This window comes from Pleurodeles waltl, chromosome 5, assembly GCF_031143425.1.
Source record: "Pleurodeles waltl isolate 20211129_DDA chromosome 5, aPleWal1.hap1.20221129, whole genome shotgun sequence".
Lineage (NCBI taxonomy): Eukaryota > Metazoa > Chordata > Amphibia > Caudata > Salamandridae > Pleurodeles > Pleurodeles waltl.
In genome coordinates this window covers 33,979,872-34,268,229 of record NC_090444.1, presented here as the reverse complement: position 1 = coordinate 34,268,229, position 288,358 = coordinate 33,979,872, and positions in this window count along the sequence as shown.

Genomic DNA, 288,358 nt, shown 5'->3' with positions numbered 1-288,358 from the left:
GAAATGTCCCTCCCACCCACCCTGATGACAGATTGTTGGAAAGGGAGCTCAATAGATTGAGAGTGGAGCAAACCAGACTGAAGCTCAAGAAGCAACAGCTGGATTTGGATAGACAGTCTTTAGAATTAGAGAAGGAAAGACAGAAGTTGGGTTTAGATACCCATGGTGGCAGCAGCAGTATTCCCCATAGTCATCCTGCAAAAGAGCATGATTCCAGGAATCTGCACAAGATAGTTCCCCCTTATAAGGAGGGGGATGACATTAACAAGTGGTTTGCTGCACTTGAGAGGGCCTGTGCTGTACAGGATGTCCCTCAAAAGCAGTGGGCTGCTATCCTATGGCTATCATTTAGTGGAAAAGGTAGGGATAGGCTCCTTACTGTGAAAGAAAATGATGCCAATAATTTTACAGTTCTTAAGAATGCACTCCTGGATGGTTATGGCTTAACCACTGAACAGTACAGGATAAAGTTCAGAGAGACCAAAAAGGAGTCTTCACAAGACTGGGTTGATTTCATTGACCATTCAGTGAAGGCCTTGGAGGGGTGGTTACATGGCAGTAAAGTTACTGATTATGAAAGCCTGTATAACACAATCCTGAGAGAGCATATACTTAATAATTGTGTGTCTGATTTGTTGCACCAGTACCTGGTAGACTCTGATCTGACCTCTCCCCAAGAATTGGGAAAGAAGGCAGACAAATGGGTCAGAACAAGGGTGAACAGAAAAGTTCATACAGGGGGTGACAAAGATGGCAATAAGAAGAAAGATGGTGAAAAATCTCAAGATAAGCATGGGGATGAGGGTAAAACCAAAGATCCCACTTCAAATCTTAAACACTCTTCAGAGGGTGGGGATAAAACAAATTCTTCCTCTTCTTCCCAACCTGCACACATTAAAAAGCCTTGGTGCTTTGTGTGTAAAAACAGAGGCCATAGGCCAGGGGATAAGTCCTGTCCAGGTAAACCCCCTGAGCCTACCACCACTAATACAGCAAGCTCTAGTGCCCCTAGCAGTAGTGGTACTAGTGGTGGGACTGCTGGCAACAGTCAAGCAAAGGGTGTAGTTGGGTTCACTTATGGGTCCATAGTGGAAACTGATGTAATCAGTCCCAAGACAGTTTCTGTCACACCTAGTGGCATTGGCCTTGCCACACTGGCTGCTTGTCCCCTTACAATGGATAAGTACAGGCAGACAGTTTCAATAAATGGTGTTGAGGCCTTGGCCTACAGGGACACAGGTGCCAGTTTCACTTTGGTGACTGAAAACCTAGTGCCTCCTGAACAACACATCATTGGACAACAGTATAAGATTATTGATGTCCATAACTCCACTAAGTTTCTTCCCTTAGCTATAATTCAGTTTAGTTGGGGTGGAGTTACTGGCCCTAAGCAGGTGGTGGTATCACCTAGCTTACCTGTAGACTGTCTCTTAGGTAATGACCTAGAGGCCTCAGGTTGGGCAGATGTAGAGTTTTATGCCCATGCAGCCATGCTGGGCATCCCTGAGGAATTGTTCCCTCTCATTTCTACTGAAATGAAAAAGCAAAGGAGAGAAGGCCTGAAAACTCAGGATCCCTCTCCATCAACAGGTAAAAAGGGTATCACAGTATCCCCTAACCACCCTACCATTCAGGATACCATTCCGGTGGTGGGAGAAACCTCTCCTGGGGTGGCACCTGTTCCAAGGGAATCATCAGCTGGCAAAGCTGGACTCCCTGAGGTAGAAGTACCTCTCTGTGGGATAACTAACATTGGTGAGAAAAAGAGCACCATTTTAGTTAACATGGAGCATCCCTCCAACCCTCCCAGAGAAACTTTAGTGCAGAAACTCTGCACTGCCTCACAACACTTAGGACAGCATCCCTGCCCTAGTGTGGAGCTGATAGGACAGCATCCCTGCCCTGCTCCAACTCAAGAGAAACAGCATCCCTGTTCTCTCTTCCAGCCAGATGGACAAAGTTTTTGCCCAGCTATGGCTTTTCTGAGACAGCATCCCTGTCTGGCATTTCCATCACTACAAATAGGTTCAGTGGACAATTCCCACTGCTCTAAACTAAAACTTACTGATAGAAACTCTGAAAATACATCTTCACATTATTGCTTAGCTAAAAAACTTCAAACAGGGTGGTTTACATCCCCACAGGGAAGTAACCATATAGTGGATGATAAAGGGAGTAACCAGTCTATTGCAGAGCTACTCTCTACTTATCACCACTTAGACAATAAAGTCTCAACTGGCCAAGGTTAGCCTTATTGTCCTTCGTTTGGGGGGGGGTTGTGTGAGAAGGTAGCCTCTTTCTAGCCTTGTTACCCCCACTTTTGGCCTGTTTGTGAGTGTATGTCAGGGTGTTTGTCACTGTTTTCACTGTCTCACTGGGATCCTGATAGCCAGGCCTCAGTGCTCATAGTGAAAACACTATGTTTTCAGTATGGTTGTTATGTGTCACTGGGATCCTGCTAGTCAGGACCCCAGTGCTCATAGGTTTGTGGCCTATATGTATGTGTCACTGGGACCCTGTCACACAGGGCCCCAGTGCTCATAGGTGTGCATGTATATGTTCCCTGTGTGGTGCCTAACTGTCTCACTGAGGCTCTGCTAACCAGAACCTCAGTGGTTATGCTCTCTCATTACTTTCAAATTGTCACTAACAGGCTAGTGACCAATTTTACCAATTTACATTGGCTTACTGGAACACCCTTATAATTCCCTAGTATATGGTACTGAGGTACCCAGGGTATTGGGGTTCCAGGAGATCCCTATGGGCTGCAGCATTTCTTTTGCCACCCATAGGGAGCTCTGACAATTCTTACACAGGCCTGCCACAGCAGCCTGAGTGAAATAACGTCCACGTTATTTCACAGCCATTTTACACTGCACTTAAGTAACTTATAAGTCACCTATATGTCTAACCTTTACCTGGTAAAGGTTAGGTGCAAAGTTACTTAGTGTGAGGGCACCCTGGCACTAGCCAAGGTGCCCCCACATTGTTCAGAGCCAATTCCCTGAACTTTGTGAGTACGGGGACACCATTACACGCGTGCACTACATATAGGTCACTACCTATATGTAGCTTCACCATGGTAACTCCGAATATGGCCATGTAACATGTCTATGATCATGGAATTGCCCCCTCTATGCCATCCTGGCATTGTTGGTACAATTCCATAATCCCAGTGGTCTGTAGCACAGACCCTGGTACTGCCAGACTGCCCTTCCTGGGGTTTCTCTGCAGCTGCTGCTGCTGCCAACCCCTCAGACAGGCATCTGCCCTCCTGGGGTCCAGCCAGGCCTGGCCCAGGATGGCAGAACAAAGAACTTCCTCTGAGAGAGGGTGTGACACCCTCTCCCTTTGGAAAATGGTGTGAAGGCAGGGGAGGAGTAGCCTCCCCCAGCCTCTGGAAATGCTTTGTTGGGCACAGAGGTGCCCAATTCTGCATAAGCCAGTCTACACCGGTTCAGGGACCCCTTAGCCCCTGCTCTGGCGCGAAACTGGACAAAGGAAAGGGGAGTGACCACTCCCCTGACCTGCACCTCCCCTGGGAGGTGTCCAGAGCTCCTCCAGTGTGCTCCAGACCTCTGCCATCTTGGAAACAGAGGTGCTGCTGGCACACTGGACTGCTCTGAGTGGCCAGTGCCACCAGGTGACGTCAGAGACTCCTTGTGATAGGCTCCTTCAGGTGTTAGTAGCCTTTCCTCTCTCCTAGGTAGCCAAACCCTCTTTTCTGGCTATTTAGGGTCTCTGTCTCTGGGGAAACTGGAGATAACGAATGCATGAGCTCAGCCGAGTTCCTCTGCATCTCCCTCTTCACCTTCTGATAAGGAATCGACCGCTGACCGCGCTGGAAGCCTGCAAACCTGCAACATAGTAGCAAAGACGACTACTGCAACTCTGTAACGCTGATCCTGCCGCCTTCTCGACTGTTTTCCTGCTTGTGCATGCTGTGGGGGTAGTCTGCCTCCTCTCTGCACCAGAAGATCCGAAGAAATCTCCCGTGGGTCGACGGAATCTTCCCCCTGCAACCGCAGGCACCAAAAAGCTGCATCTCCGGTCCCTTGGGTCTCCTCTCAGCACGACGAGCGAGGTCCCTCGAATCCAGCGACACCGTCCAAGTGACCCCCACAGTCCAGTGACTCTTCAGCCCAAGTTTGGTGGAGGTAAGTCCTTGCCTCACCTCGCTGGGCTGCATTGCTGGGAACCGCGACTTTGCAAGCTTCTCCGGCCCCTGTGCACTTCCGGCGGAAATCCTTCGTGCACAGCCAAGCCTGGGTCCACGGCACTCTAACCTGCATTGCACGACTTTCTAAGTTGGTCTCCGGCGACGTGGGACTCCTTTGTGCAACTTCGGCGAGCACCGTTTCACGCATCCTCGTAGTGCCTGTTTCTGGCACTTCTCCGGGTGCTACCTGCTTCAGTGAGGGCTCCTTGTCTTGCTCGACGTCCCCTCTCTCTGCAGGTCCAATTTGCGACCTCCTGGTCCCTCCTGGGCCCCAGCAGCGTCCAAAAACGCCAAACGCACGATTTGCGTGTAGCAAGGCTTGTTGGCGTCCATCCGGCGGGAAAACACTTCTGCACGACTCTCCAAGGCGTGGGGGATCCATCCTCCAAAGGGGAAGTCTCTAGCCCTTGTCGTTCCTGCAGTATTCACAGTTCTTCAGCCTAGTAAGAGCTTCTTTGCACCAACCGCTGGCATTTCTTGGGCATCTGCCCATCTCCGAGCTGCTTGTGACTTTTGGACTTGGTCCCCTTGTTCCACAGGTACCTTCAGACAGGAATCCATCGTTGTTGCATTGCTGAGTTGTGTTTTCCTTGCATTCTCCCTCTAACACGACTATTTTGTCCTTAGGGGAACTTTGGTGCACTTTGCACTCACTTTTCAGGGTCTTGGGGAGGGTTATTTTTCTAACTCTCACTATTTTCTAATAGTCCCAGCGACCCTCTACAAGGTCACATAGGTTTGGGGTCCATTCGTGGTTCACATTCCACTTTTGGAGTATATGGTTTGTGTTGCCCCTATCCCTATGTTTCCCCATTGCATCCTATTGTAATTATACATTGTTTGCACTGTTTTCTAAGACTATACTGCATATTTTTGCTATTGTGTATATATATCTTGTGTATATTTCCTATCCTCTCACTGAGGGTACACTCTAAGATACTTTGGCATATTGTCATAAAAATAAAGTACCTTTATTTTTAGTATAACTGTGTATTGTGTTTTCTTATGATATTGTGCATATGACACTAAGTGGTACTGTAGTAGCTTCACACGTCTCCTAGTTCAGCCTAAGCTGCTCTGCTAAGCTACCATTATCTATCAGCCTAAGCTGCTAGACACCCTATACACTAATAAGGGATAACTGGGCCTGGTGCAAGGTGCAAGTACCCCTTGGTACTCACTACAAGCCAGTCCAGCCTCCTACAACAGGCCCCAGTGCAGATCCTCTGGTGTTGTGCACCTTGTCATCACGTTCGGAGGGGTTACACAGTGTTTCCCCAGTGCAGATCCTCTGGTGTTGTGCACCTTGTCATCACGTTCGGAGGGGTTACACAGTGTTTCCCCAGTGCAGATCCTCTGGTGTTGTGCACCTTGTCATCAAGGTCGGAGGGGTTACACAGTGTTTCCCCAGTGCAGATCCTCTGGTGTTGTGCACCTTGTCATCACGTTCGGAGGGGTTACACAGGCCCCAGTGCAGATCCTCTGGTGTTGTGCACCTTGTCATCACGTTCGGAGGGGTTACACAGTGTTTCCCCAGTGCAAGATCCTCGGGTGTTGTGCACCTTGTCATCACGTTCGGAGGGGTTACACAGTCCCCAGTGCAGATCCTCTGATGTTGTGCACCTTGTCATCACGGTCGGAGGGGTTACACAGTGTTTCCCCAGTGCAGATCCTCTGGTGTTGTGCACCTTGTCATCACGTTCGGAGGGGTTACACAGTCCCCAGTGCAGATCCTCTGATGTTGTGCACCTTGTCATCACGTTCGGAGGGGTTACACAGTCCCCAGTGCAGATCCTCTGGTGTTGTGCACCTTGTCATCACATTCGGAGGGGTTACACAGCCCCCGGTGCAGATCCTCTGGTGTTGTGCACCTTGTCATCACATTCGGAGGGGTTACACAGTCCCCAGTGCAGATCCTCTGGTGTTGTGCACCTTGTCATCACATTCGGAGGGGTTACACAGTCCCCGTGCAGATCCTCTAGTGTTGTGTAGCTTGTCATCACGTTCGGAGGGGTTACACAGTCCCCAGTGCAGATCCTCTGATGTTGTGCACCTTGTCATCACATTCGGAGGGGTTACACAGTCCCCAGTGCAGATCCTCTGGTGTTGTGCACCTTGTCATCACATTCGGAGGGGTTACACAGTCCCCGTGCAGATCCTCTGGTGTTGTGCACCTTGTCATCACGTTCGGAGGGGTTACCCAGTCCCCAGTGCAGATCCTCTGATGTTGTGCACCTTGTCATCACATTCGGAGGGGTTACACAGTCCCCAGTGCAGATCCTCTGGTGTTGTGCACCTTGTCATCACATTCGGAGGGGTTACACAGTCCCCGTGCAGATCCTCTAGTGTTGTGTAGCTTGTCATCACGTTCGGAGGGGTTACACAGTCCCCGGTGCAGATCCTCTGGTGTTGTGCACCTTGTCATCACGTTCGGAGGGGTTACACAGTGTTTCCCCAGTGCAGATCCTCTGATGTTGTGCACCTTGTCATCACGTTCGGAGGGGTTACACAGTCCCCAGTGCAGATCCTCTGATGTTGTGCACCTTGTCATCACGTTCGGAGGGGTTACACAGTGTTTCCCCAGTGCAGATCCTCTGATGTTGTGCACCTTGTCATCACGGTCGGAGGGGTTACACAGTGTTTCCCCAGTGCAGATCCTCTGGTGTTGTGCACCTTGTCATCACATTCGGAGGGGTTACACAGTCCCCAGTGCAGATCCTCTGATGTGCACCTTGTCATCACGTTCAGAGGGGTTACACAGTCCCCAGTGCAGATCCTCTGGTGTTGTGCACCTTGTCATCACGTTCGGAGGGGTTACACAGTGTTTCCCCAGTGCAGATCCTCTGGTGTTGTGCACCTTGTCATCACGTTCGGAGGGGTTACACAGGCCCCAGTGCAGATCCTCTGGTGTTGTGCACCTTGTCATCACGTTCGGAGGGGTTACACAGTGTTTCCCCAGTGCAGATCCTCTGGTGTTGTGCACCTTGTCATCACGTTCGGAGGGGTTACACAGTGTTTCCCCAGTGCAGATCCTCTGGTGTTGTGCACCTTGTCATCACGGTCGGAGGGGTTACACAGTGTTTCCCCAGTGCAGATCCTCTGGTGTTGTGCACCTTGTCATCACGTTCGGAGGGGTTACACAGTGTTTCCCCAGTGCAGATCCTCTGGTGTTGTGCACCTTGTCATCACGTTCGGAGGGGTTACACAGTGTTTCCCCAGTGCAGATCCTCTGGTGTTGTGCACCTTGTCATCACGTTCGGAGGGGTTACACAGTCCCCAGTGCAGATCCTCTGATGTTGTGCACCTTGTCATCACGGTCGGAGGGGTTACACAGTGTTTCCCCAGTGCAGATCCTCTGGTGTTGTGCACCTTGTCATCACGTTCGGAGGGGTTACACAGTCCCCAGTGCAGATCCTCTGATGTTGTGCACCTTGTCATCACGTTCGGAGGGGTTACACAGTCCCCAGTGCAGATCCTCTGGTGTTGTGCACCTTGTCATCACATTCGGAGGGGTTACACAGTCCCCGTGCAGATCCTCTAGTGTTGTGTAGCTTGTCATCACGTTCGGAGGGGTTACACAGTCCCCGTGCAGATCCTCTGGTGTTGTGCACCTTGTCATCACGTTCGGAGGGGTTACCCAGTCCCCAGTGCAGATCCTCTGATGTTGTGCACCTTGTCATCACATTTGGAGGGGTTACACAGTCCCCAGTGCAGATCCTCTGGTGTTGTGCACCTTGTCATCACATTCGGAGGGGTTACACAGTCCCCGTGCAGATCCTCTAGTGTTGTGTAGCTTGTCATCACGTTCGGAGGGGTTACACAGTCCCCGGTGCAGATCCTCTGGTGTTGTGCACCTTGTCATCACGTTCGGAGGGGTTACACAGTGTTTCCCCAGTGCAGATCCTCTGATGTTGTGCACCTTGTCATCACGTTCGGAGGGGTTACACAGGCCCCGGTGCAGATCCTCTGATGTTGTGCACCTTGTCATCACATTCAGAGGGGTTACACAGTCCCCAGTGCAGATCCTCTGATGTTGTGCACCTTGTCATCACGTTCGGAGGGGTTACACAGCCCCCGGTGCAGATCCTCTGGTGTTGTGCACCTTGTCATCACGTTCGGAGGGGTTACACAGTGTTTCCCCAGTGCAGATCCTCTGATGTTGTGCACCTTGTCATCACGTTCGGAGGGGTTACACAGGCCCCAGTGCAGATCCTCTGATGTTGTGCACCTTGTCATCACGGTCGGAGGGGTTACACAGTGTTTCCCCAGTGCAGATCCTCTGGTGTTGTGCACCTTGTCATCACGTTCGGAGGGGTTACACAGTCCCCAGTGCAGATCCTCTGATGTTGTGCACCTTGTCATCAAGTTCGGAGGGGTTACACAGTCCCCAGTGCAGATCCTCTGGTGTTGTGCACCTTGTCATCACATTCGGAGGGGTTACACAGCCCCCGATGCAGATCCTCTGGTGTTGTGCACCTTGTCATCACATTCGGAGGGGTTACACAGTCCCCAGTGCAGATCCTCTGGTGTTGTGCACCTTGTCATCACATTCGGAGGGGTTACACAGTCCCCGTGCAGATCCTCTAGTGTTGTGTAGCTTGTCATCACGTTCGGAGGGGTTACACAGTCCCCAGTGCAGATCCTCTGATGTTGTGCACCTTGTCATCACATTCGGAGGGGTTACACAGTCCCCAGTGCAGATCCTCTGGTGTTGTGCACCTTGTCATCACATTCGGAGGGGTTACACAGTCCCCGTGCAGATCCTCTGGTGTTGTGCACCTTGTCATCACGTTCGGAGGGGTTACCCAGTCCCCAGTGCAGATCCTCTGATGTTGTGCACCTTGTCATCACATTCGGAGGGGTTACACAGTCCCCAGTGCAGATCCTCTGGTGTTGTGCACCTTGTCATCACATTCGGAGGGGTTACACAGTCCCCGTGCAGATCCTCTAGTGTTGTGTAGCTTGTCATCACGTTCGGAGGGGTTACACAGTCCCCGGTGCAGATCCTCTGGTGTTGTGCACCTTGTCATCACGTTCGGAGGGGTTACACAGTGTTTCCCCAGTGCAGATCCTCTGATGTTGTGCACCTTGTCATCACGTTCGGAGGGGTTACACAGTCCCCAGTGCAGATCCTCTGATGTTGTGCACCTTGTCATCACGTTCGGAGGGGGTTACACAGTGTTTCCCCAGTGCAGATCCTCTGATGTTGTGCACCTTGTCATCACGGTCGGAGGGGTTACACAGTGTTTCCCCAGTGCAGATCCTCTGGTGTTGTGCACCTTGTCATCACATTCGGAGGGGTTACACAGTCCCCAGTGCAGATCCTCTGATGTGCACCTTGTCATCACGTTCAGAGGGGTTACACAGTCCCCAGTGCAGATCCTCTGGTGTTGTGCACCTTGTCATCACGTTCGGAGGGGTTACACAGTGTTTCCCCAGTGCAGATCCTCTGGTGTTGTGCACCTTGTCATCACGTTCGGAGGGGTTACACAGGCCCCAGTGCAGATCCTCTGGTGTTGTGCACCTTGTCATCACGTTCGGAGGGGTTACACAGTGTTTCCCCAGTGCAGATCCTCTGGTGTTGTGCACCTTGTCATCACGTTCGGAGGGGTTACACAGTGTTTCCCCAGTGCAGATCCTCTGGTGTTGTGCACCTTGTCATCACGGTCGGAGGGGTTACACAGTGTTTCCCCAGTGCAGATCCTCTGGTGTTGTGCACCTTGTCATCACGTTCGGAGGGGTTACACAGGCCCCAGTGCAGATCCTCTGGTGTTGTGCACCTTGTCATCACGTTCGGAGGGGTTACACAGTGTTTCCCCAGTGCAGATCCTCTGGTGTTGTGCACCTTGTCATCACGTTCGGAGGGGTTACACAGTCCCCAGTGCAGATCCTCTGATGTTGTGCACCTTGTCATCACGGTCGGAGGGGTTACACAGTGTTTCCCCAGTGCAGATCCTCTGGTGTTGTGCACCTTGTCATCACGTTCGGAGGGGTTACACAGTCCCCAGTGCAGATCCTCTGATGTTGTGCACCTTGTCATCACGTTCGGAGGGGTTACACAGTCCCCAGTGCAGATCCTCTGGTGTTGTGCACCTTGTCATCACATTCGGAGGGGTTACACAGTCCCCGTGCAGATCCTCTAGTGTTGTGTAGCTTGTCATCACGTTCGGAGGGGTTACACAGTCCCCGTGCAGATCCTCTGGTGTTGTGCACCTTGTCATCACGTTCGGAGGGGTTACCCAGTCCCCAGTGCAGATCCTCTGATGTTGTGCACCTTGTCATCACATTTGGAGGGGTTACACAGTCCCCAGTGCAGATCCTCTGGTGTTGTGCACCTTGTCATCACATTCGGAGGGGTTACACAGTCCCCGTGCAGATCCTCTAGTGTTGTGTAGCTTGTCATCACGTTCGGAGGGGTTACACAGTCCCCGGTGCAGATCCTCTGGTGTTGTGCACCTTGTCATCACGTTCGGAGGGGTTACACAGTGTTTCCCCAGTGCAGATCCTCTGATGTTGTGCACCTTGTCATCACGTTCGGAGGGGTTACACAGGCCCCGGTGCAGATCCTCTGATGTTGTGCACCTTGTCATCACATTCGGAGGGGTTACACAGTCCCCAGTGCAGATCCTCTGATGTTGTGCACCTTGTCATCACGTTCGGAGGGGTTACACAGCCCCCGGTGCAGATCCTCTGGTGTTGTGCACCTTGTCATCACGTTCGGAGGGGTTACACAGTGTTTCCCCAGTGCAGATCCTCTGATGTTGTGCACCTTGTCATCACGTTCGGAGGGGTTACACAGGCCCCAGTGCAGATCCTCTGATGTTGTGCACCTTGTCATCACGTTCGGAGGGGTTACACAGTCCCCAGTGCAGATCCTCTGATGTTGTGCACCTTGTCATCACGTTCGGAGGGGTTACACAGCCCCCGGTGCAGATCCTCTGGTGTTGTGCACCTTGTCATCACGTTCGGAGGGGTTACACAGTGTTTCCCCAGTGCAGATCCTCTGATGTTGTGCACCTTGTCATCACGTTCGGAGGGGTTACACAGTCCCCAGTGCAGATCCTCTGATGTTGTGCACCTTGTCATCACGTTCGGAGGGGTTACACAGCCCCCGGTGCAGATCCTCTGGTGTTGTGCACCTTGTCATCACGTTCGGAGGGGTTACACAGTGTTTCCCCAGTGCAGATCCTCTGATGTTGTGCACCTTGTCATCACATTCGGAGGGGTTACACAGGCCCCGGTGCAGATCCTCTGATGTTGTGCACCTTGTCATCACGGTCGGAGGGGTTACACAGCCCCCGGTGCAGATCCTCTGATGTTGTGCACCTTGTCATCACATTCGGAGGGGTTACACAGTCCCCAGTGCAGATCCTTTGGTGTTGTGCACCTTGTCATCACATTCGGAGGGGTTACACAGTGTTTCCCCAGTGCAGATCCTCTGGTGTTGTGCACCTTGTCATCACGGTCGGAGGGGTTACACAGTGTTTCCCCAGTGCAGATCCTCTGGTGTTGTGCACCTTGTCATCACGGTCGGAGGGGTTACACAGTGTTTCCCCAGTGCAGATCCTAAGGTGTTGTGCACCTTGTCATCACATTCGGAGGGGTTACACAGTGTTTCCCCAGTGCAGATCCTCTGATGTGCACCTTGTCATCACGTTCGGAGGGGTTACACAGTCCCGGGTGCAGATCCTCTGATGTTGTGCACCTTGTCATCACGTTCGGAGGGGTTACACAGTCCCCCGTGCAGATCCTCTGTTGTTGTGCACCTTGTCATCACATTCGGAGGGGTTACACAGTCCCCCGTGCAGATCCTCTGGTGTTGTGCACCTTGTCATCACGTTCGGAGGGGTTACACAGTCCCCGGTGCAGATCCTCTGGTGTTGTGCACCTTGTCATCACGTTCGGAGGGGTTACACAGTCCCCGGTGCAGATCCTCTGGTGTTGTGCACCTTGTCATCACATTCGGAGGGGTTACACAGTCCCCCGTGCAGATCCTCTGATGTTGTGCACCTTGTCATCACATTCGGAGGGGTTACACAGTCCCCCGTGCAGATCCTCTGGTGTTGTGCACCTTGTCATCACGTTCGGAGGGGTTACACAGTCCCCGGTGCAGATCCTCTGGTGTTGTGCACCTTGTCATCACGTTCGGAGGGGTTACACAGTCCCCGGTGCAGATCCTCTGGTGTTGTGCACCTTGTCATCACGTTCGGAGGGGTTACACAGGCCCCCGGTGCAGATCCTCTGATGTTGTGCACCTTGTCATCACGTTCGGAGGGGTTACACAGTCCCCCGTGCAGATCCTCTGGTGTTGTGCACCTTGTCATCACATTCGGAGGGGTTACACAGTGTTTCCCCAGTGCAGATCCTCTGATGTGCACCTTGTCATCACGTTCGGAGGGGTTACACAGTCCCCCGTGCATATCCTCTGGTGTTGTGCACCTTGTCATCACGGTCGGAGGGGTTACACAGTCCCGGGTGCAGATCCTCTGATGTTGTGCACCTTGTCATCACGTTCGGAGGGGTTACACAGTCCCCGGTGCAGATCCTCTGGTGTTGTGCACCTTGTCATCACGTTCGGAGGGGTTACACAGGCCCCCGGTGCAGATCCTCTGATGTTGTGCACCTTGTCATCACGTTCGGAGGGGTTACACAGTCCCCAGTGCAGATCCTCTGGTGTTGTGCACCTTGTCATCACATTCGGAGGGGTTACACAGTCCCCGGTGCAGATCCTCTGGAGTTGTGCACCTTGTCATCACGTTCGGAGGGGTTACACAGTCCCGGGTGCAGATCCTCTGATGTGCACCTTGTCATCACGTTCGGAGGGGTTACACAGTCCCCGGTGCAGATCCTCTGGTGTTGTGCAACTTGTCATCACGTTCGGAGGGGTTACACAGGCCCCCGGTGCAGATCCTCTGATGTTGTGCACCTTGTCATCACGTTCGGAGGGGTTACACAGCCCCCGGTGCAGATCCTCTGGTGTTGTGCACCTTGTCATCACATTCGGAGGGGTTACACAGTCCCCGGTGCAGATCCTCTGGTGTTGTGCACCTTGTCATCACGTTCGGAGGGGTTACACAGGCCCCCGGTGCAGATCCTCTGATGTTGTGCACCTTGTCATCACGTTCGGAGGGGTTACACAGTCCCCCGTGCAGATCCTCTGGTGTTGTGCACCTTGTCATCACATTCGGAGGGGTTACACAGTGTTTCCCCGGTGCAGATCCTCTGATGTTGTGCACCTTGTCATCACGTTCGGAGGGGTTACACAGTCCCCAGTGCAGATCCTCTGATGTTGTGCACCTTGTCATCACGTTCGGAGGGGTTACACAGTGTTTCCCCAGTGCAGATCCTCTGGTGTTGTGCACCTTGTCATCACGTTCGGAGGGGTTACACAGGCCCCAGTGCAGATCCTCTGATGTTGTGCACCTTGTCATCACATTCGGAGTGGTTACACAGTCCCCCTTGCAGATCCTCTGATGTGCACCTTGTCATCACATTCGGAGGGGTTACACAGTCCCGGGTGCAGATCCTCTGGTGTTGTGCACCTTGTCATCACATTCGGAGGGGTTACACAGTCCCCCTTGCAGATCCTCTGATGTTGTGCACCTTGTCATCACGTTCGGAGGGGTTACACAGCCCCCGGTGCAGATCCTCTGGTGTTGTGCACCTTGTCATCACGTTCGGAGGGGTTACACAGTCCCCGGTGCAGATCCTCTGATGTTGTGCACCTTGTCATCACGTTCGGAGGGGTTACACAGCCCCCGGTGCAGATCCTCTGATGTTGTGCACCTTGTCATCACGTTCGGAGGGGTTACACAGTCCCCCGTGCAGATCCTCTGATGTTGTGCACCTTGTCATCACGTTCGGAGGGGTTACACAGTCCCCAGTGCAGATCCTCTGATGTTGTGCACCTTGTCATCACGTTCGGAGGGGTTACACAGTCCCCCGTGCAGATCCTCTGGTGTTGTGCACCTTGTCATCACGTTCGGAGGGGTTACACAGTCCCCGGTGCAGATCCTCTGGTGTTGTGCACCTTGTCATCACGTTCGGAGGGGTTACACAGTCCCCGTGCAGATCCTCTGGTGTTGTGCACCTTGTCATCACGTTCGGAGGGGTTACACAGTGTTTCCCCGGTGCAGATCCTCTGGTGTTGTGCACCTTGTCATCACGTTCGGAGGGGTTACACAGGCCCCCGGTTGTCGTACGTGAGTTAACGCACGAGGCCGGAGGGACAGAGCTAGTCTGTCTTCTATGTTTAGACGCCTCATGACGCCACGACCAATCTGTAACGAGGACGGTCGTGACGTCAGGGGGCGGCGCGGCGGAAAGGCAGAGGCGCGAAGAAAGCGCGGTGTTGCGGCCGGCCGGCTGCTCGTGGGCCTTATTTCTTGTGGCAAGAATAAAAGATATTAACATGAAATCTGCCTCCTTCGCATCCTTCATACTTGCCACTACAAATGGCGACGAGGGTCACAGCTTCTACCAAGGCCCACGAGTGTAGCCCACCTTACCTGGTGTTTCGGGAGGCCAGTGGAAAGCGCTGATATCTCTTCACTGGGACTACGTGCAACCCCTAAGGCGCTGATGCTGCGGTCTCCACACGATTGACTTCGACGACTCCTACCGTTCTGCGCAGCCCAGTAGCCTCCCGCTTTCCGGCCATGTCGCAGACAGGTCATATCTGCGTACCTCCTCTCTTCCTGGACTCTCCCGGTAAGCCATGCATGAAGTGGAAAGGATGGCTGCGCGCATTTGAGAACTATATTATCTCAATTGATGGTCAGGGGTATAGCCCCGAACGGAAAAAGTCTTTGCTATTCGGACTGTTGGGGAAGGCTGGACAAGAGGTTTTCGATAGCCTGCCGGTATATGTGAATCCCCATGGAGCCACAGCTCCGCTGAATGAGTACCAGGAGGCTGTGCGGCGGCTTGAGCTGCAGTATGCAGAGGAGTGCAACATCATGGTGGGGCGCCATAAATTCGCACTGCGGAAACAAGAGGAAGGAGAGACTATCGAGGAATATATTGCATGTCTACGTGTCCTAGCTCAAGATTGTGAATTTGCAGTGATGACTGATACGTACATTAGAGACCAGGTGGTGTTCTACTGCCATTCAAAGAAAGTGCAGGAACGTTTGCTTTCATGCAGGAATCCTTCGCTGAAGGACGTAATTGCCATTGCAAAGGCAGTGGAACGCTCCATGGTATCTTCCAAGGAACTGGCGAACACTAGTCAGGCTTCAAATGTGTTCTATGTACAGGACAGCCGTAAACATGTGCCCGGAAATTCAGAAAGGGTAGCGAGTGATAGAGGGGGAGGCAGGAGGCAGCTCGTCTGTTATAGATGTGGGTCAAAAGATCACTTAGCGGATAGCAGGGCCTGCCCTGCCGTGCACAAAAGCTGTTCTAAATGCAGGAAGTTGGGCCACTTTGCGGCAGTATGCAAAGCAAAAAAATATAATACGGGCATGAAAGTGAGCTCGGTAAGCGAGAATGATACTGATGCGGATGAGGACTGGGTGTTGTCCATTGATGGTGAGGACGGTAGAGTGAAGGGTCCCATTGGCTCCGTCATGATTGGTGTGATAAAATTGCCATTTACGGCTGATTCTGGTTCCCCCCTTACCCTGATCTCTGATAGGACATTTGATTCGAAGTGGCAAGATGTACGACTGCACGAGACGGATGTGAGTCCAAAGGCCTTCGGGGAACACGACATAGTGATGAAAGGTTACTTCTGGGACTCCCTCACCTTTCGAGGGCGCACTGTGAGAACAAAGATATATGTGGCTGAAAATGGGAGGAGCCTTGTAGGATGGAAGGACCTGGCGAAGCTAGGTGTGATGCTAGTCCCTGGGGCGGAAGATCCCATAGTTCTGAGAGATAACTGGGTCAATTATGTGCAGCCTGATGATTTACATGATGGATTAGCTGAGGTCCTCGAAATGTTTGACTCCGTTTTTGAAAACAAGGTAGGGTGCGTAAGAGGATTTGTGCATGCTATACGGCTAAAAAAGGGTGCCCTACCCATAAAACACAAAGTCAGAACAATTCCTCTTTCAGTAAGGGGGGAGCTTAAGGCTGTTCTTGATAAGCTGAAAAGGGAAGGAGTAATAGAGGAAGCAGGTGCATCAGAATGGGTGTCCGCAATCGTGGTGTCCAAGAAGAAGAGGACAGGGGACATTCGGTTGTGTGTAGACCTGCGATCACTGAACAGAAATATCCTGGTGAACTGCCATCCACTGCCCAACATTCAGGAGATATTGTCGGCCACAGCAGGATCGAAGTTTTTCACCCTGACAGACCTGAAGTCTGCATACCACCAAGTATGTCTCACGGAGGAATCCAAGGAACTTACCACCTTTATTACCCCGTTTGGAGCATACAGGTACATCCGTCTTCCATTCGGCCTTGCATCGGCCTCGGGCGTCTTTCAAAAGCTAATGGACCTCCTCTTCTGCGATATGAAGGGGGTTGAAGCATTTCAGGACGACATTCTGATACACACGGAAGACGAGAAGGGGCACTTAGAACTGCTGCGCAGAGTGTTGGAGGTGCTACAAAAAAGGGGGATGACAGTCTCCAAAGACAAGTGCAAATTCATGAAAAACAAGATAGAATACTTAGGGCACGTGCTTACCCCTAATGGCATCGCGCCGAAAGATGATTTAGTGAGGGCCATACGAGATGCCCCTTGCCCAGGAGACAAAGACACCTTGCGATCGTTCCTGGGACTCAGCGAATACTATTCCAAGTTCATGCAAGGATACGCAACCACTGTGGAGCCTCTAAGGAAACTGCTACAGAAGAACGAAAAGTATACGTGGACACAAGAACAAAGCGCTGCCTTCGAATCCGTCAAGCAGGCAATCGCCGCGGCCCCAGTATTACGACCGTACAACAAGGACCTCCGGAATGTAATCACGGTTGACGCCAGTGCCAAGGGAATCGGTGCAGTATTTTGCCAATTCCAAGGGAAGAAGGAGAACACTGTTGCATTCATATCGCGGTCATTGAGCGAAGCAGAGAAGCACTACAGCACCATCGAGCGGGAGACGCTCGCGTGCGTCTGGGCCGTGGAGAAACTGAGAAAATATTTGTGGGGCAGGGAGTTCGAATTAGTCACCGACCACAAACCCTTGATATACATGATGGACGGTGAAGGACGTGGCAATGGCAAAGCCAGCTCTAGGCTCCTACGTCTACTGTCTAAGTTGCAAGAATATCACTTCACCGTCAGACACATCAATGGGGGCCTCAACTGCAGGGCGGATTGCCTATCTCGCATACCGATCCCGGACGAGGAGAATGATTCCCTGGACGACACGGAGTGCGTTGTGGCAATGGTTGACGCAACAGCCATGTGCGAGGGATCCATATCAGAGGAAGAATGGTTGACGGCTCAGGAGAAGGACGGGACTATGCGGAGGGTGATGGACCACATGAAGGCTCATTGGCCCCCTATCCGGAACTTGCACGGGGCACTCAGAAGTTTCCAACAGATTAGTCCCGAACTCACCATCGAAGGCGGCTTTGTGAAGAGACACGAGCTGTTCGTACCTCCGGAAAGCTTAAGAGACAAGCTAATCAGGATTGCCCATAAAGGCCACCCGGGCAATACCGCTACAAAGAATCTCCTCAAGCAGTACTACTGGTGGCCAGGGATGTGCAGCGATGTCAGCAGATTCATTGATCGGTGTGGACCGTGCTTAAGGGCCGATAAGCACTGGAAGACGACAAAAGGAGAGTTGCAGCTGGTGGACATACCTGCCGGCCCGTGGAACAAGATTGCCATTGATTTTGCGGGCCCATTTACAAGGCTACCTGACGAGTGTAGACATCTCATCGTCCTTACGGATTACTTCTCCAAATGGATTCACTACAAGTTCGTCAGGGAAGTTACCACTGAACGAGTGATCAAGGCATTGACGAAAATTTTCGCGATTGAGGGACAGCCGAAGATCATGGTGTCGGACAACGGCACCCAGTTAGTGTCCAGGCGGATGACGGATTTTCTGTCCAGGTTGGGGATTAAGCAAGAGAAAACCCCGCTGTACAGCCCGAAGAGCAATGGGCAGGTTGAGCGTATGAATAGATTCCTCAAAGAGGGTGTGCAACAGGCGATCGCTTCCAACATGAATGTGAAAGCGTTTCTGGCGGACAAGGTGAACACTTTCCACAACACGCCCAGTGAGGTTACTGGACACACTCCGTTTTATTTGATGAGAGGGAGAAGATGCATGAGTGAGCTTACCCCCAAATTAAATAAGTGGTATGACATGAACCGGGAAATTGAGGCAGAATCTGATGAGAGATTGAGAGTCAAAGCAAGAATAGTGGCCAAACAGGAAAACAATAAGAGGTACGCTGACATGGTGAATAGAGCCAAAACTAAAAATATAGCGCAAGGGGATTGGGTATTGGTGAAGAAACCCAACAGGGTGATGAAGGGGGAGTCTGTGTTTCAAACCCCGGTGCGTGTGCAAGGAGTGACAAGAGGGGCAGTCTGCCTGGAAGGAGCGGGGTGGCGGAGCAAGGACGACATAGTTAGGCTCAAGGCTGGGCAAGAGAAAATCATCATGAAAGATGTCCGTGTGGATGGGGCCGAAGGCACGGATGATGTTGATGAGTGGCAAACTCACGAAGCCAGGGATGTAGTCATTGATGAGGAGGAATGTGTGAATACGCCTTCCAGGCCAGGAATAAGTGGACAGGCGAGTGCGGAGCGATGCGAGAAGGCATGGCGTGGCTTGACGGCTGCCTCAGGACAGAATGGCTGCAGGCCCGAATCTGTGGAGAGCGACAGTCACAATGTAATGGGGTCAAGCCTAGAGGATGTGTGCGCCGTCAAGGCGAATTCACTTCAGTATGTTACTCCGAGCAGGCCAATTAGGCGTATCCGAGCACCCAAGAGGTTCGAAGATTTTGTTATGAGGTGAATTCCTTAAGTTTCTTGTTCTGTTGAAAAGGGAGATGTCGTACGTGAGTTAACGCACGAGGCCGGAGGGACAGAGCTAGTCTGTCTTCTATGTTTAGACGCCTCATGACGCCACGACCAATCTGTAACGAGGACGGTCGTGACGTCAGGGGGCGGCGCGGCGGAAAGGCAGAGGCGCGAAGAAAGCGCGGTGTTGCGGCCGGCCGGCTGCTCGTGGGCCTTATTTCTTGAGCAAGAATAAAAGATATTAACATGAAATCTGCCTCCTTCGCATCCTTCATACTTGCCACTACACCGGTGCAGATCCTCTGATGTTGTGCACCTTGTCATCACGTTCGGAGGGGTTACACAGTGTTTCCCCAGTGCAGATCCTCTGATGTTGTGCACCTTGTCATCACGTTCGGAGGGGTTACACAGTCCCCGGTGCAGATCCTCTGATGTTGTGCACCTTGTCATCACATTCGGAGGGGTTACACAGTGTTTCCCCGGTGCAGATCCTCTGGTGTTGTGCACCTTGTCATCACATTCGGAGGGGTTACACAGGCCCCCGGTGCAGATCCTCTGATGTTGTGCACCTTGTCATCACGTTCGGAGGGGTTACACAGTGTTTCCCCGGTGCAGATCCTCTGATGTGCACCTTGTCATCACATTCGGAGGGGTTACACAGCCCCCGGTGCAGATCCTCTGATGTTGTGCACCTTGTCATCACGTTCGGAGGGGTTACACAGCCCCCGGTGCAGATCCTCTGATGTTTTGCACCTTGTCATCACGGTCGGAGGGGTTACACAGCCCCCGGTGCAGATCCTCTGGTGTTGTGCACCTTGCCATCACATTCGGAGGGGTTACACAGCCCCCGGTGCAGATCCTCTGGTGTTGTGCACCTTGTCATCACATTCGGAGGGGTTACACAGGCCCCCGGTGCAGATCCTCTGATGTTGTGCACCTTGTCATCACGTTCGGAGGGGTTACACAGTGTTTCCCCGGTGCAGATCCTCTGGTGTTGTGCACCTTGTCATCACGTTCGGAGGGGTTACACAGTCCCCCGTGCAGATCCTCTGGTGTTGTGAACCTTGTCATCACATTCGGAGGGGTTACACAGCCCCCGGTGCAGATCCTCTGATGTTGTGCACCTTGTCATCACATTCGGAGGGGTTACACAGTCCCGGGTGCAGATCCTCTGATGTTGTGCACCTTGTCATCACATTCGGAGGGGTTACACAGCCCCCGGTGCAGATCCTCTGGTGTTGTGAACCTTGTCATCACATTCGGAGGGGTTACACAGTCCCCGTGCAGATCCTCTGGTGTTGTGCACCTTGTCATCACATTCGGAGGGGTTACACAGTCCCCGTGCAGATCCTCTGGTGTTGTGCACCTTGTCATCACATTCGGAGGGGTTACACAGTCCCCGTGCAGATCCTCTGGTGTTGTGCACCTTGTCATCACGTTCGGAGGGGTTACACAGCCCCCGGTGCAGATCCTCTGGTGTTGTGCACCTTGTCATCACATTCGGAGGGGTTACACAGCCCCCGGTGCAGATCCTCTGATGTTGTGCACCTTGTCATCACGTTCGGAGGGGTTACACAGTGTTTCCCCGGTGCAGATCCTCTGATGTGCACCTTGTCATCACGTTCGGAGGGGTTACACAGTCCCCCGTGCAGATCCTCTGGTGTTGTGCACCTTGTCATCACATTCGGAGGGGTTACACAGTGTTTCCCCAGTGCAGATCCTCTGGTGTTGTGCACCTTGTCATCACGTTCGGAGGGGTTACACAGTCCCCAGTGCAGATCCTCTGGTGTTGTGCACCTTGTCATCACGGTCGGAGGGGTTACACAGTCCCCCGTGCAGATCCTCTGGTGTTGTGAACCTTGTCCTCACATTCGGAGGGGTTACACAGTCCCCCGTGCAGATCCTCTGATGTTGTGCACCTTGTCATCAGGTTCGGAGGGGTTACACAGTCCCCGGTGCAGATGCTCTGGTGTTGTGCACCTTGTCATCACATTCGGAGGGGTTACACAGTCCCCGGTGCAGATCCTCTGATGTTGTGCACCTTGTCATCACATTCGGAGGGGTTACACAGTGTTTCCCCCGTGCAGATCCTCTGGTGTTGTGAACCTTGTCCTCACATTCGGAGGGGTTACACAGTCCCCCGTGCAGATCCTCTGGTGTTGTGCACCTTGTCATCAGGTTCGGAGGGGTTACACAGCCCCCGGTGCAGATCCTCTGGTGTTGTGCACCTTGTCATCACATTCGGAGGGGTTACACAGGCCCCGGTGCAGATCCTCTGATGTTGTGCACCTTGTCATCACGTTCGGAGGGGTTACACAGTCCCCCGTGCAGATCCTCTGATGTTGTGCACCTTGTCATCACGTTCGGAGGGGTTACACAGTCCCCCGTGCAGATCCTCTGATGTTGTGCACCTTGTCATCACGTTCGGAGGGGTTACACAGCCCACGGTGCAGATCCTCTGGTGTTGTGCACCTTGTCATCACGTTCGGAGGGGTTACACAGTCCCCCGTGCAGATCCTCTGATGTTGTGCACCTTGTCATCACGTTCGGAGGGGTTACACAGCCCCCGGTGCAGATCCTCTGGTGTTGTGCACCTTGTCATCACGTTCGGAGGGGTTACACAGGCCCCGGTGCAGATCCTCTGATGTTGTGCACCTTGTCATCACGTTCGGAGGGGTTACACAGTCCCCCGTGCAGATCCTCTGATGTTGTGCACCTTGTCATCACGTTCGGAGGGGTTACACAGTCCCCCGTGCAGATCCTCTGGTGTTGTGAACCTTGTCCTCACATTCGGAGGGGTTACACAGTCCCCGGTGCAGATCCTCTGGTGTTGTGCACCTTGTCATCACATTCGGAGGGGTTACACAGTGTTTCCCCGGTGCAGATCCTCTGGTGTTGTGCACCTTGTCATCACATTCGGAGGGGTTACACAGTCCCCCGTGCAGATCCTCTGATGTTGTGCACCTTGTCATCACGTTCGGAGGGGTTACACAGTCCCCCGTGCAGATCCTCTGATGTTGTGCACCTTGTCATCACGTTCGGAGGGGTTACACAGTCCCCCGTGCAGATCCTCTGATGTTGTGCACCTTGTCATCACATTCGGAGGGGTTACACAGTCCCCAGTGCAGATCCTCTGATGTTGTGCACCTTGTCATCACGTTCGGAGGGGTTACACAGTCCCCCGTGCAGATCCTCTGGTGTTGTGCACCTTGTCATCACGTTCGGAGGGGTTACACAGTCCCCGGTGCAGATCCTCTGGTGTTGTGCACCTTGTCATCACGTTCGGAGGGGTTACACAGTCCCGGGTGCAGATCCTCTGATGTTGTGCACCTTGTCATCACATTCGGAGGGGTTACACAGTCCCCAGTGCAGATCCTCTGATGTTGTGCACCTTGTCATCACGTTCGGAGGGGTTACACAGCCCCCGGTGCAGATCCTCTGATGTTGTGCACCTTGTCATCACGTTCGGAGGGGTTACACAGTGTTTCCCCGGTGCAGATCCTCTGATGTGCACCTTGTCATCACGTTCGGAGGGTTTACACAGTCCCCCGTGCAGATCCTCTGATGTTGTGCACCTTGTCATCACATTCGGAGTGGTTACACAGTGTTTCCCCAGTGCAGATCCTCTGATGTTGTGCACCTTGTCATCACGTTCGGAGGGGTTACACAGTCCCCGGTGCAGATCCTCTGATGTTGTGCACCTTGTCATCACATTCGGAGGGGTTACACAGTGTTTCCCCGGTGCAGATCCTCTGGTGTTGTGCACCTTGTCATCACATTCGGAGGGGTTACACAGGCCCCCGGTGCAGATCCTCTGATGTTGTGCACCTTGTCATCACGTTCGGAGGGGTTACACAGTGTTTCCCCGGTGCAGATCCTCTGATGTGCACCTTGTCATCACGTTCGGAGGGTTTACACAGTCCCCCGTGCAGATCCTCTGATGTTGTGCACCTTGTCATCACATTCGGAGGGGTTACACAGTCCCCGTGCAGATCCTCTGATGTTGTGCACCTTGTCATCACATTCGGAGGGGTTACACAGTCCCCGTGCAGATCCTCTGGTGTTGTGCACCTTGTCCTCCTGTGGTGAACGGATGCTCACACTCTGCACACTTACACGGCTTCTCCTTGGTGTGGACGCTGAGATGCAGCATCAGTAATTCCTCTGAAACAAAAGACTTGCCACGTTCAGAGCATTTACAAACCCTTCATTGTATAGTCCTGCGTCCGAAGAGGGATCTCAGTGCCAGGGATCCTCGTGTAACTCAGTGCGGCCCAGTCCGCGCGCACGTTCTTACAAACTGCAGTAGATTTGCTTCTACTCTCGTCATGCTTGGTTTAAAAGCGAGATCCTGATTCTTCGTGTAACAGCAAAAGGTGTTATGAGTTTTAAAGAGTTGTTCTAATTGTAAGAGACGTGACCTCGTGCGGTGCCGCGGCGGAGAGGACCTGCTGACCCGGAAGTTCTTCTGGACTGGACTGAGCCTCCTGAGCTAGAGGAGTCATTCACAGGGTCAGTGGTCCAGCGATGGAGCTCACACAAGTCATTCCTCACTTCTCACACATCTCTGCTCGGCTCTTTGATTCTCGTTCTTTCTGGATCCAGTTCACCTGCTGCACTGACAACAAATCCGGAGTTAGTGCTGCATGTGGCAAAACTAGAAGTTACAGCAACAATATGCAACACAGAAATCCCTGCAATGAAAACCCACAATACGGTTCAAATGGAGGACATGAGAATATGAACACCCTGTGCCCCTCCCAGCGCTTGCTGCCTCCCACGTGCATTTATTTTTCTTCTTTTTCTTACTTTTAAGGCATTTTTTCACACTGTAAGTACAAAGAAAGGGAGGATCCCAGAGTGAGCTGAGCACGGTGTACATTAAGTGCAGTATTAGGGAAGAGTGCATCGGATGTTGAGAGGAGGCGGACAGCCCTCAGCTAACAGCGACACAGTCAGACGCTAGCTGGACAGGAGACGAAAAGCAAGCGTAGTATGTCGTAACGGATACATCATTATCAGTAATGTAATGATGGGTTCCATCGTGTGACCAGAGGCAGCATTAACCCAAAGCTGAGGGGTGCGGAGGCCAAGCTCGCGGTGACGCGGGACTCAGCAGAGCAGCTTGTAGTGGTGCCCACCCTGGCCAAACAGGGTTACTTCAGAAGCATCCCAGAATCATCGGATGATCATCCGACTACTGCAGAAGCCATCCCAGCATCATCGGATGATCATCCGACTACTGCAGAAGCCATCCCAGCATCATCGGATGATCATCCGACTACTGCATCGGATGATCATCCGACTACTGCAGAAGCCATCCCAGAATCATCGGATGATCATCCGACTACTGCAGAAGCCATCCCAGCATCATCGGATGATCATCCGACTACTGCAGAAGCCATCCCAGCATCATCGGATGATCATCCGACTACTGCAGAAGCCATCCCAGCATCATCGGATGATCATCCGACTACTGCATCGGATGATCATCCGACTACTGCAGAAGCCATCCCAGCATCATCGGATGATCATCCGACTACTGCAGAAGCCATCCCAGCATCATCGGATGATCATCCGACTACTGCATCGGATGATCATCCGACTACTGCAGAAGCCATCCCAGAATCATCGGATGATCATCCGACTACTGCAGAAGCCATCCCAGCATCATCGGATGATCATCCGACTACTGCAGAAGCCATCCCAGCATCATCGGATGATCATCCGACTACTGCAGAAGCCATCCCAGCATCATCGGATGATCATCCGACTACTGCATCGGATGATCATCCGACTACTGCAGAAGCCATCCCAGCATCATCGGATGATCATCCGACTACTGCAGAAGCCATCCCAGCATCATCGGATATTCATCCGACTACTGCAGAAGTCACTTTCAGGATGACTTAAAAACGGAGATTCGATTACTTCACACGATAAGACTATTCCTGATGACTGAGGATGACTTGAAAATTAGTTTAGGATTACTTCTTAAACTGAGATGGTTCCTGATGATTTGAGGATGATTTAAAGATGACTATCTGATTCCTTCAGAGGCATTAAGAAGATGACATTGTTTCTATCCGCTATTTTGGTTGCATTTTCATCAGGAATGCTGAGCCTTTTGGCTGAGTACTGAACAGTGAAAACTACTTAGCTACTATATGAGCTGCCGGTAAGATACAAATAAGCAAACAATGTGCTTCATAAAAAATGTGCCAAAAGTACTTTGCAGGGTAACAATTTTACTTTTTTATTACATTTAAGTGCACTGGGGCAATGTGCAAGTGGAGGCACAGTTAACAGTAATAAAAGTTTGTAAATCTCCATTACCGGGGAATGCAAATTTCTTGAAATGTGTATTTTTATTACATTTTAAGTACTTTTTACCAGCTGTGGACTAGTTCAAGCAGAAAATGCCTAGACGCATTATCCACCAACTTCTGCATAAATCATGATTCCAACAAAAATAATGTTTCGTGCTCAATACAGCCTTAAAAACAGACTGCAGACTTGCATGCCGTACCGTGGCAAGCAGACTGGAAAAGCTAGCTAGTCAACTTTCAGATGTTTACTGCTGTATGCAGAAATTACAGAGATAATAAATAAGTGAAATGTTTGTGGATAGTATTATGAGCTCAACTTATGGTTTGGTGTAGTAGTTTCAAACGTTTTACAGCTGGAAAGTAGGAGATTTCGAAAGAATCAGGGGGGGTGCATTTTTCTAATCGACATACATTGTAACAGAGGCAGACTTAGGCTGGAGATAGGTGAAATAAAGCCATTTTTTTGCTTCAAAAATCAGGAGTCTCCCGCTTGAATTGGGTCTATTGTCATGAATGGTCTTTTGCCCGCAGTAGTAAAAAAAAAATTACATTTAAAATTAATGGTGCAGAGTAGAAATAATGAGCCCTTCTTTGTCATAAAAATGTTCTCACTGGAAAGCGTTGCTTGAAGATTCTTATTCTAAACCTGAACCGGGACACCAGCTGTAATACATTTTTGGAGTGCAGAGAATAAAAGAGGCGTCCCTTTTATTATGTATTACAAGAACTGTATATAGGTAGGTAGTCTTGTTTTATGGTCGGTGCAATACTGTGGGGCATATTTATACTCTGTTTGCGCCGGAATTGCGTTTTTTTTTTTTACGCAATTCCGACGCAAAACTAACTCCATATTTATACTTTGGCGTTAGATGCGTCTAGCGCCAAAGTCCATGGAGTTTGCGTCATTTTTTAGTGTGGACACCTACTTTGCGTTAATGATATGCAAGGTAGGCGTTCCCGTCTAAAAAAGTGACTCCGAGGCATGTGCGCCGTATTTACACTCCCGGGCAAAAATCACGCCCGGGAGTGGGCGGGTCAAAACAAATGACGTCCAGCGCTTTTGCGTCGTTTTTCAGCGCCTGGTCAGGGCAGGCGTTAAGGGACCTGTGGGCTCCAAAGGAGCCCAGAGGTGCCCTCCCATGCCCCCAGGGACACCCCCTGTCACCCTTGCCCACCCCAGGAGGACGCCTAAGGATGGAGGGACACATCCCAGGGAACATAAGGTAAGTTCAGGTAAGTATTTTTTTTTTTTTTTTGTGGCATAGGGGGGCCTGATTTGTGCCCCCCTACATGCCACTATGCCCAATGACCATGCCCAGGGGACAGAAGTCCCCTGAGCATGGCCATTGGGCAAGGGGGCATGACTCCTGTCTTTGCTAAGACAGGAGTCATTTCAATGGGGGTTGGGAGTCGAAAAAAATGGCGCAAATCAGGTTGAGGCAATATTTTTGCCTCAGCCTGACTTGCCCCATTTTTTGGCGCCCAAGCTCCATATTCCCCTACGCCGGCGCTGCCTGGTGTACGTCATTTTTTTTGACGCACACCAGGCAGAGCCGCCGGTTAACGCCGGCTAACGCCGGCTAACGTCATTGAATAAATACGGCGCCCACATGGCGCTTCAGAATCGCGTTAGATTTTTTGACGCACAACTGTGTTGGCGCAGTTGTGCGTCGAAAAGTATAAATATGGCCCTGTCTGTTTTATGCAAACTATTTTACTCTGGAAGTTGTAAACTACATTGTTAGGAAAATATTGCTCCTGTGCTTTCATGCATGGCTAAGGATTATGGGGGTCATTCTGACCCTGGCGGCCGGTGGCCGCCAGGGCCACCGACCACGGGAGCACCGCCAACAGGCTGGCGGTGCTCCAACGAGCATTCTGACCGCGGCGGTTCAGCCGCGGTCAGAAGCGGAAAGTCAGCGGTCTCCCGCTGACTTTCCGCTGCTCGTTTGAATCCTCCATGGCTGCGGAGCGCGCTCCGCAGCCATGAGGATTCTGACCCCCCCTACCGCCATCCTGTTCATGGCGGGAAAGCCGCCATGAACAGGATGGCGGTAGGGGGGGTCGCGGGGCCCCTGGGGGCCCCTGCCGTGCCCATGCCAATGGCATGGGCACGGCAGGGGCCCCCGTAAGAGGGCCCCGCAAAGTATTTCAGTGTCTGCCTTGCAGACACTGAAATACGCGACGGGTGCCACTGCACCCGTCTCACCTTCCCACTCCGCCGGCTCGATTACGAGCCGGCATCCTCGTGGGAAGGGAGTTTTTCCCTGGGCTGGCGGGCGGTCTTTTGGAGACCGCCCGCCAGCCCAGGGAAAAACTCATAATACCCTCTGCGGTCTTCTGACCGCGGAGCGGTATAATGGGGGCGGAATTCTGGCGGGCGGCCTCCGCCGCCCGCCAGAATCAGAATCACCTCCTATATGTTGGTAAATAACATTTTATTTAGAGCAGCTAAATGTGTTTTAAAAAAAAAAAACTTTGTATTTTCGAACGCATTAGGGTCCTGTCTATTTCCTTTGCCATTAAAATGTCAAAATAGTTATACAAGAATTCCACAGAATTCATGCATGCCTATATTTCAAAACAGTGTGACTTAAAAAAAGAAATTGGTACAATGAAGTTTACCCATAGACTTCTGTTGAAGGAGAGGCAATTTCAGGAGGGAGACGGCCAAAATAAAGCAGGTTTTGGCTTTTAAAATCAGGAGTCTCCCGCCTCAACCAGGTTTATTGGGATGAATGAGAAGGCCATGATGATTCTTTCCCGGCAGCACCATTTAGTCAATCTTGTCACACAATTAGAGTTCCCTTTCCTGCAAAATTTTAAAGTCTCTGACACTTTTGAGTATTTGTGAAACAAAATTTATATAAAGTTGAGAGTTAAAAACAAGTTTACAAGGAAAAAAAGAGTATGTTTAATTCTGAAGACAAATTAAATTGGTGAGAGCAACTGATTATATGGTTGTGTTTGCAGGAGTGGGAGGGAGATACCGTGAACCTCCTCAATATTGTTTTGTAATGGAATCAGGGGTCATGGCTTCCTCCTTCATGCTTCTGGGCGCCTCATCTGCTCTTCACAGCGGAGCCTCTCAGGTGGTGTCGCTGATGAATGAGGAGCTTTATTTGAAAAAAGTGAAGTAGGAGGGTGACTCAGTCAGCGTCACTGCGCCGCAGTGGGGCGGAGATTGGGACTTGTACATCGGAGCCAAATCCCATACATCAGGGTGGTAGGGTCATTAAACCAAGAAAGGACCCTCGCTCTACAGACATTGGCCTTTGCTTTCTCTCCGCTTTAATGCACAAGCTCACATTCGGGGAAATAGAAGCATCATACATTAAACACCCGTCAGGCTCTTCCAGAAAGTGCTCCCTCGCAAGATCATGCACGTGGAAGAAATAAAACTTTGTGCAAACTGAACACTTTCCTGGGGTTAAGCATATCACCCAACATTTGCATAACAGAAATGCGGCAGAGTATCGTCTTGATTCGCATAACGCTGTCTGCAGCATGTTTCACGTTGGACACCAAGATGTGCGCCGTTCTTTGTGTCTGACCCTTCACTGTGCACCGAGATGTGCGCCACTCTTGGTGTCTGACACTTCACTGTGCACCGAGATGTGCGCAACTCTTGGTGTCTGAAACTACACTGTGCACCGAGATCGGCGCCACTCTTGGTGTCTGACACTTCACTGTGCACCGAGATGTGCGCCACTCTTGGTGTCTGAAACTACACTGTGCACCGAGATGTGCGCCACTATTGGTGTCTGACACTTCACTGTGCACCGAGATGTGCGCCACTCTTGGTGTCTGAAACTTAACTGCGCACCTAGATGTGCGCCACTCTTCGTGTCTGACACTTCACTGTGCACCGAGATGTGCACCACTCTTGGTGTCTGACACTTTACTGTGCACCGAGATGTGCGCCACTCTTGGTGTCTGAAACTACACTGTGCACCGAGATGTGCGCTACTCTTGGTGTCTGAAACTTCACTGCGCACCGAGATGTGCGCCACTTCACTGTGCACCGAGATGTGCGCCACTCTTCGTGTCTGACACTACACTGTGCACCGAGATGTGCGCCACTCTTGGTGTCTGAGACTTTACTGTGCACCGAGATGTGCGCCACTCTTGGTGTCTGAAACTTCACTGTGCACCGAGATGTGCACCACTCTTGGTGTCTGACACATCACTGTGCACCAAGATGTGCGCCACTCTTGGTGTCTGACACTACACTGTGCACCGAGATGTGAACCACACTTGGTGTCTGACACTTCACTATGCACCGAGATGTGCGCCACTCTTGTTGTCTGAAACTTCCGTCTGACAATTCACTGTGCACCAAGATGTGCGCCACTCTTGGTGTCTGAAACTACTCTGTACACCGAGATGTGCGCCACTCTTGGTGTCTGACACTTCACTGTGCAGCAAGATGTGAGCCACTCTTGGTGTCTGACACTACACTGTGCACCGACATGTGCGCCACTCTTGGTGTCTGAAACTTCACTGTGCACCAAGATGTGCGCCACTCTTGGTGTCTGACACTTCACACTTCACTGTGCAACGAGATGCGCGCCACTCTTGGTGTCTGAAACTACACTGTGCACCGAGATGTGCGCCACTCTTGGTGTCTGACACTTCACTGTGCACCGAGATATGCGCCACTCTTGGTGTCTGATACTTCACTGTGCACAGAAATGTGCACCACTTTTGGTGTCTGACACTTCACAATTCACTGTGCACCGAGATGTGCACCCCTCTTGGTGTCTGACACTTCACTGTGAACCGAGATGTGCGCCACTCTTGGTGTCTGAAACTACACTGTGCACCGAGATGTGCACCACTCTTGGTGTCTGACACTTCACTGTGCAGCAAGATGTGCGCCACTCTTGGTGTCTGACACTACACTGTGCACCGACATGTGTGCCACTCTTGGTGTCTGACACTTCACTGTGCACCGCGATGTGCGCCACTCTTGGTGTCTGACACATCACTGTGCACCGAGATGTGCGACACTCTTGGTGTCTGACACTTCACTGTGCAGCAAGGTGTGCGTCACTCTTGGTGTCTGACACTACACTGTGCACCGACATGTGCGCCACTCTTGGTGTCTGACACTTCACTGTGCACAGAGATGTGCGCCACTCTTGGTGTCTGACACTTCACTGTGCACCGAGATGTGCACCGCTCTTGGTTTCTGACACTTCCCTGTGCATGGAGATGTGCGCCACTCTTGGTGTCTGGCACTATACTGTGCACCAAGATGCGCGCCACTCTTGGTGTCTGAAACATCACTGTGCACCGAGATGTGCGCCACTCTTGGTGTCTGACACTTCACTGTGCACCGAGATGTGCGCCACTCTTGGTGTCTGACACCTCACTGTGCACCGAGATGCGCCCCACTCTTGGTGTCAGAAACTATACTGTGCAACGAGATGTGTGCCACTCTTGGTGTCTGACACTTCACTCTGCACCGAGATGTGCGCCATTCTTGGTGTCTGAACTTCACTGTGCACCGAGATGTGCGCCACTCTTGGTGTCTGACCCTTCACTGTGCACCTAGATGTACGCCACTCTTGGTGTCTGAAACATCACTGTGCACCGAGATGTGTGCCACTCTTGGTGTCTGAAACTACACTGTGCAACGAGATGTGCGCCACTCTTGGTGTCTGACACTTCACTGTGCACTGAAATGTGTGCCATTCTTGGTGTCTGACACTACACTATGCACCGAGATGTGCGCCACTCTTGGTGTCTGACACTTCACTGTGCACCGAGATGTGCGCCACTCTTGGTGTCTGACACTTCACTGTGCACCGAGATGTGCGCCACTCTTTGTGTCTGACACTTCACACTTCACTGTGCACCGAGATGTGCGCCACTCTTGGTGTCTGACACTTCACTGTGCACAGAGATGTGCACCACTCTTGGTGTCTGGCACTTCACTTTGCACCGAGATGTGTGCCACTCTTGGTGTCTGACACGTAACTGTGCATCGACATACACGCCACACTTGGTGTCTGACACATCACTGTGCACCGAGATGTGCGCCACTCTTGGTGTCTTAAACGTCACTGTGCACCGAGATGTGCGCCACTCTTGGTGTCTGCCACTTCACTGTGAACCGAGATGTGCGCCACTCTTGGTGTCTGACACTTCACTGTGCACCGAGATGTGCGCCACTCTTGGTGTCTGACACTACACTGTGCACCGAGATGTGCGCCACTCTTGGTGTCTCACACTTCACTGTGCACCGAGATGTGCGCCACTCTTGGTGTCTGACACTTCACACTTCACTGTGCACCGAGATGTGCCCCACTCTTGCTGTCCGACACTTCACAATTCACTGTGCACCGAGATGTGCGCCCCTCTTTGTGTCTGAAACGTCACTGTGCACCAAGATGTGCGCCACTCTTGGTGTCTGACACTTCATTGTGCACCGAGATGTGCGCCACTCTTGGTGTCTGAAACTACACTGTGCACCGAGATGTGCGCTACTCTTGGTGTCTGAAACTTCACTGCGCACCGAGATGTGCGCCACTCTTGGTGTCTGACACTTCACTTTGCACCGAGATGTGCGCCACTCTTGGTGTCTGACACTTCACTGTGCACAGAGATGTGCACCACTCTTGGTGTCTGGCACTTCACTTTGCACCGAGATGTGTGCCACTCTTGGTGTCTGACACGTAACTGTGCACCGACATACACGCCACACTTGGTGTCTGACACATCACTGTGCACCGAGATTTGCGCCACTCTTCGTGTCTGACACTTCACACTTCACTGTGCACCGAGAGGTGCGCCACTCTTGGTGTCTGAAACGTCACTGTGCACCGAGATGTGCGCCACTCTTGGTGTCTGCCACTTCACTGTGAACCGAGATGTGCGCCACTCTTGGTGTCTGACACTTCACTGTGCACCGAGATGTGCGCCACTCTTGGTGTCTGACACTACACTGTGCACCGAGATGTGCGCCACTCTTGGTGTCTAACACTTCACTGTGCACCGAGATGTGCGCCACTCTTGGTGTCTGACACTTCACACTTCACTGTGCACCGAGATGTGCCCCACTCTTGCTGTCCGACACTTCACAATTCACTGTGCACCGAGATGTGCGCCCCTCTTTGTGTCTGAAACGTCACTGTGCACCAAGATGTGCGCCACTCTTGGTGTCTGACACTTCATTGTGCACCGAGATGTGCGTCACTCTTGGTGTCTGAAACTACACTGTGCACCGAGATGTGCGCTACTCTTGGTGTCTGAAACTTCACTGCGCACCGAGATGTGCGCCACTCTTGGTGTCTGACACTTCACTTTGCACCGAGATGTGCGCCACTCTTGGTGTCTGACACTTCACTGTGCACCGAGATGTGCGCCACTCTTTGTGTCTGACACTTCACACTTCACTGTGCACCGAGATGTGCGCCACTCTTGGTGTCTGACACTTCACTGTGCACAGAGATGTGCACCACTCTTGGTGTCTTGCACTTCACTGTGCACCGAGATGTGTGCCACTCTTGGTGTCTGACACGTAACTGTGCAACGAGATACACGCCACACTTGGTGTCTGACATGTCACTGTGCACCGAGATGTGCGCCACTCTTGGTGTCTGACACTTCACACTTCACTGTGCACCGAGATGTGCGCCACTCTTGGTGTCTGAAACGTCACTGTGCACCAAGATGTGCGCCACTCTTGGTGTCTGCCACTTCACTGTGAACCGAGATGTGCGCCACTCTTGGTGTCTGACACTTCACTGTGCACCGAGATGTGCGCCACTCTTGGTGTCTGACACTACACTGTGCACCGAGATGTGTGCCACTCTTGGTGTCTAACACTTCACTGTGCACCGAGATGTGCGCCACTCTTGGTGTCTGACACTTCACTGTGCACCAAGATGTGCGCCACTCTTGGTGTCTGACACTTCACTGTGCACCGAGATGTGCACCACTCTTGGTGTCTGAAACTACACTGTGCACCGAGATGTGCGCCACTCTTTGTGTCTGACACTTCACACTTCACTGTGCACCGAGATGTGCGCCACTCTTGGTGTCTGACACTTCACTGTGCACAGAGATGTGTACCACTCTTGGTGTCTGGCACTTCACTGTGCACCGAGATGTGCGCCACTCTTTGTGTCTGACACTTCACACTTCGCTGTGCACTGAGATGTGCGCCACTCTTGGTGTCTGACACTTCACTGTGCACAGAGACTTGCACCACTCTTGGTGTCTGGCACTTCACTGTGCACCGAGATGTGTGCCACTCTTGGTGTCTGACACGTAACTGTGCACCGAGATACACGCCACACTTGGTGTCTGACATGTCACTGTGCACCGAGATGTGCGCCACTCTTGGTGTTTGACACTTCACACTTCACTGTGCACCGAGATGTGCGCCACTCTTGGTGTCTGAAACGTCAATGTGCACCGAGATGTGCGCCACTCTTGGTGTCTGCCACTTCACTGTGAACCGAGATGTGCGCCACTCTTGGTGTCTGACACTTCACTGTGCACTGAGATGTGCGCCACTCTTGGTGTCTGACACTACACTGTGCACCGAGATGTGCACCACTCTTGGTGTCTAACACTTCACTGTGGACTGAGATGTGCGCCACTCTTGGTGTCTGACACTTCACACTTCACTGTGCACCGAGATGTGCGCCACTCTTGGTGTCCGTCACTTCACAATTCACTGTGCACCGACATGTGCGCAACTCTTGGTGTCTGAAACGTCACTGTGCACCGAGATGTGCACCACTCTTGGTGTCTGACACTTAACACTTCACTGTGCACCGAGATGTGCGCCACTCTTGGTGTTTGAGACTTCACTGTGCACCGAGATGAGCGCCACTCTTGGTGTCTGAAACATCACTGTGCACCGAGATGTGCGCCACTCTTGGTGTCTGACACTTCACTGTGCACAGAGATGTGCACCACTCTTGGTGTCTGACACTTCACACTTCACTGTGCACTGAGATGTGCGCCACTCTTGCTGTCTGACACTTCACTGTGTACAGAGATGTGCACCACTCTTGGTGCCTGGCACTTCACTGTGCACGAGATGTGCGTCATTCTTGGTGTCTGACGTTTCACTGTGCACCGAGATGTGCGCCACTCTTGTTGTCTGACACTTCACTCTGCACCGAGATGTGCGCCGCACTTGGTGTCTCACACTTCACTGTGCACCGAGATGTGCGCCACTCTTGGTGTCTGAAACGTCACTGTGCACCGAGATGTGCGCCACTCTTGGTGTCTGACACTTCACTGAGCACCGAGACGTGCGCCACTCTTGGTGTCTGACACTTCACAATTCACTGTGCACCGAGATGAGCGCCACTCTTGGTGTCTGAAACGTCACTCTGCACCAAGATGTGCGCCACTCTTGGTGTCTGCCACTTCACTGTGAACCGAGATGTGCGCCACTCTTGGTGTCTGACACTTCACTGTGCACCGAGATGTGCGCCACTCTTGGTGTCTGACACTACACTGTGCACCGAGATGTGTGCCACTCTTGGTGTCTAACACTTCACTGTGCACCGAGATGTGCGCCACTCTTGGTGTCTGACACTTCACTGTGCACCAAGATGTGCGCCACTCTTGGTGTCTGACACTTCACTGTGCACAGAGATGTGCACCACTCTTGGTGTCTGAAACTACACTGTGCACCGAGATGTGCGCCACTCTTTGTGTCTGACACTTCACACTTCACTGTGCACCGAGATGTGCGCCACTCTTGGTGTCTGACACTTCACTGTGCACAGAGATGTGTACCACTCTTTGTGTCTGACACTTCACACTTCGCTGTGCACTGAGATGTGCGCCACTCTTGGTGTCTGACACTTCACTGTGCACAGAGACGTGCACCACTCTTGGTGTCTGGCACTTCACTGTGCACCGAGATGTGTGCCACTCTTGGTGTCTGACACGTAACTGTGCACCGAGATACACGCCACACTTGGTGTCTGACATGTCACTGTGCACCGAGATGTGCGCCACTCTTGGTGTTTGACACTTCACACTTCACTGTGCACCGAGATGTGCGCCACTCTTGGTGTCTGAAACGTCAATGTGCACCGAGATGTGAGCCACTCTTGGTGTCTGCCACTTCACTGTGAACCGAGATGTGCGCCACTCTTGGTGTCTGACACTTCACTGTGCGCCACTCTTGGTGTCTGACACTACACTGTGCACCGAGATGTGCACCACTCTTGGTGTCTAACACTTCACTGTGCACCGAGATGTGCGCCACTCTTGGTGTCCGTCACTTCACAATTCACTGTGCACCGAGATGTGCGCAACTCTTGGTGTCTGAAACGTCACTGTGCACCGAGATGTGCACCACTCTTGGTGTCTGACACTTAACACTTCACTGTGCACCGAGATGTGCGTCACTCTTGGTGTTTGAGACTTCACTGTGCACCGAGATGTGCCCCACTCTTGGTGTCTGAAACATCACTGTGCACCGAGATGTGCGCCACTCTTGGTGTCTGACACTTCACTGTGCACAGAGATGTGCACCACTCTTGGTGTCTGACACTTCACACTTCACTGTGCACTGAGATGTGCGCCACTCTTGGTGTCTGACACTTCACTGTGTACAGAGATGTGCGCCACTCTTGGTGCCTGGCACTTCACTGTGCACGAGATGTGCGTCATTCTTGGTGTCTGACGTTTCACTGTGCACCGAGATGTGCGCCACTCTTGGTGTCTGACACTTCACTCTGCACCGAGATGTGCGCCGCACTTGGTGTCTCACACTTCACTGTGCACCGAGATGTGCGCCACTCTTGGTGTCTGAAACGTCACTGTGCACCGAGATGTGCGCCACTCTTGGTGTCTGACACTTCACTGAGCACCGAGATGTGCGCCACTCTTGGTGTCTGAAACTTTACTGTGCACTGAGATGTGCGCCACTCTTGGTGTTTGAAACGTCACTGTGCACAGAGATGTGCGCCACTCTTGGTGTCTGAGACTTCACTGTGCACCGAGATGTGCGCCACTCTTGGTGTCTGAAACTTCACTGTGCACCGAGAGGTGCGCCACTCTTGGTGTCTGACACTTCACTGTGCACCGAGATGTGCGCCACTCTTGGTGTCTGACACTTCACTGTGCACCAAGATGCGCGCCACTCTTGGTGTCTGAAACTACACTGTGCACCGAGATGTGCGCCACTCTTGGTGTCTGACAATTCACTGTGCACCGAGATGTGCGCCACTCCTGGTGTCTGACACTTCACACTTCACTGTGCACCGAGATGTGCACCACTTTTGGTGTTTGAGACTTCACTGTGCACCGGGATGTGCGCCACTCTTGGTGTCTGACACTTCACTGTGCACAGAGATGTGCACCACTCTTGGTGTCTGACACTTCACACTTCACTGTGCACTGAGATGTGCGCCACTCTTGGTGTCTGACACTTCACTGTGTACAGAGATGTGCACCACTCTTGGTGCCTGGCACTTCACTGTGCACGAGATGTGCGTCATTCTTGGTGTCTGACGTTTCACTGTGCACCGAGATGTGCGCCACTCTTGGTGTCTGACACTTCACTCTGCACCGAGATGTGCGCCGCACTTGGTGTCTCACACTTCACTGTGCACCGAGATGTGCACCACTCTTGGTGTCTGACACTTAACACTTCACTGTGCACCGAGATGTGCGCCACTCTTGGTGTTTGAGACTTCACTGTGCACCGAGATGTGCGCCACTCTTGGTGTCTGAAACATCACTGTGCACCGAGATGTGCGCCACTCTTGGTGTCTGACACTTCACTGTGCACAGAGATGTGCACCACTCTTGGTGTCTGACACTTCACACTTCACTGTGCACTGAGATGTGCGCCACTCTTGGTGTCTGACACTTCACTGTGTACAGAGATGTGCACCACTCTTGGTGCCTGGCACTTCACTGTGCACGAGATGTGAGTCATTCTTGGTGTCTGACGTTTCACTGTGCACTGAGATGTGCGCCACTCTTGGTGTCTGACACTTCACTCTGCACCGAGATGTGCGCCGCACTTGGTGTCTCACACTTCACTGTGCACCGAGATGTGCGCCACTCTTGGTGTCTGAAACGTCACTGTGCACCGAGATGTGCGCCACTCTTGGTGTCTGACACTTCACTGAGCACCGAGATGTGCACCACTCTTGGTGTCTGAAACTTTACTGTGCACTGAGATGTGCGCCACTCTTGGTGATTGAAACGTCACTGTGCACAGAGATGTGCGCCACTCTTGGTGTCTGAGACTTCACTGTGCACCGAGATGTGCGCCACTCTTGGTGTCTGAAACTTCACTTTGCACCGAGAGGTGCGCCACTCTTGGTGTCTGACACTTCACTGTGCACCGAGATGTGCGCCACTCTTGGTGTCTGACACTTCACTGTGCACCAAGATGCGCGCCACTCTTGGTGTCTGAAACTACACTGTGCACCGAGATGTGCGCCACTCTTGGTGTCTGACAATTCACTGTGCACCGAGATGTGCGCCATTCCTGGTGTCTGACACTTCACACTTCACTGTGCACCGAGATGTGCACCACTTTTGGTGTCTGACACTTCACTGTGCACCAAGATGTGCGCCACTCTTGGTGTCTGACACTTCGCTGTGCACCGAGATGTGCACCACTCTTGGTGTCTGAAACTACACTGTGCACCGAGATGTGCACCACTCTTGGTGTCTGACACTTCACTGTGCACCGAGATGTGCGCCACTCTTGGTGTCTAAAACTTCACTGTGCACCGAGATGTGCGCCACTCTTGGTGTCTGATACTTCACTGTGCACCGAGATGTGCGCCACTCTTGGTGTCTGACACTTCACTGTGCACCACTCTTGGTGTCTGAAACTTCACACTTCACTGTGCACCGAGATATGCGCCACTCTTGGTGTCTGACACTTCACTGTGCACCGAGATGTGCGCCACTCTTGGTGTCTGAAACTACACTGTGCACCGAGATGTTCACCACTCTTGGTGTCTGACACTTCACTGTGCACTGAGATGTGTGCCACTCTTGGTGTCTGAAGCTTCACTGTGCACCGAGATGTGCTCCATTCTTGGTGTCTGACACTTCACTGTGCACCGAGATGTGCACCACTCTTGGTGTCTGACACTTCACTGTGCACTGAGATGTGCGCCACTCTTGGTGTCTGAAGCTTCACTGTGCACCAAGATGTGCACCACTCTTGGTGTCTGACACTTCACTGTGCACCGAGATGTGCGCCACTTTTGGTGTCTGACACTTAACTGTGCACCGAGATGTGCGCCACTCTTGGTGTCTGACACTACACTGTGCACCACAATGCGCGCTACTCTTGGTGTCTGAAACGTCACTGTGCACCGAGATTTGCACCACTCTTGGTGTCTGACACTTCACTGTGCACCGAAATGCGTGCCACTCTTGGTGTATGAAATGTCACTGTGCACCGAGATGTGCGCCACTCTTGGTGTCTAACACTTCACTGTGCACCGAGATGTGCTCCACTCTTGGTGTCTGACACTTCACTGTGCACCGAGATGTGCACCACTCTTGGTGTCTGACACTTCACTGTGCACTGAGATGTGCGCCACTCTTGGTGTCTGAAGCTTCACTGTGCACCAAGATGTGCACCACTCTTGGTGTCTGACACTTCACTGTGCACCGAGATGTGCGCCACTTTTGGTGTCTGACACTTAACTGTGCACCGAGATGTGCGCCACTCTTGGTGTCTGACACTACACTGTGCACCACAATGCGCGCTACTCTTGGTGTCTGAAACGTCACTGTGCACCGAGATTTGCACCACTCTTGGTGTCTGACACTTCACTGTGCACCGAAATGCGTGCCACTCTTGGTGTATGAAATGTCACTGTGCACCGAGATGTGCGCCACTCTTGGTGCCTGACACTTCACTGTGCACCGAGATGTGCACCACTCTTGGTATCTGACACTACACTGTGCACCGAGATGTGCGCCACTCTTGGTGTCTGACACTTCACTGTGCACCGAGATGTGCGCCACTCTTGGTGTCTGACACTTCACACTTCACTGTGCACCGAGATGTGCTGCACTCTTGGTGTCTGACACTTCACTGTGCAGCGAGATGTGCGGCACTGTGGTGTCTGACACTTAACTGTGCACCGAGATGTGCACCACTCTTGGTGTCTGACACTTCACACTTCACTGTGCACCGAGATGTGCTGCACTGTTGGTGTCTGACACTTCACTGTGCACGAGATGTCCGCCACTCTTGGTGTCTGACACTTCACTGTGCACCGAGATGTGCGCCACTCTTGGTGTCTGACATGTCACTGTGCACAGAGATGTGCACCACTCTTGGTGTCTGACACTTCACACTTCACTGTGCACCGAGATGTGCTGCACTGTTGGTGTCTGACACTTCACTGTGCACGAGATGTCCGCCACTCTTGGTGTCTGACACTACACTGTGCACCGAGATGTGCGCCACTCTTGGTGTCTGACACTTCACTGTGCATCAAGATGTGCGCCACTCTTGGTGTCTGAAACTTCACTGTGCACCGAGATGTGCGCCACTCTTGGTATCTGACACTTCACTTGTAGTGAATCCTAGTTTTAACGGGATAAAAGGAGTTAGCTTAGCCGTAGGCTTGTAGACTCGTGCCCCCGTCACCCAGTGACTTTTAACCTACTTAGCTTGCTCTGTCTTAGTCCATTTAAGTATTTATTTCCTTTAAGATGGCGGCCTTGTTTATAAGTTAGACCACTTGTTATGAGTTTTATTATCAGTGTCACTGCGCCAAGGCGTCAAGATCAAGCACGAAAGACAAACAAACAGTAGTCACTTAGGGATTTTCCCTCTCTATACTTTCGAGGGATTGTTGATATTAATTGCCGTCCCAAGCACGTCTGTTATCTATTGTTTGGGAACACACCTACGTCAGGGGACCTTGTAGATCTGTATAAATATATCACACTTTAGACAGATAATCAGAGGGATTCCGACCAGAGGGCATCGCCACCGTCGCTGATACCGATGCTGCAGTCATCTTGACGCTGATCCAGTCTTCGTGTCCCTGCGGAGTCTGAGATAGAGACCTCATTCCAAGGTAACGAGGGTTGGGGGCTCCTCTCATGGACACGGCTTTGGCAGATTAGGTTTAACGAACCCAGGTCTCCTTTTATAGGTAGGAGGTTAGACTTACTCTCCTTAGGGTATTAGGGTTTATTCCATCTTTTATATATACATATATTTTTATCTTATATTGCATAATGGTGGGGGTCTTTATAACAATGACTCTCTTCTTCTCAATACTGTTGCTTGGTATATTCATTATCCTAATCATTGCAGTTCATGCAACTTATTGCAAATTGCAGTTATGTTAAATAAAAACTATTATAATTTCACTGCATCTGTGTTATTGCCTTTGTTTGATGAGACATAATGGCCCGTATTTATACTTTTTTAGCGCCGCATTTGCGTCGTTTTTTGACGCAAAAACGGCGCAAACTTGCAAAATACCATTGTATTTTGTAGGTTTGCGCCGTTTTGCGTCAAAAAGCGGCGCAAATGCGGCACTAAAAAAAGTATAAATACGGGCCAATATATCTGTGAGAAAAGGGTAATTTCCGTTTAACCACGACAAACCCTGAGATATCTTACTTTGAGTCCATGCGTAAGCGACTGCTACAAATCACCTTTTACTATTGTGTTTTTGGTGAGGTACTGCTAGTGAGCCGGTAAGGTTTGGACAACAGTTACAACTAGTTGTAGGAAGAGACTCAGGGGGTCATTCCAACCTCGGCGGTAAAAGGCGCTTACCGCCAGACAGAAGACCGCCATAACACCGCCGCGGTCGCGGTAAACCGCCACGGTCATTCTGACCCACAACAGGCAAACTGCCAAAATACCGACATCCACAAAAGTCCGCCACACCAAAGGTCAGCGATAAACTGGCGATGACCAAACATCCACCGTCACGCCAAAAGAAATACGCCCATGCCATTACGACCCACTAATCCACGCAGCGGTCTTTCAACCGCGGTATTCTATTGGCGGTACACACCGCCGCGGTCGAAATACACACACATTTACAAAACACAGCCACATTGGACAATTCGACATACACACACCTGATACACATACACACACCACTCCCACACACCCAATACAATATAAAACACACACCCACATCACCCACAAACTTCCACTCCTAGAGATTCGTGAACACGCACGAGAAAAGACATCCGAGCACCCAGACGCCCAATTCACTGTCACCCTGCAATATTAGCACGCACTTCACACAACACAACAATGCACATCACCACACTTAGCATCACACAATCCATCCCACACATCACCCACACCACCCCATGGCACCTCAAAGACACCCCAGGTTCTCAGATGATGAACTCAGGGTCATGGTGGAGGAAATCGTACGGGTAGAGCCACAGCTCTTCGGGACACAGGTGCAGCACACCACCATTGCCAGGAAGATGGAGCTATGGAGCAGAATAGTGGACAGGGTCAACGCTGTGGGACAGCACCCAAGAAATCGGGACGACATCAGGAAGCGGTGGAACGACCTACGGGGGAAGGTGCGTTCCATGGTATCCAGGCACAACATCGCGGTGCAGCGGACTGGCGGCGGACCCCCACCTACTCCCCCAGAATTTACAACATGGGAGGAGCAGGTCTTGAACATCCTGTATCCTGAGGGCCTCGCAGGAGTAGGCGGAGGAATGGACTCTGGTAAGTCAAATCTTCACTACTTCATCCCCCCCACCCCACCTGCATGCCAACTCATACCCCCACCCTCACCCCCACCCCCATCACAACTACCCCTTGCAAATGTCTCACCATCACAACCCACCCATCCCAAAACTTAGCCCTGCATGCGACCCCAAAGCATGGACACCCATCACCAAAGCATGCCCAATGCACATCCACATCACCCCCCCCCCCCCAAAACACCGTCACAACAGCCCCCACAAAGGAATGCCAGCACTGGGGTACACGGGCACCCACCCATTGCACACACAGAAGCAATAACCATACTTTTATACCCCTGCAGGACCCGAACGCCAGGTCACCGCGCAGGAGGGTCCACAAATGTCCACTCCACCCCCAGAAGAGGCCCACAGTGATGACAGCAGCTCTGTCTCCCTGGATCTAGATGACCAGCCCGGTCCATCGGGGACCTCGGGACAGTCGGTTCCCCTTAGACAGTCACAGGCCACAGCAGACCATCCCCCCTCTGGGAACACCAGCACAGCACCCACCCAGCGGGCCCATACCTCTGTCCCCAGGACACGTCAATCAGCGGTGTGTCCACAACTACAGGGCACCCAGGCTAACCCACCACCCCAACAACAACAGGGACCTGGGGGCAGTGGTAGTGGGCACACGGTCCAGGGGACGGAGGCCCGGGGAAACAGGGGAACTGTGAGGGCTGCTGTGCGACAGGGGGCGGGCAGGCCAAGGGAACCAACTCTCCACGAGGCCCTCTCCTCCATCATGGGAGCATACCACCACTCCCAGGAGAAGATGGCGATGGTCCTGGCCAGGTTTCAGGAGATCCAGCTTCTGCAGGAGCAACAGTATATGGGGTTCAGGGAGGAACTAAGAAACATCAGTTCTGCCATGGGTACCATCGTAGTGGCCCTGAATGAGTTAATCACCACATTGCGGAACACTGTGGCACACCAAAGGGCCCCTGTCACTAGCATGGACCAAGAACTGGCTACCACCTCCGCCGGCGCTAGTGGACAGGAGGCCCCGACACAAGACCAACAGGCCACCAGAACCCCACCCCCTGCAGAAGGAGAACCACCCCGACAGATGTAGGGCCCTGAGATCCAGGAAGAAGACAGAGTAAGATGTCAAGACCCCCGCCAGCAAAGGAAACCACCCTGATTGTCATCCCACTGTCCCACATTGTCACCCTGTCCATTCTTATACTGCCCATGCTCCACTTTCCACAGGCATTTGGACAATGCACCTGTGATACTGATAGTCTGGACTCTGCCATGGACAATCCTCCACCATCACCCCTCACCGATTTGCAACCACCCATCCAAATTAGAGCACTTGAATAAAAACACTTATTGCACAAAACAATCTGGAGTCTGTCTGTGATTTTAACAAATGTATTAGACATGACCGTGCCAAAATGTTCATTCACATTGTGATGCCAACAAACCGCTGTCACACAGCTGTAGTCCATGGGGAAACAAAGCAGATGTCATGCAGTGGGGCCCACATCTCTGAAAACGGAAGGAAAAGTCACAACACAGTTACCATACACTGGGGGAAAAAGTCAGACAGTAGAGAGGTAGGAGTCTTTAAGTAAATGTAATATGCCGGTGTGTACTCTTACCTGTGTGTCACTGAAAATACTGCTCTATTACTGTGTTCCTGTTCTCTATGTCGTCCTCTTCGGCTTCCTCCTCTTCACTCTCCACAGGCTCCACAGCTGCTACAACACCACCATCTGGACCATCCTCCTGCAGAAAAGGCACCTGGCGTCGCAAAGCCAGGTTGTGAAGCATACAGCAGGCCACGATGATCTGGCACACCTTCTTTGGTGAGTACATTAGGGATCCACCTGTCATATGGAGGCACCTGAAGCTGGCCTTCAGGAGGCCAAAGGTGCGTTCGATCACCCTCCTAGTCCGCCCATGGGCCTCATTGTAGCGTTCCTCTGCCCTGGGATTCCTCACTGGGGTCAGTAGCCAGGACAGGTTGGGGTAACCAGAGTCCCCTAATAGCCACACACGGTGCCTCTGGAGTTGACCCATCACATACGGGATGCTGCTATTCCGCAGGATGTAGGCGTCATGCACTGAGCCAGGGAACTTGGCATTAACATGGGAGATGTACTGGTCTGCCAAACAGACCATCTGTACATTCATCGAATTATAACTTTTCCTGTTCCTGTACACCTGTTCACTCCTGCTGGGGGGGTACCAAAGCCACATGTGTCCCATCAATGGCACCTATGATGTTGGGGATATGTCCAAGGGTATAGAAATCACCCTTCACTGTAGGCAAATCCCCCACCTCAGGGAAAACGATGTAGCTCCGCATGTGTTTGAGCAGGGCAGACAACACTCTGGACAACACCTTGGAAAACATAGGTTGAGACATCCCTGATGATATTGCCACTGTTGTTTGAAATGACCCACTTGCTAAGAAATGGAGTACTGACAGCACCTGCACTAGAGGGGGGATCCCTGTGGGTTGGCGGATGGGTGACATCAGGTCTGGCTCCAGCTGGGTACACAGTTCATGTATAGTGGCTCGGTCAAGCCTGTATGTCAGTATGACATGTCGTTCCTCCATTGTCGACAGGTCCACCAGCGGTCTGTACACAGGAAGATTCCTCCATCTCCTCGCATGTCCCGGCGGACGGTGCCTAGGAAGGACAACAGCGAGCACAGAGTCAATCAACCCACAGGTACGTTCCCACAGCTTGCACACAACACGATTCACTATGCATTGAATGGTTTGTATGAGTGTTGAGGAAAGGCCTAGGTATGTGTGACGCAGTAGAAATTAGGCCATGTGGGCCCTTGAGATGGCGGCTGCCTGACCTGTGAAGTGTGACAATGGGATGTGAGGTCAATGCGCTGGCGTGGCACACCGTGGCGGTAGGCGGTCGAAGACCGCGGCGCAAAGCCGCATTGGTTAACATTGAACCCTATGGGTTTCACGAGCCAATGACGATGTGCGCCGGCGGTCGCGGTACGCACCGCCGCGGTACGCACCGCCGCGGGCGTGACCGCCATTTTCTATCTACTTAATCACTCGATACCTGATCTTCCACAGGAGAGGACCTACACTGCAAGTTCTGCTGTGACCTCGGTCTGGAAGAGACAATGGCTGCTGCGACTGGGGAAAGGGCCCCTGCCTTCACTTCTGAAGAATTGGAGAAACTCGTGGATGGGGTCCTCCCCCAGTATGCGCTACTCTACGGTCCTCCAGACCAACAGGTAAGTACACTGGGACCATGCTTTGGGGGCAATGCCTGGGTTGAGTCGGGTGGATGAAAGATGGTGGGGAGGGGAGCGATTGAGGCATGCATCAGACGACAGATGAGAGCATGTGCCACATGGCAAGGGTGGGGATGGGGGGCCACTCACATCGAGCATGCAGAAGGTGATGATTTTTTTTCTCCCCCTCTACATGTCACATAGGTCAGCGCCCACCAGAAAGTCGCTATTTGGCGTGCCATCGCCAAGGACGTCTGGACCCTGGGGGTCCACAACAGACGGGGCACCCACTGCCGCAAGAGGTGGGAGGACATCCGACGCTGGAGCAGGAAGACGGCGGAGGCTCAGCTGGGGATGGCCTCCCAACGTAGGAGGGGTGCCAGTCGTACTTTGACCCCCCTGATGTCCCGGATCCTGGCGGTGGCCTACCCCGATTTGGATGGGCGCGTGAGGACATCACAGCAGACACAAGGGGGTGAGTACACTCTCATTCTGCTGACTTTGCGCGCAGCGGAGGTGTCTGGGTGGGGGAGGTGGGCTGTGGGTATCCCTAGGCCAGGGCGATTTCTGTAGGCTAGGCCCCTCCATAAGGCATGGCTCTGTGCCCCCGCCCCCCACCTCTGTAGGGTGCCAAGTACAGCTATTTATTGCCCTGTGTCATCTATGTGTGCAGTTGTCGTCCATAGGCTTGTAGGCTATGTCCCACTGATTGAATAGTGGACCCCAAGTGCGCAGCGTAGTGCAGGGGGCTTCTGTGTCTGTCCTCTCCGCCAACGGTGTCGCCTATGCATGCACTCAACATGTCTTTCTTTCTCCCCCCCCCCTTTTTTGTGGTCTTCCTGTTCATGTGTGCATTAGCATCATCAGGCGGAGGAGAAGTGGCATCGGAGCATGAGGGAGCTGCATCCCACATGGCCCTGGAGGGCCATGCAACGGACTCTGAGTACACCAGTGGGACGGAGGGCGAGGGGAGCTCCACAGCTGGGACTCGTGCTGATGTCAGTGGCAGCGACTCGTCCTCTGAAGGGAGCTCCCTTGTGGTGGCGGCAACATCCGTGCCCCCCGCAACAACAGGTACAGCCGCCACCTAGCGTACCGCCCTCCCAACAGCCCCTCAGCGTTTGCCCCGTACCCGCTCACTCAGGAAGGTGGGCATCTCCTTCGCGCCAGGCACCTCAGGCCCTGCCCCTGTCACCCCTGCTGCCCTCAGTGAGGAGCTCATTGACCTCCTGAGGACCATCATTGTTGGGCAGTCTACCCTTTTGAATGCCATCCAGGGTGTAGAAAGGGAGGTGCACCGGAGTAATGCATACCTGGAGGGCATTCATTCGGGTCAGGCTGCCCATCAGCGATCGTTCAACGCTCTGGCCTCAGCCCCCCTCCAACTTCCTCCACCCAGACCCAATCCCCAGTACTTCTGCCTATCCCAGACACACCATCAGACCAGCCTGCACACACCTCAACACCCAAGGGAAGCTCATCCAGACATAAGCACCACACATCACACAAGCATTCACACAAGCAACATCCACATGCAGACACACCAACACCCACTGCCTCCACTGTGTCCCCCTCCTCCTTGTCTCCCTCCTCCCTCCCTGTGACGTCTCCACTCACACTTGCATGCACAACCTCATCAGCCACTACGTCCATCACCAGCACACCCACCAGAACACTCCGCACATGTGCAGTCACCACCCCCACTACCATTTACACGTCCCCTGTGTCCTGTCCCAGTGTGTCTATCACCCCCTCTTCCAAAGCACACAAACGCAGGCAGCCACCCACCCAACAGCCATCCACCTCACGACAGCCTCCAGCCCAAGCACCTGCACCCAAAGACACCAGACTTCACACTCCTACAACCACATCCTCTTCCTCCACTCCCATACCCACTACACCTACCCGTCCCTCTCTTTCCAAATTGATTTTCCTTTCCAAACTTGACCTCTTTCCAACAACTCCCCCACCCCGTCCATCTCATAAGACTGCAATCAGCACCTCAGCCACCACAAAACCAGGACCTATCAAGACTGTTGTCCAAGGACTGTGGAGTCGCCCACCCTCAAGGGCAACTAGTTCTGCTAGGAGCCAAGGCACAGCCAGCCCACCCCCGGAAAAGCACCCAAAGATTACCAGTGCCCGGCGCGAGAGGCCAAGGACACCAGGGACCAAAATCCCTACCCTGGCTCCGGCTGGAAGTGGGGTGCCACCTGGCACACCGCCAAAGGTGGGAAAGGGCCACAGACGACCAGGGAAGGGTGGGAAGGGCAGCACGCCCGACAAGTCCGGCAGCAGGCCAGCTGCCCAGGAGGGCCCCTTCAGCCCCATCCCAGGTGTGCAGGAGGACACCCAGAGGCCCGGTACGGCAGCCCAGGAGGGCCCCGCAAGCCAACAGACAGATGGGCAGGAAGGCCCCGCCAGCCACATGTCAGGTGGCGAGTGACATCCATGCCTGGGCCGGAACCACTGCACTGGATACTCATCTCAAGCACCGCTGAACTGGGCCCTTCATCTCAAGCACCGCTGAACATGGCACCGCTGTCTCAAGCACCGCTGAACAGGGCACCGCCGTCTCAAGCACCGCTGAACAGGGCACCGCCGTCTCAAGCACCGCTGCACTGGGCCCTTCATCTCAAGCACCGCTCCGCTGGGCCCTTCATCTCAAGCACCGCTGAACTGGGCACCGCCGTCTCAAGCACCGCTGCACTGGGCCCTTCATCTCAAGCACCGCTGGCCCATTGGCGGAAGGGGCAGTGCCGCATCTGTGTCGGGCAGGGCTGCATGAAGCACTCTGGGCACCAGTCCCCCTCCAGAACCAGTGGACACTGTCATCCACTTGTGAGACTGTGGCTTTGCACTCCCCAGGATGGTACAGTGGGCAAACCACCCACTGTAGAGACTTGAGAGACTGTGGCTTTGCACTCCCCAGGATGGCACAGTGGGCAAGCCACCCACTGTAGAGACTTGAGAGACTGTGGCTTTGCACTCCCCAGGATGGCACAGTGGGCAAGCCACCCACTGTATGGACTTGAGAGACTGTGGCTTTGCACTCCCCAGGATGGCACAGTGGGCAAGCCACCCACTGTAGAGACTTGAGAGACTGTGGCTTTGCACTCCCCAGGATGGTACAGTGGGCAAACCACCCACTGTAGAGACTTGAGAGACTGTGGCTTTGCACTCCCCAGGATGGTACAGTGGGCAATCCACCCACTGTAGAGACTTGAGAGACTGTGGCTTTGCACTCCCCAGGAAGGAACAGTGGGCAAACCACCCACTGTATGGACTTGAGAGACTGTGGCTTTGCACTCCCCAGGATGGGACAGTGGCCATGGAGGCCCCTCGTGGATCTGGCGTCGTGGACTCATCTGGCTGAGGTGCCCCCCCTTCCCTTCCCCCTGAGGTGCCTGTAGTTTTTCTATCTGATGCCCCTGCAGTGTTCTCTCCGTTGGTGTCAGGTATCCTGTGTGGGCCTTGCCCATGTGATTTGGGCCCAGTGGTCCACAGACAATGAATGCTAAAATTATCGGACTTTTAATATTTATGTATATATTAGTTTTAAATGTGTGATATTTTTATATGCCAATAATACAATATATTCGACTGTTTATGATCATTTCCTTTTGCCTTTGCATTCTTCCGGGGGGTTTGGGGGTGTAACTGTGATGTGTTGCTATGCATTGATGTGTGTGTTGTAGTGGTTGAGGGTGAGGGTGGGTGTGTCGCGTATGTGTGCCCGTAATATTTTCTCCTCCCCCCTCCCCTGTGTCGTAGGTGCAGTTCTCACCGTTGTCTTCTGCGCCCGGCGTTCGTGCTCCTGGTAGAGGAGCAGGAATACAATAGCTGGGAGGATGTGTAGTTCGGGTTCCATGCTGTCCAGATTCCTCGTGGGATGTATGGAGGTGAGCGTTTTCCGTTTGAAATGGCTGTTTCTGCTGTGTTTTTATCGGCGGGGCTACCGCCCCGGAAAAGGTGTCGGATTGGTGGGTTGTGATAGGGTGGGCGGTACATTGTCTCCTGCCTGTCTGTTGGCAGTGACCGCCGCACTGTTTGTTTGTCCCGTCGTGGCGGTCGGAGTGTTAAAGTGGCGGTCTCTGTTGGCGGTTTCAGCCAGGGTCAGAATTCCATTTTTTTTACCCCCAGCCTGTTGGCGGGTTAGCCGCCGCTTTAACACCGACCGCCAGGGTTGGAATGACCACCTCAGTCACCTACAAATGAAAGTACTGTCATCCTGAGACCAGCAGTCTTGCTCAGAGCAAGAGTCCAAACTACGACACACTGAGCACCGAGATGTGCGCCACTCTTTTTTTCTGACACATCACTGTGCACAGAGATGTGCGCCACTCTTGGTGTCTGAAACTACACTGTGCACCGACATGTGCGCCACTCTTGGTGTCTGACACTGTGCACCGAGATGTGCACCACTCTTGGTGTCTGACACTGTGCACCTAGATGTGCGCCACTCTTGGTGTCTGACACTTCACTGTGCACCGAGATGTGCGCCACTCTTGGTGTCTGACACTGTGCACGGAGATGTGCGCCATTCTTGGTGTCTGAAACTTCACTGTGCACCAAGATGTGCGCCATTCTTGTTGTCTGACACTGTGCACCGAGATGTGCGCCTCTCTTGGTGTCTGAAACTTCACTGTGCACCGAGATGTGCGCCACTCTTGGTGTCTGACACTGTGCACGGAGATGTGCGCCATTCTTGGTGTCTGAAACTTCACTGTGCACCGAGATGTGCGCCACTCTTGGTGTCTGACACTGTGCACCGAGATGTGCGCCATTCTTGGTGTCTGAAACTTCACTGTGCACCGAGATGTGCGCCACTCTTAGTATCTGACACGTCACTGTGTCCACATTTGTGCCTCATACAGTGTCTCCTCCCCCCCCACCTCCACTCGCCCCTGGGCTCCTCCTTAAGCAGCGCCCACTCTCCCAATCTCACCGCTGCGGCGGGGGAAAAGCACCACGTCCTGTCAATTTTAAAGGCTTAATCCTGTCCAGAAACTGGATATTCTGCACATTTGGTGCTCGTTCCTGTTAGCCGGCACCTTTTATGTGGCTGCGTTGCTTGTCTCCTGTACCTACTCCAAACCGCCCCCACTGCGCGCAGTGCTCTGGTAGTTTATGCTAAGTAAGCACTCCCACTGTAATGAACCCACAGGGAAAGTTCACATTATGCGGCAGGCTTGAGTAAATTATGTGGCCACAAAAAACAAAATGAGAATTATGTAGCTTAATGCAGCATGTTTTTCATAGCATTACTTCTTTTTTTTTACATCTGTACATGCTAACACTGCCTATGCAAATGTTTTGCCTCATTAAGATTAACATCCAAAAACAGCAGTAAGCAGTGTAAGTGACCAGTAGGAATTGTGATGGACTTTCCACTGCGCCGCAGTACGTGTTAACCCGTTTTTCAGTAACTGTTGATTTGTTTGAGTTACAATCAACATTTCTTATTAAAATATGCAGCATATGATGGATTTTGTGGAAAACGCTGCAGATATTGAATCTCATAGAAGGATGGAAGAACGCAGAAATCAACGCCCTGCTGAAGAAACCAAAGGCAGACCCAGACGACCCCAAGAACTACCAGCCGATCTCCCTCCTCCCCTTCCCAGCCAAGGTCATCAAAAAAATTGTAAACAACCAACTATCCCGGTTCCTGGAAGACAGCAAGGTACTCGACACCTCCCAATCAGGATTCCGCAGAAACCACATGTAGGAGGCTGGACTGGCTTGTAGTGAGTACCAAGGGGTACTTGCACCTTGCACCAGGCCCAGTTATCCCTTATTAGTGTAAAGGGTGTCTAGCAGCTTAGGCTGATAGATAATGGTAGCTTAGCAGAGTAGCTTAGGCTGAACTAGGAGACGTGTGAAGCTACTACAGTACCACTTAGTGTCATATGCACAATATCATAAGAAAACACAATACACAGTTATACTATAAATAAAGGTACTTTATTTTTATGACAATATGCCAAAGTATCTTAGAGTGTACCCTCAGTGAGAGGATAGGAAATATACACAAGATATATATACACAATAGCAAAAATATGCAGTATAGTCTTAGAAAACAGTGCAAACAATGTATAGTTACAATAGGATGCAATGGGGAAACATAGGGATAGGGGCAACACAAACCATATACTCCAAAAGTGGAATGCGAACCACGAATGGACCCCAAACCTATGTGACCTTGTAGAGGGTCGCTGGGACTATTAGAAAATAGTGAGAGTTAGAAAAATAACCCTGCCCAAGACCCTGAAAAGTGAGTGCAAAGTGCACTAAAGTTCCCCTAAGGACAAAATAGTCGTGTTAGAGGAATAATGCAGGAAAGACACAAACCAGCAATGCAACAACTGTGGATTTCCAATCTAGGGTACCTGTGGAACAAGGGGACCAAGTCCAAAAGTCACAAGCAAGTCGGAGATGGGCAGATGCCCAGGAAATGCCAGCTGTGGGTGCAAAGAAGCTTCTACTGGACAGAAGAAGCTGAGGTTTCTGCAGGAACGAAAAGGGCTAGAGACTTCCCCTTTGGTGGACGGATCCCACTCGCCTTGTAGAGTTGTGCAGAAGTGTTATCCCGCCGAAAGAACGCCAACAAGTCTTGCTAGCGGCAAATAGTGCGTTTGGCGTTTTTGGACGCTGCTGGGGCCCAGGAGGGACCAGGAGGTCGCAAATTGGACCTGAAGAGAGAGGGGACGTCGAACAAGACAAAGAGCCCTCACTGAAGCAGGTAGCACCCGGAGAAATGCCAGAAACAGGCACTACGAGGATGCGTGAAATGGTGCTCGCCGAAGTTGCACAAAGGAGTCCCACGTCGCCGGAGACCAACTTAGAAAGTCGTGCAATGCAGGTTAGAGTGCCGTGGACCCAGGCTTGGCTGTGCACGAAGGATTTCCGCCGGAAGTGCACAGGGGCCGGAGTAGCTGCAAAGTCGCGGTTCCCAGCAATGCAGCCCAGCGAGGTGAGGCAAGGACTTACCTCCACCAAACTTGGGCTGAAGAGTCACTGGACTGTGGGGGTCACTTGGACAGCATCGCTGGATTCGAGGGACCTCGCTCGTCGTGCTGAGAGGAGACCCAAGGGACCGGTAATGCAGCTTTTTGGTGCCTGCGGTTGCAGGGGGAAGATTCCGTCGACCCACGGGAGATTTCTTCGGAGCTTCTGGTGCAGAGAGGAGGCAGGCTACCCCCACAGCATGCACAAGCAGGAAAACAGTCGAGAAGGCGGCAGGATCAGCGTTACAGAGTTGCAGTAGTCGTCTTTGCTACTATGTTGCAGGTTTGCAGGCTTCCAGCGCGGTCAGCAGTCGATTCCTTTTCAGAAGGTGAAGAGAGAGATGCAGAGGAACTCGGCTGAGCTCATGCATTAGTTATCTAAAGTTTCCCCAGAGGCAGAGACCCTAAATAGCCAGAAAAGAGGGTTTGGCTACCTAGGAGAGAGGATAGGCTACTAACACCTGAAGGAGCCTATCAGCAGGAGTCTCTGACGTCACCTGGTGGCACTGGCCACTCAGAGCAGTCCAGTGTGCCAGCAGCACCTCTGTTTCCAAGATGGCAGAGGTCTGGAGCACACTGGAGGAGCTCTGGACACCTCCCAGGGGAGGTGCAGGTCAGGGGAGTGGTCACTCCCCTTTCCTTTGTCCAGTTTCGCGCCAGAGCAGGGGCTAAGGGGTCCCTGAACCGGTGTAGACTGGCTTATGCAAAATTGGGCACATCTGTGCCCAACAAAGCATTTCCAGAGGCTGGGGGAGGCTACTCCTCCCCTGCCTTCACACCATTTTCCAAAGGGAGAGGGTGTCACACCCTCTCTCAGAGGAAGTTCTTTGTTCTGCCATCCTGGGCCAGACCTGGCTGGACCCCAGGAGGGCAGCTGCCTGTCTGAGGGGTTGGCAGCAGCAGCAGCTGCAGTGAAACCCCAGGAAGGGCAGTTTGGCAGTACCAGGGTCTGTGCTACAGACCACTGGGATCATGGGATTGTGCCAACTATGCCAGGATGGTATAGAGGGGGCAATTCCATGATCATAGACATGTTACATGGCCATATTCGGAGTTACCATGGTGAAGCTACATATAGGTAGTGACCTATATGTAGTGCACGCGTGTAATGGTGTCCCCGCACTCACAAAGTTCAGTGAATTGGCTCTGAACAATGTGGGGGCACCTTGGCTAGTGCCAGGGTGCCCACACACTAAGTAACTTTGCACCTAACCTTTACCAGGTAAAGGTTAGACATATAGGTGACTTATAAGTTACTTAAGTGCAGTGTAAAATGGCTGTGAAATAACGTGGACGTTATTTCACTCAGGCTGCAGTGGCAGGCCTGTGTAAGAATTGTCAGAGCTCCCTATGGGTGGCAAAAGAAATGCTGCAGCCCATAGGGATCTCCTGGAACCCCAATACCCTGGGTACCTCAGTACCATATACTAGGGAATTATAAGGGTGTTCCAGTAAGCCAATGTAAATTGGTAAAATTGGTCACTAGCCTGTTAGTGACAATTTGAAAGTAATGAGAGAGCATAACCACTGAGGTTCTGGTTAGCAGAGCCTCAGTGAGACAGTTAGGCACCACACAGGGAACATATACATGCACACCTATGAGCACTGGGGCCCTGTGTGACAGGGTCCCAGTGACACATACATATAGGCCACAAACCTATGAGCACTGGGGTCCTGACCAGCAGGATCCCAGTGACACATAACAAACATACTGAAAACATAGGGTTTTCACTATGAGCACTGAGGCCTGGCTATCAGGATCCCAGTGAGACAGTGAAAACAGTGACAAACACCCTGACATACACTCACAAACAGGCCAAAAGTGGGGGTAACAAGGCTAGAAAGAGGCTACCTTCTCACACCACAGCACTGAGACTGCACTCATTGCTGCCACAGATGACATTAGGACCATGCTCGACAAAGGAGAAACAGCAGCACTCATCCTCCTGGACCTCTCCGCTGCTTTCAACACGGTATGTCATCACACTGTCCGCACACGCCTCCACAATGCTGGAATCCGCGACAAGGCACTCGACTGGATCTCGTCATTTCTCTCAGGCAGAACCCAGAGAGTCCGCCTCCTGTCGTTCCTGTCAGAAGCCTCCAGAATCATCTGTGGCATCTCCCAAGGATCTTCGCTCAGCCCCACGCTCTTCAACGTTTACATGGCCCCCCTTGCCAACATCGCACAAACCCACCACATCAACATACTTTCCTACGCAGACGACACTCAGCTCATCCTCTCCCTCACGAAAGACCCTACAACTGCAAAGAACAACCTCCACAAAGGACTTCACGCCATCGCCAGCTGGATGGAATCAAGCCACCTCAAGTTAAACACAGACAAGACAGAAATCCTCATCTTTGGCGCCAACCCCTCAGCTTGGAATGACTCCTGGTGGCCCACCTCCCTAGGAACCACGCCCTCACCCACCACCCACGCACGCAACCTGGGCTTCATCTTGGACTCCACACTCAGCATGACTCAGCAGGTCAATGCCATCTTCTCTTCCTGCTACAACACTCTCCGTATGCTCCGCAAAATGTTCAAATGGATTCCCGTCGAAACCAGGAAAACTGTCACCCACGCCCTGGTCAGCAGCCGATTGGACTACGGAAACGCCCTATATGCAGGAATATCAACCAAACTTCTAACAAAGCTGCAAAGAATCCACAACGCATCCGCCCGCATCATTCTGGACATCCCACGCCGCGACCACATTTCCCCCCACCTCAGAGACCTACACTGGCTACCACCGCCGGACGAAGATCCTTCTCCCACCTAGCCGGCAGGACCTGGAACTCCCTACCGCTCCACCTTCGCCAAACCCAAGACCTCTTGACATTCAGGAAACGCCTCAAGACATGGCTCTACGACCAGTAGCTTCCTCTCCCCAGGCGCCTTTAGACCCCAACGGATGACTAGTGCGCTCTATAAATCCTTGATTGATTGATTGATTGATCGATCGTAATTAGCGGGGCTCTGTATATGCCACATACATACAGAGGATCTGCCATCAGTGCCTCGACAACATGCTGCTTGAAGAGAGAGCTTCATAAATGCGCCAACGCTCATGGTGACATCAAAAGTCCCTTTTTATAGTTTTAGGGTATTTGAATAACGCCTAGGTAGCTCCAAGGAGAACTTTTATGGAGGACATTTTATTGCTGCAGGAGGTGATGTCCATTGACCAGCAGGCTAGGTAGGGGGGCTGACTCAGTACAGATTACAGAAATGAGGGAGCTGGTTCGTGCTACCACAAAACATGGATCAGAATGTTTTTGCTCAATTTTATATGCGTGTAATTGTTTATATTTTATACAAGTTTTGCTCACTTTGGCATAACAGGCAGTTGTGCGAAAACATTTTGCTCAAGTCCATATTGTAATCGTTATTCTGCACTGTGTGTCTTGTTTATATCATGAGCAAACCAGTAAGTACTTAGTCTCCACTTTTAAAATGTGAAAAATAAATCAAAGTATATCAGAGTTTTGCTTTGTTGAAAACTGTAGTAGAGTAGAAAAATGATTTCCTATGCATTAGACAATTTTTTTATTGTTTAGTAATCTGCTTGCTTTTCATTGACCTGGTGCAAGTAGGGGCAGGAGTGGCCCCCCATTGGTCCAGAGGCAGCTCAGAGCGGCGGGTGACACATTTGCTCCATTTGTAGGTCTTGTCTACTAGGCAGCTCATAGGAGGCTTATTGTTAGCTTACTCTTGACTTAGAGCCCACACATTGCTTGCCACTGGTTGACTTCACTGTCTCTCTGATTTGCCTACTTCTTTTTCATTTGTTTGTACTCTCTCGTCTCCATGTATATGCCCCTCCTCTGGAGCTTGGAAGCATTACCGTGTCCTTACAGTGCTCACCTTTAAGTGCTCTGTGAGACTGCAAGTGTTCATCCATCTGAATATTGAGCTTCTCTTCCTATTCTTTCCTTCTCTCCATTCTTTCCTTCTCTCTATTCTTCCTTTGCTCTCCGCCCTATATCTGCGTTTCTCCTTCGCTCTGCTTTCCCTCACTAACCGGCTTTTCATTTTCCACCTTCCCAGCTTTCCCTTCCACTCCTTCCATGCGTCCCCCCTCTGTCTGCTCTTCTTCTCCCACCTCGCTCCTCTTTCCACTTTTCGTTCTCATTATCTTCCACTCCATCCTTGCACTCCCAGTCTCCGCTTTCCACAGCTTCCATTCCTTTTCTTACATATCTATCTTTACCTCCATAGCTCTCTTTCTTCTTCACTCTCCAGTTTGTTTTTTCTTTCTTACGAATATCCTTCATGGCTTCCACCTGTCTGTTTCCTTCCTCCTTCCCTACTCCTTCACATTATAAAGTGTTTGCACATTGTAATCCAGGCCTGGCACATTAGTACAATAATAGCGCGAGCACTTTAAGGGTAACTTCTAAAGTTTGTGAAGTACTGATATCACCAAAACTGTTTGTTTGGGACTCGGTTGCCCAGCCCAATTCTCAGTCGGACCCCTGACAAACAGCGTTCTACAGTCTTCTCCAGAAGCTACCCCAAACTGGCCCATTACCCCAGACCTCTACCCTGAGGCCTCTCGAGCACTAAAATGCAGGCCTCTGCTAGCATAGTCACGAACCTTGGAATCATTCTTGTGAAGATGCTATACCCTTGAAGTCCCTAGGCAACAAAGTGACAGGACTCGGTTGGAATCTTTCAAAATATTAAACAAGCAGTGGCAAAGCCAAAAGGTCTTGCATTGATCACCATCCTTTTGGCTTTGTCACTGAGTTTCTCATGTTTTTTGCAAAATGTTGGTTAGGTAACCTGCCAGGCGCATACATATACAACAATAATTTTCTAAAAGCAAACATACTTTAGGTCTGAAAAAGCAGATATCTTTATACAAGTCCTTGGCTTTTGAGGGAAATACTTTGTGTGTGGATGTGTTTCTTCTGAAAGAGAAGAATGCTGTCACTCAAAAACAAATACTTCTCAATGCATTGATATAATCTGATGGACTAAAGTGAAATGGTTCTGCATGTAATGAAATATACTTTTTGAATTTTGAGGGGACTTTATCATACTTTTTCACTTTTAATGCAAGATGTCTTTAAAAATGTCTATAGTTTAGCAGTGCAGGCCACCCCAATTCTTAAACTCAAGGAACCTTAAAATAAATTCTTGCCCATTTATTTAACTTTTTTAGATGTTAGTGCTGAGTCAACTAAACAGCAGCTCAGGGCTGCTGCTAACTAGGGGGCCACATGCGGCCCTCGGGCTGTACTTTGAGTATCACTGCATTGGAGGGGCGCGGATGGTAAGTGCGTGTGAGGTAGAGGTCCTCAAAGAGCTGCGTCTTGAGTTCTTTTCTGAAGAAGAGCAGCACTGGGCTGGTTCTGATGGATCTGGGGTTGTTGGCACAGATCCTGGTGCACAGATGTAAAACGCATGATGTCTTGTTTTCTTTTTTACACTTAATCATTGCTTGCCCTGTCCTTCCCACCCTATTGCCTCCACCATGCTCACGTTGTTGCTAGCCCTTCTCTCCACCACCCTCACAAGCTGTTGCTTGTCCTGTCCTTCCCTGCCAACAGGTCTTGCCTATGTAAGTGTTATTGGTTTTATCCATCTCTTTCAGCCATTCTGTGCAGCATTACAGAAGCTGAGAAAAAGCCGAAGCTCTGCAGCATGGCCTCTCCGACTACGCCAAGGAGCTCTCCTGCAAGTTACCGGTCCACGCGTTCACTCACCAGGGCCAGTAGCCAGATGCTCTGGCTGTCTTACCTGGTCGCAGGGCTGAGGAGAGGGCGGTGTAGGTGCCGAGTGTGCCCTGGCTGGACAGGATCCTTCAGTTGCTGATTGGTTACTTGGGGTATGATTAAGAGTTTGGCAGAAGCGGTACTCAATCACAAACATGAGGGATTTCCAGCCTTTACAAGTGTGTCAAATAAGGACAGGAAACCTTCCTTTGTCTGGCGGAGTAACCAGCATATCAAGCTCCTAATCAGGCCCTAAAACAGCCCCATTCAGCCTCTCGCAGCACTACGCAGCAGCACAAACTGATAACTCACTCATTGAACTGATTATTTACACTACTGACTCCCATCATTCCATCATACCTGTTTAGGCACAAAACACATCAGATGCAATATCCTTGGACTCCATCACCCGTTCACTGACACTTCACAACACACATTCAGCTGCATGCAAAACAGTCATCACTTCAGAGCACCACCATGGGACACTCAGCTCCGTCTACTGCACGAGTCACCCGCTCGTCTCGCAGCTCCGTCTACTGCACGAGTCACCCGCTCGTCTCGCAGCTCCGTCTACTGCACGAGTCACCCGCTCGGCTCGCAGCTCCGTCTACTGCACATGTCACCCGCTCGGCTCGCAGCTCCGTCTACTGCACGAGTCACCCGCTCGGCTCGCAGCACCGTCTACTGCACGAGTCACCCGCTCGGCTCGCAGCACCGTCTACTGCACGAGTCACCCGCTCGGCTCGCAGCTCCGTCTACTGCACGAGTCACCTGCTCGGCTCGCAGGTCCGTCTACTGCACGAGTCACCCACTCGGCTCGCAGCACCGTCTACTGCACGAGTCACCCACTCGGCTCTCTAGCCTTCAGGCAGCTGCAACACTACTGACTGTCAGCACCAACCATAAACCTAATAACTTGTCCACACAACTACCTGTCATCGCACCTTCTAACTTCAGCACTCACTACCCTACTTTGGCCATTCATAAAACTACTTTCAGTCCACGCATGTTCAGTAGCCGTTCACCTCTGTTGCTTTAACACTGTCATCACAGCACCCCTTCAAGAACTCTCATCACTTGCTTCCTACCTCAAAACTCCTTTCAATCTAACCACTCTTATTCAGGTACTTGCATCATTCATTCTAGACTATTCGCATTACCAGGCATCCATACCACCCACCAGCAGCCATAAGCACGATCACATCCTTTTACTCACACCAACAATAAGCTGCAGGCACTCACTGTCCACCTTACTCGCACCATTCGCTTACCTTAGCCATTTTAGTCATCACTTCTCCATGTAATCACTCACAAGAGCCATTCAGTCACATCTCATTCAGTCACCTCTCACTCACAGGTATGTGTAACCCTATTCTGCCTCACAGCATGACCCAGCCGCTAAAATATTTCTTTCACATCTCAGATCTAAACCTGCCATCACTCAAAGGTCAACCTCTTGTAACACTCATTCACTACTTAGCATCTTTACAGTCCGTACAACTCATTACTTACCATAGTACGTCACAGTACGACTCATAATTCATCCCCAGCACACACTCTGAGCCACACAAGACACTTCTTTCTTCATTCACAAGATTCATGGCCACTCATGTCATCAAACTACACTCCATCAGCTAATTAAACCGCTCGCAAGTACAAAATCAGTCACCACGACCACTGCCATTCATCATAGCCTGTGATAGCACCCTCCTTCACATCACCACTGAGCTCCAGCTTCATTCTACCTCTTAAAGTCTAACTTACAGACACTCATCCACAACATAGTCCTTGCGCAGTCTCGTACATGCACAATGACTCACTCAAGGCCAGCCCCGCACTGATGTACTGGCCTCCACACGTAGTCGTTGTTTTACATCTGCTGCCAACAAAGGGTGAGGCATAATTAAAAGAGCAGCTCTGATATGATTAGCAATGCTCTGCTTAGTGCAATAGTTTAATACGCCAGCATTATTCATTTGCAGTAGTAAGTGACAATCGTAGAAAAAACTGGAATGAAGTAATAGTGTAATTATCTTGGATTAAGACGAACATGTCTGAAGCCCTTGCAGGTAGGGCTGGGTACATTTTCAGTGACAAGCTGAAGTAAATACCAAGACAGGTATTCCTTTTCCTGTTCCCTCTTCTGTTTTCTGTGCACACGTAATACAGTGAGATGTTCTCTTGTTGCCAAACAAGAAATCTGCTTTTTTGATAGACCACCCTAGAAACACGTATTTGTTGTTGAAGTAACCTGCTGGGCCAGCAAACTAATAAAAGTGTGAATTTCTTAACCTCCTGTGTATGTCAACAGTTTACACATTATTACTCAAGATCCTCCTAGAATAATGCATCTGCATTTTGAAATTGCCAGCAGTGATACAGCTAGAAGCCATGCAAGGGTGATACATCCCCATCATGAAGTCATCATCGACTAGTACAGTCCCTTTCTGAAGATATTTTGGGACCATACCTGAATATTACAGCCTCATTCTGAAGTCCTCACAAGATCATTCTGTAATAATACAGACCCATCCTGAAATACTCATAGGATCATCCTGGAGTAATACAACTTAATCCTGAAATCATCCTGGGATCATCTCACAGTAGAAAATTATCATCACATTTTTTCCGGTAAAGTTATCAGGAACCCGTCCTGGAGTAATCCAGCCTAATCCTGAAATCATCCTGGGATCATCCTGTAGCAGTAAGAGATCATCACATGTTTTCCACTGACGTAATCAGGAAGCAATCCTGGAGTAGCTTCCAGGATGACTCTAGAGTCATCTCATTTAAATATTTCGCCCTATACACATACTTGAGGATGGTTTCAGATGACTTCCCCAGACAATTGCAGGAATAGCTCAGCTGAAGTCATCGGATGGCTTCAGAATGACTCCAGGATGATCTTCCTTTTTGACTTAAGCAGATATCTCCAGGCATGTGGCAGTATGGACTGGTTGGTTTCCAGCCACGCCTGCGGTACCTTGATGGTGGGAGAAAGATCTCTCCCATGTGCATGCCACCTGGCGACGGGCAGAACAGGGAGATGGGGAGTAGTTTCCTGGTGTCTGTTGGAATATCTTTGACGCAACCAGGAGTACGACAAAGGGGAAGGGAATGTAATGAACGATAATACGGATGATATGTGGGAAAAGAGGTCCTTCTGCGAAATATCGACGCTAGATGAAGGAAATCCTCCACTGGGGCGTGGCATCGTCGTAAAGGAGACATTGTGGCGCTCTCTGTGCGGTGGAAAGTTTTGAAGGGGTCAGGTGCCGTCTGCTGCTGGGGAAGATAGCTCCAGTTTGCCCACAGCAGAAATTCTATCCCTTCATCATAATTTGCAAACCAGATCAAATGGCCATCCTCCTCTGGCTGCAGGAATACGATTGGGATGTCTTCTTGCCTTCGATATACCAGGTGTTAGTATTCGTGTCAGGAACAGTGACAGGGTTTTGCAATGTGGTGGGGCTTGCAGGAAAGGTGGGAAAGCTGTCTTGCATGTCTAGGGTGGTCTGTAATACAGAAAGATATCTACGGGAGTGTTTCCATCTCTACTAGTAATGTGGCACAAATCAAGATATCACCCATTTGGAAATAGGCGCCTCATCTTTTCCAGATCTAGATTCTGCAGTTAGCAGTTTTTCATTCTCTCTAAAGTGCACGATCCGGATGATGCAGGAACGGATACCCTGGAGCACAGCCGGTCCAAGGCTTGCAGTGTAGGCACCACCGAGCTAAGAACTTCGGATTGGCAACGAGTGGGTTGTCCTGAGAATTGCTTTGTTCAGTGTTGATTTGGGGCATGAACCGAGAGCGCTGTACCAACAGAATAGAAAACGGATCTGGGCACAAGAATAATAGACCCCGAAGTCAGCGGCGGGAAAGCCAGCCTGATCATATGGAAGAGTGAGCTCATCCCAATTCATCCTGGGCCTTCTACTCGTTCACACTGCTCTTACTATAAGTGACTGGAGACAAGAAAAAAAGCATTTCTGGAGAGAGTGAGGGGAGGCCATTTTACCTGTGTACTGGACCTAGGTTAGTACCTATGTCTAGCTACAAAATGGTAACTCCGAACCCAGGCATGTTTGGTATCACACGGCAGAATCATACTCTAATAATGTTGCCAGTATTGGTTGTATGATTCCATGCATTCTAGAGGGCCCCTTAAAGGGCCCCCAGCTTTGCTCCTACTAGTTTGCAGGGTATTCGCGGGAAGCTCACTCTGCTGCTATCCTACAGATGGGTTTCTGCCCTCCTTATGTTGAACAGCTCAAGCCCAGGAAGACAGAACAAATGATTTCATTTGGATGAGGGAGGTAACACCCTGTCCCTTTAGAAATAGGTGTTACAGGCCTGGAAGAGATAGCCTCCCCAAGCCACTGGTATGCTTTGAAGGGCACATTTGGTGCCCTCCTTGCATAAACCAGTCTGCACCGGTTCAGGGACCTCCAGTCCTTTCTCTGGCACAAAACTGGACAATGGAAAGGGGAGTGACCACTCCTCTGTCCATCACCACCCCAGGAGTGGTGCCCAGACCTCCTCTAGGTGGCCACTTGATTCTGCCATCTTGAATCCAAGGTGGGCAGAGGCCTCTGGGAGCATATGAGTGGCCAGGCCAGGCAGGTGACATCACAGCCCCTTCCTGATAGGTGGTCACCTTGCTAGGTGACCAATCTCCCTTCCAGGGCTATTTAGGGTCTTCCTCTTGGGTGGGTCCTCAGATTCGACATGTAAGATTCCAGCAGGACTCCTCTGCAATGTTTACTTTGACTTCTGGCCACTGGGACAGCAAGTGGACTCCACAGGAACCTACAGTCTGCAGCTCCCGCGACGACTTCGCTCTGCAACATTGTTTCTCCAGCTCCTTCCAGCAACTGCAACATTTCCCCAGCTATGCATCATCTGAAGGCAACAAGTCTTCAGTTTGCACCGAGAAGCAAGAAGGAATCTCCCTTCGAGTGAAGGAGTCACTCCCCTACATCCGCAGGCACCAACTGGAACGACGACCAACTGCGTGGGTCATCTCTCCTGCAACTCTGTGTCGATCCTGTATCACAGGTGGTGGTCTTGAGTGGTCCCCTCTATCAGCTGTCCAACTCTGGCGTTGGTGAGTCTTTGGCTCTCCTTGCAGGACAGTACCCCTGTGCACTGGGACTCTTGCAGCTACCAAGGCCTGTTGGCTCTTCTTCCTAGGGATCTTCCAGCTCTGTGTAGCTCCGGCCTCCAGCACTCTTCCCTGCAACAGGGGGTCGCCTGCCTGCTGCTCCAGCGACGTGGGACTCATTTCTAGGTGTGCTGTGGGCCTCACTGCGACTCCTGTGCCTGCTGCCTGTGAGTTGCTGACTGCTGGGGATGCCCGGGACTCCCCTCCTTGGCTGAGTACCCTTGGACTTTCCTGGTCCCCGGCAGCTCTGAAAATACTCTTCTGCATCTGTAGTCTTTGCCAAGGCTTGTTGGTGGTTTTTCCACACCATTGACTGACTGCAACTCTTCTTCTGACGTGGGACATTGACTGCATCACTTCTGGAACTCTTCCTATGCTCCTGTGCGGCATAGCCAACTCCGGGTCCTTACCGCCGACCCGGTCCTGCAACTCCAGAAGGGTGTGTAGTGGCTCCTGCCCCCAAAAGACACTCCAACTGGAACTGACTTGGTCCCCTTCATCTGCAGGTCTTCTTCTGTCTGGATCCATCTACTTTTTGTTGCAGTCTTGCTTGGGTCTTGCACAGTCCTTTCACAAAGTTTCTCTGTGGGTTTAGGAAAAACAGGTACTTAGCTCTTCTCTCATGGTTGTTTTGGGGTTTCTAGTTCCTCCAGCTCCCCTCTACAGAGTCCACTTACCAGGGTAGGGGTCCATCATTCGCATTCCAATTTTTAGTGTATGGTTTAGGCTCCCCCTAGGGTCACTATTGTCTATTGTTATTGAACTGATTTCTATTATTTTCTAAGCTCAATTGCTTATAGAGTATTTTAGTAATTGTGTCACTAACACTGTGTGGTTCTTTCATGTGTGTGAGTAGTGTGAGACTACAGTGGTATTGCCTGAGCTTTGCATGTCTCCTAGTTAGGCCTTGGCTGCTCATCCACAGCTACCGCTAGAGAGCCCTGGCTTCTAGACACTGCCTACACTTTACTAAGAGGGGATACCTGGACCTGCTATAAGGTGATAACACCACATTGCTCACCACACCCAAGGCCAGCTTCCTATAGTAAAGTCTAGACCTTTCTTAGAGTGAAGCTGCCTAATTGTGCAGGCCAGGGCTCAAGAGTGAGCAGAATGTACTAGAGACAAGAGGCAACCTTCCTGGTGTCTCTAGCAGCTGGGATGGGAGAGGACAACAGCCCACTGGGTCAACTTCTTGCAGTGGGAAAGAGATTTGCACCGGGGGGCAGAAACAATCGATAGCAATGGGGTGTATGATCGATAACCGAGACAAAGGCAGCCATTGAAAGTCCTGAGATGACCCCCCCTTCCCTAACGGTTTACAGGGGTAGATTACTGCGCCCTTACAGAGTAATCAGAATACAGGGCAAGGGGTGGCCACAGAAACACACACGATTTGGGGGCTCTGGTGGGACTGGTCGGTGGGACATCTTTTTAAAACTCATTACATGTGAAGCAGGACACGAGGGGGCTGAAGGGTGAAGTGGAAAGAGGGAGGGCAGATTGTTAGGGGTACTTCAAACGCAATATTTTCCAACTAATCAACATTTTTAAAAGCCTTCAAAACATAGGAGTGTGTGTGTGCTTTTGTCAGTGTGGGCTTGTGAATCTTCTAGGTGAAATCTGGCGGGCTCTTCATATCACTCGACTGAAAGCACTTGCATCCAACTATTTACTACAGAATACATTTGTAGGGGGGGGTGTAACACTCCAAACTCCAACCCCCCCCCCCGAGATGCGCCCCTGGGTGGAATAATCTCAACATAAGTAGGCCAGGCCTACGAGCAGGGCAGGCCCTGAATATCATTGCACTTTTCCATGTTGAAACTCCAATTGCCTTAAGGCTGTGATCTGTATTCACTGTCATGATATCTCCATATGATTAATGATCTGTTTTTCTACACTATTTCATAATAGTTATGGAAAGTTATAAAACTTAATAGATAGATTTAAACAACAAATAAAGCTCCTCTTCATTTTTGAGGTTTTCTCAGCAACCAGTTTTTGGTTTGGAAAGCGGATGAGGATTGTTGTCGAGGGTTACTGTTCAGTCATAAACCTAAGGCTATAGAACAATTGGGTAGTTTACAGACACTTCAAAATGGAGGAAATACAATGTTTGAAGGACTCCTTACAACTGAAGATTGCAGGGCAAAGATAACTGTTGTAAAGTCCCCTTTTTGGATTTTCACCCCCACTTTTTGCTGCTGAATGCTGTTGCTTTTGACCTGAAAGTGCACTGAGACATGCTGACCAGGCCACAGTACCAGCTCTCTCTTCAATTGTACTGAGACGATTACCGATCCACTTGGCAAGGACTTTACCACCCCTGCAAGGCCCTAGTAAATTGTACCAGTGGTGCCCAGGGCAGGGATGGTAAAGGGGTCACCAGGGCAGCAGCACCGATTGTGCCACCTTGTGTGACCCTCAAAGCCTGCACGAGCAGCTTGTCTGCTCAAGATCTACTCTGCCCACAACAAGTGCAGGCAGAGCCCCTTCACTGCCCAAGCACACGTCCGTCACCCCTAAGGTAAGCCTGAGTCAAGGAGGTGGGGGGGACTTTGCTATGAGTGTGGACATATATGCATGCGCAAATATGGCCCTATGACCGCATTTTAAAATTACTGCTATAGCCAGTTACCGGCGGCCCCGTGGATAACATGGGCTGGCAACCGAACAGTCCCAGTTGTCCAGCTCCGTGATGGCCAGGCAGATTCCACCTGTGCTTCGTATCAAGCACCGTGCTTTTTAACCTTGAGAGGATGCCTGCCAGGTTGCCAGCTTTCTCTTGCTTTGGCGGTGTAGGAAAGTACCATCTTGCCTGGCATGTTACCCCCATTTTCACTGTATGTATGTTTGTTTTTGCCTGTCTCACTGGGATCCTGCCAGCCAGGACCACAGTGCTCATAATTTATGCCCTGTATGTGTTCCCTCTGTGATGCCTAACTGTCTCACTGAGGCTCTGCTATCCAGAACCTCAGTGGTTATCCTCTCGCTGCTTTTCACAATTGTCACTGCAGGCTAGTGAATATCTTCACCAATTCTCATTGGCATACTGGAACACCCTTATAATTCCCTAGTATATGGTACTGAGGTACCCAGTGTATTGGGGTTCCAGGAGATCCCTATTGTGAGAAAGTAGCCTCTTTCTAGCCTTGTTACCCCCACTTTTGGCCTGTTTGTGAGTGTATGCCAGGGTGTTTTCACTGTCTCACTGGGATCCTGCTAGCCAGGGCCCAGTGCTCATAGTGAAAACCCTATGTTTTCAGTATGTTTGTTATGTGTCACTGGGACCCTGCTAGTCAGGACCCCAGTGCTCATAAGTTTGTGGCCTATATGTGTGTGTTCCCTGTGTAGTGCCTAACTGTCTCACTGAGGCTCTGCTAACCAGAACCTCAGTGGTTATGCTCTCTCATTTATTTCAAATTGTCACTAACAGGCCAGTGACCAATTTTACCAATTTACATTGGCTTACTGGAACACCCTTATAAATCCCTAGTATATGGTACTAAGGTACCCAGGGTATTGGGGTTTCAGGAGATCCCTATGGGCTGCAGCATTTCTTTTGCCACCCATAGGGAGCTCTGACAATTCTTACACAGGCCTGCCACTGCAGCCTGAGTGAAATAACGTCCACGTTATTTCACAGCCATTTTACACTGCACTTAAATAACTTATAAGTCACCTATATGTCTAACCTTTACCTGGTAAAGGTTAGGTGCAAAGTTACTTAGTGTGAGGGCACCCTGGCACTAGCCAAGGTGCCCCCACATTGTTCAGAGCCAATTCCCTGAACTTTGTGAGTGCGGGGACACCATTACACGCGTGCACTACATATAGGTCACTACCTATATGTAGCTTCACAATGGTAACTCCGAATATGGCCATGTAACATGTCTATGATCATGGAATTGCCCCCTCTATGCCATCCTGGCATAGTTGGCACAATCCCATGATCCCAGTGGTCTGTAGCACAGACCCTGGTACTGCCAAACTGCCCTTCCTGGGGTTTCACTGCAGCTGCTGCTGCTGCCAACCCCTCAGACAGGCATCTGCCCTCCTGGGGTCCAGCCAGGCCTGGCCCAGGATGGCAGAACAAAGAACTTCCTCTGAGAGAGGGTGTGACACCCTCTCCCTTTGGAAAATGGTGTGAAGGCAGGGGAGGAGTAGCCTCCCCCAGCCTCTGGAAATGCTTTGTTGGGCACAGATGTGCCCAATTCTGCATAAGCCAGTCTACACCGGTTCAGGGGACCCCTTAGCCCTGCTCTGGCACGAAACTGGACAAAGGAAAGGGGAGTGACCACTCCCCTGACCTGCACCTCCCCTGGGAGGTGTCCAGAGCTCCTCCAGTGTGCTCCAGACCTCTGCCATCTTGGAAACAGAGGTGCTGCTGGCACACTGGACTGCTCTGAGTGGCCAGTGCCACCAGGTGACGTCAGAGACTCCTTCTGATAGGCTCCTTCAGGTGTTAGTAGCCTATCCTCTCTCCTAGGTAGCCAAACCCTCTTTTCTGGCTATTTAGGGTCTCTGTCTCTGGGGAAACTTTAGATAACGAATGCAAGAGCTCATCCGAGTTCCTCTGCATCTCTCTCTTCACCTTCTGCCAAGGAATCGACTGCTGACCACGCTGGAAGCCTGCAAACCTGCAACATAGTAGCAAAGACGACTACTGCAACTCTGTAACGCTGATCCTGCCGCCTTCTCGACTGTTTTCCTGCTTGTGCATGCTGTGGGGGTAGTCTGCCTCCTCTCTGCACCAGAAGCTCCGAAGAAATCTCCCGTGGGTCGACGGAATCTTCCCCCTGCAACCGCAGGCACCAAAAAGCTGCATTACCGGTCCCTTGGGTCTCCTCTCAGCACGACGAGCGAGGTCCCTCGAATCCAGCGACTCTGTCCAAGTGACCTGCACAGTCCAGTGACTCTTCAGTCCAAGTTTGGTGGAGGTAAGTCCTTGCCTCACCTCGCTGGGCTGCATTGCTGGGAACCGTGACTTTTGCAGCTACTCCGGCCCCTGTGCACTTCCGGCGGAAATCCTTTGTGCACAGCCAAGCCTGGGTCCACGGCACTCTAACCTGCATTGCACAACTTTCTAAGTTGGTCTCCAGCGACGTGGGACTCCTTTGTGCGACTTCGGGTGAGCACCGTTTCATGCATCCTCGTAGTGCCTGTTTCTGGCACTTCTCTGGGAGCTACCTGCTGCTGAGAGGGCTCCTTGTCTTGCTCGACGTCCCCTCTCTCTCCTGGTCCAATTTGCGACCTCCTGGTCCCTCCAGGGCCACAGCAGCGTCCAAAAACGCTAACCGCACGATTTGCAGCTAGCAAGGCTGGTTGGCGTTCTTTCGGCGGGAAAATACTTCTGCACGACTCTCCACGGCAAGAGGGATCGGTCCACCAAAGGGGAAGTCTCTAGCCCTTTTCGTTCCTGCAGAAACCTCAGCTTCTTCTGTCCAGTAGAAGCTTCTTTGCACCCGCAGCTGGCATTTCCTGGGCATTTGCCCATCTCCGACTTGCTTGTGACTTTTGGACTTGGTCCCCTTGTTCCACAGGTTCCCTAGATTGGAAATCCACAGTTGTTGCATTGTTGGTTTGTGTCTTTCCTGCATTATTCCTCCAACATGACTTCTTTGTCCTTAGGGGAACTTTAGTGCACTTTGCACTCACTTTTCAGGGTCTTGGGGAGGGTTATTTTTCTAACTCTCACTATTTTCTAATAGTCCCAGCGACCCTCTACAAGGTCACATAGGTTTGGGGTCCATTCGTGGTTCGCATTCCACTTTTGGGAGTATATGGTTTGTGTTGCCCCTATCCCTATGTTTCCCCATTGCATCCTATTGTAACTATACATTGTTTGCACTGTTTTCTAAGACTATACTTCATATTTTTGCTATTGTGTATATATATCTTGTGTATATTTCCTATCCTCTCACTGAGGGTACACTCTGAGATACTTTGGCATATTGTCATAAAAATAAAGTACCTTTATTTTTAGTATAACTGTGTATTGTGTTTTCTTATGATATTGTGCATATGACACTAAGTGGTACTGTAGTAGCTTCACACGTCTCCTAGTTCAGCCTAAGCTGCTCTGCTAAGCTACCATTATCTATCAGCCTAAGCTGCTAGACACCCTATACACTAATAAGGGATAACTGGGCCTGGTGCAAGGTGCAAGTACCCCTTGGTACTCACTACAAGCCAGTCCAGCCTCCTACATTGGTTGTGCAGCGGTGGGATAAGTGCTTTGAGACTACTTACCACTCTTGTTATTGTACTTTTCATAAGAGAAAAATATACAAAACAAGGTCAGTGTATATACACATAGCCAAAAAGTTTTGCATTTCCTCTTTTCACTCTTTTCTAAGTGCTGAAAAGTACTTCTAACTTTCTAAAAAGTTCTAAAAAGTTTTTTTCCAGTCTTTCTAAAAGCTCTGACAAACTTTTTTCTCTTTTTCTATCACTTTAACTCTCTCTAAAAATGTCTGGCACAGGCCAAAATGTTGATCTGTCCAAACTTGCATATGATCACCTTAGCTGAAAAGGAGCAAGGAGTCTCTGCATAGAGAGAGGTTTGAGTGTAGGGAAGAAACCTTCCTTGGAATTGTTACTTAACATGCTTAGAGAACAAGATAAGGCAAGAAGTTCCCCATCTGTTGAAAAAGTAGCTAATGGTTCCCAATCTGATCCAGGGACTCCCCCAGGAAAAGATTCAGGAAAGAAACTTCCTAGCCTGCCCATTACTAGACAGTCTAGCATAGTTGGTAATGATGATGGATCACACCATACAAATAGTATTGTCTCACATCATAGCAAAAGCATTTACTCACACCACAGTGGTACTGATGTTTCTGTTAGCCAAGCTGTTAGGGTGTCCTCTGTAAGGGACAGGTCTCCTTCTGTCCATTCTCACCATACTTCTGTGTCAAGGCATGTCCCTCCCACCCACCCTGATGACAGATTGTTAGAAAGGGAGCTCAATAGATTGAGAGTGGAACAAACCAGACTGAAGCTCAAGAAGCAACAGCTGGATTTGGATAGACAGACTTTAGAAGTAGAGAAGGAGAGACAGAAACTGGGTTTAGAAACCCATGGTGGCAGCAGCAGTATTCCCCATAGTCATCCTGCAAAAGAGCATGATTCCAGGAATCTGCACAAGATAGTTCCCCATTATAAGGAGGAGGATGACATTAACAAGTGGTTTGCTGCACTTGAGAGGGCCTGTGTTGTACAGGATGTCCCTCAAAGGCAGTGGGCTGCTATCCTATGGCTATCATTTAGTGGAAAAGGTAGGGATAGGCTCCTTACTGTGAAAGAAAGTGATGCCAATAATTTTACAGTACTTAAGAATGCACTCCTGGATGGTTATGGCTTAACCACTGAACAATACAGGATAAAATTCAGAGAGACCAAAAAGGAGTCTTCACAAGACTGGGTTGATTTCATTGACCATTCAGTGAAGGCCTTGGAGGGGTGGTTACATGGCAGTAAAGTTACTGATTATGAAAGCCTGTATAACACAATCCTGAGAGAGCATATACTTAATAATTGTATGTCTGATTTGTTGCACCAGTACCTGGTAGACTCTGATCTGACCTCTCCCCAAGAATTGGGAAAGAAGGCAGACAAATGGGTCAGAACAAGGGTGAACAGAAAAGTTCATACAGGGGGTGACAAAGATGGCAATAAGAAGAAAGATGGTGAAAAATCTCAAGATAAGCATGGGGATAAGGGTAAAACCAAAGATCCCACTTCAAATCTTAAACACTCTTCAGAGGGTGGGGATAAAACTAATTCTTCCTCTTCTTCTCAACCCACACACATTAAAAAGCCTTGGTGCTTTGTGTGTAAAAACAGAGGCCATAGGCCAGGGGATAAGTCCTGTCCAGGTAAACCCCCTGAGCCTACCACCACTAATACATCAAGCTCTAGTGCCCCTAGCAGTAGTGGTACTAGTGGTGGGACTGCTGGCAACAGTCAAGTTAAGGGTGTAGTTGGGTTCACTTATGGGTCCATCATAGAAACTGGGGTAGTCAGTCCCAAGACAGTTTCTGTCACACCTAGTGGCATTGGCCTTGCCACACTGGCTGCTTGTCCCCTTACAATGGATAAGTACAGGCAGACAGTTTCAATAAATGGTGTTGAGGCCTTGGCCTACAGGGACACAGGTGCCAGTATCACTTTGGTGACTGAAAACCTAGTGCATCCTGAACAACACATCATTGGACAACAGTATAAAATTATTGATGTCCATAACTCCACTAAGTTTCTTCCCTTAGCTATAATTCAGTTTAGTTGGGGTGGAGTTACTGGCCCTAAGCAGGTGGTGGTATCACCTAGCTTACCTGTAGACTGTCTCTTAGGTAATGACCTAGAGGCCTCAGGTTGGGCTGATGTAGAGTTTTATGCCCATGCAGCCATGCTGGGCATCCCAGAGGAATTGTTCCCTCTCATTTCTACTGAAATGAAAAAGCAAAGGAGAGAAGGCCTGAAAACTCAGGATCCCTCTCCATCAACAGGTAAAAAGGGTATCACAGTATCCCCTAACCACCCTGCCATTCAGGATACCATTCCTGTGGTGGGAGAAACCTCTCCTGGGATGGCACCTGTTCCAAGGGAAGCATCAGCTGGCAAAGCTGTACTCCCTGAGGTAGAAGTACCTCTCTGTGGGATAACTAACATTGGTGAGAAAAAGAGCACCATTTTAGTTAACATGGAGCATCCCTCCAACCCTCCCAGAGAAACTTTAGTGCAGAAACACTGCACTGCCTCACAACACTTAGGACAGCATCCCTGCCCTAGTGTGGAGCTCATAGGACAGCATCCCTGCCCTGCTCCAACTCAAGAGAAACAGCATCCCTGTTCTCTCTTCCAGCCATATGGACAAAGTTTTTGCCCAGCTATGGCTTTTCTGAGACAGCATCCCTGTCTGGCATTTCCATCACTACAAATAGGTTCAGTGGACAACTCCCACTGCTCTAAACTGAAACTTACTGATAGAAACTCTGAAAATACATCTTCACATTGTTACTTAGCTAAAAAACTTCAAACAGGGTGGTTTACATCCCCACAGGGAAGTAACCATATAGTGGATGATAAAGGGAGTAACCAGTCTATTGCAGAGCTACTCTCTACTTATCACCGCTTAGACAATAAAGTCTCAACTGGCCAAGGTTAGCCTTATTGTCCTTCGTTTGGGGGGGGGGGGGTTGTGTGAGAAAGTAGCCTCTTTCTAGCCTTGTTACCCCCACTTTTGGCCTGTTTGTGAGTGTATGCCAGGGTGTTTTCACTGTCTCACTGGGATCCTGCTAGCCAGGGCCCAGTGCTCATAGGGAAAACCCTATGTTTTCAGTATGTTTGTTATGTGTCACTGGGACCCTGCTAGTCAGGACCCCAGTGCTCATAAGTTTGTGGCCTATATGTGTGTGTTCCCTGTGTAGTGCCTAACTGTCTCACTGAGGCTCTGCTAACCAGAACCTCAGTGGTTATGCTCTCTCATTTATTTCAAATTGTCACTAACAGGCTAGTGACCAATTTTACCAATTTACATTGGCTTACTGGAACACCCTTATAAATCCCTAGTATATGGTACTAAGGTACCCAGGGTATTGGGGTTTCAGGAGATCCCTATGGGCTGCAGCATTTATTTTGCCACCCATAGGGAGCTCTGACAATTCTTACACAGGCCTGCCACTGCAGCCTGAGTGAAATAACGTCCACGTTATTTCACAGCCATTTTACACTGCACTTAAATAACTTATAAGTCACCTATATGTCTAACCTTTACCTGGTAAAGGTTAGGTGCAAAGTTACTTAGTGTGAGGGCACCCTGGCACTAGCCAAGGTGCCCCCACATTGTTCAGAGCCAATTCCCTGAACTTTGTGAGTGCGGGGACACCATTACACGCGTGCACTACATATAGGTCACTACCTATATGTAGCTTCACAATGGTAACTCCGAATATGGCCATGTAACATGTCTATGATCATGGAATTGCCCCCTCTATGCCATCCTGGCATAGTTGGCACAATCCCATGATCCCAGTGGTCTGTAGCACAGACCCTGGTACTGCCAAACTGCCCTTCCTGGGGTTTCACTGCAGCTGCTGCCAACCCCTCAGACAGGCATCTGCCCTCCTGGGGTCCAGCCAGGCCTGGCCCAGGATGGCAGAACAAATAACTTCTTCTGAGAGAGGGTGTGACACCCTCTCCCTTTGGAAAATGGTGTGAAGGCAGGGGAGGAGTAGCCTCCCCCAGCCTCTGGAAATGCTTTGTTGGGCACAGATGTGCCCAATTCTGCATAAGCCAGTCTACACCGGTTCAGGGGACCCCTTAGCCCTGCTCTGGCGCGAAACTGGACAAAGGAAAGGGGAGTGACCACTCCCCTGACCTGCACCTCCCCTGGGAGGTGTCCAGAGCTCCTCCAGTGTGCTCCAGACCTCTGCCATCTTGGAAACAGAGGTGCTGCTGGCACACTGGACTGCTCTGAGTGGCCAGTGCCACCAGGTGACGTCAGAGACTCCTTCTGATAGGCTCCTTCAGGTGTTAGTAGCCTATCCTCTCTCCTAGGTAGCCAAACCCTCTTTTCTGGCTATTTAGGGTCTCTGTCTCTGGGGAAACTTTAGATAACGAATGCAAGAGCTCATCCGAGTTCCTCTGCATCTCTCTCTTCACCTTCTGCCAAGGAATCGACTGCTGACCGCGCTGGAAGCCTGCAAACCTGCAACATAGTAGCAAAGACGACTACTGCAACTCTGTAACGCTGATCCTGCCGCCTTCTCGACTGTTTTCCTGCTTGTGCATGCTGTGGGGGTAGTCTGCCTCCTCTCTGCACCAGAAGCTCCGAAGAAATCTCCCGTGGGTCGACGGAATCTTCCCCCTGCAACCGCAGGCACCAAAAAGCTGCATTACCGGTCCCTTGGGTCTCCTCTCAGCACGACGAGCGAGGTCCCTCGAATCCAGCGACTCTGTTCAAGTGACCCCCACAGTCCAGTGACTCTTCAGCCCAAGTTTGGTGGATGTAAGTCCTTGCCTCACCTCACCTCGCTGGGCTGCATTGCTGGGAACCGCGACTTTTGCAGCTACTCCGGCCCCTGTGCACTTCCGGCGGAAATCCTTTGTGCACAGCCAAGCCTGGGTCCACGGCACTCTAACCTGCATTGCACAACTTTCTAAGTTGGTCTCCGGCGATGTGGGACTCCTTTGTGCGACTTCGGGTGAGCACCGTTTCACGCATCTTCATAGTGCCTGTTTCTGGCACTTCTCCGGGTGCTACCTGCTGCTGAGAGGGCTCCTTGTCTTGCTCGACGTCCCTTCTCTCTCCTGGTCCAATTTGCGACCTCCTGGTCCCTCCAGGGCTACAGCAGTGTCCAAAAACGCTAACCGCACGATTTGCAGCTAGCAAGGCTTGTTGGCAATCTTTCGGCGGGAAAACACTTCTGCACGACTCTCCACGGCGAGAAGGATCCGTCCACCAAAGGGGAAGTCTCTAGCCCTTTTTGTTCCTGCAGAAACCTCAGCTTCTTCTGTCCAGTAGAAGCTTCTTTGCACCCGCAGCTGGCATTTCCTGGGCATTTGCCCATCTCCGACTTGCTTGTGACTTTTGGACTTGGTCCCCTTGTTCCACAGGTACCCTAGATTGGAAATCCACAGTTGTTGCATTGTTGGTTTGTGTCTTTCCTGCATTATTCCTCCAACACGACTTCTTTGTCCTTAGGGGAACTTTAGTGCACTTTGCACTCACTTTTCAGGGTCTTGGGGAGAGTTATTTTTCTAACTCTCACTATTTTCTAATAGTACCAGCGATCCTCTACAAGGTCACATAGGTTTGGGGTCCATTCGTGGTTCGCATTCCACTTTTGGAGTATATGGATTGTGTTGCCCCTATGTAGGAGGCTGGACTGGCTTGTAGTGAGTACCAAGGGGTACTTGCACCTTGCACCAGGCCCAGTTATCCCTTATTAGTGTATAGGGTGTCTAGCAGCTTAGGCTGATAGATAATGGTAGCTTAGCAGAGCAGCTTAGGCTGAACTAGGAGACGTGTGAAGCTACTACAGTACCACTTAGTGTCATATGCACAATATCATAAGAAAACACAATACACAGTTATACTAAAAATAAAGGTACTTTATTTTTATGACAATATGCCAAAGTATCTTAGAGTGTACCCTCAGTGAGAGGATAGGAAATATACACAAGATATATATACACAATAGCAAAAATATGCAGTATAGTCTTAGAAAACAGTGCAAACAATGTATAGTTACAATAGGATGCAATAGGGAAACATAGGGATAGGGGCAACACAAACCATATACTCCAAAAGTGGAATGTGAACCACGAATGGACCCCAAACCTATGTGACCTTGTAGAGGGTCGCTGGGACTATTAGAAAATAGTGAGAGTTAGAAAAATAACCCTCCCCAAGACCCTGAAAAGTGAGTGCAAAGTGCACCAAAGTTCCCCTAAGGACAAAATAGTCGTGTTAGAGGGAGAATGCAAGGAAAACACAAATCAGCAATGCAACAACGATGGATTCCTGTCTGAAGGTACCTGTGGAACAAGGGGACCAAGTCCAAAAGTCACAAGCAGCTCGGAGATGGGCAGATGCCCAAGAAATGCCAGCGGTTGGTGCAAAGAAGCTCTTACTAGGCTGAAGAACTGGGAATACTGCAGGAACGACAAGGGCTAGAGACTTCCCCTTTGGAGGATGGATCCCGCACGCCTTGGAGAGTCGTGCAGAAGTGTTTTCCCGCCGGATGGACGCCAACAAGCCTTGCTACACGCAAATCGTGCGTTTGGCGTTTTTGGACGCTGCTGGGGCCCAGGAGGGACCAGGAGGTCGCAAATTGGACCTGCAGAGAGAGGGGACGTCGAGCAAGACAAGGAGCCCTCACTGAAGCAGGTAGCACCCGGAGAAGTGCCAGAAACAGGCACTACGAGGATGCGTGAAACGGTGTTCGCCGAAGTTGCACAAAGGAGTCCCACGTCGCCGGAGACCAACTTAGAAAGTCGTGCAATGCAGGTTAGAGTGCCGTGGACCCAGGCTTGGCTGTGCACAAAGGATTTCCGCCGGAAGTGCACAGGGGCCGGAGAAGCTTGCAAAGTCGCGGTTCCCAGCAATGCAGCCCAGCGAGGTGAGGCAAGGACTTACCTCCACCAAACTTGGGCTGAAGAGTCACTGGACTGTGGGGGTCACTTGGACGGTGTCGCTGGATTCGAGGGACCTCGCTCGTCGTGCTGAGAGGAGACCCAAGGGACCGGAAATGCAGCTTTTTGGTGCCTGCGGTTGCAGGGGGAAGATTCCGTCGACCCACGGGAGATTTCTTCGGAGCTTCTGGTGCAGAGAGGAGGCAGACTACCCCCACAGCATGCACAAGCAGGAAAACAGTCGAGAAGGCGGCAGGATCAGCGTTACAGAGTTGCAGTAGTCGTCTTTGCTACTATGTTGCAGGTTTGCAGGCTTCCAGCGCGGTCAGCGGTCGATTCCTTATCAGAAGGTGAAGAGGGAGATGCAGAGGAACTCGGCTGAGCTCATGCATTCGTTATCTAAAGTTTCCCCAGAGACAGAGACCCTAAATAGCCAGAAAAGAGGGTTTGGCTACCTAGGAGAGAGGAAAGGCTACTAACACCTGAAGGAGCCTATCAGCAGGAGTCTCTGACGTCACCTGGTGGCACTGGCCACTCAGAGCAGTCCAGTGTGCCAGCAGCACCTCTGTTTCCAAGATGGCAGAGGTCTGGAGCACACTGGAGGAGCTCTGGACACCTCCCAGGGGAGGTGCAGGTCAGGGGAGTGGTCACTCCCCTTTCCTTTGTCCAGTTTCGCGCCAGAGCAGGGGCTAAGGGGTCCCTGAACCGGTGTAGACTGGCTTATGCAGAATTGGGCACATCTGTGCCCAACAAAGCATTTCCAGAGGCTGGGGGAGGCTACTCCTCCCCTGCCTTCACACCATTTTCCAAAGGGAGAGGGTGTCACACCCTCTCTCAGAGGAAGTTCTTTGTTCTGCCATCCTGGGCCAGGCCTGGCTGGACCCCAGGAGGGCAGCTGCCTGTCTGAGGGGTTGGCAGCAGCAGCAGCTGCAGTGAAACCCCAGGAAGGGCAGTTTGGCAGTACCAGGGTCTGTGCTACAGACCACTGGGATCATGGGATTGTGCCAACTATGCCAGGATGGTATAGAGGGGGCAATTCCATGATCATAGACATGTTACATGGCCATATTCGGAGTTACCATGGTGAAGCTACATATAGGTAGTGACCTATATGTAGTGCACGCGTGTAATGGTGTCCCCGCACTCACAAAGTTCAGTGAATTGGCTCTGAACAATGTGGGGGCACCTTGGCTAGTGCCAGGGTGCCCTCACACTAAGTAACTTTGCACCTAACCTTTACCAGGTAAAGGTTAGACATATAGGTGACTTATAAGTTACTTAAGTGCAGTGTAAAATGGCTGTGAAATACCGTGGACGTTATTTCACTCAGGCTGCAGTGGCAGGCCTGTGTAAGAATTGTCAGAGCCCCCTATGGGTGGCAAAAGAAATGCTGCAGCCCATAGGGGTCTCCTGGAACCCCAATACCCTGGGTACCTCAGTACCATATACTAGGGAATTATAAGGGTGTTCCAGTAAGCCAATGTAAATTGGTAAAAATGGTCACTAGCCTGTTAGTGACAATTTAAAAGTAATGAGAGAGCATAACCACTGAGGTTCTGGTTAGCAGAGCCTCAGTGAGACAGTTAGGCACCACACAGGGAACATATACATGCACACCTATGAGCACTGGGGCCCTGTGTGACAGGGTCCCAGTGACACATACATATAGGCCACAAACCTATGAGCACTGGGGTCCTGACTAGCAGGATCCCAGTGACACATAACAACCATACTGAAATCATGGTGTTTTCACTATGAGCACTGAGGCCTGGCTATCAGGATCCCAGTGAGACAGTGAAAACAGTGACAAACACCCTGACATACACTCACAAACAGGCCAAAAGTGGGGGTAACAAGGCTAGAAAGAGGCTACCTTCTCACACAACCCCCCCCCAAACGAAGGACAATAAGGCTAACCTTGGCCAGTTGAGACTTTATTGTCTAAGTGGTGATAAGTAGAGAGTAGCTCTGCAATAGACTGGTTACTCCCTTTATCATCCACTATATGGTTACTTCCCTGTGGGGATGTAAACCCCCCTGTTTGAAGTTTTTTAGCTAAGCAACAATGTGAAGATGTATTTTCAGAGTTTCTATCAGTAAGTTTTAGTTTAGAGCAGTGGGAATTGTCCACTGAACCTATTTGTAGTGATGGAAATGCCAGACAGGGATGCTGTCTCAGAAAAGCCATAGCTGGGCAAAAACTTTGTCCATCTGGCTGGAAGAGAGAACAGGGATGCTGTTTCTCTTGAGTTGGAGCAGGGCAGGGATGCTGTCCTATCAGCTCCACACTAGGGCAGGGATGCTGTCCTAAGTGTTGTGAGGCAGTGCAGAGTTTCTGCACTAAAGTTTCTCTGGGAGGGTTGGAGGGATGCTCCATGTTAACTAAAATGGTGCTCTTTTTCTCACCAATGTTAGTTATCCCACAGAGAGGTACTTCTACCTCAGGGAGTCCAGCTTTGCCAGCTGATGATTCCCTTGGAACAGGTGCCACCCCAGGAGAGGTTTCTCCCACCACAGGAATAGTATCCTGAATGGTAGGGTGGTTAGGGGATACTGTGATACCCTTTTTACCTGTTGATGGAGAGGGATCCTGAGTTTTCAGGCCTTCTCTCCTTTGCTTTTTCATTTCACTTGAAATGAGAGGGAACAATTCCTCAGGGATGCCCAGCATGGCTGCATGGGCATAAAACTCTACATCAGCCCAACCTGAGGCCTCTAGGTCATTACCTAAGAGACAGTCTACAGGTAAGCTAGGTGATACCACCACCTGCTTAGGGCCAGTAACTCCACCCCAACTAAACTGAATTATAGCTAAGGGAAGAAACTTAGTGGAGTTATGGACATCAATAATCTTATACTGTTGTCCGATGATGTGTTGTTCAGGAGGCACTAGGTTTTCAGTCACCAAAGTGAAACTGGCACCTGTGTCCCTGTAGGCCAAGGCCTCAACACCATTTATTGACACTGTCTGCCTGTACTTATCCATTGTAAGGGGACAAGCAGCCAGTGTGGCAAGGCCAATGCCACTAGGTGTGACAGAAACTGTCTTGGGACTGATTACATCAGTTTCCACTATGGACCCATAAGTGAACCCAACTACACCCTTTGCTTGACTGTTGCCAGCAGTCCCACCACTAGTACCACTACTGCTAGGGGCACTAGAGCTTGATGTATTAGTGGTGGTAGGCTCAGGGGGTTTACCTGGACAGGACTTATCCCCTGGCCTATGGCCTCTGTTTTTACACACAAAGCACCAGGGCTTTTTAATGTGTGCAGGTTGGGAAGAAGAGGAAGAATTTGTTTTATCCCCACCCTCTGAAGAGTGTTTAAGATTTGAAGTGGGATCTTTGGTTTTACCCTTATCCCCATGCTTATCTTGAGATTTTTCACCATCTTTCTTCTTATTGCCATCTTTGTCACCCCCTGTATGAACTTTTCTGTTCACCCTTGTTCTGACCCATTTGTCTGCCTTCTTTCCCAATTCTTGGGGAGAGGTCAGATCAGAGTCTACCAGGTACTGGTGCAACAAATCAGACACACAATTATTAAGTATATGCTCTCTCAGGATTGTGTTATACAGGCTTTCATAATCAGTAACTTTACTGCCATGTAACCACCCCTCCAAGGCCTTCACTGAATGGTCAATGAAATCAACCCAGTCTTGTGAAGACTCCTTTTTGGTCTCTCTGAACTTTATCCTGTACTGTTCAGTGGTTAAGCCATAACCATCCAGGAGTGCATTCTTAAGAACTGTAAAATTATTGGCATCATTTTCTTTCACTGTAAGGAGCCTATCCCTACCTTTTCCACTAAATGATAGCCATAGGATAGCAGCCCACTGCTTTTGAGGGACATCCTGTACAGCACAGGCCCTCTCAAGTGCAGCAAACCACTTGTTAATGTCATCCCCCTCCTTATAAGGGGGAACTATCTTGTGCAGATTCCTGGAATCATGCTCTTTTGCAGGATGACTATGGGGAATACTGCTGCTGCCACCATGGGTATCTAAACCCAACTTCTGTCTTTCCCTCTCTATTTCTAAAGACTGTCTATCCAAATCCAGCTGTTGCTTCTTGAGCTTCAGTCTGGTTTGTTCCACTCTCAATCTATTGAGCTCCCTTTCTAACAATCTGTCATCAGGGTGGGTGGGAGGGACATTTCTAGATACAGAGGTATGATGGGAATGAACAGAAGGAGACCTGTCCCTTACAGAGGGCACCCTAACAGCTTGGCTACCAGTATAATGTGAGAGCACACCATTAGTATGGTGTGATTCAACCTCTGTACCAACTATGCTAGACTGTCTAGTAATGGGCAGGCTGAGAAGTTTCTTTCCTGAACCTTTTCCTGGGGGAGTCCCTGGATCAGATTGAGAACCATTAGCTACTTTTTCTACAGATTGGGCACTTATGGCCTTATCCTGTACTCTAAGCATATTAATTAACAGTTCTAAGGAAGGATTCTTCCCTACACTCAAACCTCTCTCTATGCAGAGACTCCTTGCTCCTTTCCAGCTAAGGTGATCATATGCAAGTTTGGACAGTTCAACTTTTTGGCCTGTGCCAGACATTTTTAGAGAGAGTTAAAGTGATAGACAAAGAAAAAAAAAGTTTTCAGAACTTTTTGGAAAGACAGAAAAAAAACTTTTTAAACTTTTAAGAACTTTTTGAAAGTTTAGAAGTACTTTTCAGCACTTAGAAAAGAGTGAAAAGAGGAAATGAAAAACTTTTTGGCTATGTGTATATACACTGACCTTGTTTTGTATATTTTTCTCTTATGAAAAGTACAATGACAAGAGTGGTAAGTAGTCTCAAAGCACTTATCCCACCACTGCACAACCAATGTAGGAGGCTGGACTGGCTTGTAGTGAGTACCAAGGGGTACTTGCACCTTGCACCAGGCCCAGTTATCCCTTATTAGTGTATAGGGTGTCTAGCAGCTTAGGCTGATAGATAATGGTAGCTTAGCAAAGCAGCTCAGGCTGAACTAGGAGACGTGTGAAGCTACTACAGTACCACTTAGTGTCATATGCACAATATCATAAGAAAACACAATACACAGTTATACTAAAAATAAAGGTACTTTATTTTTATGACAATATGCCAAAGTATCTTAGAGTGTACCCTCAGTGAGAGGATAGGAAATATACACAAGATATATATACACAATAGCAAAAATATGCAGTATAGTCTTAGAAAACAGTGCAAACAATGTATAGTTACAATAGGATGCAATAGGGAAACATAGGGATAGGGGCAACACAAACCATATACTCCAAAAGTGGAATGTGAACCACGAATGGACCCCAAACCTATGTGACCTTGTAGAGGGTCGCTGGGACTATTAGAAAATAGTGAGAGTTAGAAAAATAACCCTCCCCAAGACCCTGAAAAGTGAGTGCAAAGTGCACCAAAGTTCCCCTAAGGACAAAATAGTCGTGTTAGAGGGAGAATGCAAGGAAAACACAAATCAGCAATGCAACAACGATGGATTCCTGTCTGAAGGTACCTGTGGAACAAGGGGACCAAGTCCAAAAGTCACAAGCAGCTCGGAGATGGGCAGATGCCCAAGAAATGCCAGCGGTTGGTGCAAAGAAGCTCTTACTAGGCTGAAGAACTGTGAATACTGCAGGAACGACAAGGGCTAGAGACTTCCCCTTTGGAGGATGGATCCCCCACGCCTTGGAGAGTCGTGCAGAAGTGTTTTCCCGCCGGATGGACGCCAACAAGCCTTGCTACACGCAAATCGTGCGTTTGGAGTTTTTGGACGCTGCTGGGGCCCAGGAGGGACCAGGAGGTCGCAAATTGGACCTGCAGAGAGAGGGGACGTCGAGCAAGACAAGGAGCCCTCACTCAAGCAGGTAGCACCCGGAGAAGTGCCAGAAACAGGCACTACGAGGATGCGTGAAACGGTGCTCGCCGAAGTTGCACAAAGGAGTCCCACGTCGCCGGAGACCAACTTAGAAAGTCGTGCAATGCAGGTTAGAGTGCCGTGGACCCAGGCTTGGCTGTGCACGAAGGATTTCCGCCGGAAGTGCACAGGGGCCGGAGAAGCTTGCAAAGTCGCGGTTCCCAGCAATGCAGCCCAGCGAGGTGAGGCAAGGACTTACCTCCACCAAACTTGGGCTGAAGAGTCACTGGACTGTGGGGGTCACTTGGACGGTGTCGCTGGATTCGAGGGACCTCGCTCGTCGTGCTGAGAGGAGACCCAAGGGACCGGAAATGCAGCTTTTTGGTGCCTGCGGTTGCAGGGGGAAGATTCCGTCGACCCACGGGAGATTTCTTCGGAGCTTCTGGTGCAGAGAGGAGGCAGACTACCCCCACAGCATGCACAAGCAGGAAAACAGTCGAGAAGGCGGCAGGATCAGCGTTACAGAGTTGCAGTAGTCGTCTTTGCTACTATGTTGCAGGTTTGCAGGCTTCCAGCGCGGTCAGCGGTCGATTCCTTATCAGAAGGTGAAGAGGGAGATGCAGAGGAACTCGGCTGAGCTCATGCATTCGTTATCTAAAGTTTCCCCAGAGACAGAGACCCTAAATAGCCAGAAAAGAGGGTTTGGCTACCTAGGAGAGAGGAAAGGCTACTAACACCTGAAGGAGCCTATCAGCAGGAGTCTCTGACGTCACCTGGTGGCACTGGCCACTCAGAGCAGTCCAGTGTGCCAGCAGCACCTCTGTTTCCAAGATGGCAGAGGTCTGGAGCACACTGGAGGAGCTCTGGACACCTCCCAGGGGAGGTGCAGGTCAGGGGAGTGGTCACTCCCCTTTCCTTTGTCCAGTTTCGCGCCAGAGCAGGGGCTAAGGGGTCCCTGAACCGGTGTAGACTGGCTTATGCAGAATTGGGCACATCTGTGCCCAACAAAGCATTTCCAGAGGCTGGGGGAGGCTACTCCTCCCCTGCCTTCACACCATTTTCCAAAGGGAGAGGGTGTCACACCCTCTCTCAGAGGAAGTTCTTTGTTCTGCCATCCTGGGCCAGGCCTGGCTGGACCCCAGGAGGGCAGCTGCCTGTCTGAGGGGTTGGCAGCAGCAGCAGCTGCAGTGAAACCCCAGGAAGGGCAGTTTGGCAGTACCAGGGTCTGTGCTACAGACCACTGGGATCATGGGATTGTGCCAACTATGCCAGGATGGTATAGAGGGGGCAATTCCATGATCATAGACATGTTACATGGCCATATTCGGAGTTACCATGGTGAAGCTACATATAGGTAGTGACCTATATGTAGTGCACGCGTGTAATGGTGTCCCCGCACTCACAAAGTTCAGGGAATTGGCTCTGAACAATGTGGGGGCACCTTGGCTAGTGCCAGGGTGCCCTCACACTAAGTAACTTTGCACCTAACCTTTACCAGGTAAAGGTTAGACATATAGGTGACTTATAAGTTACTTAAGTGCAGTGTAAAATGGCTGTGAAATACCGTGGACGTTATTTCACTCAGGCTGCAGTGGCAGGCCTGTGTAAGAATTGTCAGAGCCCCCTATGGGTGGCAAAAGAAATGCTGCAGCCCATAGGGGTCTCCTGGAACCCCAATACCCTGGGTACCTCAGTACCATATACTAGGGAATTATAAGGGTGTTCCAGTAAGCCAATGTAAATTGGTAAAAATGGTCACTAGCCTGTTAGTGACAATTTAAAAGTAATGAGAGAGCATAACCACTGAGGTTCTGGTTAGCAGAGCCTCAGTGAGACAGTTAGGCACCACACAGGGAACATATACATGCACACCTATGAGCACTGGGGCCCTGTGTGACAGGGTCCCAGTGACACATACATATAGGCCACAAACCTATGAGCACTGGGGTCCTGACTAGCAGGATCCCAGTGACACATAACAACCATACTGAAATCATGGTGTTTTCACTATGAGCACTGAGGCCTGGCTATCAGGATCCCAGTGAGACAGTGAAAACAGTGACAAACACCCTGACATACACTCACAAACAGGCCAAAAGTGGGGGTAACAAGGCTAGAAAGAGGCTACCTTCTCACACCCTATCCCTATGTTTCCCCATTGCATCCTATTGTAACTATACATTGTTTGCACTGTTTCCTAAGACTATACTGCATATTTTTGCTATTGTGTATATATATCTTGTGTATATTTCCTATCCTCTCACTGAGGGTACACTCTAAGATACTTTGGCATATTGTCATAAAAATAAAGTACCTTTATTTTTAGTATAACTGTGTATTGTGTTTTCTTATGATATTGTGCATATGACACTAAGTGGTACTGTAGTAGCTTCACACGTCTCCTAGTTCAGCCTGAGCTGCTCTGCTAAGCTACCATTATCTATCAGCCTAAGCTGCTAGACACCCTATACACTAATAAGGGATAACTGGGCCTGGTGCAAGGTGCAAGTACCCCTTGGTACTCACTACAAGCCAGTCCAGCCTCCTACACCCGACCCTCTGAGAGCTCGCCCTCACTGCTAACCAGAACCTCAGTGTTTATGCTCTATCTGCTTTCTAAATTTGTCGTTGCAGGCTAGTGACTAATTTTTCCAATTCTGATTGGCACACTGGAACACCCTTATAATTCCCTAGTATATGGTACTGAGGTACCCAGGGTATTGGGGTTCCAGGAGATTCCTATGGGCTGCAGCATTTCTTTTGCCACCCATAGGGAGCTCTGACAATTCTTACACAGGCCTGCCACTGCAGCCTGAGTGAAATAACGTCCACGTTATTTCACAGACATTTTTCACTGCACATAAGTAACTTATACGTCACCTATATGTCTAACCCTCACTTGGTGAAGGTTACGTGCCAAGTTACTTAGTGTATGGGCACCCTGGCACTAGCCAAGGCACCACCACATTGTTCACGGCAAATTCCCCAGACTTTGTGAGTGCTGGGACACCATTACACGCGTGCACTACACAGAAGGTCACTACTTATGTGTAGCGTCGCAATGGTAACTCCGAACATGGCCATGTAACATGTCTAGGATCATGGAATTGTCAGCCCAATACCATTCTGGTATTGGGGGGACAATTCCATGCATCCCCGGGTCTCTAGCACAGACCCTGGTACTGCCAAACTGCTTTTCCGGGGTCTCCACTGCAGCTGCTGCTGCTGCCAACCCTCAGACAGGATTCTGCCCCCTTGGGGCCGGGGCAGCCCAGTTCCAGGAAGGCAGAACAAAGGACTTCCTCAGAGAGAGGGTGTTACACCCTCTCCCTTTGGAAATAGGTGTGAAGGGCTGGGGAGGAATAGCCTCCCTCAGCCTCTGGAAATGCTTTGATGGGCACAGATGGTGCCCATCTCTGCATAAGCCAGTCTACACCAGTTCAGGGATCCCCCAGCCCTGCTCTGGTGCGAAACTGGACAAAGGAAAGGGGAGTGACCACTCCCCTGACCAGTACCTCCCAGGGGAGGTGCCCAGAGCTCCTCCAGTGTGTCCCAAACCCCTGCAATCTTGGATTCAGAGGTGCTGCTGGCACACTGGACTGCTCTGAGTGGCCAGTGCCAGCAGGTGACATCAGAGACCCCTCCTGATAGGTGCTGACCTCTTTCAGTAGCCAAGCCTCCTTTCTTGGTAGCCAAACCTCCTTTTCTGGCTATTTAGGTTCTCTCATGTGGGCTATTCCTCAGGTTACCCCCAGGTTACCGCCTGTCCAAATCCTCCTATCTTGGACAGGGGGTAACCTGACTGACAACCAAAGACCACATTTCTAACACTCTCAGAGCTCTTTAGAGCGTGAAATGTTTCTCTAGCGGTTCACTTTTGGCTAAATATGACCAGCAGGAATAGCCGATATTAGGAATGAAATGTTCTTTAAACTTTTACCTGAATCATAAAGACATACTAAACAAAACAATGAACTGCTTCTACAGCAGGTTATTAATCTCATGTTCCACATGTCAGCTAACCCAGGTTGCCGGGGTGTATTCATAACCGTATTAAGTGGAAGGCGACAAGACTCATTAATAACTGACAACCCTTCAAAAAAAGTCATGGGACATGAAATCTTCTACACCATCAGATGAGGATTGCCCTGGAAGAGTAGATCTCAGGGGGGACCTTGAGGATCTGTGAGTAACAGAGGAAAGAGAAGGGGGATTTTTTTCACAATCTACAGAGGGCTTTAAAAGTTGAGGAAACCACTCTGGGAAAGGCCGCGACTCAAACTAAAAAGCTTAAGTTCCTCCTGGCATGTATGAGTGCCCTGGGAATCATCACAAACTGGGAAAAGGCTTAACTTAAAATTGACTCCCAGTATTGTGGGAATACATGCACCACTTAGCCTTTGTATGGGTCTCCAGCTTAAGAAGAGTGAACCTTTGTATTTCAGACAAGAAGGAAATAGACCTGCTTGAATTGGACACCAAAGATGGAGAATTGTGTTGAAAATTATGGGATGTTGCATGCTGTCACTATTGCCCTAAAGAAATCTGGAACCACAGCTCACAACTGAGTTGGGCAGACTCGGTAGATACTTTCTCTGTCTAGGCAATAATGCCAGAAGTCGTTTTCTAGTTCTGCCAGATCCTTGAGAGACTCTTGGATCTGACTCCTAGTTTGTATAAGTAAACCGACAACATAAATATTGTCAATTTAGAGGACAATACAGCAATTTACTTGGGATAGGAAACATCTGTGAGTTTGAACTGGGACCATTAGATAAGCATTGTTCACTTCTATTGTAGCAAGGGGGCAGTATTGTGTGGCATGATTTGGGGGAGTCATACCATGTAATAATAGCATGTAACCCAGAAGTGGACCTTGGGTTTACACTAACAAACCTTAGGTCAGTCCTGGTAGTGTGGCTAAGAGCCGTCAGGCTACTTAGAGAAACATGTGTAATGCATTTCACAACAACCACATGGACGATGAGTAAATGATACAACTCAAGAGAAATCCAACCACAATTTAGTAAAATAAAGCGGAATTTGATCTTAATTTAGACACCGAAACAAACATTGAAAAATAGAGTACTTTAAATGGTCAAATGGCTCTCCTGGAAGACAGTGGGAAAAATCTTACGCCCGCATTTATACTTTTTTAGCGCCGCATTTTCGCCGCTCTTTGACGCAAAAGCGGCGCAAACTTACAAAATACAATTGAATTTTGCAAGTTTGCGCCGCTTTTGCGTCGAAAAATGACGCAAACGTAGCACTAAAAAAGTATAAATATGGGCCTTAGTGTGCAATTGGGCCCTTGCAGGTTGAGCTCTGGGGAATCCATTTAGAGTTAGTCTTGCAGGTCCGTAGACCAAGACACAACAGTCAGTTCCTAGTTCCCTGGCCCAGGGAGTCCGGGTGCAGAGATGTTCTGGGTGTCCTTGGTGCTGACAGGATCCGCGGTCACTGTCAAAATGCAGCATTTGACAAAAAGCACCCTTTGGGGTGGACTCACCCTCTACCCTTGGGGAGTAGCGGCCTTTGGGGGGTCCAGGACATTCAGTCAACAGCTGGAACTTCACCACCATGTCCGGTGGCTCCAGGTGCAGAAGTAGCCTTTCAGCTGTCAGTCACGGTACTGGTCGTGCAAAAGATGCTTTGCTGCTCCTCTCGAAGTCAACTCCTTCCAGATACAGGATCTCAGGCTAGGGGTTGCTATGCTGGGAACTGTACAGGAGTTGGTGATGTCCGATAAGCCATCAGTGGCCTGGCTGGCGACAGACAAGTCTTGGAACTGGCAAAAGTAAACCATGGTTACTTCATTGGCTGAAGGCCGTCCGGGAGGGGGTAGCAGCTCGAAACTTTGCAAGAGCCTCACTACCACTCCCATGGTGCAGATCACTAATCTTCTTTGGGCTCACTCACGAGGAGCCCAACAGGTTGCACCTCTTTGGACACAGCACTGGGATTCTTCTGCAAGTTGCAGGGGACTGGTCTCACCAGTCAGGGGAGTCTGTCTTGGCTTCTCTGTGTCCACTGGGATCCCTCTTGCTGGGACCCATGAGTTTTCACCATGGGCACACATTGATCATGCAGATGCAGTAGTAGTCTCCTCAGGGCACTTAAGTGTCCTCTCTTTGCACAGAGACGGTATCGTAGGTCCTGTTGCTGGTGACGGCATTGTCTTTGTGCCTCTTCTCGTTTGCAGGTCAAAACTGGGGGCCTGGCGTCAGTGGAGCCCCTAAAATCCTAATTTAGGGGGCGTTAAGGGTTGGATGGCCAATGGGGCTACTGGTCCCTGTCGCTAGTCCACCCCTAAAGTGATGACTTCCTGTGGGAGTGCATCACTTTTCTACCAAGAACCCACTATTCCTAAGGTTTGCCAAGATGGCAGGACCTTCTGCCAGCTGTACAGACCTCCTAGCCCACCCTAAAGGTGTGGGTAGCCCCTTGGAGGTGTACGTCTCCTGCATAGTGTAGGAAAGTACCATCTTGCCTGGCATGTTACCCCCATATTTCAATGTATATGTGTTGTTTTAGTGTATGTGTCACTGGGACCCTGCCAGCCAGGGCCCCAGTGCTCATAAGTGTGCCCTGTATGTTTTCCCTGTGTGATGACTAACTGACTCACTGAGGCTCTGCTAACCAGAACCTCAGTGGTTATGCTCTCTCTGCTTTCCAAATTGTCACTAACAGGCTAGTGACCAATTTCACCAATTCACATTGGCATACTGGAACACCCTTATAATTCCCTAGTATATGGTACTGAGGTACCCAGGGTATTGGGGTTCCAGGAGATCCCTATGGGCTGCAGCATTTCTTTTGCCACCCATGGGAGATCTGACTATTCGTACACAGGCCTGCCAGTGCAGCCTGAGTGAAATAACGTCCACGTTATTTCACAGCAATTTACCACTGCACTTAAGTAACTTATAAGTCACCTTTATGTCTAACCTTCTCCTGGTGAAAGTTGGGTGCAAAGTTACTTAGTGTGTGGGCACCCTGGCACTAGCCAAGGTGCCTCCACATTGTTCAGGGCATATTCCCCAGACTTTGTGAGTGCGGGGACACCATTTCACGTGTGCACTATACATAGGTAACTACCTATGTATAGTGTCACAATGGTAACTCCGAACATGGCCATGTAACATGTCTAAGATCATGGAATTGTCACCCCAATGTCATTCTGGCATTGGGGAGACAATTCCATGATCCCCCAGGTCTCTAGCACAGAACCCAGGTACTGCCAAACTACCATTCCCGGGGTTTCACTTCAGCTGCTGCTGCTGCCAACCCCTCAGACAGGATTCTGCCCTCCTGGGGTCCAGCCAGGCCTGGCCCAGGAAGGCAGAACAAAGGACTTCCACAGAGAGAGTGTGTTACACCCTCTCCCTTTGGAAATAGGTGTGAAGGCTGGGGAGGAGTAGCCTCCCCCAGCCTCTGGAAATGCTTTGATGGGCACAGATGCTGCACATCTCTTCATAAGCCAGTCTACACCGGTTTAGGGAACCCCCAGCCCTGCTCTGGCGTGAAACTGGACAAAGGAAAGGGAAGTGACCACTCCCCTGACCTGCACCTCCCAGGGGAGGTGCCCAGAGCTCCTCCAGTGTGCCCCAGACCTCTGCCATCTTGGAAACAGAGGTGTTGCTGGCACACTGGACTGCTCTGAGTGGCCAGTGTCATCAGGTGACGTCAGAGACTCCTTCTGATAGGCTCTTACCTTTCTTACTAGCCTATCCTCCTTCCTAGGTAGCCAAACCTCCTTTTCTGGCTATTTAGGGTCTCTGCTTTGGGGAATTCTTCAGATACAGAATGCGAGAGCTCACCGGAGTTCCTCTGCATCTCCCTCTTCACCTTCTGCCAAAGGATCGACCGCTGACTGCTCAGGACGCCTGCAAAACCGCAATAAAGTAGCAAAGACGACTACTGCAACCTTGTAACGCTGATCCTGCTGGCTTTCTCGACTGTTTCCTGGTGGTGCATGCTCTGGGGGTAGCCTGCCTTCTTTCTGCACCAGGAGCTCTGAAGAAATCTCCCGTGGGTCGACGGAATTTTTCCCCTGCAACCGCAGGCAACAAAAGACTGCATCACCGGTCCTCTGGGTCAGCTCTCAGCACAACGAGCGTAGTCCCTGGAACTCAGTAACTCTGTCTAAGTGACTCCCACAGTCCAGTGACTCTTCAGTCCAAGTTTGGTGGAGGTAAGTCCTTGCCTCCCCACACTGGACTGCATTGCTGGGTACCGCGTGATTTGCAGCTGCTCCGGCTCCTGTGCACTCTTCCAGGATTTCCTTTGTGTACAGCCAAGCCTGGGTCCCCGACACTCTAACCTGCAGTGCACAACCTTCTGAGTTGTCCTCAGTGCAGTCCAGTGTGCCAGCAACACCTCTGTTTCCAAGATGGCAGAGGTCTGGGGCACACTGGAGGAGCTCTGGGCACCTCCCCTGGGAGGTGCAGGTCAGGGGAGTGGTCACTCCCCTTTCCTTTGTCCAGTTTCGCGCCAGAGCAGGGCTGGGGGATCCCTAAATCGGTGTAGACTGGCTTATGCAGAGATGGGCAGCATCTGTGCCCATCAAAGCATTTCCAGAGGCTGGGGGAGGCTACTCCTCCCCAGCCTTCACACCTGTTACACCCTCTCTCTGAGGAAGTCCTTTCTTCTGCCTTCCTGGGCCAGGCCTGGCTGGACCCCAGGAGGGCAGAAACCTGTCTGAGGGGTTTGCAGCAGCAGCAGCTGCAGTGAAACCCCGGGAAAGGAAGTTTGGCAGTACCCGGGTCTGAGCTAGAGACTCGGGGGATCATGGAATTGTCTCCCCAATGCCAGAATGGTATTGGGGTGACAATTCCATGATCTTAGACATGTTACATGGCCATGTTCGGAGTTACCATTGTGACGCTATACATAGGAGTGACCTATGTATAGTGCACGTGTGTAATGGTGTCCCCGCACTCACAAAGTACGGGAAATTTGCCCTGAACAATGTGGGGGCACCTTGGCTAGTGCCCGGGTGCCCATACACTAAGTAACTTTTTACCCAACCTTCACCAGGTGAAGGTTAGACATATAGGTGACATAAGTTACTTAAGTACAGTGATAAATGGCTGTGAAATAACGTAGATGTTATTTCACTCAGGCTGCACTGGCAGGCCTGTGTAAGAATTGTCAGAGCTCCCATGGGTGGCGAAAGAAATGCTGCAGCCCATAGGGATCTCCTGGAACCCCAATACCCTAGGTACCTCAGTACCATATACTAGGGAATTATAAGGGTGTTCCAGTATGCCAATGTGAATTGGTGAAATTGGTCACTAGCCTGTTAGTGACAATTTGTAAGGCAGAGAAAGCATAACTACTGAGGTTCTGGTTAGCAGAGCCTCAGTGAGACAGTTAGGCATCACACAGGGAACACATATAGGCCACAAACTTATGAGCACTGGGGTCCTGGCTAGCAGGGTCCCAGTGACACATAACAAACATACTGACAACATAGGGTTTTCACTATGAGCACTGGGCCCTGGTTAGCAGGATCCCAGTGAGACAACGAAAACGCTCTGACATATACTCACAAAGAGGCCAAAAGTGGGGGTAACAAGGCTAGAAAGAGGCTACTTTCTCACAACATTGTCATAAAAATAAAGTACCTTTATTTTTAGCATATCTGTGTATTGTGTTTTCTTCTGATATTGTGCATATGACACCAGTGGTATAGTAGGAGCTTTGCATGTCTCCTAGTTCAGCCTAAGCTTCTCTGCTATAGCTACCTTCTATCAGCCTAAGCTGCTAGAAACACCTCTTCTACACTAATAAGGGATAACTGGACCTGGTACAGAGTGTAAGTACCCCTTGGTACCCACTACAAGCCAGGCCAGCTTCCTACACATAGCTCATTTTCCCACCTGCCGGCCTGAACATGGTGGGAAGGGCTTCGTCCTCGAGTGGGGGACAAGGAATGACATATCAAGGGCAGTGAAAGCCTTTGAGACCACCACCTTGATTACTATCACACTAACCATCCTGGGAGGGAGGAGGTGTGAACTCCTTCCTCCTCAGGCCCTTTGTTTTTGTCCTGTGGAATTGCTAGCACAACCAGCAGGAGGGCAGACTCTTGTCTGTGGTGGTAGATGACTCGGGAGAGTCCGCCTGTAGGAGGCTGGCCTGGCTTATAGTGGGTACCTTGTGGTACTTACACCCTGTGCCAGGTCCAGTTATCCCTTATTAGTAGAATAGAGGTGTTTCTAGAAGCTTAGGCTGATAGAATGTAGCTATGGCAAAGCAGCTTAGGCTGAACTAGGAGACATGCAAAGCTCCTACTATACCGCTTATATCATAACGCACAATATCAGAAGAAAACTGTAGGAGGCTGGACTGGCTTGTAGTGAGTACCAAGGGGTACTTGCACCTTGCACCAGGCCCAGTTATCCCTTATTAGTGTATAGGGTGTCTATCAGCTTAGGCTGATAGATAATGGTAGCTTAGCAGAGCAGCTTAGGCTGAACTATGAGACGTGTGAAGCTACTACAGTACCACTTAGTGTCATATGCACAATATCATAAGAAAACACAATACACAGTTATACTAAAAATAAAGGTACTTTATTTTTATGACAATATGCCAAAGTATCTTAGAGTGTACCCTCAGTGAGAGGATAGGAAATATACACAAGATATATATACACAATAGCAAAAATATGCAGTATAGTCTTAGAAAACAGTGCAAACAATGTATAGTTACAATAGGATGCAATGGGGAAACATAGGGATAGGGGCAACACAAACCATATACTCCAAAAGTGGAATGCGAACCACGAATGGACCCCAAACCTATGTGACCTTGTAGAGGGTCGCTGGGACTATTAGAAAATAGTGAGAGTTAGCAAAATAACCCTCCCCAAGACCCTGAAAAGTGAGTGCAAAGTGCACTAAAGTTCCCCTAAGGACAAAGAAGTCGTGTTAGAGGAATAATGCAGGAAAGACACAAACCAGCAATGCAACAACTGTGGATTTCCAATCTAGGGTACCTGTGGAACAAGGGGACCAAGTCCAAAAGTCACAAGCAAGTCGGAGATGGGCAGATGCCCAGGAAATGCCAGCTGCGGGTGCAAAGAAGCTTTGACTGGAAAGAAGAAGCTGAGGTTTCTGCAGGAACGAAAAGGGCTAGAGACTTCCCCTTTGGTGGACGGATCCCACTTGCCGTGGAGAGTCGTGCAGAAGTGTTTTTCCGCCAAAAGAATGCCAACAAGCCTTGCTAGCTGCAAATCGTGCGTTTGGCGTTTTTGGAAGCTGCTGGGGCCCAGGAGGGACCAGGAGGTCGCAAATTGGACCTGAAGAGAGAGGGGACGTCGAGCAAGACAAAGAGCCCTCACTGAAGCAGGTAGCACCCGGAGAAGTGCCAGAAACAGGCACTACGAGGATGCGTGAAACGGTGCTCGCCGAAATTGCACAAAGGAGTCCCACGTCGCCGGAGACCAACTTAGAAAGTCGTGCAATGCAGGTCAGAGTGCCGTGGACACAGGCTTGGCTGTGCACAAAGGATTTGCGCCGGAAGTGCACAGGGGCCGGAGTAGCTGCAAAGTCGCGGTTCCCAGCAATGCAGCCCAGCGAGGTGAGGCAAGGACTTACCTCCACCAAACTTGGGCTGAAGAGTCACTGGACGGTGGGGGTCACTTGGACAGAGTCGCTGGATTCGAGGGACCTCGCTCGTTGTGCTGAGAGGAGACTCAAGGGACCGGTAATGCAGCTTTTTGGTGCCTGCGGTTGCAGGGGGAAGATTCCGTCGACCCACGGGAGATTTCTTTGGAGCTTCTGGTGCAGAGAGGAGGCAGGCTACCCCCACAGCATGAACAAGCAGGAAAACAGTCGAGAAGGCGGCAAGATCAGCGTTACAGAGTTGCAGTAGTCGTCTTTGCTACTATGTTGCAGGTTTGCAGGCTTCCAGCGCGGTCAGCGGTCGATTCCTTATCAGAAGGTGAAGAGAGAGATGCAGAGGAACTCGGCTGAGCTCATGTATTCGTTATCTGACGTTTCCCCAGAGACAGAGACCCTAAATAGCCAGAAAAGAGGGTTTGGCTACCTAGGAGAGAGGATAGGCTACTAACACCTGAAGGAGCCTATCAGCAGGAGTCTCTGACGTCACCTGGTGGCACTGGCCACTCAGAGCAGTCCAGTGTGCCAGCAGCACCTCTGTTTCCAAGATGGCAGAGGTCTGGAGCACACTGGAGGAGCTCTGGACACATCCCAGGGGAGGTGCAGGTCAGGGGAGTGGTCACTCCCCTTTCCTTTGTCCAGTTTCGCGCCAGAGCAGGGGCTAAGGGGTCCCTGAACCGGTGTAGACTGGCTTATGCAGAATTGGGCACATCTGTGCCCAAGAAAGCATTTCCAGAGGCTGGGGGAGGCTACTCCTCCCCTGCCTTCACACCATTTTCCAAAGGGAGAGGGTGTCACACCCTCTCTCAGAGGAAGTTCTTTGTTCTGCCATCCTGGGCCAGGCCTGGCTGGACCCCAGGAGGGCAGATGCCTGTCTGAGGGGTTGGCAGCAGCAGCAGCTGCAGTGAAACCCCAGGAAGGGCAGTTTGGCAGTACCAGGGTCTGTGCTACAGACCACTGGGATCATGGGATTGTGCCAACTATGCCAGGATGGCATAGAGGGGGCAATTCCATGATCATAGACATGTTACATGGCCATATTCGGAGTTACCATTGTGAAGCTACATATAGGTAGTGACCTATATGTAGTGCACGCGTGTAATGGTGTCCCCGCACTCACAAAGTTCAGGGAATTGGCTCTGAACAATGTGGGGGCACCTTGGCTAGTGCCAGGGTGCCCTCACACTAAGTAACTTTGCACCTAACCTTTACCAGGTAAAGGTTAGACATATAGGTGACTTATAAGTTACTTAAGTGCAGTGTAAAATGGCTGTGAAATAACGTGGACGTTATTTCACTCAGGCTGCAGTGGCAGGCCTGTGTAAGAATTGTCAGAGCTCCCTATGGGTGGCAAAAGAAATGCTGCAGCCCATAGGGATCTCCTGGAACCCCAATACCCTGGGTACCTCAGTACCATATACTAGGGAATTATAAGGGTGTTCCAGTAAGCCAATGTAAATTGGTAAAAATGGTCACTAGCCTGTCAGTGACAATTTGCAAAGAAATGAGAGAGCATAACCACTGAGGTTCTGGTTAGCAGAGCCTCAGTGAGACAGTTAGTCACTACACAGGTAACACATTCATGCACACTTATGAGCACTGGGGCCCTGGGTTACCAGGGTCCCAGTGACACATACAACTAAAACAACATATATACAGTGAAAAAATGGGGGTAACATGCCAGGCAAGATGGTACTTTCCTACACAACCCCCCCCCCCCCAAACGAAGGACAATAAGACTAGCCATGACCAGATGAGTCTTCATTGTCTAAGTGGAAATATCTGGAGAGTCCATCTGCATTGGAGTGGCTACTCCCAGGTCTATGTTCCACTGTATAGTCCATTCCCTGTAGGGATATGGACCACCTCAACAATTTAGGATTTTCACCTTTCATTTGTTTTAGCCAAAGTAGAGGTTTGTGGTCTGTCTGAACAATGAAGTGAGTGCCAAACAGGTATGGCCTCAACTTCTTCAGAGCCCAGACCACAGCAAAGGCCTCCCTCTCTATGGCAGACCAACACTTTTCTCTAGGGGTCAACCTCCTACTAATAAAAGCAACAGGTTGATCCTGGCCCTCAGAATTAAGTTGTGATAGGACTGCCCCTACTCCTAATTCAGATGCATCAGTTTGGACATAGAATTTTTTAGAGTAACAAGGGCTTTTCAGGACAGGTGCAGAGCACATGGCCTGCTTCAGCTCCTCAAAAGCTTTCTGACAGTTTGCTGTCCATAATACCTTTTTAGGCATTTTCTTGGATGTGAGGTCATTAAGAGGGGCTGCAATGGAGCCATAGTTCTTAATGAACCTCCTGTAATACCCAGTGAGGCCTAGGAAGGCTCTCACCTGAGTCTGAGTGGTAGGGGGAACCCAATCAATAATTGTTTGGATTTTCCCCTGAAGTGGTGCAATCTGTTCCCCACCAACAAGGTGTCCCAGATAAACCACCTTACCCTGCCCTATCTGGCACTTTGAAGCCTTGATAGTGAGGCCTGCCTTTTGCAGGGCCTCCAAAACTTTCCATAGGTGGACCAGGTGATCATCCCAGCTGGAGCTAAAGACAGCTATATCGTCCAAATATGCTGCACTGAAAGCTTCCAGCCCTTGCAGGACTGTGTTCACCAACCTCTGAAAAGTGGCAGGTGCATTTTTCAAACCCAAAGGCATTACAGTAAACTGGTAATGTCCTCCAATGGTAGAAAATGCAGTCTTAGATTTAGCATCTTCTGATAATTTGATCTGCCAATACCCTGCAGTCAAATCAAAAGTGCTTAGATACTTGGCAGATGCCAGTGTATCTATAAGCTCATCTGCCCTGGGTATAGGGTGAGCATCAGTTTTGGTTACCAAGTTGAGACCTCTATAGTCTACACAAAACCGCATTTCCTTCTTTCCATCTTTAGAATTGGGTTTTGGTACCAGTACCACAGGAGAAGCCCATGGACTGTCAGAGTGCTCAACCACTCCTAGTTCCAACATTTTCTGAACTTCTTGCTTTATGCAGTCCCTGACATGGTCAGGCTGCCTATAGATCTTACTTTTGACAGGTAAACTGTCTCCAGTATCTATAGTGTGCTCACACCAAGAAGTGGTGCCTGGCACAGTAGAGAAGAGTTCTGAAAATTGTCCTAGGAGATTTATGCAATGGTCTTTCTGCTCAGCAGTAAGACAATCTGCCAAAACTACACCTTCCACAAGAGCATCTTGTTCTGTGGAAGAGAAGAGATCAGGTAGAGGATCACTGTCTTCTTCCTGTCCCTCATCAGTTGCCATGAGCAGGGTGAGATCAGCCCTGTCATAGTAGGGTTTCAGGCGGTTGACATGGAGCACCCTAAGGGGACTCCTGGCAGTGCCTAAGTCAACCAAGTAGGTGACTTCACCCTTCTTTTCAACAATTGTGTGGGGTCCACTCCATTTATCTTGGAGTGCTCTTGGGGCCACAGGCTCCAAGACCCACACTTTCTGCCCTGGTTGGTACTGAACCAAAACAGCCTTCTGATCATGCCATTGCTTCTGGAGCTCTTGGCTGGCCTGAAGGTTTTTACTGGCCTTTTTCATGTACTCAGCCATCCTTGATCTGAGGCCAAGTACATAGTCCACAATATCCTGCTTAGGAGCTTTTAAAGGTTGTTCCCAACCCTCCTTTACAAGTGTGAGTGGACCCCTAACAGGGTGTCCAAAAAGAAGTTCAAAGGGGCTGAAGCCCACTCCTTTCTGGGGTACCTCCCTGTAGGCAAAAAGGAGGCATGGTAGAAGGATGTCCCATCTCCTGCGGAGTTTTTCAGGGAGACCCATAATCATGCCTTTGAGAGTTTTATTAAATCTCTCCACCAGTCCATTTGTTTGTGGATGATAGGGTGTTGTGAACTTGTACGTTACACCACACTCCTTCCACATGGCCTTTAAGTATGCAGACATGAAATTGCTTCCTCTGTCTGATACTACTTCCTTTGGGAAGCCCACCCTGGAAAATATTCCCAGGATGGCCTTTGCCACTGCAGGAGCTGTAGTGGTCCTTAAAGGAATAGCTTCAGGATATCTTGTGGCATGGTCCACTACCACCAAGATAAATCTATTGCCTGAAGCAGTAGGAGGGTCAAGGGGGCCAACTATGTCAACCCCTACCCTTTCAAAGGGAACCCCAACCACAGGCAGTGGGATAAGGGGTGCCTTTGGGGTGCCACCTGTCTTGCCACTGGCTTGACAGGTTTCACAGGACTTACAAAATTCCTTTGTGTCCTCAGACATTCTAGGCCAATGAAACAGGGGAACAAGCCTGTCCCAAGTTTTCATTTGTCCTAGATGCCCAGCTAAGGGAATGTCATGTGCCAGTGTTAGGAGGAACTTTCTGTACTCCTGAGGAATCACTAATCCCCTGGCAGCTCCAGGTTTAGGATCCCTATGCTCAGTGTACAAGAGGTTGTCCTCCCAGTAAACTCTGTGAGAGTCACTGACATGCCTATTAGCCTGTTTGACAGCTTGCTGTCTGAGACCCTCTAATGTGGGACAGGTTTGCTGTGCCACACTCAGCTCCTCTCTGGCAGGCCCCCCTTCACCCAAAAGCTCAGCAGTGTCTGCTTCCAGCTCCTCTGGTGTAGGTTCTGCACAGGGAGGGAATTCTTCTTCCTCAGAAGTAGAATCCACTGTAGAGGGAGGGATAGTAGGAAGTGGTTTGCTTCTACTAGCCCTAGCTTTAGGGAGCACTTGGTCCATTGTTCCAGGATCCAAGCTTCCCTGTCCTTTTTGCTTTTTGGCCTGAGCCCTTGTCAAAGCAAAAATATGCCCTGGAATGCCCAGCATTGCTGCATGGGCCTCCAACTCCACATCTGACCAAGCTGATGTCTCCAAATCATTCCCTAATAGACAGTCTACAGGTAAATCTGAAGCTACCACAACTTTCTTTGGACCAGTTACCCTCCCCCAGTTGAGATTTACAACTGCCATGGGGTGGCTTTGTGTTATGTTGTGAGCATCGGTTACTTGGTACTGGTGTCCAAGTATGTGTTGTTCAGGGTGCACCAGTTTCTCAATCACCATTGTGACACTGGCACCTGTGTCCCTGTAGGCCTGGACCTCAACACCATTTATTAGGGTTAGTTGCTTGTACTTCTCCAAGTTATGGGGGCAAGCAACCAAAGTGGCTAAGTCAATAGCCCCTTCAGAGACTAAAGTAGCCTCTGTGGTCTCCCTAATCAGACCAACCCCAACTAAATTACCAAAAGTGAGCCCAGCTACTCCCTTGGTTTGGCTATTAGTAGGTTTGCTCCCACCACCACTGCTATTAGTAGGGACACTAGGTGTAGCAGTAGGGGTTGTAGTGGTAGGAGCTGTGGTGCCTTTCTTTGGACAACTGGGATCTGTTGTCCAATGGCCTTTTATTTTACATAAATAGCACCATGGTTTCTTTTCCTTGTTCTGATTAAAGGAGGATTTGGACCCACCACCCCCACCAGAGTGTTTTTGTGGGCCTGATGAAGACTCATTTTTAGATTTGTCCCCACCCTTGTCAGAAGACTTACCATCCTTCTTTTTGTTGCCATCTTTGTCACCCCCTGTATGAACTTTTCTGTTCACTCTTGTTCTGACCCATTTGTCTGCCTTATTTCCCAATTCTTGGGGAGAGGTCAGATCAGAGTCCACCAAGTACTGGTGCAACACATCAGACACACAATTATTAAGAATATGCTCTCTCAGGATCAAGTTATACAGGCTGTCATAATCAGTAACTTTACTGCCATGTAACCACCCCTCCAAGGCCTTCATTGCCTGGTCAATAAAATCAACCCAGTCTTGTGAAGACTCCTTTTTGGTCTCTCTGAACTTTATCATGTACTGTTCATTGGTTAAGCCATAACCATCCAGGAGTGCATTCTTAAGAACTTGGAAATTATTAGCATCATTTTCTTTCACAGTAAGGAGCCTATCCCTACCTTTTCCAGTAAATGATAGCCATAGGATAGCAGCCCACTGCCTTTGAGGGACATCCTGTACAACACAGGCCCTCTCAAGTGCAGCAAACCACTTGTTAATGTCATCCCCCTCCTTATAAGGGGGAACTATCTTGTGCAGATTCCTGGAATCATGCTCTTTTGCAGGATGACTATGGGGAATACTGCTGCTGCCACCATGGGTATCTAAACCCAACTTCTGTCTGTCCTTCTCTAATTCAAAAGACTGTCTATCCAAATCCAGCTGTTGCTTTTTAAGCTTCAGTCTGGTTTGTTCCACCCTCAACTTATTGAGTTCCCTCTCTAACATTCTGTCACCAGGGTTGGTGGGAGGGACATTTCTAGAAACAGAGCTATGATGGGAATGAACAGAAGGAGACCTGTCCCTTACAGAAGGCACCCTAACAGCTTGGTTTACAGAAACATTACTACCAGTATGGTGAGAATAAATGCTTTTGCTATGATGTGAGACAACACTATTTATTTGGTGTGGCTCATCATCATTACCATCTATGCTAGATTGTCTAGTAATGGGCAGGCTAGGAAGTTTCTTTCCTGAATCTTTTCCTGGGGGAGTCCCTGAATCAGATTGGGAACTATTAGGTACTTTTTCAACAGATGGGGCACCTATGGCCTTATCCTGTTCTCTAAGCATGTTAAGTAACAGTTCCGAGGAAGGATTCTTCCCTACACTCAAACCTCTCTCTATACAGAGACTCCTTGCTCTTTTCCAGCTAAGGTTGTCATATGCAAGTTTGGACAGATCAACACTTTGGCCTGTGCCAGACATTTTTAGAGAGAGTTAAAGTGATAGAAAAAGAGAAAAAAGTTTTCAGAACTTTTTGGAAAGACAGAAAAAACTTTGTAAACTTTTAAGAACTTTTTGAAAGTTTAGAAGTACTTTTCAGCACTTAGAAAAGAGTGAAAAGAGGAAATGCAAAACTTTTTGGCTATGTGTATATACACTGACCTTGTTTTGTATATTTTTCTCTTATGAAAAGTACAATGACAAGAGTGGTAAGTAGTCTCAAGCACTTATCCCACCACTGCACAACCAATGTAGGAGGCTGGACTGGCTTGTAGTGAGAATCAAGGGGTACTTGCACCTTGCACCAGGCCCAGTTATCCCTTATTAGTGTATAGGGTGTCTAGCAGCTTAGGCTGATAGATAATGGTAGCTTAGCAGAGCAGCTTAGGCTGAACTAGGAGACGTGTGAAGCTACTACAGTACCACTTAGTGTCATATGCACAATATCATAAGAAAACACAATACACAGTTATACTAAAAATAAAGGTACTTTATTTTTATGACAATATGCCAAAGTATCTTAGAGTGTACCCTCAGTGAGAGGATAGGAAATATACACAAGATATATATACACAATAGCAAAAATATGCAGTATAGTCTTAGAAAACAGTGCAAACAATGTATAGTTACAATAGGATGCAATGGGGAAACATAGGGATAGGGGCAACACAAACCATATACTCCAAAAGTGGAATGCGAACCACGAATGGACCCCAAACCTATGTGACCTTGTAGAGGGTCGCTGGGACTATTAGAAAATAGTGAGAGTTAGAAAAATAACCCTCCCCAAGACCCTGAAAAGTGAGTGCAAAGTGCACTAAAGTTCCCCTAAGGACAAAGAAGTCGTGTTAGAGGAATAATGCAGGAAAGACAAAAACCAGCAATGCAACAACTGTGGATTTCCAATCTAGGGTACCTGTGGAACAAGGGGACCAAGTCCAAAAGTCACAAGCAAGTCGGAGATGGGCAGATGCCCAGGAAATGCCAGCTGCGGGTGCAAAGAAGCTTCGACTGGACAGAAGAAGCTGAGGTTTCTGCAGGAACAAAAAGGGTTAGAGACTTCCCCTTTGGTGGACGGATCCCTCTTGCCGTGGAGAGTCGTGCAGAAGTGTTTTTCCGCCAAAAGAATGCCAACAAGCCTTGCTAGCTGCAAATCGTGCATTTGGCGTTTTTGGACGCTGCTGGGGCCCAGGAGGGACCAGGAGGTCGCAAATTGAACCTGAAGAGAGAGGAGACGTCGTGCAAGACAAAGAGCCCTCACTGAAGCAGGTAGCACCCGGAGAAGTGCCAGAAACAGGCACTACAAGGATACGTGAAACGGTGCTCGCCGAAGTTGCACAAAGGAGTCCCACGTCGCCGGAGACCAACTTAGAAAGTCGTGCAATGCAGGTTAGAGTGCCGTGGACCCAGGCTTGGCTGTGCACAAAGGATTTCTGCCGGAAGTGCACAGGGGCCGGAGTAGCTGCAAAGTCGCGGTTCCCAGCAATGCAGCCCAGCGAGGTGAGGTGAGGCAAGGACTTACATCCACCAAACTTGGGCTGAAGAGTCACTGGACTGTGGGGGTCACTTGGACAGAGTCGCTGGATTCGAGGGACCTCGCTCGTTGTGCTGAGAGGAGACCCAAGGGACCGGTAATGCAGCTTTTTGGTGCCTGCGGTTGCAGGGGGAAGATTCCGTCGACCCACGGGAGATTTCTTCGGAGCTTCTGGAGCAGAGAGGAGGCAGGCTACCCCCACAGCATGCACAAGCAGGAAAACAGTCGAGAAGGCGGCAAGATCAGCGTTACAGAGTTGCAGTAGTCGTCTTTGCTACTATGTTGCAGGTTTGCAGGCTTCCAGCGCGGTCAGCGGTCGATTCCTTATCAGAAGGTGAAGAGAGAGATGCAGAGGAACTCGGCTGAGCTCATGCATTCGTTATCTGAAGTTTCCCTAGAGACAGAGACCCTAAATAGCCAGAAAAGAGGGTTTGGCTACCTAGGAGAGAGGATAGGCTACTAACACCTGAAGGAGCCTATCAGCAGGAGTCTCTGACGTCACCTGGTGGCACTGGCCACTCAGAGCAGTCCAGTGTGCCAGCAGCACCTCTGTTTCCAAGATGGCAGAGGTCTGGAGCACACTGGAGGAGCTCTGGACACCTCCCAGGGGAGGTGCAGGTCAGGGGAGTGGTCACTCCCCTTTCCTTTGTCCAGTTTCGCGCCAGAGCAGGGGCTAAGGGGTCCCTGAACCGGTGTAGACTGGCTTATGCAGAATTGGGCACATCTGTGCCCAAGAAAGCATTTCCAGAGGCTGGGGGAGGCTACTCCTCCCCTGCCTTCACACCATTTTCCAAAGGGAGAGGGTGTCACACCCTCTCTCAGAGGAAGTTCTTTGTTCTGCCATCCTGGGCCAGGCCTGGCTGGACCCCAGGAGGGCAGATGCCTGTCTGAGGGGTTGGCAGCAGCAGCAGCTGCAGTGAAACCCCAGGAAGGGCAGTTTGGCAGTACCAGGGTCTGTGCTACAGACCACTGGGATCATGGGATTATGCCAACTATGCCAGGATGGCATAGAGGGGGCAATTCCATGATCATAGACATGTTACATGGCCATATTCGGAGTTACCATTGTGAAGCTACATATAGGTAGTGACCTATATGTAGTGCACGCGTGTAATGGTGTCCCCGCACTCACAAAGTTCAGGGAATTGGCTCTGAACAATGTGGGGGCACCTTGGCTAGTGCCAGGGTGCCCTCACACTAAGTAACTTTGCACCTAACCTTTACCAGGTAAAGGTTAGACATATAGGTGACTTATAAGTTACTTAAGTGCAGTGTAAAATGGCTGTGAAATAACGTGGACGTTATTTCACTCAGGCTGAAGTGGCAGGCCTGTGTAAGAATTGTCAGAGCTCCCTATGGGTGGCAAAAGAAATGCTTCAGCCCATAGGGATCTCCTGGAACCCCAATACCCTGGGTACCTCAGTACCATATACTAGGGAATTATAAGGGTGTTCCAGTAAGCCAAAGTAAATTGGTAAAAATGGTCACTAGCCTGTCAGTGACAATTTGGAAAGAAATGAGAGAGCATAACCACTGAGGTTCTGGTTAGCAGAGCCTCAGTGAGACAGTTAGTCACTACACAGGTAACACATTCAGGCACACTTATGAGCACTGGGGCCCTGGGTTACCAGGGTCCCAGTGACACATACAACTAAAACAACATATATACAGTGAATAAATGGGGGTAACATGCCAGGCAAGATGGTACTTTCCTACAAAAACACAGTACTCACAGTTACTAAAAATAAAGGTACTTTATTTTAGTGACTGTAGGAAGTTGGCTCTGTATGCACTATTTCAAAGTGAGTAATAGTATGCACAGAGTCCAAGGGTTCCCCTTAGAGGTAAGATAGTGGCAAAAAGAGATAATTCTAATGCTCTATTTTGTGGTAGTGTGGTCGAGCAGTAGGCTTATCAGAGGGTAGTGTTAAGCATTTGTTGTACACACACAGGCAATAAATGAGGAAGACACACTCAGAGACAATTCCAGGCCAATAGGTTTTTGTATAGAAAAATATATTTTCTTAGTTTATTTTAAGAACCACAGGTTCAAGATTTACAAACAATACTTTAAATGAAAGGTACTTCACTTAGGATTTTAAGGAACTTTGAATTAGCAAAATAGCATATATAGTTTTCACACAAATGACATATAGCAATTTTAAAACTAGACACAGTGCAATTTTCAACAGTTCATGGGGGAGGTAAGTGCTTGTTAGTTTTGCAGGTAAGTAAACCACCTACAGGGTTAAAAGTTGGGTCCAAGGTAGCCCACCGTTGGGGGTTCAGGGCAACCCCAAAGTTACCACATCAGCAGCTCAGGGCCGGTCAGATGCAGAGGTCAAAGTGGTGCCCAAAACACATAGGCTTCAATGGAGAAGGGGGTTCCCCGGTTCCAGTCTGCCAGAAGGTAAGTACCCGCGTCTTCGGAGGGCAGACCAGGGGGGTTTTGTAGGGCACTGGGGGGGGGACACAAGTCAGCACAAAAAGTACACCCTCAGCGGCACGGGGGCGGCCGGGTGCAGTGTGCAAACAAGTGTCGGGATTGCAATAGGTTTCAATGGGAGACCAAGAGGTCTCTTCAGCGATGCAGGCAGGCAAGGGGGGGGGGCTCCTCGGTGTAGCCACCACCTGGGCAAGGGAGAGGGCCACCTGGGGGTCGCTCCTGAACTGGAGTTCGGATCCTTCAGGTCCTGGGGGCTGCGGATGCAGAGTCTTTACCAGGCGTCGGGTCTTTGAAGCAGGCAGTCGCGGTCAGGGGGAGCCTCGGGATTCCCTCTGCAGGCGTCGCTGTGGGGGTTCAGGGGTGCCAACTCTGGCTACTCACGGTCTCGTAGTCGCCGGGGAGTCCTCCCTGTGGTGTTTGTTCTCCACAAGTCGAGCCGGGGGCGTCGGATGCAGAGTGCAAAGTCTCACGCTTCCGGTGGGAAACGTGTGTTGTTTCAAAGTTGCTTCTTTGTTGCAAAGTTGCAGTCTTTGTGGAACAGAGTCGCTGTCCTCGGGAGTTCTTGGTCCTTCTAGATGCAGGGTAGTCCTCTGAGGCTTCAGTGGTCGCTGGTCCCTGTGGAATGCGTTGCTGGAGCAGTGTCTTTAGAAGTGGGGAGACAGGCCGGTAGAGCTGGGGCCAAAGCATTTGGTGTCTCTGTCTTCTCTGCAGGTTTTTCAGCTCAGCAGTCCTTCTTCGTCTTAGGTTGCAGGAATCTATCTTGCTGGGTTCTGGGAGCCCCTAAATACTCAATTTAGAGGTGTGTTTAGGTCTGGGGGTTAGTAGCCAATGGCTACTAGCCCTGAGGGTGGCTACACCCTCTTTGTGCCTCCTCCCTGAGGGGAGGGGGGCACATTCCTATCCCTATTAGGGGAATCCTACATCTGCAAGATGGAGGATTTCTAAAAGTCAGAGTCACCTCAGCTCAGGACACCTTAGGGGCTGTCCTGACTGGCCAGTGACTCCTCCTTGTTTTTCTCATTATCTCCTCCGGCCTTGCTGCCAATAGTGGGGCCGTGGCCGGAGGGGGAGGGCAACTCCACTAGCTGGAGTGCCCTGGGGTGCTGTAACAAAGGGGGCGACCCTTTGAGGCTCACTGCCAGGTGTTACAGTTCCTGCAGGGGGAGGTGAGAAGCACCTCCACCCAGTACAGGCTTTGTTACTAGCCACAGAGTGACAAAGGCACTCTCCCCATGTGGCCAGCAACATCTCTGGTGTGTGGCAAGCTGCTAAAACTAGTCAGCCTACACTGGTAGTCGGTTAAGGTTTCAGGGGGCACCTCTAAGGTGCCCTCTGGGGTGTATGTTACAATAAAATGTACACTGGCATCAGTGGGCATTTATTGTGCTGAGAAGTTTGATACCAAACTTCACAGTTTTCAGTGTAGCCATTATGGTGCTGTGGAGTCCGTGCATGACAGACTCCCAGACCATATACTCTTATGGCTACCCTGCACTTACAATGTCTAAGGTTTTGCTTAGACACTGTAGGGTCATAGTGCTCATGCACTTAGGCCCTCACCTATGGTATAGTGCACCCTGCCTTAGGGCTGTAAGGCCTGCTAGAGGGGTGACTTATCTATACATGTAGGCAGTCAGAGGTTGGCATGGCACCCTGAGGGGAGTGCCATGTTGACTTAGTCTTTTTATCCCCACTAGCACACACAAGTTGGCAAGCAGTGTGTCTGTGCTGAGTGAGGGGTCCACAGGGTGGCATAAGACATGCTGCAGCCCTTAGATACCTTCCCTGGCATCAGGGCCCTTGGTACCAGAGGTACCAGTTACAAGGGACTTACCTGGATGCCAGGGTGTGCCAATTGTGGAAACAAAAGTACAGGTTAGGGAAAGAACACTGGTGCTGGGGCCTGGTTAGCAGGCCTCAGCACACTTTCAAATCATAACTTGTCATCAGCAAAGGCAAAACGTCAGGGGGTAACCATGCCAAGGAGGCATTTCCTTACACAGCCCCCCCCCCAAACGAAAGAGGATGAGACTAACCTTTCCCAAGAGAGTCTTCATTTTCTAAGTGGAAGAACCTGGAAAGGCCATCTGCATTGGCATGGGCAGTCCCAGGTCTGTGTTCCACTATAAAGTCCCTTCCCTGTAGGGAGATGGACCACCCCAACAGTTTTGGATTTTCACCTTTCATTTGCATCAGCCATCTGAGAGGTCTGTGGTCAGTCTGAACTACAAAGTGAGTACCAAAGAGGTATGATCTCAGCTTCTTCAGGGACCAAACCACAGCAAAGGCCTCCCTCTCAATGGCACACCAACGCTGCTCCCTGGGGAGTAACCTCCTGCTAATGAAAGCAACAGGCTGGTCAAGGCCATCATCATTTGTTTGGGACAAAACTGCCCCTATCCCATGTTCAGAGGCATCAGTCTGCACAATGAACTGCTTGGAGTAATCTGGAGCTTTGAGAACTGGTGCTGTGCACATTGCTTGTTTCAGGGTGTCAAAGGCCTGTTGGCATTCTACAGTCCAGTTTACCTTCTTGGGCATTTTCTTGGAGGTAAGTTCTGTGCGGGGTGTCACTATGGATCCGTATCCCTTCACAAACCTCCTGTAGTACACAGTCAAGTCAAGGAATGCCCTGACTTGAGTCTGGGTTTTTGGAGCTGCCCAGTCCAGAATAGTCTGGATCTTAGGCTGGAGTGGCTGAACTTGGCCTCCACCTACAAGGTGTCCCAAGTAAACCACAGTTCCCTGCCCTATCAGGCATTTGGATGCCTTGATAGAGAGGCCTGCTGCTTGCAGAGCCTTCAAAACCTTCTTCAGGTGGACCAGGTGATCCTGCCAGCTGGAGCTAAAGACACCAATATCGTCAAGATAAGCTGCACTAACGGACTCCAAGCCAGCAAGGACTTGATTCACCAACCTTTGGAAGGTGGCAGGGGCATTCTTTAAACCAAAGGGCATAACAGTGAACTGATAAGGCCCATCAGGTGTGGAGAATGCTGTCTTTTCTTTTGCTCCTGGTGCCATTTTGATTTGCCAGTACCCTGTTGTCAAGTCAAAGGTACTTAAGTATCTGGCAGCACCTAGTTTGTCTATCAATTCATCTGCCCTTGGAATAGGATGGGCATCTGTCTTGGTGACAGAATTAAGTCGTCTGTAGTCCACACAAAACCTAATCTCTCTCTTTCCATCTTTGGTGTGAGGTTTGGGGACTAAGACCACTGGGCTAGCCCAGGGGCTGTCAGAGTGCTCAATGACTCCCAATTCCAGCATCTTGTGGACTTCCACCTTAATGCTTTACTTAACTTAGTCAGACTGTCTGACTATTTTGTTTTTGACAGGCATGCTGTCTCCTGTGTCCACATCATGGGTACACAGATGTGTCTGACCAGGGGTTAGGAAAAAGAGCTCAGCAAACTGTTGCAGGACCTTCCTACAGTCAGATTGCTGTTGGCCAGAGAGGGTGTCTGAATAGATCACTCCATCAACTGAGCCATTTTAGGGTCTGTGGAGAGGAGATCAGGGAGAGGTTCGTTCACTCTCAGCTTCCTGGTCCTCATCTGTTACCATCAACAGATTCACATCTGCCCTGTCATGGAAGAGCTTGAGGCTGTTCACATGGATCACCCTTTTGGGGGCCCTGCTAGTGCCTAGGTCCACCAGGTAGGTGACCTGACTCTTCTTTTCTAGCACTGGGTAAGGGCCACTCCATCTTTCCTGAAGTGCCCTGGGAGCCACAGGCTCCAGGACCCAGACTTTCTGCCCTGGCTGAAACTCAACCATAGCAGCCTTTTGGTCATACCAAAACTTCTGGAGCTGTTGGCTGGCCTCAAGGTTTTTACTTGCCTTTTCCATATACTCTGCCATCCTTGAACGTAGGCCTAGTACATAGTCCACTATATCTTGCTTGGGCTCATGAAGAGGTCTCTCCCAGCCTTCTTTCACAAGAGTTAGTGGTCCCCTTACAGGATGGCCAAACAGAAGTTCAAATGGGGAAAACCCTACTCCCTTCTGAGGCACCTCTCTGTAGGCGAAAAGCAGACATAGCAAGAGGACATCCCATCTCCTTTTGAGTTTTTCAGGGAGCCCCATGATCATGCCATTCAATGTCTTGTTAAACCTTTCAAAAAGACCATTGGTTTGTGGATGATATGGTGTGGTGAATTTGTAAGTCACCCCACACTCATTCCACATGTGTTTCAGGTATGCTGACATAAAGTTGGTACCTCTGTCAGACACCACCTCCTTAGGAAAACCCACTCTGGTAAAAATACCAATGAGTGCTTTGGCTACTGCAGGGGCAGTAGTCGACCTAAGGGGAATTGCTTCAGGGTATTTAGTAGCATGATCCACTACTACTAGGATATACTGATTCCCTGAGGCTGTGGGAGGTTCAAGTGGACCCACTATGTCCACACCCACTCTTTCAAAGGGGACCCCCACCACTGGAAGTGGAATGAGGGGGGGCCTTTGGGTGTCCACCTGTCTTACCACTGGCGTGACAGGTGGCACAGGAGACACAAAACTCCTTGACCTTCTGGGACATGTTGGGCCAATAGAAGTGGTTGACTAATCTCTCCCACGTTGTGGTCTGTCCCAAATGCCCAGCAAGAGGAATATCATGAGCTAAGGTCAGAATGAACTCCCTAAACTCCTGAGGCACTACCACTCTCCTATTGGCACCAGGGTTGGGATCTCTTGCCTCAGTGTAAAGGAGTCCATCTTCCCAATAGACTCTATGGGGGTCATTCTGACCCTGGCGGTAGACTATCGCCAGGCCAACGACCGCGGATGCACCACCAACAGGCTGGCTGTGCATCCATGGGCATTCTGACCCTGGCGGAAACGGAAAACCGGCGGTGTCCCGCCGGTTTCCCGCTGCCCTGGGGAATCCTCCATGGCGGCGCTGCAGGCAGCGCCGCCATGGGGATTCCGACCCCCTTACCGCCAGCCTGGCTCTGGCGGTTTTGACCGCCAGAACCTGGCTGGCGGTAACGGGTGTCGCGGGCCCCCTAACAGGGCCCCACCAAAATTTTCAGTGTCTGCCAAGCAGACACTGAAAATCGCGACGGGTGCAACTGCACCCGTCGCACCCCTTCCACTCCGCTGGCTCCATTCGGAGCCGGCATCCTCATGGAAGGGGGTTTCCCGCTGGGCTGGCGGGCGGCCTTCTGGCGGTCGCCCGCCAGCCCAGCGGGAAACTCAGAATTACCGCGGCGGTCTTTTGACCGCGCAGCGGTATTCTGACGGCGGTACTTTGGCGGGCGGCCTCCGCCGCCCGCCAAAGTCAGAATGAGGCCCTATGTGTTCCTGTTATTTTTCCATTGGACTCTTCAGCAGCTTGCTGCCTAAGGCCTTCAAGAGAGGGACAGGCTTCTTGCCCCTTACACAACTGTTCCCTTGAGGGTCCCCCTGGGCCTAGGAGCTCAACCTGATAAGGTTCTAACTCCATGGGCTCAGTTCCCTCAGAGGGCAGAACTTCTTCCTGGGAAGAGAGGTTCTCTTTTTCTTGTTGTGTTGAAACTGGTTCCCCAGTTTTCGTTCATTTTCTCTTGGAGGGTTGGGCCCTTTTTCCAGGCTCCAACACCACTTTTTCACCCTGAGCCTTACACTGTGCCCTTGTCTTGACACACACCAGTTCAGGGATACCCAGCATGACTGCATGGGTTTTCAGTTCTACCTCAGCCCATGCTGAGGACTCCAGGTCATTTCCAAGCAAACAGTCTACTGGGATATTTGAGGAGACCACCACCTGTTTCAGGCCATTGACCCCTCCCCACTCTAAAGTTACCATAGCCATGGGATGTACTTTAGTCTGATTGTCAGCGTTGGTGACTGGATAAGTTTGTCGAGCCAGGTATTGACCAGGGAAAACCAGTTTCTCTGTCACCATGGTGACACTGGCACCTGTGTCCCTCAGGCCTTCTACACTTGTCCCATTAATTAAGAGCTGCTGCCTGTATTTTTGCATATTAGGGGGCCAGGCAGCCAGTGTGGCTAAATCCACCCCACCCTCAGAGACTAATGTAGCTTCAGTGTGACACCTGATTTGCTCTGGGCACACTGTTGATCCCACTTGGAGACTGGCCATTCCAGTGTAAGCTGGAGTAGTGCTAGAAGTGGAACGTTTCTTGGGACAGGCCTTGTCTCCAGTATGGTGTCCTGGCTGATTACAGCTACGACACCAGGCCTTTTTGGGATCAAAGTTTTTACCCTTGTACCCAAAATTGGATTGTGAAGAGGCTCTGGACCCTTCCTCCTGAGCAGGTTTTTGGGGCCCTAGAAGACTCTTTACTTTTTCCCTTGGATATCTCAACACTCTTCTCCTGGGGAGTCTTTGTGACCCCTTTCTTTTGGTCACCCCCTGTGGAAGTCTTGGTCACCCTAGTCTTGACCCAATGGTCCACCTTCTTTCCCAATTCTTGGGGGAAAATTGGTCCTAGGTCTACCAGATGCTGATGCAGTTTATCATTGAAACAGTTACTTAACAGGTGTTCTTTCACAAATAAATTGTACAGCCCATCATAATCAATTACACCACTGCCTTGAATCCAACCATCCAGTGTTTTCACTGAGTAGTCAACAAAATCAACCCAGGTTTGGCTCGAGGATTTTTGAGCCCCCCTGAACCTTATTCTATACTCCTGTAGGAAAGTACCATCTTGCCTGGCATGTTACCCCCATTTTTCACTGTATATATGTTGTTTTAGTTGTATGTGTCACTGGGACCCTGGTAACCCAGGGCCCCAGTGCTCATAAGTATGCCTGAATGTGTTACCTGTGTAGTGACTAACTGTCTCACTGAGGCTCTGCTAACCAGAACCTCAGTGGTTATGCTCTCTCATGTGTGAGAAGGTAGCCTCCTTCTAGCCTTGTTACCCCCACTTTTGGCCTGTTTGTGAGTGTATGTCAGGGTGTTTGTCACTGTTTTCACTGTCTCACTGGGATCCTGCTAGCCAGGGCCCAGTGCTCATAGTGAAAACACTATGTTTTCAGTATGGTTGTTATGTGTCACTGGGATCCTGCTGGTCAGGACCCCAGTGCTCATAGGTTTGTGGCCTATATGTATGTGTCACTGGGACCCTGTCACACCGGGCCCCAGTGCTCATAGGTGTGCATGTATATGTTCCCTGTGTGGTGCCTAACTGTCTCACTGAGGCTCTGCTAACCAGAACCTCAGTGGTTATGCTCTCTCATTACTTTCAAATTGTCACTAACAGGCTAGTGACCAATTTTACCAATTTACATTGGCTTACTGGAACACCCTTATAATTCCCTAGTATATGGTACTGAGGTACCCAGGGTATTGGGGTTCCAGGAGATCCCTATGGGCTGCAGCATTTCTTTTGCCACCCATAGGGAGCTCTGACAATTCTTACACAGGCCTGCCACTGCAGCCTGAGTGAAATAACGTCCACGTTATTTCACAGCCATTTTACACTGCACTTAAGTAACTTATAAGTCACCTATATGTCTAACCTTTACCTGGTAAAGGTTAGGTGCAAAGTTACTTAGTGTGAGGGCACCCTGGCACTAGCCAAGGTGCCCCCACATTGTTCAGAGCCAATTCCCTGAACTTTGTGAGTGCGGGGACACCATTACACGCGTGCCCTACATATAGGTCACTACCTATATGTAGCTTCACAATGGTAACTCCGAATATGGCCATGTAACATGTCTATGATCATGGAATTGCCCCCTCTATGCCATCCTGGCATAGTTGACACAATCCCATGATCCCAGTGGTCTGTAGCACAGACCCTGGTACTGCCAAACTGCCCTTCCTGGGGTTTCACTGCAGCTGCTGCTGCTGCCAACCCCTCAGACAGGCATCTGCCCTCCTGGGGTCCAGCCAGGCCTGGCCCAGGATGGCAGAACAAAGAACTTCCTCTGAGAGAGGGTGTGACACCCTCTCCCTTTGGAAAATGGTGTGAAGGCAGGGGAGGAGTAGCCTCCCCCAGCCTCTGGAAATGCTTTCTTGGGCACAGATGTGCCCAATTCTGCATAAGCCAGTCTACACCGGTTCAGGGACCCCTTAGCCCCTGCTCTGGCGCGAAACTGGACAAAGGAAAGGGGAGTGACCACTCCCCTGACCTGCACCTCCCCTGGGAGGTGTCCAGAGCTCCTCCAGTGTGCTCCAGACCTCTGCCATCTTGGAAACAGAGGTGCTGCTGGCACACTGGACTGCTCTGAGTGGCCAGTGCCACCAGGTGACGTCAGAGACTCCTGCTGATAGGCTCCTTCAGGTGTTAGAAGCCTATCCTCTCTCCTAGGTAGCCAAACCCTCTTTTCTGGCTATTTAGGGTCTCTGTCTCTGGGGAAACTTTAGATAACGAATGCAAGAGCTCATCCGAGTTCCTCTGCATCTCTCTCTTCACCTTCTGATAAGGAAACGACTGCTGACCGCGCTGGAAGCCTGCAAACCTGCAACATAGTAGCAAAGACGACTACTGCAACTCTGTAACGCTGATCCTGCCGCCTTCTCGACTGTTTTCCTGCTTGTGCATGCTGTGGGGGTAGCCTGCCTCCTCTCTGCACCAGAAGCTCCGAAGAAATCTCCCGTGGGTCGACGGAATCTTCCCCCTGCAACCGCAGGCACCAAAAAGCTGCATTACCGGTCCCTTGCGTCTCCTCTCAGCACGATGAGCGAGGTCCCTCGAATCCAGTGACTCTGTCCAAGTGACCCCCACAGTCCAGTGACTCTTCAGTCCAAGTTTGGTGGAGGTAAGTCCTTGCCTCACCTCGCTGGGCTGCATTGCTGGGAACCGCGACTTTGCAGCTACTCCGGCCCCTGTGCACTTCCGGTAGAAATCCTTTGTGCACAGCCAAGCCTGGGTCCACGGCACTCTAACCTGCATTGCACGACTGTCTAAGTTGGTCTCCGGCGACGTGGGACTCCTTTGTGCAACTTCGGTGAGCACCGTTTCAAGCATCCTCGTAGTGCCTGTTTCTGGCACTTCTCTGGGAGCTACCGGCTTCAGAGAGAGCTCCTTTTCTTGCTCGACGTCCCTTCTCTCTGCTGGTCCAATTTGCGACCTCCTGGTCCTTCTTGGGCCTCAACAGCGTCCAAAAACGCTAACCGCACGATTTGCAGCTAGCAAGGCTTGTTAGCGTTCTTTCGGCGGGAAAACACTTCTGCACGACTCTCCAAGGCAAGAGGGATCCGTCCACCAAAGGGGAAGTCCCTAGCCCTTTTTGTTCCTGCAGAAACCTCAGCTTCTTCTGTCCAGTCAAAGCTTCTTTGCACCCGCAGCTGGCATTTCCTGGGCATCTGCCCATCTCCGACTTGCTTGTGACTTTTGGACTTGGTCCCCTTGTTCCACAGGTACCCTAGCTTGGAAATCCACAGTTGTTGTATTGCTGGTTTGTGTCTTTCCTGCATTATTCTTCTAACACGACTACTTTGTCCTTAGGGGAACTTTAGTGCACTTTGCACTCACTTTTCAGGGTTTTGGGGAGGGTTATTTTTCTAACTCTCACTATTTTCTAATAGTCCCAGCGACCCTCTACAAGGTCACATAGGTTTGGGGTCCATTCGTGGTTCGCATTCCACTTTTGGAGTATATGGTTTGTGTTGCCCCTATCCCTATGTTTCCCCATTGCATCCTATTGTAACTATACATTGTTTGCACTGTTTTCTAAGACTATACTGCATATTTTTGCTATTGTGTATATATATCTTGTGTATATTTCCTATCCTCTCACTGAGGGTACACTCTAAGATACTTTGGCATATTGTCATAAAAATAAAGTACCTTTATTTTTAGTATAACTGTGTATTGTGTTTTCTTATGATATTGTGCATATGACTCTAGGTGGTACCGTAGTAGCTTCACACGTCTCCTAGTTCAGCCTAAGCTGCTCTGCTAAGCTACCATTATCTATCAGCCTAAGCTGCTAGACACCCTATACACTAATAAGGGATAACTGGGCCTGGTGCAAGGTGCAAGTACCCCTTGGTACTCACTACAAGCCAGTCCAGCCTCCTACAACTCCTCAGTGGAGAATCCAAACCCTCAATCAGGGTAGCCTTCATGAGGTCATAGGATTCTGCATCTTTTCCAGAGAGTATGAGGAGTCTATCCCTACACTTTCCAGTGAACATTTCCCAAAGGAGAGACCCCAGTGAGATCTGTTCACTTTTCTGGTTGCAAAAGCCCTCTCAAAAGCTGTGAACCATTTGGTGATGTCATCACCATCTTCATATTTAGTAACAATTCCTTTAGGGATTATCAACATGTCAGGAGAATCTCTGACCCTATTTATGTTGCTGCCACCATTGATGGGACCAAAAGCCATCTCTTGTCTTTCCCTTTCTATGGCTAGGAGCTGTCTCTCTAAAGCCAATCTTTTGACCATCCTGGCTAGCAGTAGGTCATATTCACTGAGGCTGTCCTCAGTGATTCCAGAGGTGCTGGACCCTCCTGTGAGAGAAGCAGCATCTCTGACTATCACATTTGGAGTCAGGGTTTGAGGAGCCCTGGCCTCCCTAACTAGGACTGGAGGTGGGAATTCCTCCACTTCACTAGCTTCCCCCTCTGGGAGGTCATCCTCAGGGGGTGTTCTTGGCAAACTCTGCCAAAAGCTCCTGCAGCTGTACTTTGGTAGGGTTTGAACCAGTTCTAATCTTTTTTGTTTTGCAGAGAGACCTTAACTCTGTCATCCTAAGATTCAGGTAAGGGGTGAGGTTGAGTTCCATCACATTCTCTTCTGCAGTAGACATTGGGGGTTATTCTGACCCTGGCGGTCTTTGACCGCCAGGGTCGCGAATGACGGAAGCACCGCCAACAGCCTCCGCCGCCCGCCAAAGTTGGAATCACCCCCTTAGTTGTGTGATCAGGTATTGGCTGAGTAGTCCAGCAAATGCAAAGTCTTGTACCCCACCGCTGATCCAGCAATGTAGGAAGTTGTCTCTGTATGCACTATTTCAAAGTAAGGAATAACATGCACAGAGTCCAAGGGTTCCCCTTAGAGGTAAGATAGTGGCAAAAAGAGATAATTCTAATGCTCTATTTTGTGGTAGTGTGGTCGAGCAGTAGGCTTATCAGAGGGTAGTTGTAGGAAAGTACCATCTTGCCTGGCATGTTAGCCCCATATTCCACTGTATATATGTTGTTTTAGTGTATGTGTCACTGGGACCCTGCCAGCCAGGGCCCCAGTGCTCATAAGTGTTAAGCATTTGTTGTACACACACAGGCAATAAATGAGGAACACACACTCAGAGACAATTCCAGGCCAATAGGTTTTTGTATAGAAAAATATATTTTCTTAGTTTATTTTAAGAACCACAGGTTCAATATTTACAAACAATACTTTAAATGAAAGGTACTTCACTTAGGAACTTTTGAATTAGCAAAATAGCATATACAGTTTTCACACAAATGACATATAGCTATTTTAAAACTAGACAGTGCAAGTTTCAACAGTTCCTGGGGGAGGTAAGTGTTTGTTAGTTTTGCAGGTAGGTAAATCACCTACGGGGTTCAAAGTTGGGTCCAAGGTAGCCCACCGTTGGGGGTTCAGGGCAACCCCAAAGTTACCACACAAGCAGCTCAGGGCCGGTCAGGTGCAGAGGTCAAATTGGTGCCCAAAACACATAGGCTTCAATGGAGAAGGGGGTGTCCCGGTTCCAGTCTGCCAGCAGGTAAGTACCCGCGTCATCGGAGGGCAGACCAGGGGGGTTTTGTAGGGCACCGGGGGGGAAACAAGTCAGCACGAAAAGTACACCCTCAGCGGCACAGGGGCGGCCGGGTGCAGTGTGCAAACAAGCGTCGGGTTTGCAATAGGTTTCAAAGGGAGACCAAGAGGTCTCTTCAGCGATGCAGGCAGGCAAGGGGGGGGGGCTCCTCGGTGTAGCCACCACCTGGGCAAGGGAGAGGGCCACCTGGGGGGTCGCTCCTGCTCTGGAGGTTGGATCCTTCAGGTCCTGGGGGCTGCGGATGCAGAGTCTTTACCAGGTGTCGGGTCTTTGAAGCAGGCAGTCGCGCTCAGGGGGAGCCTCGGGATTCCCTCTGCAGGCGTTGCTGTGGGCGTTCAGGGGGGCCAACTGTGGCTACTCACGGTCTCGTAGTCGCCGGGGAGTCCTCCCTGTGGTATTGTTCTCCACAAGTCGAGCCGGAGGCGTCGGATGCAGAGTGCAAAGTCTCACGCTTCCGGCGGGAAACGTGTGTTGTTTCAAAGTTGCTTCTTTGTTGCAAAGTTGCAGTCTTTGTGGAACAGAGCCGCTGTCCTCGGGAGTTCTTGGTCCCTCTAGATGCAGGGCAGTCCTCTGAGGCTTCAGAGGTTGCTGGTCCCTGTGGAACGCGTCGCTGGAGCAGTGTCTTTAGAAGTGGGGAGACAGGCCGGTAGAGCTGGGGCCAAACAGTTGGTGTCTCCGTCTTCTCTGCAGGTTTTTTCAGCTCAGCAGTCCTTCTTCGTCTTAGGTTGCAGGAATCTATCTTGCTGTGTTCTGGGAGTCCCTAAATACTCAATATTGGGGTGTGTTTAGGTCTGGGGGGTTAGTAGCCAATGGCTACTAGCCCTGAGGGTGGCTACACCCTCTTTGTGTCTCCTCCCTGAGGGGAGGGGAGCACATTCCTATCCCTATTGAGGGAATCCTCCATCTGCAAGATGGAGGATTTCTAAAAGTCAGAGTCACCTCAGCTCAGGGCACCTTAGGGGCTGTCCTGACTGGCCAGTGACTCCTCCTTGTTTTTCTCATTATCTCCTCCGTCCTTGCCGCCAAAAGTGGGGCCGTGGCTGGAGGGGGCGGGCAACTCCACTAGCTGGAGTGCCCTGGAGTGCTGTAACAAAGGGGGCGAGCCTTTGAGGCTCACCACTGTAGGAGGCTGGACTGGCTTGTAGTGAGTACCTAGGGGTACTTGCACCTTGCACCAGGCCCAGTTATCCCTTATTAGTGTATAGGGTGTCTAGCAGCATAGGCTGATAGATAATGGTAGCTTAGCAGAGCAGCTTAGGCTGAACTAGGATACGAGTGAAGCTCCTACAGTACCACTCAGTGTCATATGCACAATATCATAAGAAAACACAATACACAGTTATACTAAAAATAAAGGTACTTTATTTTTATGACAATATGCCAAAGTATCTCAGAGTGTACCCTCAGTGAGAGGATAGGAAATATACACAAGATATATATACACAATACCAGAAATATGCAGTATAGTCTTAGAAAACAGTGCAAACAATGTATAGTTACAATAGGATGCAATGGAGACACATAGGGATAGGGGCAACACAAACCATATACTCCAGAAGTGGAATGCGAACCACAAATGGACCCCAAACCTATGTGACCTTGTAGAGGGTTGCTGGGACTATTAGAAAATAGTGAGGGTTAGAAAAATAGCCCACCCCAAGACCCTGAAAAGTGAGTGCAAAGTGCACTAAAGTTCCCCAAAGGACAAAGAAGTCGTGATAGGGGAATAAGGCAGGAAAGACACAATCCAACAATGCAACAATGCTGGATTTCCAATCTGGGGTACCTCTGGAACAAGGGGACCAAGTCCAAAAGTCACAAGCAAGTCGGAGATGGGCAGATGCCCAGGAAATGCCAGCTGCGGGTGCAAAGAAGCTTCTACTGGACAGAAGAAGCTGCGGTTTCTGCAGGAACGCAAAGGGCTAGAGACTTCCCCTTTGGAGGACGGATCCCTCTCGCCTTGTAGAGTCGTGCAGAAGTGTTCTCCCACCGAAAGAATGCCAAGAAGCCTTGCTAGCTGCAAATCGTGCAGTTAGCGTTTTTGGACGCTGCTGTGGCCCAGGAGAGAGCAGGAGGTCGCAAATTGGAACAGGAGGTAGAAGGGACGTCGAGCAAGACAAGGAGCCCTCTTAGCAGCAGGTAGCACCCGAAGAAGTGCCAGAAACAGGCACTATAAGGATGCGTGAAATGGTGCTCACCCGAAGTCGCACAAAGGAGTCCCACGTCGCTGGAGACCAACTTAGAAAGACGTGCAATGCAGGTTAGAGTGCCGTGGACCCAGGCTTGGCTGTGCACAAAGGATTTCCGCCGGAAGTGCACAGGGGCCGGAGTAGCTGCAAAAGTCGCGTTTGCCAGCAATGCAGTCTAGCGAGGTGAGGCATGGACTTACCTCCACCAAACTTGGACTGAAGAGTCACTGGACTGTGTTAGGCACTTTGACAGAGTTGCTGGATTCGAGGGACCTCGCTCGTCGTGCTGAGAGGAGACCCAAGGGACCAGTAATGCAGCTTTTTGGTGCCTGCGGTTGCAGGGGGACGATTCCGTCGACCCACGGGAGATTTCTTCGGAGCTTCTAGTGCAGAGAGGAGGCAGACTACCCCCACAGCATGCACCACAAGGAAAACAGTTGAGAAGGCGGCAGGATCAGCGTTACTGAGTTGCAGTAGTCGTCTTTGCTACTATGTTGCAGGTTTGCAGGCTTCCAGCGCGGTCAGCAGTCGATTCCTTGGCAGAAGGTGAAGAGAGAGATGCAGAGGAACTCGGATGAGCTCTTGCATTCGTTATCTAAAGTTTCCCCAGAGACAGAGACCCTAAATAGCCAGAAAAGAGGGTTTGGCTACCTAGGAGAGAGGATAGGCTAGCAACACCTGAAGGAGCCTATCACAAGGAGTCTCTGACGTCACCTGGTGGCACTGGCCACTCAGAGCAGTCCAGTGTGCCAGCAGCACCTCTGTTTCCAAGATGGCAGAGGTCTGGAGCACACTGGAGGAGCTCAGGACACCTCCCAGGGGAGGTGCAGGTCAGGGGAGTGGTCACTCCCCTTTCCTTTGTCCAGTTTCGCGCCAGAGCAGGGCTAAGGGGTCCCCTGAACTGGTGTAGACTGGCTTATGCAGAATTGGGCACATCTGTGCCCAAGAAAGCATTTCCAGAGGCTGGGGGAGGCTACTCCTCCCCTGTCTTCACACCATTTTCCAAAGGGAGAGGGTGTAACACCCTCTCTCAGAGGAAGTTCTTTGTTCTGCCATCCTGGGCCAGGCCTGGCTGGACCCCAGGAGGGCAGATGCCTGTCTGAGGGGTTGGCAGCAGCAGCAGCTGCAGTGAAACCCCGGGAAAGGCAGTTTTGGCAGTACCAGGGTCTGTGGTACAGACCACTGGGATCATGGGATTGTGCCAACTATGCCAGGATGGCATAGAGGGGGCAATTCCATGATCATAGACATGTTACATGGCCATATTCGGAGTTACCATTGTGAAGCTACATATAGGTAGTGACCTATATGTAGTGCACGCGTGTAATGGTGTCCCCGCACTCACAAAGTCCGGGGAATTGGCCCTGAACAATGTGGGGGCACCTCTGCAGGTGCTGCCTGCTTCTCCAGGGGCTCTCTGAGTTGCTGAGTGCCCCCTCTGTCTCCTCCTCCAAGGGGCTACCTCCTGGTCCTTCCTGGTCCCCAGCAGCACCCAAAAACCTCAAACGTAACTCTTGCAGCTACCAAGGCTTGTTTGCGGTATTTCTGCCTGGAAACACTTCTGCAACCTCCAGCACTCCGTGGGACATCTTCCCTCCAAAGGAGAAGTTCCTAGCCCTTTTTGTTGTTGCAGAATCTTCGGCTTCTTCCATCCAGAGGCAGCCCTTTTGCACCTTCATCTGGGGTTTAGTGGGCTCCTGCCCCCCCTGGACACTTGCATGACTCTTGGACTTGGTCCCCTTCTTTTACAGGTCCTCAGGTCCAGGAATCCGTCTTCAGTGCTTTGCTGGTGCTTGTGGTTCTTGCAGAATCCCCTATCACGACTATTGTGTCTTTCTGGGGTAGTAGGGCAACTTTACTCCTACTTTTCAGGGTCTTGGGGTGGGGTATTTTGGACACCTTTATTGTTTTCTTACAGTCCCAGTGACCTTCTACAACCTCCCATAGGCCTGGGGTCTATTTGTGATTCGCATTCCACTTTTGGAGTATATGGTTTGTGTAGCCCCTAGGCCTATTTCTACCTATTGCATCCTATTGTGATTCTACATTGTTTGCACTACTTTTCTTACTGTTACTTACCTGTTTTGGATTTATGTACATATAATTTGTGTATATTACTTACCTCCTGAGTGAGGGTATCCTCTGTGATACCTTTGGCATATTGTCACTGTAAGGAAATGCCTCCTTGGCATGGTTACCCCCTGACTTTTTGCCTTTGCTGATGCCAAGTTATGATTTGAAAGTGTGCTGAGGCCTGCTAACCAGGCCCCAGCACCAGTGTTCTTTCCCTAACCTGTACTTTTGTTTCCACAATTGGCACACCCTGGCATCCAGGTAAGTCCCTTGTAACTGGTACCTCTGGTACCAAGGGCCCTGATGCCAGGGAAGGTATCTAAGGGCTGCAGCATGTCTTATGCCACCCTGGGGACCCCTCACTCAGCACAGACACACTGCTTGCCAGCTTGTGTTTGCTAGTGGGGATAAAAAGACGACATGGCACTCACCTCAGGGTGCCATGCCAACCTCACACTGCCTACAGGTATTAGAGAAGTCACCTCTCTAGCAGGCCTTACAGCACTAAGGCAGGGTGCAGTATACCATAGGTGAGGGCATAAGTGCATGAGCACTGTGCCCCTACAGTGTCTAAGCAAAACCTTAGACATTGTAAGTGCAGGGTAGCCATAAGAGTATATGGTCTGGGAGTCTGTCATACACGAACTCCACAGCACCATAATGGCTACACTGAAAACTGGGAAGTTTGGTATCAAACTTCTCAGCACAATAAATGCCCACTGATGCCAGTGTACATTTTATTGTAACATATACCCCAAAGGGCACCTTAGAGGTGCCTCCTGAAACCTTAATCGACTACCAGTGTGGGCTGACTAGTTTTAGCAGTCTGCCACACACCAGACATGTTGCTGGCCACATGGGGATAGTGCCTTTGTCACTCTGTGGCTAGTAACAAAGCCTGTACTGGCTGGAGGTGCTTCTCACCTTCCCCTGCAGGAACTGTAACACCTGGCGGTTGTGAGAAAGTAGCCTCTTTCTAGCCTTGTTACCCCCACTTTTGGCCTGTTTGTGAGTGTATGTCAGGGTGTTTTCACTGTCTCACTGGGATCCTGCTAGCCAGGGCCCAGTGCTCATAGTGAAAACCCTATGTTTTCAGTATGTTTGTTATGTGTCACTGGGACCCTGCTAGTCAGGACCCCAGTGCTCATAAGTTTGTGGCCTATATGTATGTATTCCCTGTGTGGTGCCTAACTGTCTCACTGAGGCTCTGCTAACCAGAACCTCAGTGGTAATGCTCTCTCATTTCTTTCAAATTGTCACTAACAGGCTAGTAACCAATTTTACCAATTTACATTGGCTTACTGGAACACCCTTATAATTCCCTAGTATATGGTACTGATGTACCCAGGGTATTGGGGTTCCAGGATATCCCTATGGGCTGCAGCATATCTTTTGCCACCCATAGGGAGCTCTGACAATTCTTACACAGGCCTGCCACTGCAGCCTTAGTGAAATAAAGTCCACGTTATTTCACAGCCATTTTTCACTGCACATAAGTAACTTATAAGTCACCTATATGTCTAACCTTCACTTGGTGAAGGTTGGGTGCCAAGTTGTGAGAAAGTAGCCTCTTTCTAGCCTTGTTACCCCCACTTTTGGCCTGTTTGTGAGTGTATGTCAGGATGTTTGTCACTGTTTTCACTGTCTCACTGGGATCCTGATGGCTGGGCCCCGGTGCTCATAGTGAAAACACTATGTTTTCAGTATGTTTGTTATGTGTCACTGGGACCCTGCTAGTCAGGACCCCAGTGCTCATAAGGTTGTGGCCTATATGTATGTGTCACTGGGACCCTGTCACACAGGGCCCCAGTGCTCATAGGTGTGCATGTATGTGTTCCCTGTGTGGTGCCTAACTGTCTCACTGAGGCTCTGCTAACCAGAACCTCAGTGGTTATGCTCTCTCATTACTTCCAAATTGTCACTAACAGGCTAGTGACCATTTTTACCAATTTACATTGGCTTACTGGAACACCCTTATAATTCCCTAGTATATGGTACTGAGGTACCCAGGGTATTGGGGTTCCAGGAGATCCCTATGGGCTGCAGCATTTCTTTTGCCACCCATAGGGAGCTCTGACAATTCTTACACAGGCCTGCCACTGCAGCCTGAGTGAAATAACGTCCACGTTATTTCACAGCCATTTTACACTGCACTTAAGTAACTTATAAGTCACCTATATGTCTAACCTTTACCTGGTAAAGGTTAGGTGCAAAGTTACTTAGTGTGAGGGCACCCTGGCACTAGCCAAGGTGCCCCCACATTGTTCAGAGCCAATTCCCTGAACTTTGTGAGTGCGGGGACACCATTACACGCGTGCACTACATATAGGTCACTACCTATATGTAGCTTCACAATGGTAACTCCGAATATGGCCATGTAACATGTCTATGATCATGGAATTGCCCCCTCTATGCCATCCTGGCATAGTTGGCACAATCCCATGATCCCAGTGGTCTGTAGCACAGACCCTGGTACTGCCAAACTGCCCTTCCTGGGGTTTCACTGCAGCTGCTGCTGCTGCCAACCCCTCAGACAGGCATCTGCCCTCCTGGGGTCCAGCCAGGCCTGGCCCAGGATGGCAGAACAAAGAACTTCCTCTGAGAGAGGGTGTGACACCCTCTCCCTTTGGAAAATGGTGTGAAGGCAGGGGAGGAGTAGCCTCCCCCAGCCTCTGGAAATGCTTTGTTGGGCACAGAGGTGCCCAATTCTGAATAAGCCAGTCTACACCGGTTCAGGGGACCCCTTAGCCCTGCTCTGGCGCGAAACTGGACAAAGGAAAGGGGAGTGACCACTCCCCTGACCTGCACCTCCCCTGGGAGGTGTCCAGAGCTCCTCCAGTGTGCTCCAGACCTCTGCCATCTTGGAAACAGAGGTGCTGCTGGCACACTGGACTGCTCTGAGTGGCCAGTGCCACCAGGTGACGTCAGAGACTCCTGCTGATAGGCTCCTTCAGGTGTTAGTAGCCTATCCTCTCTCCTAGGTAGCCAAACCCTCTTTTCTGGCTATTTAGGGTCTCTGTCTCTGGGGAAACTTTAGATAACGAATGCAAGAGCTCATCCGAGTTCCTCTGCATCTCCCTCTTCACCTTCTGATAAGGAAACGACTGCTGACCGCGCTGGAAGCCTGCAAACCTGCAACATAGTAGCAAAGACGACTACTGCAACTCTGTAACGCTGATCCTGCCGCCTTCTCGACTGTTTTCCTGCTTGTGCATGCTGTGGGGGAAGCCTGCCTCCTCTCTGCACCAGAAGCTCCAAAGAAATCTCCCGTGGGTCGACGGAATCTTCCCCCTGCAACCGCAGGCACCAAAAAGCTGCATTACCGGTCCCTTGGGTCTCCTCTCAGCACGACGAGCGAGGTCCCTAGAATCCAGCGACTGTGTCCAAGTGACCCCCACAGTCCAGTGACTCTTCAGTCCAAGTTTGGTGGAGGTAAGTCCTTGCCTCACCTCGCTGGGCTGCATTGCTGGGAACCGCGACTTTGCAGCTACTCCGGCCCCTGTGCACTTCCGGCAGAAATCCTTTGTGCACAGCCAAGCCTGGGTCCACGGCACTCTAACCTGCATTGCATGACTTTCTAAGTTGGTCTCCGGCGACGTGGGACTCCTTTGTGCAACTTCGGCGAGCACCGTTTCACGCATCCTCGTAGTGCCTGTTTCTGGCACTTCTCCGGACGCTACCTGCTTCAGTGAGGGCTCTTTGTCTTGATCGACGTCCCCTCTCTCTTCAGGTCCAATTTGCCACCTCCTGGTCCCTCCTGGGCCCCAGCAGCATCCAAAAACTCCAAACGCACGATTTGCGCCTAGCAAGGCTTGTTGGCGTCCTTTCGGCGGGAAAACACTTCTGCACGACTCTCCACGGCAAGAGAGATCCGTCCACCCAAGGGGAAGTCTCTAGCCCTTTTCGTTCCTGCAGAAACCTCAGCTTCTTCTGTCCAGTAGAAGCTTCTTTGCACCCGCAGCTGGCATTTCCTGGGCATCTGCCCATCTCCGACTTGCTTGTGACTTTTGGACTTGGTCCCCTTGTTCCACAGGTACCCTAGATTGGAAATCCACAGTTGTTGCATTGCTGGTTTGTGTCTTTCCTGCATTATTCCTCTAACACGACTACTTTGTCCTTAGGGGAACTTTAGTGCACTTTGCACTCACTTTTCAGGGTCTTGGGGAGGGTTATTTTTCTAACTCTCACTATTTTCTAATAGTCCCAGCGACCCTCTACAAGGTCACATAGGTTTGGGGTCCATTCGTGGTTCGCATTCCACTTCTGGAGTATATGGTTTGTGTTGCCCCTATCCCTATGTTTCCCCATTGCATCCTATTGTAACTATACATTGTTTGCACTGTTTTCTAAGACTATACTGCATATTTTTGCTATTGTGTATATATATCTTGTGTATATTTCCTATCCTCTCAATGAGGGTACACTCTAAGATACTTTGGCATATTGTCATAAAAATAAAGTACCTTTATTTTTAGTATAACTGTGTATTGTGTTTTCTTATGATATTGTGCATATGACACTAAGTGGTACTGTAGTAGCTTCACACGTCTCCTAGTTCAGCCTAAGCTGCTCTGCTAAGCTACCATTATCTATCAGCCTAAGCTGCTAGACACCCTATACACTAATAAGGGATAACTGGGCCTGGTGCAAGGTGCAAGTACCCCTTGGTACTCACTACAAGCCAGTCCAGCCTCCTACATTGGTTGTGCAGTGGTGGGATAAGTGCTTGAGACTACTTACCACTCTTGTCATTGTACTTTTCATAAGAGAAAAATATACAAAACAAGGTCAGTGTATATACACATAGCCAAAAAGTTTTGCATTTCATCTTTTCACTCTTTTCTAAGTGCTGAAAAGTACTTCTAAACTTTCAAAAAGTTCTTAAAAGTTTAAAAGGTTTTTTCTCTGTCTTTCTAAAAGCTCTGACAAATTTTTTATATTTTACTATCACTTTAACTCTCTCTAAATATGTCTGGCACAGGCCAAAATGTTGATCTGTCCAAACTTGCATATGATCACCTTAGCTGGAAAGGAGCAAGGAGTCTCTGCATAGAGAGAGGTTTGAGTGTAGGGAAGAGTCCTTCCTTGGAACTGTTACTTAACATGCTTAGAGAACAGGATAAGGCTAGACTAGAAGTGCCCCATCTGTTGAAAAAGTAGCTAATGGTTCTCAATCTGATCCAGGGACTCCCCCAGGAAAAGATTCAGGAAAGAAACTTCCTAGCCTGCCCATTACTAGACAGTCTAGCATAGTTGGTAATGATGATGAGCCACACCATATAAATAGTGTTGTCTCACATCATAGCAAAAGCATTTATTCTCACCATACTGGTAGTGATGTTTCTGTTAGCCAAGCTGTTAGGGTGGCTTCTGTAAGGGACAGGTCTCCTTCTGTCCATTCTCACCATACTTCTGTTTCAAGGCATGTCCCTCCCACCCACCCTGATGACAGATTGTTAGAAAGGGAGCTCAATAGATTGAGAGTGGAAGAAACCAGACTGAAGCTCAAGAAGCAATAGCTGGATTTGGATAGATAGACTTTAGAAGTAGAGAAGGAGAGACAGAAACTGGGTTTAGAAACCCATGGTGGCAGCATGTAACACCCTCTCCCTTTGGAAAATGGTGTGAAGGCAGGGGAGGAGTAGCCTCCCCCAGCCTCTGGAAATGCTTTCTTGGGCACAGATGTGCCCAATTCTGCATAAGCCAGTCTACACCGGTTCAGGGACCCCTTAGCCCCTGCTCTGGCGCGAAACTGGACAAAGGAAAGGGGAGTGACCACTCCCCTGACCTGCACCTCCCCTGGGAGGTGTCCAGAGCTCCTCCAGTGTGCTCCAGACCTCTGCCATCTTGGAAACAGAGGTGCTGCTGGCACACTGGACTGCTCTGAGTGGCCAGTGCCACCAGGTGACGTCAGAGACTCCTGCTGATAGGCTCCTTCAGGTGTTAGTAGCCTATCCTCTCTCCTAGGTAGCCAAACCCTCTTTTCTGGCTATTTAGGGTCTCTGTCTCTGGGGAAACTTTAGATAACGAATGCAAGAGCTCATCCGAGTTCCTCTGCATCTCTCTCTTCACCTTCTGCCAAGGAATCGACTGCTGACCGCGCTGGAAGCCTGCAAACCTGCAACATAGTAGCAAAGACGACTACTGCAACTCTGTAACGCTGATCCTGCCGCCTTCTCGACTGTTTTCCTGCTTGTGCATGCTGTGGGGGTAGTCTGCCTCCTCTCTGCACCAGAAGCTCCGAAGAAATCTCCTGTGGGTCGACGGAATCTTCCCCCTGCAACCGCAGGCACCAAAAAGCTGCATTACCGGTCCCTTGGGTCTCCTCTCAGCATGACGAGCGAGGTCCCTCGAATCCAGCGACTCTGTTCAAGTGACCCCCACAGTCCAGTGACTCTTCAGTCCAAGTTTGGTGGAGGTAAGTCCTTGCCTCACCTCGCTGGGCTGCATTGCTCGGAACCGTGACTTTTGCAGCTACTCCGGCCCCTGTGCACTTCCGGTGGAAATCCTTTGTGCACAGCCAAGCCTGGGTCCATGGCACTCTAACCTGCATTGCACGACTTTCTAAGTTGGTCTCCGGCGACGTGGGACTCCTTTGTGCGACTTCAGGTGAGCACCGTTTCACGCATCTTCGTAGTGCCTGTTTCTGGCACTTTTCTGGCTGCTACCTGCTCCTGAGAGGGCTCCTTGTCTTGCTCGACGTCCCCTCTCTCTCCTGGTCCAATTTGCGACCTCCTGGTCCCTCCAGGGCGACAGCAGCGTCCAAAAACGCTAACCGCACGATTTGCAGCTAGCAAGGCTTGTTGGCATTTTTTCGGCGGGAAAACACTTCTGCACGACTCTCCTCCGCGATCCGGATCCGTCCACCAAAAGAGAAGTCTCTAGCCCTTTTCGTTCCTGCAGAAACCTCAGCTTCTTCTGTCCAGTAGAAGCTTCTTTGCACCCGCAGCTGGCATTTCCTGGGCATTTGCCCATCTCCGACTTGCTTGTGACTTTTGGACTTGGTCCCCTTGTTCCACAGGTACCCTAGATTGGAAATCCACAGTTGTTGCATTGTTGGGTTGTGTCTTTCCTGCATTATTCCTCTAACACGACTTCTTTGTCCTTAGGGGAACTTTATTGCACTTTGCACTCACTTTTCAGGGTCTTGGGAGGGTTATTTTGCTAACTCTCACTATTTTCTGATAGTCCCAGCGACCCTCTACAAGGTCACATAGGTTTGGGGTCCATTCGTGGTTCGCATTCCACTTCTGGAGTATATGGTTTGTGTTGCCCCTACCCCTATGTTTCCCCATTGCATCCTATTGTAACTATACATTGTTTGCACTGTTTTCTAAGACTATACTGCATATTTTTGCTATTGTGTATATATATCTTGTGTATATTTCCTATCCTCTCACTGAGGGTACACTCTAAGATACTTTGGCATATTGTCATAAAAATAAAGTACCTTTATTTTTAGTATAACTGTGTATTGTGTTTTCTTATGATATTGTGCATATGACACTAAGTGGTACTGTAGTAGCTTCACACGTCTCCTAGTTCAGCCTAAGCTGCTCTGCTAAGCTACCATTATCTATCAGCCTAAGCTGCTAGACACCCTATACACTAATAAGGGATAACTGGGCCTGGTGCAAGGTGCAAGTACCCCTTGGTACTCACTACAAGCCAGTCCAGCCTCCTACAAGGTGCTGTAGTGGTCCTTAGAGGAATTGCTTCAGGATATCTTGTGGCATGGTCCACTACCACCAAGATAAACCTATTGCCTGAAGCAGTAGGAGGGTCAAGGGTGCCAACTATGTCAACCCCTACCCTTTCAAAGGGAACCCCAACCACAGGCAGTGGAATAAGGGGAGCCTTTGGGTTGCCACCAGTCTTGCAACTGGCTTGGCAGGTCACACAGGACTTACAAAAGTCTTTTGTGTCCTCTGACATCCTAGGCCAGTGAAACAGGGGGACAAGCCTTTCGCATGTTTTAATCTGACCCAAATGTCCAGCCAAAGGAATGTCATGTGCCAGAGTTAGGAGGAACTCTCTGTACTGCAGGGGAATGACCAATCTCCTGACTGCTCCAGGTTTTGTGTCCCTTGCCTCCGTGTACAAGAGGTTGTCCTCCCAGTAAACTTCATGGCTGTCACTGACAACCCCATTTTGCTGTTTGACAGCTTGCTGTCTGAGACCCTCTAATGTGGGACGGGTTTGCCACACTCAGCTCTTCCCTGGCAGGCCCCCCTCCCCCAAAAGCTCAGCACTGTCTGCTGCCAGCTCATCTGGTGAAGGTTCTGCACAGGGAGGAAATTCCTCTTCCTCAGAAGGGGAATCATCTGTAGAGGGAGGGATAGTGGGTAGAGATTTACCCTTACTAACCCTAGCTTTGGGGAGCACTTTTTCAATTGTTCCAGGATCCAAGTCACCCTGTCGTTTTTGCTTTTTGGCCTGAGCCCTGGTTAAAGCAGAAATATGCCCAGGAATGCCCAGCATTGCTGCATGAGCCTCCAACTCCACTTCTGCCCAAGCTGATGTCTCTAAATCATTTCCTAGTAGACAGTCTACAGGTAAATCTGAAGCAACCACAACTTTCTTTGGACCAGTAACCCCTCCCCAGTTGAGATTCACAACAGCCATGGGGTGGCTAAGAGTTTTGTTATGAGCGTCTGTCACTTGGTACTGGTGACCAAGTAGGTGTTGTTCAGGGTGTACCAGTTTATCTGTTACCATGGTAACACTGCCACCTGTGTCCCTGTAGGCCTGAACCTCAACACCATTGATTAGGGGAATTTGCTTGTACTTATCCATATTAAGGGGACAAGCAACCAAGGTGGCCAAATCAATGGCACCTTCAGAGACTAGCACAGCCTCTGTGGTCTCCCTAATAAAACCAACCCCAACTAAATTACCAAAAGTGAGCCCAGCTACTCCCTTGTGAGTCCACTAGATATTGGTGTAACAAATCAGACACACAGTTATTCAGAATATGCTCTCTCAGGATTAGATTATACAGGCTTTCATAGTCAGAGACTTTACTGCCATGTAACCACCCCTCCAAGGCCTTCACTGAATAGTCAACAAAGTTTACCCAGTCTTGTGAGGACTCTTTTCTGTTTTCTCTGAACTTAATTCTGTATTGTTCAGTGGTTAAGCCAAATCCATCCAAGAGTGCATTCTTCAAAACTGTAAAATTATTGGCATCACTTTCCTTTCCAGTAAGGAGCCTATCCCTCCCCTTTCCACTGAAAGATAGCCATAGGATAGCAGCCCACTGCCTTTGCGTGACCCACTGTACCATACAGGCCCTCTGAAGTGCAGAAAACCACTTGTTAATGTCACCCCCCTCCTTGTAAGGGGGAACTATCTTATGCAGATTCCTAGAATCATGTTCTCTCACAGGATTGCTATCTGGAATACTGCTGCTGCCACCATGGGGTCCAAACCCCAACCTCTGTCTCTCTTTTTCTAAGTCTAGGGATGCTCTGTCTGGAGCCAGCTGTTGCTGTTTAAGCTTCAGCCTGGTCTCTTTGTAGGAAAGTACCATCTTGCCTGGCATGTTACCCCCATTTTTCACTGTATATATGTTGTTTTAGTTGTATGTGTCACTGGGACCCTGGTAACCCAGGGCCCCAGTGCTCATAAGTGTGCCTGTATGTGTTACCTGTGTAGTGACTAACTGTCTCACTGAGGCTCTGCTAATCAGAACCTCAGTGGTTATGCTCTCTCATTTCTTTCCAAATTGTCACTGACAGGCTAGTGACCATTTTTACCAATTTACATTGGCTTACTGGAACACCCTTATAATCCCCTAGTATATGGTACTGAGGTACCCAGGGTATTGGGGTTCCAGGAGATCCCTATGGGCTGCAGCATTTCTTTTGCCACCCATAGGGAGCTCTGACAATTCTTACACAGGCCTGCCACTGCAGCCTGAGTGAAATAACGTCCACGTTATTTCACAGCCATTTTACACTGCACTTAAGTAACTTATAAGTCACCTATATGTCTAACCTTTACCTGGTAAAGGTTAGGTGCAAAGTTACTTAGTGTGAGGGCACCCTGGCACTAGCCAAGGTGCCCCCACATTGTTCAGAGCCAATTCACTGAACTTTGTGAGTGCGGGGACACCATTACACGCGTGCACTACATATAGGTCACTACCTATATGTAGCTTCACCATGGTAACTCCGAATATGGCCATGTAACATGTCTATGATCATGGAATTGCCCCCTCTATGCCATCCTGGCATTGTTGGTACAATTCCATGATCCCAGTGGTCTGTAGCACAGACCCTGGTACTGCCAGACTGCCCTTCCTGGGGTTTCTCTGCAGCTGCTGCTGCTGCCAACCCCTCAGACAGGCATCTGCCCTCCTGGGGTCCAGCCAGGCCTGGCCCAGGATGGCAGAACAAAGAACTTCCTCTGAGAGAGGGTGTGACACCCTCTCCCTTTGGAAAATGGTGTGAAGGCAGGGGAGGAGTAGCCTCCCCCAGCCTCTGGAAATGCTTTGTTGGGCACAGAGGTGCCCAATTCTGCATAAGCCAGTCTACACCGGTTCAGGGACCCCTTAGCCCCTGCTCTGGCGCGAAACTGGACAAAGGAAAGGGGAGTGACCACTCCCCTGACCTGCACCTCCCCTGGGAGGTGTCCAGAGCTCCTCCAGTGTACTCCAGACCTCTGCCATCTTGGAAACAGAGGTGCTGCTGGCACACTGGACTGCTCTGAGTGGCCAGTGCCACCAGGTGACGTCAGAGACTCCTTGTGATAGGCTCCTTCAGGTGTTAGTAGCCTTTCCTCTCTCCTAGGTAGCCAAACCCTCTTTTCTGGCTATTTAGGGTCTCTGTCTCTGGGGAAACGTTAGATAACGAATGCATGAGCTCAGCCGAGTTCCTCTGCATCTCCCTCTTCACCTTCTGATAAGGAATCGACCGCTGACCGCGCTGGAAGCCTGCAAACCTGCAACATAGTAGCAAAGACGACTACTGCAACTCTGTAACGCTGATCCTGCCGCCTTCTCGACTGTTTTCCTGCTTGTGCATGCTGTGGGGGTAGTCTGCCTCCTCTCTGCACCAGAAGATCCGAAGAAATCTCCCGTGGGTCGACGGAATCTTCCCCCTGCAACCGCAGGCACCAAAAAGCTGCATCTCCGGTCCCTTGGGTCTCCTCTCAGCACGACGAGCGAGGTCCCTCGAATCCAGCGACACCGTCCAAGTGACCCCCACAGTCCAGTGACTCTTCAGCCCAAGTTTGGTGGAGGTAAGTCCTTGCCTCACCTCGCTGGGCTGCATTGCTGGGAACCGCGACTTTGCAAGCTTCTCCGGCCCCTGTGCACTTCCGGCGGAAATCCTGTGTGCACAGCCAAGCCTGGGTCCACGGCACTCTAACCTGCATTGCACGACTTTCTAAGTTGGTCTCCGGCGACGTGGGACTCCTTTGTGCAACTTCGGCGAGCACCGTTTCACGCATCCTCGTAGTGCCTGTTTCTGGCACTTCTCCGGGTGCTACCTGCTTCAGTGAGGGCTCTTTGTCTTGCTCGACGTCCCCTCTCTCTGCAGGTCCAATTTGCGACCTCCTGGTCCCTCCTGGGCCCCAGCAGCGTCCAAAAACGCCAAACGCACGATTTGCGTGTAGCAAGGCTTGTTGGCGTCCATCCGGCGGGAAAACACTTCTGCACGACTCTCCGAGGCGTGGGGGATCCATCCTCCAAAGGGGAAGTCTCTAGCCCTTGTCGTTCCTGCAGTATTCACAGTTCTTCAGCCTAGTAAGAGCTTCTTTGCACCAACCGCTGGCATTTCTTGGGCATCTGCCCATCTCCGAGCTGCTTGTGACTTTTGGACTTGGTCCCCTTGTTCCACAGGTACCTTCAGACAGGAATCCATCGTTGTTGCATTGCTGATTTGTGTTTTCCTTGCATTCTCCCTCTAACACGACTATTTTGTCCTTAGGGGAACTTTAGTGCACTTTGCACTCACTTTTCAGGGTCTTGGGGAGGGTTAGTTTGCTAACTCTCACTATTTTCTAATAGTCCCAGCGACCCTCTACAAGGTCACATAGGTTTGGGGTCCATTCGTGGTTCGCATTCCACTTCTGGAGTATATGGTTTGTGTTGCCCCTATCCCTATGTTTCCCCATTGCATCCTATTGTAACTATACATTGTTTGCACTGTTTTCTAAGACTATACTGCATATTTTTGCTATTGTGTATATATATCTTGTGTATATTTCCTATCCTCTCACTGAGGGTACACTCTAAGATACTTTGGCATATTGTCATAAAAATAAAGTACCTTTATTTTTAGTATAACTGTGTATTGTGTTTTCTTATGATATTGTGCATATGACACTAAGTGGTACTGTAGTAGCTTCACACGTCTCCTAGTTCAGCCTAAGCTGCTCTGCTAAGCTACCATTATCTATCAGCCTAAGCTGCTAGACACCCTATACACTAATAAGGGATAACTGGGCCTGGTGCAAGGTGCAAGTACCCCTTGGCACTCACTACAAGCCAGTCCAGCCTCCTACATTGGTTGTGCAGTGGTGGGATAAGTGCTTTGAGACTACTTACCACTCTTGTCATTGTACTTTTCATAAGAGAAAAATATACAAAACAAGGTCAGTGTATATACACATAGCCAAAAAGTTTTGCATTTCCTCTTTTCACTCTTTTCTAAGTGCTGAAAAGTACTTCTAAACTTTCAAAAAGTTCTTAAAAGTTTAAAAAGTTTTTTTTTCTGTCTTTCCAAAAAGTTCTGAAAACTTTTTTCTCTTTGTCTATCACTTTAACTCTCTCTAAAAAATGTCTGGCACAGGCCAAAAAGTTGAACTGTCCAAACTTGCATATGATCACCTTAGCTGGAAAGGAGCAAGGAGTCTCTGCATAGAGAGAGGTTTGAGTGTAGGGAAGAATCCTTCTTTAGAACTGTTAATTAATATGCTTAGAGTACAAGATAAGGCCATAAGTGCCCAATCTGTAGAAAAAGTAGCTAATGGTTCTCAATCTGATCCAGGGACTCCCCCAGGAAAAGGTTCAGGAAAGAAACTTCTCAGCCTGCCCATTACTAGACAGTCTAGCATAGTTGGTACAGAGGTTGAATCACATCATACTGATGATGTGCTCTCACATTATACTGGTAGCCAAGCTGTTAGGGTGCCCTCTGTAAGGGACAGGTCTCCTTCTGTTCATTCCCATCATACCTCTGTATCTAGAAATGTCCCTCCCACCCACCCTGATGACAGATTGTTAGAAAGGGAGCTCAATAGATTGAGAGTGGAGCAAACCAGACTGAAGCTCAAGAAGCAACAGCTGGATTTGGATAGACAGTCTTTAGAAATAGAGAGGGAAAGACAGAAGATGGGTTTAGATACCCATGGTGGCAGCAGCAGTATTCCCCATAGTCATCCTGCAAAAGAGCATGATTCCAGGAATCTGCATAAGATAGTTCCCCCTTACAAGGAGGGGGATGACATTAACAAGTGGTTTGCTGCACTTGAGAGGGCCTGTGCTGTACAGGATGTCCCTCAAAGGCAGTGGGCTGCTATCCTATGGCTATCATTTACTGGAAAAGGTAGGGATAGGCTCCTTACTGTAAAAGAAAATGATGCTAACAATTTCCAAGTTCTTAAGAATGCACTCCTGGATGGTTATGGCTTAACCACTGAACAGTACAGGATCAAGTTCAGAGATACCAAAAAGGAGTCTTCACAAGACTGGGTTGATTTCATTGACCAGGCAGTGAAGGCCTTGGAGGGGTGGTTACATGGCAGTAAAGTTACTGATTATGACAGCCTGTATAACTTAATCCTGAGAGAGCATATTCTTAATAATTGTGTGTCTGATTTGTTGCACCAGTACTTGGTGGACTCTGATCTGACCTCTCCCCAAGAATTGGGAAAGAAGGCAGACAAATGGGTCAGAACAAGAGTGAACAGAAAAGTTCATACAGGGGGTGACAAAGATGGCAACAAAAAGAAGGATGGTAAGTCTTCTGACAAGGGTGGGGACAAATCTAAAAATGAGTCTTCATCAGGCCCACAAAAACACTCTGGTGGGGGTGGTGGGCCCAAACCTTCCTCTAATCAGAACAAGGAAAGGAAACCATGGTGCTATTTATGTAAGATAAAAGGCCATTGGACAACAGATCCCAGTTGTCCAAAGAAAGGCACCACAGCTCCTACCACTACAACCCCTACTGCTACACCTAGTGTCCCTACTAATAGCAGTGGTGGTGGGAGCAAACCTACTAATAGCCAATCCAAGGGAGTAGCTGGGCTCACTTTTGGTAATTTAGTTGGGGTTGGTCTGATTAGGGAGACCACAGAGGCTACTTTAGTCTCTGAAGGGGCTATTGACTTAGCCACTTTGGTTGCTTGCCCCCATAACTTGGAGAAGTACAAGCAACTAACCCTAATAAATGGTGTTGAGGTCCAGGCCTACAGGGACACAGGTGCCAGTGTCACAATGGTGATTGAGAAACTGGTGCACCCTGAACAACACATACTTGGACACCAGTACCAAGTAACCGATGCTCACAACATAACACAAAGCCACCCCATGGCTGTTGTAAATCTCAACTGGGGGGGGGTATCTGGTCCAAAGAAAGTTGTGGTAGCTTCAGATTTACCTGTAGACTGTCTATTAGGGAACGATTTGGAGACATCAGCTTGGTCAGATGTGGAGTTGGAGGCCCATGCAGCAATGCTGGGCATCCCAGGGCATATTTTTGCTTTAACAAGGGCTCAGGCCAAAAAGCAAAAAGGACAGGGAAGCTTGGATCCTGGAACAATGGACCAAGTGCTCCCTAAAGCTAGGGCTAGTAGAAGCAAACCACTTCCTACTATCCCTCCCTCTACAGTGGATTCTAATTCTGAGGAAGAAGAATTCCCTCCCTGTGCAGAACCTACACCAGAGGAGCTGGAAGCAGACACTGCTGAGCTTTTGGGTGAAGGGGGGCCTGCCAGAGAGGAGCTGAGTGTGGCACAGCAAACCTGTCCCACATTAGAGGGTCTCAGACAGCAAGCTGTCAAACAGGCTAATGGGGATGTCAGTGACTCACACAGAGTTTACTGGGAGGACAACCTCTTGTACACTGAGCAAAGGGATCCTAAACCTGGAGCTGCCAGGAGATTAGTGATTCCTCAGGAGTACAGAAAGTTCCTCCTAACAGTGGCACATGACATTCCCTTAGCTGGGCACCTGGGTCAAATGAAAACTTGGGACAGATTGGTACCACTGTTTCATTGGCCTAGGATGTCTGAGGACACAAAAGAATTTTGTAAGTCCTGTGAAACCTGTCAAGCCAGTGGCAAGACAGGTGGCACTCCAAAGGCACCCCTTATCCCACTGCCTGTGGTTGGGGTTCCCTTTGAAAGGGTAGGGGTTGACATAGTTGGCCCCCTTGACCCTCCTACTGCTTCAGGCAATAGGTTTATCTTGGTGGTAGTGGACCATGCCACAAGATATCCTGAAGCTATTCCTTTAAGGACCACTACAGCTCCTGCAGTGGCAAAGGCCCTCCTGGGAATATTTTCCAGGGTGGGCTTCCCAAAGGAAGTAGTATCAGACAGAGGAAGCAATTTCATGTCTGCATACTTAAAGGCCATGTGGAAGGAGTGTGGTGTAACTTACAAGTTCACAACACCCTATCATCCACAAACAAATGGACTGGTGGAGAGATTTAATAAAACTCTCAAAGGCATGATTATGGGACTCCCTGAAAAACTCCGCAGGAGATGGGATATCCTTCTACCATGCCTCCTTTTTGCCTACAGGGAGGTACCCCAGAAAGGAGTGGGCTTCAGCCCCTTTGAACTTCTTTTTGGACACCCTGTTAGGGGTCCACTCACACTTGTAAAGGAGGGTTGGGAACAACCTTTAAAAGCTCCTAAGCAGGATATTGTGGACTATGTACTTGGCCTCAGATCAAGGATGGCTGAGTACATGAAAAAGGCCAGTAAAAACCTTCAGGCCAGCCAAGAGCTCCAGAAGCAATGGCATGATCAGAAGGCTGTTTTGGTTCAGTACCAACCAGGGCAGAAAGTGTGGGTCTTGGAGCCTGTGGCCCCAAGAGCACTCCAAGATAAATGGAGTGGTCCACACACAATTGTTGAAAAGAAGGGTGAAGTCACCTACTTGGTTGACTTAGGCACTGCCAGGAGTCCCCTTAGGGTGCTCCATGTCAACCGCCTGAAACCCTACTATGACAGGGCTGATCTCACCCTGCTCATGGCAACAGATGAGGGACAGGAAGAAGACAGTGATCCTCTACCTGATCTCTTCTCTTCCACAGAACAAGATGCTCTTGTGGAAGGTGTAGTTTTGGCTGATTGTCTTACTGCTGAGCAGAAAGATAATTGCATAAATCTCCTAGGACAATTTTCAGAACTCTTCTCCATTGTGCCAGGCACCACTTCTTGGTGTGAGCACACTATAGATACTGGAGACAGTTTACCTGTCAAAAGTAAGATCTATAGGCAGCCTGACCATGTCAGGGACTGCATAAAGCAAGAAGTTCAGAAGATGTTGGAACTAGGAGTGGTTGAGCACTCTGACAGTCCATGGGCTTCTCCTGTGGTACTGGTACCAAAACCCAATTCTAAAGAAGGAAATGAGGTTTTGTGTAGACTATAGAGGTCTCAACTTGGTAACCAAAACAGATGCTCACCCTATACCCAGGGCAGATGAGCTAATAGATACACTGGCATCTGCCAAGTATCTAAGCACTTTTGATTTGACTGCAGGGTATTGGCAGATCAAAATGTCAGAAGATGCTAAACCTAAGACTGCATTTTCTACCATTGGAGGACATTACCAGTTTACTGTAATGCCTTTTGGTTTGAAAAATGCACCTGCCACTTTTCAGAGGTTGGTGAACACAGTCCTGCAAGGGCTGGAAGCTTTCAGTGCAGCATATTTGGATGATATAGCTGTCTTTAGCTCCAGCTGGGATGATCACCTGGTCCACCTTTGGAAAGTTTTGGAGGCCCTGCAAAAGGCAGGCCTCACTATCAAGGCTTCAAAGTGCCAGATAGGGCAGGGTAAGGTGGTTTATCTGGGACACCTTGTTGGTGGGGAACAGATTGCACCACTTCAGGGGAAAATCCAAACTATTATTGATTGGATTCCCCCTACCACTCAGACTCAGGTGAGAGCCTTCCTAGGCCTCACTGGGTATTACAGGAGGTTCATTAAGAACTATGGCTCCATTGCAGCCCCTCTTAATGACCTCACATCCAAGAAAATGCCTAAAAAGGTATTATGGACAGCAAACTGTCAGAAAGCTTTTGAGGAGCTGAAGCAGGCCATGTGCTCTGCACCTGTCCTGAAAAGCCCTTGTTACTCTAAAAAATTCTATGTCCAAACTGATGCATCTGAATTAGGAGTAGGGGCAGTCCTATCACAACTTAATTCTGAGGGCCAGGATCAACCTGTTGCTTTTATTAGTAGAAGGTTGACCCCTAGAGAAAAGCGTTGGTCTGCCATTGAGAGGGAGGCCTTTGCTGTGGTCTGGGCTCTGAAGAAGTTGAGGCCATACCTGTTTGGCACTCACTTCATTGTTCAGACAGACCACAAACCTCTACTTTGGCTAAAACAAATGAAAGGTGAAAATCCTAAATTGTTGAGGTGGTCCATATCCCTACAGGGAATGGACTATACAGTGGAACATAGACCTGGGAGTAGCCACTCCAATGCAGATGGACTCTCCAGATATTTCCACTTAGACAATGAAGACTCATCAGGTAATGGCTAGTCTTATTGTCCTTCGTTTGGGGGGGGGTTGTGTAGGAAAGTACCATCTTGCCTGGCATGTTACCCCCATTTTTCACTGTATATATGTTGTTTTAGTTGTATGTGTCACTGGGACCCTGGTAACCCAGGGCCCCAGTGCTCATAAGTGTGCCTGTATGTGTTACCTGTGTAGTGACTAACTGTCTCACTGAGGCTCTGCTAATCAGAACCTCAGTGGTTATGCTCTCTCATTTCTTTCCAAATTGTCACTGACAGGCTAGTGACCATTTTTACCAATTTACATTGGCTTACTGGAACACCCTTATAATCCCCTAGTATATGGTACTGAGGTACCCAGGGTATTGGGGTTCCAGGAGATCCCTATGGGCTGCAGCATTTCTTTTGCCACCCATAGGGAGCTCTGACAATTCTTACACAGGCCTGCCACTGCAGCCTGAGTGAAATAACGTCCACGTTATTTCACAGCCATTTTACACTGCACTTAAGTAACTTATAAGTCACCTATATGTCTAACCTTTACCTGGTAAAGGTTAGGTGCAAAGTTACTTAGTGTGAGGGCACCCTGGCACTAGCCAAGGTGCCCCCACATTGTTCAGAGCCAATTCACTGAACTTTGTGAGTGCGGGGACACCATTACACGCGTGCACTACATATAGGTCACTACCTATATGTAGCTTCACCATGGTAACTCCGAATATGGCCATGTAACATGTCTATGATCATGGAATTGCCCCCTCTATGCCATCCTGGCATTGTTGGTACAATTCCATGATCCCAGTGGTCTGTAGCACAGACCCTGGTACTGCCAGACTGCCCTTCCTGGGGTTTCTCTGCAGCTGCTGCTGCTGCCAACCCCTCAGACAGGCATCTGCCCTCCTGGGGTCCAGCCAGGCCTGGCCCAGGATGGCAGAACAAAGAACTTCCTCTGAGAGAGGGTGTGACACCCTCTCCCTTTGGAAAATGGTGTGAAGGCAGGGGAGGAGTAGCCTCCCCCAGCCTCTGGAAATGCTTTGTTGGGCACAGAGGTGCCCAATTCTGCATAAGCCAGTCTACACCGGTTCAGGGACCCCTTAGCCCCTGCTCTGGCGCGAAACTGGACAAAGGAAAGGGGAGTGACCACTCCCCTGACCTGCACCTCCCCTGGGAGGTGTCCAGAGCTCCTCCAGTGTACTCCAGACCTCTGCCATCTTGGAAACAGAGGTGCTGCTGGCACACTGGACTGCTCTGAGTGGCCAGTGCCACCAGGTGACGTCAGAGACTCCTTGTGATAGGCTCCTTCAGGTGTTAGTAGCCTTTCCTCTCTCCTAGGTAGCCAAACCCTCTTTTCTGGCTATTTAGGGTCTCTGTCTCTGGGGAAACGTTAGATAACGAATGCATGAGCTCAGCCGAGTTCCTCTGCATCTCCCTCTTCACCTTCTGATAAGGAATCGACCGCTGACCGCGCTGGAAGCCTGCAAACCTGCAACATAGTAGCAAAGACGACTACTGCAACTCTGTAACGCTGATCCTGCCGCCTTCTCGACTGTTTTCCTGCTTGTGCATGCTGTGGGGGTAGTCTGCCTCCTCTCTGCACCAGAAGATCCGAAGAAATCTCCCGTGGGTCGACGGAATCTTCCCCCTGCAACCGCAGGCACCAAAAAGCTGCATCTCCGGTCCCTTGGGTCTCCTCTCAGCACGACGAGCGAGGTCCCTCGAATCCAGCGACACCGTCCTAGTGACCCCCACAGTCCAGTGACTCTTCAGCCCAAGTTTGGTGGAGGTAAGTCCTTGCCTCACCTCGCTGGGCTGCATTGCTGGGAACCGCGACTTTGCAAGCTTCTCCGGCCCCTGTGCACTTCCGGCGGAAATCCTGTGTGCACAGCCAAGCCTGGGTCCACGGCACTCTAACCTGCATTGCACGACTTTCTAAGTTGGTCTCCGGCGACGTGGGACTCCTTTGTGCAACTTCGGCGAGCACCGTTTCACGCATCCTCGTAGTGCCTGTTTCTGGCACTTCTCCGGGTGCTACCTGCTTCAGTGAGGGCTCTTTGTCTTGCTCGACGTCCCCTCTCTCTGCAGGTCCAATTTGCGACCTCCTGGTCCCTCCTGGGCCCCAGCAGCGTCCAAAAACGCCAAACGCACGATTTGCGTGTAGCAAGGCTTGTTGGCGTCCATCCGGCGGGAAAACACTTCTGCACGACTCTCCAAGGCGTGGGGGATCCATCCTCCAAAGGGGAAGTCTCTAGCCCTTGTCGTTCCTGCAGTATTCACAGTTCTTCAGCCTAGTAAGAGCTTCTTTGCACCAACCGCTGGCATTTCTTGGGCATCTGCCCATCTCCGAGCTGCTTGTGACTTTTGGACTTGGTCCCCTTGTTCCACAGGTACCTTCAGACAGGAATCCATCGTTGTTGCATTGCTGATTTGTGTTTTCCTTGCATTCTCCCTCTAACACGACTATTTTGTCCTTAGGGGAACTTTAGTGCACTTTGCACTCACTTTTCAGGGTCTTGGGGAGGGTTAGTTTGCTAACTCTCACTATTTTCTAATAGTCCCAGCGACCCTCTACAAGGTCACATAGGTTTGGGGTCCATTCGTGGTTCGCATTCCACTTCTGGAGTATATGGTTTGTGTTGCCCCTATCCCTATGTTTCCCCATTGCATCCTATTGTAACTATACATTGTTTGCACTGTTTTCTAAGACTATACTGCATATTTTTGCTATTGTGTATATATATCTTGTGTATATTTCCTATCCTCTCACTGAGGGTACACTCTAAGATACTTTGGCATATTGTCATAAAAATAAAGTACCTTTATTTTTAGTATAACTGTGTATTGTGTTTTCTTATGATATTGTGCATATGACACTAAGTGGTACTGTAGTAGCTTCACACGTCTCCTAGTTCAGCCTAAGCTGCTCTGCTAAGCTACCATTATCTATCAGCCTAAGCTGCTAGACACCCTATACACTAATAAGGGATAACTGGGCCTGGTGCAAGGTGCAAGTACCCCTTGGCACTCACTACAAGCCAGTCCAGCCTCCTACACTCTTCCACTCTCAACTTATTGAGTTCCCTTTCTAACATCTTGTCATCAGGGTGGATGGGTTGGGAATGTTTTGACACAGAAGAAAGATTTGAATGAGCAGAGGGAGAGATGTCCCTAACAGTTGGCACCCTAACAACCTGGCCTCCAGGAATAAAAAGATCCCTACTATGATGGGAGCTTCCATTACTACCAGCATTGCTAGGTGGTCTGCTTAGGGGCAAATTAAGAAGGGAACCCTGCAACACTCCTACTGGGGGCTCCCCTGAGTCAGAGTGTGAGCTACCTATCAATTTTTTAGATGAGGTGCCACCCTGGGCCTTATCATTCTCAATAAGCATATTAGACAGTCGCTCTCTAGAAGGGTTCTTACCTACCACTAAACCTCTATCAATGCAGAGACTCCTTAGGCTCTTAAAGTTAAGGTGGTCATAAGTAGTATTGACCAAATTTAGAGGAATTCCTACACCAGACATGATAGAAAAAGGTTTAGAGACAGATAAAAGATAGAAAAAGATTCAGGACTTTTTAAAGAACAGGAAAAAAACTTTTTCCAACTTTTTCAAACTTTTTGAAAGTTTAAGAGTACTTTTCAGCACTTAGCAGATAGTGTAAGAGAAGAAAAGCAAAACTTTTTGGTTAGGTGTACATACACTGAACTTGTTTTGTATATTATTCTCTTATGAAAAGTACAAAATGACAAAGTGGTAAGTAGTTACAAGTACTTATCCCACCGCTGCACAACCAATTTAGGAGGCTGGCCTGGCTTGTAGTGGGTACCAAGGGGTACTTACACTCTGTACCAGGCCCAGTTATCCCTTATTAGTGTAGAAGAGGTGTTTCTAGTAGCTTAGGCTGATAGAAGGTAGCTATAGCAGAGCAGCTTAGGCTGAACTAGGAGACATGCAAAGCTCCTACTATACCACTGGTGTCATATGCACAATATCATAAGAAAACACAATACACAGATATAATACAAATAAAGGTACTTTATTTTTATGACAATATGGCAAAAGTATCTCAGTGAGTACCCTCAGTATGAGGATACCAAATATACACAAGATATATGTACACAATACCAAACATATACAGTAATAGCAAAAGGAAGTAATGCAAGCAATGTAAAGTTACAGTAGATTGCAATAGGGGCTCATAGGTACAGGGGCAACACAAACCATATACTCCAAAAGTGGAATGCGAACCACAAATGGACCCCAAACCTATGTGAGCTTGTAGAGGGTCGCTGGGACTGTAAGAAAACAGTGAGGGTTAGAAAATAGCACACCCCAAGACCCTGAAAAGTAGTTGTAAAGTGCACCTATATTCCCCAGAGAGCACAGAAGTCGTGATAGGGGAATTCTACAAGGAAGACCAACACCAGCAATGCAACAACAGTGGATTTCCGGACCTGAGTACCTGTGAAACAAGGGGACCAAGTCCAAGAGTCACGACAAAGTCGAGAGAGGGCAGATGCCCAGGAAATGCCAGCTGAGGGTGCAAAGAAGCTGCCACCGGATGGTAGAAGCTGTGGATTCTACAAGAACGAAGAGGGCTAGAAACTTCCCCTTTGGAGGATGGATGTCCCACGTCGTGAAGAAGCTTGCAGAGGTGTTCCCACTCAGAAAGACCGCAAACAAGCCTTGCTAGCTGCAAGGGTCGCGGTTAGGGTTTTTGGATGCTGCTCTGGGCCAGGAGGGACCAGGATGTCGCCACTTGGATGTGGAGACAGAGGGGGCACCCAGCAAGTCAGGGAGCCCGCACAGAAGCAGGCAGCACCCGCAGAAGTACCGGAACAGGCACTTGGAAGAGGAGTGAACCGGAGTCCACCGGAAGACAAAAAAGGGAGTCACACGACACCGGAGGACAACTCAGAAGGTTGTGCACTGCAGGTTAGAGTGTCGGGGACCCAGGCTTGGCTGTGCACAAAGGAAATCCTGGAGGAGTGCACAGGAGCCAGAGCAGCTGCAAATCACGCGGTACCCAGCAATGCAGCCTAGCGTGGGTAGGCAAGGACTTACCTCCACCAAACTTGGACTTTGGGAGTCACTTGGACAGAGTTGCTGAATTCCAGGGACCACGCTCGTCATGCTGAGAGGGGACCTAGAGGACCGGTGATGCAGTCTTTTGCTGCCTGCGGTTGCAGGGGGAAGATTCTGTCGACCCACAGGAGATTTCTTCAGAGCTCCTGGTGCAAGAAGGAGGCAGGCTACCCCCAGAGCATGCACCACCAGGAAACAGGCGAGAAAGCCAGCAGGATGAAGCCATACAAGGTTGCAGTAGTCGTCTTTGCTACTTTGTTGTGGTTTTGCAGGCGTCTTGAGCAGTCAGCGGTCGATCCTTTGGCAGAAGGTGAAGAGAGAGATGCAGAGGAACTCTGATGAGCTCTTGCATTCGGTATCTAAAGAATTCCCCAAAGCAGAGACCCTAAATAGCCAGAAAAGGAGGTTTGGCTACCTAGGAAGGAGGATAGGCTAGTAACACAGGTAAGAGCCTATCAGAAGGAGTCTCTGACGTCACCTGATGGCACTGGCCACTCAGAGCAGTCCAGTGTGCCAGCAGCACCTCTGTGTCCAAGATGGCAGAGGTCTGGAGCACACTGGAGGAGCTCTGGGCACCTCCCCTGGGAGGTGCAGGTCAGGGGAGTGGTCACTCCCCTTTCCTTTGTCCAGTTTCGCGCCAGAGCAGGGCTGAGGGATTCCTGAACCGGTGTAGACTGGCTTATGCAGAGATGGGCACCATCTGTGCCCATCAAAGCATTTCCAGAGGCTGGGGGAGGCTACTCCTCCCCTGCCTTCACACCATTTTCCAAAGGGAGAGGGTGTAACACCCTCTCTCAGAGGAAGTTCTTTGTTCTGCCTTCCTGGGTCAGGCCTGGCCAGTGCCAGCAGGTGACGTCAGAGACTCCTTCTGATAGGCTCCTTCAGGTGTTGCTAGCCTATCTCCTCTCCTAGGTAGACAAACCCTCTTTTCTGGCTATTTAGGGTCTCTGTCTTTGGGGATTCTTTAGATAACGAATGCAAGAGCTCATCCGAGTTCCTCTGCATTTCTCTCTTCACCTTCTGTCAAGGAATCGACTGCTGACCGCGCTGGAAGCCTGCAAAACTGCAACAAAGTAGCAAAGAAGACTACTGCAACTCTGTAACGCTGATCCTGCCGCCTTTTCGACTGCTTTCCTGGTGGTGCATGCTGTGGGGGTAGTCTGCCTCCTCTCTGCACTAGAAGCTCCGAAGAAATCTCCCGTGGGTCGACGGAATCGTCCCCCTGCAACCGCAGGCACCAAAGAACTGCATCACCGGTACCCTGGGTCTCCTTTCAGCACGACGAGCGAGGTCCCTTGAATCCAGCAACTCTGTCCAAGTCACTCCCACAGTCCAGTGACTCTTCAGTCCAAGTTTGGTGGAGGTAAGTCCTTGCCTCCCCACGCCAGACTGCATTGCTGGGAACCGTGACTTTTGCAGCTACTCCGGCCTCCGTGCACTTCCTGCGGAAATCCTTTGTGCACAGTCCAGCCTGGGTCCACGGCACTCTAACCTGCATTGCATGACCTCCTAAGTTGTCCTCCGGCGACGTGGGACTCCTTTGTGCGACTTTGGGTGAGCACCGTTTCTCGCATCCTTGTAGTGCCTGTTTCTGGCACTTCTGCGGGTGCTACCTGCTGCTGAGAGGACTCCTTGTCTTGCTCGACGCCCCCTCTGTCCCCAGACGCAATTGGCAACATCCTGGTCCCTCCTGGGCCACAGCAGCATCCAAAAATACTAACCACACGATTTGCAGCTAGCAAGGCTTGTTGGCGGTATTTCGGCGGGAAAACACTTCTGCACGACTCTCCACGGCGTTGTGGATCAATCCTCTAAAGGGGAAGTCTCTAGCCTTTGTCGTTCCTGCAGAAACCTCAGCTTCTACTGTCCAGTAGCAGCTTCTTTGCACCCACAGCTGCCATTTCCTGGGCATCTGCCCATCTCCGACTTGCTTGTGACTTTTCGACTTGGTCCCCTTGTTCCACAGGTACCCTCGACTGGAAATCCATCGTTGTTGCATTGTTGGTTTGTGTCTTTCTGCAGAATTCCCCTATCACGACTTCTATGTCCTTTGGGGACATTTAGTGCACTTTGCACTCACTTTTCAGGGTCTTGGGGTGGGCTATTTTTCTAACCCTTACGATTTTCTAATAGTCCCAGCGACCCTCTACAAGGTCACTTAGGTTTGGGGTCCATTCGTGATTCGTATTCCACTTTTGGAGTATATGGTTTGTGTTGCCCCTATCCCTATGTGTCCCCGTTGCATCCTATGGTAACTATGCATTGTTTGCACTGTTTTCTAATACTATTACTGCATATTTTGGTATTGTGTACATATATCTTGTGTATATTTGCTATCCTCATACTGAGGGTACTCACTGAGATACTTTTGGCATATTGTCATAAAAATAAAGTACCTTTATTTTTAGTATATCTGTGTATTGTTTTTTCTTATGATATTGTGCATATGACACTAGTGGTACTGTAGGAGCTTCACTCGTCTCCTAGTTCAGCCTAAGCTGCTCTGCTAAGCTACCATTATTTATCAGCCTATGCTGCTAGACACCCTATACACTAATAAGGGATACCTGTGCCTGGTGCAAGGTGCAAGTACCCCTTGGTACTCACTACAAGCCAGTCCAGCCTCCTACATTGGTTGTGCAGTGGTGGGATAAGTGCTTGAAACTACTTACCACTCTTGTCATTGTACTTTTCATAAGAGAAAAATATACAAAACAAGTTCAGTGTATGTACACCTAACCAAAAAGTTTTGCATTTCTTTTCTCACCTCTTTTCTAAAGTGCTGAAAAGTACCTCTAAACTTTCTAAAAAGTTCTTAAAAGTTTAAAAAGTTTTTTTTCTGTCTTTCTAAAAGTTCTGAAAACTTTTTTCTCTTTTTCTATCACTTAAACTCTTTCTAAAAATGTCTGGCACAGTCCAAAATGTTGATCTGTCCAAACTTGCATATGACCACCTTAGCTGGAAAGGAGCAAGGAGTCTCTGTGTAGAAAGAGGTTTGAGTGAAGGGAAGAATCCTTCCTTGGAATTATTGCTTAGCATGCTTAGAGAACAAGATAAGGCCACAAGGGCCCCATCTGTTGAAAAAGTAGCCAATGGTTCCCAATCTGATCCAGGGACTCCCCTAGGAAAAGATTCAGGAAAGAAACTTCCTAGCCTGCCCATTACTAGACAGTCTAGAATAGTTGGTAATGATGAAGAGGTACACCATACAGATAGTGTTATCTCACATCATAGCAAAAGTATTGTTTCTCATCACAGTAGAAGTGATGTTTCTGTTAACCAAGCTGTTGGGGTGCCTTCTGTAAGGGACAGGTCTCCTTCTGTCCATTCTCACCACACTTCTGTTTCAAGGAATGTCCCTCCCACCCACCCTGATGACAGATTGTTAGAAAGGGAGCTCAATAGGTTGAGAGTGGAACAAACCAGACTGAAGCTCAAGAAGCAACAGCTGGATTTGGATAGACAGTCCTTAGAAGTAGAGAAGGAGAGACAGAAATTGGGTTCCCTTCTTAATTTGCCCCTAAGCAGACCACCTAGCAATGCTGGTAGTAATGGAAGCTCACATCATAGTAGGGATCTTTGTATTCCTGGAGGCCAGGTTGTTAGGGTGCCAACTGTTAGGGACATCTCTCCCTCTGCTCATTCAAATCTTTCTTCTGTGTCAAAACATTCCCAACCCACCCACCCTGATGACAAGATGTTAGAAAGGGAACTCAATAAGTTGAGAGTGGAAGAGACCAGGCTGAAGCTTAAACAGCAACAGCTGGCTCCAGACAGAGCATCTCTAGACTTAGAAAAAGAGAGACAGAGGTTGGGGTTTGGACCCCATGGTGGCAGCAGCAGTATTCCCCATAGTCATCCTGCAAAAGAGCATGATTCCAGGAATCTGCACAAGATAGTTGTAGGAGGCTGGACTGGCTTGTAGTGAGTACCAAGGGGTACTTGCACCTTGCACCAGGCCCAGTTATCCCTTATTAGTGTATAGGGTGTCTAGCAGCTTAGGCTGATAGATAATGGTAGCTTAGCAAAGCAGCTCAGGCTGAACTAGGAGACGTGTGAAGCTACTACAGTACCACTTAGTGTCATATGCACAATATCATAAGAAAACACAATACACAGTTATACTAAAAATAAAGGTACTTTATTTTTATGACAATATGCCAAAGTATCTTAGAGTGTACCCTCAGTGAGAGGATAGGAAATATACACAAGATATATATACACAATAGCAAAAATATGCAGTATAGTCTTAGAAAACAGTGCAAACAATGTATAGTTACAATAGGATGCAATGGGGAAACATAGGGATAGGGGCAACACAAACCATATACTCCAGAAGTGGAATGCGAACCACGAATGGACCCCAAACCTATGTGACCTTGTAGAGGGTCGCTGGGACTATTAGAAAATAGTGAGAGTTAGAAAAATAACCCTCCCCAAGACCCTGAAAAGTGAGTGCAAAGTGCACTAAAGTTCCCCTAAGGACAAAATAGTCGTGTTAGAGGGAGAATGCAAGGAAAACACAAATCAGCAATGCAACAACGATGGATTCCTGTCTGAAGGTACCTGTGGAGCAAGGGGACCAAGTCCAAAAGTCACAAGCAGCTCGGAGATGGGCAGATGCCCAAGAAATGCCAGCGGTTGGTGCAAAGAAGCTCTTACTAGGCTGAAGAACTGTGAATACTGCAGGAACGACAAGGGCTAGAGACTTCCCCTTTGGAGGATGGATCCCCCACGCCTTGGAGAGTCGTGCAGAAGTGTTTTCCCGCCGGATGGACGCCAACAAGCCTTGCTACACGCAAATCGTGCGTTTGGCGTTTTTGGACGCTGCTGGGGCCCAGGAGGGACCAGGAGGTCGCAAATTGGACCTGCAGAGAGAGGGGACGTCGAGCAAGACAAGGAGCCCTCACTGAAGCAGGTAGCACCCGGAGAAGTGCCAGAAACAGGCACTACGAGGATGCGTGAAACGGTGCTCGCCGAAGTTGCACAAAGGAGTCCCACGTCGCCGGAGACCAACTTAGAAAGTCGTGCAATGCAGGTTAGAGTGCCGTGGACCCAGGCTTGGCTGTGCACGAAGGATTTCCGCCGGAAGTGCACAGGGGCCGGAGAAGCTTGCAAAGTCGCGGTTCCCAGCAATGCAGCCCAGCGAGGTGAGGCAAGGACTTACCTCCACCAAACTTGGGCTGAAGAGTCACTGGACTGTGGGGGTCACTTGGACGGTGTCGCTGGATTCGAGGGACCTCGCTCGTCGTGCTGAGAGGAGACCCAAGGGACCGGAGATGCAGCTTTTTGGTGCCTGCGGTTGCAGGGGGAAGATTCCGTCGACCCACGGGAGATTTCTTCGGAGCTTCTGGTGCAGAGAGGAGGCAGACTACCCCCACAGCATGCACAAGCAGGAAAACAGTCGAGAAGGCGGCAGGATCAGCGTTACAGAGTTGCAGTAGTCGTCTTTGCTACTATGTTGCAGGTTTGCAGGCTTCCAGCGCGGTCAGCGGTCGATTCCTGATCAGAAGGTGAAGAGGGAGATGCAGAGGAACTCGGCTGAGCTCATGCATTCGTTATCTAAAGTTTCCCCAGAGACAGAGACCCTAAATAGCCAGAAAAGAGGGTTTGGCTACCTAGGAGAGAGGAAAGGCTACTAACACCTGAAGGAGCCTATCACAAGGAGTCTCTGACGTCACCTGGTGGCACTGGCCACTCAGAGCAGTCCAGTGTGCCAGCAGCACCTCTGTTTCCAAGATGGCAGAGGTCTGGAGCACACTGGAGGAGCTCTGGACACCTCCCAGGGGAGGTGCAGGTCAGGGGAGTGGTCACTCCCCTTTCCTTTGTCCAGTTTCGCGCCAGAGCAGGGGCTAAGGGGTCCCTGAACCGGTGTAGACTGGCTTATGCAGAATTGGGCACCTCTGTGCCCAACAAAGCATTTCCAGAGGCTGGGGGAGGCTACTCCTCCCCTGCCTTCACACCATTTTCCAAAGGGAGAGGGTGTCACACCCTCTCTCAGAGGAAGTTCTTTGTTCTGCCATCCTGGGCCAGGCCTGGCTGGACCCCAGGAGGGCAGCTGCCTGTCTGAGGGGTTGGCAGCAGCAGCAGCTGCAGTGAAACCCCAGGAAGGGCAGTCTGGCAGTACCAGGGTCTGTGCTACAGACCACTGGGATCATGGAATTGTACCAAAAATGCCAGGATGGCATAGAGGGGGCAATTCCATGATCATAGACATGTTACATGGCCATATTCGGAGTTACCATGGTGAAGCTACATATAGGTAGTGACCTATATGTAGTGCACGCGTGTAATGGTGTCCCCGCACTCACAAAGTTCAGTGAATTGGCTCTGAACAATGTGGGGGCACCTTGGCTAGTGCCAGGGTGCCCTCACACTAAGTAACTTTGCACCTAACCTTTACCAGGTAAAGGTTAGACATATAGGTGACTTATAAGTTACTTAAGTGCAGTGTAAAATGGCTGTGAAATAACGTGGACGTTATTTCACTCAGGCTGCAGTGGCAGGCCTGTGTAAGAATTGTCAGAGCTCCCTATGGGTGGCAAAAGAAATGCTGCAGCCCATAGGGATCTCCTGGAACCCCAATACCCTGGGTACCTCAGTACCATATACTAGGGAATTATAAGGGTGTTCCAGTAAGCCAATGTAAATTGGTAAAAATGGTCACTAGCCTGTCAGTGACAATTTGAAAGTAATGAGAGAGCATAACCACTGAGGTTCTGGTTAGCAGAGCCTCAGTGAGACAGTTAGGCACCACACAGGGAACATATACATGCACACCTATGAGCACTGGGGCCCTGTGTGACAGGGTCCCAGTGACACATACATATAGGCCACAAACCTATGAGCACTGGGGTCCTGACCAGCAGGATCCCAGTGACACATAACAAACATACTGAAAACATAGTGTTTTCACTATGAGCACTGAGGCCTGGCTATCAGGATCCCAGTGAGACAGTGAAAACAGTGACAAACACCCTGACATACACTCACAAACAGGCCAAAAGTGGGGGTAACAAGGCTAGAAAGAGGCTACCTTCTCACACAACCCCCCCCAAACGAAGGACAATAAGGCTAACCTTGGCCAGTTGAGACTTTATTGTCTAAGTGGTGATAAGTAGAGAGTAGCTCTGCAATAGACTGGTTGCTCCCTTTATCATCCACTATATGGTTACTTCCCTGTGGGGATGTAAACCACCCTGTTTGAAGTTTTTTAGCTAACCAACAATGTGAAGATGTATTTTCAGAGTTTCTATCAGTAAGTTTTAGTTTAGAGCAGTGGGAATTATCCACTGAACCTATTTGTAATGATGGAAATGCCAGACAGGGATGCTGTCTCAGTAAAGCCATAGCTGGGCAAAAACTTTGTCCATTTGGCTGGAAGAGAGAACAGGGATGCTGTTTCTCTTGAGTTGGAGCAGGGCAGGGATGCTGTCCTATGAGCTCCACACTAGGGCAGGGATGCTGTCCTAAGTGTTGTGAGGTAGTGCAGGGTTTCTGCACTAAAGTTTCTCTGGGAGGGTTGGAGGGATGCTCCATGTTAACTAAAATGGTGCTGTTTTTCTCACCAATGTTAGTTATCCCACAGAGAGGTACTTCCACCTCAGGGAGTCCAGCTTTGCCAGCTGATGATTCCCTTGGAACAGGTGCCACCCCAGGAGAGGTTTCTCCCACCACAGGAATGGTATCCTGAATGGTAGGGTGGTTAGGGGATACTGTGATACCCTTTTTACCTGTTGATGGAGAGGGATCCTGAGTTTTCAGGCCTTCTCTCCTTTGCTTTTTCATTTCACTTGAAATGAGAGGGAACAATTCCTCAGGGATGCCCAGCATGGCTGCATGGGCATAAAACTCTACATCAGCCCAACCTGAGGCCTCTAGGTCATTACCTAAGAGACAGTCTACAGGTAAGCTAGGTGATACCACCACCTGCTTAGGGCCAGTAACTCCACCCCAACTAAACTGAATTATAGCTAAGGGAAGAAACTTAGTGGAGTTATGGACATCAATAATCTTATACTGTTGTCCAATGATGTGTTGTTCAGGAGGCACTAGGTTTTCAGTCACCAAAGTGAAACTGGCACCTGTGTCCCTGTAGGCCAAGGCCTGAACACCATTTATTGAAACTGTCTGCCTGTACTTATCCATTGTAAGGGGACAAGCAGCCAGTGTGGCAAAGCCAATGCCACTAGGTGTGACAGAAACTGTCTTGGGACTGATTACATCAGTTTCCACTATGGACCCATAAGTGAACCCAACTACACCCTTTGCTTGACTGTTGCCAGCAGTCCCACCACTAGTACCACTACTGCTAGGGGCACTAGAGCTTGATGTATTAGTGGTGGTAGGCTCAGGGGGTTTACCTGGACAGGACTTATCCCCTGGCCTATGGCCTCTATTTTTACACACAAAGCACCAAGGCTTTTTAATGTGTGCAGGTTGGGAAGAAGAGGAAGAATTTGTTTTATCCCCACCCTCTGAAGAGTGTTTAAGATTTGAAGTGGGATCTTTGGTTTTACCCTTATCCCCATGCTTATCTTGAGATTTTTCACCATCTTTCTTCTTATTGCCATCTTTGTCACCCCCTGTATGAACTTTTCTGTTCACCCTTGTTCTGACCCATTTGTCTGCCTTCTTTCCCAATTCTTGGGGAGAGGTCAGATCAGAGTCTACCAGGTACTGGTGCAACAAATCAGACACACAATTATTAAGTATATGCTCTCTCAGGATTGTGTTATACAGGCTTTCATAATCAGTAACTTTACTGCCATGTAACCACCCCTCCAAGGCCTTCACTGCCTGGTCAATGAAATCAACCCAGTCTTGTGAAGACTCCTTTTTGGTCTCTCTGAACTTTATCCTGTACTGTTCAGTGGTTAAGCCATAACCATCCAGGAGTGCATTCTTAAGAACTGTAAAATTATTGGCATCACTTTCTTTCACAGTAAGGAGTCTATCCCTACCCTTTCCACTAATGTAGGAGGCTGGACTGGCTTGTAGTGAGTACCAAGGGGTACTTGCACCTTGCACCAGGCCCAGTTATCCCTTATTAGTGTATAGGGTGTCTAGCAGCTTAGGCTGATAGATAATGGTAGCTTAGCAAAGCAGCTCAGGCTGAACTAGGAGACGTGTGAAGCTACTACAGTACCACTTAGTGTCATATGCACAATATCATAAGAAAACACAATACACAGTTATACTAAAAATAAAGGTACTTTATTTTTATGACAATATGCCAAAGTATCTTAGAGTGTACCCTCAGTGAGAGGATAGGAAATATACACAAGATATATATACACAATAGCAAAAATATGCAGTATAGTCTTAGAAAACAGTGCAAACAATGTATAGTTACAATAGGATGCAATGGGGAAACATAGGGATAGGGGCAACACAAACCATATACTCCAGAAGTGGAATGCGAACCACGAATGGACCCCAAACCTATGTGACCTTGTAGAGGGTCGCTGGGACTATTAGAAAATAGTGAGAGTTAGAAAAATAACCCTCCCCAAGACCCTGAAAAGTGAGTGCAAAGTGCACTAAAGTTCCCCTAAGGACAAAATAGTCGTGTTAGAGGGAGAATGCAAGGAAAACACAAATCAGCAATGCAACAACGATGGATTCCTGTCTGAAGGTACCTGTGGAGCAAGGGGACCAAGTCCAAAAGTCACAAGCAGCTCGGAGATGGGCAGATGCCCAAGAAATGCCAGCGGTTGGTGCAAAGAAGCTCTTACTAGGCTGAAGAACTGTGAATACTGCAGGAACGACAAGGGCTAGAGACTTCCCCTTTGGAGGATGGATCCCCCACGCCTTGGAGAGTCGTGCAGAAGTGTTTTCCCGCCGGATGGACGCCAACAAGCCTTGCTACACGCAAATCGTGCGTTTGGCGTTTTTGGACGCTGCTGGGGCCCAGGAGGGACCAGGAGGTCGCAAATTGGACCTGCAGAGAGAGGGGACGTCGAGCAAGACAAGGAGCCCTCACTGAAGCAGGTAGCACCCGGAGAAGTGCCAGAAACAGGCACTACGAGGATGCGTGAAACGGTGCTCGCCGAAGTTGCACAAAGGAGTCCCACGTCGCCGGAGACCAACTTAGAAAGTCGTGCAATGCAGGTTAGAGTGCCGTGGACCCAGGCTTGGCTGTGCACGAAGGATTTCCGCCGGAAGTGCACAGGGGCCGGAGAAGCTTGCAAAGTCGCGGTTCCCAGCAATGCAGCCCAGCGAGGTGAGGCAAGGACTTACCTCCACCAAACTTGGGCTGAAGAGTCACTGGACTGTGGGGGTCACTTGGACGGTGTCGCTGGATTCGAGGGACCTCGCTCGTCGTGCTGAGAGGAGACCCAAGGGACCGGAGATGCAGCTTTTTGGTGCCTGCGGTTGCAGGGGGAAGATTCCGTCGACCCACGGGAGATTTCTTCGGAGCTTCTGGTGCAGAGAGGAGGCAGACTACCCCCACAGCATGCACAAGCAGGAAAACAGTCGAGAAGGCGGCAGGATCAGCGTTACAGAGTTGCAGTAGTCGTCTTTGCTACTATGTTGCAGGTTTGCAGGCTTCCAGCGCGGTCAGCGGTCGATTCCTGATCAGAAGGTGAAGAGGGAGATGCAGAGGAACTCGGCTGAGCTCATGCATTCGTTATCTAAAGTTTCCCCAGAGACAGAGACCCTAAATAGCCAGAAAAGAGGGTTTGGCTACCTAGGAGAGAGGAAAGGCTACTAACACCTGAAGGAGCCTATCACAAGGAGTCTCTGACGTCACCTGGTGGCACTGGCCACTCAGAGCAGTCCAGTGTGCCAGCAGCACCTCTGTTTCCAAGATGGCAGAGGTCTGGAGCACACTGGAGGAGCTCTGGACACCTCCCAGGGGAGGTGCAGGTCAGGGGAGTGGTCACTCCCCTTTCCTTTGTCCAGTTTCGCGCCAGAGCAGGGGCTAAGGGGTCCCTGAACCGGTGTAGACTGGCTTATGCAGAATTGGGCACCTCTGTGCCCAACAAAGCATTTCCAGAGGCTGGGGGAGGCTACTCCTCCCCTGCCTTCACACCATTTTCCAAAGGGAGAGGGTGTCACACCCTCTCTCAGAGGAAGTTCTTTGTTCTGCCATCCTGGGCCAGGCCTGGCTGGACCCCAGGAGGGCAGCTGCCTGTCTGAGGGGTTGGCAGCAGCAGCAGCTGCAGTGAAACCCCAGGAAGGGCAGTCTGGCAGTACCAGGGTCTGTGCTACAGACCACTGGGATCATGGAATTGTACCAAAAATGCCAGGATGGCATAGAGGGGGCAATTCCATGATCATAGACATGTTACATGGCCATATTCGGAGTTACCATGGTGAAGCTACATATAGGTAGTGACCTATATGTAGTGCACGCGTGTAATGGTGTCCCCGCACTCACAAAGTTCAGTGAATTGGCTCTGAACAATGTGGGGGCACCTTGGCTAGTGCCAGGGTGCCCTCACACTAAGTAACTTTGCACCTAACCTTTACCAGGTAAAGGTTAGACATATAGGTGACTTATAAGTTACTTAAGTGCAGTGTAAAATGGCTGTGAAATAACGTGGACGTTATTTCACTCAGGCTGCAGTGGCAGGCCTGTGTAAGAATTGTCAGAGCTCCCTATGGGTGGCAAAAGAAATGCTGCAGCCCATAGGGATCTCCTGGAACCCCAATACCCTGGGTACCTCAGTACCATATACTAGGGAATTATAAGGGTGTTCCAGTAAGCCAATGTAAATTGGTAAAAATGGTCACTAGCCTGTCAGTGACAATTTGAAAGTAATGAGAGAGCATAACCACTGAGGTTCTGGTTAGCAGAGCCTCAGTGAGACAGTTAGGCACCACACAGGGAACATATACATGCACACCTATGAGCACTGGGGCCCTGTGTGACAGGGTCCCAGTGACACATACATATAGGCCACAAACCTATGAGCACTGGGGTCCTGACCAGCAGGATCCCAGTGACACATAACAAACATACTGAAAACATAGTGTTTTCACTATGAGCACTGAGGCCTGGCTATCAGGATCCCAGTGAGACAGTGAAAACAGTGACAAACACCCTGACATACACTCACAAACAGGCCAAAAGTGGGGGTAACAAGGCTAGAAAGAGGCTACCTTCTCACAATAGTTCCCCCTTATAAGGAGGGGGATGACATTAACAAGTGGTTTGCTGGACTTGAGAGGGCCTGTGTTGTACAGGATGTCTCTCAAAGGCAGTGGGATGCTATCCTATGGCTATCATTTAGTGGAAAGGGTAGGGATAGGCTCCTTACTGTGAAAGAAAGTGATGCCAATAATTTTACAGTTCTTAAGAATGTACTCCTGGATGGTTATGGCTTAACCACTGAACAGTACAGGATAAAGTTCAGAGAGACCAAAAAGGAGTCTTCACAAGACTGGGTTGATTTCATTGACCATTCAGTGAAGGCCTTGGAGGGGTGGTTACATGGCAGTAAAGTTACTGATTATAACAGCCTGTATAACTTGATCCTGAGAGAGCATATACTTAATAACTGTGTGTCTGATTTGTTGCACCAGTACTTGGTGGACTCTGATCTGACCGCTCCCCAAGAATTGGGAAAGAAGGCAGACAAATGGGTCAGAAGAAGGGTGAACAGAAAAGTTCATACAGGTGGTGACAAGGATGGCAAGAAGAAAGATGGTGAAAAATCTCAAGATAAGCATGGGGATAAGGGTAAAACCAGAGATCCCACTTCAAATCTTAAACACTCTTCAGAGGGTGGGGATAAAACAAATTCTTCCTCTTCTTCTCAACCTGCACACATTAAAAAGCCTTGGTGCTTTGTGTGTAAAAACAGAGGCCATAGGCCAGGGGATAAGTCCTGTCCAGGTAAACCCCCTGAGCCTACCACCACTAATACATCAAGCTCTAGTGCCCCTAGCAGTAGTGGTACTAGTGGTGGGCCTGCTGGCAACAGTCAAGTTAAGGGTGTAGTTGGGTTCACTTATGGGTCCATAACAGAAACTGGGGTAGTCAGTCCCAAGACAGTTTCTGTCACACCTAGTGGCATTGGCCTTGCCACACTGGCTGCTTGTCCCCTTACAATGGATAAGTACAGGCAGACAGTTTGAGGCCTTGGCCTACAGGGACACAGGTGCCAGTATCACTTTGGTGACTGAAAACCTAGTGGCTCCTGAACAACACATCATTGGACAACAGTATAAAATTATTGATGTCCATAACTCCACTAAGTTTCTTCCCTTAGCTATAATTCAGTTTAGTTGGGGTGGAGTTACTGGCCCTAAGCAGGTGGTGGTATCACCTAGCTTACCTGTAGACTGTCTCTTAGGTAATGACCTAGAGGCCTCAGGTTGGGCTGATGTAGAGTTTTATGCCCATGCAGCCATGCTGGGCATCCCTGAGGAATTGTTCCCTCTCATTTCTACTGAAATGAAAAAGCAAAGGAGAGAAGGCCTGAAAACTCAGGATCCCTCTCCATCAACAGGTAAAAAGGGTATCACAGTATCCCCTAACCACCCTACCATTCAGGATACCATTCCTGTGGTGGGAAAAACCTCTCCTGGGGTGGCACCTGTTCCAAGGGAATCATCAGTTGGCAAAACTGTACGTCCTGAGGTGGAAGTACCTCTCTGTGGGATAACTAACATTGGTGAGAAAAAGAGCACCATTTTAGTTAACATGGAGCATCCCTCCAACCCTCCCAGAGAAACTTTAGTGCAGAAACTCTGCACTGCCTCACAACACTTAGGACAGCATCCCTGCCCTAGTGTGGAGCTCATAGGACAGCATCCCTGTCCTGCTCCAACCCAAGAGAAACAGCATCCCTGTTCTCTCTTCCAGCCATATGGACAAAGTTTTTGCCCAGCTATGGCTTTTCTGAGACAGCATCCCTGTCTGGCATTTCCATCACTACAAATAGGTTCAGTGGACAATGCCCACTGCTCTAAACTAAAACTTACTGATAGAAACTCTGAAAATACATCTTCACATTGTTGCTTAGCTAAAAAACTTCAAACAGGGTGGTTTACATCCCCACAGGGAAGTAACCATATAGTGGATGATAAAGGGAGTAACCAGTCTATTGCAGAGCTACTCTCTACTTATCACCACTTAGACAATAAAGTCTCAACTGGCCAAGGTTAGCCTTATTGTCCTTCGTTTGGGGGGGGGGTTGTGTGAGAAAGTAGCCTCTTTCTAGCCTTGTTACCCCCACTTTTGGCCTGTTTGTGAGTGTATGTCAGGGTGTTTTCACTGTCTCACTGGGATCCTGCTAGCCAGGGCCCAGTGCTCATAGTGAAAACCCTATGTTTTCAGTATGTTTGTTATGTGTCACTGGGACCCTGCTAGTCAGGACCCCAGTGCTCATAAGTTTGTGGCCTATATGTATGTGTTCCCTGTGTGGTGCCTAACTGTCTCACTGAGGCTCTGCTAATCAGAACCTCAGTGGTTATGCTCTCTTTTACAAATTGTCACTAACAGGCTAGTGACCAATTTCACCAATTTACATTGGCATACTGGAACACCCTTATAATTCCCTAGTATATGGTACTGAGGTACCCAGGGTATTGGGGTTCCAGGAGATCCCTATGGGCTGCAGCATATCTTTTGCCACCCATAGGGAGCTCTGACAATTCTTACACAGGCCTGCCACTGCAGCCTGAGTGAAATAACGTCCACGTTGTATAGTGCATGTGTGAAATGGTGTCGCCGCTCTCACAAAGTCCGGGGAATTTGCCCTGAACAATGTGGGGGCACCTTGGTTAGTGCCAGGGTGCTCACACACTAAGGGGGTCATTCTGACCTCGGCGGTAAAAGGAGCTTACCGCCGGCCAGAAGGCTGCCATAACACCGCCGCGGCTGCGGTAAACCGCCACGTTCATTCTGACCCGCAACTGGCAAACCGCCGAAAACCCGACATCCTCAAAAATACGCCACACCAAAGGTCAGCGAAAAAATGGCGCTGACCAAACCTCCAACGTCACGCCAACAGAAATATGCCCATACCATTCCGACCCACAAATCCACGCGGCGGTCTTTCAAACGCGGTATTCCATTGGCGGTACACACCGCCGTGGTCAAAATACACACACACATAGAAAACTCAGCCACATTGGTCAGTTCGAAATACACACACCTGATACACATACTAACACCACTCCCACACACCCAACACAATATAAAACACACACCCACATCACCCACAATCCCCTACGACCCGAAATCATTGACGAAGGCTAGAGACAGAGCACAGAATAGAGAATCCCACAACACAGAGGCACACAACACCATCACCCACACAGAATCCACGCACCAAATACCACACACCACCACACGCACCACACTCATCACCACAAACGCCACCCCACACCTCAACCACACCACCCCATGGCACCCCAAAGACACCCCAGGTTCAGTGACGCCGAACTCAGGGTCATGGTGGAGGAAATAGTCCGTGTAGAGCCCCAGTTCCTCGGGGCACAGGTGCAGCACACCACAATTGCCAGGAAGATGGAGCTATGGCAAAGGATAGTGGACAGGGTTAACGTGGTGGGACAGCATCCACGCAATCGGGAGGACATCAGGAAGAGATGGAACGACCTACGGGGGAAGGTGCGTTCCATGGTATCAAGGCACAACATAGCGGTGCAGAAGACTGGCGGCGCACCCCCACCTACTCCCCCAGAATTTACCGCGTGGGAGGAGGAAGTCTTGCACATCCTGCATCCTGAGGGCCTCGCAGGAGTAGGCGGAGGAATGGACTCTGGTAAGGCAAATCTTCACTACTGCTTCCTACCCCCACCCCACCTGCATGCCAAATCATACCCCCAACCTCACCCCCTCCCCCATCACACCAACCCCTAGCAAAAGGCTCACCATCACAACCCACCCATCCCAACACCAAGCCCTGCATGCGACCCCAAAGCATGGACACCCATCACCAAAGCATGCCCACTGCACACACACATCACCCCCACAAGCCACCCTCACAAAAGCCCCCACAAGGAAATGCCTGCACATGGGTACACGGACACCCACCCATCACACGAAATGCCACACACAGAAGCAATAACCATACCTTTATACCCCTGCAGGACCCGAACGCCACCACACCGCCACGGAGGGTCCAGAGATGTCCATCCCACCCCCAGAAGAGGCCCCCAGCGATGACAGCAGCTCTGTCTCCCTGGAGCCAGATGACCAGCCCGGCCCATCGGGGACCTCTGCACAGTCGGTTCCCCACAGACAGCCACAGGCTACACCAGACCCAACCCCCTCTGGGAACACCAGCACAGCTCCCACCCAGCGGGCCCATGCCTCTGTCTCCAGGACGCGTCAATCAGCGGTGTGTCCGCCACTACAGGGCACCCAGGCTGACCCACCACCCCAACAACAACAGGGACCTGGGGGCAGTGGTAGTGGGCACACCGTCCAGGGGACAGAGGCCCAGGAACACAGGGGAACTGGGAGGGCTGCTGTGCGACAGGGGGGGGACAGGCCCGGGGAACCGACTCTCCAAGAGGCCCTCTCCTCCATCATGGGAGCATACCACCGCTCCCAGGAGACGATGGCGACGGTACTGGCCCGGTTCCAGGAGATCCAGGAACTGCAGGAGGAACGGTACATGGGGTTCAGGGAGGAACTGAGGAACATCGGTTCCGCAATGGGGACCATCGTCCTGGCCCTTACCCAGATCATCACCTCATTGCGGGACCATGTGGCACCCCAAAGGGCCCCTGTCACTAGCCCAGGCCAGGAACAGCCTACCACCTCCGCCGGCTCTAGTGGACAGGAGGCCCCCACACAACGACAGGCCACCAGAACCCCACCTCCTGCAGAAGAAGAACCACCCCGCAAGCGGAACCTGAGATCTCACAAGAAGACAGAGTAGGATTGCAAGACACCCGCCAGCCTAAGATACCCCCTGATGTCATCCCACTGTCCCACATTGTCACCCTGTCCAACCTTGAACTGCCCCTGCTCCATCCTTCCACAGGCATATGGACAATGCACCTGTGCGACTGAGAACTGGACTCTGCCATGGACATTACTCCACCCCCACCCATCCCCGCTTCCCAATCATTTACCTATATGTAGCACTTAAAATAAATCACTTATTCCACTTAAATAAACAGGAGTCTGCTTGTATTCTTAACAAATGTATTACACATAACGGTTCAATAATGTCCAGTTACTTTGTGATGACAACATACCAATTTCAATAAGCTTTAGTCCATGGGCAAACAAAGCTGAAGTCAGGCAGTGGGTCATACAGCTCTGAAAAGGGAAGGGAAAGTCACAAATCAGTTAACCGGAACTGAGGGGAAACACAGACAGTGGATACGCATGAGGCCTCAAGTAAATGTAAATTGGGGTGGCTGTTTCTTACCTGTGTGCTACTGAAAGTATTGTTGTATGACTGTATCCCTGTTGTCCGTGTCGTCCCCGTCGTCTTCCTCCTCTTCACTCTCCACAGGCTCCACAGCTGCAACAACACCACCATCTGGACCATCCTCCTGCAGAAAAGGCACCTGGCGTCGCAATGCAAGATTGTGAAGCATACAGCAGGCCACGATGATCTGGCACACCTTCTTTGGTGAGTACATGAGGGATCCACCTGTCATATGCAGGCACCTAAACCTGGCCTTCAGGACCCCGAAGGTCCTTTCTATGATCCTCCTAGATCGCCCATGGGCCTCATTGTACCGTTCCTCTGCCCTGGTCCGGGGATTCCTCACTGGGGTCAGTAGCCACGACAGGGTGGGGTAACCAGAGTCACCAATTAGCCACACACGGTGTCTCTGTAGCTGTTCCATCACATAAGGGATGCTGCTATTTCGCATGACATACGCGTCATGCACTGACCCAGGGAACTTGGCATTTACATGGGAGATGTACTGGTCAGCCAAACAGACCACCTGGACATTCATCGAATGATAACTTTTTCTGTTTCGGTACACCTGCTCACTGTCTTTGGGGGGAACCAAAGCCACATGGGTCCCATCAATGGCCCCAATGATGTTGGGGATATGTGCAAGGGCATAGAAATCGCCCTTCACTGTAGCCAATTCGCCCACCTCAGGGAAAATAATGTAGCTCCGCATGTATTTCATCAGGGCAGACAACACTCTGGACAAAACCTTAGAAAACATAGGCTGAGACATCCCAGATGATATGGCCACTGTTGTCTGGAAAGACCCACTTGCCAAAAAATGGAGTACTGACAGAACCTGCACCAGAGGGGGAATCCCTGTGGGTTGGCGGATGGGGGACATCAGGTCTGGCTCCAGCTGGGCACATAGTTCATGTATAGTTGCTCTGTCAAGCCGGTATGTAAGTATGATATGTCGTTCTTCCATTGTCGACAGGTCCACCAGCGGTCGGTACACGGGAGGATTCATCCTTCTCCTCGCAAGTCCCAGCAAACGGTGCCTAGGAAGGACAACATGGAGCACAGAGTCAAGCAACCCACAGGTTCGTTCACACAGCTTGCACAGTACACGAATCGCTATGCATGGAACGGCTTGTATGAGTGGCAATGCAAGGCCTAGGCCTGTGTGACGCAGTAGAAATCATGCCATGTGGGCCCTTGAAATGGCGGCTGCCTGACCTGTGAAGTGTGACAGTGGGATGTGAGGTCACTGCGCTGGCGTGGCACACCGTGGCGGTAGGCGGTCGAAGACCGCGGCGCAAAGCAGCATTGGTTAACATTGAACCCTATGGGTCTCAGGAGCCAATGACGATGTGCGCCAGCGGTCGCGGTACGCACCGCCGCGGTACGCACCACCGCAGGTGTGACCGCCATTTTCTGTCTGATTAATCACTCGAGACCTGATCATCCACAGGAGAGGACCTATACTGCAAGTGCTGCTGTGACCTCGGTCTGGGAGATACAATGGCTGCTGCGACTGGGGAAAGGGCCCCTGCCTTCACTGCCGAAGAATTGGAGAAACTTGTTGATGGGGTCCTCCTCCAGTATGCGCTACTCTACGGTCCTCCAGACCAACAGGTTAGTACACAGGGTGCACGTTGAATGGGCTATGCCTTTGTTGAGTGGGGTGTATGTAAGATGGTGGGGAGGGGAGCGAATGAGGAGTGCAACGCACGAAAGATGAGAGCATGTGCCACATGGCCAGGTTGGGGAGGGGGGGGCCACTCACATTGACCAGGCAGAAAACTGATGCCATTTCATTTACCACCCTGTACATGTCACATAGGTCAGCGCCCATCAGAAGATCGACATTTGGTGTGCCATCGCCAAGGACGTCCGGGCCCTGGGGGTCCACAACAGACGGGGCACCCACTGCCGAAAGAGGTGGGAGGACATCCGCTGCGGGAGCAGAAAGACTGCCGAGTCTGCTGGGGATGGCCTCCCAATGTAGGAGGGGTGCCAGCCGCCAATTGACCCCCCTGATGTCCCGGATCCTGGCGGTGGCCTACCCCGATTTGGATGGGCGCGTGAGGACATCACAGCAGACACAAGGGGGTGAGTATCAGCACATTCTGCTATCTTGGCGCGCAGTGAAGGTGTCTGGGTGGGGGAGGAGGGCTGTGGCTATCTCTAGGCCAGGGCGCATTCTGTAGGCTAGGCCCCTCCGTTAGACACGGCCCTGTGCCCCCGCCCCCCACCTCTGTAGGGTGCCAAGTACAGCTATCCATGGTCCGGCCTCACCCATGTGTGCATTTGTCGTCCATAGACCCGTAGGCCTAGTCACAATAACTGAGTAGTGTACCCCCATTGCGCGGCCTAGTTCAGGGGGCTTCTGTGTCTGTCCTCTCCGACAACGGTGTTTCCAATGCATGCACTCAACCTGTCTTCATTTCTACCCCCCCCATTTTCTTTGTCTTCGTGTTCATGTGTGCATTAGCATCATCAGGCGGAGGAGAAGTGGCATCAGCGCACGAGGGAGCTGCATCTCACATGGCCTCGGAGGGCCATACAACAGACTCCGAGTACACCAGTGAGACGGAGGGCGAGTGGAGCTCCACAAGGGGGACCCGTGGAGACGTCAGCGACACCGACACGTCCTCGGAAGGGAGCTCCCTAGCGGTGGCGGCAACATCCGTGCCCACCGCCACAACAGGTACAGCCGCCACCCAGCGCACCAGCCCCGCCCTCCCAGCAGCCCCTCAGCCTTCGCTACGTCCCCGCTCGCCCAGGAAGGCGGGCATCTCCTTCGCCCCAGGCACCTCAGGCTCTGCCCCAGTTACCCCTGCTGCCCTCAGTGAGGAGGTCATTGACCTCCTCAGGACACTCATTGTTGGGCAGTCTACCCTTTTGAATGCCATCCAGGGTGTAGAAAGGGAGGTGCATCAGAGCAATGCATACCTGGAGGGCATTCATTCGGGTCAGGCTGCCCATCAGCGATCGTTCAACGCTCTGGCCTCAGCACTGACGGCAGCCATTGTCCCAGTCTCCAGCCTCCCTCTTCTGACTCCCTCCACCCAGTCCCAGTCTCCTGTTCCTCTGCCTATCCCATCCACACCATCAGACCAGCCTGCACACACCTCTACACCCAAGGGCAGCTCATCCAGATATAAGCACGACAGATCCCACAAGCATTCACCCAAGCAACATCGAGATGAAGGCATGCCAACAGTCACTACCACCTCTGTGTCCCCCACCTCCTCATCTCCCTCCTCCCTCCCTGTGACGTCTCCACTCACACCTGCATGCACACCACCATCAGCCAGTACTTCCATCACCAGTACACCCTCCATTACAGTCCGCACACGTGCAGTCACCACCCCCACTGCCATTTACACGTCCCCTGTGTCCTCTCCCAGTGTGTCTGTCACCCCCTCTTCCAAAGCACACAAACGCAGGCAGCCACCCACCCAACAGCCATCCACCTCACGACAGCCTCCGTCACAAGCACCTGCACCCAAAGACAGCACACCTGACTCTCCTACAACCACATCCTCTTCCTCCACTCCCAAACCCACTACACCTACCCGTCCCTGTCCTTCCAAAGTCCTTTTCCTTTCCAACCTTGAGCTCGTTCCAATCACTGACCCACCCCCTCCATCTGGTAAGACTAAAAAAAGCACCTCAGCCACCACCAGCCCTGCATCTACTGTGACCATAGTGCAGGGCTATTGGAGTCCACCAGATCCTAGGGCAGGGACATCGGCCAGCAGCAAGGGGACAGCCAGCCCCCCCCCTGGGAAGAGGACAAAAAAGAAAAAGGCCCGGCGCGACAAGCCTGAGACGGCTGCCACCAAGGACAGTAGCCTTGCCCCGTCACCTGCCACATCATCCAAGGGAGGCAAGGGCCACAGAGCTCCAGCGAAGGAGGGCAAGGCCAGCAGGGCGGAGAAGTCAGGCAGCAGGCGAGCTGCCCAGGATGGCCCCACCAGCCCCATTCCGGGTGTGACGGACGACACCCACGGGCCCAGGACTCCATCACAGGAGGGCGCCGCGACCGCAAGTTTGGATGGTGAATGAGCGGGAAGTCTTGGCCAGGTCTGGCTCCCTAGACACACAGGACAAGCACCGCTGAACAGGGCCCCGCCGGGAGGAGCACCGCTGAACAGGGCCCCGCCGGGACAAGAACCGCTGAACGGGCCCCGCCGGGAGGAGCACCGCTGAACAGGGCCCACCGGGAGGAGCACCGCTGAACAGGGCCCCGCCGGGAGGAGCACCGCTGAACAGGGCCCCGCCGGGACAAGAACCGCTGAACGGGCCCCGCCGGGAGGAGCACCGCTGAACAGGGCCCCGCCGGGAGGAGCACCGCTGAACAGGGCCCCGCCGGGAGGAGCACCGCTGAACAGGGCCCCGCCGGGACAAGAACCGCTGAACGGGCCCCGCCGGGAGGAGCACCACTGAACAGGGCCCCAGCCGGGAGGAGCACGCGCTGAACAGGGCCCTGGAGGGACAAGAACCGCTGAACGGGCCCCGACGGGAGGAGCACCGCTGAACAGTGCCCTTCATCTCAAGCACCGCTCCGCTGGGCCCTTCATCTCAAGCACCGCTCCGCTGGGCCCTTCATCTCAAGCACCGCTCCGCTGGGCCCTTCCTGTTAAGCACCGCTCCGCTGGGCCCTTCCTGTCAAGCACCGCTCCGCTGGGCCCTTCATCTCAAGCACCGCTCCACTGGGCCCTTCCTGTCAAGCACCGCTCTGCTGGGCCCTTCCTGTCAAGCACCGCTCCGCTGGGCCCCGCCGTCTCAAACACCGCTCCGCTGGGCCCTTCCTGTCAAGCACCGCTCCGCTGGGCCCTTCCTGTCAAGCACCGCTGGCCCATTGACAGTGCCGGTTCTGTGTCGAGCAGGGCTTCAGGAAGCACTCTGGGCACCATGCCTCCACCAATAACAGTGGAGTCGGTAATCCATCTGATGGACTGTGGCTTTGCACACCCCAGGATGGTCCAGTGGGCAAGCCTCCCACTGTAGGGACTTGTGAGACTGTGGCTTTGCACTCCCCAGGATGGGACAGTGGGCATGGAGGCCCCTCGTGGATCTGGCGTCGTAGGCTCATGTGGCTGAGGTGCCCCCCCTTCCCTTCCCCCTGATGCCCCTGCAGTGTTCTCTCCAATGGTATCTGGTCTCCTCTGTGGGCTTTGCCCATGTGTTTGTGCACATTGGCCCACGGACTATGGAACTTTCACAGAATGTGACTTTTTGCCTATGGATATATTGTGGACTATGTTCATTCCTTATTTTTGTATCTTTTATATGGCATATTTGCCATTCCTTCAATGGAGCTATTTATACATATATTTTATAGATCATTTAAATTGTGTCTTTGCATTATTCCGGGGGGTTTGTGTGGTGTCACTCTGACTTGTTGCTCGGCATTGGGGTGTAGGTATTTGTGGTGGGGGGGTGGGTGTATGGTGCATGTGTGTGCCCGTAAGCTTTCCTCCTCCCCCCTCCCCTGTGTCGTAGGTGCAGTACTCACCGTTGTCGTCTGCGCCGGCGTTCGTACTCCTGGTAGATGAGCAGGTAGACAATAGCTGGTAGGATGTGTTATTCGGGCTCCATGCTGTCCTCCTTCCTCGTGGAATGTGTATAGGTGAGCGTTTTCCCATTCGTAGTCTGTTTCTGCCGTGTTTTTATCGGCGGGGCTCCCGCCCCGGAAAAGGTGGCGGATTGGTGAGTTGTGATAGGGTGGGCGGTACATTGTCTGCCGCCTGCCTGTTGGCGGTGACCGCCGCGCTGTTTGTCGGTCCCACCGTGGCGGTCGGAGTGTTAAAGTGGCGGCCTGTGTTGGCGGTTCCCGCCAGGGTTAGAATTCCATTTTTTTGACCGCCGGCCTGTTTGCGGGTTGGCCGCCGCTTTATCACCGACCGCCAGGGTCAGAATGACCCCCTAAGTAACTTTGCACCCAACCTTCACCAGGTGAAGGTTAGACATATAGGTGACTTATAAGTTCCCCCACTTCTACAGGTACAGCCGCCACCCCCCCTACCAGCACCGCCCTCCCAGCAGCCCCTCAGCGTGTGCCCCGTGCCCGCTCACCCAGGAGGGTGGGCATCACCTTCGCCCCAGGCACCTCAGCCCCTGCCCCAGTCACCTCTGCTGCCCTCAGTGAGGAGGCCATTGACCTCCTCAGGTCCCTCACTATTGGGCAGTCTACCATTTTGAATGCCATCCAGGGTGTAGAAAGGGAATTGCAACACACAAATGCATTCCTGGAGGGCATTCATTCTGGTCAGGCTGCCCTTCATCGAACCCTGCAAACTCTGGCCTCAGCACTGATGGCAACCATTGTCCCTGTATCTAGCCTCCCCCCTCCAACCTCCTCCACCCAGACTCAAGACCCTGTACCCCAGCCTATCCCAAGCACACCATCTGACCAGCCTGCACACACCTCACCACACAAGGTAAGCTCAGGCAAACATAAGCACTGCACATCCCACAGGCACTCACGCAAGCATCACACACATACAGACACACCAACATCCTCTGCCTCCACTGTGTCCCCCTCCTCCTCATCTCCCTCCTCCCTCCCAGTCTTGTCTACACTCACACCTGCATGCACTACCACTACAGCCACTACGTCCCGCACCAGCACACCCACCAGCACACCCCGCTCACGTGCACTCACCACCCCCACTACCATTTACACGTCCCCTGTGTCCTCTCCCAGTGTGTCTGTGATGCCCCCTCCGAAGATACACAAATGCAGGCACACACCCACCCAACAGCCATCCACCTCACAACAGCCTCCAGCCCATGCACCTGCACCCAAATCGACAAACGTTACATGTGAGAAAGTAGCCTCTTTCTAGCCTTGTTACTCCCACTTTTGGCCTGTTTGTGAGTGTATGTCAGGGTGTTTTCACTGTCTCACTGGGATCCTGCTAGCCAGGGCCCAGTGCTCATAGTGAAAACCCTATGTTTTCAGTATGTTTGTTATGTGTCACTGGGACCCTGCTAGTCAGGACCCCAGTGCTCATAAGTTTGTGACCTATAGGTATGTGTTCCCTGTGTGATGCCTAACTGTTTCACTGAGGCTCTGCTAACCAGAACCTCAGTGGTTATGCTCTCTCTTTACAAATTGTCACTAACAGGCTAGTGACCAATTTCACCAATTTACATTGGCATACTGGAACACCCTTATAATTCCCTAGTATATGGTACTGAGGTACCCAGGGTATTGGGGTTCCAGGAGATCCCTATGGGATGCAGCATTTCTTTTGCCACCCATAGGGAGCTCTGACAATTCTTACACAGGCCTGCCACTGCAGCCTGAGTGAAATAACGTCCACGTTATTTCACAGCCATTTTACACTGCACTTAAGTAACTTATAAGTCACCTATATGTCTAACCTTTACCTGGTAAAGGTTGGGTGCTAAGTTACTTAGTGTGAGGGCACCCTGGCACTAGCCAAGGTGCCCCCACATTGTTCAGGGCCAATTCCCCGGACTTTGTGAGTGCGGGGACACCATTGCACGCGTGCACTACATATAGGTCACTACCTATATGTAGCTTCACCATGGTAACTCCGAATATGGCCATGTAACATGTCTATGATCATGGAATTGCCCCCTCTATACCATCCTGGCATAGTTGGCACAATCCCATGATCCCAGTGGTCTGTAGCACAGACCCTGGTACTGCCAAACTGCCTTTCCCGGGGTTTCACTGCAGCTGCTGCTGCTGCCAACCCCTCAAACAGGCTTCTGCCCTCCTGGGGTCCAGGCAGGCCTGGCCCAGGATGGCAGAACAAAGGACTTCCTCTGAGAGAGGGTGTTACACCCTCTCCCTTTGGAAAATGGTGTGAAGGCAGGGGAGGAGTAGCCTCCCCCAGCCTCTGAAAATACGTTCATGGGCACACATGGTGCCCATTTCTGCATAAGCCAGTCTACACCGGTTCAGGGACCCCTTAGCCCTGCTCTGGCGCGAAACTGGACAAAGGAAAGGGGAGTGACCACTCCCCTGACCTGCACCTCCCCTGGGAGGTGTCTAGAGCTCCTCCAGTGTGCTCCAGACCTCTGCCATCTTGGAAACAGAGGTGCTGCTGGCACACTGGACTGCTCTGAGTGGCCAGTGCCATCAGGTGATGTCAGAGACTCCTGCTGATAGGCTCCTTCAGGTGTTGCTAGCCTATCCTCTCTTCTAAGTAGCCAAACCCTCTTTTCTGGCTATTTAGGGTCTTTGCTTTGGGGAATTCTTTAGATAACAAATGCAAGAGCTCATCAGAGTTCCTCTGCATCTCTCTCTTCACCTTCTGCCAAGGAATCGACTGCTGACCGCGCTGGTAGCCTGCAAAACTGCAACAAAGTAGCGAAGACGACTACTGCAACTCTGTAACGCTGATCCTGCCGCCTTCTCGACTGCTTTCCTGGTGGTGCATGCTGTGGGGGTAGTCTGCCTCCTCTCTGCACTAGAAGCTCCGAAGAAATCTCCCGTGGGTCGACGGAATCGTCCCCCTGCAACCGCAGGCACCAAAGAACTGCATCACCAGTACCCTGGGTCTCCTCTCAGCACGACGAGCGAGGTCCCTTGAATCCAGAAACTCTGACCAAGTGACTCCCACAGTCCAGTGACTCTTCAGTCCAAGTTTGGTGGAGGTAAGTCCTTGCCTCCCCACGCCAGACTGCATTGCTGGGAACCGCGACTTTTGCAGCTACTCCGGCCTCCGTGCACTTCCGGCGGAAATCCTTTGTGCACAGTCCAGCCTGGGTCCACGGCACTCTAACCTGCATTGCACGACCTCCTACGTTGTTCGCTGGCGACGTGGGAATCCTTTGTGTGACTTCGGGTGAGCACTGTTTCACACATCCTCGTAGTGCCTGTTTCTGGCACTTCTGCGGGTGTTGCATGCTGCTGAGAGGGCGCCTTGTCTTGCTCGACGCCCCCTCTGTCCCCAGACACAATTGGCGACATCCTGGTCCCTCCTGGGCCACAGCAGCATCCAAAAACACTAACCGCACGATTTACAGCTAGCAAGGCTTGTTGGCGGTCTTTCGGCGGGAAAACACTTATGCACGACTCTCCACGGCTTGAGGGATCTATCCTCCAAAGGGGAAGTCTCTAGCCCTTGTCGTTCCTGCAGAAACCTCAGCTTCTACTGTCCAGTAGCAGCTTCTTTGCACCCACAGCTGGCATTTCCTGGGCATCTGCCCATCTCCGACTTGCTTGTGACTTTTGGACTTGGTCCTCTTGTTCCACAGGTACCCTCGACTGGAAATCCATCGTTGTTGCATTGTTGGTTTGTGTCTTTCCTGCAGAATTCCCCTATCACGACTTCTATGTCCTTTGGGGAACTTTAGTGCACTTTGCACTCAGTTTTCAGGGTCTTGGGGTGGGCTATTTTTCTAACCCTTACTATTTTCTAATAGTCCCAGAGACCCTCTACAAGGTCACATAGGTTTGGGGTCCATTCGTGGTTCGCATTCCACTTTTGGAGTATATGGTTTGTGTTGCCCCTATCCCTATGTGTCCCCATTGCATCCTATTGTAACTATACATTGTTTGCACTGTTTTCTAATACTATTACTGTATATTTTGGTATTGTGTACATATATCTTGTGTATATTTGCTATCCTCATACTGAGGGTACTCACTGAGATACTTTTGGCATATTGTCATAAAAATAAAGTACCTTTATTTTTAGTATATCTGTGTATTGTGTTTTCTCATGATATTGTGCATATGACACTAGTGGTAAGGTAGGAGCTTCACTCGTCTCCTAGTTCAGCCTAAGCTGCTCTGCTAAGCTACCATTATCTATCAGCCTAAGCTGCTAGACACCCTATACACTAATAAGGGATAACTGGGCCTGGTGCAAGGTGTAGGTACCCCTTGGTACTCACTACAAGCCAGTCCAGCCTCCTACATTGGTTGTGCAGTGGTGGGATAAGTGCTTTGAGACTACTTACCACTCTTGTCATTGTACTTTTCATAAGAGAAAAATATACAAAACAAGGTCAGTGTATGTACACCTAACCAAAAAGTTTTGCATTTCTTTTCTCACCTCTTTTCTAAGTGCTGAAAAGTACCTCTAAACTTTCTTAAAAGTTCTTAAAAGTTTAAACTGTTTTTTTTTCTATCTTTCTAAAAGTTCTGAAAACTTTTTTATCTTTTTCTATCACTTAAACTCTTTCTAAAAATGTCTGGCACAGGCCAAAATGTTGATCTGTCCAAACTTGCATATGACCACCTTAGCTGGAAAGGAGCAAGGAGTCTCTGTGTAGAAAGAGGTTTGAGTGTAGGGAAGAATCCTTCTTTGGAATTATTGCTTAACATGCTTAGAGTACAGGATAAGGCCAGAAGGGCCCCATCTGTTGAAAAAGTAGCCAATGGTTCCCAATCTGATCCAGGGACTCCCCTAGGAAAAGATTCAGGAAAGAAACTTCCTAGCCTGCCCATTACCAGACAGTCTAGCATAGTTGGTAATGATGAAGAGGTACACCATACAGATAGTGTTATCTCACATCATAGCAAAAGTATTGTTTCTCACCACAGTAGAAGTGATGTTTCTGTTAACCAAACTGTTAGGGTGACTTCTGTAAGGGACAGGTCTCCTTCTGTCCATTCTCACCACACTTCTGTTTCAAGGAATGTCCCTCCCACCCACCCTGATGACAGATTGTTAGAAAGGGAGCTCAATAGATTGAGAGTGGAACAAACCAGACTGAAGCTCAAGAAGCAACAGCTGGATTTGGATTGACAGTCCTTAGAAGTAGAGAAGGAAAGACAGAAGTTGGGTTTAGAAACCCGTGGTGGCAGCAGCAGTATTCCCAATAGTCATCCTGCAAAAGAGCATGATTCTAGGAATCTGCACAAGATAGTTCCCCCTTATAAGGAGGGGGATGACATTAACAAGTGGTTTGCTGCACTTGAGAGGGCCTGTGTTGTACAGGATGTCCCTCAAAGGCAGTGGGCTGCTATCCTATGGCTATCATTTAGTGGAAAGGGTAGGGATAGGCTCCTTACTGTGAAAGAAAGTGATGCCAATAATTTTACAGTTCTTAAGAATGCACTTCTGGATGGTTATGGCTTAACCACTGAACAGTACAGGATAAAGTTCAGAGAGACCAAAAAGGAGTCTTCACAAGACTGGGTTGATTTCATTGACCATTCAGTGAAGGCCTTGGAGGGGTGGTTACATGGCAGTAAAGTTACTGATTATGACAGCCTGTATAACTTGATCCTGAGAGAGCATATTCTTAATAATTGTGTGTCTGATTTTTTGCACCAGTACTTGGTGGACTCTGATCTGACCTCTCCCCAAGAATTGGGAAAGAAGGCAGACAAATGGGTCAGAACAAGGGTGAACAGAAAAGTTCACACAGGGGGTGACAAAGATGGCAATAAGAAGAAAGATGGTGAAAAATCTCAAGATAAGCATGGGGATAAGGGTAAAACCAAAGATCCCACTTCAAATCTTAAACACTCTTCAGAGGGTGGGGATAAAACAAATTCTTCCTCTTCTTCTCAACCTGCACACATTAAAAAGCCTTGGTGCGTTGTGTGTAAAAACAGAGGCCATAGGCCAGGGGATAAGTCCTGTCCAGGTAAACCCCCTGAGCCTACCACCACTAATACATCAAGCTCTAGTGCCCCTAGCAGTAGTGGTACTAGTGGTGGGACTGCTGGCAACAGTCAAGTTAAGGGTGTAGTTGGGTTCACTTATGGGTCCATAATAGAAACTGGGGTAGTCAGTCCCAAGACAGTTTCTGTCACACCTAGTGGCATTGGCCTTGCCACACTGGCTGCTTGTCCCCTTACAATGGATAAGTACAGGCAGACAGTTTCAATAAATGGTGTTGAGGCCTTGTCCTACAGGGACACAGGTGCCAGTATCACTTTGGTGACTGAAAACCTAGTGGCTCCTGAACAACACATCATTGGACAACAGTATAAAAGTATTGATGTCCATAACTCCACTAAGTTTCTTCCCTTAGCTATAATTCAGTTTAGTTGGGGTGGAGTTACTGGCCCTAAGCAGGTGGTGGTATCACCTAGCTTTCCTGTAGACTGTCTCTTAGGTAATGACCAAGAGGCCTCAGGTTGGGCTGATGTAGAGTTTTATGCCCATGCAGCCATGCTGGGCATCCCAGAGGAATTGTTCCCTCTCATTTCTACTGAAATGAAAAAGCAAAGGAGAGAAGGCCTGAAAACTCAGGATCCCTCTCCATCAACAGGTAAAAAGGGTATCACAGTATCCCCTAACCACCCTGCCATTCAGGATACCATTCCTGTGGTGGGAGAAACCTCTCCTGGGGTGGCACCTGTTCCAAGGGAAGCATCAGCTGGCAAAGCTGTACTCCCTGAGGTGGAAGTACCTCTCTGTGGGATAACTAACATTGGTGAGAAAAAGAGCACCATTTTAGCTAACATGGAGCATCCCTCCAACCCTCCCAGAGAAACTTTAGTGCAGAAACTCTGCACTGCCTCACAACACTTAGGACAGCACCCCTGCCCTAGTGTGGAGCTCATAGGACAGCATCCCTGCCCTGCTCCAACTCAAGGGAAACAGCATCCCTGTTCTCTCTTCCAGCCATATGGACAAAGTTTTTGCCCAGCCATGGCTTTTCTGAGACAGCATCCCTGTCTGGCATTTCCATCACTACAAATAGGTTCAGTGGACAATTCCCACTGCGCTAAACTAAAACTTACTGATAGAAACTCTGAAAATACATCTTCACATTGTTGCTTAGCTAAAAAACTTCAAACAGGGTGGTTTACATCCCCACAGGGAAGTAACCATATAGTTGATGATAAAGGGAGTAACCAGTCTATTGCAGAGCTACTCTCTACTTATCACCACTTAGACAATAAAGTCTCAACTGGCCAAGGTTAGCCTTATTGTCCTTCGTTTGGGGGGGGGTTGTGTGAGAAAGTAGCCTCTTTCTAGCCTTGTTACCCCCACTTTTGGCCTGTTTGTGAGTGTATGTCAGGGTGTTTTCACTGTCTCACTGGGATCCTGCTAGCCAGGGCCCAGCGCTCATAGTGAAAACCCTATGTTTTCAGTATGTTTGTTATGTGTCACTGGGACCCTGCTAGTCAGGACCCCAGTGCTCATAAAATTGTGACCTATAGGTATGTGTTCCCTGTGTGATGCCTAACTGTCTCACTGAGGCTCTGCTAACCAGAACCTCAGTGGTTATGCTCTCTCTTTACAAATTGTCACTAACAGGCTAGTGACCAATTTCACCAATTTACATTGGCATACTGGAACACCCTTATAATTCCCTAGTATATGGTACTGAGGTACTCAGGGTATTGGGGTTCCAGGAGATCCCTATGGGCTGCAGCATTTCTTTTGCCACCCATAGGGAGCTCTGACAATTCTTATACAGGCCTGCCACTGCAGCCTGAGTGAAATAACGTCCACGTTATTTCGCAGCCATTTTACACTGCACTTAAGTAACTTATAAGTCACCTATATGTCTAACCTTTACCTGGTAAAGGTTGGGTGCTTAGTTACTCAGTGTGAGGGCACCCTGGCACTAGCCAAAGTGCCCCCACATTGTTCAGGGCCAATTCCCCGGACTTTGTGAGTGCGGGGACACCATTACACGCGTGCACTACATATAGGTCACTACCTATATGTAGCTTCACCATGGTAACTCCGAATATGGCCATGTAACATGTCTATGATCATGGAATTGCCCCCTCTATACCATCCTGGCATAGTTGGCACAATCCCATGATCCCAGTGGTCTGTAGCACAGACCCTGGTACTGCCAAACTGCCTTTCCCGGGGTTTCACTGCAGCTGCTGCTGCTGCCAACCCCTCAGACAGGCTTCTGCCCTCCTGGGATCCAACCAGGCCTGGCCCAGGATGGCAGAACAAAGGACTTCCTCTGAGAGAGGGTGTTACACCCTCTCCCTTTGGAAAATGGTGTGAAGGCAGGTGAGGAGTAGCCTCCCCCAGCCTCTGGAAATGCTTTCATGGGCACACATGGTGCCCATTTCTGCATAAGCCAGTCTACACCGGTTCAGGGACCCCTTAGCCCTGCTCTGGCGCGAAACTGGACAAAGGAAAGAGGAGTGACCACTCCCCTGACCTGCACCTCCCCTGTGAGGTGTCCAGAGCTCCTCCAGTGTGCTCCAGACCTCTGCCATCTTGGAAACAGAGGTGCTGCTGGCACACTGGACTGCTCTGAGTGGCCAGTGCCATCAGGTGACGTCAGAGACTCCTGCTGATAGGCTCCTTCAGGTGTTGCTAGCCTATCCTCTCTCCTGGGTAGCTAAACCCTCTTTTCTGGCTATTTAGGGTCTCTGTCTCTTGGGATTCCTTAGATAACGAATGCAAGAGCTCATCCGAGTTCCTCTGCATCTCTCTCTTCACCTTCTGCCAAGGAATCGACTGCTGACCGCGCTGGAAAACTGCAAAACTGCAACAAAGTAGCGAAGACGACTACTGCAACTCTGTAACGCTGATCCTGCCGCCTTCTCGACTGCTTTCCTGGTGGTGCATGCTGTGGGGGTAGTCTGCCTCCTCTCTGCACTAGAAGCTCCGAAGAAATCTCCCGTGGGTCGACGGAATCGTCCCCCTGCAACCGCAGGCACCAAAGAACTGCATCACCGGTACCCTGGGTCTCCTCTCAGCACAACGAGCGAGGTCCCTTGAATCCAGAAACTCTGTCCAAGTGGCTCCCACAGTCCAGTGACTCTTCAGTCCAAGTTTGGTGGAGGTAAGTCCTTGCCTCCCACGCCAGACTGCATTGCTGTGAACCGCGACTTTTGCAGCTACTCCGGCCTCCGTGCACTTCCGGCGGAAATCCTTTGTGCACAGTCCAGCCTGTGTCCACGGCACTCTAACCTGCATTGCACGACCTCCTAAGTTGTTCGCCGGCGACGTGGGATTCCTTTGTGCGACTTCGGGTGAGCACTGTTTCACGCATCCTCGTAGTGCCTGTTTCTGGCATTTCTTCAGGTGCTGTGTGCTGCTGAGAGGGCTCTTTGTCTTGCTCGACGCCCCCTCTGTCCCCAGACGCAATTGACGACATCCTGGTCCCTCCTGGGCCACAGCAGCATCCAAAAACACTAACCGCATAATTTGCAGCTAGAAAGGCTTGTTGGCGGTCTTTCGGCGGGAAAACACTTCTGCACAACTCTCCACGGCGTGGGGGATCCATCCTCCAAAGGAGAAGTCTCTATCCCTTGTCGTTCCTGCAGATACCTCAGCTTCTACTGTCCAGTAGCAGCTTCTTTGCACCCACAGCTAGCATTTCCTGGGCATCTGCCCATCTCCGACTTGCTTGTGACTTTTGGACTTGGTCCCCTTGTTCCACAGGTACCCTCGACTGGAAATCCATTGTTGTTGCATTGTTGGTTTGTGTTTTTCCTGCAGAATTCCCCTATCACGACTTCTATGTCCTTTGGGGAACTTTAGTGCACTTTGCACTCACTTTTCAGGGTCTTGGGGTGGGCTATTTTTCTAACCCTTACTATTTTCTAATAGTCCCAGCGACCCTCTACAAGGTCACATAGGTTTGGGGTCCATTCGTGGTTCGCATTCCACTTTTGGAGTATATGGTTTGTGTTGCCCCTATCCCTATGTGTCCCCATTGCATCCTATTGTAACTATACATTGTTTGCACTGTTTTCTAATACTATTACTGCATATTTTGGTATTGTGTACATATATCTTGTGTATATTTGCTATCCTCATACTGAGGGTACTCACTGAGATACTTTTGGCATATTGTCATAAAAATAAAGTACCTTTATTTTTAGTATATCTGTGTATTGTGTTATCTTATGATATTGTGCATATGACACTAAGTGGTACTGTAGGAGCTTCACTCGTCTCCTAGTTCAGCCTAAGCTGCTCTGCTAAGCTACCATTATCTATCAGCCTATGCCGCTAGACACCCTATACACTAATAAGGGATAACTGGGCCTGGTGCAAGGTGCAAGTACCCCTTGGTACTCACTACAAGCCAGTCCAGCCTCCTACAGTGCCCAGGTCTTTCAAATAGGTAACCTCACCCTTTTTCTCAACAATTAGATGGGGTCCACTCCATTTGTCCTGGAGTACTCTTGGGGGCACAGGCTCCAATACCCACACCTTCTGTCCTGGTTAGTACTGGATCAGAACAGCCTTCTGGTCATGCCATTGCTTTTGCAGCTCCTGGCTGGCCTGAAGGTTTTTACTGGCCTTTTTCACGTACTCGGCCATTCTTGATCTTAGGCCAAGTACATAATCCACTATGTCTTGTTTGGGAGCTTTTAAAGGTTGTTCCCAACCCTCCTTCACAAGAGTGAGTGGACCTCTTACAGGGTGCCCAAAGAGGAGTTCAAAGGGGCTGAAGCCCACTCCTTTCTGTGGCATGTGCTGCCCCTCCCCGGTGAGGTGACAGTGCGCCCCTCCCCAGTGACATTGCTGCCGCTGACCGGTGACAGTGGTGCACCTCCCTGTTGAGGTGACAGTGCCGCCCCTCCCCAGTGACAGTGCCGCCCCTCCCCGGTGACAGTGCCCCCCCTCCCCGATGACAGTGCTGCCCCTCCTCGGTGACAGTGCTGCCCCTCCACGGTGACAGTGCTGCCCCTCCCTGGTGACAGTGCTGCCCTCCCTGGGGCCAGTGCTGCCTCCCGGTGGCAGTGCCACCCCTCCCGGTGACAGTGCTGCCCCTCCCCGGTGACAGTGCCGCCCCTCCCGGTGACAGTGCCACCCCTCCCGGTGACAGTGCTACCCCTCCCGGTGACAGTGCTACCCCTCCAGGTGACAGTGCCGCCCCTCCCCGGGGACAGCGCCGCCCCTCCCCGATGACAGTGTCGGCCCTCCACGGTGACAGTGCTGCCCCTCCTGATGACAGTGCTGCCCCTCCCGATGACAGTGCCGCCCCTCCCCGATGACAGTGCCGGCCCTCCCCGGTGACAGTGCTGCCCCTCCCCGGTGACAGTGCCGCCCCTCCCCGGTGACAGTGCTGCCATTCCCGGTGACAGTGATGCCCTTCCCGGTGAGAGTGCCGGCCCTCCCTGGTGACAGTGGTGCCGCTTCCCGGTGACAGTGTTGCCCCTTCCGGTGAGAGTGCTGACCCTCCCCGATGACAGTGCCACCCCTCCCGTCCCAGATGACAGTGCTGCCCCTCCTGGGGACAGTGCAACCCTCCCGGGTGACAGTGCCGCCCCTACCCTGTAAAAGTGCTCCCCTCACGGGTGAGAGTGCCGGCCCTCCCCGGTGACAGTGCTGCCCCTCCCCGGTGACAGTGCTGCCGCACCCCGGTGACAGTGGTGCCGCTCCCTTGTGACGGTGACAGTGCTGCCCTCCCCAGTGACAATGCTGCCCCTCCCCGGTGACAGTGCTACCCCTCCCCGGTGACAGTGCTGCCCCTTCCCAGTGACAGTGCCGCCCCTCCTGGGGACAGTGCCGCCCTCCCCGGTGACAATGCCGCCCCTCCTGGGGACAGTGCCGCCCCTCCCCGGTAACAGTGTTGCCCCTCCCGGTGAGAGTGCCTCCCCTCCCCGGTGACAGTGATGCCCCTCCCCGATGACAGTGCGGACCCTTCCCGGTGACAGTGCCGCCCCTCCTCTCCCAAATGACAGTGCCGCCCCTCACCAGCGACAGTGCCGTCCCAATTGGGGACAGTGCCAACCATCCCCGGTGACAGTGCCGCCCCTCCCCTGTAACAGTGCTGCCCTCCCCGGTGAGAGTGCCGGCCCTCCCCGGTGACAGTGCTGCCCCTCCCCGGTGAAAGTGCTGCCCTCCCCGGTGACAGTGCTGCCCCTCCCCGGTGACAGTGCTACCCCTCCTCAATGGCAGTGCCGTCCCTCCCCGGTGACAGTGCCTACCCTCCCCTCCCCAGTGACAGTGCCTCCCCTCCCCTCCCCGGTGACAGTGCTGCCCTCCCTGGTGACAGTGCTGCCCCTCCCCGTGATGGTGCTGCCCCTCCCCGGTGACAATGCCGCCCCTCCGCTCCCCGGTGACAGTGCCGTCCCTCCCCGGTGACAATGCCTCCCCTCCTCGGTGATAGTGATGCCCTCCCCGGTGACAGTGCTGTCCCTCCCCGGTGACAGTGCTGCCCCTCCCTGTTGACAGTGCCGTCCCTCCCCGGTGACAGTGCCACCCCTCCCTGGGGACAGTGCCGCCCCTCCTCGGTGACAGTGCCGCTCTTCCCCGGTGACAGTGCCGCCCCTCCCCGATGACAGTGCCGCCCCTCCCAGTGACAGTGACACCCCTCCCCGATGACACTGCCATCCCTCCCCGTTGACAGTGCCACCCCTCCCCAGTGACAGTGCTGCCCCTCCCCAGTGACAGTGCTGCCCCTCCAGGTGACAGTGCCGACCATCCCCGGTGACAGTGCCGCCCCTCCCCTCCCTGGTGGCACTGACGCCCCTCCCCGGTGACAGTGCTCCCCTCCCCGTGACAATGCTGCCCCTCCCCGATAACAGTGCCGGCCCTCCCCGGTGACAGTGCCGGCCCTCCCCGGTGACAGTGCCGCCCTCCACGGTGACAGTGCCGCCCTCCACGGTGATAGTGCCGCCCCTCCCTGATGAGAGTGCCAGCCCTCCCCAGGTGACAGTGCTGCCCCTCCCCGGTGACAGTGCTGCCCTCCCCAGTGACAGTGCTGCCCTCCCCTGTGACAGTAATGCCCCTCCCGGTGACAGTGCTGCCCTCCCCGGTGACAGTGCTGCCCCTCCTCGATGGCAGTGCTACCCTTCACCATTGACAGTGCCGGCCCTCCCTGGTGTCAGTGCCCCCCCTTCCCGGTGACAGTGCTGCCCCTCCTGATGACAGTGCTGCCCTCCCCGAGGACAGTGCCGCCCCTCCCCGGTGACAGTGCTCCCCTCCCCGGTGACAGTGCTGCCTCCTGGTGACAGTGCTGGTGACAGTGCTGCCCCTCCCCGATGACAGTGCCGCCCCTCCCGGTGACAGTGCCCCCCCCTCCCCAGTGACAATGCTGCCGCTCCCCAGTGACAGTGCCGCCCCTCCCCGGTGACAGTGCTGCCCCTCCCCAGTGACAGTGCAGCCCCTCCCGATGACAGTGCCACCCCTCCCCAGTGACAGTGCCGCCCCTCACCGGTGACAGTGCCGCCCCTCCCCGGTGACAGTGCCGCCCCTCCCGGTGACAGTGCCGCCCCTCCCCGGTAACAGTGTCGACCCTCCCCAGTGACTGTGCTGCTGCTCCCCGGTGACAGTGCCGCCCCTCCCCGGTGTCAGCGCCAGCCCTCCCGGTGACAGTGCTGCCCCTCCCCGGTGACAGTGCCGCCCCTCCCGGTGACATTGCCTACCATGTTGGTAGTAATGGAGGTTCCCATCACAGTAGGGCATCCTTTGTTCCTAGAGGCCAAGTTACAAGGGCCCAGACAGTTAGGGACAGGCCCCCCTCTGAAGTTTCCCATTTGTCATCTGTGTCAAAGCATTCACAACCCACCCACCCTGAGGATAACTTGTTAGAAAGGGAACTCAGAAAGTTGAGGGTTGAAGAGACCAGACTGAAGCTTAAACAGCAACAGCTGGCCTTAGATAGGGAATTCCTAGACATTGAGAAAGAAAGACATAGGTTGGGGTTAGGACCCCATGGTGGCAGCAGCAGTATTGCTGATAGCAATCCTGTTAGAGAGCATGATTCCAGGAATCTGCACAACATAGTCCCCCTTTACAAGGAGGGGGATGACATCAACAAGTGGTTTGCTGCACTTGAGAGGGCCTGTATGGTACAGGGGGTCCCTCAAAGGCAGTGGGCTGCTATTTTGTGGCTATCTTTCACTGGAAAGGGTAGGGATAGGCTCCTTACTGTTAGATAAAGTGAAGCTAACAATTTCACAGTATTGAAGGATACACTCTTGGATGGATTTGGCTTAACCACTAAACAATACAGGATTAAGTTCAGAGACACCAGAAAAGAGTCCTCTCATTTCTGGACAGATTTTGTGGACTGTTCAGTGAAGGCCTTGGAAGGGTGGTTACATGGCAGTAAGGTGTCTGACTATGAAAGCATATATAATCTTATCCTGAGAGAGCATATTCTGAATAACTGTGTGTCTGACTTGTTGCACCAATACCTAGTGGACTCGGATCAAACAGCAAAATGGGGATGTCAGTGACAGTCATAGAGTTTACTGGGAGGACAACCTCTTGTACACAGAGGCAAGGGACCCAAAACCTGGAGCAGCAAGGAGATTGGTCAAGGGGACAAGTCTTTCCCATGTTTTGATCTGGCCCAAATGCCCAGCCAAAGGAATGACATGTGCAAGAGTTAGGAGGAACTCTCTGTACTGCAGGGGAATGACCAATCTCCTGGCTGCTCCAGGTTTTGTGTCCCTTGCCTCTGTGTACAAGAGGTTGTCCTCCCAGTAAACTCTATGTGAGTCACTGACATCCCTCTAATGTGGGACAGGTATGCTGTGCCGCACTCAGCTCTTCCCTGGCAGTCCCCCCTCCACCCAAAAGCTCAACAGTGTCTGCTGCCAGCTCATCTGGTGAAGGTTCTGCACAGGGAGGGGCAACACTGTCACCGGGAGGGGTGACACTGTCAAAGGGGAGGGGCGGCACTCTCACTGGGGAGCGGCGGCACTGTCACTGGGGAGGGGCGGCACTGTCATCGGGGAGGGGCGCACTGTCACCGGTGAGGGGCGGCACTGTCACTGGGGAGGGGTGGCACTGTCATCGGGAGGGGCGGCACTGTCACCGGGGAGAGGCAGCACTGTCACCGGGAGGGGTGGCACTGTCACCGGGGAGGGGCGGCACTGTCACTGGGGAGCGGCGGCACTGTCACTGGGGAGGGGCGGCACTGTCACCTCAACGGGGAGGGGCAGCACTGTCATCGGGGAGGGGCGGCACTGTCACCGGTGAGGGGCGGCACTGTCACTGGGAGGGGCAGCACTGTCACCGGGGGGAGGCAGCACTGTCACCGGGAGGGGTGGCACTGTCACTGGAGAGGGGCGGCACTGTCACCGGGGAGCGGCAGCACTGTCACTGAGGAGGGGCGGCACTGTCACCTCACCGGGGAGGGGCAGCACTGTCATCGGGGAGTGGCGGCACTGTCACTGGGGAGGGGCATCACTGTCACTGGGGAGGGGTGGCACTGTCATCGGGAGGGGCGGCACTGTCACCGGGAGGGGTGGCACTGTCACCGGGGAGGGGCGGCACTGTCACCGGGGAGCGGCAGCACTTTCACTGGGGAGGGGGGCACTATCACCGGGGAGGGATGGCACTGTCACCGGGAGGGGCGGCACTGTCACGGGGAGGAGCAACACTGTCATCGAGGAGGGGCGGCACTGTCACCAGGGAGGGGCGGCACTGTCATCGGGAGGGTAAGCACTGTCACCGGGGAGGGGTGGCACTGTCACCGGGGAGGGGCGGCACTGTCACCGGGGAGCGGCAGCACTTTCACCGGGGAGGAGCAACACTGTCATCGGGGAGGAGCAACACTGTCATCGGGAGGGGCAGCACTGTCACCGGGGAGGGGCGGCACTGTCACCGGGGAGGGGCAGCACTGTCACCGGGGAGGGGCAGCACTGTCACCAGCACTGTCACCGGGAGGCAGCACTGTCACTGGGGAGGGGCAGCACTGTCACCGGGGAGGGGCAGCACTGTCACCGGGGAGCGGCAGCACTGTCACCGGGGAGGGGCAGCACTGTCACCGGGGAGGGAAGCACTGTCACCAGGGAGGGGCGGCACTGTCCTCAGGGAGGGCAGCACTGTCACAGAGGAGGGGCAGCACTGTCATCGGGGAGGGACAGCACTGCCATCGGGAGGGGCACCACTGTCACTGGGGAGGGCAGCACTGTCATCGGGGAGGGGCAGCACTGTCACCGGTGAGGGGCGGCACTTTTATCGGGGAAGGGAGCACTGTCACCGGGAGGGGCAGCACTGTCACCGGGGAGGGGAGGGTCATCACTTTCACCGGGAATGGTCGGCACTGTCACCTGGAGGGGCAGCACTGTCACCGGGGAGGGGCAGCACTGTCAACGGGGAGGGACGGCACTGTCATCGGGGAGGGGCGGCACTGTCACCGGGAGGTGTGGCACTGTTATCGGGGAGGGGCAGCACTGTCACCGGGGAGGGGGTGTTGAAGTAAGCCTCAGGAAGGCCTACTAGTGCAAGGGGTTCACCTTTCTCTGCACAAAGTCCTCAGACCATGTAGGAAGAAGTTGGCACAGAAACTGGAATAAAAGACAAAAGTTTATTAACCTCATGAGGTGGTACAACAGTTCAGACAGCACCCTTGGGTAATGTCTAAAGTAGCACACTGAACTGAGAGAGCATGGTCCTTTTATACCCACACAGGGGCTAAAAGGAGATGGTACAATTATGGAAACAAGACTTGTATACATGTAAGGTCATGTGGAAAATGCACAGTCGACAGGTAGGAGGAGCTAACAGTTTCCAAGGACTAACAGCTGCAGACCTTACTGAGCATATGCGAAAGTAAGAGATGCTAAATATAACTTGTCACTAGGCAGATTTCAAGAGCAGTTAACAGAAAGGTAGGACAGAGCACATGGTGAGCACATGGCAGCATGTAGCAGAGAAAATGGCTGCCATGAATACAAAATGGATTCCGCAAAATGTTCACAATAGTTACTAAATACAAGATGTCTTCTGCTAATGCTTAATCTATTCACTGCTAAATTACAACAGACGACCCTTTCAGCATTAGCTGAAGACATTTGTCTTTCTGGGATAATCTAAATATTCATCCTGTATATTTATGCTTATCATTTCAGCTATTTCCTTATCTAACATATGTTGTGCTTTAATTTCTGTAATATTTCTTTTGGTAGGCATACAAGCAGTAATACACATGGAGCAGAACATTGGACCACACTGAATACAGATACAGCATGTAAAAAATATTGCAATTATTACACACACATGACCTTCCAACAGGTAGTTGGTAATATCCATAGTTACCACAAACAAAATATGTATTATGTGAAGCTGTAAAACTACTATTATTTACACCCTCAATAGTTAAAATCAAGGTACAATCACTTATCCCTACTGGAATTCGTCCAATGCTTTGTATACATAAATCTGCTTTAGTTTTTGTAATAGAAATCACAAATTGTTCTTTCTTGTCAGAGTCTCGTATATTTGTGAAGACATATGGGGGGTCATTCCAACCCTGGCGGTCGGTCATAAAGCGGCGGCCAACCCGCCAACAGGCAGACGGTCAAAAAAAAGGTATTCTGACCCTGGCGGGAACCGCCAACACAGGCCGCCACTTTAACACTCCGACCGCCACGGCGGGACAGACAAACAGCGCGGCGGTCACCGCCAACAGGCAGGCGGCAGACAATGTAGCGCCCACCCTATCACAACTCACCAATCCGCCACCTTTTCCGGGGCGGGAGCCCCGCCGATAAAAACACGGCGGAAACAGACTACGAACGGGAAAACGCTCACCGAATCACACTCCACGACGAATCTGGACAGCATGGAATCCGAATTAAACATCCTACCAGCTATTGTCTACCTGCTCATCTACCACGAGTACGAACGCCGGCGCAGACGACAACGGTGAGTACTGCACCTACGACACAGGGGAGGGGGGAGGAGGAAAGCTTACGGGCACACACATATGCGCCCCCCCCCAACTATCTACACACCAATGCAGAGCACCAAGTCACAGTGACACCACCCAAACCCCCCGGAATAATGCAAAGACATAATTAAAGTGAGAAACAACATTTATGTATATAAGAGGTTCTTTGAAGTCATGGTAAAATAGCAATATGAATAGTAAAAATCAAGTAAGAACATTGCGAAACCGATAAACATAGGCAATAAGTCCTGCACAGTCACTTAAATTTCCACTGTCCGTGGGCCAAAGTGTATCAACACATGGGCAAAGCCCACACAGGAGACCTGAGTCCGTTGGAGAGAACACTGCTGGGGCATCAGATGACAAAACTACAGGCACCTCAGGGGGAAGGGAAGGGGGGGCACCTCAGCCACATGAGTCCACGACGCCAGATCCACGAAGGGTCCACCATGCCCACTGTGCCATCCTGGGGAGTGCAAAGCCACAGTCTCACAAGTCCAGACAGTGGGTGGATTTCCCACTGTGCCATCCTGGGGAGTGCAAAGCCACAGTCTCACAAGTCTCTACAGTGGGTGGGTTGCCCACTGTGCCATCCTGGGGAGTGCAAAGCCACAGTCTCACAAGTCCAGACAGTGGGTGGATTACCCACTGTGCCATCCTGGGGAGTGTAAAGCCACAGTCTCACAAGCCTCTACAGTGGGTGGGTTGCCCACTGTGCCATCCTGGGGAGTGCAAAGCCACAGTCTCACAAGTCTCTACAGTGGGTGGCTTGCCCACTGTGCCATCCTGGGGAATGGAAAGCCACAGTCTCACAAGTCTCTACAGTGGGTGGATTGCCCACTGTTACATCCTGGGGAGTGCAAAGCCACAGTCCATCAGGTGGATTAGAGAGACCACTGGTCATGGAGGAGGCATGGTGGGCAGAGTGCTTCGTGAAGGCCTGCCCGACACAGAACAGGGACTGCCAATGGGCCAGCGGTGCTTGACAGGAAGGGCCCAGCGGAGCGGTGCTTGAGACGGCGGGGCCCAGCGGAGCAGTGCTTGACAGGAAGGGCCCAGCGGAGCGGTGCTTGACAGGAAGGGCCCAGCGGAGCGGTGCTTGACAGGAAGGGCCCAGCGGAGCGGTGCTTGAGACGGCAAGGCCCAGCGGAGCGGTGCTTGACAGGAAGGGCCCAGCGGAGCGGTGCTTGAGACGGCAAGGCCCAGCGGAGCGGTGCTTGACAGGAAGGGCCCAGCGGAGCGGTGCTTGACAGGACGGGCCCAGCGGAGCAGTGCTTGACAGGAAGGGCCCAGCGGAGCGGTGCTTGAGACGGCGGGGCCCACCGGAGCGGTGCTTGACAGGAAGGGCCCAGCGGAGCGGTGCTTGACAGGAAGGGCCCAGCGGAGCGGTGCTTGAGACGGCGGGGCCCAGCGGAGCGGTGCTTGAGACGACGGGGCCCGGCAGAGCGGTGCCTTTCTGCACGGCGGGGCCCTCTTCAGCGGTGCCTTTCTGCACGGCGGGGCCCTCTTCAGCGGTGCCTTTCTTCTCGGCGGGGCCCTGTTCAGCGGTGCCTTTCTTCTCGGCGGGGCCCTCTTCAGCGGTGTCTTTCTGCACGGCGGGGCCCTCTTCAGCGGTGCCTTTCTGCACGGCGGGGCCCTCTTCAGCGGTGCCTTTCTTCTTGGCGGGGCCCTGTTCAGCGGTGCCTTTCTTCTCGGCGGGGCCCTCTTCAGCGGTGCCTTTCTGCACGGCGGGGCCCTCTTCAGCAGTGCCTTTCTGCACGGCGGGGCCCTCTTCAGCGGTGTCTTTCTGCACGGCGGGGCCCTCTTCAGCGGTGCCTTTCTGCACGGCTGGGCCTTCTTCAGCGGTGCCTTTCTGTACGGCGGGGCCCTCTTCAGCGGTGTCTTTCTGCACGGCGGGCCCTCTTCAGCGGTGCCTTTCTGCACGGTGGGGCCCTCTTCAGCGGTGCCTTTCTTCTCGGCGGGGCCCTGTTCAGCGGTGCCTTTCTTCTCGGCGGGGCCCTGTTCAGCGGTGCCTTTCTTCTCGGCGGGGCCCTGTTCAGCGGTGCCTTTCTTCTCGGCGGGGCCCTCTTCAGCGGTGTCTTTCTGCACGGCGGGGCCCTCTTCAGCGGTGCCTTTCTGCACGGCGGGGCCCTCTTCAGCAGTGCCTTTCTTCTCGGCGGGGCCCTGTTCAGCGGTGCCTTTCTTCTCGGCGGGGCCCTGTTCAGCGGTGCCTTTCTTCTTGGCGGGGCCCTCTTCAGCGGTGCCTTTCTGCACGGCGGGGCCCTCTTCAGCGGTGCTTGTCCAGTCATTCAAGGGAGCCAGACCTGGCCAGGACTCCCTGCTTAGTCGCCCTCCGACCGTGCAGTTGCTGGACCCTTCTGTGACGGAGTCCTGGGCCCGTGGGTGTCCTCCCTCACACCCGGGATGGGGCTTGTGGGGCCCTCCTGGTCCGCGCCCCTGCTGGCTGACTTCTCCGCCCTGCTGCCCTTGCCCTCCTTCGATGAGGCTCTCTGGCCCTTGCCTCCCCTGGATGTTGTGGCAGGTGACGGCCCAGGACTTTGCTCCTTGGGGGCAGTCGTATCAGTCTTCTCGCGGCGGCCCCTGATTTTACGGGTCCTCTTTCCAGGGGGGGTGCTGGCTATCCCCTTGCTGCTGGCCGATGTATCAGTGCTGGGAAAGGGTGGACTCCAAAACCCGTGCACAATGGTGACACTTGAAGCAGGGCTGGTGGTGGCTGAGGTGCTCTTGGGACTCTTAGCAGATGGAGGGGGTGGGTCAGGTGGGGCAAAGAGGTTAAGTTTGGAGAGGTAAAGTTTTTTAGGATCAATGTAAAGGGTAGGTGTAGTGGGTATGGGAGTGGAGGAAGAGGATGTGGTTGTAGGAGAGTCAGGTGTGCTGTCTTTGGGTGCAGGTGCTTGTGACGTAGGCTGTCGTGAGGTGGTTGGCTGTTGGGTGGGTGGCTGCCTGCGTTTGTGTGTCTTGGAAGAGGGGGTGACAGACACAGTGGGAGAGGACACATGGGACGTGTAAATGGCAGTGGGGGTGGTGACTGCACGTGTGCGGACTGTACTGGAGGGTGTGCTGGTGATGGAAGTACTGGCTGATGGTGGTGTGCATGCAGGTGTGAGTGGAGACGTCACAGGGAGGGAGGAGGGAGACGAGGAGGAGGGGGACACAGGGGTGGTAGTGACTGTTGGCATGTCTGCATCTGGGTGTTGCTTGGGTGAATGCTTGTGTGATCTGTGGTGCTTATGTCTGGATGAGCTGCCCTTGGGTGTTGAGGTGTGTGCAGGCTGGTCTGATGGTGTGGATGGGATAGGCTGAGGAACAGGAGACAGAGACAGGGTGGAGGCAGTTAGAAGAGGGAGGCTGGAAACAGGGACAATGGCTGCCGTCAGTGCTGAGGCCAGAGCATTGAACGATCGTTGATGGGCAGCCTGACCTGAATGAATGCCCTCCAGGTATGCATTGCTCCGATGCACCTCCCTCTCTACCCCCTGGATGGCATTCAAAAGGGTAGACTGCCCAACAATGATGGTCTGTAGGAGGTCAATGACCTCCTCACTGAGGGCAGCAGGGGTAACAGGGGCAGGGCCTGAGGTGCCTGGGGCGAAGGAGATGCCCGCCTTCTTGGGCGAGCGGGCACGGAGCGAAGGCTGAGGGGCTGCTTGGAGGGCAGAGCTGGTGCGCTGGGTGGCGGCTGTACCTGTAGAGGCGGGGGGCCCGGATGTTGCCGCCACCGCTACGGAGCTCCCTTCCGAGGACGTGTCGGTGTCGCTGGTGTCACCACGGGTCCCCGTTGTGGTGCTCCCCTCGCCCTCCGTATCACTGGTGACCTCGGTGTCTGTACCATGGCCCACCGGGGCCTTGTGAGTTGCAGCTCCCTCGTGCTCCGATGCCAATTCTCCTCCGCCTGATGATGCTAATGCACACATGCACAAGAAGATAAAGAAAAAGGGTGGGGGAGAAATAAAAACAGGTTAAGTGCATGCATTGTCAACACCGTTGGCGGAGAGGACAGACACAGGAGCCTCATGCACTACGCCGCGCAATCGGGGTACACTACTCAGTACTTGTGACTAGGCCAACAGGTCTATGGACAACATATGCGCACATGGGTGATGCTGGACCATGGATTGCTGTACTTGGCACCCTACAGAGGTGGGGGGCGGGGGCACAGGGCCATGCCTAAAGGAAGGGACTACACTACATAAAGCGCCCTGGCCTAATGTCACCCACAGCCCTCCTCCCCCACCCAGACGCCTCCACTGCGTGTAAAGATAGCAGAATGTGCTGGTACTCACCCCCTTGTGTCTGCTGTGATGTCCTCACGCGCCCATCCAAATCGGGGTAGGCGACCGCCAGGATCCGGGACATCAGGGGGGTCAAGGTACGACTGGCACCCCTCCTACGTTGGGAGGCCATCCCCAGCAGTGACTCGGCGGTCTTCCTGGTCCCGTGGCGGATGTCCTCCCACCTCTTTCGGCAGTGGGTGCCCCGTCTTGTGTGGACCCCCAGGGCCCGGACTTCCTTGGCGATGGCACGCCAAATGTCGACTTTCTGTTGGGCGCTGACCTATTTGACATGTACAGGGTGGGAAAGGAATTTTCAACATTTTTCTGCATGTTAGATGTGATTGCCCCCCCCCCAACCCTGCCATGTGGCACATGCTCTCATCTGTCGTGCGTTGCACTCCTCATTCGCTCCCCACCCCACCATCTTACATCCACCATACACAACCCAGGCATAGCCCATTCAACGTGCACCCAGTGTACTTACCTGTTGGTCTGGAGGACCGTAGAGTAGCGCATACTGGGGCAGGACCCCATCCACAAGTTTCTCCAACTCTTCTGAAGTGAAGGCAGGGGCCCTTTCCCCAGTCGCAGCAGCCATTGTCTCTTCCAGACCGAGGTCACAGCAGCACTTGCAGTATAGGTCCTCTCCTGTGGATGATCAGGTCTCGAGTGATTAAGTAGATAGAAAATGGCGGTCAAGCCCGCGGCGGTGCGTACCGCGACCGCCGGCGCACATCGTCATTGGCTCCTGAGACCCATAGGGTTCAATGTTAACCAATGCTGCTTTGCGCCGCGGTCTTCGACCGCCTACCGCCACGGTGTGCCACGCCAGCGCAGTGACCTCACATCCCACTGTCACACTTCACAGGTCAGGCAGCCGCCATTTCAAGGGCCCACATGGCATGATTTCTACTGCGTCACACAGGCCTAGGCCTTGCATTGCCACTCATACAAGCCTTTCAATGCATAGCGATTCGTGTACTGTGCAAGCTGTGGGAACTAACCTGTGGGTTGCTTGACTCTGTGCTCCATGTTGTCCTTCCTAGGCACCGTCCGCTGGGACTTGCGAGGAGAAGGATGAATCCTCCCGTGTACCGACCGCTGGTGGACCTGTCGACAATGGAAGAACGACATATTATACTTCGATACCGACTTGACCGAGCCACTATACATGAACTGTGTGCCCAGCTGGAGCCAGACCTGATGTCCCCCATCCGCCAACCCACAGGGATTCCCCCTCTGGTGCAGGTTCTGTCAGTACTCCATTTTTTGGCAAGTGGGTCTTTTCAGACAACAGTGGCCATGTCATCAGGGATGTCTCAGCCTATGTTTTCTAAGATTTTGTCCAGAGTGTTGTCTGCCCTGATGAAATACATGCGGAGATACATTGTTTTCCCTGAGGAGGGTGATTTGGCCACTGTGAAGGGTGATTTCTATGCCCTTGGACATATCCCCAACATCATTGGTGCCATTGATGGGACCCATGTGGCTTTAGTACCCCCAAAAGACAATGAGCAGGTGTACAGAAATCGAAAAAATTACCATTCGATGAATGTCCAGGTGGTCTGTTTGGCTGACCAGTACATCTCCCATCTAAATGCCAAGTTCCCGGGGTCAGTGCATGACGCGTATGTCATGTGAAATAGCAGCATCCCTTATGTGATGGAACAGCTACAGAGACACCGTGTGTGGCTAATAGGTGACTCTGGTTACCCCAACCTGCCTTGGCTATTGACCCCAGTGAGGAATCCCCGGACCAGGGCAGAGGAACGGTACAATGAGGCACATGGGCGAACTAGGAGGATTATAGAAAGGACCTTCGGGGTCCTGAAGGCCAGGTTTAGGTGCCTGCATATGACAGGGGGATCCCTCATGTACTCACCAAAGAAGGTGTGTCATATCATCGTGGCCTGCTGTATGCTTCACAATCTTGCATTGCGACGCCAGGTGCCTTTCCTGCAGGAGGATGGTCCCGATGGTGGTGTTGTAGCAGCTGTGGAGCCTGTGGAGAGTGAAGAGGAGGAAGACGACGGGGACGACACGGACAACAGGGACACAGTTATACAACAGTATTTTCAGTAGCACACAAGTAAGAATCACCCACGCCATTTTACATTTACTTCTGGCCTCCTGCATCTCTACTTTCTGTGTTTCCCCCCAGTTCCTTTTCACTGATTTTTGACTTTCCCTTCCCTTTTCAGAGCTGTATGACCCACAGCGTGACTTCTGCTTTGTTTGCCCATGGACTAATGCTTATTGACACTGGTATGTTGTCATCACAATGTAAATGAACATTATTGCACCGTTATGTGTAATACATTTGGAAAGAATACAAGCAGACTCCTGACATTTGAAGTGCAATTGGTGATTTATTTTAAGTGCTGCTTATAGGTCCATGATAGTAAAACAGTGATGGGTGGGGGTGGAGTAATGTCCATGGCAGAGTCCAGTTCTCAGTAGCACAGGTGCATTGCCCATATGCCTGTGGAAGGATGGAGCAGGGGCAGTTCAAGGTTGGACAGGGTGACAATGTGGGACAGTGGGATGACATCAGGGGGTATCTTAGGCTGGCGGGGGTCTTGACATCCTACTCTGTCTTCTTGTGTGATCTCAGGTTCCGCTTGCGGGGTGGTTGATCTTCAGCAGGAGGTGGGGTTCTGGTGGCCTGTCGTGGTGTGGGGGCCTCCTGTCCACTAGCGCCGGTGGAGGTGGTAGGCTGTTCGTCGTCCGGGCTGGTGACAGGGGCCCTTTGGGGTGCCACATGGTCCCGCAATGTGGTGACTATCTGGTTGAGGGCCAGGACGATGGTCCCCATTGCGGTACCAATGTTCCTGAGTTCGTCTCTGAACCCCATGTACCGTTCCTCCTGCTGTGCCTGGATCTCCTGGAACCTGGCCAGTACTGTCGCCATCGTCTCCTGGGAGCGGTGGTATGCTCCCATGATGGTGGTGAGGGCCTCTTGGAGAGTGGGTTCCCTGGGCCGGTCAACCCCCTCTCGCACAGCAGCCCTCCCAGTTGCCCTGTTTCCCCGGGCCTCTGTCCCCTGGACGGTGTGCCCACTACCACTGCCCCCAGGTCCCTGTTGTTGTTGGGGTGGTGGGTCAGCCTGGGTGCCCTGTAGTGGCGGACACACCGCTGATTGACGCGTCCTGGAGACAGAGGCATGGGCCCGCTGGGTGGGAGCTGTGCTGGTATTCCCAGAGGGGGTTGGGTCTGCTGTGGCCTGTGTCTGTGTGTGGGGAACCGACTGTCCAGAGGTCCCCGATGGTCCGGGCTGGTCATCAGGTTCTAGGTCGACAGAGCTGCTGTCATCACTGGGGGCCTGTTCTGGGGGCGGGATGGACAAATCTGGACCCTCCTGGCCGGTGTGTTGGCGTTCGGGCCCTGCAGGGGTAAAAGAGTCTGGTTATTGCTTCTGTGTGTGCCATGGCGTGCGATTTGTGGGTGCCCTTGTCCCCCAGTGCTGGCATTCCCTTGTGGGAGGAGTTGTGAGGGTGGTTTGTGGGGGGGGATGGGTATGTGCAGTGGTCATGCTTGGGTGATGGGTGTCCATGGTTTGTGTTGGCATTCAGGGATTGGTGTTGTGTTGGGTGGGTTGTGCTGGTGAGACATTGGCAGGGAGGATGTGTGCTGGGGGGTTGGGGGTGAGGGTGGGGGTGCGGGTTGGCATGCTGGTGGTTGGGGGGGGTGAAGTAGTTGGGATTAGACTTACCAGAGTCCATTCCTCCGCCTACTCCAGCGAGGCCCTCAGGATGCAGGATGTTCAAGACCTCTTGCTCCCATGATGTGAATTAGGGTTGAGTGGGTGGGGGTCCGCCGCCAGTCTTCTGCACAGTGATGTTGTGTCTTGACACCATCGACCGCACCTTCCTACGTAGGTCGTTCCAGCGCTTTCGGATGTCTTCCCGGTTTCTGGGATGCTGTCCCACAGCGTTGACCCTGTCGACGATCCTTTGCCATAGCTCCGCCTTCCTGGCTATTGTGGTGTGCTGCACCTGTGTGCCGAATAGCTGGGGCTCTACCCTAATTATTTCCTCCACCATGACCGTGAGTTCTTGGTCCGAGAACCTGGGGTGTCTTTGGGGTGCCATGGGGTGGTGTGGGGTGGTGTTTGTGGTGATGAGTGTGGTGTGTGTGGTGGTGTGTGGTGTTTTGTGCGTGGATGTAGTGTGGGTGATGATGTTGTGTTCCTCTGTGTGGTGTGCTCTGGTAAGTCAAATCTTCACTACTTCATTCCCCCCACCACACCTGCATGCCAAATCATACCCCCACACTCACCCCCACCCCCATCACACCAACTCCTTGCTAATGATTCACCATCACAACCCACCCATCCCAAAACCTAGCCCTGCATGCCTCTCCAAAGCATGGACACCCATCCCCAAAGCATGCCCACTGCACACACCCATCACCCCCACAAGCCACCGTCACAAAAGCCCCTACAAGGGAATGCCAGCACTGGGGGACACGGCCACCCACCCATTACACGAAATGCCACACACAGAAGCAATAACCATACTCTTATACCCCTGCAGGACCCGAACGCCACCACACCGCCACGGAGGGTCCAGAGATGTCCATCCCACCCCCAGAAGAGGCCCCCAGTGATGACAGCAGCTCTGTCTCCCTGGACCCTGATGACCAGCCCGGCCCATCGGGGACCTCGGGACAGTCGGTTCCCCAGAGACAGCCACAGGCTACACCAGACCCAACCCCCTCTGGGAACACCAGCACAGCTCCCACCCAGCGGGCCCATGCCTCTGTCTCCAGGACACGTCAATCAGCGGTGTGTCCACCACTACAGGGCACCCAGGTTGACACACCACCCCAACAACAACAGGGACCTGGGGGCAGTAGTAGTGGGCACACCATCCAGGGGACAGAGGCCCAGGGAAACAGGGGAACTGGGAGGGCTGCTGTGCGACAGGGGGGGGACAGGCCCAGGGAACCGACTCTCCAAGAGGCCCTCTCCTCCATCATGGGAGCATACCACCACTCCCAGGAGACGATGGCTACGGTACTGGCCAGGTTCCAGGAGATCCAGGTCATGCAGGAGCAACAGTACATGGGGTTCAGAGAGGAACTGAGGACCATTAGTTCCGCAATGGGGACCATCGTCGTGGCCCTAACCCAGATAGTCACCACATTGCGGGACCATGTGGCACCACAAAGGGCCCCTGTCACTAGCCTGGACCAGGAACAGCCTACCACCTCCGCCGGCGCTAGTGGACAAGAGGCCCCCACACAACGACAGGCCACCTGAACCCCACCTCCTGCAGAAGAAGAACCACCCCGCAAGCGGAACCTGAGATCTCACAAGAAGACAGAGTAGGATTGCAAGACCCCCGCCAGCAAACGATACCCCCTGATGTCATCCCACTGTCCCACAATGTCACCCTGTCCAACCTTGAACTGCCCCTGCTCCATCCTTCCACAGGCATATGGACAATGCACCTGTGCGACTGAGAACTGGACTCTGCCATGGACATTACTCCACCATCACCCATCCCCGTTTTACAATCATGTTCCATAAATTTAGCACTTGAATTAAATCACTTTTTGCACTAAAAAAATCTGGAGTCTGCTTGTAATTTGAACAAATGTATTAGATATAACGGTGCCAAAATGTTCAGTTACATTGTGATGACAACATACCACTGTCACACAGCTGTAGTCCATGGGCAAACAAAGCAGAGGTCACGCAGTGGGGCCCACAGCTCTGAAAACGGAAGGGAAAGTCACAACTCAGTTAACAGGAACTGGGGGGAACTCAGACAGTAGAGAGGCAGGAGACTTTAAGTAAATGTAAAATGGCGTGGTTGATTCGTACCTGTGTGCTACTGAAAATACTGTTGTATCACTGTGTCCCTGTTGTCTGTGTCGTCCCCGTCGTCCTCCTCTTCACTCTCCACAGGCTCCACAGCTGCTACAACAGCACCATCTGGACCATCCTCCTGGAGGAAAGGCACCTGGCGTCGCAAAGCCAGGTTGTGAAGCATACAGCAGGCCACGATGATATGGCACACCTTCTTTGGTGAGTACATTAGGGATCCCCCTGTCATATGCAGGCACCTAAACCTGGCCTTCAGGAGGCCGAAGGTTCATTCTATAATCCTCCTAGTTCGCCCATGGGCCTCATTGTACCGTTCCTCTGCCCTTGTCCTGGGATTCCTCACTGGGGTAAGTAGCCACGACAGGTTGGGGTAACCAGAGTCACCTATTAGCCACACACGGTGTCTCTGTAGCTGTTCCATCACATAAGGGATGCTGCTATTTCGCATGATGTACGCGTCATGCACTGACCCAGGGAACTTGGCATTTACATGGGAGATGTACTTGTCAGCCAAACAGACCACCTATACATTCATAGAATGATAACTTTTTCTGTTCCTGTACACCTGCTCACTGCCACTGGGGGGAACCAAGGCCACATGTGTCCCATCAATGGCACCAATGATGTTGGGGATATGTCCAAGGGCATAGAAATCACCCTTCACTGTAGCCAAATCGGCCACCTCAGGGAAAACAATGTAGCTCCGCATGTGTTTCAGCAGGGCAGACAACACTCTGGACAAAACCTTAGAGAACATAGGCTGAGACATCCCTGATGATATGGCCACTGTTGTTTGGAATGATCCACTTGCCAAAAAATGGAGTACTGACAGAACCTGCACCAGAGGGGGAATCCCTGTGGGTTGGCGAATGGGGGACATCAGGTCTGGCTCCAGCTGGGCACACAGTTCCTGTATAGTGGCTTGGTCAAGTCTGTATGTAAGTATGACATGTCTTTCTTCCATTGTCGACAGGTCCACCAGCGGTCTGTACATGGGAGGATTCCTCCATCTCCTCGCAAGTCCCAGCGGACGGTGCCTAGGAAGGACAACATGGAGCACAGAGTCAAGCAACCCACAGGTACGTAACCACAGCTTGCACAGTACACGATTCGCTATGCATTGAATGGCTTGTATGAGTGGCAATGCAAGGCCTAGGCCTGTGTGACGCCGTAGAAATTCAGCCATGTGGGCCCTTGAAATGGCGGCTGCCTGACCTGTGAAGTGTGACAATGGGATGTGAGGTCAATGCGCTGGCGTGGCACACCGTGGCGGTAGGCGGTCGAAGACTGCGGCGCGAAGCAGCATTGGTTAACATAGAACCCTATGGGTCTCAGGAGCCAATGACGATGTGCGCCGGCGGTCGCGGTACGCACCGCCGCGGTACTCACCGCCACGGGCGTGACCGCCATTTTCTAACTGCTTAATCACTCGAGACCTGATCATCCACAGGAGAGGACCTATACTGCAAGTGCTGCTGTGACCTCGGTCTGGAAGAGACAATGGCTGCTGCGACTGGGGAAAGGGCCCCTGCCTTCACTTCAGAAGAGTTGGAGAAACTTGTGGATGGGGACCTCCCCCAGTATGCGCTACTCTACGGTCCTCCAGACCAACAGGTAAGTACACTGGGAGCACGTAGTAATGGCTATGCCTGTGTTGATTGGGGTGGATGTAAGATGGTGGGGAGGGGACCGTATGAGGATAGCAACGCACGACAGATGAGAGCATGTGCCACATGGCAAGGTTGGGGAGGGGGGCCACTCACATCGACCATGCAGAAAAGTGATGATATTTCTTTTTCCACCCTGTCCATGTCACATAGGTCAGCGCCCATCAGAAGATCGACATTTGGCGTGCCATCGCCAAGGACGTCCGGGCCCTGGGGGTCCACAACAGAGGGCGCACCCACTGCCGCAAGAGGTGGGAGGACATCCGCCGCGGGAGCAGAAAGACCGCCGAGGCTCTGCTGGGGATGGCCTCCCAACATAGGAGGGGTGCCAGTCGTCAATTGACCGCCCTGATGTCCCGGATCCTGGCGGTGGCCTACCCCGATTTGGATGGGCGCGTGAGGACATCACAGCAGACACAAGGGGGTGAGTATCAGCACATTCTGCTATATTAGCGCACAGTGGAGGCGTCTGGGTGGGGGAGGAGGGCTGTGGCTATCTCTAGGCCAGGGCGGTTTCTGTAGGCTAGGCCCCTCCGTTAGACATGGCCCTGTGCCCCCGCCCCCCACCTCTGTAGGGTGCTAAGTACAGCTATCCATGGCCCGGGCTCACCTATGTGTGCATTTGTCGTCCATAGACTTGTAGGCCAAGTCACAATAATTGAGTAGTGTACCCCGAGTGCGCGGCGCAGTGCAGGGGGCTTCTGTGTCTGTCCTCTCCACCAACGGTGCCGCCAATGCATGCACTCAACATGTCTTTCTTTCTTCTCTCCCCCCCTTTTTTTTGGTTTTCCTGCTCATGTGTGCATTAGCATCATCAGGCGGAGGAGAAGTGGCATCGGCGCACGAGGGAGCTGCATCTCACATGGGCCCGGAGGGCCCTGCAACCGACTCAGACTTAACCAGTGAGACGGAGGGCGAGGGGGGCTCCACAACGGGGACCCGTGGAGACGTCAGCGACACCGACACGTCCTCGGAAGGGAGCTCCCTTGTGTTGGCGGCACCATCCGTGCCCACCGCAAAAACAGGTACAGCCGCCACCCAGCGCACCAGCTCCGCCCTCCCAGCAGCCCCTCAGCTTTCGCCCCGTGCCCGCTCGGCCAGGAAGCCGGCCATCTCCTTCGCCCCCGGCACCTCAAGTCCTGCCCCAGTTACCCCTGCTGCCCTCAGTGAGGAGGTCATTGACCTCCTCCGGACGCTCAGTGTTGGGCAGTCTACCCTTTTGAATGCCATCCAGGGGGTGGAAAGGGAGGTGCATCGGAGCAATGCATACCTGGAGGGCATTCATTCGGGTCAGGCTGCCCATCAGAGATCCTTCAACGCTCTGGCTTCAGCACTGACGGCAGCAATTGTCCCTGTGTCTAGCCTCCCCCCTCCAACTTCCTCAACCCAGTCCCACTCCCCTGTTCCTCTGCCTATCCCAGACACACCTACAGACCAGCCTGCACACACATCAACACCCAAGGGCAGCTCATCCAGACATAAGCACCACAGATCACACAGGCATTCACCCAAGCAACATCCACATGCAGACACAGCAACACCCACTGCCTCCACTGTGTCCCCCTCCTCCTCGTCTCCCTCCTCTCTCCCTGTGACGTCTCCACTCACACCTGCATGCACACCACCATCAGCCAGTACGTCCATCACCACCACACCCACCAGAACAGTCCGCACACGTGCAGTCACCACCCCTACTACCATTTACACGTCCCCTGTGTCCTCTCCCAGTGTGTCTGTCACCCCCTCTTCCAAACCACACAAACGCAGGCAGCCACCCACCCAACAGCCATCCACCTCACGACAGCCTCCGTCACAAGCACCTGCACCCAAAGACAGCACACTTGACTCTCCTACAACCACATCCTCTTCCTCCACTCCCATACCCACTACAACTACCCGTCCCTGTCTTTCTAAATTGATTTTCCTTTCCAACCTTGACCTCTTTCCAACAACTGACCCATCCCCTCCATCTCGTAAGAGTCCAACCAGCACCTCAGCCACCACAAGCCCTGCACCTACTAGGACCATCGTTCAGCGCTATTGGAGTCCACCAGCTCCTAGGGCAGGAACATCGGCCAGCAGCAAGGGGACAGCCAGCCCACCCCCTGGGAAAAGAAGCAAACAAGTGAAGGGCCGGCACCACAGGCCTGAGACGGCTGCCCCCAAGGACACCAGCCTTGCACCGTCACCTGGCCCATCCACCAAGGGAGGCAAGGGCCCCAGAGATTCTTCCAAGGAGGGCAAGGGCCCCAGAGATACTTCCAAGGGAGGCAAGGGCCCCAGAGATTCGTCCAAGGAGGGCAAGGGCAGCAGGGCGAAGAAGTCCGGCAGCAGGCGAGCTGCCCAGGAGGGCCCCACCAGCCCCATTTGGGGTGTGACGGAGGACACCCACGGGCCCAGGAGTCCAGCACAGGAGGGCCCCGCAAGCGATAGGTCGGATGGCGACTGAGCGGGAATGATTGCCCAGATCTGGTTCCCTAGGAACACAAGACAAGCACCGCTGAACAGGGCCCCGCCTTGAGAAGCACCGCTCCGCTGGGCCCCGCCGTGAAAAGCACCGCTGAACAGGGCCCCGCCGTGAGAAGCACCGCTGAACAGGGCCCCGCCGTGAGAAGAACCGCTGAACAGGGACCCGCCGTGAGAAGCACCGATCCGCTGGGCCCCGCCGTGAGAAGAACTGCTGAACAGGGCCCCACCGTGAGAAGCACCGCTCCGCTGGGCCCCGCCGTCTCTGCACCGCTCCGCTGGGCCCCGCCGTCTCTGCACCGCTCCGCTGGGCCCTTCCTCTCAAGCACCGCTCCGCTGGGCCCTTCATCTCAAGCACCGCTCCACTGGGCCCTTCATCTCAAGCACCGCTCCGCTGGGCCCCACCGTCTCTGCACCGCTCCGCTGGGCCCTTCATCTCAAGCACCGCTCCGCTGGGCCCTTCATCTCAAGCACCGCTCCGCTGGGCCCCGCCGTCTCTGCACCGCTCCGCTGGGCCCTTCCTCTCAAGCACCGCTCCGCTGGGCCCTTCCTCTCAAGCACCGCTCCGCTGGGCTCTTCATCTCAAGCACCGCTCCGCTGGGCCCTTCATCGCAAGCACCGCTCCGCTGGGCCCCGCCGTCTCTGCACCGCTCCGCTGGGCCCTTCATCTCAAGCACCGCTCCGCTGGGCCCTTCATCTCAAGCACCGCTCCGCTGGGCCCTTCATCTCAAGCACCGCTCCGCTGGGCCCTTCCTCTCAAGCACCGCTCCGCTGGGCCCCGCCGTCTCTGCACCGCTCCGTTGGGCCCTTCCTCTCAAGCACCGCTCCGCTGGGGCCTTCATCTCAAGCATCGCTGGGCCCATTGGCAGGGCCGGATCTGTGTCGGGCAGGGCTTCGCGAAGCACTCTGGGCACCATGCCTCCTCCATAACCAGTGGAGTCTGTAATCCACCAGATGGACTGTGGCTTTGCACTCCCCAGGATGGTACAGTGGGCAATCCACCCACTGAAAAGACTTGTGAGACTGTGGCTTTGCACTCCCCAAGATGGTACAGTGGGCAATCCACCCACTGTAGAGACTTGTGAGACTGTGGCTTTGCACTCCCCAGGATGGTACAGTGGGCAATCCACCCACTGAAAAGACTTGTGAGACTGTGGCTTTGCACTCCCCAGGATGGTACAGTGGGCAATCCACCCACTGAAAAGACTTGTGAGACTGTGGCTTTGCACTCCCCAGGATGGTACAGTGGGCAATCCACCCACTGTAGAGACTTGTGAGACTGTGGCTTTGCACTCCCCAGGATGGTACAGTGGGCAATCCACCCACTGTAGAGACTTGTGAGACTGTGGCTTTGCACTCCCCAGGATGGTACAGTGGGCATGGAGGCCCCTCGTGGATCTGGCGTCATGGACTCATGTGGCTGAGGTGCCCCCCCTTCCCTTCCCCCTGAGGTGCCTGTGGTTTTATTAACTGATGCCCCAGCAGTGTTCTCTCCAATGGAATCGGGTCTTGTGTGTGGGCTTTGCCCATGTGTTTATGCACATTGGCCCACGGACAATGGCATGTAGCCAATATGTGCCGGACTTTTGGACTATGTTCATATTCTTCATGTTGTGATTTCTTTGTTTTAATAATCTAATATTTCACTTAAGTTCAAATATGCTTTAATATACTTCTATTTTAATGATCATTTTATTTTGTCTTTGAATTATTCCGGGGGGCTTGGGGGCTGTAAATCTGACTTGTTGCTCTGCATTGGTGTGTGGGGATTTTGGGGGGGGGGGGTGTCGCGTATGTGTGTGCCCGTAATCTTTTCTCCTCCCCCCTCCCCTGTGTCGTAGGTGCAGTACTCACCGTTGTCTCCTGCGGCGGCGTTCGTGCTCCTGGTAGAGGAGCAGGTAGACAATCGCTGGTAGGATGTTTAATTCGGGTTCCATGCTGTCCAGATTCCTCGTGGAGTGTGTAGAGGTGAGCGTTTTCCCGTTCGTGATCTGTTTCCGCTGTGGTTTTATCGGCGGGGCTCCCGCCCCGGAAAAGCTGGCGGATTGGTGGGTCGTGATAGGGTGGGCGGTACATTGTCTGCCACCTGTCTGTTGGCGGTGATCGCCACGCTGTTTGTTTGCCCCGCCGTGGCGGTCGCACTGTTAAAGTGGCGGGCTGTGTTGGCGGTTCCCGCCAGGGTCAGAATTCCATTTTTTTGACCGCCTGCCTGTTGGCGGGTTGGCCGCCGCTTTAACACCGACCGCCAGGGTTGGAATGACCCCCTTAATCATCACCTGATCACCAGGTCGGAGTTCATGGCCTTCACCTATAGATCTGTCAGGAAGTGCTTCTCGAACCTGTTGATGAATAGAAACCAAATTGTCGGTTAACTGTGCCAAATAATCATTCATCAGGACACAAGGTACATCATATACAGATTTTGGTTTAGGAACTCCCCAAATATTCATTGGTCTCCCAAATACTACTTCATAGGGGCTAAGGCCAAGTCGGGAGTGTGGCACTGACCTAATAGACAATAATGCCAATGGTAATGCATCCGGCCAAGTTAAGGATGTGGAAGCCTGTATCTTCGCTAACTTCAGCTTCAATGTAGCATTATACCTTTCCACCAACCCTGCTGATTGTGGGTGGAAAACCGCATGGAACTTCTGTTTGATCCCTAATCCTTTCACGACATACTTAATAACTTCCCCAACAAAATGAGGTCCGTTATCACTCCATAAAAGTCTGCAAACACCAAATCTAGGGAAAAATTATTTCAAAAGCACCTTCGCTGTGGTAATGGCAGTATTATCCTTTGTGGGGTACGCCTCTATCCATTTACTGAAGGCACAAACCACCACCAAGACATACTTTAAATTGTTGCAGCGTTCAAGCTGAATATAATCCATTTGTAGAACTTCAAAAGGTGCAGTTGGTGTAGCAAACCCTCCTGCAGGAGTACGTGTCCCTTTTCCAGGATTGTATTGTAAGCAGATCAAACAAGACTGTACTATTCTCTTAGCTGTACTGGAAATTTCTGGATGCTCCCAAACTTGCGTAAGCAACTTCGTTATTGTTGAAGCTCCAACATGTGCCAGCCCATGTGCCATCTGAACCATAGGTTGTACAAAAGCTATAGGCAATTTCCATTTATCCATCTGCTTATTCCGCCAACAGCCCTCATCATCCAATTCTCCATCGTTAGACCATTGCTCACGTTCTTTCACAGAAGCAGATTTCTGTATATCTAATACGTCTTGTCTAGCATTATGCCAACGTTCAGCTTGTGACTTCACTACATACATAGAAGTAGTACTTCGCTGCATCGCAGTCTCACGTGCTACACGGTCTGCAAGAGCATTACCTTGCCCTATCTTATCGGTCACTTTCTTATGTGCACTACATTTCACAATAGCTAGTTTATTTGGATATGTCAATGCAGTCAAGAGGTTATGCACTAATTCTCCGTGCATTATCTGCATCCCGTGGGATGTGAGAAAACCTCTCTCCTTCCAAAGCAAACCAAAATCATGAGCCACTCCAAAAGCATAGCGGCTGTCTGTGTAAATGTTCACACTTAAATCAGTACTAAGCTCACATGCTCGTGTCAAAGCTATTAGTTCAGCTGCTAGAGCTGACTTCTGTGGTATACGAGCTGTCTCCACTACCGTGTGTATTGGGGTGATTGCATATGCAGCTGAGGTCGTACCATCTGGCAACTTCAAACAAGACCCATCAACCCACAGTTCCCCGTCTACATCTAAAAGGGGCGTATCTTGTAAATCAACACGACCCTTTGTCTGTTCTTCGGTAAGGAATATACAATCATGTGTTTCTTGTGACTGAGGCTGAGTCACCGGATATGGCAACAAAGTAGCTGGATTTAGTGTCGCACATCTCTTCAGTGTAATGTGAGGAGCCAACAATGTTAACTCATAACCTGTCATACGGGCGCTAGTTAAATGTTGTGTCTTTGTTTGATTTAAAAGAGCATCAACCGCATGGGGTACTAGCACCAACAGCTTATGTGACAAAACTATCCCTTCACTCTGACGTATTGAGACAGCTGTTGCGGCAACTGAACGAAAACACCCAGGCAACACTCGAGCGACAGGATCAAGTACTGCTGAAAAATATGCACAGGGACGCTGCTTATTGCCATGTGTCTGTACTAAAACTGACAATGCACATCCATCTTTCTCGTGTACGTAAAGTGCAAAAGGCTTCATGTAATCTGGAGTACCTAACACTGGTGCAGAACAAAGGGCTTGTCGCAGCTGCCGGAAAGCAGTCTCACATTCATCTGTCCATGGGAGAGGCATTGGAGTATCTTTAGTAAAAAGTGCTAGCAAAGGTTTGGCAATGTGTGAAAACCCTAATATCCATTGCCTACAAAAAGAAGTAAGACCAAGGAATGCACGAACATCTTTCTGAGTAGGGGGTACTGGTGTGTCTAAAATTGCTTGAATACGATCTGATGTAAGTGCACGGCCCTCCTTAGACAAAAGGTGACCTAAATAGGTTATCTTTGGTCTACAATATTGCAATTTCTTTCGTGACACTTTATGATGGTGTGAAGCAAGAAAAGAAAGTAAGGACAAAGTGCACTTTTCACATTGCTCAGGGGTATCAGCTGGCAACAAAATATCATCGACATATTGTATGAGAGCCACACCTTCAGGCACAACAAAAGAATCAAGGTGTCCAAAGTCATAGTACAAGAACTAATTGCTCCCTCAACTTCCTCATAAAAGGCGGCTGGATTTTTCCGCGGGTCAGGTAATGCTGTTTTAAGTGCCATTACATCTGCCCTATTCCAAGGAGTATACACCCAATTATAAATAAAATAACCCTTAGCATCAACAGAAGTTTTATCATCACTTGTACCCAATCCTTTAGGAGGAACATACAAAGGCACGGCCTCCCGCATTGGTTTCACGTGAACTATCATAATCTTATCTGTTCCAAAGATGGAAGCTTGCGCCCCTTTGGTCTGAGATGTCCGTGCAACTATGTCCACGGCCCTTTTCTCCTCTCACAAATGGTCTGCCGCAACACATAATTTCACCAAACCCCTGATTGCATCAGCCACCTGGGAGAAAACAAAAAGACCATCACGCATTTGCTTGCGATCAGCTGCTACATCATCGGGCTCTAACTCATCAGAATATTTCCGAAATAGTTCAATAACTCCTGTGCCAAATGCCTCAGTAAAATATAGCTGCTCCTTTTCCGTCCACCCTTTCATGTTGTCTAAAAGTTCAGAAGCAGAAACAACGCTACGAATTGTTTTACGAGCAATAGATCTAAGCTCAGATGCACGGTCAGCAGGCAGCATAGAGCGACTGTCCCGCATCTTCCGTTGCTCCGAACTGGAGACTTTAGGTAACTCATGAGGGGCAGAAGGGACGACATACGGAGGTGGAGGGCGATCTAGTAACAATAAATCATCATGTGGTTTATTAAGGATAGGATAGAGAGGTTGCCTAACAGTGTATTTGCCAGTTACCTGTAGCTTACGTTCTTTCTCTTCTAGCTCCTTTAAGTCATTTATTTCTTTCTTTCTCATTTCCAATGCTTTCACATATCATTCTTCCGCTGCTCTTTCTCAAGCAAGGCTTGCTCACGCTTCACTCGTCCACGCGCTTCTTTCTCCCACATTCGTACACAGTCAAACATATCTTGCCTAGACTTTCGCTTACACATACATTGTTCCACATACTCAATCTTTCGCAAATCAAATGACCCATGCATAGGCCTAAGTAACTCAGGATCCGCGCGGGTGCATTTATTCCATAATGTGCTGTACTTTATAGAAGAAAGACCATGTTTAACATACATATCTCTATTTGGCGTCCCCTCTGGGGGTGCCGGTTGCGATTCTTCCAGTCTCAAATTGGTACCATTACAAAAGCAACACATCCTACGAAGTGCGCTAAAAACAGGCATGCCAAAAATAGTGCAGAATATGCAATATTATAATCAAAGTAGCACTTAAGGTGCCGTTCAAATCAAAATTAAATTGGAGAAAATTCTCCTCATTACCTGCCTATATAAATTGCAATTTATATATCAAATCCAAAGAATACAAATTGACTAGTCACCCAAATCACGAGAGCCACAGTAAGTAGTGCTAAACTACATTACCAAACACAGGCATCAAAACCCACAGCAAGTGCCGTAAAAAGGCTCTTACCAATCACAGGGTGTCCAGGTTCCAACTGCCAAGTTCTAAAATCGACCAAATGGTCACTGCATGACGAATGAACAAAAAGGATCTCAGTCGAGGACCGGCGCCACCTGGATGGTCAAATCAGAAAGAAGGGAAAAACGCCGTGGTTGCCAAGACTCGGGTCTCCTCAGGCATTGATCGTCCGCAGCGAGATTCCAATCCTTCGTCGCGACCAATCCGTTGGGCATCCGAGTCACTGATGAGTCCCTGTTCGGGCGCCAATTTGTTGAAGTAAGCCTCAGCAAGGCCTACTAGTGCAAGGGGTTCACCTTTCTCTGCACAAAGTCCTCAGACCATGTAGGAAGAAGTTGGCACAGAAACTGGAATAAAAGACAAAAGTTTATTAACCTCATGAGGTGGTACTACAGTTCAACTATGGTTGGAGTAGTGATGAGGGACAGAGGATAAACCGCAATCGTTACACCCCTCCTCCGCACTACAATCCTCCTTTTCCATATCAGCAGATTCCTCCTTGGCATCCACAACCTATGCCTATGCCTTTTTTCCAGCCCCAACCCCAATATAATTTTAACCCTTTTTTAGGAAGAGGCCGGGGCAGAGGCAGAGGCAGAAACAGAAAGAGAGGAAGAAATGTGCACTGGGCACAAGAAGAGCCCCAGATGATGACCAGGAGCCGGAGTGTGATAGCACAAAAGAAAAACTAGTGGTCAATCTTTCCTGCTCAACCCTCACCCCTACCGAAATGATGGTCTTAGAGAAAGGTTTGGGTTTTGTTCCCACCCCTAGAGAAGATCAATTTAGACTGAATTGTGAAATGTCAGCACTATTCCGTAAGGTTAGACTGCACTTCTTTTTTAAAGATCAACCACCTAAGGTCTCTAGAGGTGACACGGATTTAAGGAACCCCTCTACTTTTACTCCTCCTGTTACCTCAATTCCTATAGAGGTACTGACTTTTGAGAAGGCGGTCCGTCATGAGATTCAACAACTAGAACCCCTCCGTACCTTTCAAAATGTGTCCAACTTGGAGCGTATGGCTATTCAATCTCTAGCGCATAACCCTGAAATCACTATAAAATCTGCAGATAAAGGGGGTGCAATCGTAGTTATGGATACTATTTTCTATAGACAGGAATGTCTTAGACTTTTGAGTGACGACACTCACTATAGACACATACAGACAGACCCTACTCCCCGGCTACAACGTACGATCCGCGGGATGATAATGGAAGCAGAAATAGCAGGATGGATTACACGACAGGAAGCAGAGTTCCTGGACACTAAAAATCCCAAAATACCTTACTTTTACTGTCTTCCTAAGATTCATAAGGGCACCCCACCTCCTGGCCGCCCCATAGTGTCTGGTATAGGCTCTCTTTTGGAACCTTTATCTAAATTTTGTGATTTCTTTTTACAACCAATGGTTCATAACACGTCTACCTTCCTTAGAGATACTAAAGACACCTTGATCCTACTTAATGATGTTAACAATGCAGGCCCCACAGATATACTGATATGCCTGGATGTGGAAGCCCTTTACACTAATATTCCACAAGAAGCAACCTTAACAGCAATAGAAGACTTGCTGATGGCAGAAACGTGGACCTATAATACGCCAGTTAGTTTCATCATGCAATGCGCAAGTGTGGCACTGAAAGAGAATTTTTTCCAGTTCGAGAAACGTCTCTTCCACCATATACAAGGTACTTCCATGGGAAGTACCTTCGCACCAAGCCTGGCATGCCTGTATATGTTTGCATTTGAACAACGCCACATTCTAACTCCTGAGCAACCATTTTTCAACAACATAAGACTATGGCGTCGCTACATTGACGACATTCTAGTTATTTGGAAGGGTAGTTATGAATTGGCATTAGATTTCACAAATTGGGTTAACACCCTTGACACCAATCTCCGTTTCAGTGCTAACATTTCGGATCAAGAGGTGGCTTTTCTTGATTTACGGATAACACTCAGAGATGGTTATTTGCATTCCTCTGTATACCATAAACTCACAGATAGGAACAGTTTATTACTCTACAATAGCCATCACCCAAAATCATTAAGGGACAATCTTCCTTTTGGGCAATTCCTTAGGATACGACGGAATTGTTCAGACACAGACGACTTTCATCTTCAAGCCAAAACTCTCTGCAGTAAACTGGGTGCACGTAATTATCCTGCTAGATGCGTGAGACAAGCGAAGAAAAGAGCCAGCAATATTCCAAGAGAGACTCTTCTGGCTAATAATATCCGCACTTCTCAATCTAGACTTACTTGTGTGACTACCTACACGCCTTTGAGTAATCAGATTAAGAAGATCATCCGGAGACAGTGGCCTATCCTCAACAGTGCAGGAGAGTCCTTGGACTGCCCTTTGTTTGCCTTTAAGAGGACCCACAACATTAAAGATATGGTGGTTCACACCAGACCTGTACATAAAAAAACCACGGATGATGTCCACCAAGATCAGTGGTTGAAAGTCAAAGGCCATCACCCATGTGGGGGTTGTAACGTATGCTCAATGACTAAAAGCACCTATGAAGTAGATCTCGGTGAACCCAGGAAATGGCAACTGAAATCACACACCAATTGTCGCACTAAGAACTGCGTCTATATGATCACTTGTCCTTGTGACTTGAGGTACATAGGAATGACAACGAGAATGGTGAAAACACGCATCAATGAGCACCGAAGCACTATCAGGTGTAAGAGGTCTGCAACAAAATTAACGAATCACTATTTGGAAAAACAACACACTGCAGACAACATCAGATGGCTAATATTGGAGACTATTAAAGACAACAATGAGTGTACAAGAAGACTCTTTGAAAAAGAACAACGATGGGTCTTTAGGCTAAGGACCCATGAGAGTGGGCTCAACGATGAGATCCCTTGGGCCTGTTTTACCCGTTGAACGTCGGGTCCCTTCAGACCACCTATTAACCTTCTGCATTACTATGTGAATCACTTTCCATGTGATTTTTCTATAAATACACCTTTTTTTGTAACTTTTGCATAATTCATGTTGTACGCGCAGTGAGCGTACTTTATCTTGTATAGTTGGCAATTTTTGCATCAACTATGATACCGAGATATCTTCATTTTTCCTATCCATCTAGATCCTAGGACAATTCCCTTGTACATATGGCCGACTTGATTTTAGTCCTTCTTTTGTTTTTGTTTTTGTCTTTGATCCTGTCTTGGCTCACAGTCCCCTTTCACTTTTTATTATCTCCGGGCATTTAAAACGAACCCCATTCTAACGCTACTTTGTGTTCCGGGGAAGGAGACGGCTCACAGGTGAACCAACGCTTGTGGTTCGATGTCAAGTAAGTGCTGCTTCGGCGTTTTACGATCGCCGTTATTGACACACGCTTTTATTCCTCTGTCTTGAGCTTCATGTACATAATTGTTTACGAAGCTTCATTATTTTGGGTTCGAGCACTAGCCGGCACACGCGAGCTCCGCGCCTTCACAGACACGGGCGGAACGCGTTCCTGATTTGATACGCCCCGCCCAGCAGGCTTTTCCTCTCAGTGGGGCTATCTACTGACTACCTGTGTTGAAATATACACACAATAGGGACAAGACTGTAAGCGTCTCCCCTATTCTTTCTTACTCCGAACCCCTTGACATTTGTTTTCACTAATTAAGTGATATAACGGATATCGGCTACGAATGATCTGGCGACTGGCCGACACTGCTGTTGTAGTTTATTGTTTTTTGTATTTTCAACTAGAGGTTACCGTGTAACTTAAGAACTTCCCTTCACTGAATATTAATTGTAGCTACCCTCGGTTTTACAATCGTGCGTTTTCTCTATCTTGTATTTTTTTCTAAGCGGTTTGAATACAATTCACCAACTATATTTTGCATGAGAGGCAAGTAGTGACATGTCTATGATGAGGTAATAATCCTATCAATTATCATACGTTTTTTTAAAACTGTTCTTTCTCTCTTTGTGTATGCATATATTCAGTTCATAATGGAATTTAGAGCCTGCTACCTCCCTGAGGGAGCCCACCAGTAATACTTGGAGGGTGAGCAAAATTTGAGTTTTCTATCAGCACTCTAGATGTTTTTGTGTGTATTCACTAAGGCACATTTGGGCATTAGTCACAATCGTTCTTGTATGGCGTTCTCACGAGGTTATATAACAACCTATCAGGTACAGTGATTAAGATAACTGTTGCTGAATAGGTTATCCTTTGACGTTGGTTTCCTTTGTTTTATCTTTTAGGTTTTGAATAAATGAATGCACAAAGCAGTTTTCATAAAGGATTAGGTACGTAAATAGGTCCTGATGAATCGCATGAGATCAATTTCAACTCAATATAGCGAGAAACATGTTGACCCCTTGATTGAGTATCACAGTGATTCTGTGTACTCTGATTTTTTGTACCCCTTTTTTTTACTTGAATTTCTAGTGAAAATTGTTTAAATTTTGAAGGGATTGTATACATTAACTTACCATATCCCTAAAACGATGTTTTTAACTATGCCAGGGGTTTAAATATCTGAATAAATAATTTTTTTACCCCTAGTCATTTTTAATCTTTTTCATACCAATCCTCTTTTTTCATCATCTGACCGGCTCTACACCAACTGCCTAAAAGATCTCCGGCAAAGAGCCCCTCTGTGGGGCCCGTCAGGAATTGCAGTGCCGGCCTGACGAGGAGCATAGCCCTATGATGAAGCATGTCACCGGACGGTGAGTGAGGGCTCTTGCTTCGAGCATATTGCTCCCCCCCCTTTTTTTGTCTCTGGAAACCTGTCTTTACTACTATAACCCTCGACCTTTTTTCTTTTTTTCTCTGAATTTGGAACTGTGTGTATACTTTGTGGAGTATATAATTGGGAGACATACACACTGGACCAGGAGTTATTCGTTTTTTCTCCAAATCTCCCGTTCTGCCCCTCCTTTTTTGAAATTGATGGTACTACAGTTCAGACAGCACCCTTGGGTAATGTCTGAAGTAGCACACTGAACTGAGAGAGCATGGTCCTTTTATACCCACACCGGGGCTAAAAGGAAATGGTACAATTATGGAAACAAGACTTGTATACATGTAAGGTCATGTGGAAAATGCACAGTCGATAGGTAGGAGGAGCTAACAGTTTCCAAGGACTAACAGCTGCAGACCTTACTGAGCATGTGTGAAAGTAAGAGATGCTAAATATAACTTGTCACTAGGCAGATTTCAAGAGCAGTTAACAGAAAGGTAGGACAGAGCACATGGTGAGCACATGGCAGCATGTAGCAGAGAAAATGGCTGCCATGAATACAAAATGGATTCCGCAAAATGTTCACAATAGTTACTAAATACAAGATGTCTTCTGCTAATGCTTAATCTAATCACTGCTAAATTACAACAGGGGGGCACTGTCACCGGGGAGGGGAGGGGAGGGGCAGCACTGTCACCGGGAGGGGCAGCACTGTCACCGGGGAGGGGCGGCACTGTCACTGGGGAGGGGAGGGGCAGCACTGTCACTGGGGATGGTCGGCACCGTTACCTGGAGGGGCATCACTGTCACAGGGGAGGGGCGGCACTGTCAACGGGGAGGTACGGCACTGTCATCAGGGAGGGGCGGCACCTTCACCGGGAGGGGCGACACTGTCATCGGGGAGGGGCAGCACTGTCACCGGGGAGGGGCGGCACTGTCACCGAGGAGGGGCGGCACTGTCACCTGGGATGGGCGGCACTGTCACCGGGGAGGGGCGGCACTGTCACCATGGAGGGCAGCACTGTCACCGGGGAGGGGAGGCACTGTCACCGGGGAGGGGTAGCACTGTCACCGGGGAGGGGCTGCACTGTCACTGGGGAGGGCAGCACTGTCACCGTCACAAGGGAGCGGCACCACTGTCACCGGGGTGCGGCAGTACTGTCACTGGGGAGGGCAGCACTATCACCGGGGAGGGGCAGCCCTGTCACCGGGGAGGGCCGGCACTCTCACCGGAAGGGGCAGCACTGTCACCGGGGAAGGCCGGCACTCTCACCGGGAGGGGCAACACTGTCACCGGGAAGGGGCAGCACTGTCACCGGGGAGGGCCGGCACTCTCACCGGGAAGGGCAACACTGTCACCAGGAGGGGCGGTACTGTCACCGGGGAGGGCGGCACTGTCCCCAGGAGGGGTGGCACTGTCACCGTGGAGGGGCAGCACTGTCACCGGGGAGGGCAGCACTGTCATCGGGAGGGGCAGCACTGTCATCGGGGAGGGCAGCACTGTCATCAGGGAGGGCCGGCGCTTTCACCGGGGAGGGGCGGCACTGTCACCCGGGAGGGCAGCACTGTCATCGGGGAGGGGCGGCACTGTCAACTGGAGGGGTAGCACTGTCACCAGGAGGGGCAGCACTGTCACCGGGGAGGGCCGGCACTCTCATCGGGGAGGGCCGGCACTGTCAATGGTAAGGGGCGGCACTGTCACCGGGGAGAGGCAGCACTGTCATTGGGGAGGGGCGGCACTGTCACCGGTGAGGGGCGGCACTGTCACTGGGGAGGGGTGGCACTGTCATCGGGAGTAGCGGCACTGTGACCGGGGAGAGGCAGCACTGTCACCGGGAGGGGTGGCACTGTCATCGGGAGTGGCAGGACTGTCACCGGGGATGGGCAGCACTGTCACCGGGGAGGGCAGCACTGTCACCAGGGAGGGGCAGCACTGTCACCGGGGAGGGCAGCACTGTCCTCGGGGAGGGCAGCACTGTCATCGGGGAGGGACCGCACTGTCATCGGGAGGGGCAGCACTGCCATCGGGGAGGGGCGGCACTGTCACCGGGGAGGGGCGGCACTGTCACCGGGGAGGGGCGGCACTGTCATCGGGGAGGGGGGGCACTGTCACCGGGGAGGGGCGGCACTGTCACTGGGGAGGCCAGCACTGTCACCGTCACAAGGGAGGGGCACCACTGTCACCGGGGTGCGGCAGCACTGTCACTGGGGAGGGCAGCACTGTCACCGGGGAGGGGCAGCACTGTCACCGGGGAGGGCCGGCACTCTCACCGGAAGGGGCAACACTGTCACCAGGAAGGGGCAGCACTGTCACCGGGGAAGGCCGGCACTCTCACCGGGAGGGGCAACACTGTCACCGGGAAGGGGCAGTACTGTCACCGGGGAGGGCCGGCACTCTCACCGGGAAGGGCAGCACTGTTACCGGGGAGGGGCGGCACTGTCACCAGGAGGGGCGGTACTGTCACCGGGGAGGGCGGCACTGTCCCCAGGAGGGGTGGCACTGTCACCGGGGAGGGGCAGCACTGTCACCAGGGAGGGCAGCACTGTCATCGGGAGGGGCAGCACTGTCATCGGGGAGGGCAGCACTGTCATCAGGGAGGGCCGGCGCTGTCACCGGGGAGGGGCGGCACTGTCACCCGGGAGGGCAGCACTGTCATTGGGGAGGGGTAGCACTGTCACCGGGAGGGGCAGCACTGTCACTGGGAGGGCCGGCACTCTCATCGGGGAGGGCCGGCACTGTCACCGGGGAGGGCCGGCACTGTCAATGGAAAGGGGCAGCACTGTCACCGGGGAGAGGCAGCACTGTCATCGGGGAGGGGCGGCACTGTCACCGGTGAGGGGGGGCACTGTCACTGGGGAGGGGTGGCACTGTCATCGGGAGGGGCGGCACTGTCACCGGGGAGAGGCAGCACTGTCACCGGGAGGGGCGGCACTGTCACCGGGAGTGGCAGCACTGCCACCGGGAGGCAGCACTGTCAACGGGGAGGAGCAGCACTGTCACCGGGGAGGGCAGCACTGTCACCAGGGAGGGGCAGCACTGTCACCGGGGAGGGCAGCACTGTCCTCGGGGAGGGCAGCACTGTCATCGGGGAGGGACCGCACTGTCATCAGGAGGGGCAGCACTGTCATCGGGAGGGGCAGCACTGCCATCGGGGAGGGGTGGCACTGTCACCGGGGAGGGGCGGCACTGTCACCGGGGAGGGGCGGCACTGTCATCGGGGAGGGGGGACACTGTCACCGGGGAGGGGCGGCACTGTCACTGGGGAGGGGCGGCACTGTCACTGGGGAGGGGTGGCACTGTCATCGGGAGGGGCGCCACTGTCACCGGGGAGGGGCAGCACTGTTACCGGGAGGGGTGGCACTGTCACCGGGGAGGGGCGGCACTGTCACCGGGGAGAGGCAGCACTGTCACTGGGGAGGGGCGGCACTGTCACCTCACCGGGGAGGGGCAGCACTGTCATCGGGGAGGGGCTGCACTGTCACCGGGAAGGGGCAGCACTGTCACCGGGAAGGGGCAGCACTGTCACCGGGGAAGGCCGGCACTCTCACCGGGAGGGGCAACACTGTCACCGGGAAGTGGCAGCACTGTCACCGGGGAGGGCCGGCACTGTCACCGGGAAGGGCAGCATTGTTACCGGGGAGGGGCGGCACTGTCACCAGGAGGGGCGGTACTGTCCCCGGGAGGGCGGCACTATCCCCAGGAGGGGTGGCACTGTCACCGGGGAGGGGCGGCACTGTCACCGGGGAGGGCAGCACCATCATCGGGAGGGGCAGTACTGTCATCGGGGAGGGCAGCACTGTCATCGGGGAGGGCAGCACTGTCATCAGGGAGGGCCGGCGCTGTCACCGGGGAGGGACGGCACTGTCACCCGGAAGGGCAGCACTGTCACCGGGGAGGGCTGCAATGTCACCAGGGAGAGGCAGCACTGTCACCGGGGAGGGCAGCACTGTCCTCGGGGAGGGCAGCACTGTCATCGGGGAGGGACCGCACTGTCATCGGGAGGGGCAGCACTGCCATCGGGGAGGGGTGGCACTGTCACCGGGGAGGGGCGGCACTGTCACCGGGGAGGGGCGGCACTGTCATCGGGGAGGGGGGGCACTGTCACCGGGGAGGGGCGGCACTGTCACTGGGGAGGGGCGGCACTGTCACCGGTGAGGGGCGGCACTGTCACTGGGGAGGGGTGGCACTGTCATCGGGAGGGGCGGCACTGTCACCGGGGTGGGGCAGCACTGTCACCGGGAGGGGTGGCACTGTCACCGGGGAGGGGCAGCACTGTCACCGGGGAGCGGCAGCACTGTCACTGGGGAGGGGCGGCACTGTCACCACACCGGGGAGGGGCAGCACTGTCATCGGGGAGGGGCTGCACTGTCACCGGGAGGGGCGGCACTGTCATCGGGGAGGGGCGGCACTGTCACCGGGGAGGGGCGACACTGTCACTGGGGAGGGGTGGCACTGTCATCGGGAGGGGCGGCACTGTCACCGGGGAGGGGTGGCACTGTCACTGGGGAGGGGTGGCACTGTCATCGGGAGGGGCGGTACTGTCACCGGGGAGGGCAGCACTGTCACCGGGGAGCGGCGGCACTGTCACCGGGGAGGGGCGGCACTGTCACGGGGAGGGGTGGCACTTTCACTGTGGAGGGGTAGCACTGTCACCGTGGAGGGGTAGCACTGTCACCGGGGAGGGCAGCACTGTCCCTCGGAGGGGCGGCACTGTCACTGGGAATGGGCAGCACTGTCACCGGGGAGGGGTAGCACTGTCACCGGTTAGGGGAAGCACTGTCACCGGGGAGGGCAGCACTGTCACCGTCACCAGGGAGTGGCAGCACTGTCACTGGGGTGCGGCAGCACTGTCACCGGGGAGGGCAGCACTGTCACCGGGGAGGGGCGGCAGTGTCACCGGGGAAGGCAGCACTGTTACAGGGGAGGGTCGGCACTGTCACCGGGGAGGGTTGGCACTGTCCCCAGGAGGGGCGGCACTATCACTGGTGAGGGGCAGCACTGTCACCGGGAGGGGGAGTGTTGTCACCGAGGAGGGACAGCACTGTCACCGGGGAGGGGCAGCACTGTCACCGGGGAGGGGAGGCACTTTCACTGGGAGGGGCAGCACTGTTACCAGGGAGGGGCGGCACTGTCCCCAGGAGGGGCAGCACTGTCACCGGGGAGGGCGGCACTTTCCCCAGGAGGGGCGGCACTGTCACTGGGAAGGGGCAGCACTGTAATGGGGGAGGGGTAGCACTGTCACCGGGGAGGGGCAGCACTGTCACCAGGGAGGGAAGCACTGTCCCCAGGAGGGGCGGCACTGTCACTGGGAAGGGGCAGCACTGTCACCTGGGAGGGCCGGCACTCTCACCGGTGAAGGCAGCACTGTTACCGGTGAAGGCAGCACTGTTACCGGGGAAGGGCGGCACTGTCACCCGGAGGGGCGGCACTGTCACCGGGGAGGGGCAGCACTGTCACCGTGGAGGGGCGGCACTGTCACCCGGAGGGGCGGCACTGTCACCGGGGAGGGCCGGCACTCTCACCGGGGACTGGCAGCAATGTTACCGGGGAGGGGCGGCACTGTCACCTGGGAGTGTTGCAACTGTCCCCAGGAGGGGCAGCACTGTCACTGGTGAGAGGCGGCACTGTCATCTGGGAGGGGAGGGGCGGCAATCTCACCGGGGAGGGTCAGCACTGTCATCGGGGAGGGGCAGCACTGTCACCGGGAGGGGCAGCACTGTCACCGGGGAGGGCCGGCACTCTCACTGGAAGGGGCAACACTGTCCCTGGGGAGGTCCGGGACTCTCACCGGGAAGGGCAACACTGTTACCGGGGAGGGGCGACACTGTCCCCAGGATGGGCGGCACTGTCACCAGCGAGGGGCGGCACTGTCACTGGGAAGGGGCAGCACTGTCACCGGGGAGGGGCGGCACTGTCCCCAGGATGGGCGGCACTGTCACCCGGAGGGGTGGCACTGTCACCGGGGAGGGGCAGCACTGTCACCAGGGAGGGGCAGCACTTTCACCGGGGAGGGCCGGCACTGTCATCGGGGACGGCAGCACTGTCACCGGGGAGGGACAGCACTGTCATCGGGGAGGGCAGCACTGTCACTGTGGAGGGCAGCACTGTCATCGGGAGGGCAGCACTGTCACCGGGGAGGGGCGGCAATGTCATCGGGGAGGGCAGCACTGTCATCGGGGAGGGCCTGCGCTGTCCCCGGGGAGGGTCGGCACTGTCACCGGGGAGGGGCGGCACTGTCACATGGAGGGACAGCACTGTCACCGGGAGGGGCAGCACTGTCACCGGGAGGGGCAGCACTGTCACCGGGGAGGGCCAGCACTGTCAATGGTGAGGGGCAGCACTGTCACCGGGCTGGGCAGCACTGTCACCAGGGAGTGGAGGAATTGTCACCGGGGAGGGGCGGCACTGTCACTGGGGAGGGGCGGCACGGTCACCTCACCGGGGAGGGGCAGCACTGTCACCGGGAGGGGCGGCACTGTCCCCAGGATGGACGGCACTGTCACTGGTGAGGGGTGGCACTGTCATCTGGGAGGGGAGGGGCGGCACTGTCACCGGGGAGGGTAAGCACTGTCATCGGGGAGGGGCAGCACTGTCACCGGGGAGGGCCGGCACTCTCATCGGGGAGGGCCGGCACTGTCACCGGGGAGGGCAGGCACTGTCACCGGGGAGGGCCGGCACTGTCAATGGTGAGGGGCAGCACTGTAAACGGGGAGGGGCGGCACTGTCACCGGGGAGGGGCGCACTGTCACCGGGAGGGGCGGCACTGTCACCGGGAGGGGCAGCACTGTCACCAGGGAGTGGAGGAATTGTCACTGGGGAGGGGTGGCACTGTCACAGGGGAGGGGAGGCACTGTCACCTCACCGGGGAGGGGCAGCACTGTCATCGGGAGGGGCGGCACTGTCACCGGGAGGGGCGGCACTGTCCCCAGGATGGACGGCACTGTCACTGGTGAGGGGCGGCACTGTCATCTGGGAGGGGAGGGGCGGCACTGTCACCCGGGAGGGTAAGCACTGTCATCGGGGAGGGGCAACACTGTCACCGGGGAGGGCCGGCACTCTCACCGGAAGGGGCAACACTGTCACCGGGAAGGGGCAGCACTGTCACCGGGGAGGGCCGGCACTCTCACCGGGAAGGGCAGCACTGTTACCGGGGAGGGGCGGCACTTTTACCGGGGAGGGGCGGCACTGTCACCGGGGAGGGCGGCACTGTCCCCAGGAGGGCAGCACTGTCACCGGGAGGGGCATTACTGTCACCGGGGAGGGCAGCACTGTCATCGGGGAGGGGCAGCACTGTCACCGGGGAGGGGCGGCACTGTCACCGGTGAGGGGCGGCACTGTTATCTGGGAGGGGCAGCACTGTCACGGGGAGGGGAGCACTGTCACCGGGAGAGGCAGCACTGTCACCGGGGAGGGCCTTCACCGTCACCGGTGAGGCGCGGCACTGTCACTGGGGAGGGGTGGCACTGTCATCGGGAGGGGCAGCACTGTCACCGGGGAGGGGCAGCACTGTCACCGGGAGGGCTGGCACTGTCACCGGGAGGGGCATTACTGTCACCGGGTACGGGCGGCACTGTCATCGGGGAGGGGCAGCACTGTCACCGGGAGGGGCAGCACTGTCAACAGGGAGTGGAGGAATTGTCACTGGGGAGGGGCGGCACTGTCACTGGGGAGGGGCGGCACTGTCACCTCACCTGGAGGGGCAGCACTGTCATAGGGAGTGGCGGCACTGTCACCGGGAGGGGCGGCACTGTCCCCAGGATGGACGGCACTATCACTGGTGAGGTGCGGCACTGTCATCTGGGAGGGGAGGGGCGGCACTGTCATCTGGGAGGGGAGGGGCGGCACTGTCACCGGGGAGGGTTAGCACTGTCTCCGGGCAGGGCCGCCACTGTCAATGGTGAGGGGCAGCACTGTAAACGGGGAGGGGCGGCACTGTCACCTCACCTGGAGGGGCAGCACTGTCATAGGGAGTGGCGGCACTGTCACCCGGAGGGGCGGCACTGTCCCCAGGATGGACGGCACTATCACTGGTGAGGGGCGGCACTGTCATCTGGGAGGGGAGGGGCGGCACTGTCACCGGGGAGGGTTAGCACTGTCTCCGGGGAGGGCCGGCACTGTCAATGGTGAGGGGCAGCACTGTAAACGGGGAGGGGCGCACTGTCACCGGGGACGGGCGGCACTGTCATCGGGGAGGGGCAGCACTGTCACCGGGAGGGGCAGCACTGTCACCAGGGAGTGGAGGAATTGTCACTGGGGAGGAGCGGCACTGTCACCGGGGAGGGGCGTACTGTTACCGGGGAGGGGCAGCACTGTCATAGGGAGGGGCAGCACTGTCATGGGGAGGGGCGGCACTGTCACCCGGGAGAGCCGGCACTCTCACCGGGGAGGACAGCACTGTTACCGGGGAGGGGCGGCACTGTCACCGGGGAGTGTTGCAACTGTCCTCAGGAGGGGCAGCACTGTCACTGGTGAGGGGCGGCACTGTCATCTGGGAGGGGAGGGGCGGCACTCTCACCGGGGAGGGTCAGCACTGTCATCGGGGAGGGGCAGCACTGTCACCGGGAGGGGCAGCACTGTCACCGGGGAGGGCTGGCACTCTCACTGGAAGGGGCAACACTGTCACCGGGGAGGTCCGGGACTCTCACCGGGAAGGGCAACACTGTTACCGGGGAGGGGCGACACTGTCCCCAGGATGGGCGGCACTGTCACCCGGAGGGGCGGCACTGTCACTGGGAAGGGGCAGCACTGTCACCGGGGAGGGGCAGCACTGTCCCCAGGATGGGCGGCACTGTCACCCGGAGGGGCAGCACTGTCACCGGGGAGGGGCAGCACTTTCACCGGGGAGGGCCGGCACTGTCATCAGGGATGGCAGCACTGTCACCGAGGAGGGGCAGCACTGTCATCGGGGAGGGCAGCACTGTCACTGGGGAGGGCAGCACTGTCATCGGGAGGGCAGCACTGTCACCGGGAAGGGGCGGCACTGTCATCGGGGAGGGCCTGCGCTGTCCCCGGGGAGGGCCGGCACTGTCACCGGGGAGGGGCGGTACTGTCAAATAGAGGGACAGCACTGTCACCGGGAGGGGCAGCACTGTCACCGGGAGGGACAGCACTGTCACCGGGGAGGGCCAGCACTGTCAATGGTGAGGGGCAGCACTGTCACCGGGCGGGGCAGCACTGTCACCAGGGAGTGGAGGAATTGTCACCGGGGAGGGGTGCACTGTCACTGGGGAGGGGCGGCACTGTCACCTTCAGGGGGAGGGGCAGCACTGTCACCGGGAGGGGCGGCACTGTCCCCAGGATGGACGGCACTGTCACTGGTGAGGGGTGGCACTGTCATCTGGGAGGGGAGGGGCGGCACTGTCACCGGGGAGGGTAAGCATTGTCATCGGGGAGGGGCAGCACTGTCACCGGGGAGGGCCGGCACTCTCATCGGGGAGGGCCGGCACTGTCACCGGGGAGGGAAGGCACTGTCAATGGTGAGGGGCAGCACTGTAAACGGGGAGGGGCGGCACTGTCACCGGGGAGGGGCGCACTGTCACCGGGGACGGGCGGCACTGTCATCGGGGAGGGGCAGCACTGTCACCGGGAGGGGCAGCACTGTCACCAGGGAGTGGAGGAATTGTCACAGGGGAGGGGCGGCACTGTCACTGGGGAGGGGAGGGGCGGCACTGTCACCTCACCGGGGAGGGGCAGCACTGTCATAGGGAGGGGCGGCACTGTCACCGGGAGGGGCGGCACTGTCATCTGGGAGGGGAGGGGCGGCACTGTCACCGGGGAGGGTAAGCACTGTCTCCGGGGAGGGCCGGCACTGTCAATGGTGAGGGGCAGCACTGTAAACGGGGAGGGCCGCACTGTCACCGGGGACGGGCGGCACTGTCATCGGGGAGGGGCAGCACTGTCACCAGGAGGGGCAGCACTGTCACCAGGGAGTGGAGGAATTGTCGCTGGGGAGGAGCGGCACTGTCACCGGGGAGGGGCGTACTGTTACCGGGGAGGGGCAGCACTGTCATGGGGAGGGGCAGCACTGTCATGGGGAGGGGCGGCACTGTCACCGGGAGGGGCGGCACTGTCCCCAGGATGGACGGCACTGTCACTGGTGAGGGGCGGCACTGTCATCTGGGAGGGGAGGGGCGGCACTGTCACCGGGGAGGGTAAGCACTGTCACTGGGGAGGGGTGGCACTGTCATCGGGAGGGGCGGCACTGTCACCGGGGAGGGGCAGCACTGTCACAGGGAGGGCTGTCACTTTCACCGGGAGGGGCATTACTGTCACCGGGGACGGGCGGCACTGTCATTGGGGAGGGGCAGCACTGTCACCGGGAGGGGCAGCACTGTCACCAGGGAGTGGAGGAATTGTCACTGGGGAGGGGCGGCACTGTCATAGGGAGGGGCGGCACTGTCACCGGGAGGGGCGGCACTGTCCCCAGGATGGATGGCACTGTCATCTGGGAGGGGAGGGGCGGCACTGTCACCGGGGAGGGTTAGCACTGTCTCCGGGGAGGGCCGTCACTGTCAATGGTGAGGGGCAGCACTGTAAACGGGGAGGGGCGCACTGTCACCGGGGAGGGGCGACACTGTCACCGGGGAGGGAACGCACTGTCATCGGGGGGCGGCACTGTCACCGGGGGGGGCCCTCCCCGGTGACAGTGCTGCCCCTTCCCGGTGACAGTGTTGCCCCTTCCGGTGAGAGTGCCTGCCCTCCCCGGTGACAGTGCTGCCCCTCCCCGATGACAGTGCTTACCCTCCCCGGTGACAGTGCCGCCCCTCCCCTCCCAGATGACAGTGCCGACCCTCACAAGTGACAGTGCCGTCCATCCTGGGGACAGTGCTGCCCCTCCCGGTGACAGTGCCGCCCCTTCCCATGACAGTGCTGCCCCTCCCCATGACAGTGCTGCCCCTCCCCGGTAACAGTACGCCCCTCCCCGGTGACAGTGCTGCTCCTCCCCAGTGACAATTCCTCCACTCCCTGGTGACAGTGCTGCCCCTCCCGGTGACAGTGCTGCCCCTCCCCGATGACAGTGCCGCCCGTCACCGGTGACAGTGCGCCCCTCCCTGTTTACAGTGCTGCCCCTCACCATTGACAGTGACGGCCCTCCCCGGAGACAGTGCTAACCCTCCCCGGTGACAGTGCCGCCCCTCCCCTCCCAGATGACAGTGCCGCCCCTCAGCAGTGACAGTGCCGTCCATCCTGGGGACAGTGCCGTCCCTCCCTATGACAGTGCTGCCCCTCCCCGGTGAGAGGACAGTGCCGCCCCTCCCCAGTGACAGTGCCGCCCCTCCCCGTGACAATTTCTCCACTCCCTGGTGACAGTGCTGCCCCTCCCGGTGACAGTGCTGCCCCTCCCCAATGACAGTGCCGCCCGTCCCCGGTGACAGTAATGCCCCTCCCGGTGACAGTGCCAGCCCTCCCGGTGACAGTGCTGCCCCTCCCCGGTGACAGTGCCGCCCCTCCCGATGACAGTGCCACCCATCCCCAGTGACAGTGCTTACCCTCCCCGGTGACAGTGCCGCCCCTCCCCTCCCAGATGACAGTGCCGCCCCTCACCAGTGACAGTGCCGTCCATCCTGGGGACAGTGCCGCCCCTCCCGGTGACAGTGCCGCCCCTCCCCATGACAGTGCTGCCCCTCCCCATGACTGTGCTGCCCCTCCCCGGTAACAGTACGCCCCTCCCCGGTGACAGTGCCGCTCCTCCCCAGTGACAATTCCTCCACTCCCTGGCGACAGTGCTGCCCCTCCTGGTGACAATGCTGCCCCTCCCCGATGACAGTGCCGCCCGTCCCCGGTGACAGTGCGCCCCTCCCCGTTTACAGTGCTGCCCCTCACCATTGACAGTGCCGGCCCTCCCCGGAGACAGTGCTTACCCTCCCCGGTGACAGTGCCGCACCTCCCCTCCCAGATGACAGTGCCGCCCCTCACCACTGACAGTGCCGTCCATCCTGGGGACAGTGCCGCCCCTCCCGGTGACAGTGCCGCCCCTCCCTATGACAGTGCTGCCCCTCCCCGGTGAGGGGCGGCACTGTCACCGGGAGGGGTGGCACTGTCATCGGGGAGGGGCGGCACTGTCACCGGGGAGCGGCAGCACTTTCACTGGGGAGGGGGGGCACTATCACCGGGGAGGGATGGCACTGTCATCGGGGAGATGCAGCACTGTCACCGGGAGGGGCGGCACTGTCAGCGGGGAGGAGCAACACTGTCATCGAGGAGGGGCGGCACTGTTATCTGGGAGGGGCAGCACTGTCACGGGGAGGGGAGCACTGTCACCGGGGAGGGCCGGCACCGTCACAGGGAGGGGCAGCACTGTCACCGGGGAGGGGTGGAACTGTCATTGGGGAGGGGCGGCACTGTCACCAGGGAGGGGGTGCACTGTCACCGGGGAGGGGCGGCACTGTCATCGGGGAGGCGCAGCACTGTCACCGGGAGGGGCGGGACTGTCATCGAGGAGGGGCGGCACTGTCACCGGTGAGGGGCGGCACTGTCACTGGGGAGGGGCGGCACTGTCACCGGGGAGGGGCAGCACTGTCACCGGGAGGGCTGGCACTGTCACTGGGGAGGGGCGGCACTGTCACCGGGGATCAGCAGTACTGTCACTGGGGAGGGGCGGCACTGTCACCGGGGAAGGCCGGCACTCTCACCGGGATGGGCACCACTGTCACCGGGGAGCGGCAGCACTGTCATCGGGGAGGGGCGGCACTGTCACCGGGGAGGGGCGGCACTGTCACTGGGGAGGGGTGGCACTGTCATCGGGAGGGGCGGCACTGTCACCGGGAGGGGTGGCACTGTCATCGGGGAGGGGCGGCACTGTCACCGGGGAGCGGCAGCACTTTCACTGGGGAGGGGGGGCACTATCACCGGGGAGGGATGGCACTGTCATCGGGGAGATGCAGCACTGTCACCGGGTGGGGCGGCACTGTCAGCGGGTAGGAGCAACACTGTCATCGAGGAGGGGCGGCACTGTTATCTGGGAGGGGCAGCACTGTCACGGGGAGGGGAGCACTGTCACCGGGAGAGGCAGCACTGTCACCGGGGAGGGCCGGCACCGTCACCGGTGAGGCGCGCCACTGTCACTGGGGAGGGGTGGCACTGTTATCGGGAGGGGCGGCACTGTCACCGGGGAGGGGCAGCACTGTCACCAGGAGGGCTGGCACTGTCACCGGGAGGGGCATTACTGTCACCGGGGAGGACAGCACTCTCACCGGGGAGGGATAGCACTGTCACCGGGGAGGGGCGGCACTGTCACCGGTGAGGGGCGGCACTGTTATCGGGGAGGGGCAGCACTGTCACGGGGAGGGGAGCACTGTCACCGGGAGGGGCAGCACTGTCACCGGGGAGGGCCGGCACTCTCACCGGGGAGGGGAGGGGCTGCACTGTCACCGGGGATGGTCGGCACTGTCCTCAGGGAGGGGCGCCACTGTAACCGGGAGGGTCGGCACTGTCAATGGTGAGAGGCAGCACTGACATCGGGGAGGGGCAGCACTGTCACCGGGGAGGGGCGACACTGTCACCGGGGAGGGGCAGCACCGGGGAGGGAACGCACTGTCATCGAGGGGTGGCACTGTCACCGGGGGGGCAGCACTGTCACTGGGGAAGGGCAGAACTGTCATCGGGGAGGGGCAGCACTGTCACTGGGGAGGGCAGCACTGTCACCGGGGAGGGGCATCACTGTCACCGGGGACGGGCATCACTGTCAGCGGGGAAGGCCGGCACTGTCATCGGGGAGCGGCGGCACTGTCACCGGGGAGGGCCGACACTGTCACCGGGGAGGGCCGGCACTGTCACCGGGGAGGGCCGGCACTGTCAATGGTGAGGGTCAGCACTGCCATCGGGGAGGGGTGGCACTGTCACCGGGGAGGGGCGGCACTGTCACCGGGGAAGGGCGGCACTGTCACCGGGGAAGGGCAGTACCAGGGAGGGGAGGCACTGTAATCGGGGAGGGGCGGCACTGTCACCGGGAGGTGCAGCACTGTCACCGGGGAGGGCCGGAACTCTCATCGGGGAGGGACGGCACTGTCACCTGATAGGGCCAGCTCTGTCACTGGGGAGGGCAGCACTGACATCGGGGGGCGGCACTGTCACCGGGGAGGGGCGACACTGTCACCGGGGAGGGGCAACACCGGGGAGGGGCGGCACTGTCATCGGGGAGGGGCGGCACTGTCACCGGGAGGGGCAGCACTGTCACCGGGGAGGGGCAGCACTGTCAAAGGGGAGGGGGTGCACTGTCATCGGGGAGGGGGTGCACTGTCACTGGGGAGGGGCGGCACTGTCATCGGGGAGGGGCAGCACTGTCACCGGGAGGGGCAGCACTGTCATCGGGGAGGGGCGGCACTGTCACTAGGGAGGGGTGGCACTGTCATCGGGAGGGGCGGCACTGTCACCGGGGAGGGGCGGCACTGTCACCGGGAAGGGCCGGCACTGTCACCGGGGAGGGCCGGCACTGTCAATGGTGAGGGGCAGCACTGACATCGGGGAGGGGCGGCACTGTCACCGGGGATGGGCGACACTGTCACCGGGGAGGGGCAGAACCGGGGAGGGGCGGCACTGTCATCTGGGAGGGGCGGCACTGTCACCGGGAGGGGCAGCACTGTCACCGGGGAGGGGCGGAACTGTCATTGGGGAGGGGCGGCACTGTCACCAGGGAGGGGGTGCACTGTCACTGGGGAGGGGCGGCACTGTCATCGGGGAGGCGCGGCACTGTCACCGGGAGGGGCGGCACTGTCATCGAGGAGGGGCGGCACTGTCACCGGTGAGGGGCGGCACTGTCACTGGGGAGGGGCGGCACTGTCACCGGGGAGGGGCAGCACTGTCACCGGGAGGGCTGGCTCTGTCACCGGGGAGGGGCGGCACTGTCACCGGGGAGCAGCAGCACTGTCACTGGGGAGGGGCGGCACTGTCACCGGGGAAGGCCGGCACTCTCACCGGGGAAGGGCAGCACCAGGGAGAGGAGGCACTGTAATCGGGGAGGGGCGGCACTGTCACCGGGAGGTGCAGCACTGTCACCGGGGAGGGCCGGAACTCTCATCGGGGAGGGACGGCACTGTCACCTGATAGGGCCAGCACTGTCACTGGGGAGGGCAGCACTGACATCGGGGGGGCGGCACTGTCACCGAGGAGGGGCGACACTGTCACTGTGGAGGGGCAGCACCGGGGAGGGGCGGCACTATTATCGGGGAGGGGCGGCACTGTCACCGGGAGGGGCAGCACTGTCACCGGGGAGGGGCAGCACTGTCACCGGGGAGGGGGTGCACTGTCATCGGGGAGGGGGTGCACTGTCACTGGGGAGGGGCGGCACTGTCATCGGGGAGGGGCGGCACTGTCACCGGGAGGGGCAGCACTGTCATCGGGGAGGGGTGGCACTGTCACCGGTGAGAGGCGGCACTGTCACTAGGGAGGGGTGGCACTGTCATCGGGAGGGGCGGCACTGTCACCGGGGAGGGACGGCACTGTCACCGGGAAGGGCCGGCACTGTCACCGGGGAGGGCCGGCACTGTCAATGGTGTGGGGCAGCACTGACATCGGGGAGGGGCGGCACTGTTACCGGGGAGGGGCGACACTGTCACCGGGGAGGGGCAGAACCGGGGAGGGGCGGCACTGTCATCGGGGAGGGGCGGCACTGTCAACGGGAGGGGCAGCACTGTCACCAGGGAGGGGCGGAACTGTCATTTGGGAGGGGCGGCACTGTCACCAGGGAGGGGGTGCACTGTCACTGGGGAGGGGCGGCACTGTCATCGGGGAGGCGCGGCACTGTCACCGGGAGGGGCGGCACTGTCATCGAGGAGGGGCGGCACTGTCACCGGTGAGGGGCGGCACTGTCACTGGGGAGGGGCGGCACTGTCACCGGGGAGAGGCAGCACTGTCACCGGGAGGGCTGGCACTGTCACCGGGGAGGGGCGGCACTGTCACCGGGGAGCAGCAGTACTGTCACTGGGAGGGGCGGCACTGTCACCGGGGAAGGCCGGCACTCTCACCGGGAGGGGCACCACTGTCACCGGGGAGCGGCAGCACTGTCATCGGGGAGGGGCGGCACTGTCACCGGGGAGGGGCTGCACTGTCACTGGGGAGGGGTGGCACTGTGATCGGGAGGGGCGGCACTGTCACCGGGGAGGGGCAGCACTGTCACCGGGAGGGGTGGCACTGTCACCGGGGAGGGGCGGCACTGTCACCGGGGAGCGGCAGCACTTTCACTGGGGAGGGGGGGCACTATCTCTGGGGAGGGATGGCACTGTCATCGGGGAGGTGCAGCACTGTCACCGGGGAGTGTTGCAACTGTCCCCAGGAGGGGCAGCACTGTCACTGGTGAGGGGCGGCACTCTCATCTGGGAGGGGAGGGGCGGCAATCTCACCGGGCAGGGTCAGCACTGTCATCGGGGAGGGGCAGCACTGTCACCGGGAGGGGCAGCACTGTCACCGGGGAGGGCCGGCACTCTCACTGGAAGGGGCAACACTGTTCCCGGGGAGGTCCGGGACTCTCACCGGGAAGGGCAACACTGTTACCGGGGAGGGGCGACACTGTCCCCAGGATGGGCGGCACTGTCACCCGGAGGGGCGGCACTGTCACTGGGAACGGGCAGCACTGTCACCGGGGAGGGGCGGCACTGTCCCCAGGATTTGCGGCACTGTCACCCGGAGGGGTGGCACTGTCACCGGGGAGGGGCAGCACTGTCACCAGGGAGGGGCAGGACTTTCACCGGGGAGGGCCGGCACTGTCATCGGGGACGGCAGCACTGTCACCGGGGAGGGGCAGCACTGTCATTGGGGAGGGCAGCACTGTCACTGGGGAGGACAGCACTGTCATCGGGAGGGCAGCACTGTCACCGGGGAGGGGCGGCACTGTCATCGGGGAGGGCAGCACTGTCATCGGGGAGGGCCTGCGCTGTCCCCAGGGACGGTCGGCACTGTCACCGGGGAGGGGCGGCACTGTCACATGGAGGGACAGCACTGTCACCGGGAGGGGCAGCACTGTCACCGGGAGGGGCAGCACTGTCACCGGGGAGGGCCAGCACTGTCAATGGTGAGGGGCAGCACTGTCACCGGGAGGGGCAGCACTGTCACCAGGGAGTGGAGGAATTGTCACCGGGGAGGGGCGGCACTGTCACTGGGGAGGGGCGGCACTGTCACCTCACCGGGGAGGGGCAGCCCTGTCACCAGAGGGGCAGCACTGTCCCCAGGATGGACGGCACTGTCACTGGTGAGGGGTGGCACTGTCATCTGGGAGGGGAGGGGCGGCACTGTCACCGGGGAGGGGCAGCACTGTCACCGGGGAGGGCCGGCACTCTCATCGGGGAGGGCCGGCACTGTCACCGGGGAGGGCAGGCACTGTCACCGGGGAGGGCCGGCACTGTCAATGGTGAGGGGCAGCACTGTAAACGGGGAGGGGCGGCACTGTCACCGGGGAGGGGCGCACTGTCACCGGGGACGGGCGGCACTGTCATCGGGGAGGGGCAGCACTGTCACCGGGAGGGGCAGCACTGTCACCAGGGAGTGGAGGAATTGTCACTGGGGAGGGGCGGCACTGTCACTGGGGAGGGGCAGCACTGTCACCTCACCGGGGAGAGGCAGCACTGTCATAGGGAGGGGCGGCACTGTCACCGGGAGGGGCGGCACTGTCAACGGGAGGGGCGGCACTGTCCCCTGGATGGACGGCACTGTCACTGATGAGGGGCGGCACTGTCATCCGGGAGGGGAGGGGCGGCACTGTCACCGGGGAGGGTAAGCACTGTCATCGGGGAGGGGCAGCACTGTCACCGGGGAGGGCCGGCACTCTCACCGGAAGGGGCAACACTGTCACCGGGAAGGGGCAGCACTGTCACCGGGGAGGGCCGGCACTCTCACAGGGAAGGGCAGCACTGTTACCGGGGAGGGGCGTCACTTTTACCAGGGAGCGGCGGCACTGTTACCGGGGAGGGCGGCACTGTCCCCAGGAGGGCAGCACTGTCACCGGGAGGGGCATTACTGTCACCGGGGAGGGGCGGCACTGTCACCGGTGAGGGGCGGCACTGTTATCTGGGAGGGGCAGCACTGTCACGGGGAGGGGAGCACTGTCACCGGGAGAGGCAGCACTGTCACCGGGGAGGGCCGTCACCGGTGAGGCGCGGGACTGTCACTAGGGAGGGGTGGCACTGTCATCGGGAGGGGCGTCACTGTCACCGGGGAGGGGCAGCACTGTCACCGGGAGGGCTGGCACTGTCACCGGGAGGGGCATTACTGTCACCGGGGACGGGTGGCACTGTCATCAGGGAGGGGCAGCACTGTCACCGGGAGGGGCAGCACTGTCACCAGGGAGTGGAGGAATTGTCACTGGGGAGGGACGGCACTGTCACTGGGGAGGGGCGGCACTGTCACCTTACCGGGAGGGGCAGCACTGTCATAGGGAGTGGCGGCACTGTCACCGGGAGGGGCGGCACTGTCCCCAGGATGGACGGCACTGTCACTGGTGAGGGTTAGCACTGTCTCCGGGGAGGGCCGGCACTGTCATCTGGGAGGGGAGGGGCGGCACTGTCACCGGGGAGGGTTAGCACTGTCTCCGGGGAGGGCCGGCACTGTCACTGGTGAGGGGCAGCACTGTAAACGGGGAGGGGCGCACTGTCACCGGGGACGGGCGGCACTGTCATCGGGGAGGGGCAGCACTGTCACCGGGAGGGGCAGCACTGTCACCAGGGAGTGGAGGAATTGTCACTGGGGAGGAGCGACACTGTCACCGGGGAGGTGTGTACTGTTACCGGGGAGGGGCAGCACTGTCATGGGGAGGGGCAGCACTGTCATGGGGAGGGGCGGCACTGTCACCCGGGAGAGCCGGCACTCTCACCGGGGAAGACAGCACTGATACCGGGGAGGGGCGGCTCTGTCACCGGGGAGTGTTGCAACTGTCCTCAGGAGGGGCAGCACTGTCACTGGTGAGGAGCGGCACTGTCATCTGGGAGGGGAGGGGCGGCACTCTCACCGGGGAGGGTCAGCACTGTCATCGGGGAGGGGCAGCACTGTCACCGGGAGGGGCAGCACTGTCACCGGGGAGGGCCGGCACTCTCACTGGAAGGAGCAACACTGTCACCGGGGAGGTCCGGGACTCTCACTGGGAAGGGCAACACTGTTACCGGGGAGGGGCGACACTGTCCCCAGGATGGGCGGCACTGTCACCCGGAGGGGCGGCACTGTCACTGGGGAGGGGCAGCACTGTCACCGGGGATGGGCAGCACTTTCACCGGGGAGGGCCGGCACTGTCATCGGGGACGGCAGCACTGTCACCGAGGAGGGGCAGCACTGTCATCGGGGAGGGCAGCACTGTCACTGGGGAGGGGAGCACTGTCATCGGGAGGGCAGCACTGTCACCGGTGAGGGGCGGCACTGTCATCGGGGAGGGCAGCACTGTCATCGGGGAGGGCCTGCGCTGTCCCCGGGGAGGGTCGGCACTGTCACTGGGGAGGGGCGGCACTGTCACAGAGAGGGACAGCACTGTCACCGGGAGGGGCAGCACTGTCACCGGGAGGGACAGCACTGTCACCGGGGAGGCCCAGCACTGTCAATGGTGAGGGGCAGCACTGTCACCGGGCGGGGCAGCACTGTCACCAGGAAGTGGAGGAATTGTCACCGGGGAGGGGCGGCACTGTCACTGGGGAGGGGCGGCACTGTCACCTTCAGGGGGGAGGGGCAGCACTGTCACCGGGAGGGGCGGCACTGTCCCCAGGATGGACGGCACTGTCACTGGTGAGGGGTGGCACTGTCATCTGGGAGGGGAGGGGCGGCACTGTCACCGGGGAGGGTAAGCACTGTCATCGGGGAGTGGCAGCAATGTCACCGGGGAGGGCCGGCACTCTCATCGGGGTGGACCGGCACTGTCACCGGGGAGGGGCGGCACTGTCACCGGGGAGGGTTAGCACTGTCTCCGGGGAGGGCCGGCACTGTCACTGGTGAGGGGCAGCACTGTAAACGGGGAGGGGCGCACTGTCATCGGGGAGGGGCAGCACTTTCACCGGGAGGGGCAGCACTGTCACCAGGGAGTGGAGGAATTTTCACTGGGGAGGGGCGGCAATGTCACTGGGGAGGGGCGGCACTGTCACCTCACCGGGGAGAGGCAGCACTGTCATAGGGAGGGGCGGCACTGTCACCGGGAGGGGTGGCACTGTCCCCAGGATGGACGGCACTGTCACTGGTGAGGGGCGGCACTGTCATCTGGGAGGGGAGGGGCGGCACTGTCACCGGGGAGGGTAAGCACTGTCTCCGGGGAGGGCCGGCACTGTCAATGGTGAGGGGCAGCACTGTAAACGGGGAGGGGCGCACTGTCACCGGGGACGGGCGGCACTGTCATCGGTGAGGGGCAGCACTGTCACCAGGAGGGGCAGCACTGTCACCAGGGAGTGGAGGAATTGTCACTGGGGAGGAGCGGCACTGTCACCGGGGAGGGGCGTACTGTTACCGGGGAGGGGCAGCACTGTCATGGGGAGGGGCAGCACTGTCATGGGGAGAGGCGGCACTGTCACCGGGAGGGGCGGCACTGTCCCCAGGATGGACGGCACTGTCACTGGTGAGGGGCGGCACTGTCATCTGGGAGGGGAGGGGCGGCACTGTCACCGGGGAGGGTAAGCACTGTCACTGGGGAGGGGTGGCACTGTCATTGGGAGGGGCGGCACTGTCACCGGGGAGGGGCAGCACTGTCACCGGGGACGGGCGGCACTGTCATCGGTGAGGGGCAGCACTGTCACCAGGAGGGGCAGCACTGTCACCAGGGAGTGGAGGAATTGTCACTGGGGAGGAGCGGCACTGTCACCGGGGAGGGGCGTACTGTTACCGGGGAGGGGCAGCACTGTCATGGGGAGGGGCAGCACTGTCATGGGGAGAGGCGGCACTGTCACCGGGAGGGGCGGCACTGTCCCCAGGATGGACGGCACTGTCACTGGTGAGGGGCGGCACTGTCATCTGGGAGGGGAGGGGCGGCACTGTCACCGGGGAGGGTAAGCACTGTCACTGGGGAGGGGTGGCACTGTCATTGGGAGGGGCGGCACTGTCACCGGGGAGGGGCAGCACTGTCACCGGGAGGGCTGTCACTGTCACCGGGAGGGGCATTACTGTCACCGGGGACGGGCGGCACTGTCATTGGGGAGGGGCAGCACTGTCACCGGGAGGGGCAGCACTGTCACCAGGGAGTGGAGGAATTGTCACCGGGGAGGGGCGGCACTGTCACCGGGAGGGGCGGCACTGTCACCTCACCGGGGAGGGGCAGCACCCGGGAGGGGGTGCACTGTCACTGGGGAGGGGCGGCACTGTCATCGGGGAGGGGCGGCACTGTCACCGGGAGGGGTGGCACTGTCATCGGGAGGGGCGGCACTGTCATCGGGGAGGGGCGGCACTGTCACCGGGAAGGGCCGGCACTGTCACCGGGGAGGGCCGGCACTATCAATGGTGAGGGGCAGCACTGACATCGGGGATGGGCGGCACTGTCACCGGGGAGGGGCGACACTGTCACCGGGGAGAGGCAGAACCGGGAGGGGCGGCACTGTCATCGGGGAGGGGCGGCACTGTCACCAGGAGGGGCAGCACTGTCACTGGGGAGGGGCGGAACTGTCATTGGGGAGGGGCGGCACTGTCACCAGGGAGGGGGTGCACTGTCACTGGGGAGGGGCTGCACTGTCATCGGGGAGTCGCGGCACTGTCACCGGGAGGGGCGGCACTGTCATCGAGGAGGGGCAGCACTGTCACCGGTGAGGGGCGGCACTGTCACTGGGGAGGGTCGGCACTGTCACCGGGGAGGGGCAGCACTGTCACCGGGAGGGCTGGCACTGTCACCGGGGATGGGCGGCACTGTCACCGGGGAGCAGCAGCACTGTCACTGGGGAGGGGCGGCACTGTCACCGGGGAAGGCCGGCACTCTCACCGGGAGGGGCACCACTGTCACCGGGGAGCGGCAGCACTGTCATCGGGGAGGGGCGGCACTGTCACCGGGGAGGGGCGGCACTGTCACTAGGGAGGGGTGGCACTGTCACCGGGGAGCGGCAGCACTTTCACTGGGGAGGGGGGGCACTATCACCGGGGAGGGATGGCACTGTCATCGGGGAGGTGCAGCACTGTCACCGGGGAGGAGCAACACTGTCATCGAGGAGGGGCGGCACTGTCACCGGGGAGCGGCAGCACTTTCACTGGGGAGGGGGGGCACTGTCACCGGGGAGGGCAGCACTGTCATCGGGAGGGGCAGCACTGTCACCGGGGAGGGGCAGCACTGTCACCAGCTCTGTCACCGGGAGGCAGCACTGTTACCGGGGAGGGGCAGCACTGTCACCGGGGAGAGCAGCACTGTCACAGGGGAGGGGCAGCACTGTCACCGGGGAGCGGCAGCACTGTCACCGGGAGGGGCAGGACTGTCACCGGGGAGGGCCGTCACCGGTGAGGCGCGGGACTGTCACTAGGGAGGGGTGGCACTGTCATCGGGAGGGGCGTCACTGTCACCGGGGAGGGGCAGCACTGTCACCGGGAGGGCTGGCACTGTCACCGGGAGGGGCATTACTGTCACCGGGGACGGGTGGCACTGTCATCAGGGAGGGGCAGCACTGTCACCGGGAGGGGCAGCACTGTCACCAGGGAGTGGAGGAATTGTCACTGGGGAGGGACGGCACTGTCACTGGGGAGGGGCGGCACTGTCACCTTACCGGGAGGGGCAGCACTGTCATAGGGAGTGGCGGCACTGTCACCGGGAGGGGCGGCACTGTCCCCAGGATGGACGGCACTGTCACTGGTGAGGGTTAGCACTGTCTCCGGGGAGGGCCGGCACTGTCATCTGGGAGGGGAGGGGCGGCACTGTCACCGGGGAGGGTTAGCACTGTCTCCGGGGAGGGCCGGCACTGTCACTGGTGAGGGGCAGCACTGTAAACGGGGAGGGGCGCACTGTCACCGGGGACGGGCGGCACTGTCATCGGGGAGGGGCAGCACTGTCACCGGGAGGGGCAGCACTGTCACCAGGGAGTGGAGGAATTGTCACTGGGGAGGAGCGACACTGTCACCGGGGAGGTGTGTACTGTTACCGGGGAGGGGCAGCACTGTCATGGGGAGGGGCAGCACTGTCATGGGGAGGGGCGGCACTGTCACCCGGGAGAGCCGGCACTCTCACCGGGGAAGACAGCACTGATACCGGGGAGGGGCGGCACTGTCACCGGGGAGTGTTGCAACTGTCCTCAGGAGGGGCAGCACTGTCACTGGTGAGGAGCGGCACTGTCATCTGGGAGGGGAGGGGCGGCACTCTCACCGGGGAGGGTCAGCACTGTCATCGGGGAGGGGCAGCACTGTCACCGGGAGGGGCAGCACTGTCACCGGGGAGGGCCGGCACTCTCACTGGAAGGAGCAACACTGTCACCGGGGAGGTCCGGGACTCTCACTGGGAAGGGCAACACTGTTACCGGGGAGGGGCGACACTGTCCCCAGGATGGGCGGCACTGTCACCCGGAGGGGCAGCACTGTCAATGGGAAGGGGCAGCACTGTCACCGGGGAGGGGCGGCACTGTCCCCAGGATGGGCGGCACTGTCACCCGGAGGGGCGGCACTGTCACTGGGGAGGGGCAGCACTGTCACCGGGGATGGGCAGCACTTTCACCGGGGAGGGCCGGCACTGTCATCGGGGACGGCAGCACTGTCACCGAGGAGGGGCAGCACTGTCATCGGGGAGGGCAGCACTGTCACTGGGGAGGGGAGCACTGTCATCGGGAGGGCAGCACTGTCACCGGTGAGGGGCGGCACTGTCATCGGGGAGGGCAGCACTGTCATCGGGGAGGGCCTGCGCTGTCCCCGGGGAGGGTCGGCACTGTCACTGGGGAGGGGCGGCACTGTCACAGAGAGGGACAGCACTGTCACCGGGAGGGGCAGCACTGTCACCGGGAGGGACAGCACTGTCACCGGGGAGGCCCAGCACTGTCAATGGTGAGGGGCAGCACTGTCACCGGGCGGGGCAGCACTGTCACCAGGAAGTGGAGGAATTGTCACCGGGGAGGGGCGGCACTGTCACTGGGGAGGGGCGGCACTGTCACCTTCAGGGGGGAGGGGCAGCACTGTCACCGGGAGGGGCGGCACTGTCCCCAGGATGGACGGCACTGTCACTGGTGAGGGGTGGCACTGTCATCTGGGAGGGGAGGGGCGGCACTGTCACCGGGGAGGGTAAGCACTGTCATCGGGGAGTGGCAGCAATGTCACCGGGGAGGGCCGGCACTCTCATCGGGGTGGACCGGCACTGTCACCGGGGAGGGGCGGCACTGTCACCGGGGAGGGTTAGCACTGTCTCCGGGGAGGGCCGGCACTGTCACTGGTGAGGGGCAGCACTGTAAACGGGGAGGGGCGCACTGTCATCGGGGAGGGGCAGCACTTTCACCGGGAGGGGCAGCACTGTCACCAGGGAGTGGAGGAATTTTCACTGGGGAGGGGCGGCAATGTCACTGGGGAGGGGCGGCACTGTCACCTCACCGGGGAGAGGCAGCACTGTCATAGGGAGGGGCGGCACTGTCACCGGGAGGGGTGGCACTGTCCCCAGGATGGACGGCACTGTCACTGGTGAGGGGCGGCACTGTCATCTGGGAGGGGAGGGGCGGCACTGTCACCGGGGAGGGTAAGCACTGTCTCCGGGGAGGGCCGGCACTGTCAATGGTGAGGGGCAGCACTGTAAACGGGGAGGGGCGCACTGTCACCGGGGACGGGCGGCACTGTCATCGGTGAGGGGCAGCACTGTCACCAGGAGGGGCAGCACTGTCACCAGGGAGTGGAGGAATTGTCACTGGGGAGGAGCGGCACTGTCACCGGGGAGGGGCGTACTGTTACCGGGGAGGGGCAGCACTGTCATGGGGAGGGGCAGCACTGTCATGGGGAGAGGCGGCACTGTCACCGGGAGGGGCGGCACTGTCCCCAGGATGGACGGCACTGTCACTGGTGAGGGGCGGCACTGTCATCTGGGAGGGGAGGGGCGGCACTGTCACCGGGGAGGGTAAGCACTGTCACTGGGGAGGGGTGGCACTGTCATTGGGAGGGGCGGCACTGTCACCGGGGAGGGGCAGCACTGTCACCGGGGACGGGCGGCACTGTCATCGGTGAGGGGCAGCACTGTCACCAGGAGGGGCAGCACTGTCACCAGGGAGTGGAGGAATTGTCACTGGGGAGGAGCGGCACTGTCACCGGGGAGGGGCGTACTGTTACCGGGGAGGGGCAGCACTGTCATGGGGAGGGGCAGCACTGTCATGGGGAGAGGCGGCACTGTCACCGGGAGGGGCGGCACTGTCCCCAGGATGGACGGCACTGTCACTGGTGAGGGGCGGCACTGTCATCTGGGAGGGGAGGGGCGGCACTGTCACCGGGGAGGGTAAGCACTGTCACTGGGGAGGGGTGGCACTGTCATTGGGAGGGGCGGCACTGTCACCGGGGAGGGGCAGCACTGTCACCGGGAGGGCTGTCACTGTCACCGGGAGGGGCATTACTGTCACCGGGGACGGGCGGCACTGTCATTGGGGAGGGGCAGCACTGTCACCGGGAGGGGCAGCACTGTCACCAGGGAGTGGAGGAATTGTCACCGGGGAGGGGCGGCACTGTCACCGGGAGGGGCGGCACTGTCACCTCACCGGGGAGGGGCAGCACCCGGGAGGGGGTGCACTGTCACTGGGGAGGGGCGGCACTGTCATCGGGGAGGGGCGGCACTGTCACCGGGAGGGGCAGCACTGTCATCGGGGAGGGGCGGCACTGTCACCGGTGAGGGGCGGCACTGTCACTAGGGAGGGGTGGCACTGTCATCGGGAGGGGCGGCACTGTCATCGGGGAGGGGCGGCACTGTCACCGGGAAGGGCCGGCACTGTCACCGGGGAGGGCCGGCACTATCAATGGTGAGGGGCAGCACTGACATCGGGGATGGGCGGCACTGTCACCGGGGAGGGGCGACACTGTCACCGGGGAGAGGCAGAACCGGGAGGGGCGGCACTGTCATCGGGGAGGGGCGGCACTGTCACCAGGAGGGGCAGCACTGTCACTGGGGAGGGGCGGAACTGTCATTGGGGAGGGGCGGCACTGTCACCAGGGAGGGGGTGCACTGTCACTGGGGAGGGGCTGCACTGTCATCGGGGAGTCGCGGCACTGTCACCGGGAGGGGCGGCACTGTCATCGAGGAGGGGCAGCACTGTCACCGGTGAGGGGCGGCACTGTCACTGGGGAGGGTCGGCACTGTCACCGGGGAGGGGCAGCACTGTCACCGGGAGGGCTGGCACTGTCACCGGGGATGGGCGGCACTGTCACCGGGGAGCAGCAGCACTGTCACTGGGGAGGGGCGGCACTGTCACCGGGGAAGGCCGGCACTCTCACCGGGAGGGGCACCACTGTCACCGGGGAGCGGCAGCACTGTCATCGGGGAGGGGCGGCACTGTCACCGGGGAGGGGCGGCACTGTCACTAGGGAGGGGTGGCACTGTCACCGGGGAGCGGCAGCACTTTCACTGGGGAGGGGGGGCACTATCACCGGGGAGGGATGGCACTGTCATCGGGGAGGTGCAGCACTGTCACCGGGGAGGAGCAACACTGTCATCGAGGAGGGGCGGCACTGTCACCGGGGAGCGGCAGCACTTTCACTGGGGAGGGGGGGCACTGTCACCGGGGAGGGCAGCACTGTCATCGGGAGGGGCAGCACTGTCACCGGGGAGGGGCAGCACTGTCACCAGCTCTGTCACCGGGAGGCAGCACTGTTACCGGGGAGGGGCAGCACTGTCACCGGGGAGAGCAGCACTGTCACAGGGGAGGGGCAGCACTGTCACCGGGGAGCGGCAGCACTGTCACCGGGAGGGGCAGGACTGTCACCGGGGAGGGCAGCACTGTCACCGGGGAGGGGCGGCACTGTCCTCAGGGAGGGCAGCACTGTCACAGAGGAGGGGCAGCACTGTCACCGGGGAGGGGCAGGACTGTCACTGGGGAGGGCAGCACTGTCACAGAGGAGGGGCAGGACTGTCACCAGGGAGGGCAGCACTGTCACCCTGTAGGGGCGGCACTGTCCTCAGGGAGGGCAGCACTGTCACAGAGGAGGGGGCAGCACTGACACCGGGGAGGGGCGTCACTGTCACAGGGGAGGGGCGGCACTGTCAATTGTGAGGGGTAGCACTGCCATCGGGATGGGCATTACTGTCACTGGGGAGGGCAGCACTGTCATCGGGGAGGGGCAGCACTGTCACCGGGGAGGGGCGGCCCTGTCACCGGTGAGGGGCGGCACTTTTATCAGGGAGGGGAGCACTGTCACCGGGAGGGGCATCATTGTCACCGGGGAGGGCCGGCACTCTCACCGGGGAGGGGCGGCACTGTCAACGGGGAGGGGAGGGGTGGCACTTTCACCGGGGATGGTCGGCACTGTCACCTGGAGGGGCAGCACTGTCAACAGGGAGGGACGGCACTGTCATCGGGGAGGGGCGGCACTGTCACCGTGAGGTGTGGCACTGTTATCGGGGAGGGGCAGCACTGGGAGGGGAGCACTGTCACCGGGAGGGGCAGCACTGTTACCGGGGAGGGGTGGCACTGTTACCTGGATGGGCATCACTGTCACTGGGAAGGGGCGGCACTGTCAACGAGGAGGTACGGCACTGTCATCAGGGATGGGCGGCACTGTCACCGGTGAGGGGCGGCACTGTCACTAGGGAGGGGTGGCACTGTCATCGGGAGGGGCGGCACTGTCACCGGGGAGGGGCGGCGCTGTCACCGGGAAGGGCCGGCACTGTCACCGGGGAGGGCCGGCACTGTCAATGGTGAGGGGCAGCACTGACATCGGGGAGGGGCAGCACTGTCAGCGGGGAGGGGCGACACTGTCATCGGGGAGGGGCGGCACTGTCACCGGTGAGGGGCGGCACTGTCACTAGGGAGGGGTGGCACTGTCATCGGGAGGGGCGGCACTGTCACCGGGGAGGGGCGGCACTGTCACCGGGAGGGGCAGCACTGTCATCGGGGAGGGGCGGCACTGTCACTAGGGAGGGGTGGCACTGTCATCGGGGAGGGGGTGCACTGTCACTGGGGAGGGGCGGCACTGTCATCGGGGAGGGGCAGCACTGTCACCGGGAGGGGCAGCACTGTCATCGGGGAGGGGCGGCACTGTCACTAGGGAGGGGTGGCACTGTCATCGGGAGGGGCGGCACTGTCACCGGGGAGGGGCGGCACTGTCACCGGGAAGGGCCGGCACTGTCACCGGGGAGGGCCGGCACTGTCAATGGTGAGGGGCAGCACTGACATCGGGGAGGGGCAGCACTGTCAGCGGGGAGGGGCGACACTGTCATCGGGGAGGGGCGGCACTGTCACCGGTGAGGGGCGGCACTGTCACTAGGGAGGGGTGGCACTGTCATCGGGAGGGGCGGCACTGTCACCGGGGAGGGGCGGCACTGTCACCGGGAAGGGCCGGCACTGTCACCGGGGAGGGCCGGCACTGTCAATGATGAGGGGTGCACTGTCATCGGGGAGGGGGTGCACTGTCACTGGGGAGGGGCGGCACTGTCATCGGGGAGGGGCGGCACTGTCACCGGGAGGGGCAGCACTGTCATCGGGGAGGGGCGGCACTGTCACCGGTGAGGGGCAGCACTGTCACTAGGGAGAGGTGGCACTGTCATCGGGAGGGGCGGCACTGTCACCGGGAGGGGCAGCACTGTCATCGGGGAGGGGCGGCACTGTCACCGGTGAGGGGCGGCACTGTCACTAGGGAGAGGTGGCACTGTCATCGGGAGGGGCGGCACTGTCACCGGGGAGGGGCGGCACTGTCACCGGGAAGGGCCGGCACTGTCACCGGGGAGGGCCGGCACTGTCAATGGTGAGGGGCAGCACTGACATCCGGGAGGGGCGGCACTGTCACCGGGGAGGGGCGGCACTGTCACTGGGAGGGGCAGCACTGTCACCCAGGAGGGCCGGCACTCTCACCGGGGAGGGGCAGCACTGTCACGGGGAGGGGCAGCACTGTCACCGGGGAGGACAGCACTGTCACTGGGAGGGGAGGGCCGGCACTGTCACTGGGGAGGGGCGGAGCTGTCACCGGGGAGGGACGGCACTGCCATCGGGGAGGGGTAGCACTGTCACTGGTGAGGGGCAGCACTGTCACCGGGGAGGGCGGCACTGTCCCCAGGAGGGGCGGCACTGTCACTGGGAGGGGCAGCACTGTCACCCGGGAGGGCCGGCACCCTCACCGGGGAGGGGCAGCACTGTCACGGGGAGGGGCAGCACTGCCACCGAGGAGGACAGCACTGTCACTGGGAGGGGAGGGCCGGCACTGTCACTGGGGAGGGGCGGCGCTGTCACCGGGGAGGGACGGCACTGCCATCGGGGAGGGGTAGCACTGTCACTGGTGAGGGGCAGCACTGTCACCGGGGAGGGCGGCACTGTCCCCAGGAGGGGCGGCACTGTCACTGGGAAGGGGCAGCACTGTCACCGGGAGGGGCGGTACTGTCACCGGGGAGGGACGGCACTGTCATCGGGGAGGGGGTGCACTGTCACTGGGGAGGGGCGGCACTGTCATCGGGGAGGGACGGCACTGTCACCAGGAGGGGCGGCACTGTCATCGGGGAGGGGCGGCACTGTCACCGGTGAGGGGCGGCACTGTCACTGGGGAGGGGTGGCACTGTCACGGGGAGGGGTAGCACTGTCACCGGGGAGGGGCGGCACTGTCATCGGGGAGGGGGCTGCACTGTCACTCGGGAGGGGCGGCACTGTCATCGGGGAGGGGCGGCACTGTCACCGGGAGGGGCGGCACTGTCATCAGGGAGGGGCGGCACTGTCACCGGTGAGGGGCGGCACTGTCACTGGGGAGGGGTGGCACTGTCATCGGGAGGGGCGGCACTGTCACCTGGGAGGGGCGGCACTGTCACCGGGAGGGGTGGCACTGTCATCGGGGAGGGTCGGCACTGTCACCGGGGAGCGGCACCACTTTCACTGGGGAGAGGGGGGCACTATCACCGGGGAGTGATGGCACTGTCATCGGGGAGGTGCAGCACTGTCACCGGGAGGGGCGGCACTGTCACCGGGGAGGAGCAACACTGTCATCGAGGAGGGGCGGCACTGTCACCGGGGAGCGGCAGCACTTTCACTGGGGAGGGGGGGCACTGTCACCGGGGAGCGGCAGCACTTTCACTGGGGAGGGGGGGCACTGTCACCGGGGAGGTCAGCACTGTCATCGGGATGGGCAGCACTGTCACCGGGGAGGGGCAGCACTGTCACCAGCTCTTTCACCGGGAGGCAGCACTGTCACCGGCGAGTGGCAGCACTGTCACCGGTGAGAGCAGCACTGTCACCGGGGAGGGGCAGCACTGTCACCGGGGAGCGGCAGCACTGTCACCGGGGACGGGCAGGACTGTCACCAGGGAGGGGCAGCACTGTCACCGGGGAGGGGCGGCACTGTCACCGGGGAGGGGCGGCACTGTCCTCAGGGAGGGCAGCACTGTCACAGAGGAGGGGCAGCACTGTCACCGGGGAGGGGCAGGACTGTCATCGGGGAGGGTAGCACTGTCACAGAGGAGGGGCAGGACTGTCGCCGGGGAGGGCAGCACTGTCACCGGGGAGGGGCGGCACTGTCCTCAGGGAGGGCAGCACTGTCACAGAGGAGGGGCAGCACTGACACCGGGGAGGTGCGGCACTGTCACAGGGGAGGGGCGGCACTGTCAATGGTGAGGGGTAGCACTGCCATCGGGAGGGGCATTACTGTCACTGGGAGGGCAGCACTGTCATCGGGGAGGGGCAGCACTGTCACCGGGGAGGGGCGGCCCTGTCACCGGTGAGGGGCGGCACTTTTATCAGGGAGGGGAGCACTGTCAGCGGGAGGGGCAGCATTGTCACCGGGGAGGGCGGGCACTCTCACCGGGGAGGGGCGGCACTGTCAACGGGGAGGGGAGGGGCGGCACTTTCACCGGGGATGGTTGGCACTGTCACCTGGAGGGGCAGCACTGTCAACGGGGAGGGACGGCACTGTCATCGGGGAGGGGCGGCACTGTCACCGGGAGGTGTGGCACTGTTATCGGGGAGGGGCAGCACTGTCACGGGGAGGGGAGCACTGTCACCGCGAGGGGCAGCACTTTTACCGGAGAGGGGTGGCACTGTCACCGGGAGGTGTGGCACTGTTTTCGGGGAGGGGCAGCACTGTCACAGGGGAGGGGAGCACTGTCACCGGGAGGTGCAGCACTGATACCGGGGAGGGGCGGCACTGTCACCAGGGAGGGGAGGGGCAGCACTGTCACTGGGGATGGTCGGCACTGTTACCTGGAGGGGCATCAATGTCACTGGGGAGGGGCGGCACTGTCAACGGGAAGGTACAGCACTGTCATCAGGGAGGGGCGGCACTGTCACCGGGAGGGGCGACACTGTCATCGGGGAGGGGGTGCACTGTCACTGGGGAGGGGCGGCACTGTCATCGGGGAGGGGCGGCACTGTCACCTGGTCGGGCGGCACTGTCACTGGGGAGGGGCGGCACTGTCACCATGGAGGGCAGCACTATCACCGGGGAGGGGAGGCACTTTCACCAGGGAGGGACGGCACTGTCACCAGGGAGGGCAGCACTGTCACCGGGGAGTGGAGCGGGGGCACTGTCACAGGGGAGGAGAGCACCGTCACAGGGAGGGGCAGCACTGTCACCAGGGAGGGCAGCTCTGTCACTGGGGAGGGGAGGACCGGCATTGTCACCGGGGAGGGTCGGCACTGTCACCAGGTAGGATCGGCACTGTCACCTGCAGGGGTAGCACTGTCACCGGGGAGGGGCGGTGCTGTCACCGGGGAGGGACGGCATTGCCATCAGGGAGGGGTACCACTGTCACAGGGGAGGGGCAGCACTGTCACCGGGGAGGGCAGCACTGTCACCGGGGAGGGGCGGCACTGTCACCGGGGAGCGGCAGCACTTTCACTGGGGAGGGGGGGCACTATCACCGGGGAGGGATGGCACTGTCATCGGGGAGGTGCAGCACTGTCACCGGGAGGGGCGGCACTGTCACCGGGGAGGAGCAACACTGTCATCGAGGAGGGGCGGCACTGTCACCGGGGAGCGGCAGCACTTTCACTAGGGAGAGGGGGCACTGTCACCGGGGAGGGCAGCACTGTCACCGGGGAGGGGCAGCACTGTCACCAGCTCTGTCACCGGGAGGCAGCACTGTCACCGGTGAGGGGCAGCACTGTCACCGGTGAGAGCAGCACTGTCACCGGGGAGGGGCAGCACTGTCACCGGGGAGCGGCAGCACTGTCACCGGGGAGGGGCAGGACTGTCACCGGGGAGAGCAGCACTGTCACCGGGAAGGGGCGGCACTGTCCTCAGGGAGGGCAGCACTGTCACAGAGGAGGGACAGCACTGTCACCGGGGAGGGGCAGGACTGTCACCGGGGAGGGCAGCACTGTCACAAAGGAGGGGCAGGACTGTCACCGGGGAGGGCAGCACTGTCACCGGGGAGGGGCGGCACTGTCCTCAGGGAGGGCAGTACTGTCACAGAGGAGGGGCAGCACTGCCATCGGGGAGGGGCGGCACTGTCACCGGGGAGGGGCGGCCCTGTCACCGGTGAGGGGCGGCACTTTTTTGAGGGAGGGGAGTACTGTCACCGGGAGGGGCAGCATTGTCACCGGGGAGGGCCGGCACTCTCACCGGGGAGGGGCGGCACTGTCAACGGGGAGGGGAGGGGCGGCACTTTTACCGGGGATGGTCGGCACTGTCACCTGGAGGGGCAGCACTGTCACTGGGGAGGTCAGCACTGTCATCGGGGAGGGGCAGCACTGTCACCGGGGAGGGGCGGCCCTGTCACCGGTGAGGGGCGGCACTTTTATCAGGGAGGGGAGCACTGTCACCGGGAGGGGCAGCATTGTCGCCGGGGAGGGCCGGCACTCTCACCGGGGAGGGGCAGCACTGTCAACGGGGAGGGGAGGGGTGGCACTTTCACCGGGGATGGTCGGCACTGTCACCTGGAGGGGCAGCACTGTCAACGGGGAGGGACGGCACTGTCATCGGGGAGGGGCGGCACTGTCACCGGGAGGTGTGGCACTGTTTTCGGGGAGGGGCAGCACTGTCACGGGGAGGGGAGCACTGTCACTGGGAGGGGCAGCACTGTTACCGGGGAGGGGCGGCACTGTTACCTGGATGGGCATCACTGTCACCGGGGAGGGGCGGCACTGTCACCGGGGAGGGGCGGCACTGTCACCGAGGAGGGGCGTCACTGTCACCTGGGACGGGCGGCACTGTCACCTGGGACGGGCGGCACTGTCACCATGGAGGGCAGCACTGTCATCGGGGAGGGGAGGCACTGTCACCGGGGAGGGACGGCACAGTCACCAGGGAGGGCAGCACTGTCACCGGGGAGCGGAGCGGGGGCACTGTCACCGGGGAGGGGCAGCACCGTCACGGGGAGGGGCAGCACTGTCACCGGAGAGGGCAGCTCTGTCACTGGGGAGGGGAGGGGCGGCACCGTCACCAGGGAGGGGAGGGCCGGCATTGTCACCGGCGAGGGTCGGCACTGTCACCGGGTAGGATCGGCATTGTCACCTGCAGGGGTAGCACTGTCACCGGGGAGGGGCGGCGCTGTCACCAGGGAGGGACGGCACTGCCATCGGAGAGGGGTAGCACTGTCACCGGGGAGGGGCAGCACTGTCACCGGGGAGCAGGTGCACTGTCACCGGGGAGCGGCAGCACTGTCACCGGGGAGGGGCGGCACTGTCACCGGGGAGGGGCGGTACTGTCACCGGGGAAGGGCAGCACCGTCACGGGGAGGGGCGGCACTGTCACGGGGAGGGGCGGCACTGTCACCAGGGAGGGCTGGCACTGTCCCCAGGAGGGACGGCACTGTCACTGGTGAGGGGCAGCACTGTCACCGGGGGGGGGCGGCACTGTCCCCAGGAGGGGCGGCACTGTCACTGGGAAGGGGCAGCACTGTCACAGGGGAGGGGTAGCACTGTCACCGGGGAGAGGCAGCACTGTCACCGGGGAGGGCAGCACTGTCCCCAGGAGGGGCGGCACTGTCACTGGGAGGGGCAGCACTGTCACCCGGGAGGGCCGGCACTCTCACCGGGGAGGGCAGCACTGTTACCGGGAGGGGCGGCACTGTCACCGGGGAGTGTTGCAACTGTCCCCTGGAGGGGCGGCACTGTCACTGGTGAGGGGCGGCACTGTCATCGGGGAGGGGCAGCACTGTCACCCGGAGGGGCAGCACTGTCACCGGGGAGGGCCGGCACTCTCACCGGAAGGGGCAACACTGTCACCGGGAAGGGGCATCACTGTCACCAGGAGGGGCAGCACTGTCACGGGGAGGGCCGGCACTCTCACCGGAAGGGGCAACACTGTCACTGGGAAGGGGCAGCACTGTCACCGGGGAGGGCAGCACTGTCCCGAGGAGGGGCGGCACTGTCACTGGGAAGGGGCAGCACTGTCACCCGGGAGGGCCGGCACTCTCACCGTTGAAGGCAGCACTGTTACCGGGGAGGGGCGGCACTGTAACCGGGGAGTGTTGCAACTGTCCCCATGAGGGGCAGCACTGTCACTGGTGAGGGGAGTCACTGTCATCTGGGAGGGGAGGGGCGGCACTCTCACCGGGGAGGGTCAGCACTGTCATCGGGGAGGGGCAGCACTGTCACCGGGAGGGGCAGCACTATCACCGGGGAGGGCCGGCACTCTCACCGGAAGGGGCAGCACTGTCACCGGTGAGAGCAGCACTGTCACCGGGGAGGGGCAGCACTGTCACGGGGAGGGGAGCACTGTCACTGGGAGGGGCAGCACTGTTACCGGGGAGGGGCGGCACTGTTACCTGGATGGGCATCACTGTCACCGGGGAGGGGCGGCACTGTCACCGGGGAGGGGCGGCACTGTCACCGAGGAGGGGCGTCACTGTCACCTGGGACGGGCGGCACTGTCACCTGGGACGGGCGGCACTGTCACCATGGAGGGCAGCACTGTCATCGGGGAGGGGAGGCACTGTCACCGGGGAGGGACGGCACAGTCACCAGGGAGGGCAGCACTGTCACCGGGGAGCGGAGCGGGGGCACTGTCACCGGGGAGGGGCAGCACCGTCACGGGGAGGGGCAGCACTGTCACCGGAGAGGGCAGCTCTGTCACTGGGGAGGGGAGGGGCGGCACCGTCACCAGGGAGGGGAGGGCCGGCATTGTCACCGGCGAGGGTCGGCACTGTCACCGGGTAGGATCGGCACTGTCACCTGCAGGGGTAGCACTGTCACCGGGGAGGGGCGGCGCTGTCACCAGGGAGGGACGGCACTGCCATCGGGGAGGGGTAGCACTGTCACCGGGGAGGGGCAGCACTGTCACCGGGGAGCAGGTGCACTGTCACCGGGGAGCGGCAGCACTGTCACCGGGGAGGGGCGGCACTGTCACCGGGGAGGGGCGGTACTGTCACCGGGGAAGGGCAGCACCGTCACGGGGAGGGGCGGCACTGTCACGGGGAGGGGCGGCACTGTCACCAGGGAGGGCTGGCACTGTCCCCAGGAGGGACGGCACTGTCACTGGTGAGGGGCAGCACTGTCACCGGGGGGGGGGCGGCACTGTCCCCAGGAGGGGCGGCACTGTCACTGGGAAGGGGCAGCACTGTCACGGGGGAGGGGTAGCACTGTCACCGGGGAGAGGCAGCACTGTCACCGGGGAGGGCAGCACTGTCCCCAGGAGGGGCGGCACTGTCACTGGGAGGGGCAGCACTGTCACCCGGGAGGGCCGGCACTCTCACCGGGGAGGGCAGCACTGTTACCGGGGAGGGGCGGCACTGTCACCGGGGAGTGTTGCAACTGTCCCCTGGAGGGGCGGCACTGTCACTGGTGAGGGGCGGCACTGTCATCGGGGAGGGGCAGCACTGTCACCCGGAGGGGCAGCACTGTCACCGGGGAGGGCCGGCACTCTCACCGGAAGGGGCAACACTGTCACCGGGAAGGGGCAGCACTGTCACCAGGAGGGGCAGCACTGTCACGGGGAGGGCCGGCACTCTCACCGGAAGGGGCAACACTGTCACTGGGAAGGGGCAGCACTGTCACCGGGGAGGGCAGCACTGTCCCGAGGAGGGGCGGCACTGTCACTGGGAAGGGGTAGCACTGTCACCCGGGAGGGCCGGCACTCTCACCGTTGAAGGCAGCACTGTTACCGGGGAGGGGCGGCACTGTAACCGGGGAGTGTTGCAACTGTCCCCATGAGGGGCAGCACTGTCACTGGTGAGGGGAGTCACTGTCATCTGGGAGGGGAGGGGCGGCACTCTCACCGGGGAGGGTCAGCACTGTCATCGGGGAGGGGCAGCACTGTCACCGGGAGGGGCAGCACTATCACCGGGGAGGGCCGGCACTCTCACCGGAAGGGGCAGCACTGTCACCGGTGAGAGCAGCACTGTCACCGGGGAGGGGCAGCACTGTCACCGGGGAGCGGCAGCACTGTCACCGGGGAGGGGCAGGACTGTCACCGGGGAGGGCAGCACTGTCACCGGGGAGGGGCGGCACTGTCCTCAGGAAGGGCAGCACTGTCACAGAGGAGGGGCAGCACTGTCACCGGGGAGGGGCAGGACTGTCACCGGGGAAGGCAGCACTGTCACAGAGGAGGGGCAGGACTGTCACCGGGGAGGGCAGCACTGTCACCGGGGAGGGGCGGCACTGTCCTCAGGGAGGGCAGTACTGTCACAGAGGAGGGGCAGCACTGACACCGTGGAGGGGCGGCACTGTCACAGGGGAGGGGCGGCACTGTCACAGGGGAGGGGTAGCACTGCCATCGGGAGGGGCATTACTGTCACTGGGGAGGGCAGCACTGTCATCGGGGAGGGGCAGCACTGTCACCGGGGAGGGGCGGCACTTTTATCAGGGAGGGGAGCACTGTCACCGGGAGGGGCAGCATTGTCACCGGGGAGGGCCGGCACTCTCACCGGGGAGGGGTGGCACTGTCAACGGGGAGGGGAGGGGCGGCACTTTCACCGGGGAGGGGAGGGGCGGCACTTTCACCGGGGATGGTCGGCACTGTCACCTGGAGGGGCAGCACTGTCAACGGTTAGGGACGGCACTGTCATCGGGGAGGGGTGGCACTGTCACCGGGAGGTGTGGCACTGTCACCGGGGAGGGGCAGCACTGTCAACGGGGAGGGACGGCACTGTCATCGGGGAGGGGCGGCACTGTCACCGGGAGGTGTGGCACTGTTATCGGGGAGGGGCAGCACTGTCACGGGGAGGGGAGCACTGTCACCGGGAGGGGCAGCACTGTTACTGGGGAGTGGCGGCACTGTCACCAGTGAGGGGAGGGGCAGCACTGTCACCAGGGATGGTCGGCACTGTTACCTGGAGGGGCATCACTGTCACTGGGGAGGGGCGGCACTGTCAACGGGGAGGTACGGCACTGTCATCAGGGAGGGGCGGCACTGTCACCGGGAGGGGCGACACTGTCATCTGGGAGGGGCGGCACTGTCACCGGGGAGGGGCGGCACTGTCACCGAGGAGGGGCGGCACTCTCACCTGGGACGAGCGGCACTGTCACTGGGGAGGGGCGGCACTATCACCATGGAGGGCAGCACTGTCACCGGGTAGGGGAGGCACTGTCACCGGGGAGGGACGGCACTGTCACCAGGGAGGGCAGCACTGTCACCTGGGAGTGGAGCGGGGGCACTGTCACCGGGGAGGAGCAGCACCGTCATGGGGAGGGGCAGCACTGTCACCGGGGAGGGCAGCTCTGTCACTGGGGAGGGGAGGGGCGGCACTGTCACCGGTGAGGGGAGGGCCGGCATTGTCAACGGGGAGGGTAGGCACTGTCACCGGGTAGGATCGGCACTGTCCCTCCGAGGGGCGGCACTGTCACTGGGAAGGGGCAGCACTGTCACCGGGGAGGGGCAGCACTGTCACCGGGGAGGGCATCACTGTGACCGTCACCAGGGAGTGGCAGCACTGTCACCGGGGAGGGCAGCACTGTCACCGGGGAGGGGCGGCACTGTCACCGGGGAAGGCCGGCACTCTCACCGGGGAGGGCAGCACTGTTACAGGAGAGGGGCAGCACTGTCACCCGGGAGGGGCAGCACTGTCACCGGGGAGGGGAGGGACTCTCACCGGGAGGGGCAGCACTGTTACCAGGGAGGGGTGGCACTGTCCCCAGGAGGGGCGGCACTGTCACCGGGGGGGTGGCAGTGTCCCCAGGAGGGGCGGCACTGTCACTGGGAAGGGGCAGCACTGTCACGGGGAGGGGTAGCACTGTCACCGGGGAGGGGCAGCACTGTCACCGGGGAGGGGCAGCACTGTCACCGGGGAGGGCAGCACTATCCCCAGGAGGGGCGGCACTGTCACTGGGAGGGGCAGCACTGTCACCCGGGAGGGCCGGCACTCTCACCGGGAAGGGCAGCACTGTTACCGGGGAGGGGCGGCACTGTCACCGGGGAGTGTTGCAACTGTCCCCAGGAGGGGCGGCACTGTCACTGGTGAGGGTCGGCACTGTCACCTGGAGGGGCAGCACTGTCAACGGGGAGGGACGGCACTGTCATCGGGGAGGGGCGGCACTGTCACCGGGAGGTGTGGCACTGTTATCGGGGAGGGGCAGCACCGCCACTGGGAGGGGAGCACTGTCACCGGGAGGGGCAGCACTGTTACCGGGGAGGGGCTGCACTGTTACCTGGATGGGCATCACTGTCACTGGGAAGGGGCGGCACTGTTAACGGGGAGGTACGGCACTGTCATTAGGGAGGGGCAGCACTGTCACTGGGAGGGGCGACACTGTCATCGGGGAGGGGCGGCACTGTCACCGGGGAGGGGCGGCACTGTCACCGAGGAGGGGCGGCACTGTCACCTGGGACGGGCGGCACTGTCACTGGGGAGGGGCGGCACTGTCACCATGGAGGGCAGCACTGTCACCGGGGAGGGGAGGCACTGTCACCGGGGAGGGACGGCACAGTCACCAGGGAGGGCAGCACTGTCACCGGGGAGTGGAGCGGGGGCACTGTCACCAGGGAGGGGCAGCACCGTCACGGGGAGGGGCAGCACTGTCACCGGGGAGGGCAGCTCTGTCACTGGGGAGGGGAGGGTCGGCACTGTCACCGGGTAGGATCGGCACTGTCACCTGCAGGGGTAGCACTGTCACCCGGGAGGGCCGGCACTGTGACCGGGGAGGGGCGGCACTGTTACCTGGATGGGCATCACTGTCACTGGGGAGGGGCGGCACTGTCAACGGGGAGGTACGGCACTGTCATCAGGGAGGGGCGGCACTGTCACTGGGAGGGGCGACACTGTCATCGGGGAGGGGCGGCACTGTCACTGGGGAGGGGCGGCACTGTCACCGAGGAGGGGCGGCACTGTCACCTGGGACGGGCGGCACTGTCACTGGGGAGGTGCGGCACTGTCACCATGGAGGGCAGCACTGTCACTGGGGAGGGGAGGCACTGTCACCGGGGAGGGACGGCACAGTCACCAGGGAGGGCAGCACTGTCACCGGGGAGTGGAGCGGGGGCACTGTCACCGGGGAGGGGCAGCACCGTCACGGGGAGGGGCAGCACTGTCACCGGGGAGGGCAGCTCTGTCACTGGGGAGGGGAGGGTCGGCACTCTCACCGGGAGGGGCAACACTGTTACCAGGGAGGGGCGGCACTGTCCCCAGGAGGGGCGGCACTGTCACCGGGGGGGTCGGCACTGTCCCCAGGAGGGGCGGCACTGTCACTGGGAAGGGGCAGCACTGTCATGGGGAGGGGTAGCACTGTCACCGGGGAGGGGCAGCACTGTCACCGGGGAGGGCAGCACTGTCCCCAGGAGGGGCGGCACTGTCACTGGGAGGGACAGCACTGTCACCCGAGAGGGCCGGCACTCTCACCGGGGAGGGCAGCACTGTTACCGGGGAGGGGTGGCACTGTCACCGGGGAGTGTTGCAACTGTCACTGGTGAGGGGCGGCACTGACATCTGGGAGGAAAGGGGCAGCACTCTCACCGGGGAGGGTCAGCACTGTCATCGGGGAGGGCCAGCACTGTCACCGGGAGGGGCAGCACTGTCACCGGGGAGGGCCGGCACTCTCACCGGAAGGGGCAACACTGTCACTGGGAAGGAGCAGCACTGTCACCGGGGAGGGCAGCACTGTCCCCAGGAGGGGCGGCACTGTCACTGGGGAGGGGCGGCAATGTCACCGAGGAGGGGCGGCACTGTCACCTGGGACGGGCGGCACTGTCACTGGGGAGGGGCGGCACTGTCACCATGGAGGGCAGCACTGTCACTGGGGAGGGGAGGCACTGTCACCGGGGAGGGACGGCACAGTCACCAGGGAGGGCAGCACTGTCACCGGGGAGTGGAGCGGGGGCACTGTCACAGGGGAGGGGCAGCACCGTCAGGGGGAGGGGAAGCACTGTCACCGGGGAGGGCAGCTCTGTCACTGGGGAGGGGAGGGTCGGCACTCTCACCGGGAGGGACAACACTGTTACCAGGGAGGGGCGGCACTGTCCCCAGGAGGGGCGGCACTGTCACCGGGGGGGTCGGCACTGTCCCCAGGAGGGGCGGCACTGTCACTGTTAAGGGGCAGCACTGTCACAGGGAGGGGTAGCACTGTCACCGGGGAGGGGCAGCACTGTCACCGGGGAGGGCAGCACTGTCCCCAGGAGGGGCGGCACTGTCACTGGGAGGGGCAGCACTGTCACCCGGGAGGGCCGGCACTCTCACCGGGGAGGGCAGCACTGTTACCGGGGAGGGGCGGCACTGTCACCGGGGAGTGTTGCAACTGTCACTGGTGAGGGGCGGCACTGTCATCTGGGAGGAAAGGGGCAGCACTCTCACCGGGGAGGGTCAGCACTGTCATCGGGGAGGGCCAGCACTGTCACCGGGAGGGGCAGCACTCTCACCGGGGAGGGCCGGCACTCTCACCGGAAGGGGCAACACTGTCACCGGGAAGGGGCAGCACTGTCACCGGGGAGGGCAGCACTGTCCCCAGGAGGGGCGGCACTGTCACTGGGAAGGGGCAGCACTGTCACCCGGGAGGGCCGGCACTCTCAACGGTGAAGGCAGCACTGTTACCGGGGAGGGGCGGCACTGTCACCGGAGAGTGTTGCAACTGTCCCCAAGAGGGGCAGCACTGTCACTGGTGAGGGGCGGCATTGTAATCTGGGAGGGGAGGGGCGGCACTCTCACCGGGGAGGGTCAGCACTGTCATCGGGGAGGGGCAGCACTGTCACCGGGAGGGGCAGCACTGTCACCGGGGAGGGCCGGCACTCTCACCGGAAGGGGCAACGTTGTCATCGGGAAGGGGCAGCACTGTCACCGGGGAGGGCCGGCACTCTCACCGGGAGGGGCAGCACTGTCACCGGGGAGGGTCGGCAATCTCACCGGAAGGGGCAACATTGTCATCGGGAAGGGGCAGCACTGTCACCGGGGAGGGCCGGCACTCTCACTGGGATGGGCAACACTGTTACCGGGAAGGGGCAGCACTGTCACCGGGGAGGTCCGGCACTCTCACCGGGAAGGGCAACATTGTTACCGGGGAGGGGCGACACTGTCCCCAGGAGGGGCGGCACTGTCACCGGGGGAGGGCGGCACTGTCCCCAGGAGGGGCGGCACTGTCACCGGGGAGGGGCAGCACTGTCACCGGGGAGGGCTGGCACTCTCACCGGGGAGGGCCGGCACTCTCACCGGGGAGGGACAGCATTGTCACCCAGGAGGGGCAGCACTGTCACCGGGGAGGGCCGGCATTCTCACCGGAAGGGGCAAAATTGTCATCGTGAAGGGGCAGCACTGTCACCGGGGAGGGCCGGCACTCTCACCGGGATGGGCAACACTGTCACCGGGAATGGGCAGCACTGTCACCGGGGAGGTCCGGCACTCTCACCGGGAAGGGCAACACTGTTACTGGGGAGTGGCGACACTGTCCCCAGGAGGGGCGGCACTGTCACCGGGGGAGGGCGGCACTGTCCCCAGGAGGGGCGGCACTGTCATCGGGGAGGGGCGGCACTGTCACCGGGAGGTGTGGCACTGTTATCGGGGAGGGGCAGCTCTGTCATGGGGAGGGGAGCACTGTCACCGGGAGGGGCAGCACTGTTACCGGGGAGGGGCGGCACTGTCACCAGGGAGGGGAGGGGCAGCACTGTCACCGGGGATGGTCGGCACTGTTACCTAGAGGGGCATCACTGTCACTGGGGAGGGGCGGCACTGTCAACGGGGAGGTACGGCACTGTCATCAGGGAGGGGCGACACTGTCATCGGGGAGGGGTGGCACTGTCACCGGGGAGGGGCGGCACTGTCACCGAGGAGGGGCGGCACTGTCACCTGGGACGGGAGTCACTGTCACTGGGGAGGGGCGGCACTGTCACTGGGGAGGGGCGGCACTGTCACCATGGAGAGCAGCACTGTCACCGGGGAGGGACGGCACTGTCACCGGGGAGGGACGGCACTGTCACCAGGGAGGGCAGCACTGTCACCGGGGAGTGGAGCGGGGGCACTGTCACCGGGGAGGAGCAGCACCGTCACGGGGTGGGGCAGCACTGTCACCGGGGAGGGCAGCTCTGTCACTGGGGAGGGGAGGGGCGGCACTGTCACCAGTGAGGGGAGGGCCGGCATTGTCACCGGGGAGGGTCGGCACTGTCACCGGGTAGGATCGGCACTGTCACCTGCAGGGGTAGCACTGTCACCGGGGAGGGGCGGCGCTGTCACCGGGGAGGGACGGCATTGCCATCGGGGAGGGGTAGCACTGTAACCGGGGAGGGGCAGCACTGTCACCGGGGAGGGCAGCACTGTCACCGGGGAGCGGCAGCACTGTCACCGGGGAGGGGCGGCACTGTCACCGGGGAGCGGCAGCACTGTCACGGGGAGGGGCGGCACTGTCACCGGGTAGGGGCAGCACTGTCACGGGGAGGGGCGGCACTGTCACCAGGGAGGTTTGGCACTGTCCCCAGGAGGGACGGCACTGTCACTGGTGAGGGGCAGCACTCTCACCGGGGAGGGCGGCACTGTCCCTCCGAGGGGCGGCACTGTCACTGGGAAGGGGCAGCACTGTCACCGGGGAGGGCAGCACTGTCACCGGGGCGGGGCGGCACTGTCACCGGGGAAGGCCGGCACTCTCACCGGGGAGGGCAGCACTGTTACAGGGGAGGGGCAGCACTGTCACCCGGGAGGGGTAGCACTGTCACCGGGGGGCGGCACTGTCCCCAGGAGGGGCGGCACTGTCACTGGGAAGGGGCAGCACTGTCACAGGGGAGGGGTAGCACTGTCACCGGGGAGAGGCAGCACTGTCACCGGGGAGGGCAGCACTGTCCCCAGGAGGGGCGGCACTGTCACTGGGAGGGGCAGCACTGTCACCCGGGAGGGCCGGCACTCTCACCGGGGAGGGCAGCACTGTTACCGGGAGGGGCGGCACTGTCACCGGGGAGTGTTGCAACTGTCCCCTGGAGGGGCGGCACTGTCACTGGTGAGGGGCGGCACTGTCATCGGGGAGGGGCAGCACTGTCACCCGGAGGGGCAGCACTGTCACCGGGGAGGGCCGGCACTCTCACCGGAAGGGGCAACACTGTCACCGGGAAGGGGCATCACTGTCACCAGGAGGGGCAGCACTGTCACGGGGAGGGCCGGCACTCTCACCGGAAGGGGCAACACTGTCACTGGGAAGGGGCAGCACTGTCACCGGGGAGGGCAGCACTGTCCCGAGGAGGGGCGGCACTGTCACTGGGAAGGGGTAGCACTGTCACCCGGGAGGGCCGGCACTCTCACCGTTGAAGGCAGCACTGTTACCGGGGAGGGGCGGCACTGTAACCGGGGAGTGTTGCAACTGTCCCCATGAGGGGCAGCACTGTCACTGGTGAGGGGAGTCACTGTCATCTGGGAGGGGAGGGGCGGCACTCTCACCGGGGAGGGTCAGCACTGTCACCGGTGAGAGCAGCACTGTCACCGGGGAGGGGCAGCACTGTCACCGGGGAGCGGCAGCACTGTCACCGGGGAGGGGCAGGACTGTCACCGGGGAGGGCAGCACTGTCACCGGGGAGGGGCGGCACTGTCCTCAGGAAGGGCAGCACTGTCACAGAGGAGGGGCAGCACTGTCACCGGGGAGGGGCAGGACTGTCACCGGGGAAGGCAGCACTGTCACAGAGGAGGGGCAGGACTGTCACCGGGGAGGGCAGCACTGTCACCGGGGAGGGGCGGCACTGTCCTCAGGGAGGGCAGTACTGTCACAGAGGAGGGGCAGCACTGACACCGTGGAGGGGCGGCACTGTCACAGGGGAGGGGCGGCACTGTCACAGGGGAGGGGTAGCACTGCCATCGGGAGGGGCATTACTGTCACTGGGGAGGGCAGCACTGTCATCGGGGAGGGGCAGCACTGTCACCGGGGAGGGGCGGCACTTTTATCAGGGAGGGGAGCACTGTCACCGGGAGGGGCAGCATTGTCACCGGGGAGGGCCGGCACTCTCACCGGGGAGGGGTGGCACTGTCAACGGGGAGGGGAGGGGCGGCACTTTCACCGGGGAGGGGAGGGGCGGCACTTTCACCGGGGATGGTCGGCACTGTCACCTGGAGGGGCAGCACTGTCAACGGTTAGGGACGGCACTGTCATCGGGGAGGGGTGGCACTGTCACCGGGAGGTGTGGCACTGTCACCGGGGAGGGGCAGCACTGTCAACGGGGAGGGACGGCACTGTCATCGGGGAGGGGCGGCACTGTCACCGGGAGGTGTGGCACTGTCCCCAGGAGGGACGGCACTGTCACTGGTGAGGGGCAGCACTCTCACCGGGGAGGGCGGCACTGTCCCTCCGAGGGGCGGCACTGTCACTGGGAAGGGGCAGCACTGTCACCGGGGAGGGCAGCACTGTCACCGGGGCGGGGCGGCACTGTCACCGGGGAAGGCCGGCACTCTCACCGGGGAGGGCAGCACTGTTACAGGGGAGGGGCAGCACTGTCACCCGGGAGGGGTAGCACTGTCACCGGGGGGCGGCACTGTCCCCAGGAGGGGCGGCACTGTCACTGGGAAGGGGCAGCACTGTCACTGGGAGGGGTAGCACTGTCACCGGGGAGGGGCAGCACTGTCACCGGGGAGGGCAGCACTGTCCCCAGTAGGGGCGGCACTGTCACTAGGAGGGGCAGCACTGTCACCCGGGAGGGCCGGCACTCTCACCGGGGAGGGCAGCACTGTTACCAGGGAGGGGAGGCACTGTCACCGGGGAGTGTTGCAACTGTCCCCAGGAGGGGCGGCAATGTCACTGGTGAGAGGCGGCACTGTCATCTGGGAGGGGAGGGGCGGCACTCTCACCGGGGAGGGTCAGCACTGTCATCGGGGAGGGGCAGCACTGTCACCGGGGAGGGCAGCTCTGTCACTGGGGAGGGGAGGGGCGGCACTGTCACCAGTGAGGGGAGGGCCGGCATTGTCACCGGGGAGGGTCGGCACTGTCACCGGGTAGGATCGGCACTGTCACCTGCAGGGGTAGCACTGTCACCGGGGAGGGGCGGCGCTGTCACCGGGGAGGGACGGCATTGCCATCGGGGAGGGGTAGCACTGTAACCGGGGAGGGGCAGCACTGTCACCGGGGAGGGCAGCACTGTCACCGGGGAGCGGCAGCACTGTCACCGGGGAGGGGCGGCACTGTCACCGGGGAGCGGCAGCACTGTCACGGGGAGGGGCGGCACTGTCACCGGGGAGGGGCAGCACTGTCACGGGGAGGGGCGGCACTGTCACCAGGGAGGTTTGGCACTGTCCCCAGGAGGGACGGCACTGTCACTGGTGAGGGGCAGCACTCTCACCGGGGAGGGCGGCACTGTCCCTCCGAGGGGCGGCACTGTCACTGGGAAGGGGCAGCACTGTCACCGGGGAGGGCAGCACTGTCACCGGGGCGGGGCGGCACTGTCACCGGGGAAGGCCGGCACTCTCACCGGGGAGGGCAGCACTGTTACAGGGGAGGGGCAGCACTGTCACCCGGGAGGGGTAGCACTGTCACCGGGGGGCGGCACTGTCCCCAGGAGGGGCGGCACTGTCACTGGGAAGGGGCAGCACTGTCACTGGGAGGGGTAGCACTGTCACCGGGGAGGGGCAGCACTGTCACCGGGGAGGGCAGCACTGTCCCCAGTAGGGGCGGCACTGTCACTAGGAGGGGCAGCACTGTCACCCGGGAGGGCCGGCACTCTCACCGGGGAGGGCAGCACTGTTACCAGGGAGGGGAGGCACTGTCACCGGGGAGTGTTGCAACTGTCCCCAGGAGGGGCGGCAATGTCACTGGTGAGGGGCGGCACTGTCATCTGGGAGGGGAGGGGCGGCACTCTCACCGGGGAGGGTCAGCACTGTCATCGGGGAGGGGCAGCACTGTCACCGGGAGGGGCAGCACTGTCACCGGGGAGGGGCAGCACTGTCACCGGGGAGGGGCAGCACTGTCACCGGGGAGGGGAGGGGCGGCACTCTCACCGGGAGGGGCAGCACTGTCACCGGGGAGGGGCAGCACTGTCACCGGGAGGGGCAGCACTGTCACCGTTTTTTGACCCACAACGGCAGTCACAGTTAGTCGTCGATGCCAGCCCCACAGGACTAGGTGCGGTGCTAGCACAAAAGCAGGATTGCGGGGAATGGGCACCCATCGCTTTTGCCAGCCGCACGCTTACACCAACGGAACAGCGAGAGACGCTCCGGAACACAACGGAACACACCCAACGGCAGAGCAAAGACAAGGACAACTCAGCAGAGAAATGGCACCCGACGGAAGAACAGAAGAGAGCCAAGTATCAGACCGGACCAGGACAGGAAGGTACCTGCTGAGGCACAATCCAGGCCCATCCCGGAGACACGAGAACTATGCCGATGACTGACAGACCCCATGGGCACTCACCCGGAGAGCCCAGAACTGTTTCAACAGAAAAGCCACACAGGCAAAGTAAATGGTTTCCAGTTTCAGTTTTGATGTTCATGTTAAAAGGTTCCCTTCCCCGTTGGGGGGGGATGTGGACTGCACCACGAGAGAAGCAGGAGAGCTGTGAAGTCATAACACCCCTCTGGCCAGGTCAGGGTGGACTGGGCAGTGACGAGGTAAGGGGAGGTGACCAGGGAGGAGGAGAAAGGGCGCGAAGGGAGAGTACCAAGGTTGAGAATAAAGATAGATGTGTTACCTCTATCGCGTGTCTGCCGTTTTGATTCAGGCCTTGTCAGGACCTGACAGTACCCCTGCTTCTGGGTGCTTCGGTTCTGGGGTACCCCTGTCAGGCGTTGCAGGCGGGGGCGGGGTGGTGCTTCGGTTCTGGGGTACCCCTGTCAGGCGTTGCAGGCGGGGGGCGGGGTGGTGCTTCTGGGTGCTTCGGTTCTGGGGTACCCCTGTCAGGTGTTGCAGGCGGGGGGGTGGGGTGGTGCTTCTGGGTGCTTCGGTTCTGGGGGTACCCCTGTCTGGTGTTGCAGGCGGGGGGGTGGGGTGGTGCTTCGGTTCTGGGGGTACCCCTGTCTGGTGTTGCAGGTGGGGGGTGGGGGGGTGCTTCCGGGTGCTTCGGCTCTGGGGTACCCCTGTCTGGTGTTGCAGGCGGGGGGCGGGGTGGTGCTTCGGTTCTGGGGTACCCCTGTCTGGTGTTGCAGGCGGGGGGGTGGGGTGGTGCTTCGGTTCTGGGGGTACCCCTGTCTGGTGTTGCAGGCGGGGGGGTGGGTGGGTGCTTCGGTTCTGGGGGTACCCCTGTCTGGTGTTGCAGGCGGGGGGGTGCTTCTGGGTGCTTCGGTTCTGGGGTACCCCTGTCTGGTGTTGCAGGCGGGGGCGGGGTGGTGCTTCGGTTCTGGGGTACCCCTGTCTGGTGTTGCAGGCGGGGAGGTGGGGGGGTGCTTCTGGGTGCTTCGGTTCTGGGGTACCCCTGACTGGTGTTGCAGGCGGGGGCGGGGTGGTGCTTCGGTTCTGGGGTACCCCTGTCTGGTGTTGCAGGCGGGGGGGTGCTTCTGGGTGCTTCGGTTCTGGGGTACCCCTGTCTGGTGTTGCAGGCGGGGGGTGGGGGGGTGCTTCTGGGTGCTTCGGCTCTGGGGTACCCCTGTCTGGTGTTGCATGCGGGGGCGGGGTGGTGCTTCGGTTCTGGGGTACCCCTGTCTGGTGTTGCAGGCGGGGGGGTGCTTCGGTTCTGGGGGTACCCCTGTCTGGTGTTGCAGGCGGGGAGCTGGGTGGTGCTTCTGGGTGCTTTGGCTCTGGGGGTACCCCTGTCAGGTGTTGCAGGCGGGGGGCGGGGTGGTGCTTCTGGGTGCTTCGGTTCTGGGGTACCCCTGTCTGGTGTTGCAGGTGGGGGGTGGGGGGGTGCTTCTGGGTGCTTCGGTTCTGGGGTACCCCTGTCAGGCGTTGCAGGCGGGGGGGTGGGGTGGTGCTTCTGGGTGCTTCGGTTCTGGGGTACCCCTGTCTGGTGTTGCAGGCGGGGGGGTGGGGTGGTGCTTCTGGGTGCTTCGGTTCTGGGGTACCCCTGTCTGGTGTTGCAGGCGGGGGCGGGGTGGTGCTTCGGTTCTGGGGTACCCCTGTCTGGTGTTGCAGGTGGGGGGTGGGGGGGTGCTTCTGGCTGCTTCGGTTCTGGGGTACCCCTGTCAGGCGTTGCAGGCGGGGGGGCGGGGTGGTGCTTCTGGGTGCTTCGGTTCTGGGGTACCAATGTCTGGTGTTGCAGGCGGGGGCGGGGTGGTGCTTCGGTTCTGGGGTACCCCTGTCTGGTGTTGCAGGTGGGGGGTGGGGGGGTGCTTCTGGGTGCTTCGGTTCTGGGGTACCTGTAGGAGGCTGGACTGGCTTGTAGTGAGTACCAAGGGGTACTTGCACCTTGCACCAGGCCCAGTTATCCCTTATTAGTGTATAGGGTGTCTAGCAGCTTAGGCTGATAGATAATGGTAGCTTAGCAGAGCAGCTTAGGCTGAACTAGGAGACTTGTGAAGCTACTACAGTACCACTTAGTGTCATATGCACAATATCATAAGAAAACACAATACACAGTTATACTAAAAATAAAGGTACTTTATTTTTATGACAATATGCCAAAGTATCTTAGAGTGTACCCTCAGTGAGAGGATAGGAAATATACACAAGATATATGTACACAATACCAAAAATATGCAGTATAGTCTTAGAAAACAGTGCAAACAATGTATAGTTACAATAGGATGTAATGGGGAAACATAGGGATAGGGGCAACACAAACCATATACTCCAGAAGTGGAATGCGAACCACGAATGGACCCCAAACCTATGTGACCTTGTAGAGGGTCGCTGGGACTATTAGAAAATAGTGAGAGTTAGAAAAATAACCCTCCCCAAGACCCTGAAAAGTGAGTGCCAAGTGCACCAAAGTTCCCCTAAGGACAAAAGAGTCGTGTTAGAGGAATAATGCAGGAAAGACACAAACCAGCAATGCAACAACTGTGGATTTCCAATCTAGGGTACCTGTGGAACAAGGGGACCAAGTCCAAAAGTCACAAGCAAGTCGGAGATGGGCAGGTGCCCAGGAAATGCCAGCTGCGGGTGCAAAGAAGCTTCGACTGGACAGAAGAAGCTGAGGTTTCTGCAGGAACGACAAGGGCTAGAGACTTCCCCTTTGGAGGATGGATCCCCAACGCCTTGGAGAGTCGTGCAGAAGTGTTTTCCCGCCGGATGGATGCCAACAAGCCTTGCTACACGCAAATCGTGCGTTTGGCGTTTTTGGACGCTGCTGGGGCCCAGGAGGGACCAGGAGGTCGCAAATTGGACCTGAAGAGAGAGGGGACGTCGAGCAAGACAAAGAGCCCTCACTGAAGCAGGTAGCACCCGGAGAAGTGCCAGAAACAGGCACTACGAGGATGCGTGAAACGGTGCTCGCCGAAGTTGCACAAAGGAGTCCCACGTCGCCGGAGACCAACTTAGAAAGTCGTGCAATGCAGGTTAGAGTGCCGTGGACCCAGGCTTGGCTTTGCATGAAGGATTTCCGCCGGAAGTGCACAGGGGCCGGAGTAGCTTGCAAAGTCGCAGTTCCCAGCAATGCAGCCCAGCGAGGTGAGGCAAGGACTTACCTCCACCAAACTTGGGCTGAAGAGTCACTGGACTATGGGGGTCACTTGGACAGTGTCGCTGGATTCGAGGGACCTCGCTCGTCGTGCTGAGAGGAGACCCAAGGGACCGGTAATGCAGCTTTTTGGTGCCTGCGGTTGCAGGGGGAAGATTCCGTCGACCCACGGGAGATTTCTTCGGAGCTTCTGGTGCAGAGAGGAGGCAGGCTACCCCCACAGCATGCACAAGCAGGAAAACAGTCGAGAAGGCGGCAGGATCAGCGTTACAGAGTTGCAGTAGTCGTCTTTGCTACTATGTTGCAGGTTTGCAGGCTTCCAGCGCGGTCAACGGTCGATTCCTTATCAGAAGGTGAAGAGGGAGATGCAGAGGAACTCAGCTGAGCTCGTGCATTCGTTATCTAGAGTTTCCCCAGAGACAGAGACCCTAAATAGCCAGAAAAGAGGGTTTGGCTACCTAGGAGAGAGGATAGGCTACTAACACCTGAAGGAGCCTATCAGCAGGAGTCTCTGACGTCACCTGGTGGCACTGGCCACTGTGAGAAGGTAGCCTCTTTCTAGCCTTGTTACCCCCACTTTTGGCCTGTTTGTGAGTGTATGTCAGGGTGTTTTGTCACTGTTTTCACTGTCTCACTGGGAACCTGATAGCCAGGCCTCAGTGCTCATAGTGAAAACACCATGTTTTCAGTATGGTTGTTATGTGTCACTGGGATCCTGCTAGTCAGGACCCCAGTGCTCATAGGTTTGTGGCCTATATGTATGTGTCACTGGGACCCTGTCACACAGGGCCCCAGTGCTCATAGGTGTGCATGTATATGTTCCCTGTGTGGTGCCTAACTGTCTCACTGAGGCTCTGCTAACCAGAACCTCAGTGGTGATGCTCTCTCATTACTTTCAAATTGTCACTAACAGGCTAGTGACCATTTTTACCAGTTTACATTGGCTTACTGGAACACCCTTATAATTCCCTAGTATATGGTACTGAGGTACCCAGGGTATTGGGGTTCCAGGAGATCCCTATGGGCTGCAGCATTTCTTTTGCCACCCATAGGGAGCTCTGACAATTCTTACACAGGCCTGCCACTGCAGCCTGAGTGAAATAACGTCCACGTTATTTCACAGCCATTTTACACTGCACTTAAGTAACTTATAAGTCACCTATATGTCTAACCTTTACCTGGTAAAGGTTAGGTGCAAAGTTACTTAGTGTGAGGGCACCCTGGCACTAGCCAAGGTGCCCCCACATTGTTCAGAGCCAATTCACTGAACTTTGTGAGTGCGGGGACACCATTACACGCGTGCACTACATATAGGTCACTACCTATATGTAGCTTCACAATGGTAACTCCGAATATGGCCATGTAACATGTCTATGATCATGGAATTGCCCCCTCTATGCCATCCTGGCATTGTTGGTACAATTCCATGATCCCAGTGGTCTGTAGCACAGACCCTGGTACTGCCAGACTGCCCTTCCTGGGGTGTCTCTGCAGCTGCTGCTGCTGCCAACCCCTCAGACAGGCAGCTGCCCTCCTGGGGTCCAGCCAGGCCTGGCCCAGGATGGCAGAACAAAGAACTTCCTCTGAGAGAGGGTGTGACACCCTCTCCCTTTGGAAAATGGTGTGAAGGCAGGGGAGGAGTAGCCTCCCCCAGCCTCTGGAAATGCTTTGTTGGGCACAGAGGTGCCCAATTCTGCATAAGCCAGTCTACACCGGTTCAGGGACCCCTTAGCCCCTGCTCTGGCGCGAAACTGGACAAAGGAAAGGGGAGTGACCACTCCCCTGACCTGCACCTCCCCTGGGAGGTGTCCAGAGCTCCTCCAGTGTGCTCCAGACCTCTGCCATCTTGGAAACAGAGGTGCTGCTGGCACACTGGACTGCTCTGAGTGGCCAGTGCCACCAGGTGACGTCAGAGACTCCTTGTGATAGGCTCCTTCAGGTGTTAGTAGCCTTTCCTCTCTCCTAGGTAGCCAAACCCTCTTTTCTGGCTATTTAGGGTCTCTGTCTCTGGGGAAACTTTAGATAACGAATGCATGAGCTCAGCCGAGTTCCTCTGCATCTCCCTCTTCACCTTCTGATAAGGAATCGACCGCTGACCGCGCTGGAAGCCTGCAAACCTGCAACATAGTAGCAAAGACGACTACTGCAACTCTGTAACGCTGATCCTGCCGCCTTCTCGACTGTTTTCCTGCTTGTGCATGCTGTGGGGGTAGTCTGCCTCCTCTCTGCACCAGAAGATCCGAAGAAATCTCCCGTGGGTCGACGGAATCTTCCCCCTGCAACCGCAGGCACCAAAAAGCTGCATCTCCGGTCCCTTGGGTCTCCTCTCAGCACGACGAGCGAGGTCCCTCGAATCCAGCGACACCGTCCAAGTGACCCCCACAGTCCAGTGACTCTTCAGCCCAAGTTTGGTGGAGGTAAGTCCTTGCCTCACCTCGCTGGGCTGCATTGCTGGGAACCGCGACTTTGCAAGCTTCTCCGGCCCCTGTGCACTTCCGGCGGAAATCCTTCGTGCACAGCCAAGCCGGGGTCCACGGCACTCTAACCTGCATTGCACGACTTTCTAAGTTGGTCTCCGGCGACGTGGGACTCCTTTGTGCAACTTCGGCGAGCACCGTTTCACGCATCCTCGTAGTGCCTGTTTCTGGCACTTCTCCGGGTGCTACCTGCTTCAGTGAGGGCTCCTTGTCTTGCTCGACGTCCCCTCTCTCTGCAGGTCCAATTTGCGATCTCCTGGTCCCTCCTGGGCCCCAGCAGCGTCCAAAAACGCCAAACGCACGATTTGCGTGTAGCAAGGCTTGTTGGCGTCCATCCGGCGGGAAAACACTTCTGCACGACTCTCCAAGGCGTGGGGGATCCATCCTCCAAAGGGGAAGTCTCTAGCCCTTGTCGTTCCTGCAGTATTCACAGTTCTTCAGCCTAGTAAGAGCTTCTTTGCACCAACCGCTGGCATTTCTTGGGCATCTGCCCATCTCCGAGCTGCTTGTGACTTTTGGACTTGGTCCCCTTGCTCCACAGGTACCTTCAGACAGGAATCCATCGTTGTTGCATTGCTGATTTGTGTTTTCCTTGCATTCTCCCTCTAACACGACTATTTTGTCCTTAGGGGAACTTTGGTGCACTTTGCACTCATTTTTCAGGGTCTTGGGGAGGGTTATTTTTCTAACTCTCACTATTTTCTAATAGTCCCAGCGACCCTCTACAAGGTCACATAGGTTTGGGGTCCATTCGTGGTTCGCATTCCACTTTTGGAGTATATGGTTTGTGTTGCCCCTATCCCTATGTTTCCCCATTGCATCCTATTGTAACTATACATTGTTTGCACTGTTTTCTAAGACTATACTGCATATTTTTGCTATTGTGTATATATATCTTGTGTATATTTCCTATCCTCTTACTGAGGGTACACTCTAAGATACTTTGGCATATTGTCATAAAAATAAAGTACCTTTATTTTTAGTATAACTGTGTATTGTGTTTTCTTATGATATTGTGCATATGACACTAAGTGGTACTGTAGTAGCTTCACACGTCTCCTAGTTCAGCCTGAGCTGCTTTGCTAAGCTACCATTATCTATCAGCCTAAGCTGCTAGACACCCTATACACTAATAAGGGATAACTGGGCCTGGTGCAAGGTGCAAGTACCCCTTGGTACTCACTACAAGCCAGTCCAGCCTCCTACATTGGTTGTGCAGCGGTGGGATAAGTGCTTTGAGACTACTTACCACTCTTGTCATTGTACTTTTCATAAGAGAAAAATATACAAAACAAGGTCAGTGTATATACACATAGCCAAAAAGTTTTGCATTTTCCTCTTTTCACTCTTTTCTAAGTGCTGAAAAGTACTTCTAAACTTTCAAAATGTTCTTAAAAGTTTAAAAAGTTTTTTCTGTCTTTCCAAAAAGTTCTGAAAACTTTTTTCTCTTTGTCTATCACTTTAACTCTCTCTAAAAATGTCTGGCACAGGCGAAAAAGTTGAACTGTCCAAACTTGCATATGATCACCTTAGCTGGAAAGGAGCAAGGAGTCTCTGCATAGAGAGAGGTTTGAGTGTAGGGAAGAATCCTTCCTTAGAACTGTTAATTAATATGCTTAGAGTACAGGATAAGGCCATAAGTGCCCAATCTGTAGAAAAAGTAGCTAATGGTTCTCAATCTGATCAAGGGACTCCCCCAGGAAAAGGTTCAGGAAAGAAACTTCTCAGCCTGCCCATTACTAGACAGTCTAGCATAGTTGGTACAGAGGTTGAATCACACCATACTGATGGTGTGCTCTCACATTATGCTGGTAGCCAAGCTGTTAGGGTGCCCTCTGTAAGGGACAGGTCTCCTTCTGTTCATTCCCATCATACCTCTGTATCTAGAAATGTCCCTCCCACCCACCCTGATGACAGATTGTTAGAAAGGGAGCTCAATAGATTGAGAGTGGAACAAACCAGACTGAAGCTCAAGAAGCAACAGCTGGATTTGGATAGACAGTCTTTAGAAATAGAGAGGGAAAGACAGAAGTTGGGTTTAGATACCCATGGTGGCAGCAGCAGTATTCCCCATAGTCATCCTGCAAAAGAGCATGATTCCAGGAATCTGCACAAGATAGTTCCCCCTTATAAGGAGGGGGATGACATTAACAAGTGGTTTGCTGCACTTGAGAGGGCCTGTGCTGTACAGGATGTCCCTCAAAAGCAGTGGGCTGCTATCCTATGGCTATCATTTAGTGGAAAAGGTAGGGATAGGCTCCTTACAGTGAAAGAAAATGATGCCAATAATTTTACAGTTCTTAAGAATGCACTCCTGGATGGTTATGGCTTAACCACTGAACAGTACAGGATAAAGTTCAGACAGACCAAAAAGGAGTCTTCACAAGACTGGGTTGATTTCATTGACCATTCAGTGAAGGCCTTGGAGGGGTGGTTACATGGCAGTAAAGTTACTGATTATGAAAGCCTGTATAACACAATCCTGAGAGAGCATATACTTAATAATTGTGTGTCTGATTTGTTGCACCAGTACCTGGTAGACTCTGATCTGACCTCTCCCCAAGAATTGGGAAAGAAGGCAGACAAATGGGTCAGAACAAGGGTGAACAGAAAAGTTCATACAGGGGGTGACAAAGATGGCAATAAGAAGAAAGATGGTGAAAAATCTCAAGATAAGCATGGGGATAAGGGTAAAACCAAAGATCCCACTTCAAATCTTAAACACTCTTCAGAGGGTGGGGATAAAACAAATTCTTCCTCTTCTTCCCAACCTGCACACATTAAAAAGCCCTGGTGCTTTGTGTGTAAAAACAGAGGCCATAGGCCAGGGGATAAGTCCTGTCCAGGTAAACCCCCTGAGCCTACCACCACTAATACATCAAGCTCTAGTGCCCCTAGCAGTAGTGGTACTAGTGGTGGGACTGCTGGCAACAGTCAAGCAAAGGGTGTAGTTGGGTTCACTTATGGGTCCATAGTGGAAACTGATGTAATCAGTCCCAAGACAGTTTCTGTCACACCTAGTGGCATTGGCCTTGCCACACTGGCTGCTTGTCCCCTTACAATGGATAAGTACAGGCAGACAGTTTCAATAAATGGTGTTGAGGCCTTGGCCTACAGGGACACAGGTGCCAGTTTCACTTTGGTGACTGAAAACCTAGTGCCTCCTGAACAACACATCATCGGACAACAGTATAAGATTATTGATGTCCATAACTCCACTAAGTTTCTTCCCTTAGCTATAATTCAGTTTAGTTGGGGTGGAGTTACTGGCCCTAAGCAGGTGGTGGTATCACCTAGCTTACCTGTAGACTGTCTCTTAGGTAATGACCTAGAGGCCTCAGGTTGGGCTGATGTAGAGTTTTATGCCCATGCAGCCATGCTGGGCATCCCTGAGGAATTGTTCCCTCTCATTTCAAGTGAAATGAAAAAGCAAAGGAGAGAAGGCCTGAAAACTCAGGATCCCTCTCCATCAACAGGTAAAGAGGGTATCACAGTATCCCCTAACCACCCTACCATTCAGGATACCATTCCTGTGGTGGGAGAAACCTCTCCTGGGGTGGCACCTGTTCCAAGGGAATCATCAGCTGGCAAAGCTGGACTCCCTGAGGTGGAAGTACCTCTCTGTGGGATAACTAACATTGGTGAGAAAAACAGCACCATTTTAGTTAACATGGAGCATCCCTCCAACCCTCCCAGAGAAACTTTAGTGCAGAAACCCTGTACTACCTCACAACACTTAGGACAGCATCCCTGCCCTAGTGTGGAGCTCATAGGACAGCATCCCTGCCCTGCTCCAACTCAAGAGAAACAGCATCCCTGTTCTCTCTTCCAGCCAGATGGACAAAGTTTTTGCCCAGCTATGGCTTTTCTGAGACAGCATCCCTGTCTGGCATTTCCATCACTACAAATAGGTTCAGTGGACAATTCCCACTGCTCTAAACTAAAACTTACTGATAGAAACTCTGAAAATATATCTTCACATTGTTGCTTAGCTAAAAAACTTCAAACAGGGTGGTTTACATCCCCACAGGGAAGTAACCATATAGTGGATGATAAAGGGAGTAACCAGTCTATTGCAGAGCTACTCTCTACTTATCACCACTTAGACAATAAAGTCTCAACTGGCCAAGGTTAGCCTTATTGTCCTTCGTTTGGGGGGGGGTTGTGTGAGAAGGTAGCCTCTTTCTAGCCTTGTTACCCCCACTTTTGGCCTGTTTGTGAGTGTATGTCAGGGTGTTTTGTCACTGTTTTCACTGTCTCACTGGGAACCTGATAGCCAGGCCTCAGTGCTCATAGTGAAAACACCATGTTTTCAGTATGGTTGTTATGTGTCACTGGGATCCTGCTAGTCAGGACCCCAGTGCTCATAGGTTTGTGGCCTATATGTATGTGTCACTGGGACCCTGTCACACAGGGCCCCAGTGCTCATAGGTGTGCATGTATATGTTCCCTGTGTGGTGCCTAACTGTCTCACTGAGGCTCTGCTAACCAGAACCTCAGTGGTGATGCTCTCTCATTACTTTCAAATTGTCACTAACAGGCTAGTGACCATTTTTACCAGTTTACATTGGCTTACTGGAACACCCTTATAATTCCCTAGTATATGGTACTGAGGTACCCAGGGTATTGGGGTTCCAGGAGATCCCTATGGGCTGCAGCATTTCTTTTGCCACCCATAGGGAGCTCTGACAATTCTTACACAGGCCTGCCACTGCAGCCTGAGTGAAATAACGTCCACGTTATTTCACAGCCATTTTACACTGCACTTAAGTAACTTATAAGTCACCTATATGTCTAACCTTTACCTGGTAAAGGTTAGGTGCAAAGTTACTTAGTGTGAGGGCACCCTGGCACTAGCCAAGGTGCCCCCACATTGTTCAGAGCCAATTCACTGAACTTTGTGAGTGCGGGGACACCATTACACGCGTGCACTACATATAGGTCACTACCTATATGTAGCTTCACAATGGTAACTCCGAATATGGCCATGTAACATGTCTATGATCATGGAATTGCCCCCTCTATGCCATCCTGGCATTGTTGGTACAATTCCATGATCCCAGTGGTCTGTAGCACAGACCCTGGTACTGCCAGACTGCCCTTCCTGGGGTGTCTCTGCAGCTGCTGCTGCTGCCAACCCCTCAGACAGGCAGCTGCCCTCCTGGGGTCCAGCCAGGCCTGGCCCAGGATGGCAGAACAAAGAACTTCCTCTGAGAGAGGGTGTGACACCCTCTCCCTTTGGAAAATGGTGTGAAGGCAGGGGAGGAGTAGCCTCCCCCAGCCTCTGGAAATGCTTTGTTGGGCACAGAGGTGCCCAATTCTGCATAAGCCAGTCTACACCGGTTCAGGGACCCCTTAGCCCCTGCTCTGGCGCGAAACTGGACAAAGGAAAGGGGAGTGACCACTCCCCTGACCTGCACCTCCCCTGGGAGGTGTCCAGAGCTCCTCCAGTGTGCTCCAGACCTCTGCCATCTTGGAAACAGAGGTGCTGCTGGCACACTGGACTGCTCTGAGTGGCCAGTGCCACCAGGTGACGTCAGAGACTCCTTGTGATAGGCTCCTTCAGGTGTTAGTAGCCTTTCCTCTCTCCTAGGTAGCCAAACCCTCTTTTCTGGCTATTTAGGGTCTCTGTCTCTGGGGAAACTTTAGATAACGAATGCATGAGCTCAGCCGAGTTCCTCTGCATCTCCCTCTTCACCTTCTGATAAGGAATCGACCGCTGACCGCGCTGGAAGCCTGCAAACCTGCAACATAGTAGCAAAGACGACTACTGCAACTCTGTAACGCTGATCCTGCCGCCTTCTCGACTGTTTTCCTGCTTGTGCATGCTGTGGGGGTAGTCTGCCTCCTCTCTGCACCAGAAGATCCGAAGAAATCTCCCGTGGGTCGACGGAATCTTCCCCCTGCAACCGCAGGCACCAAAAAGCTGCATCTCCGGTCCCTTGGGTCTCCTCTCAGCACGACGAGCGAGGTCCCTCGAATCCAGCGACACCGTCCAAGTGACCCCCACAGTCCAGTGACTCTTCAGCCCAAGTTTGGTGGAGGTAAGTCCTTGCCTCACCTCTTTGGGCTGCATTGCTGGGAACCGCGACTTTGCAAGCTTCTCCGGCCCCTGTGCACTTCCGGCGGAAATCCTTCGTGCACAGCCAAGCCGGGGTCCACGGCACTCTAACCTGCATTGCACGACTTTCTAAGTTGGTCTCCGGCGACGTGGGACTCCTTTGTGCAACTTCGGCGAGCACCGTTTCACGCATCCTCGTAGTGCCTGTTTCTGGCACTTCTCCGGGGGCTACCTGCTTCAGTGAGGGCTCCTTGTCTTGCTCGACGTCCCCTCTCTCTGCAGGTCCAATTTGCGACCTCCTGGTCCCTCCTGGGCCCCAGCAGCGTCCAAAAACGCCAAACGCACGATTTGCGTGTAGCAAGGCTTGTTGGCGTCCATCCGGCGGGAAAACACTTCTGCACGACTCTCCAAGGCGTGGGGGATCCATCCTCCAAAGGGGAAGTCTCTAGCCCTTGTCGTTCCTGCAGTATTCACAGTTCTTCAGCCTAGTAAGAGCTTCTTTGCACCAACCGCTGGCATTTCTTGGGCATCTGCCCATCTCCGAGCTGCTTGTGACTTTTGGACTTGGTCCCCTTGCTCCACAGGTACCTTCAGACAGGAATCCATCGTTGTTGCATTGCTGATTTGTGTTTTCCTTGCATTCTCCCTCTAACACGACTATTTTGTCCTTAGGGGAACTTTGGTGCACTTTGCACTCACTTTTCAGGGTCTTGGGGAGGGTTATTTTTCTAACTCTCACTATTTTCTAATAGTCCCAGCGACCCTCTACAAGGTCACATAGGTTTGGGGTCCATTCGTGGTTCGCATTCCACTTTTGGAGTATATGGTTTGTGTTGCCCCTATCCCTATGTTTCCCCATTGCATCCTATTGTAACTATACATTGTTTGCACTGTTTTCTAAGACTATACTGCATATTTTTGCTATTGTGTATATATATCTTGTGTATATTTCCTATCCTCTTACTGAGGGTACACTCTAAGATACTTTGGCATATTGTCATAAAAATAAAGTACCTTTATTTTTAGTATAACTGTGTATTGTGTTTTCTTATGATATTGTGCATATGACACTAAGTGGTACTGTAGTAGCTTCACACGTCTCCTAGTTCAGCCTGAGCTGCTTTGCTAAGCTACCATTATCTATCAGCCTAAGCTGCTAGACACCCTATACACTAATAAGGGATAACTGGGCCTGGTGCAAGGTGCAAGTACCCCTTGGTACTCACTACAAGCCAGTCCAGCCTCCTACAGCCACTCAGAGCAGTCCAGTGTGCCAGCAGCACCTCTGTTTCCAAGATGGCAGAGGTCTGGAGCACACTGGAGGAGCTCTGGACACCTCCCAGGGGAGGTGCAGGTCAGGGGAGTGGTCACTCCCCTTTCCTTTGTCCAGTTTCGCGCCAGAGCAGGGGCTAAGGGGTCCCTGAGCCGGTGTAGACTGGCTTATGCAGAATTGGGCACCTCTGTGCCCAACAAAGCATTTCCAGAGGCTGGGGGAGGCTACTCCTCCCCTGCCTTCACACCATTTTCCAAAGGGAGAGGGTGTCACACCCTCTCTCAGAGGAAGTTCTTTGTTCTGCCATCCTGGGCCAGGCCTGGCTGGACCCCAGGAGGGCAGCTGCCTGTCTGAGGGGTTGGCAGCAGCAGCAGCTGCAGTGAAACCCCAGGAAGGGCAGTCTGGCAGTACCAGGGTCTGTGCTACAGACCACTGGGATCATGGAATTGTACCAACAATGCCAGGATGGCATAGAAGGGGCAATTCCATGATCATAGACATGTTACATGGCCATATTCGGAGTTACCATGGTGAAGCTACATATAGGTAGTGACCTATATGTAGTGCACACGTGTAATGGTGTCCCCGCACTCACAAAGTTCAGTGAATTGGCTCTGAACAATGTGGGGGCACCTTGGCTAGTGCCAGGGTGTCCTTACACTAAGTAACTTTGCACCTAACCTTTACCAGGTAAAGGTTAGACATATAGGTGACTTATAAGTTACTTAAGTGCAGTGTAAAATGGCTGTGAAATAACGTGGACGTTATTTCACTCAGGCTGCAGTGGCAGGCCTGTGTAAGATTTGTCAGAGCTCCCTATGGGTGGCAAAAGAAATGCTGCAGCCCATAGGGATCTCCTGGAACCCCAATACCCTGGGTACCTCAGTACCATATACTAGGGAATTATAAGGGTGTTCCAGTAAGCCAATGTAAATTGGTAAAAATGGTCACTAGCCTGTTAGTGACAATTTGAAAGTAATGAGAGAGCATAACCACTGAGGTTCTGGTTAGCAGAGCCTCAGTGAGACAGTTAGGCACCACACAGGGAACATATACATGCACACCTATGAGCACTGGGGCCCTGTGTGACAGGGTCCCAGTGACACATACATATAGGCCACAAACCTATGAGCACTGGGGTCCTGACTAGCAGGATCCCAGTGACACATAACAACCATACTGAAAACATAGTGTTTTCACTATGAGCACTGAGGCCTAGCCATCAGGATCCCAGTGAGACAGTGAAAACAGTGACAAACATCTTGACATACACTCACAAACAGGCCAAAAGTGGGGGTAACAAGGCTAGAAAGAGGCTACCTTCTCACAGTACCCCTGTCTGGTGTTGCAGGTGGGGGGCGGGGTGGTGCTTCTGGGTGCTTCGGTTCTGGGGTACCCCTGTATGGTGTTGCAGGTGGGGGGCGGGGTGGTGCTTCGGTTCTGGGGTACCCCTGTCTGGTGTTGCAGGCGGGGGGTGGGGGGGTGCTTCGGTTCTGGGGTACCCCTGTCTGGTGTTGCAGGCGGGGGGGTGGGGGGGTGCTTCGGTTCTGGGGTACCCCTGTCTGGTGTTGCAGGCGGGGGGGTGGGGGGGTGCTTCTGGGTGCTTCGGTTCTGGGGTACCCCTGTCTGGTGTTGCAGGCGGGGGGTGGGGGTGTGCTTCTGGGTGCTTCGGTTCTGGGGTACCCCTGTCTGGTGTTGCAGGCGGGGGCGGGGTGGTGCTTCGGTTCTGGGGTACCCCTGTCTGGTGTTGCAGGCGGGGGGTGCTTCTGGGTGCTTCGGTTCTGGGGTACCCCTGTCTGGTGTTGCAGGCGGGGGGGTGGGGGGGTGCTTCTGGGTGCTTCGGTTCTGGGGTACCCCTGTCTGGTGTTGCAGGCGGGGGCGGGGTGGTGCTTCGGTTCTGGGGTACCCCTGTCTGGTGTTGCAGGTGGGGGCGGGGTGGTGCTTCGGTTCTGGGGTACCCCTGTCTGGTGTTGCAGGTGGGGGGTGAGGGGGTGCTTCTGGGTGCTTCGGTTCTGGGGTACCCCTGTCTGGTGTTGCAGGCGGGGGGTGGGGTGGTGCTTCTGGGTGCTTCGGTTCTGGGGTACCCCTGTCTGGTGTTGCAGGCGGGGGCGGGGTGGTGCTTCGATTCTGGGGTACCCCTGTCTGGTGTTGCAGGCGGGGGGTGGGGGGGTGCTTCTGGGTGCTTCGGTTCTGGGGTACCCCTGTCTGGTGTTGCAGGCGGGGGGTGGGGGGGTGCTTCTGGGTGCTTCGGTTCTGGGGTACCCCTGTCTGGTGTTGCAGGCGGGGGCGGGGTGGTGCTTCGGTTCTGGGGTACCCCTGTCTGGTGTTGCAGGTGGGGGCGGGGTGGTGCTTCGGTTCTGGGGTACCCCTGTCTGGTGTTGCAGGTGGGGGGTGGGGGGGTGCTTCTGGGTGCTTCGGTTCTGGGGTACCCCTGTCTGGTGTTGCAGGCGGGGGGGTGCTTCTGGGTGCTTCGGTTCTGGGGTACCCCTGTCTGGTGTTGCAGGCGGGGGGGTGGGGGGGTGCTTCTGGGTGCTTCGGTTCTGGGGTACCCCTGTCTGGTGTTGCAGGCGGGGGCGGGGTGGTGCTTCGGTTCTGGGGTACCCCTGTCTGGTGTTGCAGGTGGGGGCGGGTGGTGCTTCGGTTCTGGGGTACCCCTGTCTGGTGTTGCAGGTGGGGGGTGGGGGGGTGCTTCTGGGTGCTTCGGTTCTGGGGTACCCCTGTCTGGTGTTGCAGGCGGGGGGTGGGGGGGTGCTTCTGGGTGCTTCGGTTCTGGGGTACCCTTGTCTGGTGTTGCAGGCGGGGGCGGGGTGGTGCTTCGGTTCTGGGGTACCCCTGTCTGGTGTTGCAGGCGGGGGGTGGGGGGGTGCTTCTGGGTGCTTCGGTTCTGGGGTACCCCTGTCTGGTGTTGCAGGCGGGGGGTGGGGGGGTGCTTCTGGGTGCTTCGGTTCTGGGGTACCCCTGTCTGGTGTTGCAGGCGGGGGCGGGGTGGTGCTTCGGTTCTGGGGTACCCCTGTCTGGTGTTGCAGGTGGAGGCGGGGTGGTGCTTCGGTTCTGGGGTACCCCTGTCTGGTGTTGCAGGTGGGGGGTGGGGGGGTGCTTCTGGGTGCTTCGGTTCTGGGGTACCCCTGTCTGGTGTTGCAGGCGGGGGGGTGGGGGGGTGCTTCTGGGTGCTTCGGCTCTGGGGTACCCCTGTCTGGTGTTGCAGGTGGGGGGCGGGGTGGTGCTTCTGGGTGCTTCGGTTCTGGGGTACCCCTGTCTGGTGTTGCAGGTGGGGGGTGGGGGGGTGCTTCTGGGTGCTTCTGGGTGCTTCGGTTCTGGGGTACCCCTGTCTGGTGTTGCAGGCGGGGGGGTGGGGGGGTGCTTCTGGGTGCTTCGGCTCTGGGGTACCCCTGTCTGGTGTTGCAGGCGGGGGCGGGGTGGTGCTTCGGTTCTGGGGTACCCCTGTCTGGTGTTGCAGGCGGGGGGGTGGGGGGGTGCTTCGGTTCTGGGGGTACCCCTGTCTGGTGTTGCAGGCGGGGGGGTGGGGGGGTGCTTCTGGGTGCTTCGGTTCTGGGGTACCCCTGTCTGGTGTTGCAGGTGGGGGGTGGGGTGGTGCTTCTGGGTGCTTCGGTTCTGGGGTACCCCTGTCTGGTGTTGCAGGCGGGGGCGGGGTGGTGCTTCGGTTCTGGGGTACCCCTGTCTGGTGTTGCAGGCGGGGGACGGGGTGGTGCTTCTGGGTGCTTCGGTTCTGGGGTACCCCTGTCTGGTGTTGCAGGTGGGGGGCGGGGTGGTGCTTCTGGGTGCTTCGGTTCTGGGGTACCCCTGTCTGGTGTTCCAGGCGGGGCGGGGTGGTGCTTCTGGGTGCTTCGGTTCTGGGGTACCCCTGTCTGGTGTTGCAGGCGGGGGCGGGGTGGTGCTTCGGTTCTGGGGTACCCCTGTCTGGTGTTGCAGGCGGGGGATGGGGGGGTGCTTCTGGGTGCTTCGGTTCTGGGGTACCCCTGTCTGGTGTTGCAGGCGGGGGGTGGGGGGGTGCTTCGGTTCTGGGGTACCCCTGTCTGGTGTTGCAGGCGGGGGGTGGGGGGGTGCTTCGGTTCTGGGGTACCCCTGTCTGGTGTTGCAGGCGGGGGGGTGGGGGGGTGCTTCGGTTCTGGGGTACCCCTGTCTGGTGTTCCAGGCGGGGCGGGGTGGTGCTTCTGGGTGCTTCGGTTCTGGGGTACCCCTGTCTGGTGTTGCAGGCGGGGGCGGGGTGGTGCTTCGGTTCTGGGGTACCCCTGTCTGGTGTTGCAGGCGGGGGGGTGGGGGGGTGCTTCTGGGTGCTTCGGTTCTGGGGTACCCCTGTCTGGTGTTGCAGGCGGGGGGGTGGGGGGGTGCTTCTGGGTGCTTCGGTTCTGGGGTACCCCTGTCTGGTGTTGCAGGCGGGGGGCAGGGTGATTCTTCTGGGTGCTTCGGTTCTGGGGTACCCCTGTCTGGTGTTGCAGGCGGGGGCGGGGTGGTGCTTCGGTTCTGGGGTACCCCTGTCTGGTGTTGCAGGTGGGGGCGGGGTGCTGCTTCGGTTCTGGGGTACCCCTGTCTGGTGTTGCAGGCGGGGGGGGTGGGGGGGTGCTTCTGGGTGCTTCGGTTCTGGGGTACCCCTGTCTGGTGTTGCAGGCGGGGGGGTGGGGGGGTGCTTCTGGGTGCTTCGGTTCTGGGGTACCCCTGTCTGGTGTTGCAGGCGGGGGCGGGGTGGTGCTTCGGTTCTGGGGTACCCCTGTCAGGCGTTGCAGGCGGGGGGCGGGGTGGTGCTTCTGGGTGCTTCGGTTCTGGGGTACCCCTGTCAGGTGTTGCAGGCGGGGGCGGGGTGGTGCTTCTGGGTGCTTCGGTTCTGGGGGTACCCCTGTCTGGTGTTGCAGGCGGGGTGGTGCTTCGGTTCTGGGGTACCCCTGTCAGGCGTTGCAGGCGGGGGGCGGGGTGGTGCTTCTGGGTGCTTCGGTTCTGGGGTACCCCTGTCAGGTGTTGCAGGCGGGGGCGGGGTGGTGCTTCGGTTCTGGGGTACCCCTGTCTGGTGTTGCAGGTGGGGGGTGGGGGGGTGCTTCTGGCTGCTTCGCCTCTGGGGTACCCCTGTCAGGCGTTGCAGGTGGGGGCGGGGTGGTGCTTCTGGGTGCTTCGGTTCTGGGGTACCCCTGTCAGGCGTTGCAGGCGGGGGGTGCTTCTGGGTGCTTCGGTTCTGGGGTACCCCTGTCTGGTGTTGCAGGCGGGGGGTGGGGGGGTGCTTCTGGGTGCTTCGGTTCTGGGGTACCCCTGTCTGGTGTTGCAGGCGGGGAGCTGGGTGGTGCTTCTGGGTGCTTCGGTTCTGGGGTACCCCTGTCGTTTGTTGCAGGCGGGGGACGGGGTGGTGCTTCTGGGTGCTTCGGTTCTGGGGTACCCCTGTCTGGTGTTGCAGGCGGGGGGCGGGGTGGTGCTTCTGGGTGCTTCGGTTCTGGGGGTACCCCTGTCTGGCGTTGCAGTTGCAGGCGGGGGCGTGAGGGGGTGCTTCTGGGTGCTTCGGTTCTGGGGGTACCCCTGTCAGGTGTTGCAGACGGGGGCGGGGTGGTGCTTCTGGGTGCTTCGGTTCTGGGGGTACCCCTGTCTGGTGTTGCAGGTGGGGGCGGGGTGGTGCTTCGGTTCTGGGGGTACCCCTGTCTCGTGTTGCAGACGGGGGGCGGGGTGGTGCTTCTGGGTGCTTCGGCTCTGGGGGTTCCCCTGTCTGGTGTTGCAGGCGGGGGGCGGGGTAGTGCTTCTGGGTGCTTCGGTTCTGGGGTACCCCTGTCTGGTGTTGCAGGCGGGGGTGGGGGGGTGCTTCTGGGTGCTTCGGCTCTGGGGGTACCCCTGCAGGCGTTGCAGGCGGGGGTGGGGTGGTGCTTCTTGGTGCTTCGGCTCTGGGGGTTCCCCTGTCTGGTGTTGCAGGCGGGGGGCGGGGTGGTGCTTCTGGGTGCTTCGGTTCTGGGGTACCCCTGTCTGGTGTTGCAGGTGGGAGCGGGCTGGTGCTTCTTGGTGCTTCGGTTCTGGGGGTACCCCTGTCTGGTGTTGCAGACGGGGGGCGGGGTAGTGCTTCTGGGTGCTTCGGTTCTGGGGTACCCCTGTCAGGCGTTGCAGGCGGGGCGGGGTGGTGCTTCTGGGTGCTTCGGTTCTGGGGGTACCCCTGTCAGGCGTTGCAGGCGGGGGGCAGTGTGATACTTCTGGGTGCTTCGGTTCTGGGGGTACCCCTGTCAGGCGTTGCAGGTGGGGGCGGGGTGGTGCTTCTTGGTGCTTCGGTTCTGGGGTACCCCTGTCTGGTGTAGCAGGTGGGGGGTGGGGGGGTGCTTCTGGGTGCTTCGGTTCTGGGGTACCCCTGTCAGGTGTTGCAGGCGGGGGGCGGGGTGGTGCTTCTGGGTGCTTCGGTTCTGGGGGTACCCCTGTCTGGTGTTGCAGACGGGGGGCGGGGTGGTGCTTCTGGGTGCTTCGGTTCTGGGGTACCCCTGTCAGGCGTTGCAGGCGGGGCGGGGTGGTGCTTCTGGGTGCTTCGGTTCTGGGGGTACCCCTGTCAGGTGTTGCAGGCGGGGGCAGTGTGATACTTCTGGGTGCTTCCTCTCCGGGGGTACCCCTGTCAGGTGTTGCAGACGGGGGCGGGGTGGTGCTTCTGGGTGCTTCGGTTCTGGGGTACCCCTGTCAGGCGTTGCAGGCGGGGCGGGGTGGTGCTTCGGCTCTGGGGGTACCCCTGTCAGGCGTTGCAGGCGGGGGGTGGGGTGGTGCTTCTGGGTGCTTCGGTTCTGGGGGTACCCCTGTCAGGCGTTGCAGGCGGGGGGCAGTGTGATACTTCTGGGTGCTTCGGTTCTGGGGTACCCCTGTCAGGTGTTGCAGGCGGGGCGCGGTGGTGCTTCTGGGTGCTTCGGTTCTGGGGTACCCCTGTCTGGTGTTGCAGGTGGGGGGCGGGGTGGTGCTTCTGGGTGCTTCGGTTCTGGGGTACCCCTGTCTGGTGTTCCAGGCGGGGCGGGGTGGTGCTTCTGGGTGCTTCGGTTCTGGGGTACCCCTGTCTGGTGTTGCAGGCGGGGGCGGGGTGGTGCTTCGGTTCTGGGGTACCCCTCTCTGGTGTTGCAGGCGGGGGGTGGGGGGGTGCTTCTGGGTGCTTCGGTTCTGGGGTACCCCTGTCTGGTGTTGCAGGCGGGGGGGTGGGGGGGTGCTTCGGTTCTGGGGTACCCCTGTCTGGTGTTGCAGGCGGGGGGGTGGGGGGGTGCTTCTGGGTGCTTCGGTTCTGGGGTACCCCTGTCTGGTGTTGCAGGCGGGGGCGGGGTGGTGCTTCGGTTCTGGGGTACCCCTGTCTGGTGTTGCAGGTGGGGGGTGGGGGGGTGCTTCTGGGTGCTTCGGTTCTGGGGTACCCCTGTCTGGTGTTGCAGGGGGGGGGGTGGGGGGGTGCTTCTGGGTGCTTCGGTTCTGGGGTACCCCTGTCTGGTGTTGCAGGCGGGGGGCAGGGTGATGCTTCTGGGTGCTTCGGCTCTGGGGGTACCCCTGTCTGGTGTTGCAGGTGGGGGGCGGGGTGGTGCTTCTGGGTGCTTCGGTTCTGGGGTACCCCTGTCTGGTGTTCCAGGCGGGGCGGGGTGGTGCTTCTGGGTGCTTCGGTTCTGGGGTACCCCTGTCTGGTGTTGCAGGCGGGGGCGGGGTGGTGCTTCGGTTCTGGGGTACCCCTGTCTGGTGTTGCAGGTGGGGGCGGGGTGGTGCTTCGGTTCTGGGGTACCCCTGTCTGGTGTTGCAGGCGGGGGGGTGGGGGGGTGCTTCTGGGTGCTTCGGTTCTGGGGTACCCCTGTCTGGTGTTGCAGGCGGGGGGGTGGGGGGGTGCTTCTGGGTGCTTCTGTTCTGGGGTACCCATGTCTGGTGTTGCAGGCGGGGGCGGGGTGGTGCTTCGGTTCTGGGGTACCCCTGTCAGGCGTTGCAGGCGGGGGGCGGGGTGGTGCTTCTGGGTGCTTCGGTTCTGGGGTACCCCTGTCAGGTGTTGCAGGCGGGGGCGGGGTGGTGCTTCGGTTCTGGGGTACCCCTGTCTGGTGTTGCAGGCGGGGGGGGTGGGGGGGTGCTTCTGGGTGCTTCGGTTCTGGGGTACCCCTGTCTGGTGTTGCAGGCGGGGAGCTGGGTGGTGCTTCTGGGTGCTTCGGTTCTGGGGTACCCCTGTCTGGTGTTGCAGGCGGGGGGCGGGGTGGTGCTTCTGGGTGCTTCGGTTCTGGGGGTACCCCTGTCTGGTGTTGCAGTTGCAGGCGGGGGGGGTGAGGGGGTGCTTCTGGGTGCTTCGGTTCTGGGGGTACCCCTGTCAGGTGTTGCAGACGGGGGCGGGGTGGTGCTTCTGGGTGCTTCGGTTCTGGGGGTACCCCTGTCTGGTGTTGCAGGTGGGGGCGGGGTGGTGCTTCGGTTCTGGGGGTACCCCTGTCTGGTGTTGCAGATGGGGGCGGGGTGGTGCTTCTGGGTGCTTCGGCTCTGGGGGTACCCCTGTCTGGCGTTGCAGGTGGGGAGCGGGGAGGTGCTTCCGGGTGCTTCGGTTCTGGGGGTACCCCTGTCAAGCATTGCAGGCGGCGGGCGGGGTGGTGCTTGTGGGTGCTTCGGCTGTGGGGTACCCCTGTCTGGTGTTGCAGGTGGGGGGTGGGGGGGTGCTTCTGGGTGCTTCGGTTCTGGGGTACCCCTGTCTGGTGTTGCAGGCGGGGTGGGGTGGTGCTTCTGGGTGCTTCGGTTCTGGGGGTACCCCTGTCAGGTGTTGCAGGCGGGGGGCGGGGTGGTGCTTCGGTTCTGGGGTACCCCTGTGTTGCAGGCGGGGGACGGGGTGGTGCTTCTGGGTGCTTCGGCTCTGGGGGTTCCCCTGTCTGGTGTTGCAGGCGGGGGGAGGGGTGGTGCTTCTGGGTGCTTCGGTTCTGGGGTACCCCTGTCTGGTGTTGCAGGCGGGGGGTGGGGTGGTGCTTCTGGGTGCTTCGGCTCTGGGGGTTCCCCTGTCTGGTGTTGCAGGCGGGGGGCGGGGTAGTGCTTCTGGGTGCTTCGGTTCTGGGGTACCCCTGTCTGGTGTTGCAGGCGGGGGGTGGGGGGGTGCTTCTGGGTGCTTCGGCTCTGGGGGTACCCCTGCAGGCGTTGCAGGCGGGGGGTGGGGTGGTGCTTCTGGGTGCTTCGGTTCTGGGGTACCCCTGTCAAGCATTGCAGGCGGCGGGCGGGGTGGTGCTTGTGGGTGCTTCGGCTGTGGGGTACCCCTTGTGAGAAGGTAGCCTCTTTCTAGCCTTGTTACCCCCACTTTTGGCCTGTTTGTGAGTGTATGTCAGGGTGTTTGTCACTGTTTTCACTGTCTCACTGGGATCCTGATAGCCAGGCCTCAGTGCTCATAGTGAAAACACCATGTTTTCAGTATGGTTGTTATGTGTCACTGGGATCCTGCTAGTCAGGACCCCAGTGCTCATAGGTTTGTGGCCTATATGTATGTGTCACTGGGACCCTGTCACACAGGGCCCCAGTGCTCATAGGTGTGCATGTATATGTTCCCTGTGTGGTGCCTAACTGTCTCACTGAGGCTCTGCTAACCAGAACCTCAGTGGTTATGCTCTCTCATTACTTTCAAATTGTCACTAACAGGCTAGTGACCATTTTTACCAATTTACATTGGCTTACTGGAACACCCTTATAATTCCCTAGTATATGGTACTGAGGTACCCAGGGTATTGGGGTTCCAGGAGATCCCTATGGGCTGCAGCATTTCTTTTGCCACCCATAGGGAGCTCTGACAATTCTTACACAGGCCTGCCACTGCAGCCTGAGTGAAATAACGTCCACGTTATTTCACAGCCATTTTACACTGCACTTAAGTAACTTATAAGTCACCTATATGTCTAACCTTTACCTGGTAAAGGTTAGGTGCAAAGTTACTTAGTGTGAGGGCACCCTGGCACTAGCCAAGGGGCCCCCACATTGTTCAGAGCCAATTCACTGAACTTTGTGAGTGCGGGGACACCATTACACGCGTGCACTACATATAGGTCACTACCTATATGTAGCTTCACCATGGTAACTCCGAATATGGCCATGTAACATGTCTATGATCATGGAATTGCCCCCTCTATGCCATCCTGGCATTGTTGGTACAATTCCATGATCCCAGTGGTCTGTAGCACAGACCCTGGTACTGCCAGACTGCCCTTCCTGGGGTTTCTCTGCAGCTGCTGCTGCTGCCAACCCCTCAGACAGGCATCTGCCCTCCTGGGGTCCAGCCAGGCCTGGCCCAGGATGGCAGAACAAAGAACTTCCTCTGAGAGAGGGTGTGACACCCTCTCCCTTTGGAAAATGGTGTGAAGGCAGGGGAGGAGTAGCCTCCCCCAGCCTCTGGAAATGCTTTGTTGGGCACAGATGTGCCCAATTCTGCATAAGCCAGTCTACACCGGTTCAGGGACCCCTTAGCCCCTGCTCTGGCGCGAAACTGGACAAAGGAAAGGGGAGTGACCACTCCCCTGACCTGCACCTCCCCTGGGAGGTGTCCAGAGCTCCTCCAGTGTGCTCCAGACCTCTGCCATCTTGGAAACAGAGGTGCTGCTGGCACACTGGACTGCTCTGAGTGGCCAGTGCCACCAGGTGACGTCAGAGACTCCTTGTGATAGGCTCCTTCAGGTGTTAGTAGCCTTTCCTCTCTCCTAGGTAGCCAAACCCTCTTTTCTGGCTATTTAGGGTCTCTGTCTCTGGGGAAACTTTAGATAACGAATGCATGAGCTCAGCCGAGTTCCTCTGCATCTCCCTCTTCACCTTCTGATAAGGAATCGACCGCTGACCGCGCTGGAAGCCTGCAAACCTGCAACATAGTAGCAAAGACGACTACTGCAACTCTGTAACGCTGATCCTGCCGCCTTCTCGACTGTTTTCCTGCTTGTGCATGCTGTGGGGGTAGCCTGCCTCCTCTCTGCACCAGAAGCTCCGAAGAAATCTCCCGTGGGTCGACGGAATCGTCCCCCTGCAACCGCAGGCACCAAAAAGCTGCATCTCCGGTCCCTTGGGTCTCCTCTCAGCACGACGAGCGAGGTCCCACGAATCCAGCGACCCAGTCCAAGTGACCCCCACAGTCCAGTGACTCTTCAGCCCAAGTTTGGTGGAGGTAAGTCCTTGCCTCACCTCGCTGGGCTGCATTGCTGGGAACCGCGACTTTGCAAGCTTCTCCGGCCCCTGTGCACTTCCGGCGGAAATCCTGTGTGCACAGCCAAGCCTGGGTCCACGGCACTCTAACCTGCATTGCACGACTTTCTAAGTTGGTCTCCGGCGACGTGGGACTCCTTTGTGCAACTTCGGCGAGCACCGTTTCACGCATCCTCGTAGTGCCTGTTTCTGGCACTTCTCCGGGTGCTACCTGCTTCAGTGAGGGCTCTTTGTCTTGCTCGACGTCCCCTCTCTCTGCAGGTCCAATTTGCGACCTCCTGGTCCCTCCTGGGCCCCAGCAGCGTCCAAAAACGCCAAACGCACGATTTGCGTGTAGCAAGGCTTGTTGGCGTCCATCCGGCGGGAAAACACTTCTGCACGACTCTCCAAGGCGTGGGGGATCCATCCTCCAAAGGGGAAGTCTCTAGCCCTTGTCGTTCCTGCAGTATTCACAGTTCTTCAGCCTAGTAAGAGCTTCTTTGCACCAACCGCTGGCATTTCTTGGGCATCTGCCCATCTCCGAGCTGCTTGTGACTTTTGGACTTGGTCCCCTTGCTCCACAGGTACCTTCAGACAGGAATCCATCGTTGTTGCATTGCTGATTTGTGTTTTCCTTGCATTCTCCCTCTAACACGACTATTTTGTCCTTAGGGGAACTTTGGTGCACTTTGCACTCACTTTTCAGGGTCTTGGGGAGGGTTATTTTTCTAACTCTCACTATTTTCTAATAGTCCCAGCGACCCTCTACAAGGTCACATAGGTTTGGGGTCCATTCGTGGTTCGCATTCCACTTCTGGAGTATATGGTTTGTGTTGCCCCTATCCCTATGTTTCCCCATTGCATCCTATTGTAACTATACATTGTTTGCACTGTTTTCTAAGACTATACTGCATATTTTTGCTATTGTGTATATATATCTTGTGTATATTTCCTATCCTCTCACTGAGGGTACACTCTAAGATACTTTGGCATATTGTCATAAAAATAAAGTACCTTTATTTTTAGTATAACTGTGTATTGTGTTTTCTTATGATATTGTGCATATGACACTAAGTGGTACTGTAGTAGCTTCACACGTCTCCTAGTTCAGCCTGAGCTGCTTTGCTAAGCTACCATTATCTATCAGCCTAAGCTGCTAGACACCCTATACACTAATAAGGGATAACTGGGCCTGGTGCAAGGTGCAAGTACCCCTTGGTACTCACTACAAGCCAGTCCAGCCTCCTACACCCCTGTCTGGTGTTGCAGGTGGGGGGGTGCTTCTGGGTGTAAGAGGCTGGACTGGCTTGTAGTGAGTACCAAGGGGTACTAGCACCTTGCACCAGGCCCAGTTATCCCTTATTAGTGTATAGGGTGTCTAGCAGCTTAGGCGGATAGATAATGGTAGCTTAGCAGAGCAGCTTAGGCTGAACTAGGAGACGTGTGAAGCTACTACAGTACCACTTAGTTTCATATGCACAATATCATAAGAAAACACAACACACAGTTATACTAAAAATAAAGGTACTTTATTTTTATGACAATATGCCAAAGTATCTTAGAGTGTACCCTCAGTGAGAGGATAGGAAATATACACAAGATATATATACACAATAGCAAAAATATGCAGTATAGTCTTAGAAAACAGTGCAAACAATGTATAGTTACAATAGGATGCAATGGGGAAACATAGGGATAGGGGCAACACAAACCATATACTCCAAAAGTGGAATGCGAACCACGAATGGACCCCAAACCTATGTGACCTTGTAGAGGGTCGCTGGGACTATTAGAAAATAGTGAGAGTTAGAAAAATAACCCTCCCCAAGACCCTGAAAAGTGAGTGCAAAGTGCACCAAAGTTCCCCTAAGGACAAAATAGTCGTGTTAGAGGGAAAATGCAAGGAAAACACAAATCAGCAATGCAACAACGATGGATTCCTGACTGAGGGTACCTGTGGAACAAGGGGACCAAGTCCAAAAGTCACAAGCAGCTCGGAGATGGGCAGATGCCCAAGAAATGCCAGCGGTTGGTGCAAACAAGCTCTTACTAGGCTGAAGAACTGTGAATAATGCAGGAACGACAAGGGCTAGAGACTTCCCCTTTGGAGGATGGATCCCCCACGCCTTGGAGAGTCGTGCAGAAGTGTTTTCCCGCCGGATGGACGCCAACAAGCCTTGCTACACGCAAATCGTGCGTTTGGCGTTTTTGGACGCTGCTGGGGCCCAGGAGGGACCAGGAGGTCGCAAATTGGACCTGCAAAGAGAAGGGTCGTCGAGCAAGACAAAGAGCCCTCACTGAAGCAGGTAGCACCCGGAGAAGTGCCAGAAACAGGCACTACGAGGATGCGTGAAACGGTGCTCGCCGAAGTTGCACAAAGGAGTCCCACGTCGCCGGAGACCAACTTAGAAAGTCGTGCAATGCAGGTTAGAGTGCCGTGGACCCAGGCTTGGCTGTGCACACAGGATTTCCGCCGGAAGTGCACAGGGGCCGGAGAAGCTTGCAAAGTTGCGGTTCCCAGCAATGCAGCCCAGCGAGGTGAGGCAAGGACTTACCTCCACCAAACTTGGGCTGAAGAGTCACTGGACTGTGGGGGTCACTTGGACGGTGTCGCTGGATTCGAGGGACCTCGCTCGTCGTGCTGAGAGGAGACCCAAGGGACCGGAGATGCAGCTTTTTGGTGCCTGCGGTTGCAGGGGGAAGATTCCGTCGACCCACGGGAGATTTCTTCGGAGCTTCTGGTGCAGAGAGGAGGCAGACTACCCCCACAGCATGCACAAGCAGGAAAACAGTCGAGAAGGCGGCAGGATCAGCGTTACAGAGTTGCAGTAGTCGTCTTTGCTACTATGTTGCAGGTTTGCAGGCTTCCAGCGCGGTCAGCGGTCGATTCCTTATCAGAAGGTGAAGAGGGAGATGCAGAGGAACTCGGCTGAGCTCATGCATTCGTTATCTAAAGTTTCCCCAGAGACAGAGACCCTAAATAGCCAGAAAAGAGGGTTTGGCTACCTAGGAGAGAGGAAAGGCTACTAACACCTGAAGGAGCCTATCACAAGGAGTCTCTGACGTCACCTGGTGGCACTGGCCACTCAGAGCAGTCCAGTGTGCCAGCAGCACCTCTGTTTCCAAGATGGCAGAGGTCTGGAGCACACTGGAGGAGCTCTGGACACCTCCCAGGGGAGGTGCAGGTCAGGGGAGTGGGCACTCCCCTTTCCTTTGTCCAGTTTCGCGCCAGAGCAGGGGCTAAGGGGTCCCTGAACCGGTGTAGACTGGCTTATGCAGAATTGGGCACCTCTGTGCCCAACAAAGCATTTCCAGAGGCTGGGGGAGGCTACTCCTCCCCTGCCTTCACACCATTTTCCAAAGGGAGAGGGTGTCACACCCTCTCTCAGAGGAAGTTCTTTGTTCTGCCATCCTGGGCCAGGCCTGGCTGGACCCCAGGAGGGCAGATGCCTGTCTGAGGGGTTGGCAGCAGCAGCAGCTGCAGAGAAACCCCAGGAAGGGCAGTCTGGCAGTACCAGGGTCTGTGCTACAGACCACTGGGATTATGGAATTGTACCAACAATGCCAGGATGGCATAGAGGGGGCAATTCCATGATCATAGACATGTTACATGGCCATATTCGGAGTTACCATGGTGAAGCTACATATAGGTAGTGACCTATATGTAGTGCACGCGTGTAATGGTGTCCCCGTACTCACAAAGTTCAGTGAATTGGCTCTGAACAATGTGGGGGCACCTTGGCTAGTGCCAGGGTGCCCTCACACTAAGTAACTTTGCACCTAACCTTTACCAGGTAAAGGTTAGACATATAGGTGACTTATAAGTTACTTAAGTGCAGTGTAAAATGGCTGTGAAATAACGTGGACGTTATTTCACTCAGGCTGCAGTGGCAGGCCTGTGTAAGAATTGTCAGAGCTCCCTATGGGTGGCAAAAGAAATGCTGCAGCCCATAGGGATCTCCTGGAACCCCAATACCCTGGGTACCTCAGTACCATATACTAGGGGATTATAAGGGTGTTCCAGTAAGCCAATGTAAATTGGTAAAAATGGTCACTAGCCTGTCAGTGACAATTTGGAAAGAAATGAGAGTGCATAACCACTGAGGTTCTGATTAGCAGAGCCTCAGTGAGACAGTTAGTCACTACACAGGTAACACATACAGGCACACTTATGAGCACTGGGGCCCTGGGTTACCAGGGTCCCAGTGACACATACAACTAAAACAACATATATACAGTGAAAAATGGGGGTAACATGCCAGGCAAGATGGTACTTTCCTACACAGGGTGCTTCGGTTCTGGGGTACCCCTGTCTGGTGTTGCAGGCGGGGTGGGGTGGTGCTTCTGGGTGCTTCGGTTCTGGGGGTACCCCTGTCAGGTGTTGCAGGCGGGGGGCGGGGTGGTGCTTCGGTTCTGGGGTACCCCTGTGTTGCAGGCGGGGGACGGGGTGGTGCTTCTGGGTGCTTCGGCTCTGGGGGTTCCCCTGTCTGGTGTTGCAGGCGGGGGGAGGGGTGGTGCTTCTGGGTGCTTCGGTTCTGGGGTACCCCTGTCTGGTGTTGCAGGCGGGGGGTGGGGTGGTGCTTCTGGGTGCTTCGGCTCTGGGGGTTCCCCTGTCTGGTGTTGCAGGCGGGGGGCGGGGTAGTGCTTCTGGGTGCTTCGGTTCTGGGGTACCCCTGTCTGGTGTTGCAGGCGGGGGGTGGGGGGGTGCTTCTGGGTGCTTCGGCTCTGGGGGTACCCCTGCAGGCGTTGCAGGCGGGGGGTGGGGTGGTGCTTCTTGGTGCTTCGGCTCTGGGGGTTCCCCTGTCTGGTGTTGCAGGCGGGGGGCGGGGTGGTGCTTCTGGGTGCTTCGGTTCTGGGGTACCCCTGTCTGGTGTTGCAGGTGGGAGCGGGCTGGTGCTTCTTGGTGCTTCGGTTCTGGGGGTACCCCTGTCTGGTGTTGAAGACGGGGGGCGGGGTAGTGCTTCTGGGTGCTTCGGTTCTGGGGTACCCCTGTCAGGCGTTGCAGGCGGGGCGGGGTGGTGCTTCTGGGTGCTTCGGTTCTGGGGGTACCCCTGTCAGGCGTTGCAGGCGGGGGGCAGTGTGATACTTCTGGGTGCTTCGGTTCTGGGGTACCCCTGTCTGGTGTTGCAGGCGGGGGGTGAGGGGGTGCTTCTGGGTGCTTCGGCTCTGGGGGTTCCCCTGTCTGGTGTTGCAGGCGGGGGGAGGGGTGGTGCTTCTGGGTGCTTCGGTTCTGGGGTACCCCTGTCTGGTGTTGCAGGCGGGGGGCGGGGTGGTGCTTCTGGGTGCTTCGGTTCTGGGGTACCCCTGTCAGGCGTTGCAAGCGGGGCGGGGTGGTGCTTCTGGGTGCTTCGGTTCTGGGGGTACCCCTGTCAGGTGTTGCAGGCGGGGGCAGTGTGATACTTCTGGGTGCTTCGGCTCTGGGGGTACCCCTGTCAGGTGTTGCAGACGGGGGGCGGGGTGGTGCTTCTGGGTGCTTCGGTTCTGGGGTACCCCTGTCAGGCGTTGCAGGCGGGGCGGGGTGGTGCTTCTGGGTGCTTCGGTTCTGGGGGTACCCCTGTCAGGCGTTGCAGGCGGGGGGCAGTGTGATACTTCTGGGTGCTTCGGTTCTGGGGGTACCCATGTCAGGCGTTGCAGGTGGGGGCGGGGTGGTGCTTCTGGGTGCTTCGGTTCTGGGGTACCCCTGTCAGGTGTTGCAGGCGGGGGGGTGGGGGGGTGCTTCTGGGTGCTTCGGTTCTGGGGTACCCCTGTCTGGTGTTGCAGGTGGGAGCGGGCTGGTGCTTCTTGGTGCTTCGGTTCTGGGGGTACCCCTGTCTGGTGTTGAAGACGGGGGGCGGGGTAGTGCTTCTGGGTGCTTCGGTTCTGGGGTACCCCTGTCAGGCGTTGCAGGCGGGGCGGGGTGGTGCTTCTGGGTGCTTCGGCTCTGGGGGTACCCCTGTCTGGCGTTGCAGGCGGGGGGCAGTGTGATACTTCTGGGTGCTTCGGCTCTGGGGGTACCCCTGTCTGGTGTTGCAGGTGGGGGCGGGGTGGTGCTTCTGGGTGCTTCGGTTCTGGGGGTACCCCTGTCAGGCGTTGCAGGCGGGGGGCAGGGTGGTGCTTCTGGGTGCTTCGGTTCTGGGGGTACCCCTGTCAGGCGTTGCAGGCGGGGGGGTGGGGGGGTGCTTCTGGGTGCTTCGGTTCTGGGGGTACCCCTGTCAGGTGTTGCAGGTGGGGGGTGGGGGGGTGCTTCTGGGTGCTTCGGTTCTGGGGGTACCCCTGTCAGGCGTTGCAGGCGGGGGGCAGGGTGGTGCTTCTGGGTGCTTCGGTTCTGGGGGTACCCCTGTCTGGTGTTGCAGACGGGGGGCTGGGTGGTGCTTCTGGGTGCTTCGGTTCTGGGGTACCCCTGTCAGGTGTTGCAGGCGGGGGGGTGGGGGGGTGCTTCTGGGTGCTTCGGTTCTGGGGGTACCCCTGTCTGGTGTTGCAGGCGGGGGGGTGGGGGGGTGCTTCTGGGTGCTTCGGTTCTGGGGTACCCCTGTCTGGTGTTGCAGGTGGGAGCGGGCTGGTGCTTCTTGGTGCTTCGGTTCTGGGGGTACCCCTGTCTGGTGTTGCAGACGGGGGGCGGGGTGGTGCTTCTGGGTGCTTCGGTTCTGGGGTACCCCTGTCTGGCGTTGCAGGCGGGGGGCAGTGTGATACTTCTGGGTGCTTCGGCTCTGGGGGTACCCCTGTCTGGTGTTGCAGGTGGGGGCGGGGTGGTGCTTCTGGGTGCTTCGGTTCTGGGGGTACCCCTGTCAGGCGTTGCAGGCGGGGGGCAGGGTGGTGCTTCTGGGTGCTTCGGTTCTGGGGGTACCCCTGTCAGGCGTTGCAGGCGGGGGGCAGGGTGGTGCTTCTGGGTGCTTCGGTTCTGGGGGTACCCCTGTCTGGTGTTGCAGGCGGGGGGTGGGGGGGTGCTTCGGTTCTGGGGGTACCCCTGTCTGGTGTTGCAGGCGGGGGGGTGGGGGGGTGCTTCGGTTCTGGGGGTACCCCTGTCAGGCGTTGCAGGCGGGGGGCAGGGTGGTGCTTCTGGGTGCTTCGGCTCTGGGGTACCCCTGTCAGGTGTTGCAGGCGGGGTGGTGCTTCTGGGTGCTTCGGTTCTGGGGGTACCCCTGTCAGGCTTTGCAGGCGGGGGCAGTGTGATACTTCTGGGTGCTTCGGCTCTGGGGGTACCCCTGTCTGGTGTTGCAGGTGGGGGCGGGGTGGTGCTTCGGTTCTGGGGGTACCCCTGTCTGGTGTTGCAGGCGGGGGGCAGGGTGATACTTCTTGGTGCTTCGGTTCTGGGGTACCCCTGTCAGGTGTTGCAGGCGGGGGGCGGGTGATGCTTCTGGGTGCTTCGGTTCTGGGGTACCCCTGTCTGGTGTTGCAGACGGGGGCGGGGTGGTGCTTCTGGGTGCTTCGGTTCTGGGGGTACCCCTGTCAGGCGTTGCAGGCGGGGGGCAGGGTGGTGCTTCTGGGTGCTTCGGTTCTGGGGGTACCCCTGTCAGGCGTTGCAGGCGGGGCGGGGTGGTGCTTCTGGGTGCTTCGGTTCTGGGGTACCCCTGTCTGGTGTTGCAGGCGGGGCGGGTGATGCTTCTGGGTGCTTCGGTTCTGGGGTACCCCTGTCTGGTGTTGCAGGCGGGGCGGGTGGTGCTTCTGGGTGCTTCGGTTCTGGGGGTACCCCTGTCAGGCGTTGCAGGCGGGGGGCAGGGTGGTGCTTCTGGGTGCTTCGGTTCTGGGGGTACCCCTGTCTGGTGTTGCAGGCGGGGCGGGTGATGCTTCTGGGTGCTTCGGTTCTGGGGTACCCCTGTCTGGTGTTGCAGGCGGGGCGGGTGATGCTTCTGGGTGCTTCGGTTCTGGGGTACCCCTGTCTGGTGTTGCAGGCGGGGCGGGTGATGCTTCTGGGTGCTTCGGTTCTGGGGTACCCCTGTCAGGTGTTGCAGGCGGGGGGCGGGGTGGTGCTTCTGGGTGCTTCGGTTCTGGGGGTACCCCTGTCAGGCGTTGCAGGCGGGGCGGGGTGGTGCTTCTGGGTGCTTCGGTTCTGGGGTACCCCTGTCTGGTGTTGCAGGCGGGGGCGGGGTGGTGCTTCGGCTCTGGGGGTACCCCTGTCTGGTGTTGCAGACGGGGGGCGGGGTGGTGCTTCGGTTCTGGGGTACCCCTGTCAGGCGTTGCAGGCGGGGGGTGGGGTG